Source organism: Bufo gargarizans, chromosome 2 (assembly GCF_014858855.1).
Source record: "Bufo gargarizans isolate SCDJY-AF-19 chromosome 2, ASM1485885v1, whole genome shotgun sequence".
NCBI classification, from domain to species: domain Eukaryota; kingdom Metazoa; phylum Chordata; class Amphibia; order Anura; family Bufonidae; genus Bufo; species Bufo gargarizans.
The window spans coordinates 43,102,742-43,336,179 of NC_058081.1; the positions used below are offsets into that span (position 1 = coordinate 43,102,742).

The 233,438-nt window shown below is 46.2% G+C and overlaps 1 protein-coding gene, 1 long non-coding RNA gene, 21 other non-coding genes and 1 pseudogene across 24 annotated transcripts; 10 read left to right on the forward strand and 14 right to left on the reverse strand.

The window, feature by feature from the left end:
- Nucleotides 1–20,594: 20,594 nt before the first annotated feature.
- On the reverse strand, nucleotides 20,595–36,881 carry LOC122925574 (annotated as a pseudogene).
- TRNAN-GUU lies at nucleotides 23,714–23,787 on the reverse strand. The gene has a single exon. It is a non-coding gene; the product is annotated as a tRNA-Asn (tRNA).
- Nucleotides 36,882–39,070: 2,189 nt separating the features above from the next.
- On the reverse strand, nucleotides 39,071–39,142 carry TRNAM-CAU. Its single transcript has one exon. It is a non-coding gene; the product is annotated as a tRNA-Met (tRNA).
- An 8,223-nt stretch (nucleotides 39,143–47,365) lies between these two features.
- On the reverse strand, nucleotides 47,366–47,437 carry TRNAM-CAU. Its single transcript has one exon. It is a non-coding gene; the product is annotated as a tRNA-Met (tRNA).
- Nucleotides 47,438–55,203: 7,766 nt separating this feature from the next.
- TRNAM-CAU lies at nucleotides 55,204–55,275 on the reverse strand. The gene has a single exon. It is a non-coding gene; the product is annotated as a tRNA-Met (tRNA).
- Nucleotides 55,276–68,043: 12,768 nt separating this feature from the next.
- Nucleotides 68,044–68,136, forward strand: TRNAI-UAU. The gene is given in 2 exon segments: nucleotides 68,044–68,081; nucleotides 68,101–68,136. It is a non-coding gene; the product is annotated as a tRNA-Ile (tRNA).
- A 147-nt stretch (nucleotides 68,137–68,283) lies between these two features.
- Nucleotides 68,284–68,356, reverse strand: TRNAV-AAC. Its single transcript has one exon. It is a non-coding gene; the product is annotated as a tRNA-Val (tRNA).
- A 212-nt stretch (nucleotides 68,357–68,568) lies between these two features.
- On the forward strand, nucleotides 68,569–86,433 carry FBXL12 (F-box and leucine rich repeat protein 12). 2 transcript variants are annotated; one of them, XM_044278851.1, is made up of 4 exons: nucleotides 68,569–68,795; nucleotides 73,482–73,635; nucleotides 74,638–74,710; nucleotides 81,806–86,433. In XM_044278851.1, the coding sequence occupies exons 2-4, from the start codon at nucleotides 73,526–73,528 to the stop codon at nucleotides 82,628–82,630; spliced, it is 1,008 nt and encodes a 335-aa protein (XP_044134786.1). In that variant the 5' UTR covers nucleotides 68,569–68,795; nucleotides 73,482–73,525; the 3' UTR covers nucleotides 82,631–86,433. The 2 variants fall into 2 exon arrangements, with proteins under 2 accessions (XP_044134786.1, XP_044134785.1); XM_044278850.1 differs by lacking the exon at nucleotides 73,482–73,635 and having other exon boundaries at nucleotides 81,806–86,432.
- An 8,517-nt stretch (nucleotides 86,434–94,950) lies between these two features.
- Nucleotides 94,951–95,023, reverse strand: TRNAK-UUU. Its single transcript has one exon. It is a non-coding gene; the product is annotated as a tRNA-Lys (tRNA).
- Nucleotides 95,024–96,027: 1,004 nt separating this feature from the next.
- Nucleotides 96,028–96,100, reverse strand: TRNAV-CAC. The gene has a single exon. It is a non-coding gene; the product is annotated as a tRNA-Val (tRNA).
- Nucleotides 96,101–101,426: 5,326 nt separating this feature from the next.
- TRNAV-CAC lies at nucleotides 101,427–101,499 on the forward strand. The gene has a single exon. It is a non-coding gene; the product is annotated as a tRNA-Val (tRNA).
- A 10,881-nt stretch (nucleotides 101,500–112,380) lies between these two features.
- Nucleotides 112,381–112,453, forward strand: TRNAV-CAC. The gene has a single exon. It is a non-coding gene; the product is annotated as a tRNA-Val (tRNA).
- A 7,898-nt stretch (nucleotides 112,454–120,351) lies between these two features.
- On the reverse strand, nucleotides 120,352–120,424 carry TRNAV-CAC. The gene has a single exon. It is a non-coding gene; the product is annotated as a tRNA-Val (tRNA).
- Nucleotides 120,425–129,377: 8,953 nt separating this feature from the next.
- TRNAV-CAC lies at nucleotides 129,378–129,450 on the forward strand. The gene has a single exon. It is a non-coding gene; the product is annotated as a tRNA-Val (tRNA).
- Nucleotides 129,451–133,535: 4,085 nt separating this feature from the next.
- TRNAV-CAC lies at nucleotides 133,536–133,608 on the reverse strand. Its single transcript has one exon. It is a non-coding gene; the product is annotated as a tRNA-Val (tRNA).
- Nucleotides 133,609–137,318: 3,710 nt separating this feature from the next.
- On the forward strand, nucleotides 137,319–137,391 carry TRNAV-CAC. The gene has a single exon. It is a non-coding gene; the product is annotated as a tRNA-Val (tRNA).
- Nucleotides 137,392–145,183: 7,792 nt separating this feature from the next.
- TRNAV-CAC lies at nucleotides 145,184–145,256 on the forward strand. Its single transcript has one exon. It is a non-coding gene; the product is annotated as a tRNA-Val (tRNA).
- An 11,045-nt stretch (nucleotides 145,257–156,301) lies between these two features.
- Nucleotides 156,302–156,374, reverse strand: TRNAV-CAC. The gene has a single exon. It is a non-coding gene; the product is annotated as a tRNA-Val (tRNA).
- A 3,692-nt stretch (nucleotides 156,375–160,066) lies between these two features.
- TRNAV-CAC lies at nucleotides 160,067–160,139 on the forward strand. The gene has a single exon. It is a non-coding gene; the product is annotated as a tRNA-Val (tRNA).
- A 4,724-nt stretch (nucleotides 160,140–164,863) lies between these two features.
- Nucleotides 164,864–164,936, reverse strand: TRNAV-CAC. The gene has a single exon. It is a non-coding gene; the product is annotated as a tRNA-Val (tRNA).
- Nucleotides 164,937–165,009: 73 nt separating this feature from the next.
- Nucleotides 165,010–168,207, reverse strand: LOC122927214. Its single transcript, XR_006387771.1, has 3 exons — nucleotides 168,077–168,207; nucleotides 167,848–167,936; nucleotides 165,010–167,710 (listed from the first exon to the last, which is right to left on the reverse strand). It is a non-coding gene; the product is annotated as an uncharacterized LOC122927214 (long non-coding RNA).
- A 4,788-nt stretch (nucleotides 168,208–172,995) lies between these two features.
- TRNAV-CAC lies at nucleotides 172,996–173,068 on the forward strand. Its single transcript has one exon. It is a non-coding gene; the product is annotated as a tRNA-Val (tRNA).
- Nucleotides 173,069–188,854: 15,786 nt separating this feature from the next.
- On the reverse strand, nucleotides 188,855–188,927 carry TRNAK-UUU. The gene has a single exon. It is a non-coding gene; the product is annotated as a tRNA-Lys (tRNA).
- Nucleotides 188,928–209,424: 20,497 nt separating this feature from the next.
- TRNAK-CUU lies at nucleotides 209,425–209,497 on the forward strand. The gene has a single exon. It is a non-coding gene; the product is annotated as a tRNA-Lys (tRNA).
- The last annotated feature ends 23,941 nt before the right edge of the window (nucleotides 209,498–233,438 follow it).

The window sequence follows — 233,438 nt, forward strand, 5'->3', positions numbered from 1 at the left end:
TTAGAGGGTCACCAGCAGGCCCTTTTTCTTAATGTTTTAGAGGGTCGCAAGCAGGTTTTAAATGGTCAGCTCAGCAGCAGACCCTCACCCCTAATGTTTTAGAGGGTCAGATCAGCAGCAGGCCCTCGCCCCTAATGTTTTAGTGGTCGGCTCAGTAGCAGGCCCTTGCCCCTCATTTTTAAAAGGTCAGATCAGCTGCAGGCACTCTCCCCTAATGTTTTTGAGGGTCACCAGCAGGCTCTCAACCATAATGTTTTTGAGGGTCACCTGCAGGCCCTCACCCATAAGGTTTTAGAGGGTCACCAGCAAGCCCTCACCCATAATAATTTTGAAGGTCACCAGCAGGCCCTCGCCCATAATGTTTTAGAGGGTCACCAGCAGGCCCTTTTTCTTAATGTTTTAGAGGGTCGCAAGCAGGTTTTAAATGGTCAGCTCAGCAGCAGACCCTCACCCCTAATGTTTTAGAGGGTCAGATCAGCAGCAGACCCTCACCCATATTGTTTTAGAGGGTCACCAGCAGGCCCTCGCCCATAATGTTTTTGAGGGTCACCAGCAGGCCCTCATCTATAATATTTTTGAGGGTCACCAGCAGGCCCTAGCCAATAATGTTTTTGAGGGTCACCAGCAGACCCTCACCCATAATGTTTTAGAGGGTCACCAGCAGGCCCTCGCCCATAATGTTTTTGAGGGTCACCAGCAGGCCCTCATCTATAATATTTTTGAGAGTCACCAGCAGGCCCTAGCCAATAATGTTTTTGAGGGTCACCAGCAGGCCCTCGCCCATAATGTTAGAGGGTCAGCTCAGCAGCAGACCCTCACCCCTAATGTTTTAGATTGTCAGCTCAGCAGCAGGCCCTCGCCCCTAATATTTTAGGTAGTCAGATTAGCAGCAGGCCCTCGCCCCTAATGTTTTAGAGAGTCACCAGCAGGCCCTTGCTCCTAATGTTTTAGATGGTCAGATCAGCAGCAGGCTCTCGCCCCTAATGTTTTAGAGGGTCAGCTCAGCAGCATTTCCCTCCCTAATGTTTTAGATGGTCAGATCAGCAGCAAGCCCTTGCCCCTCCTGTTTTAGAGGTCGGCTCAGCAGCAGGCCCTCGCCCCTCATTTTTAAAAGGTCAGATCAGCTGCAGGCACTCTCCCCTAATGTTTTTGAGGGTCACCAGCAGGCCCTCACCCATAAGGTTTTAGAGGGTCACCAGCAAGCCCTCACCCATAATAATTTTGAAGGTTACCAGCAGGCCCTCGCCCATAATGTTTTAGAGGGTCACCAGCAGGCCCTTTTTCTTAATGTTTTAGAGGGTCGCAGGCAGGTTTTAAATGGTCAGCTCAGCAGCAGACCCTCATCCCTAATGTTTTAGAGGGTCAGATCAGCAGCAGAACCTCACCCATAATGTTTTAGAGGGTCACCAGCAGGCCCTCGCCCATAATGTTTTTGAGGGTCACCAGCAGGCCCTCATCTATAATATTTTTGAGGGTCACCAGCAGGCCCTAGCCAATAATGTTTTTGAGGGTCACCAGCAGACCCTCACCCATAATGTTTTAGAGGGTCACCAGCAGGCCCTCGCCCATAATGTTTTTGAGGGTCACCAGCAGGCCCTAGCCAAATATGTTATTGAGGGTCTCCAGCAGGCCCTCGCCCATAATGTTAGAGGGTCAGCTCAGCAGCAGACCCTCACCCCTAATGTTTTAGATTGTCAGCTCAGCAGCAGGCCCTCGCCCCTAATATTTTAGGTAGTCAGATTAGCAGCAGGCCCTCGCCCCTAATGTTTTAGAGAGTCACCAGCAGGCCCTTGCTCCTAATGTTTTAGATGGTCAGATCAGCAGCAGGCTCTCGCCCCTAATGTTTTAGAGGGTCAGCTCAGCAGCATTTCCCTCCCTAATGTTTTAGATGGTCAGATCAGCATCAAGCCCTTGCCCCTCCTGTTTTAGATGGTCAGATCAGCAGCGGGCCCTCGCCCCTCATGTTTTAGAAGGTCAGATAAGAAGCAGGCACTCGTCCCTAAAGTTTTAGAGGTTCTGCTCAGCATCAGACCCTCACCCCTAATGTTTTAGATGCTCAGATCAGCAGGCTCTTGCTCCAATAGTTTTTGAGGGTCACCACTAGGCCATCAGTCATAATTTTTCAAGGGTGTGTATGATGCCCTCCTTTATGTGTACTAAAGGGTGTATTGTAGTGCCGTTTTTGGCAGCCCTTTAACTTAGTGCATAGGCTTTATGAGTGTAGGTAGTGCTTGAACAATTGTACCACAATGTGAATAAGGCCTTCCTTTATGTGATATACAGGTTGTATCGGAGTGCCTCTTTCTTGTAATTTTTGGCAGCACCTGCACTTTATATACAAGTAAATATACAGGAAAGAAGGTTTTCTAACAATTTTTCCTCTAAAATCCAGACATCCTCCCCATGCTGTTCCCAAACCATTTCAGTGGTGTTTCCATCAATTTCTGACCTTTTCATGTGAACCAGACACCCTCCCCTCTTCAGAGCAGGGTGCCTGGTTTAATGCCCAGGTTCTCCCATTGACTTCTATTGTGCTAGGGTGCTTGGTAGAGCATCCGAGCATCCTGAGGTGTTCTACTCAAGCACCCGAGAACTTTGGAGTAACCCACTCCTGCTTTTGGCTACCAAATCATAAGCCAATTCTGAGGGGACCATACAGGCCTTACAGCGCGCTACACAGACAGGATTCATTGTGCGTCTCATTTTTCCTTCCTTCTGATAGATCAGAAGAAAGGTCAAATAAATGATGATGTCAGCCAGGCTGAAAAACCAAAATAGTGGACCAGTCATGAAGTGGGGAGGGTGGGAACAGCATGAGAAGTCCACAGAGTGGATCTATGATATAGTGGTGAGGTGGAAGCAGAATGAGGAGACCACAGAGTCGCCCAATGAAAGGGTCTGGAGGTGAAAGAAGTATGAGGAGGCCACCGAGTGGCACAATAACAGAGTCTGGAGGTGGCAGCAGCAGCATCAGGAGAACGTAATGGAGTGGCACAATGACAGAGTCTGTAGTTGGCAGCATCAGGAGAAGGCCACCAAGTGGCACAATGACAGAGTCAGGAGTTGGCAGCAGTATGAGGAGGCCACCAAGTGGCACAATGACAGAGTCTGGAGTTGGCAGCATCAGGAGAAGGCCACTGAGTGGCAAAATGACAGAGTCAGGAGTTGGCAGCAGTATGAGGAGGCCACCGAGTAGTGCAATGACAGAGTCAGGAGTTGGCAGCAGTATGAGGAGGCCACCGAGTGGCACAATGACAGAGTCTGGAGGTGGCAGCAGTATGAAGAGGCCAACGAGTGGTGCAATGACAGAGTCTAGAGGTGGCAGCAGCATGAGGAGGTCACCGAGTGGCACAATAACAGAGTCTGGAGGTGGCGGCAGCAGCAGCATCAGGAGAAGGCCACCAAGTGGCACAATAACAGAGTCAGGAGTTGTCAGCAGTATGAGGAGGCCACCGAGTGGCACAATGGCAGAGTCTGGAGGTGTCAGCAGTATAAAGAGTAGCAATGTTGCTACATTCGGTGTGAATAAAATAAGAATTTTTGTATCTTTGGAGTTGTATCTACAACATTGTTATTATTTATGCAGACCTAGAGGTCAGGACTCGATACTGTGGGCACAGCCACTAAGTGGATTATCTTAAAGAACTCAGTGAGTAGTGCTGTCTTGATTTTTTTTATTATATAGCAGTATAGCACAATGATAGAGGTGGCAGCTGTATGAAGAGGCTACCGAGTGGCACAATGACAGAGTCTGGAGGTGGCAGTAGGCAGTAGTATGAAGAGGCCCCCGAGTGGCACAATTACCGAGTCTGGAGGTGGCGGCAGCATCAGGCAGATACCACAGAGTGGCAAGATGACATAGTGTGGAGATGGCAGCAGCATCAGTATACCATAGAGTGGCAAGGTGACATACTGTGGAGATGGCAGCAGCAGCATCAGGAGACCACAAAGTGACCCGGTGATATAGTGGGGCGGTGGGTGGCAATACCAGTACCCGCTGACGAAGGTGGGTGAAAGAAGGAGCACTTGGCATCAGATGTGTGGCATCAGGCGGATTGCAGCATCAGAGCAGTAGCTGAGGCAGGTAGCCAGAAGAAACCGGTCTCTTTTTTCAAGGTTTGGATGAGGCGGCATGGATGATCTAATCAGATGTATCATGCATTGGTGGGTGGAAATCCTGGCTGATCCACACCTGGTTCATCTTGACAAAGGTCAGTCTCTGCGCATTTTGGGTGGAAAGGCGAGTTCTCCTTGGGGTAACTATGGACCCTGCCGCACTAAACACTCGCTCTGATGCCACACTACTGGCCGGGCAGGACAGCTTTTCCAGGGCAAACTCTGCTAGTTGCGGCCACAAATCTATTTTGGCTGCCCAGTAGTCCAGCGGATCTTCAATGTGGGTTGGCAGGGTGCTGTCCAAGTATGCCACCACCTGCTGGTTCAAGTCCTTCTCCAGGTCTACCTGCTGCTGCTGGTGAGTAGTTTCTTCACTATGCGGGTGAAGAAAGCTACTCATCAGAGGCTGTGGCTGATGGAGTTGGTACTGCCACCCCACCCCTCCCCAGCAGCCATGGCAGTGGAACGTGACCGCAGAGGGAGCCCCGGTCAGACCTGCGGGAGGACAGACGATGGCGCAGATAGGCAGCAGCCAACTGACTACAAAGGATGTCTCTGTAGTAGTTCAGTTTGTCCTCCCTCTCAGTGGGTGTAAAAAAGGCCCCCATTTTGGACCGGTAGCAAGGGTCAAACTAGGAGGAGAGCCAGAAGTCATCTCTCTGCCGAATGGTGACAATTCAGCTGTCACTACGCAAGCAAGTGAGCATGCATCGGGCCATTTGTGCAAGTGACTCGGAGGGACTCCATGCCTCCATCTCCACGGCATACTGCCACGGTGTGTCTGGGTCCTCTGTCTCGTCTTCCTCATCGCCCTGTAGCTTTTCTGGCTGCTCCTGCTCCTCCTCTCCTGTCAGCTGAGTAGAAAAAACACAGATTTCGCTACACATTGCCTGTTCTCCAATGTCCCCCACAGGGCTCATGTGGCAGTGAGATCTAGTCGCCACATCTCCTGTCCCCTGACCAGCCATTGTTACCACCATCTGTTCCAGGACATGAAGCAGTGGAATGACGTTGTTCATCCCGTAGTCCTGGCGACTGACAAATAACATGGCGTCCTCAAAGGGCCTGAGCAAATGGCAGGTGTCACGCATGAGCTGCCACTGGCTGACATCGAAGTTACATCCTATCCTCTGGAATTATCAAGAAATCGTTCAACATATAGAGGGTGGAATTCCAACAGGTGGAAACGTCGCATATCAGCCTATGTTGGGGGATGCCATTCTGCCGCTGCAGCTCAAGGAGGGTGTGCTTTGCGGTGTATGAGGGACTGGAGTGCATGCAAAGTTTCCTGGCCATTTTTAGGATGTCTTGCAGATGGGTGGAAGACTTCAGGAACCGCTTGACAACCAGATTGAACTTGTGTGCCATGCAGGGTGCATGGCTCAGCCCTCCTTGACGCAGCGCCGACACAATGTTTTTCCCATTGTCGGTCACCATGGTTCCGATTTTGAGCTGTCTGGGAGAAAGCCAGGATTAAATTTTTTGACGAAGGACACGGAGCAGTTCCTTTCCTGTGTGACTCCATTCGCCCAGGCAAACCAGGTGCAGAACAGCGTCACACCGCCGTGCTCTGCACATGTGGCATGCTGGAGGGGCACTGTAGTTTGCCCCTGCAGTGGAGGCTGAGGACATGGAGGAGGATGAGGAGGCAGAGGCGCACATTGTCGCAGGACCAACGGCGTGACAACGTGGAGGCAGAAGCGGCGTGACCTGGCCAAGTTGCTGGTGTGGCTGTACAGGAACCACATTCACTCAGTGGGCCATAAAGGACATGTATTGTTCCTGACCTTAGTTACAGCTCCAAACGTCGACGCTGCCATGCACTTTGGCAGAAACTGACAGGCTCAAGGACTGGCCCACCTTCTGTTCTACATATTTGTGCAGGGCTGGTACTGCCTTTTTTACAAAGAAATGACGGCTTGGGACTCTCCACCTCACCATGGCTCGGCACAAGCCATCAGTTCTTTGAAAGGTGCAGAGTTCACCACTTGGAAAGGGAGGGACTGCAGCACCAGCAACTTGGCCAGGAGCACATTGAGCTTCTGCGCCGTTGGATTAGTGCAGGCATACTGCTATCTCTTAGCAATCACTTTAGTGATCGATTGCTGACGGAATGACTGAAGAGAAGTAGGAGGAAGAGGAGCAGGAGCATCTGGACCAGCAGAAGATGGGAATAACAGACAGCTCCCTTCGGCTGAGGTGGTGGAGCCTTGACTGGCTCTAACCGGGTGCGTGCCACTGGGTGATACTGCGGTTGCTGCAGCAGGCTGGACCATCACATCGGAGCCACGGTTCTCCCAGGCTACTTTATGGTGACGCTGCATATGTTGATGCAGGGCCGTGGTGCTTCACCTTCTGCCCACATATTCTACATATGGCCATGTTAACCTCCTCCGGCGGCTTAACAAAAAACTGCCACACCGCCGAGTAGGTGATTTTACCCCAAACACTACGCACTGACTGACTGCTACTGCCGCGGCCTCCGCAAACCGCTGCACAGCTACTTCCCGGGAAGATAAGCTTCTGTGAAGTGGGTGGTCCATCCCGGGCACGTTTGGCTATCAACCTCCCACTGCTGCCACCCTGCTGACTCCCGGCTAGCGATTTGCCTCATGGGCAAGCTGCCAACCTCTTCTCCCGATGATGATGGAGCCCCTTCGTCACGCGGTTCCCAAGTGTGATTAGCTTCATCATCGAGTACTGTCTGCCCGTCACTAATGTCCTTTTCAACTGTCTCTGGGTCAGGAGCCTGACTGCTCGCAACTAACACTCTCCTCATCGCTACTTGCCCGCCTAGCGGAGGAAGTGGCGGATGTCTCCTCCAGATCTTGGCTGGGCAGTAGCTGCTGACTGTCTTCTAGTAGTGCTGACTGTCCTCGCTGTATAGTGGAGCTGAGCCCACAGCATACAATACTTCTGTGGCTATGGGAACAGCAAAGGACAGAGGCAGGTTGAGGAAAGGTGAGGGCACAGGGCCTGCTCCCGGGCCATGCCAACTAAGGGTTGTGTATGACTAACCCACTGACTGTTGGCTGGGGGTGTCTGATGTCACTTAGGATGAAGTGGATGACCGAGTTAACCAATCAAGAACCGCTGGGATGCTGGTCAGGACACGACCGCTAGATGACACTGGGAGTGCAGGCCTCTCACTGTGACACCTGCTGCCACGCCCCCTTACTCTGCTGTGACCTGTGCCTGCGCCAGAAATATTTAGGCCTCCGCTACTCCTCTGTGCATGGCCTGGCACTTCTCTGTCTGACAAACTTTTAGCTGAACTAAATAAGTTAAATTAAAAGCAAATTAAAACACCCCTAAAAGCGACGAATATATTTTTCTTTCTGTACTGAAATAGGCCACAAAACGCTTTCAACACATATAACTGCAGAAGTGAATTGCATATATATTTTTGTTTTTCCACAATGTAAGCCACGCTTTTCAACATAGAACTTGCACCCCAAGAACAAATTGCTGGAAGGACAGAGCTGTATAATGGCTATTTGGATCCCCAAATAATCTTTCCCTGCATTTGTAAATCACGTTTTTTTCACAATGAGGTTTTTCCTATCACTGTCCCTATTGTTTTCTGACATCTCTCCCTGCAGTAAGATGGTGTGAAATGATTTCTCCCTATCCTTTCCCTGCACTTATAAATCTTCCTTTTTTTTTTTGTCACAATGAGGTTTTTCCTATTGCTGTCCCTAGTGCCTTCTCACTTTTGTCCCTGCATTCCGAATGCTGGAAAATGTCTGAATTCAAGATGCGGGCCATATTTATAGGGCTGTGACATCACCGGGCTGGCTGGCTGCTGATTGGCTACATGCATGGCATTATGAGTCATCTAGCTTTCCCAGAGTTCCTTTCCCCATGTCCTCACACGTGTAGCCACCATTGTAGCCACTATTTTAGGAAAAATTGTGATTCATTACCAGGTAGCGCGAAGAAATTCGCATTTGTTGCGAATCGAAACTTTCCTGAAATTCGAATCAAATTCCACTTTGTCAGCTTCGATTCGCTCATCTCTAGATATCACCTCTGTGTGCAGATAAGACAGGATCCACCATTCACAGTAGGTGATTGTCAGAGCTTATCTGCTCCCTCCTGACCTCTCCACAGGTCACAGAGCATGCCCAAAATACTCTCCCATAGAAGTCAAGAAGGACCCCTTTCCCCCATGCCCCAGGACCTAGGTGCAAGTGCTACCTCTGCACCTCCTATAGCTATGTTCATATCAAGGATGGGACATGAACTCAGGTTAGTAATCTTCCCCTTTTCTAGTGTCAGGGGTAATTGACCAGAAAGTCAAGCTGCTCTCTTATAAAGCATGGGAATTGAGCGGGAAAGATGGGCAACAGGCAGGTTATCTTGTCCATTTTTCATTTTTGCTAAGGGTGTCATCTTATGTGGCGGAGGGTCCTCTGGGTCCCCTTAGGGACTTGGAGCAAGTGAGCATTTTTTATTAATTTTTTTTTACATACATGTCGGACTTACTGGGGGCACTACAGAGGGGGTAGTACTTCAGCATTAAAGGGGGCATTAGGGCGTGGGAGGATGATCGAAAGGCAAGGAATATCAGGTATCTGTGTGGTAAACAGTGATGGCCAGTTCGCATTGTTCGTCTGAGAACATATGCGGGCTGCCATCTTTTTTCACAAGTCCGGCGAGGCACACGTAAGCCCTTACCTGTGCCGCGAGACGGTCTGAAAACAAATGCTGTCACCGGGAGCAGGCAGTTCTGAGAACAGCCTGATGAAGGCCCGCGGTGGCTGTTCTCGGAACTGCCTGCTCCCGCTGACCGCACTTATTTTCAGACCGGCTCACGCACAGGTAAGGGCTTACCTGTGCCTCGCCGGACTTGTGAAAAAAGATGGCAGCCCGCATATGTTCGCGGGCAAACAATGCAAACTGGCCATCACTGGTGGTAAACTCTCCAGAGACGAGAGGGGCAGCTGAAAGAAAACATAATGGCTGACTGGTCTGAATATAGAAGATGAGGAAAAAGAAGGGCTACATCAGAGAAGACATCACTGGAAGAAGTTTCGGCTTTATGTCATAGTGGTTGTTCCCCAAGTAGGACTTCCCCAGTTAGGCTATGACTACATTTGTACTCGTATTTCCAATTTGTGTTCCGAAAGCAACAAAAAAAATCTAAATACCTAAATAAGACGAATTATTGACTTATAATGGTGTCTTTTGATGGAATCTGTGACTAAGTCTACCTATGGAGCTTCTGACGCAGATATGTATCTAGCCAAAGAGACATATAAACTAAAAGGCCTGGTCTCTTGGGGGGAAGTTCAGAGACTCAGAACCAATGTAAGGAAATATTTTTGCACTGAAAGAGATGTCCAGACTCGGAACAAACTACCAGCAGATGCGGTTGAGAAATTGACAGTAAGCTATCTTAAACCTGCCTGGGGTCTTTTTTCTGCTGTCTTCTATGTTTCTGTATTTCTGTAGCATAGAACCCCCCCCCCACCTTGGTTTATATGCTAAACAGAAAATAACACATACCAAAGATGTACTGTAACTTTAAAAGCTATGTGAACCTTTGGGGTGATTTATTTTTTATTTTTGCATTGTACTCATTTTGAGCTAAAAAATCATTTTATCAGTTGGTCATTATTAAAAATGATGAGAGTTTTCCCTGCACAGCTTTTTGTTTATCTAGTAGCAGGATCTGAATTTTCTCTCTACTCTATGAGACAGGGAGCTAACGGCTCCTTATCTGTGAACTCTGACCTCATTAAAGTTTAGCTCTTATCTGAGTTTATGACCTTTTAGTAATTTAGAGATAGGGGTTAAAAAAGACCAACTGAAAACATGAATTTTAACCCAAAATTAGTAAAATACAGTCATAAAAAAATGCCCTCAAAAGTGTACATAGTCTGATATCTGAGGTTTTTTCATTTTTGTGTTTTTATTTTTCTTCCCTATCTTCCTTGAGCCATAACTGTTTTATATTTCCGTTCAGAGGGTTTATTTTTTGCGGGACAAATTGTACTTTCTAATGCCACTATTTATTATGGCATACAAGGTAGTGGGAAAAAAAGCGGTAAAAAAATATTCCAAATGGCCTGGAATTGGAAAAAAATACGTGATTCCTCCACCGTTTTACTGGTTTTGCTACCACAGTGTTCCGATTGTTGCCAAACTGACTCATGCCCTTCATTCTCTGAGTCAGTATGATTACAACGACACCACATATGTATAAGTTGTTTTTGTCTAAATGGTGTAAAAATACGTTTCAAGACTATGTACAACTTAGGAGTAAAGAAAATGATAGCATTTTACTTATTTTGGTCTAAAAATCATATTTTCAATTGGCCTTTATTAAAAATATTGAGCTGTTCAGTCTCAAAGGGTTAACTGTTCTTCTAACTGTGTAACTGCTACTTTCACTTTCACTTTGTGCAGTCAGCTAATTACCCTTATCTCTAAACTACTGAGAGTTCATAAATAGGGATGAGCGGACCCCTGGATGTTCAGGTTTGCTGGGTTTGACCCAAACTTGAACCCAAACCCCATTGAAGTCAATGGGGAGCGGAACTTTGGTGCACTAAAATGGCTGCAAAATAGTCGTAGTAAGGGCTAGAGGGCTGCAAAAGGAAGCAAAATAGGGGTAAGAGCAGGACAGTTGCCCTGCAAACAAATGTGGATAGGGAAATGACTTAAAATAACAGAATAGAAAAAAAGAAAAAATAATAATCTTGATCTAGGAGGAGGAGGTCAAAGTGGAGTAGGAGGTTGAGGAGGCGGTGGACGTGGCGGTGAAGGTGGAAGCGGCGGAGGAGGAGGTAACCAACAATGTTTTTGTTTTTTGTTTTTTACTTTATTTATTTTATAAATTTCGGATGACCCCAAAACATTGGGAAATAGAAAAGAGAATGCAGTGAGCAAGTGCGCTCGGGTATAACAATGGCTGGGTGCGGCCGGTATACTTGTCTACTTAGCACAAGGTACGGACAAGTCCTGTGGGATTCATGCCAGGTTCATTTAAATAAACGTGAGCTTGTCCACGTTAGCTGTGGACAGGCGGCTGCACTTGTCTGTGATTACCCCCCCTGCCGTGCTAAACACACGATCGGACAATACACTGGACGCAGGGCAGGTCAGCACCTCCAAGCTGTAAAGGGCAAGCTCAGGCCATGTGCCCAATTTGGAGACCCAGAAGTTGAATGGGGCAGACCCATCAGTCAGTATGTGTAGACATGTGCACATGTACTGTTCCACCAGGTTGCTAAAATGGTGCCTCCTGCTAAGACGTTCCGTATCAGCTGGTGGTGCTGGTTGTGGCATGCTGACAAATCTTTTCTACATTTCGGCCATGCTAACCCTCACTTCTGAGGTGCTAGCGGTGCCACAGCTGCTTTGGCGACTTCTTCCTCTTCTTCCTCTGCCTTTGCCTTGTGCTTCCACTGTGCCCCCGCTGTCAGGTGTAAATGCTATCAGCAGCGCGTCTACCAGCGTGCGCTTGTACTCGCGCATCTTCCGATCACGCTCCAGTGACAGAAATAAGGGCAGCATGTTGTCCTTGTAACGGGGATCCAGCAGGGTAGTCACCCAGTAATCAGCATTGGTTAGAATGTGGGCAACTCGGCGGTTGTTGCGCAGGCACTGCAGCATGTAGTTGCTCATGTGTGCCAGGCTGCCCAGAGGCAACAACAAGCTGTGCTCTGTGGGAGGTGTTTCGTCTGTGTCCTCTGTATCCCCCCAGCAATGCTCCAGTGATGCCCATAAGCTGCTTTGGGTGCCACCCTGCTGTGAACACGGTTCCTTCTCCTCTTCCTGCAGTACTGTGCCCTGGATGGACAGTTGTGTACCAGGCCTCCATTGGTGCAGGAACCCACCCCTCCAAGACACTTGTGAATGACTGGCCTGATAACCATGGAAATGATCCCTCTTCCTCCTCCTCTTCCTCCTGAGCCACATCCTCTTCCATCATTGCCCGAAGTGTTTTTTAAAGGAGACCTAGAAGTGGGATAGTAACGCTGAGGACTGCATCATCGGCACTGTCCATGTTGGTGGAGTACTCGAAACACACGTCCCGCATGAAGGTCCACTCGTTGGTGGTGAAGTGGTGCTGTTCCGCAGAGCGACTCACCCATGTGTGCTGCAGCTGAAACTCCAGGCTCAGCAACACCAACCACTCATTGGTCTGTTGTTCTATGCCTGTCCACAGCTGCTGCACAGTGTGCACAGTGTGCTTCCCCCCCCCCCGAACAGATGAGTTTCAAAACAGCCTGCTGTCGTTTCCCCCTGGCTGTGCTGAAGTTGGTGGTGAAGGAGTTCTGACTGGATGAAGTGGCGGTAGAGGAGGAAGCGGAGTAGGAGGAGGAGGCAACAGGAGGCAATGAGAAATGTCCTGCAATCCTTGGTGGAGGTAGGACATGTGCCAAACTGCTATCTGCCTCAGGCCCAGCCACCACTTCATTTACCCAGTGTGTAGTTAGGGAGATATAACATCCCTGCCCGTGCTTACTGATCCACGTATTGGTAGTTATGTGGACCTTGCCACAGATGGCATTGCGCAGTGCACACCTGATTTTGTCCACCACTTGGTTGTGCAGGGCAGGGATGGCTAGCCTGGAAAAGTAGTGGCGGCTGGGAACCACGTACTGTGGGACAGCCACCGATGTAAGGTTTTTAAAAATCTCTGTCTCCACCAGATGGAATTACAGCATTTCAAAGGCCAGGAATTTTGAAATGCTGTCATTCAGGGCCAGGGATCGTGGGTGGGTAGGGAGGTACCGAGTGGAAGACAGTGTGAAGGAACTCAAGGCACTGTCAGCTATCCAATCTACTACCGCCTCTACTTGTTCTGGGCTCACCATTCGTACACCGGTATTTGGGCCTACAAAATGACGCTGAACATCCTGTCGTCTTCATTTGGGCGTGTAGCTGGCACAGATCGACCACGTCCTCTCCCTGCAACAGGAGCTCCACCAGTACCATGACCAGGGCCACGTCCCTTATTTGATACTCTCCTCATTATGTTAGGTCACCCACCGAACTAACAGACAGATTAACTATATTAATTTCCTTGTCACGTATGCAGTGCAGGTGTACCTCACACCAAAAATGGGAATATATCACTAGTGTTGATCACGAATATTAGAATTGCAAATTTTTATCGTGAATATTTAGAATATAGTGATCGCAATTTTGAATATTCAAGATTTTTTTTTTATCAGTACACATGATCCCTCCCTGCTTCTAGCTTGTGGGCAAATAAGGCTGCAGTATCTTAGACTTTAGGAGTACTGTTGAATGCAAATTTTCGTAATGCAAATTTTTATCGCAAATTTTTCAATTGCCGAGTAAAAACATGATTCCTCCCTGGAAAAATTAAGAATATTCTAAAAAACTAATATATAGCACTACATCAAATATATTAGTTTTTTCAAATATTCATAATATTCTAAAACAAGAATATATAGCAATATAGCGAATATTTGGTAAAAAAAAACTAATATAGAGCAACTTAGCTAATATAGTGCTATAATCTTCTTTGCCTAATAGTTGTAATTTTATTCTCATCTCAAGTTCAGATTGGAAAAAATTACAACTATTAAAAAGAAAAGATTATAGCACTATATTAGCTAAATTGCTCTATATTCATTTTGTTTTCGAATATCTGCTATATTGCTATATATTCTTGTTTTAGAATATTACGAATATTAGAAAAAATGAATATACTGTATTTTTCGCCCTATAAGACTCTCTCCCCCCCCCCAAAAAAAAACTGTGGAGGGAAAATAGTGCTGCGTCTTATGGGGCATGGCCGGCATGTGGGTGGGAGCCGGCAGTGTAACTCACTATGTCACGCGCCTGCTCCGCCTGCTTCATTCATAAAGCAGGCGGAGCAGGCGAGTGACAAAGTGAGTTACGCTGCCGGCTCCCGCCCACTCGCCTGGCCTCCTGCCTGCTATGCAATTTAGTAGTAAGTACCGTACTAAAGCCTGGATAGGAGTTAAATTAACATTTCCTATACAGTTGTGTTCAAAATTATTCAACCCCCAATGCTGTAAAGGGTTTTAGGGAATTTAGCGTACATTTGTAATTGTGTTCAGAATGAAATCTTACAAGGACTTTTTAAAGAACTAAATGCAACTAAAATTACATCAATTGTTTTTGTAATACAGTATTAAATGTTTTTTTTTTGTGATTTCTTCATTGACACAATTATTCAACTCCTTAAAGACTACCACTCTTAAGAACAGAGGTTCATTCAAGTGTTTTCGATCAGGTATTGAAAACACCTGTGGATGTCAAGGAGCAGCAATCAAGCATAATAGGCACCAATTAGGCAGATTTAAAAGGACTGTGATACTCAGCTCCTTCTAGACATTTACTGGTGTGTTTACAAACATGGTGAAGTCAAGATCAATGGTCCATGGTCCAGGAAGACAAGAGAAGAGGTGATTTCTCTTCACAGGAAGGGCAATGGCTATAAGAAGATTGCAAAGATGTTAAACATACCAAGAGACACCATAGGAAGCATCATTCGCAAATTCAAGGCAAAGGCCACCTGGTCGTGGCAGAAAGAAGATGCTGACTTCGACTGCTGTGCGCTACCTGAAGCGCAAAGTGGAGAAAAGTCCCTGTGTGGCTGCTGAGGAACTGAAAAAAGATTTGTCAGATGTGGGTACTGAAGTTTCAGCTCAGACAATAAGGTGCACACTGCGTAATGAAGGCCTCCATGCCAGAACTCCCAGGCGCACCCCCTTGCTGTCTCCAAAGAATAAGAAGAGTCGACTGCAGTATGCCAAAAGTCATGTGGACAAACCACAAAAGTTTTGGGATAGTGTTCTGTGGACTGATGAAACAAAATTAGAACTGTTTGGGCCCATGGATGAACGCTATGTTTTGAGGAGGAAGAACAAGGCCTATGAAGAAAAGAACACCTTGCCTACTGTGAAGCATGGTGGGGGGTCAATCATGCTTTGGGACTGTTTTGCTTCTACAGGTACAGGGAAGCTTCAGCGTGTGCAAGGTACCATGAATTCTCTTCAGTACCAGGAGATATTGGATGAAAATGTGATGCAGTCCGTCACAAACCTGAGGGAGACGTTGGACCTTTCAACAGGACAATGATCCCAAGCATACCTCCAAGTCCACTAGAGCATGGTTGCAGATTAAAGGCTGGAACATTTTGAAGTGGCCATCGCCATCACCAGACTTAAATCCGATTGAGAACCTCTGGTGGGACTTAAAGAAAGCAGTTGCAGCGCGCAAGCCTAAGAATGTGACTGAACTGGAGGCTTTTGCCCATGAAGAATGGGCGAAGATACCCGTAGATCGCTGCAAGACACTTGTGTCAAGCTATGCTTCACGTTTAAAAGCTGTTATAACTGGAAAAGGATGTTGTACTAAGTACTAAGATTGAATGTCACTTGGGGGTTGAATAAAACTGATAATGATGTGCAGGGCCGCCATCAGGGGGTACAGCCGATACCCCAGTAAGGGGCCCAGACCCTGGGGGGGGGGGCCCGGCCAGTTCCAATGTAAAAAAAAAAAAAAAAGGTTTTTTTTTTTGTTTTTTTTTTTTGTTTTTTTTTGTTTGTTTTTTACCCCCTCTCATTTGTCAGTGACTTGAGTTGAACTTTATTGCATCGCTAGAGGGGGGCAATTGATCATTCCTTGCTAGTGATGTCCAGTTCATGAACGAATCATTCATTTGAATCGATTCAGTTCACTGAACCGATCCGTGTGAAGCCGCTCAGTGAAGTCAGTGAGTCACACAGCACACAATAGCAGAGCCGCTGGCAGCAGGGAGGGGAGGGGCTCGGGAGGATTGTAATCTGACATAATTAATCTGACGTAATTTTGACATAATTAGCTATCAGACACTAGCGATCCGCTAGTGTCTGCTCTACCAAACAATGCTATTATAATAGCTTTTTGTGCAGCCGTTTCCATAAAAAAAGAACATTTATTGATATGCTAATGAGCCTCTAGGTGCTATGGGGGCGTCTTTTCAGCACCTAGAGGCTCAGTCTTCCTTCACAAAATGCCGCCCAGCGCGTCCCTCCAGCACGCCCATCTCCTCTGGAATGTGATCCTACCTCTGTCTTCGGTGCATCTGTCTTCGGCGCAGGCGCAGTGAATGTCTGACCGCTGCCTGCACAGACATCTCGGTCATCGGCGCAGGCGCAGTGGAGATGTCTGTGCAGGGAGCGGTCAGACATTCACTGCGCCTGCGCCGATGACCGAGATGTCTGTGCAGGCAGCGGTCAGACATTTACTGCGCCGAAGACAGAGGAGATGGGCGGGCTGGAGGGACGCGCTGGGCGGCATTTTGTGAAGGTAGACCGAGCCTCTAGGTGCTGAAAAGACGCCCCCATAGCACCTAGAGGCTCATTAGCATATCAATAAAAGTTCGTTTTTTATGGAAACGGCTGCATATTAGGATTGTTTGGTAGAGCAGACACTAGCGGATCGCTAGTGTCTGAAAGCTTAATTTGTCAAAACGATGTGGTAGAAACCCTTTAAAATAATCTAAAGATCCGACTTAGTTAGAGACTTATTCGATTCTTTAAGTTAAAAGAGCCGTGAGTCAGACTCTAGAACAGGTTACACTGAGGCTGATGCTTTTGTTGCAGCAGTGATGAGGTTAAGGGACAGGAGAAGAGAGATAAGAGAAGTGACAGGTGACTGTGAAGACCACGGGATCTGTTGCTCAGAAGCCATAAGATTGTAAGGCTACTTTCACACTAGCGGCAGGACGGATCCGACAGGCTGTTCACCCTGTCAGATCCGTCCTGCCGTTATTTTGCCGGACCACTGCTCCGTCCCCATTGACTATAATGGGGACGGGGGTGGAGCTCCGGCACAGCACGGCAGTGCATGGCGAAAGGCCGCCGGACTAAAAGTACTGCATGTCCAACTTGTTGTGTGGTCTTTGCTCAGGGGTAAAATGCAAAGCTGTTTCCTGGATTATCCCACAGGGCCATGATCCTCCATCATTGTTATTAACCCCTCCCTTGCCAGCCCACCCAGCCCTATTTAGCTTTGTGTTCAGCTTTGAAAAAAATGTTTAGGCCATGAAGGGGTTAATTAAGTGTTGGAGGGTGTGGGGGGTGTTATTGTGCATATTGTGTTTGGGATCCATTTAAAAAGTTTGACCAGTTGGGTTTGAGAGTGGTTGAGTGTCATCCACAGATCCCTCATAACAGTGCATCACCCACAGACTCCCCATAACAGTGTGTCACCCACAGATCCCCCCATAACAATGTGTCATCCACAGATCCCCCATAACAGTGTGTCATCCACAGATCCCCATAACAGTGTCATCCACAGATCCCCATAACAGTGTCATCCACAGATTCCTCATAACAGTGCGTCATCCAGAGATTCCTCATAACAGTGTGTCATCCACAGATTCCCCCATAACAGTGTGTCATCCACAGATTCCCCCATAACAGTGTGTCATCCACAGATCCCCCATAACAGTGTGTCATCCACAGATTCCCCCATAACTGTGTCATCCACAGATTCCCCCATAACAGTGTATCATCCACAGATCCCCCATAACAGTGTCATCCACAGATTCACCCATAACAGTGTGTCATCCACAGATTCCCCCATAACAGTGTGTCATCCACAGATTCCCCCATAACAGTGTGTAATCCACAGATTCCCCCATAACAGCATGTCATCCACAGATCCCCCATAACAGTGTGTCATCCACAGATCCCCCATAACAGTGTGTCATCCACAGATTCCCCCATAACAGTGTGTCATCCACAGATTCCCCATAACAGTGTGTCATCCACAGATTCCCCCATAACAGTGTGTCATCCACAGATCCCCCCATAACAGTGTGTCATCCACAGATCCCCCCATAACAGTGTGTCATCCACAGATCCCCCCATAACAGTGTGTCATCCACAGATCCCCCATAACAGTGTGTCATCCACAGATCCCCCATAACAGTGTGTCATCCACAGATCCCCCATAACTGTGTCATCCACAGATTCCCCTATAACAGTGTCATCCACAGATTCCCCCATAACAGTGTGTCATCCACAGATCCCCCATAACAGTGTCATCCACAGATTCCCCCATAACAGTGTGTCATCCACAGATTCCCCCATAACAGTGTGTCATCCACAGATTCCCCAAAACAGTGTGTCATCCACAGACCCCCTATAACAGTGTGTCATCCACAGATCCCCCATAACATTGTGTCATCCACAGATCCCCCATAACAGTGTCATCCACAGATTCCCCCATAACAGTGTGTCATCCACAGATTCCCCCATAACAGTGTGTCATCCACAGATTCCCCCATAACAGTGTGTCATCCACAGATTCCCCCATAATAGTGTGTCATCCACAGATTCCCCCATAACAGTGTGTCATCCACAGATCCCCCATAACAGTGTGTCATCCACACATCCCCCATAACTGTGTCATCCACAGATTCCCCCCATAACAGTGTGTCATCCACAGATCCCCCATAACAGTGTCATCCACAGATCCCCCATAACACTGTAACAGTAAACCTTGTGCTTTTTTTTTTTTTTTTTTTAAATGTGCCAGGGGAAGATTGCTAGGGCAGATTAGAACAGATAGTGTAGTTAGTGTTAGTGGAGGGTCCTGCTTAAAAGAGTCTACCTTGTCGTGGTAGCAGGCTTCATATTATTTGGTCAAAAATGAATTCCTCACTGAAATCACTGATTATCACTTTTTACTGTCTTTGTAGTTGTAAAAAAATTATGAAATTGGGGGTAGGTCCTTGGGGGTGGAGGGGAGGTGGAGTCAGGACGGATTCTAAAGGGGCGGGGTAGGAGGGGGGCCCCAGGCCTTGAGCTGTGTAAGGGGCCCCAAAATTTCTGATGGCAGCCCTGATGATGTGAGCACAGAAAAGACATTTGTGGTTATTTCATTATAAATGTTATGTCATATTTGTCTGACTTACAAGTGCCTCTTTGATTTAATTGTAAACAAGATGACTGAAATGATCAAAATCAATGTCAAACTGGCCAAAACACCCAATTTCAGTGGGGGTTGAATAATTTTGAACACAACTGTATGATTACTACACAGTGAGCGGGGCCCGGTGTAGTAGAATACAGTTACTGCACCGGGCCCTGCTGCCATTTCAAAACAAGATGCCGCCCCCAGTCCCTCTACCCTCCCGTTGATACACATGCTGGCCTCGCTGCGCGGCAGCGATGTATCAGTGCCATTACAAAACAAGATGCCAACCCACAGGGATGCCTTGTGTCATCCACAGATCCCCCCCATAGCAATGTCATTCCATCCCCAGATGCCCCCATAATGGTGCCATCCCCAGATGCCCCCATAATAGTGCCATCCCCACGTCCCCAGATGCCCCCATAATAGTGCCATCCCCAGATGCCGCCGTAACAGTGCCATCCCCAGATGCCCCATAACAGTGCCATCCACAGATGCCCCCATAACAGTGACATCCACAGATGCCCCCATAACAGTGCCATCCACAGATGCCCCCATAACAGTGCCATCCACAGATGCCCCCATAACAGTGCCATCCCCAGATGCCCCCATAACAGTGCCATCCCCAGATGCCACCGTAACAGTGCCATCCACAGATGCCCCCATAACAGTGCCATCCACAGATGCCCCCATAACAGTGCCATCCACAGATGCCCCCATAACAGTGCCATCCACAGATGCCCCCATAACAGTGCCATCCCCAGATGCCCCCATAACAGTGCCATCCACAGTGTCCCCCTGGTATTCACCCTTTAACCTTCGGTGCAGGGATCTGGACTTTGCTGCAGGGGAACCACCAGGCCACTACCTTTCTAAGCAGACTCTGTTCAAGTGACTGCTGGCTTATAAGGTTCAAGAGGCATCAGTGAGGACATCAGTAAGGACTAGAACCTATTGCTCAGAATAACCAGCCATTGAAAAATCAGCCATTGGTTGAGGAAGATTAGGGCGCACTTATACAGGCCCTTTAAGAACTGCAAGGAGTCTGCACAAGAGACAGTTTCATCAGAAAGCAGGCCACAGCCTTCACAGTGGAGGAACTTACTCTGGTAACTGGGCTGGCCAAGAAAAGGAAAGGGAAGACCAGCAAGTCTGGACCTCTAGAATGCAGAAGTGGGGGGAAAAGCCGAACGACGGAGGAAGACCGCCACCATACCAGTAGGTATCACTTCCCATCCTTACATTGCTTATATTTAGTGACTTAGGGTTTTGCTGTCATACATTTGTTTCGTTGATACGTCAGGAGAGGAAGCTGATGTTCTATTTGTGAAAGCGAAAAGAGGTTGAAAGAAATCCAGCTCCACTTGGATAAAGGAATGTGAATTTATTTTGCTTGCGGTAAAAACTCATCCATGAATTACAACAATAGCAGTCTTGTCTACGCATTTCGGGCTTTATGAGGAAGGGCTGGAATTGTCTCTGGTAGCCCGAAACGCGTAGACAAGACTGCTATTGTTGTAATTCATGGATAAGTTTTTACCGCAAGCAAAATAAATTCACATCCCTTTATCCAAGTGGAGCTGGATTTCTTCCAACCTTTTTTCGTATTTGCTGCCCGTTACCTGACACGGGCCTTCCGTGCTCACAGCTGAAGGAGGGGCAGGTGAGAGCTGCTGAATTTCCTTGTTCTATTTGTGAAAGTACAAATGAGGAATGATAGCATCACTGTTCCACTGAATAAATTAGCTATCTTATAGAAAAGGTGTCAAGGGCCTTTATCGAGGTAAAAAATGCTGGTAGGAAAGTTTTTATCTCATCTTCTGTGTAAAAGACCTTTTGATCATCCAACAAACAAGCAAATGCTATTTTGTCATCAGGTCACAACTTCTATGCAACAGAGAGAATTATCATTTGTTGGTACCATATCTCCTCTTGTGAACAGGTCATGTGTTATGTTCATCTGGTTGGTACCATTATTAATGAGTGCTGATGGACTTGTTATATCGTCCATGGGCGCTCATTTGGACAAGCATCTTCCCATGTAAAAGAACCTTTATTAGAATCTCGACAGAATCTACAGAAGTTGTCCTCTACGTATGGCAACAGGCGTGAGACAAGGTATCTTGGTGCCCAATGGGTTTCAGGAAGATGCCCCAGCACTGCATCTATATAACTTAGTCAAGGCAAATCGGTTTGTTGTGAACCACTAAGCTTGCAGCAAACGTAAGACCCTCCATCCCCTCCTCTCCAACTACACCTCTGACTACATCCCCACCAATTGCTATTTTTTAATACATACCCCTTCAAACTGGGCCTGCTGGCTCCTGCAAAAGTGTCTGCTGGCTCCTGCAGCTCCTCTCCAGCCACATCCCTCATCTCTTATATACCCTGTGTAAATTGTAACCCATTTATACATGGGTCATTGTCCTTGATAAAGAAACAAAAATCTCTTGTCTGACTGAGAGTAAAGTTTTAGAAAATTTTATTGAGAATAAAGATAAAAGTTTACAAAGAGAGAAAAGAGTAGGCTTCTTTCTGCGGTTTGTGTCCGGCCGCCTCTTGGCATGTTTCCCGTTCTGTGGCCGGCCCGTTACAGTGAATGGGACCGGGCCGGACTTTCAGCACCACGCGTTTACTAGAGTTAGTACGGATCCATCAGGCTGTTCCTCTGCCGGAACAGCCTGCCGGACAAATCTAAGGCTAGTGTGAAAGTAGCCTTAAAATAAGTTAGCAATTCTGGCGTTCACCATAGGGGATAATTTACATGATATTCATGTAGTTCGGGTCATTATGGACGCAACAATACCAAACATTTGGGGGAGATTTTATTTTTGCAATTTTTTTCATTGAAAAGCGTATTTTCAACGTAAAAAAACTTTTTCTTTTTTATTGGAATTTATTTAATTTTATTTTTTTTTTTTTATCACTTAATAGTCCCACAAGTGGACTATAACAGGCAATCTTTTTTATTGCTTCCAAAATACAATGCTTTATCCCTATAGTTTATTGCATTTTAATGTCAGTGCTATACTGACATTGACCAGCAGGCTGCACCAGAGAGGCGCAGCCTGCTGGTGAACTCTCAAGGCAGGCTTGGGGCCTAAACCAGGTCCCAGCCTGGCCATACACACATTGGCACCCCGCAATTGCTTTTGCGGGGGAGGGGGGGGGGCGATGGGAGACAGAGGGAGTCCGCTCCCTCTGTCACTGCTTACATGCGGCAGGCACCTTTGCACGTGGCATGTAAGGGGTTAAACAGCCCGGATCGTGCTGTTAGAGCGGGAGTGTGGCTCTCATGTGATAGCTGAGCCCCTGCTCTCCGCTGCACGGCTGCTGTAAAAAAAAAACACTGTGGCCCAGCCTAAGGCCCCTTATTGACTGCTGTAAAAAGGCATATGGGTGGCCACTAAGGGGTTAATATGCCTATTAAATCTGTGTCGGATTATGACGGCATTAGTAAATAAGACAGTGATGCAATCTAAAGAAAATCCACATATTCAGTGTCGCATGCAGTTTGGAGTGCTGCTGCACCGTCTTCAGTTTTTTTTAATCTGTTTTTGTTGTACTGTTGATTATAGAGAAAAAAATAAAAATAAAGTTAATTATGGGTGGAGGAGCACTATCTTTTTCCTTTGAAGTGGGCTAAAACAGTTTGTTGGATATACATTTTTTACAAATATTTGTATCTATGAAATAAAAATTTGGATCAAAGGGATAAGAATAAACTCCCCACGATAACAACCCGCATGGAGTAGCGGCATTATATGCTCATGTATCTGGTAAATTAGCTATAACAATTTTGCTTGTGGGAGTCCAACCACAGGAACCCCCCCCCCCCCCCCCCCCCACCACCACCACCACCACAATCTCCAATGCCTAGACTAAGGGCTCATGGACACAACCTCAGCCTGTTTTGCAGTCTGCAAATTGCGGATCTGCAAAACACAGATGCCGGCCGTGTGCGTTCCGCATTTTGCGGAATGGAACGTCATGCCCTCTAAAGAACTGTCCTATCCTTGCCCGTAAAACGGACAAGAATAGGACATGTTCTATTTTTTCTGCAGGTGCAACCTAATGGACATACGGTGTGCTGTCCGCATCATGTGCCACCTCCATTAAAGTTGGATGCGGACAAAAAAATAAGTCCGTGTGCATGACGCCCTAGGCTAGGTTCATTTTCCATTCTTCTATTCTGTCAGAACAGAAAAAACAACATATCCTTTATTTTAGGCTCAGTTGTGCTCATGTGGCTTCCGTTTTAGCCATTTCCTTCTGAGATCCATTATTTTAAATACAAGAAAAAGTACTTTTCTTTCATCTAAAATAACGTATCTCAGACAGATAATGGCTAAAACGGAAGCAAAATGAGCATAACGGATGCTAAAATAAAGGATCCGTTTTTCTTTTTTGTTTGCTTTCTGTTCTTCTGATTGAGGTGAACCTAGCCTAATGCTGTTTTTGTACTGCCCTCCCTGCTCTGCAATGTGCAATCTTTGACAGCAGGTGGCGCACTGTAATCCTGTTAGGCCATGTCTGATATGTACTGTACTTACCTTAAATGACACTTTGGTTGCAGACTTCCATTCGTCATATAAAACTCTAGCAAATTTATGTCCAAAAACGAAAATTTGTTAAATCTAGACACTAAACAAACAACAATGAAAAAAAACTTTGACGTCCCTGGGTGGGCTTGAACCACCAACCTTTCGGTTAACAGCCGAACGCGCTAACCGATTGCGCCACAGAGACAGCTGAAGCCTTGCTGTTTTACTGTAGAGTGATATGCTGCAATCAAGGTGATCGTAGGTCCCCCTAAGTGATTAAATTATTTTGACATTTAAAATTTGATTTCTACTTTGTTTGTTTTTTTGCTTCATTTTAGAATATAATTTTTTTTTTAAATGACAAAAATTTATCAAAACACAGAAAACATTTGTTTTGTTCTCTATGGGTGTATCTGGTTATTTTACGCTTTTCTTCTCATCTGTTTTTACACGAACTAGTAATGTTCTCATTTTTATTATTTGGCAGTAAATCTTACTTATCAGTAATCTCGACATTAACCCCTTCAGCGACAAGCCAAGATCGGCAAAGACAAAGTCTTTTCTATCTCCCCACCACCTGATAGCCATAACTTTTTCATTTTTCTTTCAGCGCAGCTATACGAGGGTTTGTTTTGGTGAAATTAATTGTATTTTTAACATAGCTATGCAGTTAACTGCATTGAGAAAACGTAAAAAAAAAAAAAAGTTGTTTTTGGAGCAAAATAGGAAATAAAGCACAAAAATATCATTATTTTTGGGGATTTTGTGGTAAAAATTAATAGGGTCATTTATTAAACTGGTGTAAAGTAGAATCTGATTGGTTTTTATGGGCAACTAAGCCAGTTCTACTTTACACCAGTTCGATAAATGACCCCATAACTGTTAATCTTATTCCGTGAGTCAGCACAATTACGCCAATACCAAACTTTTATAGGGTGGTAATGGTACTATTTTGGGTGAATTTTTCATCTTTTTATTCTTGTTTTTTAGGGGGGAATCGAGGTGAAAACAAGAATAATGTGATACAAATTAAAAAAAAATTTTTATAGTTTTTTATTTGATATATTGGAAACTGTTATTTTAATACATTTTTGTGGGTTTTTTCTCCTGGTCCTCGGTAGGTAACGCTTGAAGTTCAAATATACCATCGGATTGGAGAAAACTCTGATCTGATGGTATATCCTAAACCCGAGGTGTTCCCATGGCGATGGAGAAACACCTCTGACAGGGCGCTGCCATCTGCGGCACCTGAGGGGTTAATTGTGCGCACAGTCTCCCACACTTCTTCTGCCAGGCCAAGCCTGTCAGCACCCCACACTTTTTTTCCCAAGACTTGACCCCTGGTACCAACCAAATAATTGTGTCCAGCCTCAGGTCAGACCACCACCACGCCCCGACGCGCATTTCGCTGTCAGCTTTCTCATTGGGTGATTTGTACAATACCCTGTAACACTTCTATTTTGCCGGGTATTACGTCCTAAAAAGATGCCTACGCATTTTGAGCCGACAGGCATTACTCATAGCATATTCTTACAACACAAAGCATCCTGCCAGCATGTGTGGCATAATTAGTCTGAATTACGAGAGTGCCTAGATAGAAAAACTATACTGAGAAGTGAGAACATAAAAGATGAGATTAATAAATATACAAATCGGTCCGATGATTCAGCTCTTTCGCTGCTAGCTATCCAATCTAAGAATCTAATAAGCTTCCCTCACAGGGTCTTTAAAGGGATTCTGTCACCAGGTTTCACCCCTTTAAGATAAAAATATGCTTATGTTCAGGGTGCCTTCACGATTCCTAATGTGGTCTTATAAATGTAATCTGTAGGCTCATTTAGCTAAAAAAAACGCTATTACTAACCTGTCAATCAAAAAAATAAGGTGCCCAAGGGGATGTAAATGGATCCAAGCTGCCGGCCGCACCCGCCGCCGTTTGTGCCCAGCGCCGCCTCATAATCTTCTGTGACGCCTCCCGCTCTCCCCCCTCCTCCTGCTGTAACATTGCTGTGACGCCTCCCGCTCTCCCTCCTCCTCCTGCTGTAACATCGCTGTGACGCCTCCCGCTCTCCCTCCCTCCCCCCTCCTCCTGCTGTAACATCGCTGTGATGCCTCCCGCTCTCCCCCCTCCTCCTGCTGTAACATCGCTGTGACGCCTCCCGCTCTCCCCCCTCCTCCTGCTGTAACATCGCTGTGACGCCTCCCGCTCTCCCCCTTCTCCTGCTGTAACATCGCTGTGACGCCTCCCGCTCTCCCCCCTCCTCCTGCTGTAACATCGCTGTGACGCCTCCCGCTCTCCCCCTCCTCCTGCTGTAACATCGCTGTGACACCTCCCGCTCTCCCCCCTCCTCCTGCTGTAACATCGCTGTGACGCCTCCCGCTCTCCCCCCTCCTCCTGCTGTAACATCGCTGTGACGCCTCCCGCTCTCCCCCCTCCTCCTGCTGTAACATCGCTGTGACGCCTCCCGCTCTCCCCCCTCCTCCTGCTGTAACATCGCTGTGACGCCTCCCGCTCTCCCTCCCTCCCTCCCCCCTCCTCCTGCTGAAGTGAGTGGCGGCTCAGATGCGGACCAAAACAACGGCCGTGTGCATGAGGCCTTAGGCTGAGTTCACATTTCAGTTATTTGGTCAGTCATTTCTATCAGTTATGGTGAGCCAAAACCAGTAGCGAAGCCTACACAGAGATCAGGTATAATGGAAAGATCTGCACCTGTTCTGTGTTTTTGACCTGAACCTGGTTTTGGCTCACAATAACTGATGTAAGTAACTGACCAAATAACTAAAGTGTGTACTCAGCCTTAGGCTTTATTCACACAGTCAGTGTTTGGTCGGTGATTTCCATCAGTGATTGTGAGACAAAACCAGGCGTGGATCCTGCACAGACATAAGGTAGAAGGGAAAGATCTGCACCTGTTCTGTGTTTAGAGCCGCACTTGGTTTTGGCTCAAAATCACTGATGGAAATCACTGACCAAACACTGACTGTGCAAATAAGGCCTTACACGGTACACAGGTTCACAATGTTCAGCCCTTAGGCCCCTTTAACACGGGCGAGAATTCTATGCGGATGCAATGCGTGAGGTGAACGCATTGCACCCGCACTGAATCTGGACCCTTTCACTTCAATGGGGCTGTGCAGGTGAGCTGTCATTTTCACGCATTACTTGTGCATTGCCTGAAAATCGCAGCATGCTCTATATTGTGCGATTTTCATGCAACACAGTCCCCATAGAAATGAATAGGGCTGCGTGAAAATCGCAAGCATCCGCAAGCAAGTGCGGATGCGGTGCGATTTTCACGCATGGTTGCTAGATGATAGGGATGAAAGCAACCCCGAACCCCATTAAAGTTTATTCACTGTATTATTTTCCCTTATAACATGGTCATAATGGAAAATAGCATTCTTACTAGAGAGAATGCTTACTAAAATGTGGATTGAGGGGTTAAAAAATTAAAAAGATTAACTCACCTCACTAAATCAGTTGCGCAGCCGGCATTGTCTTCTTTCTTCTTCTTTCAGGACCTGCAAAAGGACCTTTTGATGATGTCATTAAAGGTCTTTTGGCAGGTCCTCAAAGAAGAAGCAAGAAGACAATGTCGGCTGCGCGATCGATTGGATGAGGTGAGTTAATTTAAAAAAAAAATGTAACCCCTCAATTCACATTTTAGTAAGCATACTATTTTCCATTATAACCATGTTGTAAGGGAAAATAATAAAATGAACAGAACACCGAACCCAAACCCGAACTTCAGTGAAGAAGTCCGTTCTCGGGTCTGGGTACCACATTTAGTTTTTTGTCACCAGCGTACAAAACACATTGCACTCGCACGTAAAAATCTGAACATCAGTACTCAATCGCAGTCAAAACTGACTGCAATTGCGTGCCTACTCGTGCGATTTTCCCGCAATGCACACGTGACGCATCCGGAACAATTCCGGGACGCCCATGTGAAAGAGGCCTTAGAGAGGACACAATGAAGATTATGTTTTATTATCTTTGGCAATTTGTGGTGATTCTTCACTAACCCCTTCACTATCCTAAATCACCAGGGATGTGCCCAAAAGGCCCTTTCATCACCCTAGATCACCTGAGAAGTTGTCATTATCCAAATACTACTAATTCCCTTACCTTCCTAGAATAAAAAGAAGGCGGTTATGTGTTTTGAACAAACAAAATATGAACAAATTAGGCAAACAGCCTACAGTAACCAAAATCCAGCAGTACTCCAGCGCCTTCTTGACGAAAACGGGGTTTTAATAGTGGTGGCCTGTCCTCAGGATAGGTCATCAATAAGTGATCAGTGGACAATGGTTACTGCTTTATTGGGAGCAGCGCTGCAGTAACTAGCTCTGTCCACTGTAGAAATGGACGGTGCCATCACGTTACTGCGCCGACTTCTGCTGCTGGAGCTACTGCAGTTACAGCGGAGCAGCTGAATAGTGGGGGTGTGGGGTGTCGGACCCCCCCAAATCAGCCTAGGATAGGCCATCAATTTTAAAGTTCCAGAAAACCTCTTTAACCCTAAAACCACATATTATATAGAAGTATTATTCTTTTATTATTAGTATTGCACAGCATTTGAATTTATTCTTTGGCTTATGCATATAATTTTGGCACTGTATAGCAATTTTATGTTGGCACTATGCATGGCACTATACAGCACTAATATACACAGTTACATCAGTAGTATGTGGGCTGTGTAATCCAGTATTATTTTGCCATAGTATGATAACATTATTTGAGCGCTGAATGGCATTATTTAATGGAGGCCACGGGATGATATAACGTGGGTACTATATAGTAGTACTGTGTAGTAGGCACTATGGGGCACATTTATTAAGAGCAGCGTTTTAGACACCTGTCTTAATTAAGCCCCTGTGCTGGCAGTGGATCCGCTGTAGGTATGTAGGGGCACCGGCCTCTACATATCTTTGCCGTATCCACCGCTGATTCTAAATGTAAGACTGCTTCCTTGCTGTCTTCCATTTAGACCATGTCTACGGCTAAAGCAGGCATAGAAAATGACCACAACACCCCCACTTTTTTAGACCCGGCGTGAGCGGGGAAAAGTTGCAGATTGCGACGCAAATAACTTTTGCACTGCAATCTGCGCCAGAAATACACCAAATATGGGCGTACTACTGATCATAAATGACCCCCCATATTTTTGGCATTATTTGAATTATGTATATATGTACTATTTCAGGCACTGAATAGCCGTATTATTGGGCTTGTATTGGGCGGTATTTAGGAATAAACATTCCATATTTGCATATGTATACATCCATCGTTTGAAATTACAGGTAAAAGCATATAAAACTAGTGTATGCACCCATTCCCACTGATACACACTGCTAGGGTAAGACCACACGTGCAGTTGTGATCCAGTCGGGTCACGGACAGCTGTGGTCAAGAACCATGTGGCCAACTAGGCCGCAGCTGCCTGATATTTAGCTAATGAAGACCGCCCTTTATAGGCAATCTGAATTCTTAATGGACGCACGGTATCTGTATATGTTCTGTGTATCTGAAAGTTTGTATATTTGATTGCTATCAACCAACTCTCTATTAATGTTGTCAAGGATGGGCATTATGTCAGTTTGGAGGACAAAAAATGTTCCTAGCAGAGTACGGTTTCAATCCATCAACCTCTGGGTTATGGGCGCAGCACGCTTCCGCTGCACCACTCTGCTAACCAGGACTCACCCATATGGAGAACTGAACTACGTAAGAGGAGTGTTATCAGTAAGCACACACACATCATAAGGTTACTTAGATATGGCTCTGCTTTACTGACTGTAGGCAGTCATCTCCAACTTCCTTAAGAACTGGTAAAGTATAATGGCTGTGCAGATAAAAGGCATCTCCTGAACAGAAGAGATGTGAGAGCTTCTCTTTCCTTCTTCTAGCAATCGGTGGGGGGTCTCAACAGTCAGACCCACTAACCAAAACTTATGATTTGTCACTATGACATATCAAAAGTTTATCCAAAATACAGAGCCTTTTTAAGAACACAGGGCATTTCTATGATTCCATACCTGGACAACTGGCTAATAGACACCATCTTCAAACAATTGTCAAGTTACTTCAGCACTTGGGTTGGTTGGCAAGGTGGGACTATATCATGAACAAAGATGTTCTCTTGGGATTTGGCATTACAGGAGATATTTCTATCCCTTCCGTGTTTGTAGCTGCTGAGGATGTTTAGAGCCTTTTGGCACTTGCGCCAATAGAGAAAAAGTCTATGTTTGTGAAATTGCAACCAACGGGAGCTAGACACTAGGCGCACCATGTTATTGCTGTACCCCAGTACAGGGGGTATCTGTAAATGGTTTATCATGTAATGTAGTACACACCCAGCATGACTTGTATATTTGGCATGGACAGGGTTATACACCCGGTTGTTCCCCTCTTGGCAGGAGTGGCCTGGTCCGACTTCCTGTCTAGAGGAGAGTGGATAGTCTAGTGAGTGAGGAGGGAGGAAGCAAGTCCATGTGCTCCTTCTCGTTACACTTCAGAATCCAGAGACTAACAGATCTCTGTGAGATTTAGAGCTTCATAAAACAGGCTGTAAAGTGTCTTCTTAGCACAGCTCTGAGTGTTGCTAAAGATAGTCTGTCTTCAGTTCTACTGAGTACCTTAAACAGTTCAGTGTTTTATTCACACATAAGTAAAGTGACAACAAAAAGTCAGTTTCAAGGAAAAAACTGTCACCTTGAGTCTGGTGTTTGTTCACACCAGGCAGCAATACATAAGTCCTTGGGCAAAACAGAAGTCCACGTGCTTTCATCCAAAACAAGATAGCAGGCCTTTATCTAGGCCCAAACTCTCAGGCTCCAACACAGAGACTGGCAAAGCTCTGTCAGATGGAGGATAATCCACACCAGCTGAGACTGCTGGCTGGGTTTTATATCTCTAACCAAAACCCAGACTGGAATGTGGGGAACAGCCACGCACCCTGCACTTTGGCTGCTCCCAGTAAGAGCCAGTCCGGATCGGCTTTACAGCCACACCAAATAACCAATAGTGTCAGTCAGCACTAGCTGCCACTGACACTTAAAATTGCCGGCTCTTACCTCACCTAGGCCAGAAACCTCGGTGACACATATCTTCCTTCAATGATGGCCCCTTGCGCTTTCCTACACCCTACACAATATTAAAAATAAACCAAAATGACAGTTACACATTAAGGCTGGGCTACATGGTGACATATTTCATGTGGCATAAAGTTAGCAATGTCACATTGCAACCAGGGGCGAAGCTATACGGAAAGCAGGGGAAGTGGCTGCTTTGGGACCTGAACTCAGGAGCCCACCTAAGAGGAGCACTAAAAGGTTAAATTGTCATGGCCCCCTAAACAGTATTATACGATGACATAATATACAGTGACACTGTAGAAAACGGATGGACTGACTGCAACAGTCCCTAAAAATCCAACAGTTTACATGCGACTTTGCCATCATAAACCACAATGCAAGTTGTGTGCGGCTGCAACAGACAAATCACAGCTCAAAAATAGTCTCCAAACAGCAAATTTCAGGCAAGTCGCACAACGTTTTTAGTTGTGTGACACATGTTGCCGTGTAGTACTTACAGTAGCACTTTTATATTTTTTTAGATAATGTAGTTATAAGTATACTTATATATATTTTCTGTTTGGACAGTTGTGTATGTATATGCTATGTACAGATGTAGACAGTGGTGCTTTGAAGCACCAGAATGGTCACTTTAACTTAATTTATTACATTACTGTAGTTTGTTTTTGTAGCATTAACATGTTAAACCTGTCAAAATATGACATATTTGTGCAGATTTTTAGGGTGACACAAAGAAGTCACGAGTAGAGGTGGCCTTGCGGTTCGCCCGACGGTCGATTCGCGGCGAACTTTGCGCGTTCGATATACCTGTTTCCACCAAATATTGATTGAGGCCTGCGATATACCTGCTTCCACAAAATACTGATTAAGGGGTTTGATATACCTGCTTCCACAAAATACTGATTGAGGCCTGCGATATACCTGCTTCCATAAAATACTGATTAAGAGGTTCGATATACCCGTTTCCACCAAATATTGATTGAGGCCTGCAATATACCTGCTTCCACAAAATACTGATTAAGGGGTTTGATTTACCTGCTTCCGCAAAATACTGACTGAGGGCTGCGATATACCTGCTTCCAAAACATACTGATTAAGGAGATCGATTTACCTGTTTCCACAAAATATTGATTGAGGCCTGCGAGATACCTGCTTCCACACAATACTGATTCAGGGGTTCGATATACCTGCTTCCATAAAATACTGATTAAGGGGTTTGATATACCTGCTTCCACAAAATACTGATTGAGGGTTGCGATATACCTGCTTTCACAAAATACTGATTAAGAGGTTTGATATACCTGCTTCCACAAAATACTGATTGAGGACTGCGATATACCTGCTTTCACAAAATACTGATTAAGGGGTTTGAAATACCTGCTTCCACAAAATACTGATTGAGGGCTGCGATATACCTGCTTCCACAAAATACTGAATAAGGGATTTGATATACCTGCTTCCACAAAATACTGACTGAGGGCTGCGATATACCAGCTTTCGCAAAATACTGATTAAGGGGTTCGATATACCTGTTTCCAACAAATATTGATTGAGGCCTGCGATATACCTGCTTCCACAAAATGCTGATTAATGGGTTTGATATACCTGCTTTCACAAAATACTGATTGAGGGCTGCGATATACCTGCTTCTATCAAATACTGATTAAGGGGTTTGATATACGTGTTTCCACCAAATATTAGGCACAGAGTCATTTTGAAAATGACAGGTAGAGGAAGAGGCTGGCCGTTCCACAGGGGTGGTAGGGTTCGGGCAGGTGCACCAGGCCGGAGCCTAAGTGGGAAGTTGGAGAAGGCGCGTGCGGTTTCTTCAAAGTGTGCACCAAAGTTGGTTGACTGGCTCACTCACCCTTCCGCTTCTACAACCCTCTCATCCTCTGTATCTGCACCCTCCTCACTATCTGCTGTGTGCACCCCCAAATACACCACCACCACCATAGCCCCTCCATTTGAGTCAGAGGAATTATTTTCCCATCCATTCCCAGACCTTCCCGATGCGCAGCCATTCTTGACATCGGATGAGGAAGAGGAGGTAGCAACGGCTGCCACCCAGCTGTCTGACGACGGTACCCAGATCTGCCCAAGGAGAGAGGTCCCCGCTGTGGCTGCCTACTCTGAGATCTCAAATATCAGTGGTGGTGAAGGTGACAATGATGATGTGTCGATGGACGTCAAGTGGGTGCACACAAGAGAGGAAGAGGAGGGGAGTTCAGATGGAGAGACGGAGCAGCATATAGGGAGGAGAAGGAGGAGAATCAGGTAGAGCTCGTAGGGCACAATAGGCAAAAAGCAGACTGCAAATGTATCTGGAGCGAGTCATCCACCATGCATGGTCTCTTCTGGCGCTCCAAGGATGCCGGCACATGGCTCTGCAGTGAGGGCTTTTTTTAACGTGCCAGCTGCTGACCATAGTGTTGATATCTGCAGCCTGTGCTGTCAACACATAAGTTGTTGTAAGCCAAATACTCAACTAGGGATGATCACCTTAAGAAGGCATCTGGCCTCCCATCACCGAGCCCAGTGGGAGCAACTCCATCAGAACCCACAAAGACACACTCCCGGCGCTCTACGTCCTGCCTCTTCTCTTTCTCCTCTCTCCTCCTATTTGTCCTCTACTCCACCTTCCACCGTGCCGTTGTCGTGTTCATCTAGCAGAAGGCAGGCTTCCGTGGCCCAAATGTTCGAGAGTAAAAAGTTAATGATGTCGGATAACCCTCTTGCCCAACGGCTGACTGCTAGCTTGTCGGAACTGCTAACCCGCCAACTACTGCCATATAAACTGGTGGACTCAGAGGCCTTTAGAAGAATTGTGGTCATTGGCACACTGCAATGGAAGGTCCCCGGAAGGAAATATTTCTCAGAGAATGGCATCCCAGAGCTATAGGGCCATGTTCAGCATCAAGTGAATGTATCTCTGGCACACAGTGTCGGTGCCAAAATACATCTGACCACAGTCACGTGGTCTAGCAAACACGGGCAGGGAAGGTACGTAACTTTTACTTTCCACTGGGTGAACCTTCTGACGGCGGTCAAGCATGTAACCCGTGGCTCCCGTGTGAATTTGGTGTTACCGCCACAGATTGCATGCAGGCCTGCCTCTTCTTCTCATCCTCCTACTCCATCCTCCGTCTCCACCTCGGCTGACTCCTACTTTTCCACTGCTACCGCCTCTTCCGCTGTGCCCCCCAAGCTCCCCAGAACCTTTTTGACGTCCCAGGTGAGACGTTGCCATGCTGTGCTGCGGCTGTTGTGCCTGGAAGCCAAACCGGTCCTGTACTGCTTACAGCTCTGCGGTCACAGACAGTTTGACAGTTAGTGAAGTGGTGTGCGACAATGGTGCCAATCTGCTGAGCGCGCTGAAACAGGGCAAAAGGACACATGTCCCGTGCTTTAAACACGTCCTGAACTCAGACGACCAGTGAATAATATTTCATAAAAGGACATAATTACATTTAAAGCAACACCAACTAACTGCCATTCTGGTTATACCATTGACCTCACCGCAGTTGTAAGATAACTTTGCTGCATTACTGCTACTAAAGGACACACTCAATGATGTTATATCCATTCTGCAATCAATAACTGTGGATTTATTTGAGGATGTCAAGTTTTAACAAAAGCCAGGTGCTGGTTATATGGTATTGATGGTGTATCATATCTCATGGTGCGAATTATACTGAGCTAGCCGTTGAATACTTACCGCAACATTGTGCAACAATTTATATTTCCAGGCACTTTTTACTAACATTTTAACAATATATTTTTGTATATTTTTATCTTTATTTTATCCTTTTTGTGTGTACAATAAACCATTGTGATTCGGACTTGTCCATTATGTCCCATATGCTTAGTGTGCTAGTCTTCTAGTATTAGATGTATTTATGAAGGGTAAAACACTATAGATCTGAGCACCTTTCCGTGATTGTGAGGAGGTGAGCTATTTCCCTTCCAACTTTATTTGACGTCCTGAACTTAGTCATGCAGCGATTTGTTGCCAAATACTCCAGGGTCTAGGACAGGGGTGTCAAACTCAAATACACAGTAGGCCAAAATTTAAAACTTGAACAAAGTCGCGGGCTAGCATTGAACAAATTAACCTTTTAACATGGACCCAAACAAGATTTGCTTTAACATTGAATATGGAACAAGCATATTCATTTATTAAATAAGATTTAAATAATAATAAATAATAATAATTTTTAAAATAAAATAACAATAAAATCAATCAACCATTCAAGCCCATGTCTTGGAGTAGCAAGAAAAAGTGCATAAAGAAAACGTTAATTATTGCTCAGTTTGCTGCACACTGATCTAATCTGATGTGCCCAAGCCAGATACCTGGCATCTCTTCTTGGATGATAGTTCATCAATGTCTGGGCTCAGGCTTTGAGCTGAGGAAATCCTCAGTATCGAGCGAAGGTGTTCATCAGTCAGACGTCTCCTGTGAGATGTTTTGGTCATCTTCATCGAGGAGAAAAGTTGCTCACATAGATTAGTGCTGCCGAACATGGAGAGCATCTGAGCAGCTTAAGTGCGGAGCTGAGGCATTGTGTCAGGGATGAACTGTGGAAACTGTGCGGCACCCACAGCATCATACTTTGACTTCAGCGTGTCATTACACTGGAGTTCAATTAGCTCCATTTGGAGGTTGGTTGGTGCGTTTTCCACATTAACTGCGAAGGGATTACTGAGCAGTTCAAACCTACATTTCTGGACATCAAAGTCGGCAAATCGCCGGCTAAACTCAGCGCCGAGTACACTGAGTTTTTCAGCAAACTGTGCGCATGGGAACAAGTTGGTAAAGAACTGCGTTTTCATGGTTTGGCAGCAGGGAAAATGGCCAAGGTTTCCTTGCAGCATCTGATTCTCCCACAGGCACAGTTTAGTTTTAAAAGCCCTCACTGCAGCGTAAATGTCTGTGATGATGCGCCCGCGCCCCTGAAGCTGCAGGTTCAGCGCATCGAGATGGCTCGAGATGTCACACAGAAACTTTTTCTCCCGAAGCTCTGCTGTGTCCTTCCCTTTGCTTTCCAGAAACTGACATATTTCCTCATGCAGCTCGAAACATCTATTCAGTACTTTTCCTCGGCTTAACCATCTCACCTCTGTGTGATACGGAACGTCTGAATACGCCGAACCACACTCCTCCAGAAAAGACTTAAACTGGCGGTGATTCAGACCTTTGGCTCTTATAAAGTTAACTACTTGTGTTACTGTGGTCATAACATGTTCCATCTTTAGGGCTTTGCCACACAGTGATTCCTGATGTATGATGCAGTGATAAACAGTTAGTTCACCTGCACAGTTCTCTTCCTGCATCTTCTCCCGGACCCTGCCCACCAGTCCACTTGTTTTACCGTCGTTAATCCCACGAGTTTATCCCACGACGGCTTTATTTCAGTTACGCATTTGGAAACCTCCTCAAAGATTTCCTTTCCTGTGGTTGTGCCATGCATTGATTTGAATCCCAATAGCTCCTCCGTAACACACATATTTGAGTCTACTCCATGGATGAAGACTGACAGCTGAGCAGTATCAGATGCGTCGCTGCTCTCATCCACAGCAAGGGAGAATGCAACGAAATCTTTTCCAAAAGCTGGTCATACAGATTGGTGGCAAGATCACATGTGCGATCAGCTACTGTGTTTCTGCTCAGGCTCACGTTTGAAAAGGCTTGCTTTTTCTCTGGGCACACGATGTCACAAACTTTCAACATGCACTTTTTCACAAACTCTCCCTCATTAAAGGGCCGGGCTGATTTTGCGATCTCTACTGCTACAATATAACTAGCTTTTACAGCAGCCTCACTTTGTGATGTGGCTTTTTTGAACATATTCTGTTGTGAAACCAAACTTCTTTTCATCTCCTCCACTTTCTGGCTCTTTTGAGTCATGTCCAGGTCCTTGTACTTGTCATGGTGTTTTGTTTCATAGTGTCGTTGAATGTTGTACTCCTTAGTTATAGCCACGTTGACTCCAACTTGTATATGCTTAATAGGCTGCTCCAGCAGCAATGTGCCATTAACGACTACCTGTACGAACTCTGCAGCAGGACAGGTTCTGGGGAGCTTGGCATGCAGACTTCTGCGGCCATTTGATGAGATCACCAAACTGGTCAGTCGCAGCCAGGGAGCCATCAGTGACATCGTACCTTATGCCTTCTTTTTGGAGCATTGCGTTGCATTGTGTCGTGTCATTGATCAAGTCATCGAGGAGAAGGAGCTGGAAGATGGGGAAGTCGCAATGCTGAATGAATTCTCAGGGATGACTACTCCATCTGAGACAATTTAGCAGGAATGTGAAGAGACTCAGAGGAGGATGGTGGCTGGGGGGAGGAGGAACAAGAAGAGCAGGCTTGGAGGGGGACTTTACGAGGATCCCTGGTGTTGTCCGTTGCTGGGGGGAGGAGACCAAAGACGACATTCTCCTGGGTGATGAGCAGGAGCCAGGGAGCTCCACCGCTTCCAATTGGAGGCCTTCATGCTCCACTGTTTGAAGAGGTACCCCGTATAAAAAGCATAAAGGTCAAGGACCAGTACTGGCTGGCAAAGTACTTAGACCCCCTACACAAACACAAAATGGCGGACATGTTACCAGCATCACAGAGGGCTGGCAGAATGCAGTATTTCCAGGCCTTGCTGCGAGGAAATTCCACCCACAGCAAAACAGGTGCGGTTACCAATCCTACCGCGCCTGCAAAAAGAGGGCGGTTTGAAGATGTGTTGGTCACTTCGGATATGAGATCATTCTTGCAGCCAACCCATGGACAGCCGCCCTCCGGATCCAGCCTCAGGGAATGCCTAGACCGACAGGTGTCTGACTACATCGGGTTAACAGCCGATGTGGACGCTCTGAGAAGCGAGGAACCCCTGGACTACTGGGTGTGCAGGCTTGACCTGTGGCCAGAGCTGGAACAATTTGCCAAGCGCACTCGCCTAGCTCACAACAGTCTGCACTACCTCACTCAATTCTAAAAATGAATGAGGCATGGATCTAGGAGGAATTCAACACCTGTGACGATCACGTGTAATTGAATTTCCTCATGCCAGCCCACACATATCCACCACCACACAGAACAAAGAATGGTCCTTGTCTTATGTATACACAGCGGCATAAAAGGCCTTGTCTGTCAGGTAAATGCCTAATTTTTGGGGCCTCTACTCAGTGGCCTACAGTCAAAAAAATTTCCAGTGACCGCCTAATGTACCTCCAGCCACATCATCATAAGTTCTTTTCTGTCAGGTGTATGCCTAATTTTGGGGGCCTGTACTGGCCTACAGTAAAATTTTTAGCCAGTGACCGCCTAATGTACCTCCAGCCACATAATCACAAGTTCTTTTCTGTCAGGTGAATGCCTAATTTTTGGGGCCTGTACTCCCATGGCCTAAAATAACATTTTTCTAGGCTCCAGCAGGGCACATTTTTGAGAGTTTCCCTTTAAGACGCATAAAATTGGCCCCTGATTAAAATACATATTTTTGGTGGGAATTTGTGCCAATGAGCCCCCTCTGGTATGTCACTGTCCATGTTGTGGGACTATTTGTGCACTTCTAGTAAGTATTTGGTGGCTGCAAATATAATCTGAAGGTTTTTCAGGTACGCCTGCCATTAAAGTCAATGGGGCCTGCCACGAACGCGCGGTTCACGAACATTTGATTGCGAACACGCGTTTGTGAACGGTCCCGGCCGATGTTCATCCATCACTAGTCACAAGTGTACTCCGGGCCCCTGGTGGCATACAAACTTCTGTATGGTACGAGTATGACCTCCCAACACAGGAATGCTATTTGCTATTTCAATGCCGAGCAATCAGTCACATTACAGTCCACAATGAGCTGAAATATTTTCACACAATAGCAGTCAACACCATATAATAAACTTTTTGTCCTCTACAGTCAGGCCTCATGCACACGACCGTGTCCGTATTACGGTCTGCAAACCACGGATCCGCAAAATACACATACCCTCCACGTGCAATATCCATTTTTCTCACTCCCTTCACTAGAAATTTGTGCCCAAAAAATGGACAAGAATAGGACACGTTCTGTAATTTGTGGAACGGACGTTTGGATGTGGACAACACACGGAAAACACTGTGTGTTGTCTGATTTTTTATTTTTTTGCAGACCTATAGAAATGAATGGGTCCATCTGCAATCTGCAAAAAACGCGGACACGGATGCAAAATACAGCTGTGTGGACTAGGCCTTAACCTTCTGTTATTATCGTATGAATGAGTATGTATGTGGAAGCGTATCTGTATTCTGTATGTTCTGTGTATCTTAATATTTGTATATTTGATTGCTACGAACTCACTTTCTATTGATGTTGGCAAGGACAGGCTTTGTCAGTTTGGTGGGGGGAAAAAAAATTCTAGCAGAGGATGGTTTCGATCCATCGACCTCTGGGTTATGGGCCCAGCACGCTTCCGCTGCGCCACTCTGCTGTGCATGCACTGAGCTGTTGGGAGACCTAATCTATGTAAGCGGAGCGTTATCAGTAAGTGCACACATGACCAAGTTATGAGCTCTGTTTTCTTGCCTCTGGCTTTTTTTCAGAACTGGTAAAATATAATGGCTGTGCAGATAAAAGGCAGCGTAGAGCTCCTGCAATTCACAGCTCTTCTACTCGGTGTCTCCTAAACAGAAGAGATATGAGAGCTTCTCTCTCCTTCTTCTAGCAATTGGTGAGGGGTCTCATCAGTCGGACCCACCGACCAAAACTTATGATTTGTCACTAGGACATAGCAAAATGTTACCCAAAGTACAGAACCACTTTAAGAACACAGGGAATTTATATGGTTCCATACCTGGACAACCGGCTAATAGACACCATCTTCAAACAATTGTCCAGTCACTTTAGTGCTTGGGTTGGACATTATAATAGAAAGGTCGAAGGTCCTTATGTCATGAACAAAGGTATTCTCTCTGGATTTGGCATAACAGGAGATATTTCTATTCCTTGCGTCCAGCTGGGCAGGACAGTAACTTGGCAGCAGAGGATCTTAGGTCTGATGTTAGTAGCATCTGAGGCAGCCTCGAGCCTTATGGTGTTTGCCCCAGGGACAGTCTGAGCCTGTGGAGTTAGGGACAGTCTGAGCCTGTGGAGTTAGGGACAGTCTGAGCCTGTGGAGTTAGGGACAGTCTGAGCCTGTGGAGTTAGGGACAGTCTGAGCCTGTGGAGTTAGGGACAGTCTGAGCCTGTGGAGTTAGGGACAGTCTGAGCCTGTGGAGTTAGGGACAGTCTGAGCCTGTGGAGTTAGGGACAGTCTGAGCCTGTGGAGTTAGGGACAGTCTGAGCCTGTGGAGTTAGGGACAGTCTGAGCCTGTGGAGTTAGGGACAGTCTGAGCCTGTGGAGTTGCAACCCAGAGGAGCCGAACAGTAGGTGAACCCTGTTATTTTAAGCTTGTCAAGCCCTGAGATGTAGGGTGCCCAGACGTCTGGCTTTAGGCCGGACAGTCCAGTTTACTGGTTCCCTGTCCCCCATCTGGCGCAGGGTCTGGACAGGCACAGGGGTGTCCTCCTTTTCTGTAGCTCCTTGCTCAGACAGCAGCATTACACTGTGTAAACATGCGCTACAGCTGCAAACTGACTAAATGAGGTTTATCTCACCCCCAGTTAGGGGCAGCTTAAGTGTATGATCGGCCCGGGGCTGTCGGCTGTCTACCCAATTCGCTCCCCCCCTCCCACCCGTCCTTCATTTTAGTTTTAGTTTTTTTTCTGCTGCTACGGTGCTTCGTGAGCGCCAAAGTCTCTTCCTAGGCCATATGACATCGTTCACATGGTCTAGGTGCAGCTCTGTCCCATCTGAGTGATTGGGTCTGAGCTGTAATACCAAGCGCAGTTCTATCAAATGGACAGCGCTGTGCTTGGTCTCATTAAACAGCTAATTGGCGGGGGTGCCAGGAGTCAGACCCCCACCATCTCATAACTCTCTGAGTACAGATTTCATAGATGTTACCTGCAGTCCTATGTAACACCCCACATAACAGTGAACTATTGTGTTATGTGGGGTGTTACATAGGACTGCATGGAACATCTACTACATTATCTGCACACAGAAAGTTATCACTGTTATCTGGGCTGTTACATAGGACTGCAGGTGACAAATTTTAGTTGCCAAATTTAAAATACATACGATTATGATTAAAAAAAAGACTGAGACACAGGTCACAGTACTGAGTTAGCTCTACATATAGGGGAATACAGCACCACATACCTGTTACATGTTCTCCGTTTGACCCAGACCGCCATGACAAATTCTTTCAGCCGCATCTCGTCTCTACAGAGTTTGTTACAGACACGTTAGATTTCTCATAATTGGGGTCATTTATCAAACTGGTGTAAATTACAACTGGCTTAGGTGCCCATAGAAACCAATCAGATTCCACCTTTCATTTTCCAAAGGAGCTGTCAAAAATGAAAGGTGAAATCTGTTGCAATGGGTAACTAACCCAGTTCTACTTTACACCAGTTTGATAAATTACCCCCAAGGTCCCTATAGTGTCTACAGCAATTATAATGTCCCCTAGAGTGCCCCCAGTAATAATAGCACCCTATATTGTGCTCCAGGTAATAATGCCTGTATAGTGTCCCCAAACATAATGTCCCCTAATAGAAACGCCCCCACACTACCCCCATATAGTAATTTACCCCCACACTATCCCTATTCAGTAATATCCACCACACTGTCCTCATATAGTAATTTCCCCCACACTTCCCCATTAGATAATTTGCCCTGACACTGCCATCTATATAGTAATTTGCCCCCACACTGCCATCCATATAGTAATTTGCCCCCACACTGCCATCCATATAGTAATTTGCCCCCACACTGCCATCCATATAGTAATTTGCCCCCACACTGCCCCCATCAAGTAATAACCCCCCACACTGCCCCCCATTAGATAATTTGCCCCAACACTGCCATCCATTAAGTCATTTGTCCCCCACACTGCCCCCACAGTATTCATTTCTCCACACTGCCCTCACAGTATTAATTCCCCCCATGGTAGTAATTTGCACCCATAGTATTAATTGTCCCCCACGTAGTAGTTTGCCCCCCACTGTCCCTTCAGTAATGTCCCCCAAAGTTGGCACACAAAAAAATAAAAAAAATAAAAAATAAAAGCTAATACTTACCTGTGTCCCAGTCGGCGCTCACTCATAGATGATGCAGGCGCCAGGCGCGCTACGCACACACATCAATGTGCTGCGTCCGGGCACAGGCACGGCATAATGATGTCATCACGTCCGCCTGCGCCGGGATTTTACTACCGCATAGGCTTCAGGCCTACTAAGCCTGAAGCCTATGGCAGTGATAGGCGGACGGCCCCGCAGTAGTTTGTGGGTGTTTGGGTCGGTGTTGGACACCCCCCAGTGATGCTCGGGGCCACAGACCCAAACGCCCCGATTATAATCTGCCACTGCCCCCAGTCAGTCACTAGAGCCGGCGGACATGTCACACCGTGACTGACTGAGGGGGAGAGAAGCACTCCAGCACCGCACAGCTCACCTTGAGGTTTTCCAGTACTTTATTTTCTTTTGCTGAAGAGGGGAGTGGTTTAGCTGATTTGGGGATGTGGCTTGGTGGGATTGGGGCGTGGCCTCTAATGTGCAGCCTTTTGGGTAAAGCAAGTGGCCACCCTACTGAGATTGTATAAATACAGTACCCTAGTACAGGTGGTATCTGTAAACGGTTTGTAATGTAGCATGACCTGTATGGTTGGCAGGGACAGGGTTAAACTCCCTGTTGTTCTCCTCTTGGCAGGAGTGGGCTGGTCCAACTTCTTGTCTAGAGATGAATGGATGGTCTAGTGAGTGAGGAGGGGGAAGCAAGTCCATGTGCTCCTTCTCTTTACACCTCAGAATCCAGAGACTAACAGATCTCTGTGAGATTTAAAGCTTCTTAAAACAGGGTGTCTTCTTAGCAGAGCTTTAACTGAGTGTTTCTAAGGATAATCTGTCTTCAGTCTTCAGTTCTGATGAGCTTCCATCCTGCCTCTTGTACACGTGCCCTTATTGTCACTGCCGATCGCCCTGCCTGTCTAACTTGTCACACAGTCCTCTTCAGTGCTGAGTAGAACGCTGAAGACTGAAGACAGACTCTCCTTCAGGTTGAGATCTGCTAAGAAGACATCCTGTTTTAAGAAGCTTTAAATCTCACAGAGATCTGTTAGTCTCTGGATTCTGAGGTGTAACGAGAAGGAGCACATGGACTTGCTTCCCTCCTCCTCACTCACTAGACTAGATTTCGTAGATTTCTGCTAAGAAGACTCTTTACACCCTGTTTTCTAGAACAAAGAAACATATTTCTTAATGAAGTATATTACAAAAATATTTAACATCCTTGTCCCTACACAATATTAAGAATAAACTAAAATGACAGTTAAACCTTAAGGCCGGGTGTCACGGCTCAGGATGGGGGAAATCCTCAGCCGTGCGATGACGGTGAATGTCCGGTCGCTACTTGGCCAGGACCACAGAATTAGGGAGCAGGTCACCTCCTATTGCGTCCCTAACGCTGACCCTGTCTCCTGTCAGTATGAGCCGACCTTGATGGTAGGAGGGCTCATACGCTGGAACCTTATAGTCCCTACAAGCCCTCAAGTCGGCCCTGAACTAGAGAACAGAGTAAGACAACCCACTCCTCCTAGACACGGAGGAGCAGGAGTCTCACTGGCCAAGCAGCATGAAGAAGGGAACATCAACAGGCCTATGGCAGGTGCTGCACTAGTTCCAGCCACCTGCCACAGCCTTGCTGACTGGGTCCGTGTGCAGGCAAGCTAGAGTCCACAAACAATACAAATATAACTCAGCACACACACATCCACACACAGGAACCCAGATCCATAGCTGCACAGAATAGTAAAGGAAAACATAAACTGAACATCGCACAAACTTAAACCTATGACCGGAAGGGTGGCCCTTACAAGAAGGAGGAAATGACAGGAGGCTGCTACAGCAAAGCATGACTGAAGCAACCTACTGAGCCATGGTAAAGTGAGAGGCTTTATAGGCCTAAGAGGCCACACCCAAGGGTCAGACACACCCAGTGCCTCACACACACACACTGGGAAGGGAGTTAACCCTTCTAGCACCAGAGAAGGGAAACACCACTTAAAGGAAAAGTGTCCCACAGTACCAACACACTGTGGTTGTTACCGCTGGCAACGACATGGGTGGCAACCGTGTCCTGGGAGATAGCCCGGAGGCCGGGACACTGCCACCACATGTACAGACAACCAAACGTTGCCACGGGCAACCACAGTGCAGGAAAAGTGTCAGTGCACACAACACACTACACAGAGTGCACACAGACAAACAACACCGTGAACACAATACACACACACCTAACATAGAGGTTGCTAGGTGCAACCGCCTGCACAGCAGGAAAGCTGCCACATACATAGCGTTGTCAGCGGCAACCACAGGTGAGGCAAATACCACTGCCCTCGCCTGTGATTGACAACAAAACCAAATTGCTGACAATCGCATGCGGTTGAAGAGTCACGGTCTTAGCCATGGCCGTGACACCGGGCTACATGGAGACGTGTCACACAACACAAAGCTCCCAATGTCTCATTGCATCGAATGATTGGCAACATGCCGCAACCGCACAGCAGAAGTTACTCAAAATCCAACACTGATGAAATTTTTGGTCACACGTAACTTTTCCATCGTAGATTACAACACCAGTTGTGTGCAACTGCTACTTTTCTCAATTTAGCTGTGTTTTTACAGACAAATCACAGCTCTAAAATAGTCTCCCAACAGCAAGTTTCAGGCAAGTCGCACAGAAGTTTTGGGTCATGTAAATCCAGCAGCACTTTAACATTTTTTTTTATACATAATGTAGTTATAGGAATATTTATATATATTTTTTATCATTTATATCAATGTGTGTTGTGGCAGAATGGTCACTTTAACGCAATTTGCTTTATTATTGTAATGTGTTGTTGTTTCATTAAATGGGTTGTCCAATTCCTGAAATGCTGCACCATACGCCCGGGCCCCTCACAGGGACCCGGGACCCTCACAGGAAATATACTTACCTTACGCCCCGCTCCCTGTACCGCTCCTGGTCCCTGCACGGCCACTGCTGCTTCTCCCCGTCCGGTGCCAGGGGGCGAGGGGGGGCAACGGCAGGCGGCAACGGGGACAAGCCTTTCTAGCATCGCGGGTGAGGCTAGAGAGGCTCATCCCTGTCGTGGCCTGCTATTGGCCGTGCGGGCACCAGAAGCAACGTGGCTGCCGGGGAGCAAGGTAAGCATATAGTGTGTGAGGGACCCGGGCATAAGGGTGGAGCATTTCAGGAATCAGTTAAAGGGAACCTGTCACCAGGATTTTGTGTATAGAGCTAAGGACATGGGTTGTTAGATGGCCGCCAGCACATCCGCAATATCCAATCCCCATAGCTCTGTGTGCCTTTATTGTGTAAAAAAAAAACAATTTGATACATATGCAAATTACCCTGAGATGAGTCCTGTACGTGAGATGAGTCAGGGGCAGGACTCATCTCAGGCTAATTTCCATATGTATCAAATTGTTTTGTTTTTTTTACACAATAAAAGCACACAGAGCTATGGGGACTGGGTATTGCGGATGTGCTAGCGGCCATCTAACAACCCATGTCCTCAGCTCTATACACAAAATCCCGGTGACAGGTTCCCTTTAACCCCTTTAAGGGTCCATTCACACGTCCGCAAAATGGGTCTGCATCCGTTCCGCAATTTTGCGGAACAGGTGCGGACCTATTCATTTTCAATGGTGCCGGAATGTGCACTTCCGTTCCGCAGAAAAATAGAACATGTCCTGTTCTTGTCCGCAAAAAAGAACATTTTCTAAGAAAGTGACGGCGATGTGCGGTCCGCAAAATGCGGAACGCACATTGCCGGTGTGTGTGACTGGGCCCTAACACTGTAAGCTGGTCAAAATAACAGTTGCAATGTATACAGGTATATGTATTCGGCCATAACATCCCTTTCTACTAACTTTGTAGTGGCTTGGGGGGGGGCCCATTCCACATCGCTGTTGGGCTCCATGAGCACTTGCTACTGGATAGCAATTTTATGTTGGCACTGCATGGTAGTACCACACAGCACTAATATACACGGCAGCAATATTTAAACCTCATTTAGCAGTATTATTTGGCTGTGTAATCCAGTATTATTTTAGCATAGTATGATAACATTATTTGGACACTACATTGTAGTTTTATTTGGGCGCTGAATGGCATTAGGGGAGGCTAAGGGGTGATATTACATGGGCACCATATAGTAGTACTGTGTAGTGGGCACTATATGGTAGTATTATTTGGATTATGTATAAAGGCACTATTTAGGCACTGAATAGCACTATTGTGTGGGCCCTGAATAGAAGTATTATTGGGCATTGTATTGGGCGGTATTTAGGTATAAACATCCCATATTTGCATATCTATATAGGCAGCATTTACAATTACAGGTAAAAGCGTATAAAACTAGCATAGGCACCCGTTCACACTGATACGCACTTCTATATGGTATGATCTCCCAACACACGCGCGGTCATGGCCCTGTCTGGTCACATCAGCCGTAGTCAAGAACAACGTGGCCAATGAAGACCGCACTGTATAGGCGGTCTGAATTCTTAGGGTACTTTCACACTAGAGTTAGAAGAATCTGCCTGCCGGGTCCGGAAATCCGTATGCAAACGGATATCTTTTTTTTCTGGATGTGGATCCGAATTCATCGGACTTTTGCATTGAAATACCGGATCCGTCTTTCCAGTATCACCAGGAATAACGGATCCAGTATTTAATATTTTTCAAAGCTAGAATGAACTGCGCATTTCCAGAACACTTGGTACCGGATCCGGCATTAATACATTTTAATGGAAAGTGCGGTAGTGTTCCGGGATTGTGTCAGGAAAAAATACCACAGCATGCTGCGGTATTTTGTCTGGTCAAATACCGTACAAGGGACGGAACAGAAGGGACGTTCCATTCAGAATGCATTGGACAAAACTGATGCGTTTTTTTTTTTCCGTTATTGAGACCCTTTACCGGATTTCAATACCGGAAAAGAATCACGCTAGTGTGAAAGTACCCTTAATGGCTGCGTGGTTTGTGTACATGTTCTGTGCGTCTGAATATTTGAATATTATGAACCCACATTTTATTGATGGCTTTAAAGGGATTCTGTCATCTGGATTTTGCCTATAGAGCTGCGGAAATGCGCTGCTAGATCGCCGCTAGCACGTCCGCAATATACATTCCCCATAGCCGTAATCTCGCAGCTAGCGCATGCGCAGTTCGCACAGGGAAGGAACACTATGCCGGCATTGACATGCCGCGTACTCGCGCATGCGCGATATTACGGCGCTCTAACTTTGTGACGTCGGGGAGCAAGGAGGAGATTCGGGGGATGCGGACGGTGCTGGGCTCCTTCACAGTGGGCGGGGCTGGGCTCCTTCACAGTGGGCGTGGCTGGGCTCCTTCACAGTGGGCGTGGCTGAGGACCAGAAACAATAGTAACAGCCCCTTGGGCTCCTTACTTGCCTCATTTACATATATTGAAAATCATTTTCTTGCCTAAATAAAAGCACTGAGAGCTATGGGGAATGTATACTGCGGAAAATCTAGGTGACAGAATCCCTTTAAGTCAATTTAGGGAAAAAAGATAATTTCTAGCAGAGGATGGTTTCGATCCATCGACCTCTGGGTTATGGGCCCAGCACGCTTCCGCTGCACCACTCTGCTGTGCATGGATATAGCTGCTCAGAGACCTAATCTATGTAACAGCAGTGTGATCAGTAAGTGCACACATGTCACAAGGCGACCAAGATAGGAGCTCCGTTTTCTGGCCTTCAGGCAGTCACCTCTGACAGTTTCTTTTGGAATTGGCAACGTAAAAACAGCTGTGCAGATAAAAGGCAGGTTGGAGCGCCTGCAATCCACAGCTCTTCTGTCTGCTGAACGGAAGAGACCGAGTGTTTCTCTCCCCTTGTTCTAGCAATTAAACCCTCTGATCACAACTTAGGATTTGTCACTATGACATACCAAAATGTTATCCAAAGTACAGTGCTTTTTAACCCCTTAAATAACGGAACTATTTTAATTTTTGTATTTTAGATTTTTTTTCCTCCCCACGTTTCCATAGCTATAACTTTTTTTTTTTTCTGTTCACATAGCCATATGAGGGATTATTTTTAGTTTTTTTGCGGGACAAGATGTATTTTTAAAGTATTTAATTTACCATGTCTTGTATTGGAAAACGGCCCAAAAAATTGTTTGAGGGGTAAAACTGAAAAAACAACAACATAATTTCGCCATGGTTTTGGGGGTTTTGACATCACGGTGTTCACTGCGTGCTATAAATGACATAATGTTCTTATTCTGTGGCTTAATACGATTGCAGCGATGCCAAACTTGTGTAGTTTTTATTTTGTTTATTTACTTACACCCATAACTTCTTTATATTTTGGTCTACAGAGCTGTATTAGGGCTTGTTTTTTGCGTAACAAACTGTAGTTTTTATTGGTACCATTTTTGTGGTATGTGCGACTTTTTGATCACTGTTAGGCCTCATGCACACGACCATTTTTCAGGTCCGCATCCAAGCCGCAGTTTTTGCGGCTCGGGTGCGGACCCATTCACTTCAATGGGGCCGCAAAAGATGCGGACAGCACTCCATGTGCTGTCCGCATCCGTTACTCCGTTCCGAGGCCCCGCAAAAAAAATATAGCATGTCCTATTCTTGTCCGTTTTGCGGACAAAAATAGGCATTTCTACAATGGGCCGCCCGTTCCGTTCCACAAATTGCGGAAGGCACACGGGCGGCTTCCGTTTTTTGCGGATCCGCGGTTTGTGTGCCTGAGGCCTCATTCAAATTATTTTGGGGGGGGGGGGGCACGAAGACCCCAAAAAATGGCAAATCACATGTTTTTATTTTTTTTGCTGTTATGGTGTTCACTAGAGATGAGCGAATTTCCGCTTATAAAATTCATTCACACTTCGTTTGTTGGTAAAAGGTGAATTGCGTTATGGATTCCATTACCACGGACCATAACGCAATTCTATGACGGAATACATAACGGAATGTCTTTAGAGGCATTCCGTTATTCATTCCGTCATGATAGAAGTCTATGGGCTGCATAACGTATCCGTCCCGTTTCCGTTATGCCCGAGTCCTCTTCTGCATAACGGAAACGGGACGGATCCATTATGCAGCCCATAGACTTCTATATGACGGAATGAATAACAGAATACCTCTAAAGGCATTCCAATATGTATTCCGTCATAGAATTGCGTTATGGTCCGTGGTAATGGAATCCATAACGCAATTTACCTTTTACCAACAAACGGAGTGTGAACAAATTTCAAAATATGAAATTCACTCATCTCTAGTGTTCACCAAACAGGAAAATTTTTTAGATTTTAACAGTTCAGACATTTTTCCAGACGCAGTGATACCTAATATATAAAATTGGTAAAGTAGGTGGTTTAAACTTTTAATATTTTGGTGTTTTTATTTTATTTTTTACTCTTTTTTACTTTTTATTTAATAACTATTAGGGCTGTTTCACACGAGCGGATGCTCGGTGACAACTTTATCTCACTGTGATTTTGTAGTAAAATCCGCTCGTGTGAAATAGCCCTTAGGCTAGGGTTACACTGCGACTTTTTCTAGTGCGACTGATTGATTTTAACTATTGAACTACAGCTGCAGTCCAGAAAAATGTATTCAGTTGAATGCAATCTTGTGGACTGCAGCTGTAGTTCAATAGTTAAAATCAGTCGTGCTACAAAACGTTGCAGTGTAGCACAGGACTTAGCCCCCTTAGAGGACTAGAACCTGGGATCTTTTGCTCTTTTGTTCTATTCACACTAACAAAGATCCATTAGGGTGAATAGGCTTTTGGCACTGTCCCTGCTGAGCTGTGTCTCGTGCACAGAGTAGCAGACAGCTTATCATGGCACCCAAGGCTTCAGCAGCACCCAGGCTGCCATGATAACTGATCGGAGCCCTGAGATTTCACTGCGGGGGCTCCAATTGGAAGGCAGTGGGAGCTGCATCCCTCTGCCTAATTCCACAGATGCCGCAATTATCATTACAAGCAGCATCTAAAGGGTTAAATGATGGGTTTGGCGCAAGTGCTGTTCCCCCGTCATTGCAGCCGTGTGCCTGCTGTATTACACAGCCAGCACCCGCCTCGTATGGAGTGGGCTCACCGCAGCAGCCTGGTCCATATGAATGCAGGTTCATAATGCTGTACACAGGGAACACAGGGAATATCTGGAAATAACTTCAAACAATTGCCCAGTTACTTCAGTGCTTGGGTGTCACGGCGCGGTGTAGGTAGTAAATTCCACAAAGAACACAATAGGGAAGGGAAAAGGTACTAGGCCTGGAAACTAGGGAAAGGGAAAAGGTCACCACCTAGTGAATCCCTAAACCGAGCCCTGACTACTATCAGTATGAACAGACCTCGAGGGTAGGAATGTTCATACGCAGGAATCTAGAGCCCTATCTGACCCTAAAGGGCCCTGGAAATAGTGTCAGGACAAAGAAGTCCTGTTCCTTCCCAGCTGAAGTAACAGGAGACTCCCTCAGGCCTAATACCAGAAGATAGGGGAATACAACAAACAAGAAATAAGGAAAAGACACTTAACTCCGAAGTATGCGGACGAGTAGGAACTCAAAGGAGGACCAACACCAGAACTTGCACAACCAAAAAGGAGCTATCAACCACATAGCATGATGGGCGAGACCAGATTAAATAGAGATGTTGGAATGACTACTTAAGCTACACCTGAGACAAGAGGTGTGGTCATACCCAGTCACAACACAAAAACAAGTGAAACCAAAGAGGCTGTCAGATCGCATTACGTGCATCCAGTATATTATATCTTCTGACCCCTTTCACAGGAGAGATCGTGACATTGGTTTGGACATTAATATGGGAAGGTCAGAGGTCATTCTATCATAAACAAAGATTTTCTCTTGGGATTTGGCATAACAGGAGATATTTCTATCCCTTCGGTCCAGCTGGGCAGGGCAGTTACTTTGTGGCAGAGGATCTTAGGTCTCATGTTAGTAGCTGTTGAGGCAGCCTAGGTCCTTATGGCACTTGCCCCCGCTACAAAGTATGAACCTGTGGAATAGCAACCCACAGGAGCTAAACAGTAGGTGTTATTTCAAGCTTATCAAACCGTCATATGGTTGAAACATCTCAGATATATGTGATCTTTGATCTAGCCTCTCCAGATCCTGTTGACTACTACTGAGTCTCAACTAGGTTGAGAAGTGCACCTGAATGGGGTATACAGTTTGTGGCTCTTAGAGTCCCAGTCAAATGTTTTCATTTAAAGTGTTTGGGTACATCATGTGTATGGATACCTTGACTCAGCCCTTTTTAGGATGCCAGGAGATGGACCTGGGTCCACCCCTGGTGAAAGGGAGTTTTAGTGTAGCTGTGCTACAGAGAGGACCTACGTTGTGTAAGCTCCTCAAAGCTAGTCCCAAGTTTCAAAACTACTCAAGCAAACTATTCTACTACCAGAGAGAGAAAAAGAAGATTAGAAGGTTCAGAATCTGCAAGGCCTTGCACTGGCTTTACTGCTGTGAGAAGGAATATTGCCAGCACACTCTTCCACACCTTCAGACAGTTTGGCAAACCATTTCTTAAATCTGTACCCCTCAGTCTGGGAACTACAAAACCAAAAACCTCAGTTGCATGCCTAAGGTTCTGCAGAGAGACTTTAGAAAGAGAGAAGAAGTAAAACAACCCCCATCATTGCCGCTATCCATTCAGACATTGCTATTGGGAAATCATTGCACTTGATACTATTGGATGTTCTACTACTCCTATTCTGCACTTTAGTAAAGAGACCTATTAATTTGCACCAAATGGCCTGGTCACTGACTCACATTACTATTCGCCGGTTATTGCCCCTTCATCCACACTCCTGCCTTGCACTGCCAATACACCTAACACCAAGGACACCTCAACTACCACCAGGCAAGAGCACAGGCACCTGGATGTGCTTTAAAAAAAAAGTTTGCACAAACCTGTCACTGCAAGGCCCTAGGAGGGTTTTGGTACGAGGATTGCCACTGTGATCTGTGTGTAAACTCATTCTTGCTAGAGCCACTACCATTCCTATCCTCCACTCGTTCGCCCTGGGCTGCCGCTTTTCACTTGCTCTGCAAATCCAAGGGGAATTTCTAAATGTTAGGCCAGACAACATGACATTAGTGCTCTATACTACCAAGCAAGGTGACAACTAATCAGAATCCTTCTCAAGGAATTGAGAAGGATTGTTGCTAAATTACAGTGTTGAGGTCTAGCCATCCCAGAAGAATGGTCTGTCAATACAGAAAATATTCAAACAGGTCACCAGGATGTTGGAAGTGCAAGAGATTGATCTCATGATGACCAGGTTCAATGCAAAGGTGGACATATTTCATTCCATCGCTTTGAGGTTCAGACAGGCCTACATTTTTCCTCCAGTTTCCTTGATATTATTGGAAATATGGCAGGGTCATTCTGGACGAAGATGTCATGTTTTTCCCTATTCATTTAGATGACTTAAGGGTGTAACCATGGAGAATATAAGTGACTAGGTCATTCAGTTCTGCTAAGACAAAGAGATTCAACCTGATAGCCTAAAGGTTGAACAGGCCCTATAAGTGTCACGGTAGTATTGTGGGTGGGAACACCACACTGACAACAGGAGGGAAGGGAAAAGGAACTAGGCCTCAAAGCTAGGGAAAGGGAAACGGACACCACCTATAGAAACCCTAATCCTAGCCCTGACTCCTATACGTATGAATAGACCTTGAGGGTAGGAATGTTCATACACTGTAACCTATGACCCTGGAAACCCTGAATTGCCCTGGAATAGTGTCAGGGATTGAGACGATCTGTTCCTTCCAATAAGAAAGAACAAGCATTTCCCTGAGGCCTAGTAACAAAAGACAGATGGGAAACAACAAAATATAAAAGGAAAGTAACACAACTTCTGAAGTAATTGGTGTCACGATGGGGAGTGGATGAAACCCCCCACCGTGCGGTGTAAAAGGGTAAAAAGGGGATCAGCCTGGCCAAAATGAGTAATATGGGAGCAGGTCACCTCCTACAGCGTCCCTAATCCTCTCCCTGACTCCTCACCGTATGAGCGGACCCCGAAGGTAGGACGGCTCATACTCAGGATTCCTAGAGACCCTGAGTCGCCCTGGTAGCAGGGAAGAGACGACCTGTTCATCCCAGTCATGGAGGAACAGGAGTCTCTATCTGAGGCCAGGCTGCAAGGAGAGGGGAACTCATACAGCATATGGAGATGGCAGGTAAGCGAAACCAATAACACACTTACCTGCCACAGACACACTGACTGGAACCCCTGCACCAGTGCTGCTGTCCACACCAACATTTAAGGACACAGCACACACCACAAACCACACAGGAACCCAGGAGACCCATAGCTGCTATAAACATGAGACAGGGGAATATCTAGCAAACATGCTGGACACCAAACACCACCAGACATGTAACACCAAACTAGACATACAAACACCCTGAACCTAACCCACTCCATACAAATAGGGACAGGAAGGGAAGGAGACACTGGGATGACATTGATGACCACAAGAGTGGCCCTTACTGAACAGATGGAACACCCTGGACTGGAGCAGAGCTCCAGCACCTACAACAGCTGAAGTACAACTGACTCCAGCCAGGAAACCACAGAAGATATAAGCAAAGTGACCACACCCAGTCAGGGAGTTAAGCCTTACAGCACCAGACAGAGGGCGGCTACAACTTAAAGGGGAAGTGCACACACGAGCATACCAAACTCATAACCGCAGGCAACCGCAAGTGTTGCAACAGTGTCACAGCGTACACCATACACCAAAGGCCGTGACAATTGGACAAGCAGGAACTCAGAAGAGGACCACACACCAGAACTTCCAAGAACCAAACTGAATCTATCAACCACATAGCATTATTGGTGAAGCCAGATTAAATAGAGTTGGAATTACTACTAAGCTACACCTGAGACAAGAGGTGTGGTCATTACCAGCAACAATACTGAAACAAGTGAAACCAAAAGAGGCTGTCAGATCACATCACGTGCAGCCAGTCTCTTAGATCTTCTATCACCTGTCACATTAATGACCGTGACAATAAGAGTGGTCAGCAACCTTCAGTGCTCCAGCTGTTATGAAACTACAGTTCCCAGCATGTACACATACTCTATTGATTTAGGAACTCTCAAAAACATCTATGGAGCATACTGGGAGTTGTATTTTCCCAACAGCCGGAGTGCCAGAGGTTGCTGACCCCTGCCCTATAATAATCTGGTCTTCTATGATGCAGCCACTAAAGGTCCCTTTACATAGAACGATATTACAGCAGATTGTTTGGAAGGAAGAGTTCCTTCCTGACAATCTGCTGCTCACTGGTGGAGGAGACCTCTCCATTTACATCCAGCAATCTCCTCCAGAGTATGGGGAGGGGCGATCACTAATTCCATCACTCTTCCCTATACTGACTCTTTGTTTCCTGCAGTTTTTACACAGCACAATCTGCTGCTGGTAAACTATCATTTTTACGTGCGCACAAACGATAGGATTACCCAATGAACTGGGTAACTTCTACCGCTGTGTGATAGAGAGCATCCTGACCAACTGTGTTACAGTCTGGAATGGGAATTTCTCTGTTGCTGACTGCAAGGCACTGCAGCGGGTGGTGAAAACTCCATCACAGGGACTCCACTTCCTGTCATTTAGGATGTTCACAAGAAGAGATGTTTACGCCGGGCACGCATCATTTTTAGGGACTCCTCTCAACCTGCAAATAAACTCTTCCAGCTCCTCCCCTCCAGAAGGCGCTACAGGACCCTTCAGACTAAAACCAGCAGGTTTAGGAACAGCTTCTTCCCCACAACTGTCACCCTACTGAACTCAGTCACAATTTTGTTTCTTTAACACATCGAAGGTTAACAGCCAAACAAAACTCAATATTTATTACCCTGATTCTGCGGTTTACAGAAACACCCCACATGTGGACGTAAACTGATGTAAGGGCACACGGCAGGGCGCAGAAGAAAAGGAGTGCCGTATGGTTTTTGGAAGGCAGATTTTGCAGAACTGGTCTTTAGATGCCATGTCCCATTTGAAGCCCCTCTGATGCACCCTTACAGTAGAAACTCCCAAAAAGTGACCCCATTTTGGAAACTAGGGGATAAGGCACCAGTTTTATTGGTACTATTTTGGGGTACATATAATTTTTAATTGCTCTATATTAAGTTTTTTGTGAGGCAAGGTAACCCAAAAAGTGGGCGCAGCTGGGCTCCAGAAACAATAGTAACAGCCCCTTGGGCTCCTTACTTGCCTCATTTACATATATATAAAATCATTTTTTTGCCTAAATAAAAGCACTGAGAGCTATGGGGAATGTATATTGCGGAAAATCTAGGGGACAGAATCCCTTTAAGTCAATTTAGGGGAAAAAAATAATTTCTAGCAGAGGATGGTTTCGATCCATCGACCTCTGGGTTATGGGCCCAGCACGCTTCCGCTGCGCCACTCTGCTGTGCATGGATATAGCTGTTCAGAGACCTAATCTATGTAACAGCAGTGTGATCAGTAAGTGCACACATGTCACAAGGCGACCAAGATAGGAGCTCCGTTTTCTGGCCTTTTGCCAGTCACCTCTGACATTTTCTTTTGGAATTGGCAACGTAAAAACAGCTGTGCAGATAAAAGGCAGGTTGGAGCGCCTGCAATCCACAGCTCTTCTGTCTGCTGAACGGAAGAGACCGAGTGTTTCTCTCTCCTTGTTCTAGCAATTAAACCCTCTGATCACAACTTATGATTTGTCACTATGACATACCAAAATGTTATCCAAAGTGCAGTGCCTTTTTAACCCCTTAAATAACGGAACTATTTTAATTTTTGTATTTTTGTTTTTTTCCTCCCCACGTTTCAATAGCCATTTTTATGACCATTAATAGACTTTTTTATTTTTCTGTTCACATAGCGATATGAGGGATTATTTTTTGCTTTTTTGCAGGACAAGATGTATTTTTAATGCCACCATTTAATTTACCATGTCTTATATTGGAAAACGGCTAAAAAAATCTTTGAAGGGTAATATTGAAAAAAAAAACATAATTTTGCCAATGTTTTGGAGGTTTTGACATCACGGTGTTCACTGCGTGCTATAAATGACATAATGTTCTTATTGTGTGGCTTAATACGATTGCAACGATACCAAACTTGTATAGTTTTTATTTTGTTTATTTACTTACACCCATAACTTCTTTATATTTTGGTCTACAGAGCTGTATTAGGGCTTGTTTTTTTGCGTAACAAACTGTAGTTTTTATTGGTACCCTTTTTGTGGTATGTGCGACTTTTTGATCACTGTTATTCAATTTTTTGGGGGAGGGCAAGATAACAAAAAAAATAGCAAATCATGTGTTTTTCATTATTATTATTTTTTCTGTTATGGTGTTCACTAGAAATGAGCGAATTTCCGCTTATGAAATTCGTTCACACTTTGTTTGTTGGTAAAAGGTGAATTGCGTTATGGATTCAGGTACCACGGACCATAAGGCAATTCTATGACGGAATACATATTGGAATGCCTTTAGAGGCATTCCGTTATTAATTCCGTCATAATAGAAGTCTATGGGCTGCAAAACGGATCCGTCCCGTTTCCGTTATGCTGGAGTCCCATGGCAGCCAAGGGTTTGGCGCAAGTGTTGTTCCCCGTCATTGCAGCCGGGTGCCTGCTGTAGTACACAGCCGGCACCCGCCTTGTATGGAGCGGGCTCACCGAAGCATCTTGGTCCATACGAATGCGGGTCCATAATGCTGTACACAGGGAATATCTGGAAATAACTTCAAACAATTGTCCAGTTACTTCAGTGCTTGGGTGTCATGGCGCAGTGTAGGTAGTAAACGCCACACCAAACTCAAGAGGGAAGGTGAAAGGTACTAAGCCTGGAAACTAGGAAAAGGTCACCACCTAATGAATCCCTAAACTGAGCCCTGACTACTATCAGTATGAACAGACCTCGATGGTAGGAATGTTCATATGCAGGAATCTAGAGCCCTATCTGACCCTAAAGGTCCCTGGAAATAGTGTCAGGACAAATAAGTCATGTTTCTTCCCAGCTAAAGGAACAGGAGACTCCCTCAGTCCAAATACCAGAAGATGGGGAGGGGATACAACAAACAAGAAATAAGGAAAATACACTTAACTCTGAAGTATGCAGACGAGTAGGAACTCAGAGGAGAACCAACACCAGAACTTCCACAACCAAAAAGGAGCTATCAACCGCATAGCATGATGGGTGAGACCAGATTAAAAAGAGGAGTTGGAATGACCACTTAAGCTACACCTGAGACAAGAGGTTATTGGCATAACAGGAGATATTTCTATCCCTTCGGTCCAGCTGGGCAGGACAGTTACTTTGTGGCAGAGGATTTTAGGTCTCATGTTACTAGCTGTTGAGGCAGCCTAGGTCCTTATGGTACTTGCCCCCACTACAGAGTATGAACCTGTGGAATAGCAACCCACGGGAGCTAAACAGTAGGTGTTATTTCAAGCTTGTCAAACTGTCATATGGTTGAAACATGTCAGATATATGTGATTTTTGATCTAGCCTCTCCAGATTCTGTTGACTACTACTGAGTCTCAACTGGGTTGAGAAGTGCACCTGAATGGGGTATACAGTTTGTGGCTCTTAGAGTCCCAGTCAAATGTTTTCAATTAAAGTGTTTGGGTACATCATGTGTATGGATACCTTGGCTCAGCCCTTTTTAGGATGCCAGGAGATGGACCTGAGTCCACCCCTAGTGAGAGGGAGTTTTAGTGTAGCTGTGCTACAGAGAGGACTTACGTTGTGTAAGCTCCTCAGAGCTAGTCCCAAGTTTCAGCGAACCATTATTATTGAGACTAAAACTACTCAAGCAAACTATTCTACTACCAGAGTGAGAAAAAAATATTAGAAGGTTCAGAATTTGCAAGGCCTTGCACTACCGCTGTGAGAAGGAATATTGCCAGCACACTTTTCCACATCTTCAGACAGTTTGGCAAACCATTTCTTAAATCTGTACCGCTCAGTCCGGGAAATACAAAACCAAAAACCTCAGTTGCATGCCTAAGGTTCTGCAGAGAGACTTTAGAAAGAGAGAAGTAAAACAACCCTCATCACTGCCGCTATCCATCCATACATTGCTATTTGAAAATCATTGCACTTGATACTATTGGATGTACTACTACTCCTATTCTGCACTTTAGTAAAGAGAGACCTATTAATTTGCACCAAATGGCCTGGTCACTTACTCCATTGCTATTTGCCGGCCATTGCACCTTCATCCACACTCCTGCCTTGCACTGCCAATACACCTAACACCAAGGACACCTCAATTACCACCAGGCAAGACCACAGGCACCTGGATGTGCTTTGAGGAAAGAAAGTGTGCACAAACCTGTCACTGCAAGGCCCTAGGAGGGTTTTGGTAAGAGGACTTCCACTGTGATCTGTGTGTAAAACTATTCTTACTAGAGCCACTACCATTCCTATCCTCCACTCATTCGCCCTGGGCTGCCGCTTTTCACTTGATCTGCAAATCCAAGGTAAAATAACTCAATGTTAGGCCAGACAACATGACATCAGTGCTCTATACTACCAAGCAAGGTGACAACTAATCAGAATCCTTCTAAAGTAAATGAGAAGGATTGTTGCTAAATTACAGTGTTAAGGTCTAGCCATCCCAGAAGAATGGTCTGTCAATACAGAAAATCTTCAAACAGGTCACCAGGATGTTGGAAGTGCAAGAGATTGATCTCATGATGACCAGGTTCAATGCAAAGGTGGACATATTTCATTCCATCGCTTTGAGGTTCAGACAGGCCTACATTTTTCCTCCAGTTTCCTTGATATTATTGGAAATCGGGCAGGGTCATTCTGGACGAAGATGTCATGTTTTTCCCTATTCATTCAGATGACTTGAGGGTGTAACTTGAGACTTCGCCATGGAGATTATAAGTGACTAGGTTATTCACCTCTGCTAAGACAAAGAGATTCAACCTGATAGCCTGAAGGTTGAACAGACCCTATAAGTGTCACGTTAGTGATGTGGGAGGGAACACCACACCGACAACAGGAGAGAAGGGAAGAGGAACTAGGCCTCAAAGTTAGGGAAAAGGTAAACGGACACCACCTATAGAAACCCTAATCCTAGCCCTGACTCCTATCAGTATGAACAGACCTTGAGGGTAGGAATGCTCATACACTGTAACCTATGACCCTGGAAACCCTGAATTGCCCTGGAATAGTGTCAGGGTTCGAGACGACCTGTTCCTTCCAATAAGAAATAACAAGCATCTCCCTGAGGCCTAGTAACAAAAGACAGAGGGGAAACAACAAAATATAAAAATAAACTAACACTTAACTTCTGAAGTAATTGGACGAGCAGGAACTCAGAAGAGGACCACACACCAGCACTTCCAATACTAAACTGAAGCTATCAACCACATAGCATGATGGGTGAAGCCAGATTAAATAGGAGAGTTGGAATGACCACTAAGCTACACCTGAGACAAGAGGTGTGGTCATTACCAGCAACAATACTGAAACAAGTGAAACCAAAAGAGGCTGTCAGATCACATCACGTGCAGCTAGTCTCTTAGATCTTCTAACACCTGTCACATTAATGACTGTGAAAATAAGAGTGGTCAGCAACCTTCAGCGCTCCAGCTGTTATGAAACTACAGTTCCCAGCATGTACACATAGTTTGTTGATTTAGGAACTCTCAAAAACTTCTACAGAGCATACTGGGAGTTGTAGTTTCCCAACAGCTGGAGTGCCAGAGGTTGCCCTATAATAATCTGGTCTTCTATGATGCACGTAGAAGAGGAAAAAAGAGAGGAGGAGGTTAACAAATGCTACTTAGGTCAATGAAAACCCAGAAGTACTGTTAAACCCGGGGCGCCAGAGGTGATGGAAGCAAGTGAGAAAAAGACAGAGGGTAACAAGGTGATGAAGAAGGCAGCTGGAGGTAGTGTTAGCAAGAGCTATACACTTGGTGATCAGACGCGTAATTATAACTTGGTAGTCAGGAGAAAGGCGACTCAAAGGGCGCCTACCAACTAGCCAAAAAAAGAGAGACAGCACCACTCTCACGCACACAGAGGAGAAGAGTTTGTGGTGGCCCAAAAGGACAGGGTACACGATAAATCGAGTGGAGTAGTAAATCCCCAAAAAGAGATACAATAATGGTGGTAGTTTAGGTAAATAAATTGGGGGCGCCAATTGATCAGATTGTGACCCACAATAATAATAGTAAAAAGAACATAAAACACATACACAATTATAATCTGATTAAAAGCAAATCCAGAGTAAAACTCCAGCTAACTCACTTCGCTGGGGGGTTGCTACCAGGATAAATCTCAAGAGACCTGGGGCAAAACCCCCGGCCGGGATCGCCTGTAGTATAGTGGAGATTGCAGTCAGCGCTCCAGTAGTGCGATAAAGATGGCAAACAGCACACGGATCAGCAACTCGTGGTCAATCTCTTTAATCCAAAAATGTTCGGCTCAATGCGTTTCGGGAAAGACATAAAATCCCCTTCATCAGGATCAATTACCTTCTATGATGCAGCCACTAAAGGTCCCTTTACATGGAACGATATTACAGCAGATTGTTTGGAAGGAAGAGTTCCTTCCTGACAATCTGCTGCTCGCTGGTAAAGGAGACCTCTTCATTTACATCCAGCAATCTCCTCCAGAGTATGGGGAGGGGTGATCACTAAGGCCATCACTCTTCCCTATACTGACTCGTTGTTTGTGGCAGTGTTTACACAGCACAATCTGCTGCTCGTAAACGATCATTTTTATGTGCCCACAAACGATCGGATTACCCAATGAACGAGCGTTTTGCTTATTCATCGGGTAATCGGCAGTACATTTAAACCACCATTACTATGAACGCTCTTTTGCGATAATCTGTACGATTCACAGACAGTGTAGAGGGCCCTTAAAGAGACATTACCATCTGAGACAATGGGGGAATATTGCTAGGATATGCCCCCTTTGTCTGATTGGTGTGGGGGTGCCCCGGGTTTTCCCCAGGTCTGGCCACCACCAAGTGCTTTTCCCATAGAAGTGAATGGGAGCGCACTGCGTTTATCGCGGCCACCACTCCCATCGATTTCTATGAGGCCCACGGAAATAGCTGAGCCAGCGCTCGGCTATTTTGGGCAGCCCTATAGAAATTAATGGAGGGCAGCTGCGCATGCGCGGTCCTCCCTCCTTCACTTTGCCAGCTGTTTTTACGAGATAAGTGCAGGTCCCACCTCTATATGCCTCCAATGTCTGAGATGGGAATACCTCTTTAAGACCCAGTCCAGGTTTTAATCCACCAAAAATGCTTACACAAGGGTGAAGCAAACCTGTTGTATCTGTTCTAAAAGAGTGGATAGTCCCAAAGTTCTAAACCACAGATTATCAACATCTTAGACCTCCAGCAGAAAGGATTTGAAAAAGGCCATCAACCTTAAAATACCAAACATTGGCCTTGACACAAAAGCTATTGGTGAAAAAGTTCTCGGTGGAAAGGTTTTGACAAAATTTTTCTTTTTCTCCACTTAAAACAAGACAGTGACATAAATCCTTTCCTCTAATCTGCTTTATTTTCTGATTGTAGATTTTTTTATTCTGCTTCCAGAACATGATTATGGGGGCAGCCATCTTTTGCGAGCTGTTGTTAAGAGACATTTAAAGATATGCTTTACAGCAGCCACCCTGGGTCCTAGACACAATGGACAGAAGGGGACCTTGTTGACTTCTACAGGAAAGTTATCCACGTACACTCTATGACCTGTGCAGAGGTCATTGGGGAGAGAGGGGGAGTAGATAATCTACTGTGAATGGTCGATCATATCTACCTATCTATCTATCTATTATCTATCTATCTATTATCTATCTAATATCTACAGTATCTATCTATCTAGCAGATGATTCCGGTAAGACAAGAGGCGGAGGACTGGGCATTTATGTTAACAAGGCTTGGTGTACGAACTCTGTAATTGTTGGAAAACACTGCCCAGCTGACCTAGAGTATCTTATGGTAAGTGTAGACTGTTCTATCTGCCGAGGGAGTTCACCTCCATTATAATAACAGCTGCATATATCCCACCGGATGCTAATGCCAAGTTTGCTATGAACGAACTTCATGCGGTCATCAGCAAACAACAATCTGCACACCCTGAGGCTGCATTTATTGTAGCGGGTGACTTTAACCACTCTAACCTAAATTTCATCAACATGTCTCCTGCCATACCAGAGGGGATAAAACCTTGGACCATGTCTATACAAACATTGTAGGAGCCTACAAGGCATTGTCCCTCTCTCACTTGGGACAGTCTGATCACCTTTCTTTGTTTCTCACCCCCAAGTATTTACCGCTTATCAGTGAAAACAATTAAAGTGTGGCCAGCGGGGGTAGATTCTGTACTCCAGGACAGGTTTAAAGGCAGGGACTGGAGCATGTTTGCCTCTCAGGCCACCTGTGGTTCTCACACTAACATCGACTCTTACGCGTACTCAGTACTGGAATACATCAACATGACAATGTTACCACAGAAAAGCAGATCACAATGTACCCAAATCAGAAACCATGGATGAACAAGGAAGTGCGGCTTCTACTAAAGGCACGTAACATTGCCTTCAGCTCTGGTGACGCTCAGGCCTACAGTACGTCCAGGGCAGATCTGGAAAGGGGCATCAAGAAGGCCAAGCACAGCTACAAGCTGAAGGAACACTTTGTCAACTCTGACCCACGACGCATGTTTCTGGGCATTCAGGCCATATCTGACTATAAGCCCAGCAATTCCACACAGACAGCCATGACTGTGTCCTCCCTCAATGAGCTAAATTACTTCTACGCTCGTTTTGACAAGGATAACAAGGAAAAGTTTGTCAAAACCCTACCCTCTGATGACTGCCATACTATTACTCTCACCATCACAGATGTCCATAAAGCACTGAGCAGTATCAACGCTCGCAAGGCTGCTGGCCCTGATGGCATTCCTGGACGTGTGCTTCGAGCATGTGTTGAGCAGCTTGCATGAGTCTTTACTGACATCTTCAACCTGTCGCTTGCCCAGACAGTAGTACCATCGTGCTTCAAGACCACCTCCATTGTGCCAGTGCCGAAACACTCATCACCAATGTGCCTGACGACTATCGCCCTGTAGCACTCCCGCCTATAGTTATGAAGTGCTTTGAGCAACTGGTCCTGGCACACCTCAAGTTATGCTTGCCCCCCACACTGGATCCTCACCGATTTGACTATTGAAGCAATAGGAGTACAGAGGATGCTGTATCTACAGTGCTGCACTGTGTACTCTCACATCTGGACAACAAGAATTCTTATGCAAGAATGATATTTGTTGATTTCAGCTCAGCATTCAATACAGTCATTCCCTCCAAGTTGATCACTAAACTTGTGGATCTTGGAATCAGCAACCCTATCTGTAACTGGATCATGGACTTTCTGACCAACACACCCCAGCATGTTAGGTCAGGAAATAACTGTTCCACCACCATTATACTCAACACTGGCACTCCACAGGGCTGTGTGCTGAGCCCGTTCCTCTACTCCCTTTTCACCTATGACTGCAGGCCTAGCTATGGATCCAACTCCATCATCAAGTTTGCAGATGATACCATGGTGATCGGTATCATCAGTGACAACAATGAGTCTGACTATAGGGAAGAGGTAAAGCACCTAGCTGTGTGGTGCGCTGACAATAACCTGCTCCTGAATACCAGCAAAACAAAATGGCTCATTGTGGACTTCAGGAAGGAGAAGATGAACACCCATGACTTCATTCACATAAATGGCACGGCTGTTGAACGGGTTTCCAGCTTCAAGTTCCTGGGGACCCACATCTCTGAGAATCTGTCCTGATCAACCAACATCTCCAGCCTGGTCAAAAAGGCACATCAGCGCCTCTTTTTCTTGCGGACTCTAAAGAAAACCCACCTGTCTGCTTACATACTGGGTAACTTATACCGCTGTGTGATAGAGAGCATCCTGACCAACTGTGTTACAGTCTGGTATGGGAATTGCTCTGTTGCTGACTGCAAGGCACTGCAGCGGGTGGTGAAAACTCCATCACAGGGACTCCACTTCCTGCCATTGAGGATGTTCACAAGAAGAGATGTCTACGCCGGGCACGCATCATTCTTAGGGACTCCTCTCATCCTGCAAATAAACTCTTCCAGCTCCTCCCCTCCAGAAGGCGCTACAGGACCCTTCAGACTAAAACCAGCAGGTTTAGGAACAGCTTCTTCCCCACAACTGTCACCCTACTGAACTCAGTCACAATTTTTTTCTTTAACACATCGAAGGTTAACAGCCAAACAAAACTCAATATTTATTACCCTGATTCTGCGGTTTACAGAAACACCCCACATGTGGACGTAAACTGATGTAAGGGCACACGGCAGGGCGCAGGAGAAAAGGAGCGCCGTATGGTATTTGGAAGGCAGATTTTGCTGAACTGGTTTATAGATGCCATGTCCCATTTAAAGCCCCCCTGATGCACCCTTACAGTAGAAACTCCCAAAAAGTGACCCCATTTTGGAAACTAGGGAATAAGGTGCCAGTTTTATTGGTACTATTTTGGGGTACATATGATTTTTAATTTCTCTATATTACGTTTTGGCACTGTTCATTTTTTTATTTTTTACAACATACATCTGACAGGGTAGATCATGTGCTATTTTTATAGAGCAGGTTGTTACGGACGCAATGATATCAAATAGGTCTACTTTCTTTGCTTGTTTCAGTTTTACATAATAAAGCATTTTTGAAAAAAATAATTATGTTTTTGTGTCTCCATTTTCTGAACGCCATATTTTTTTTATTGTTCTGCCAATCGTCTTGTGCAGTGGCTCGTTTTTTAAAGAAAGAGTTGATGTTTTTATTAGTACCATTTGATTTTTTGATCATTCATTATTACACTTTATGGGGCAAGGTGACCAAAAAATTGGTTGTTTTAGCACAGTTTTTATTTATTTATTTTTATAGCGTTTACCTGAGGGGTTAGGTCAAAGCCCCACCCCTCCCACTAAACCACGCGTCCTTTTCTTGGCACTTAAAAAAATTGCTGAGAAGCTCAAAAAGTCACAAATTATGGTGCACACATGATGTTCATCATAATCTGCAACTTTTTTACATCACAATATTGGCGTAAAGATCTTAATAAATGTCCCTCACTGGCTTGGCTGAACATTTACGTGTCCTCAGGGGGCAGAGAGGAGAAAGCCGCTCCCAGATATCTCTGGCGGTGGCTCGTTTCCTGGCAGAAGAAATGGATCGGACGCTGAAATTCAACATTTCCAATCCTATTCTCCCCTGACATCATCACACTGTGTTACCCAATGAGAACAATGCAAAAATAAGACAGATTGAGCCTGCATTTGAGACGTGCCCCATCAGAAAAGACGGCAACTACAACAAAAAAAGGTAGTAAATCAGAGCAGGGTGGGTACAGGATGGAGGCTCTTTAACGGCTGCAGGCCTCACAATGCTGTGCCGCGCTCCAGCGTGCTGATAGGAAATAGCATTGCTATCTTCTGGTGCCCAGCGTAAGGAATATTTCCTGAACAGACCTTAATAGCGGCTAATGAGGATTTAATTACACCAATTTTATTAAGAGAAGAGCGCCCTCTGCTGGTCCACTGGGTTAGTCCTCCCATCAGTCTGTACTGGTACGCTTTATGGAGTACGTATTTTCCAACATTATAGAATCCCCGCTAAGTACAATGTTCCCATAAGTGCCCTCCGTATAGTGCCATGTCCTCTTAAGTGTCACCGTTTTTTTAAAGTTTTTTTTAAAGTTTTTTTTAAGTTTTTTTTATCAAAGCTGAAGCGCTCGGAGTTCCGAGCCATACGGGAAAGTAATATAACACAAATATGTGACATAAACCAGGTATTTACTAGCTATGTTCCAAAATTCTCAACAACTCTGCCTGACCTGCACGGCTTGAAGAGGTTTACAACTTTTCAGAAAAATAGATAGTAAGGTTTGTCACTGCTCCTCGGAATCCTCCTTAAGGGACCAGTATATGGGGGACCCCCCACCACCAACCGTACACTTACTGACAGTGGGGAAGAGCAGCCCTCACTCATTTTAAGTGAGGCCACAGTGCTCATTCCCCCATCTCCCTAAACTCACAATCCTGCCCCCCCCCCCCCCCCCTAATCTGGTCACATGTTTATTCCCCCAAGAAAAAAACTAACAGCAGGTGGCGCTATACAGATAGATTTCAGGGAATAACTCAGCGGCTATACAATATTTTTTATTACATGCAATTACAAAAGTATTCAGATCCAGGAGCTGGTTTGAAAACTGTAGAATATTTTTCATGGGACAACCCCTTTAACTTTGTCTACATGATAAATGCCATTTACTGAAATGAGACCACCCCTTTAAGTGTCCCCATGTAGTATGAGGCCCCCTTAAAGGGATATTCTGGGTTTGCAATTTTCATCATCAATTGACAGGAAACAACAAGTTATTACTTACTAATAGTTATTATCTGTAATGCCCGGTTTTCCTGCGCTCTATCGCGGTCACATGACATTTTCTGCTGTGTTGGTTCTCTGTCCCGATGACATCACGTCTACATCTGAGACGGTTTGCACATCATCAGTGACTCTGCCTTCCCAGGTGCGGTGCTCTGCCCATCCTCCTGGACCCTGCCCAGTAGATGTGATGTCACCAGTGATGTCATGTCGTAGGGCGGGATTTTTCCAGCAGGGCTTCAAGCAGGCTTGGATCTGTGATGATCGAGCTGGGAGGGGAAGGAGAAGCAGAGACCTGAAGCTACAGAGACTCATGCTGGGAGGTAAACAGAGTCTGGATAACAGACCGCCATTACAGCATACTTACCAACATTTCAGCTGGTAAAATCAGGGCATATAAGCCACGCCCCCAGAATAGCCGCATGAGAACGCCCACTTATGGGTGGGGGGGTTTATTAGCCCCTCCCATTTTCAGCCTAGCACTGTGCAAATGTGCCAGGACTGCTTCTGGAAATCAGAGACAAATTTGGGACAGTTGGCAAAATGCACTCCGAACTTCATCATCTGACTTATTGTGCCCCCCACAGTACGATGCCCCCATAAGTTCCCCCCATACAGTATGATGTCCCCTTAGGTGCCCCCAAACACAGTGGTGCCCCTTTATATAACCTCCACATTATTAATGTATGGTGCGGAGCACATCTGCGGTGATGTCCAGTCTGCGCTGTCCGCTGATGACATCACTGTACCACACCTGCCTGCGCCGATTCGTCAGAGGAACGGGGGAGCGGGAAGCTGGCTTCACCAGTATGAGCATCCTGAGAACTGCAGGACGGAGGGAGAGGACGGTCCCACTGGATCAGGGCCGGGCTGGAAGCATGCGCAGTAGGAATCGGAGCAGCAGAGCTGGAGCAGAGGCGATTCAGGATGCGGAATATAAGGCCACGTTCACACTACAATGAAAAAAAAAAAACTGTCAGTTTTCTCTCTGGCTCTCCATTTTTAACATCCGTCAAAAACGGACATTAAAGGCCTCATGCACACGACCGTTATGTGTTTTGCGTTCCGCAAACTGCGGATCCGAAAAAAACGGATGGCGTCCGTGTGCGTTCCGCAATTTGAGGGAACGGCACGGACAGCCTTTACTATAACTGCCTATTCTTGTCCGCAAAGACAAGAATACCCCGCCCCTGCAGAGCCCTCAGTATATATGATGCCCCTCCCCCATAGAGCCCCCAGTATAAATAATGCCCCCTTTGTGCCCCCAGTCTCTATAATAATCCCCACTTGCATCCTTACCAACGTTTCATTTAGTAAAATCGGGGCACGTAAGCCCCACCGCATGGGAACACCCAGTTATGGGCGACGTCACGTGGGCATAGGCCCCACCTACTTTCGGCCTGGGACAGAGTTAATTTGCTGGGACTGTTTCTGAAAATCAGGAACAGTCTTGCCAAAGTCGTGAGTTGTTCAGTTGTGCCCCCAGTATATCTATTGCATTCTTTTCCTGATTTATTTGTTTTTAATTAGGACAAATCCTTTAAATGGACCCTTTAAAATGCCAGGGACAATAGTGCAAAGGATGCTCAGCTTTGCCAGGCAGTAGGGTGACAGATGCGGGCACATGCAGATGCCTCCATCCCCACATAGAGCACACTGAAGCTGGATAAGACTGACCTGCTGACGGTAAGTGCACGCCGCCCTGCCTGCAGTATGTCATCTGCTGTCTGAAATTCAATGCCTAGTTGCTCCAGTGGCGCAATCGGTTAGCGCGCGGTACTTATAAGACAGTAACTGGTGAGCGATGCCGAGGTTGTGAGTTCGAGCCTCACCTGGAGCATAGTATTTTACTCCGCTCCGTCATGCGTCTTCTAATGCGTTATTTTATCCCTAAATGATTTATATGCCCTGAAAAAAAAAGGATTTTCTTTTATATATATAAGTAATAAACAGGACAACATACAAACAAAAAAAAAAAAAAAAAAGTTGTTTCTGCCCGGTTTCGAACCGGGGACCTTTCGCGTGTTAGGCGAACGTGATAACCACTACACTACAGAAACTGCTTGGTGATGCTAAGTGTAAAACTGCCCTCTAGTGAGTAAGGTTCTGGTCATGTGACTTATAGATTGGTTTATAGAACGACTGCTTTGCTGCCGCTCATATGTCGCTGCTCTTTATTGCCACACTGTGGTAAAGCTTTAGCGACGCTCTATCTTCCAGTGGCGTCTATGGTGCGCACTGGATAAGCTGATGTGTGTATTTGATGGGGCGGTAGGCGCTCTGCCCAGCTACGGAGCTGTTCTCTATGGTCCCCGTTGACAGCCAGTGAGGGCGGAAGTGCGCAGTGTCCATGGAGATGGTGAAGATGTCGGCTGCGGGGTATTGTGGTGAGACCTCCAACGGCCTATCTGTGACCACCAGCCTGTCGTGGCTGCCGGACAGCGTGCTCCTGGAGGTGCTCAGCTTCCTGTCAGTGCGGGATCTCATCCGTAGCGGCCGGTGAGTGGCTGGGATTGGCCTGAGCATGTGCAGTGCACTACAAGTCACAGGGGGAGGCATGCTGGGACTTGTAGTCTGTGGCACTAGGCGGCAGGGAATGCTGGGACTTGTAGTCTGTGGCACTAGGCGGCGAGGCATGCTGGGACTTGTAGTCTGTGGCACTAGGCGGGGCATGCTGGGACTTGTAGTGTGTGGTGCTAGGCGGCGGGGCATGCTGGGACTTGTAGTCTGTGGCGCTAGGCTGCAAGGCATGCTGGGACTTGTAGTCTGTGGCACTAGGCGGGGCATGCTGGGACTTGTAGTGTGTGGTGCTAGGCGGCGGGGCATGCTGGGACTTGTAGTGTGTGGCGCTAGGCGGCAAGGCATGCTGGGACTTGTAGTCTGTGGCACTAGGCGGCGGGGCACGCTGGGACTTGTAGTCTGTGGCACTAGGCGGGGCATGCTGGGACTTGTAGTCTGTGGCACTAGGCGGCGGGGCACGCTGGGACTTGTAGTCTGTGGCACTAGGCGGCGGGGCATTCTGGGACTTGTAGTCTGTGGCACTAGGCGGCGGGGCATTCTGGGACTTGTAGTCTGTGGCACTAGGTGGCGGGGCATTCTGGAACTTGTAGTCTGTGACACTAGGCGGTGGGGCATGCTGGGACTTGTAGTGTGTGGTGCTAGGTGGCGGGGCATGCTGGGACTTGTAGTGTGTGGTGCTAGGTGGCGGGGCATGCTGGGACTTGTAGTCTGTGGCACTAGGCGGCAAGGCATGCTGGGACTTGTAGTCTGTGGCACTAGGCGGCGGGGCACGCTGGGACTTGTAGTCTGTGGCACTAGGCGGCGGGGCACGCTGGGACTTGTAGTCTGTGGCACTAGGCGGCGGGGCACGCTGGGACTTGTAGTCTGTGGCACTAGGCGGCGGGGCACGCTGGGACTTGTAGTCTGTGGCACTAGGCAGCGGGGCACGCTGGGACTTGTAGTCTGTGGCACTAGGCGGCGGGGCACGCTGGGACTTGTAGTCTGTGGCACTAGGCGGCGGGGCACGCTGGGACTTGTAGTCTGTGGCACTAGGCAGCGGGGCATGCTGGGACTTGTAGTCTGTGACGCTAGGCGGCGGGAGCATGCTGGGACTTGCAGTCTGTGACACTAGCCGGCGAGGCATGCTGGGACTTGTAGTGTGTGGCGCTAGGCGGGGCATGCTGGGACTTGTAGTCTGTGGCACTAGATGGCTCCAGCAGTCAGAGCTGTATTGTAAGGGCGCTTGCCCACCCCTTCTACTAGTTGACTTAAAGGGCATGTCCATGTAAGATGGATACGAGTGGCTGCAGTGGTCATGTGTTGCAGCCCTGTAAACAAGAATGGCCATTCCGTGCCCAGCGTTTTCCTAATTTTTGGTCATCCCTTTAACCCCTCAGCACGTAACGCCATACATATACAGCATTACAGCACAGGGTATGAATGGAGCTGGCTTACGAGATGAGCCCGTTCTCTATGTGACAGGCGTTGGCCGTATAGTACGCCCGACCGTAATGTCCAGGATCGGCGATGACGCTGATCCCAGTCATTTAACCCCTCATATGCTGCACTCAATAGCAGCACCAGCACCTGTGGGGTTAGACAGAGGGAGGGGCTCCCTCTGTCCTGTGATTGGAACCCCTTCCCAGTGACATCAGGAGGCTATCACAGCGAGCTGCCCGAAAAGCTGTGCCAGTGGCAGGGCTTAGATGACAAAAAAGTCTTCTTCCAAATGATTTACATTTAAAGGGCATCTGTCAGCAGTTTTGTACCTATGACTAGTGTTGAGCGAACTTGTGTTTTAAGTTCGGCGTCTAAAGTTCGGGTTATCGAAGTATCCCGTTATGGATTCCGCTACCACGGACCATAACGGGATACTTCGATAACCTGAACTCGAACTTTAGACGCCAAACTTAAAACACAAGTTCGTTCAACACTACATAATGACACCGGCTGACCTATTACATTGCACTTGGCAGCTCAAGGCATCTGTGTTGGCCACATGTTCATATGTGTCCTCATTGCTGAGAGAACTGATGTTTTATTATATGCAAATGAGCCTCTAGGAGCAACGGGGGCCTAGTGATGTCCGTGAGGAGGAGGCTCCTGGCAGGGCCTAGTGATGTCCGTGAGGAGGAGGCTCCTGGCAGGGCCTAGTGATGTCCGTGAGGAGGAGGCTCCTGGCAGGGCCTAGTGATGTCCGTGAGGAGGAGGCTCCTGGCAGGGCCTAGTGATGTCCGTGAGGAGGAGGCTCCTGGCAGGGCCTAGTGATGTCCGTGAGGAGGAGGCTCCTGGCAGGGCCTAGTGATGTCCGTGAGGAGGAGGCTCCTGGCAGGGCCTAGTGATGTCCGTGAGGAGGAGGCTCCTGGCAGGGCCTAGTGATGTCCGTGAGGAGGAGGCTCCTGGCAGGGCCTAGTGATGTCCCTGAGGAGGAGGCTCCTGGCAGGGCCTAGTGATGTCCCTGAGGAGGAGGCTCCTGGCAGGGCCTAGTGATGTCCCTGAGGAGGAGGCTCCTGGCAGGGCCTAGTGATGTCCCTGAGGAGGAGGCTCCTGGCAGAGCCTAGTGATGTCCCTGAGGAGGAGGCTCCTGGCAGGGCCTAGTGATGTCCCTGAGGAGGAGGCTCCTGGCAGGGCCTAGTGATGTCCCTGAGGAGGAGGCTCCTGGCAGAGCCTAGTGATGTCCCTGAGGAGGAGGCTCCTGGCAGGGCCTAGTGATGTCCCTGAGGAGGAGGCTCCTGGCAGAGCCTAGTGATGTCCCTGAGGAGGAGGCTCCTGGCAGGGCCTAGTGATGTCCCTGAGGAGGAGGCTCCTGGCAGGGCCTAGTGATGTCCCTGAGGAGGAGGCTCCTGGCAGGGCCTAGTGATGTCCCTGAGGAGGAGGCTCCTGGCAGGGCCTCGTGATGTCCCTGAGGAGGAGGCTCCTGGCAGGGCCTAGTGATGTCCCTGAGGAGGAGGCTCCTGGCAGGGCCTAGTGATGTCCCTGAGGAGGAGGCTCCTGGCAGGGCCTAGTGATGTCCCGGGGGAGGAGGAGGCGGCTCCTGGCAGGGCCTAGTGATGTCCCGGGGGAGGAGGAGGAGGCTCCTGGCAGGGCCTAGTGATGTCCCGGGGGAGGAGGAGGCGGCTCCTGGCAGGGCCTAGTGATGTCCCGGGGGAGGAGGAGGCGGCTCCTGGCAGGGCCTAGTGATGTCCCGGGGGAGGAGGAGGCGGCTCCTGGCAGGGCCTAGTGATGTCCCGGGGGAGGAGGAGGCGGCTCCTGGCAGGGCCTAGTGATGTCCCGGGGGAGGAGGAGGCGGCTCCTGGCAGGGCCTAGTGATGTCCCGGGGGAGGAGGAGGCGGCTCCTGGCAGGGCCTAGTGATGTCCCGGGGGAGGAGGAGGCGGCTCCTGGCAGGGCCTAGTGATGTCCCGGGGGAGGAGGAGGCGGCTCCTGGCAGGGCCTAGTGATGTCCCGGGGGAGGAGGAGGCGGCTCCTGGCAGGGCCTAGTGATGTCCCGGGGGAGGAGGAGGCGGCTCCTGGCAGGGCCTAGTGATGTCCCGGGGGAGGAGGAGGCGGCTCCTGGCAGGGCCTAGTGATGTCCCGGGGGAGGAGGAGGCGGCTCCTGGCAGGGCCTAGTGATGTCCCGGGGGAGGAGGAGGCGGCTCCTGGCAGGGCCTAGTGATGTCCCGGGGGAGGAGGAGGCGGCTCCTGGCAGGGCCTAGTGATGTCCCGGGGGAGGAGGAGGCGGCTCCTGGCAGGGCCTAGTGATGTCCCGGGGGAGGAGGAGGCGGCTCCTGGCAGGGCCTAGTGATGTCCCGGGGGAGGAGGAGGCGGCTCCTGGCAGGGCCTAGTGATGTCCCGGGGGAGGAGGAGGCGGCTCCTGGCAGGGCCTAGTGATGTCCCGGGGGAGGAGGAGGCGGCTCCTGGCAGGGCCTAGTGATGTCCCGGGGGAGGAGGAGGCGGCTCCTGGCAGGGCCTAGTGATGTCCCGGGGGAGGAGGAGGCGGCTCCTGGCAGGGCCTAGTGATGTCCCGGGGGAGGAGGAGGCGGCTCCTGGCAGGGCCTAGTGATGTCCCGGGGGAGGAGGAGGCGGCTCCTGGCAGGGCCTAGTGATGTCCCGGGGGAGGAGGAGGCGGCTCCTGGCAGGGCCTAGTGATGTCCCGGGGGAGGAGGAGGCGGCTCCTGGCAGGGCCTAGTGATGTCCCGGGGGAGGAGGCTCATTACAAAAATAGCATCACCCCTGTCCATGGGTTGGGCCTGATAGCACAGCTCCATTGAAGTGAATAGGGCTGCGCTGTAATACCGCACACAACCTGCAGACAGGTGTGGTGTTATTTTTGGAAGAAAGCAGCCATGTTTTTTTTCTAGTCCTGGACAACCCCTTCAAATGGGTTGCGCCACCAAAAAAAAAATCAATCCCCTATCTACAGTAGAGGTGATAAATGTGTGATCTCTGGGGGGTCCGAAAACGGGGACACCCACCAACTACGAGAACTTAGTGTATGACCACTGCTTCTTTCACTTCTATTGGAGAGCAGAGCTCAGCTGTCTCCATCAGTCCGATAGAAGTCACTAGAGAGGTGGTCACACTTAATCCACCACGACTTAAAGGGGTTCTCTGGGTATTTAGTCTAATGAGGGTTTGGTAATAACTTGAGGAGGGAAGATGTTTTACAAAGTACTTACCCTCCCTCCCTCTCCGCTGCACTCGTGCAGGCTGTGGGTTCTTCTGCCCAGATGTGTTCCCTTGCCTGACTCTAATGCAGCGTAACAGGAAAAGAAGTGTCTACATCCTCTTGGGACCCAGGTGGAAGAGCCCACAGCCCACGCGAATACAGCAGAATCGGCAGCATCAGCAGTACAAAGTAGGGTAAGTACGGTGTAAAACATTTCGCTCATTAGACGAAATGCCTGGATAACCCCTTTAGCCACCTAACAATTCTGCCCGAGCTATGGGGAGAGCCTGCTTTAGCTGCTACCAATCCAGAGATATAAGCAGCTAGAGACATGGACCTGGTCCTGTTTGAAAGCTGGCATTAGCACAACATCAGCAGGAGATATTCCTGTTAGAAATCAAGTCTAGAAAAAACCTGCAGTAAAATCTGCTTTCACTTTCCGCTGCATTCATTGCCATCGCAATTTCTAACAGCGATATCTTCCGATGTAGTGAAGATAATGCTGTGATTATGGTATTGTTTGAAAGCTTGGAATGATGCTTCCAATCTGGAGATATGAGTAGCTAAAGCAGCACTGGGGCAGAACTGTTATGTGGTTAAAGGGGTTGGCCCATCTCGCACATTGGTGGCATATTGCTAGGATATGCCACCAATGTCAGATTGGTGGCAGATGATAACAGAATGACAGAGATGGGACCTGCACTTATCGCGCGAATAGGGCCCCTAGAGTGAACAAGGATGACCACCCCCCATTGCAGAAAATAGCCAAGCGAGCATGCTCGGGTATTTCCGGAATTCCCATAGAGGTGAAAGGCTGCGCTCGCACGATGCGCCCTCTTTCACTTCGGGGACCCCGTTCTAGAGATAGTTGCAGGTCCCAGATCTGACAGTAATGGCATATCCTATCCAACCCCTTTAAGGACCCATGCTTTTGTAGTTGGTGGAAGCCTGTGGTCGGACCCCCAGCCATTATACGTTTATTACCTACCCTACAAACAAACACGGCTCCAGTCATTGGCGCTGCGGCTGGATGGGCCCCACATTGTAGCTGCTGGAAGGTATTCAGCCCCCTTATTTGCTGCAGTTCCTCCAGGTGCAGTAAAGCGATAACCAGCTCCACATAAGAGAGGGGTCCGGGTCCTGAAGGTCGGACCTCCTGTCTTTGACTTTTTTTTATCTTTTTTTTTATCTTTAAGGGTCTGCAAAAGGTGGAAGAGGCTGGTGCTGGACAAGTCCTTATGGAGATATGTCGATCTGACTCCATACAAGGTCAGATATTCATTTCTGGGCAGTGTTGTCCGCTTTCATGTCTATCTGTAAACCGATTACGTACCGGACTGCCCCACGGACTAAAAGCCAGTACTTACTAATACACATGGAAAGTGCGGTCACGTCCATGTGTCACATGACCACCGAGGCCCTGACGTCACCCTCTCCTCTCAACCCCAGGATAAAGGCCCTTTTACACGAGCCGGTGCACCGGCAGGTATCGGGAATGTTCCCTATACTTACTTCATTTCTAATTTGAGGGGAGAGCTGCATTCACAAGCAGCACTCACCCCTCTGTATGTGGACGGATCATCACCGTGGCGGTGAGACTTTTTATGTGATTTGTGTCTGTATCCCCACCTGCATTCTGACACAGTAGTCCCCCAAACCAGCAGAGAAATGGATGGAGAGGACTCCTGTGCTCATTGACATAACGAAGAGGACTCTAGGAGAATCCCAGAAGGAAGTGACATGGCGAATACAAGTCGTTACTCAAACAGACAACAGGGTAAAAACTGCTTCTGTGTTACTCCTAGTGTGGAGTGTGAGGGGGCGCTGTATGCTACAGAGACTTCAGGAGAGAATTGTTGTGTCATGCCCCGCCCATTCAGACCCCAGCATAACATCACTGTTGGGAATCATGCACACGAACGTATTTTCTTTCCGTGTCCGTTAGTTTTTTTTCTTTCGGACTGTATGTGGAACCATTCATTTCAATGGGTCTGCAAAAAAACCCGGAAATTACTCTGTGTACATTCCGTGTCCCTATGTCCGTTCCGCAAAAAAATAGAACATGTCCTATTATTGTCTGCATTACGGACAAGGATAGGACTGTTCTATCAGGGGCCAGCTGTTCAGTTCTGCAAAATACGGAATGCACACGGACGTCATCTGTGTTTTTTGCAGACCACAAAATACATACGGTCATGTGCATGAGCCCTTACCCAGCATGTGCCATATGCACCATACATTAACGAGGACATTACAGGTTTCTTATCTGTTCAAACACTTTAACCCTTTCGCCACCAGTGCCGTACATGTACGGCACTGGTGCGATGTGTAAACATGGCGCCCGCTCGCACGTGCAGCGGGCGCCATGGCCGTCAGTTCTCTGCTTTTTCATACAGCAGAGACCTGCAACTAATTACCATGACAGGCAATAATGCCGATCACAGTAATTAAAGGCTTTAGATGTCGTGATCAAGCGAGATCACGGCATCTAAATGCGCACAATGGGGGCATCGGTAGTTGTGCTGAACACTGTTAGCCTTGTTGACAAAGCATATAGTGTTCATGCTGCAATTCTTATTTTGGCCACCAGATGGCAGGTCAGGGTAAGAAATGAACAATCGGCAGTCCAAAACTCATTTTATTTTTACATTATTTAGACATAAAAAACCTATACATATGGGGTAATCGTACTGACCCAGAGAACGAAGGGCAGGGGTCAGTTTTGCCGCAAATGAAACGCTGTGGGAACAAAACCTGTAACCTCCACCCCCCGCCGGTCTCTATTCACCTGGTAATGTGACCACAAGCTAATATTTTGAGGAATTAAAATACAAAGGGGGAGATTTATGAAAACTGCAGCAGCCTATCCCAGCACAGCTTCCATTTAATAAAACCTGTGCTGTGGGCAGCACTGACAGGTTTCTATTCAGACAGTTTTCATAAATCTCCCACTTTGTTTTTAGGGACATGCTGCTTGACAACTCCATTGTAATGACTGTGGTTGTTAAGCTGGATTTACACATGCCAATTATCCGGACGGAAGCGTTCCTTCACTTACATGCACAGTATAAGGAGGGGGGATGGCTATTGCGATCGCTCGTCCTCATACAGAATCATGGCTTCTGTGCAGCAGACCGCTGTGTAGACAGCACAATCTGCTGTCCAGAAACTATGATCGGTGGTGCCCGCACGGGCGACAGGACCCCCCCATGAACAAGCGTTTTGCTCGTTGATCGGGTGATCAGCGGCACATTTACATGGCCAGATTGTCGGGAGCGACCAGTTGCAAGAGGGGTAATTCCCGATAATCTGCCCGATCCTCGGGCCATGTAATTGCACCTTTATAGGCCCCTTTCACACGGGCGAGATTTCCGTGCGGGTGCGATGCGTGAGTTGAACGCATTGCACCCGCACTGAATCCTGACCCATTCATTTCTATGGGGCTGTGCACATGAGCGGTGATTTTCACGCAACACTTATGCGTTGCGTGAAAATCGCAGCATGTTCTATATTCTGCGTTTTTCACGTAACGCAGGTCCCATAGAAATGAATGGGGTTGCGTGAAAATCGCAAGCATCCGCAAGCAAGTGCGGATGCGGTGCGATTTCCACGCATGGGTTCTAGGTGACAGTCTATTCACTGTAATATTTTCCCTTATAACATGGTTATAAGGGAAAATAATAGCATTCTAACTACAGAATGCTTAGTATAATAGTGCTGGGAGGGTTAAAAAAAATAAAAAAGTTAACTCACCTTATCCCCATGATCGCCTAGTTCCCGGTCGGTCTCTTCTTTAGCTGTGACTAAAGGACCTGTGGTGATGTCAGATCACATGCTCCATCACCATGGTGATGGACCATGTGATTGGAGCATGTGATCTGACATCACCAAAGGTCATTCAGCCCAAGCCCACAGCTAAAGAACAGACCGACCGGGAACTACACGATCATGGGGATAAGGTGAGTTAACGTTTTTATTATTTTTTTAACCCTTCCAGCGCTATTATACTAAGCATTCTGTATTCAGAATGCTATTATTTTCCCTTATAACCATGTTATAAGGGAAAATAATAGAATCTACAGAACATCAATCCCAAGCCCGAACTTCTTTGAAGAAGTTCGGGTTTGGGTACCAAACATGCGCGATTTTTCTCACGCGAGTGCAAAACGCATGACAATGTTTTGCACTCGCGCGGAAAAATCGCGGGTGTTTCCGCAACGCACCCGCACATTTTTCCGCAACGCCCGTGTGAAACCAGCCTTAGACTGTCAGACATGACTTGCCTGTTCAACTTAAAGGGGTTGTCTGGATGAAAAAAAAAAAAAAAAGGCTCAGAACGAGTTATAAATGATGAAGAAAGAAGTGGTAGTACTCGCCTTACCGGTTTTCCTGACTCTTCGATTCCAAGGCTCTCCGGTCCTCCGCCAATCTCTGCTTTCTCCTCCCCCTGGACACACAGCAATTGACCACTCTGCCAGTCACTGTGATTGGGCATAAAAAAAAAATAGGGGTAATTTATCAAACTGGTGTAAAGTAGGGCTGCAGCTATCGACTATTTTTGTAATCGAGTATTCTATAGATTAATCCAACGATTAATCAAGTACTCTAATAACAAAAAACAAATTAAGAGAATGTTTTTTTTTATAAAAACTCAGGCTAGTGCCACTAGCTTGCCCCCTCAGAGCCACCAGCTGGCCCCCTCAGAGCCACTATCTCCCCCTCCTAGCCATGTCCCCAGTGCCAGTGACATAAAATACTTACCTCTCCTGTAGGGGCGCCGCTCCACAGCTCGTCCATCTTCTTCTCCCCGCGCTGCACTGTCATCCTGATGTCACAGACCGATGTGTCAGGAGGAAAGTGCAGCGCGGTGTGGGCCGGCGGGTGACCACGGAGCGGTGAGTAATAGCAAGCGCTTCACTCCTGCTCCGTGGTCACATGACACAAACGAATCCTCGATGCAAAAAATTTGCATCAAGGTTTTTTTTATGTCGAATTACTCGATTCAATTGAGTAATCGTTTCAGCCCTAGTGTAAAGTAGAACTGGCTTAGTTGCAAAAGAATAGCTCTGGTCCTCCAGGGGTTAAACGGAGACACTTGGCTGCAGCGTTAATCAGACTTTGTTTAGCTGGAGACGCTGAATTAGAAGGTCGCCAGTTTCCGGTTCCCAGTACCATAGGAGGCAGCTGGCAACGGTTTTGTCTTCACAGTTGTTAGCTTGTGGTTAGCGGAGAACCGGTAGAACCTGCATCTTCTGGAGACAGATGGTGATTCACACCTGGTGAGGAGATGCTACGAGGTCAGCCCCATGTCTCTTCCTGTATGTAGTGCAGATACTGGTGGGGTCTACGTGTAAATAAGCCGGCAAGGACTGCCGTCGGGGATGTGCGAGCCTGGCCTTACATGGCACTTGTTTTCGTAGCATCAGGTCATGATGTATGGGGGCAACCCAATGGTATCCCGATGCTTTGCATCCCCAGAAGAATTGTCTGGATGCCACTTGTTTCCCCTTCCCCACTGAAATAAACATGCACTCTCGGCCATATTTGAGCATGCATGTTTACATGCAAGTCGTGAGGGGTACCTAATCGGTTAAAAGCCTCTCTGAGCAAGTGTGAAGGGTTCACTCAATAGATGGTTCCTGAGATGGGAAGACCCTTTAGTCACCCTGTGTACATCCCAGAATGGTGACCGCCATTTTATTGGTTGTATTCACATATTCTCATAGGTCAGAGTCTGACCACTGGGGCCCCCACCGGTCATGAGACGGCTGTGCCGTTCCATTCAACTCTACAGGACTGGCGGAGAGAGCCGAGTACAAGCACTTGGCTATCTCCCGCAGCCCCATGGAGTGGAATAGAGCAGCAGCTTGCATGCATGTCTACTACTTCATTGAAACGGGGGAGCACTGGCCCCATTCTAGAGATCAGTGGGGGCCCCAGTGCCACCAGCAGTACCATTGGCACAGAGCGGGAATGACCTCAAAAGATCTTCACTTCGCCATGCATTTTCAGGGCCAGGCATCGGAGCAGTGAGCATGCCTAGCTCTGTCAGTCTTGGGAAGGGGGAGAAAGAGGTGAAGCGGTGCTAGTCCAGCTCCTCGGTGCTCAGAGCACCTCGTTTGCATATAACTAATGATAAGAAGTAATACCGATTTGCAGAGAGGCAAGGCTCATTTTAGTCATCAAGATCAACCCTACCAGGCAGTATGTCTGATTTAATAGGGTTGATCATGGTGACAGATGCTCTTTAAAATAAAAATCCCTATAGGATTTCAGTAGTGAAACCGCAGGTCAAGTGATGCAACGGTGGACACAACCTGGAGGTCTTTATTCTGTAGTAAAGCAGTCAGCGAGGTGATTAAAGAGGTTGTCTCATCATGGACATGGGACCCTCACCTATATCAAGAATGGAGCCCTACAAGTGAAGGAGGGTGCACTGCGCATGCGCAGCCGCCCTCCATTCATTTTCTATGGGGCCGGCGAAGAGCTTGGCCCCATAGAAATGAATGGGAGAGCGGGCCACGCTTCTATGGGGAGCCGTCTTGGTGGTGGCCGGACCGGAGTCCTCCAGCCACCACCTTCTGGGGCTGCGTTCTCAATATAGGTGCTATCCCAGTGGTGGGACCCGCACCTATAAGACAATGGGGGCATATCCTAGCGATATGACCCCATTGTTCATGATTAGACAACCCCCTTTAACGGCACTAACCTATCCCTCTCCCTCATGTAATTGACAAATGGGGACAACCATAAAAATATCTTTGAGTGCTTCTTTAGTAACTGTCCATAAACTTTCCATTACTAAGTAGAAACCTGATTTGACATTCTACTACTTGGCTGACAACTGAGGAGACGATAATGCCAAGGTGGTGAAAATAAACCACCTAGAGAAGAGCGTTGTCATAGACATGGGTATATGTATGGAACAACTGGGGTATCAATCGTTCTTCCCACGGTCAGTGTAATCAGGTCGGTGCAAACGAGCGGCGATAGATGTGGCAGTGCTCCAGACTAGAAAAAATAACCAGGAGCCATTGGCTCCTAAACAAAAAAATGTAGGAGCCAAATAAAATTTTTAGTCTCCAAATTAAAAATGCATATAATTATCATAAAAAAAAAAAAAGGACTTGGCAGAGAAGATGAGACCCAGGTCACAGTAGTAAGCCAGCACTACATATAGGAGAATACAGCACCAGTGACATCTTCTGACATGTAGACCTTCTCTTTCCTCTTCTCCATTTGACCCAGACCACCATGACAAATTCTTTCAGCTGCATTTCGTCTCTGGAGAGTTTGTTACAGACATTTTAGATTTCAATCAACCTCCCCATTCTGGTCATCCTGCTGCCACTCCCAATACTGTACCCACTGTGCTCCCCAATGCCCCAGGTACTATACTGCTGAAAAAATAGTGACCCCAGTAGAAAAACTTGTCCCTATAGTGTCTACAGCTATTATAAATACCCCCTAGAGTGCCTCCAGTAATAATAATAAAACCCTAGATTGTGCTCCAGATAATAATGCCTGTATAGTGTCCCCTAATATGTCCCTGTAATAGAAATGCCCCTACAGTGCCTCTCCAATAGTAATTTCCCCTCATACTGCCCCCATAGTAGTTTCCCTACACTGCCCAGACATAGTAACCCCCCCCCCCCCTCACTGCCCGACAGTAGTAATATGCCCCACGCTGCCTGCACATATTAATTTTCTCTCCCACTGCCTCCACAGTAATAATATGCCCCAAAGTTGTAATTTTCCCCCACACTGTCCTCTAGTACCCCCCTTCTGGCCAGTATTATCCGCCAGTGCCACCCTTCTAGCCAGTACCCTCCTGGCCAGTAATGTCCCCCAGTGCCACCCTCCTGGCCAGTAATGTCCTCCAATGCCGGCACTTAAAAAAAAAAAAAAAAAATCTAAAATCTGTTACTCACCTGTATCCTTTCGCCGGCACTCACTCGCTGCTGGTACAGCCTGGGATAGTGCGACGCAGATGCGCACACGTCGATGCGCTGCGGCACAGGTGGGCGCGATGACGTCATCACGTTCGCCTGCTCTGGGCTTTTACCACCACATAGACCTTCTGGCCTGAAGCCTATGACTGCATCAGGGTAAGTAATTATGGGCTCCCGTGCTCCGCCGCAATATTCAGTTGCAGTGCGGCGGTCCAGTAGCAAATGGCGACAAGACTAAAAAGTCTTGTAACCATCTGCAAATTTTAAGGCGCATTGGCGACCATCTGGAGCACTGTGTGTTATCTTTAATCAGCTTTCACGATGCCTGAAGAAAATTCAGTGTAATACCTCCCTAAGACTGTGATAAAATACTTCTATCCAAAGTGTTTAATTGTCTATATTTGTTTAACAGCTGAATTCAAAGATCTTGTGGCATCTGTTGAGGCATTGGATTGGAACCAGCCTGCAAACCTTCAAACTAAAGGGTCTCTTAAATTCAGTGAAGAAACAGGAGTTCCTTACTCCAGCTATTCTTCAGGTCCTGGAAAAGCGTTACCCTAGCCTGGAACACCTCCACCTCCAGGAAACAAACCTCCGCTCCCTTAGCTATGACTGTTTACCGTCCACCTTGAAGACGCTCGAGCTGTCAGAATGCGAGATCCCTCTAACCTGGTTCAAATCTTCCACCAGTAAAACCAAAGGTTTCCTAAAACTGGAGAATCTCGTTCTGAACAAAGTGTCTTCTTTCTCCAACCATCACTTGGAGACCATTTGCAGTCAGTCGAGCCTAAAGACCCTCTGCCTGTGTGGCACCTACAGAGTTAATGACATTGGGATTCAGAAAGCTGTTCCTTACCTTAAAGGATTAGAGCACTTCAAGTTGAAAGAATGCAACATAACCAATATCACCCTGCACTTAATCGGCTGTCACTTGAAGAATCTCCGGACCTTAGCTCTCCTAGGGTTTCGCGAGTTCACTGATACAGGACTTCGCTGTGTATCTGGTGTTAAGACACTGGAGAAGCTGTGGTTAGACGACTGCTTTGGCTTCTCTTCCAGGACTATCATTGCTGTTTGTGTCAGCCTTCCTGTTCTAAACTGTCTGGGCCTCAACGAGATGTTTTTCGAATGCCAAGGAATAGATAAAATACGGAAAAGTCTCCCACACTGTATAGTTACCAATGCTTTCTCCAATATGGATAATGTACCCAAAAATGGCTCAACTGGCATAGTTTAGAAGGTCTCAGAGCTTTGCTCCGATCTTCTTTACTACCGGTGTAATACAGGACAATGGCGGTAGGTGCCTATAGCTGCTTCTCTCCTCCATCTTCTGTGCACATATTACTTTCTCTATCATGTAAACCTTCCTGTATGAGATACATACAGAAATATATTCTGAAATGCTGTGCATGGTCTAATGGGAGTTTTAGATGTTGGTCTAGGCCTTTTTTTTATCTCATGAGTACCGTCTGTGTTGGAAACCCCTTAAATTTTGTTCCTGGGACAACTTCTTTGGTCCCTGGGAAAATTTTAGCCAGGCCAAGGAGCCAGGAACGACATCATGTAGAGCTGAATTGATACAACATGGCTTAGGAGAGATTGACTCACACTTAAAAGGAAAGCAACCAGCAGGGAACATGAGTCTGGTCTGAGACTATCCATTTAGTAGTTACAGCTTATTGGTACAAAATTGTTTCCTGAGTCCTAATACCTGGAAACATCAATAGTCGTTGCAGGCATCCTCCACTTGAGCAGTAGTCTCCGTAGACCCTCTTTATGCCCAGTGTTTCCAGCAGTCCCCTTATTTCTCCAGTAGCCACACCAGGACTCTCGCCATCCGCGATCTCTCCGCGATTGCTGCCTTCTCCTGTATGTAGGTTCCTGTATTTGTGTCTTTGGCTTAGATAAGGTCTACACATCGAGCCATCAAAGCAGCTCTCTGACAGATTCATTGTGAAGCAGAAAGCAACAGTCTGTTTGTTTAAAACTGTAGAGTTCAATAAAAAATAAAAAAAAGACCAATTGAAGATAAATATTTGTAGCACAATGGGTAGAACATAGTAATAAAAAAATTCCCCCAAAGGTGTTCATAGCCCTTTAAAGCAGCTCTCTGATGGATTCAAAGTGAAGTAGCAGTCTGAGAAAGTGAAAGCTGCAGAGGAAAAACTGTTGAAAATTTTTGATAAAGACCAATTGAAAAAATGTTTTTTAACCTAAAATAAATAGAAGGCAATGATAAAAAAAAAAAAAAAAAAAGTTGTCCCTGAAGGTGTCCATAGCCTTTAAATAATCAGTAAAAAAACAAACAAAAAAACACTGCAACACAGAAACATGTAGAACATACGACAAACATTTGTAATGCTCTTTTCTTACACAAGGGACTCAAAAGAGCAGGGTTGGTTATGGAGCAGAAGAGTCTCTGGCTGCCATATAGTTGTTCATCCCCAAAACCAATTTACACTCTACTCATTTTAACTAGGTTTTTTGAGATTTATGCCACAACAAGTGGCATAAAACAACCAAGAACCAGTACTTGCCCATTAAATCCCCCTCCCATTCGGCATTACTGCTCTCGTGGTCCCTACCAGTCTGTTTACTTTGCTGCAGGGACAATGTGCCTCTATTCCCACATGACTGCTGCAGCCAATCACTGACCTCGGTGGTGTACACTGCTGAGGCCAGTGACTGGCTGTAGTGGTCACGTTGATAAATGGAGAAGTCCGATGGTAAGCTTATTCTTCGCAATTAAGTGATGCCGCCATGTTGCTGCTTCTCACGAACTGGAGACCCCAAGAAAAATCCAGTTTAAAAAAACTTTTGTGTTCCACTGTCCCCAGGAAAAAAAAAATCTTCACTTTTTGCACAGCTAGTGAATGCCGAATGGTCGGACGTTAGTCAAACTCTGCACATAATCCTGGCCATATACTACCCCTCAATCGTAATCTAACAATGTGGTCATGTTACTGAAATTCTATTGAATATAAATATAAATTTCATGTGTAGTGTAGGGCTTCCTGCAGCCTACCAGAACCTTTGATGAAAATTTTGCATCTCGTGAACTCTCCTTCCATGCAGATATTAGTCTTTCATCTGGACATGTCTGGTACTATAAATTCAGTCCCACTCTGCCTGCTTAAAAAAAATTAAAGGATCCCTTTGTTCCGCTGATTAGCAGGTTCCTAGGAGTAGGACCTCCACTGATCGAGTGTTAATGTCCTGTCTTTTGGATAAGCCATTGATATGAAAGTCATGGAAAAGGACAATTGGTGGGACTCCCTCTACGGTTACACAGATGACCTCTGGTCATGTATGGAATTTGTAGAAGCAGGATCTAGTCTCCTTTTACTATAGTAGAAGATAAATCAAAGGTATGATGACCCTCAAGTCTCATGTACATGACTGGACTACAAAGCCATAGGCACTCTATGTGCCAGTATGTGGGGCCTCTGTAAAGTGTCCTATACGGGTATCCAGTGGAGCATGCCAAGTTTTATTTTCCTGTCAGATTCGTATGGGACCAGACAGAAAATGATTCCGTATGCTCCCATATGAAATTAGCCATGGAGAGGTACTGTAGGGCCCTATAGAATTTAGATATTTTTTTGGGGCACCATATTATGAAGCCATAATACAATAGCATGAATGAGGTCTAAAGATGATAGATTATGGTTTTCTTCTTGGTTATGGTATATACCAAGTGATGACCTGGCACATGGTGCGTCTGTATTTCATACCCATCAAGGGTGTGCCATCTGTTTCTTCTGCTTGTTTGTGATACGTGTAAGGTTTGTCTTATATTTATTGTGTATGTATTATTTTTGGATAATATAATGCTATTTAGCACCTGCTAGAAACACTGTGGTGGTAACCATCAGCGTCCCCAAGTATGTCGTGCTGACTTAATTTAACTTTCTAGCCTGGCATATGGTGGCTTGCGTTTAGAGAAACCAAACTAATGCACTTTCATGTGATTTCCCCCCCCCCTCGCATTTTTAATGGGTGCAAAATCATCTAGTATATAAATGAGCTTTTTCAAAGATGCGTATAAAGAAGACATTTCCAAAATGGATTAGCGGTGAAAATCTTTTGTCAGGGTTGGTTTAGACAGAGGACTTTGGGAGCAGGTTTTAGCACGGATTTGGTGACGAAAACCGGGCCAAATCTGCTCTGAAACTATCTCCCATCCTCCTGTGGCCGAGAGTTTTTGTCGCACAGTTTGTACAGGTCCATTTTTGGTGTGGTTATCATGCGGACCCCTCATGAAGACTCAGCAGGAGCCTGCTCACAGTTTAGCTCAGTTCAATGGAGTTAAACTTAGAGCGTGTCCGCATGAAAACCCAAGGCACACACCACAGCACAGCAGTTTTTGTCATGGGACATGCAGAGAATTATGTTGTGGAGAAAATCCTCCATGTAAACCTACCCTCAAAGTAGGCAAGGCTGTGGATTCTGTACCAACTCCGACTCCAGCTTAAAAAATGTATTCTCTTTTATTAATATTGTACAATTTATTTATTAACTTTCATATAACTTTAGAAACGTTTGGAAATGTTAGTCATAATTTATATTTTTGTTCTGTCAATCTAAGGCCCTTATTTATAAAAAAAAAACATAAGAAAAATCAGTTCTCACCACCTGCCGTCACCTCTCCTGTGTTCTCTCCTGCCCATGTACTATAAACAGTGATAAGCAGGGTGTTCTATTGGGGATAGATAATCAGTTCTCACCTCTCCTGTGTACAAACCTGTCCTTGTACTATATACAGTGAGAAGCAGGGTGTTCTATTGGGGATAGATAATCAGTTCTCACCTCTCCTGTGTACAAACCTGTCCTTGTACTATATACAGTGAGAAGCAGGGTGTTCTATTGGGGATAGATAATCAGTTCTCACCTCTCCTGTGTACAAACCTGGCCCTTATACAGTGAAGAACAGAAGTATTTGAACACCCTGCGTTTTTGCAAGTTCTCCCACTTAGAAATCATGGAGGGGTCTGAAATTCACATTGTAGGTGCATTCCCACTCTGAAAGACTGAATTAAAAAAAACAAATTCAGGAAAACACATTTGTATGATTTTTAAAGAATTTGTCTTGCACTGCTGAACATAAGTATTTGAACACCTGAGAAAATCTGTGTAATATTTGGTACAGAAACCTTTGTTTGCAATTACAGAGGTCAAACGTTTCCTGTAGTTCTTGACCAGGTTTGCACACACTGCAGCAGGGATTTTGGCCCACTCCTCCACACAGATCTCCTCTAGATCTGTCAGGTTTCGGGGCTGTCGCTGTGCTACACAGAGTTTCAGCTCTCTCCAAAGATGTTCCACTCCAGAACCTTGATGTGCTTCTTACGGAGCTACTCCTTGGTTATCCTGGCTGTGTGCTTCGGGTCGTTGTCATGTTGGAAGACCCAGTCATGACACGTCTTCAATGCTCTGACTGAGGGAAGGAGGTTATTGCTCAAAATCTCACAATAAATGGCCCCATTCATCCTCTCCTTAATACACTGCAGTCGTCCTGTCCCCTTCGCAGAAAAGCACCCCCAAAGCATGATGTTACCACCCCAATGCTTCACAGTAGGGATGGTGTTCTTGGGATGCAACTCAACCTTTTTTCTCCAAACACAACGAGTGAAGTTAAGACCAAAAAGTTCTATTTTGGTCTCATCTGACCAGATGACTTTCTCCCATGCCTCCTCTGGATCATCCAGTTGGTCATTGACAAACTTCAGACGGCCTGGACATGTGATGACTTGAGCAGGGGAACCTTCCGTGCAGTGCATGATTTGAAACCATGACGGCGTAGTGCTCTACAGACAGTGACCTTTGAAACTGTGGTCCCACCTCTCTTCATGTCATTGACCAGCTCCTCCCTTGTAGTTCTGAGCTGATTCCTCACCTTTCTTATCAGTGATACCCCACAAGGTGAGATCTTGCATGGAGGGAGACTGACAGTCTTCTTTAGCCTCTTCCATTTTCTAACAATTTCTTCAACAGTTGATCTATTTTCACCAAGCTGCTTGGCAATTGCCCCGTAGCCCTTTCCAGCCTTGTGGAGGTCCACAATTTTGTCTCTGGTGTCTTTTGACAGCTCTTTGGTTTTGCCCATGGTAGTAGTTGGCATCTGACTGACTGTGGGGTGGACAGGGGTCTTTAAAGAGCTCAGACAGGTGCTACTAAGTTAGATTAATGAGTGGAGTAGAGGTGGACTTTTTTAAAGGCACAATAACAGGTCTTTGAGAGCCAGAATTCTTGCTGTTTCTCTGGTGTTCAAATACATATATTCAGCCGTGCAAGACAAATACATTCTGTAAAAATCATACAATGTTATTTTCAGAAAAAAAATAAAAAAAAATAATATATATATATATATATATGTATATATGTATATAATTTTTTTTTTTTTTAAATGTATTCTGTCTCTGAGTGGGAATGCACCTACAATGTGAATTTCAGACCCCTCCGTGATTTCTAAGTGGGAGAACTTGCAAAATCACTGTGTTCTAGTGGTGATAGATAATCAGTCCTCACCTCTCCTGTGTTCTCTCCTGTCCTTATACTATAAACAGTGATGAGCAGGGTGTTTTAGTGGTGCTAGATAATCGGTTCTCACCTCTCATGTCCCTCATACTTGGTATCTTCATGCTGCTCCAAGGCCCCTAGTTACAATACCTAAAACTTGTGCTGCACGTGCTTACTAGTACCTCCTCTAAAGACCAGAGGAGGAAGTTCACTGCTAAGCATGCCCGCAGTCATCTCAGAAGTGCTAGACAGAACAGGAAGACAGCATTAAAGGGGTTGTCCGGCAATAAGTAACTTTTCACAGGAGCCCTCGGATTGCCTCTGCTATGGAAAGAATCATACTTGCCTATTTCCCGGCGCTCTGGTCCTGCGTGCCAGCTCCCGTGTGTTCATCTTCTGGTTTGAGGCTTGTTTAATTCGTCCCCTGCGTGGGCATGATCATCTGCTCCTCTGCAGCCAATAACTGGCTTCAGCAGTGATGTCTCTTCTGGACTCCAGTCATTGGCTGCAGGTAAGTATGCCTCTTTCCTTGGCGGAGGCAGGCTGTGAAAAGGTATTTATTCATGTCGGCAATTCCAGAAATTCCAGTAAATATGATCCAAGTTCTATCTAAGTCACCTGATTACTTACATGATAATATCAAAAAGCCGGATGTTAACATTTTACTACAGGACATTCGTTATTACCAAATTATTTGTCACCTATGAAGGGGTCAGAGCCGGAATCGGAGTGCGATAAATGCAGGAGTCGGAGCTTTGGCTTACAGGCTCCACAGCCCTGACAGTAGGAAGGACTCGTATAGACCCATGGATGGAAAGTGGAGCCAAAAATACAAAATTGCTACCTACAGAATGTTAAATCGGGGGGGTCACATCCTCTTCGGACTTGATAGTCATGCCAGATGTTTGGCTGAGTTCGGCACATCAGCAATTTCCCAAAGGGACCATGTACAGATTGATTTCAGTGGAACTCCATTGCAAGGACTGTGGCTCTCTAGTCCCATTTGGGAAATTGGTAGTGTACCGTTCTCTCAAAACCTCTCTAGGTCTCATTTTGGTGGAGGTCCTTCTAAATTTTGTATAAAATCTCTTCATTTCAAGGTGTAATCACATTCCCATCCCTGGAGGTGTTTACAGGGGTGTTATGGTTTCAGCAAACGACACTTGATCATTGTGTAGTGAAAAATCATGCAATTTGTCCGTGTACGTTCCAAATCGGGTTCTCACCATTTTCAAGATCTCTGCTTGCTGCCACTGCAGGATTTTATTTATTGACCAGTAGATGGAAATCTGCCCTGTACGTGTGATGGGTGTTATCAGAACATGGTCTCTTAGGCTCTGTTCACATTTCTGCTCTGAGACTGCGTCAGAGGATTCCGTCATATGCAAAGGGAAGAATAGCGCAACATGCAGCACCGTGCTTCCCGTCAAAATGACAGATACGTGGCGGAACTCAATGGATCCAGATATAACTCTGTGAGGTCCGTCTCTGGTGTCCATCGTATGCCGGATACGGCACTCTGGGCTTTTTTGTTTTTTTGCTCCTCTGACTGCACATATGAAAATATGGGGGGGGGGGGGATCGGAAAATGTTAACAAAGCCTTACGTGATCAGGAGATATCTCTTGGAATTGAACAGTCAAGGTGAGCAGAGGGCTTGATAATCGTGAAGAACTGATACAGATATACAATCCTCAAGGTGAAGGAGCTGCCGCTCCAGTTTACGGAAGTTCTCCACTTCAGTGGACCTGTGTTCTACTTCACCAACCAATGTCTGCTGGTCAGGGACAAAAGCCAAGGCAGCTTCTTGCCACTTCGTTCTTGAAATCGTTGAGGGGGTCACCGGCCAAACATGATGCTATGGTTCATTATAGCGATATGCTACAATATCATGTGCTGGAAGTGCCCCTTTAAGGCTTAGCGCTCTGTTCCTCTACATAATAGGAGATTTACTTAGGAAAAATGAAGATTTTATTTTAAAAAATCCAGCTGAAGCAATTTAGTCATTTTGTTTGCGTCTCGCAGTATATTATTCATGCGGATGTTTGTATTGTTTTTGGTCCTTTTGTTTTCTGCACTTTGTCTTTTATGGAGCTGTCAAACTTGGATTGTAATTTCTCGATTAGAGTTTATTCTTTTCAGAGACCTATATTTATTGCAATGTCCTTTATTACGTTCCAGATGTCGTCATTTACCATTAAAATATGGTACAACTGCCAGATAGGATTAACTTTTTATGCACTTTCTTGTAAAAAAAAATTCCACAGGCTAAGGCCCCCTGCACACGAACATGTGCACCCCGTAATCGTGCTGCGGCTTGCAAAATGCAGCCGCAGCGGATCGCGGACTAGCAATCCTGCCGTTCCGTAAAAAGATAGGACATGTCCTATCTTTTTGCAGAACGGAAGTACGGGGCGAAACCCCACGGAAGCACTCTGTAGTGCTTCCGTAGGGTTCCGTTCCGCACCATTCCGCATCTCTGGATTTGTGGACCCATTCAAGTGAATGGGTCCGCATCCGTGATGCGGAATGCCCACGGAACAGCACCCGTGCATCGCGGATCCGCAAATGCGGTCCGCAATACGGCAACGGGAAGCAGGGGGGCCTAAAGTTGGCCACACATAGGGGGGAAGGGGTTATTTATCAAGGGACTTGTGACCATGTTAGTCTTAAAAATAGTCCCCTTTTTGACCATCCGACATCGAAAAGCTTTCGACAGTTGGACGGGACAGAGCGCCCGGAAACGCGTATATGTTGGTGAAAAACTACGCCAGCCTGAGGCTGGTTTTTATTTTTTCACAAGGCACAGGGACGGCCTCAGATTAGCCTAATTTATGACGGGTCACACGCCTCATAAATTAGGCTAATACTCCAGCATTGCAAGGGGAAACAAAGACTGGTGTGAAGATGCCAGTCTTTGTAAATGTGCCCCATTAGGTGTGCATCAGCCTGTTTCGGGCGGGACCGGCTGACTGTCTGATGCAGGGGGTGCACAACGCACGGACCACATGCGGCCCCGTCCTGCTGGATAGAAACACAGCTGATGGTCTGCCCGTGCGATCAGCTGTGTTTCTAACCTCCGCGCAGGATGAAATATTTTAATAATCTCTTGGAGGCAATATTGTGTGGCAAAAATAAATGTAAAAGACAAGTAGAAAAATATAAAAAAAATAAAAAAAAATACGAAAAAATAAATAAAACCATCCACAACAACTAAACCCATTGCCGTTATCGCCCTATAGACGTGAGGATATATATATCATTGGTGTCAGTTGGCATATTTAAAGGGAGTCTCTCAGTAATTTGTATGTTGGTAGTCACCCCCGTTTCCCCACACTGTGCCCTCAAACCGGCTGTGGAATGCATAGAGAGTCCTCTCCAGTATGTGCGCATGCACAGGAGTCCATGGCTCATAGCGGGGGTGCCTATCGACAGACGGATGACTTGTTAGGCCTTGCCAGAGATGGCAGGTTCCCTTTCAAGAATAAGGAGCCATAGTTTGACTTTATTTAGCAAATTCTTTAAATAAAATGTTAATAATGTATTAATAAAAACCTCACAAACAACTGTTAAACCACCACCCGTGCTAATTAGGTGCCTAGTCATTAAAGGGTTAACCAGTGAGCACTTTCCCCGTTAGTAATGGAAAGTGCTTACCGGTTATTGCATAGCGCCTGACATACAGATATAACCTAGAACTGTGGGCAGGAGGCGGGAATAACCGTCGAGCGCCGCCGTCTGCGGTGACGGAAAGCGCTCATTTATGACTAGGAGGCGGAAAGGAAATGTCGCCACTTAAACCCCTATTACCCTGCACGGTTTTCAGGCTGGTTACTGGAAACGCTCACTTTGTATCTGCTTTTGAAATAGACCAGTGCAAACGAGTGCCGATCAACACTTTTAGCGCCAGAAGCTGCAGGGAACAGCGGATCGGTGAGAGAGCCGGGTGAGCGGTCATCAACATTGAAAGCCTGGAATCCCCCTTTAAGGGTCCATTCACACGTCCGCGGTGTATTGCGGATCCGCAAATTGCAGATCCGCAATACACCCAGCCGGTACTCTTATAGAAATGGCTATTCTAGTCCGCAATTGCCGACAAGAATAGGACATGCTCTATTTTTTTTCCGGAGCTGCGGACCGCAAGATCGGGGCCGCGCTCCGTAAATGCGGAGAGCACATAGTGCGCTCTCCGCATCCATTCAGTCCCCATAAAGAATGAATGGGTCCGCAGAATTGCGGAACGGGAGCGGACAACACTTGCGGACGTGTGAATGGAGCCCAACGCTAGTGCACGGCCATGGTACAGGTCATATCCTGTCTGACTGTACGGTCTGTTTGTAGGGGTTTTCCAGCTGAAACAAAATAGATTTTAAAGAGAATGCTGTGAAAATAAATGAAGCCATACTCACTCTCCTCGTTTAAAATATATCATTTTTTTATTAAAAAAAATGTTTTTGCTGGAAAATCTGTTTTAAGGCTACTTTTACACTTGCGGCAGAGTGATCCGGCAATCTGCATGCAAACGGACAGCATTTGTAGACCGATCCGGATGCAGATCCGTCTCACAAATGCATTGCAAGAACGGATCCGTGTTTTTAAAGGTTTAATTTACATTGAAATGTATTAGTGCCGGATCCGGCATTAAAAATACTGCAATGCCAGATCCGGCCCTAATAAGTTTCAATGTAAATTAACACCGGATCCGGCATTCAGGCAAGTGTTCCGGAATTTCCGATGGAGATAAAACCGTAGCGTGCTGCGGTATTATCTCCGTTCTGAACAGTCAAAAAGACTGAACTGAAGACGTCCTGATGCATCCTGCACAGATCGCTCTCCATTCAGAATGCATGGGGATAATCCTGATCAGTTCTTTTCCGGTATTGAGCCCCTAGGACGGAACTCAGCGCCGGAAAAGAATAACGCATAGTATGAACGTACCCTTAGTACAGAGGAAGGATTCTGCTGTTTTTCCAGTTTTTGTCGTTTACTTTATTTGTATTAACGTGAAAAGTGATGTTATCAAAAATGCTTTAAAACTGTTGCTTTAATAAATGTTTGTTTTATATTTTGAGTGGTCGTTTTTGTAGCGCTGTTTTTTTGCTTTGCTTCTTAAATTTCAATGGAACGACTTAAAAAAAAAAAAAAAAAAAAGTCTATACAAAAATAATTAAAGGGGTTATCCAGTAATATATAATGATGACTTATGTTCCGGATAGGTCATCATTATTACATCGGCGGGGGTCTGAATCCTAGCAACCCCGACGATCAGCTGCTATGGGGCGCCGCCCCGCTCACTGAAGCTCTGTCTCCCGGCATCTCTCCCAAGCACAGCGCCGCACACTGTATAGTGGCTGTGATTGGTATTGCAGCACAGCCCTGTTCACTTCAATGGAGCTGAGCTGCAACTAGGCCATGTGACCTACGTATGGTGACGGTCACGCGGATTAGGAAGAATCGGGGGGGCCTCCCATAACAGCTGACCGGAGACACGGACCCGTAAACACATGGAAGCTCTTCCGTGGGTTTCCGGTTCCATGCCTTCGCACCACTAAAGATGGGACATGTCCTGTATTTTGCTGTATCTTGCGGATCGCAGACCCGTTCAATTAAATGCGGAGTCCACACGGCCGGTGCCAGTGTTTTGCGGACCTGTGGTTTGCAGTCCGCAACACGAGCACGGCAGCCCTACGGTGTTGGGGGCTCAGCTCCAGATGTCAGCTGAAGGTCTATGGGAAAGATGAAATGCAGGACACACACAGATTTTTTTTGCTCATTGTCTTTCTGGCTTCTTTTTTAAAAACTCAGCATGCTGAAGCTTGGGCATTTTTTTTCTCTTTCGTTATAGAAGAAAAGTCAGAAAAAAAACCACACAGGTAAACACTAAAAGCAAAGCCACAAAAACCACAGCAAAAAATAAAACAAAAAAACATAGGTTCCCTGACCATCGGGGAGCTTGATCATAGCCTGGCGGCGTACTCCACACTAGGCGTGCTGACGGATGTTGCGCCTAATTTATGACAACGGCGTACCCCTCGTCATAAATTAGGCACAGCATCTGGCAGCCTGTGCGCCTACACTGATAGGTACACCAGCTGCGTAGACTTCACTGGTCTTCTAAATGTGGCGGGCCGCCCTTGCCATACCTCCTTTTCAGGAAAATTGCAAGACCATTGGAGGAACGGCACTTGCGCAAATTTTTACACAAGTGGTGTTGGAAAAGTTGCAAACACACAGTTTGCGACTTTTTTGCATCATAAAAGTGCCGTAGATTTATGATACATCTGCTCCCATAACCAGATTTTTTATATAGTGGTAAAGATCTGCCAGAGCCAAATTCATGTGTGTAACGACCCTAAATATCATGGATCCAAGTTTTAAAATGTTTTTTCAGCTTAAAAATGAAAAACCGAAGTCTCGCGAGTCTACGGGAATAACTGACTTTGCCTCGGCGGATGCTGTGAGGAGACAGATCTCCGAACAGCATTAAACCGAAGTTTTGAGCGAAGCTCCTTGGGATCTGGGGTCCGAACTCGCTATTCAGTATAATAAACTAAGCAAACCGATTCTCTTATTGCACTGCTCATACGCACAGACGGCTTGACCTGCCATATGTTTCCTCCACAGATTTATGCAGTGGGAGCGTTGTCTTTACGCGATACGTGGTCCTTTTTATATGCTCCGTCACAGAACTTTTCAGGACATGACTGTAAGAAAGGAAACTCTACAGCTGAGGTTTCCCGCTCCACCTAAGCAGCTGCTTAGGAGAAACATGAACCTTTTACGCCATCTTTGTGCTTCCTTTTAAGAAGCCTCAAAAAACGTCAACCAGTCAGCGTGCAATCCTCACACCAGAACAATGAGCCAGAGGCACGCCTGTGAAAGGGTCGGCACAAATCAGATCAGGTTTCTTAAAGGTACAGAACACAAAAAAATAAAATAAAAACTGAACCAAAATGCCTTTTATAATGCAATATAAAAAGGACTAAATTAAATCAAACTGTAATTAACAAAATTACTATAGTGTACATTTAAAAATGAACGCCCGAACAGGGACTTGAACCCTGGACCCTCAGATTAAAAGTCTGATGCTCTACCGACTGAGCTATCCGGGCTTCTGCTGAAAGGTGCTCACGGCAGTGTTTTTGATGTAAGTTATTTGCGTTTAGTATTAAAATTGAGGCAGATATATAGATCAGCCATAGCATTAACTCCTTCAGTACTGAGCCTTTTTTCACTTTAAATGCCAGACCGATTTTTGGAAATCTGACGTGTCATACAGTAATAGCTCTGGAACGTTTTTACTTATCCAAGCCATTCTGTTTGCTCGTGAAACCTTGTTCTTCGTGTTAGTGATAAATTTGAGTCAATGGGCCATATTTATCATTAGCTCAGGTCAGAATAATGAAGTTAAAAAGTCCCCAAAAAATGCGCAAACGCTAAAACTGCGCACAAATTTGCGACTTTTTTCTGCTCTGCACTATGCTCGCCAGTTTTCTGAAAGTGGGCGTGTTTTCTTATGTAAATGAATCTCTAGACAGATTTACTATTGGGACTATTTAAAAAGTCGCAATTTCACTCCAGTGAGGACCATGCTTATCTTATGAGACTTTATAATAGAAGTTTCATAAAAACGTGCGACTTTTTCGTAAAGATGTGCGACTTTTGTAAAGCCGCTTACTGACGGATAAACTGCTACCGTCAAACCACATTTATCCCAGTCTTAAAGAGCCGATCATAAATCTGACTTGGCTAAAAATGACTTTAGCCATATGTGAAAGTGGAGTGAGCTGTCAGAGTCATGATAAATCTGGCCCAATATGTTTTACCTTTATTTAGAAAAAAAAAATCTAAATTTATAGAGAATTTTGAAAAAAAAATCACAATTTTTGAAATTTTAATTTCTCTGCTTTTAAGGCAGATAGTGATACCTTGTGAAATAGTGATTACTTGGTATAGTGAAAAATCTAACTGTAAAATAGGGATTACATTGGATTTTTTACACCTGTGGAAATGCAAACACCTGAATTCAATGGGTTTTTTTAGATGTTTTCTAATACTTTTGTCTCTATAAGTGAGGATATATGAAAATTAAAGGGCTGATTTTTATATATAAAAGTGTTTCTGCCCGGTTTCGAACCGGGGACCTTTCGCGTGTGAGGCGAACGTGATAACCACTACACTACAGAAACTGAAGTGATTTGCCAACCTGAGGCATCGTTATAGGGGAGAATTTACCATGAGGGAAATATCTCAAGTCAGTTTTGGTTGAGTCAGTGTCGGAGGACTTTGTGCCACATTTACCAAATGTCACACGTTGTTTGATAAATTTGTCTTATTCTTGTGTCTAATAAAGCTACTCCAGTTTTCCTACTCCACCCTCCTCCTGGAGTAAGATTGAGACATTTTTGTGACTTAAAAAAAAAAAAGTCTTAATGATAATTCTGGAGTGAAACACATTACTATAGCTAACCACGCCCACTTTTCCACCCACATTACAAAACTGGAGTGAGTGGTGTAAAAATGCAAAAAGTGGAAAAGTTTTGCGCGAGTGTAAAAAGTCACAAAAGAGTTCTGGAGTGAAGGTATAATAACTCAGGGCCATAGTGTTTACAAATAGTCAATAATTTCCAAAATTTAGTTCAAGAAGTTGTTTTATTGGAGCCTCCAGGGAGAAGTACAATCTGAGAATATGGTCCTTGGACTAACCAAGGTTGTGCACCCCTGGTCTATGCAGATTGTATAGGCCCCCCAGAGTTTTTAGCTTGGGAAACACATGGGGGCAATCACACTAGAGTACCTCTACACACCAGAGGTACTCAACTGGCGGACCGTGGTCCGAATCCAGACCGTGGTTGCCAGCTGTCTGGAGCCCTGCATGCACCCGGGTGCCAGCTCTCAGGGGGTGCCGCAGTCCAGAAGCCATGAGACCTCACTTGGAGTATTGTGCTCAGTACTGGAGACCATATCTCCAGAAGGATATTGATACTTTGGAGAGAGTTCAGAGAAGAGCTACTAAACTAGTACATGGATTGCAGGATAAAACTTACCAGGAAAGATTAAAGGACCTTAACATGTATAGCTTGGAAGAAAGACGAGACAGAGGGGATATGATAGAAACTGCTAAATACATAAAGGGAATCAACAAGGTAAAAGAGGAGAGAATATTTAAAAGAAGAAAAACTACCACAAGAGGACACAGTTTTAAATTCGAGGGGCAAAGGTTTAAAAGTAATATCAGGAAGTATTACTTTACTGAGAGAGTACTGGATGCATGGAATAGCCTTCCTGCAGAAGTGGTAGCTGCAAATACAGTGAAGGAGTTTAAGCATGCATGGGATAGGCATAAGGCTATCCTTCATATAAGATAGGGCCAGGGGCTATCCATAGTATTCAGTATATTGGGCAGACTAGATGGGCCAAATGGTTCTTATCTGCCGACACATTCTATGTTTCAATGAGCGCTTCCATCAATACAGATGGAAGCGCTCATTGCTGGAACGCTGGGGGCTGCGGTCCTGTCACTTACCACTCTGCTCCCCGCGCTCCTCCCCTCCTTCAGGCCGGCGGCTCTCTGAATGGTGAAGCAGGAAGACTTCTTCCTGCTTCCTCATTCAGCCTGCAAGCACAGATCTGGTGTCCGGCGTGTGTGGGCGGAGCCCGCAGTCCGGAAATCTGCATAAGCCCCGCCCACACCTTGCTGCAGAGTGATTTGTGTCTGCAGGGGAGAGAGGACTGTGAGCTTCAGGAATGGGACAAGGTGAGTAGGTACTGTGTTTTTTTTGTTTATTGTTTTTTTTTAACACAGAGGGGGCAAAATGGGCATTTCTACTCTAGGGGGCACAATGGGCATTGCTAATGTGAAGAGGGCACAATGGGCATTTCTACTATGGTGGGGGCATAATGGGCATTTTTTACTCTGGAGGGGGCACACTGGGCATTGCTAATGTGAAGGGGGCACAATGGGCATTTCTACTATGGAGGGGGCACAGTGCACAGAGGGCATTACTACTCTAAAGGGGGCACAGTGCACAGAGGTCATTACTACTATGAAGGGGGCACAGAGGGCATTATTACTGTGAAGGGGGCACAATGGGCATTACTAGCACAGAGGGCATTACTACTATTAAGGGGCACAATGGGCATTATTACTTTGAAGGGGGTACAATGGGCGTTACTAGCACTGAGGCCATTACTACTATTAAGGGGGCACAATGGGGATTTCTACTATGGAGGGGGCACATAGGGCATTATTACTGTGAAGGGGGCACAATGGGCATTATTACTGTGAAGGGGGCACAGTGGGCATTACTAATAAGGGGGCACAGTGGGCATTACTACTATTAAGGGAGCACAGTGGGCATTACTACTATTAAGGGGGCACAGTGGGCATTACTACTATTAAGGGGGCACAATGGGCATTATTATTTTGAAGGGGCTACAATGGGCATTACTACTATTAAGGGGCATTATTACTGTGAAGGAGGCACAATGGGAATTATTACTATGAAGGGGGCACAAAGAGGGCATTACAACTGTGAAGGGGCACTGATAAAGCATTACTACTGTGAAAGGGGCAAAGAGAGGGCATTACTACTATGAGGGGGTACTTAGGGTATTCATACTCTGTGGGGAGGAACTAAGGAGGCATCGCAAAGTGTCAGAGGCACTAAGGAGCATCGTAATGTGTGGGGGCACCAAGGGATCACCCTGCTGTGAAGGTGCACTTAGGGGTATCACACTCTGTGGAGATCTAAAGAGATATCATACTGTCTAAGGGGCATTCAAGGGGCATAATTATTGTTAGGGGGCACTGAAAGGACATTCTTACTGTTTGGTCGGCAGAAAGAAGATTAGGTGGGCTTGGAGGTGTGGATTATTGTAAAAAAAATTATAATAATGCAGCGCTACACGCCAATGGTGTTTTCCCTCCTTGTATTTTTTTTTTTGTTTTGCAGCTCGGACCTTCATCCTACGGCAGACTCGGCTTTGTGGACCTTTTACAAATATACTTGAGTACCCCTGCTATACACCCTTGCTTCTTCTCCGATCACAGCCATTCAGCTCCAGTGTGTCCTTGGCGACGGGTTCCCCTCCCGACCCTGGATCCTGGAAGCTGAACTGCTCTCTATTGAATCGTGAGGAGCTTAGAGAGATCTACATATAATACAATTTTTTTATTTATTAAAAACTCCTTTATTACAATAAAATAGTCAAACATACATACTTAGTGCTGCGAAGCAGCGCAGGCCACGAGGCAGCACTTAATAAATACTTAACAATCATCTTTCCTAGCATGGTATTGTTATGTAAAGCACAGGCTAACCTACACTATACATCACAATGCATACTACACTAGCATTCCTATTCAATCACTTACCATTCAACAAAGCAGACAGTGATGAGGGGAGGGGGAATCACATGCCCCAAGCTTTATTTAAAGGATAGACACAAAAGGGGTGAGAGGGGGAAGGAGAGGGGTTTAGTCCTCTTCTTCGTCGACGTCCAAAATGTTGTAATCCCGCAACAGGCTGTGGGTAAACCTGCAGCAGTCCAGGCCGGACATGCTCTCCCTCCTGAGGATGAGTCGGTTCCTGGCAAGCCATATAGCATCCTTAAAACAGTTCATAAGGCGCATGGCCTCAACAGTATGAATCCCAGGAAATAGTCCGTACAGCACCGAGGTTTCAGTTCATGTTCCAGGGCATCAAACAGGCCCTGCGCAAAGGATCACTCCCAGAACAGGTGATAAGATGTTTCCTCCGTGAAGTAAAACCTGGGGCAGTACCGGGTTTTGCATAGGTTGCGGGTGTGCATGAATGACCGTATAGGCAAGCCTCCCAGGATGGCCATCCATGACAAGTCCTTGTGCCCTTTGGTTAACCTGTCTGAAGACACATTAGTCCATACTGTCTCTGCGGTGTCATCAGGGAGCCCTGGAATTGACTCCACCAAGTCCTTCAATCTGATTATCTTGTGGATTGTCGTGGCCCTCCAGTTGATGCTCCCTCACAAACCTGATGACATCTCCGTAATACCAGGGAGCGTGCTAGTTGTAAGGGATGGAGCTGTCCCACTTGTCCCTGCCTAGACCACTCCAGAAGGGCAGGAGAAAGAAGTGAGACATGACCTTGACCTTGGAATGCCCTTCCTACCCTTGCAGGGCTCTTTGTACATGATGGCTAGATTCACTCTGTCCATTCTGGAGCCCCAAACAAAGGGAAACACTGTCCTGGTGATGGCCCTAGAAACGGTGGCAAGAGTGGGCCATGCCTGTGCGGTGTACTGTAGTACAGGCAGAACTTTGTTACGCAGGAAGAGTGCTTTGCCCTCAATAGTGAGCTGCCCAAGGCTCCATAGTCCAATACTTTGGTTCACCTTGGTCAAGCGGTCTTCCCAAGACTTGAGGGCTGCGCCTTCCTTCCCGAACCAGACTCCCAGGATCTGGATGAAGTTTGATTTGATGGTAAATGGGAAGGGGGCAGAGGAAGCCAGTTGCCAGTCCCCGAAGTGCATAGCTTCTGACTTCCCGCAGTTGTCTTTGGCCCCTGAAGCTTGTCCGAACTCCTCGTAGGTCTGGACGAGTGCAGTCACCAAACGCCGGCCAGCGCAGAAGATGGTTACGTCGTCGATGTACAGCAAGCACTTGACCTTGTAGTATCCTAGTCCTGGTGCAGTGATCCCTCTGATCTCTCCATTCTGCCGGATAGACTCCGCAACGAGCTCTATAACACAAACAAAAAGGAGAGGTGATAGAGGGCGGCCTTGTCTGACCCCAGAGAGGACAGAAAAGGGGTCAGTCTTCCAGCCGTTCACCAACACCGTGCTTTAAATATCAAGGTACATCAGGTTAACAAACGAACAGAACCTCCTGCCCAGACCCAGCTTGTGCAATGCCTTGCCCATGAATTCATGAGAGACTTGGTCAAAGGCCTTCTCCTGATCGAGGCTGACCAGGGCCGCGTGTACACGGCGGTCTTTGATGTATTGTACCATGTCTCTCATGAGAGCAAGAATATCTGTGATCCTGCAGCCAGGAATGACGCAGGTCTGATCCGGGTGGACGATCCTGCCGGTGACAATCTGTGATCGGGGAAGATGGAGATAACAATTACCACTGGCATTAAAAAGTTGCAAAAATAGGGTTCTTGCGACTTTTTACACTCGCGCAAAACTTTTCCACTTTTTGCATTTTTACACCACTCACTCTAGTTTTGTAATGTGGGTGGAAAAGTGGGTGTGTTTAGCTATGTTAATGTCTTTCACTCCAGAATCATCATTGAGACTTTTTTTTTTAAGTCACAAAAATGTCTCAATCTCACTCCAGGAGGAGGGTGGAGTAGGAAAACTGGAGTAGCTTTATTAGACAAAAGAATAAGACAAATTCAGACAACGTGTGACATTTGGTAAATGTGGCACAAAGTCCTCCGACACTGACTCAACCAAAACTGACTTGAGATATTTCCCTCATGGTAAATTCTCCCCTATAACGATGCCTCAGGTTGGCAAATCACTTAAGTTTCTGTAGTGTAGTGGTTATCACGTTCGCCTCACACGCGAAAGGTCCCCGGTTCGAAACCGGGCAGAAACACTTTTATAGCCATCAGTTCTTTACATTTTTATATATATCCTCACTATACAGACAAAAGTATTAGAAAACATCCCTTTATCATTGAATAATGGTGTCTGCATTGCCACAGGTCTATAAAATCCAACCCCTGCCTTTACACACACTTGTATAAGAATGGCTTGTTCTAAAGAGCTCACTGAACTCCAGCGTGGTTCTGTATTTGGATGTCACTGCTGCAACAAGTAAGGCCTGGGCTACACTGCAACTTTTTGTAGCGCGGCTGATTGATTTTAGCTTTTGAACACAGCTGCAGTCCAATCTTGTGAACTACAGATGTCATTCAATAGTTAAAATCAGCCGCGCTACAAAAAGTTGCAATGTAGCGCAGGCCTTACTTCTTTTCTTCTCCATCCCTTTCCCCTAAACAAAACCTACCTCATCCTAATGATACACACCTCAACTGTGGTAGAACCACATAATACACACCTCAGCTGCTGTAGAACCTCCTAATACACACCTTAGCTGCTGTAGAACCTCCTAATACACACCTTAGCTGCTGCAGAACCTCCTAATACACACCTCAGCTGCTGTAGAACCTCCTAATACACACCTTAGCTGCTGCAGAACCTCCTAATACACACCTCAGCTGCTGTAGAACCTCCTAATACACACCTCAACTGCTTTAGAACCTCCTAATACACACCTCAGCTGCTGTAGAACCTCCTAATACACACCTTAGCTGCTGTAGAACCTCCTAATACCTTAGCTGCTGCAGAACCTCCTAATACACACCTCAGCTGCTGTAGAACCTCATAATACACACCTCAGCTGCTGTAGAACCTCCTAATACACACCTTAGCTGCTGCAGAACATAGAAACATAGAATGTGTCGGCAGATAAGAACCATTTGGCCCATCTAGTCTGCCCAATATACTGAATACTATGGATAGCCCCTGGCCCCATCTTATATGAAGGATAGCCTTATGCCTATCCCATGCATGCTTAAACTCCTTCACTGTATTTGCAGCTACCACTTCTGCAGGAAGGCTATTCCATGCATCCACTACTCTCTCAGTAAAGTAATACTTCCTTATATTACTTTTAAACCTTTGCCCCTCAAATTTAAAACTGTGTCCTCTTGTGGTAGTTTTTCTTCTTTTAAATATGCTCTCCTCCTTTACCGAGTTGATTCCCTTTATGTATTTAAAAGTTTCTATCATATCCCCTCTGTCTCTTCTTTCTTCCAAGCTATACATATTAAGGTATTTTAACCTTTCCTGGTTTTATCCTGCAATCCATGTACTAGTTTAGTAGCTCTTCTCTGAACTCTCTCTAGAGTATCTATATCCTTCTGGAGATATGGCCTCCAGTACTGCGCACAATACTCCAAATGAGGTCTCACCAGTGTTCTGTACAGCGGCATAAGCACTTCACTCTTTCTACTGCTTATACCTCTCCCTATACATCCAAGCATTCTGCTTGCATTTCGTGCTGCTCTATTACATTGTCTTCCCACCTTTAAGTCTTCTGAAATAATTACTCCTAAATCCCTTTCCTCAGATACTGAGGTCAGGACTGTGTCAAATGAAGAACCTCATAATACACACCTCAGCTGCTGCAGAACCTCCTAATACACACCTCAGCTGCTGTGGAACCTCATAATACACACCTCAGCTGTGGTAGAACCACATAATACACACCTCAGCTGCTGTACAACATCATAACACACACTACAGCTGCTTCAGAACCTCATAATACACAGCACAGCTGCTTCAGAATCTCATAATACACACCTCAGCTGCTGCAGAACCTCATAACAGACACCACAGCTCACAGCTACTGCAACTCTCCGTTACTTCACATGGTTTTAATGTTATGGCTGACCACGTGTAATATACCTAATAGATTTTTTGCCCAATTGCGGTCACTAGCCTCTAGGTTTATCTGGAATGGCACAAGGGCTAGGGTGAGCTACAGAGTTTTGTCCAGAGCGAAGAGTTTGGGGGGAGCCGGCCTATCTGATTTCCAGGCATATTTTAGGGCCTCCATTTCAAATTGTGTTCTAGATCTTGTACACAAACGCTCTTTGAAACTTTGGGTAGACATAGAACACACCATTGAACCCCGTGTGGTACCTGGGATATTTTGGCTACCTGAAGCAGCACAAAACAGCCTCTTACCTACTCTTCGCTCTCCTTTACTCCAGACCCTGACTAAATTATGAGGAATATTCGCCTCCAAAACCAAGTTAATATCTGCTCCAGGTCCTTTGACAGACATTGTGGCTCATCCTGGCCTTCCCCCCCAGATCAGGAAATTACCATTACTCTGTGCAGTCCCCCCTCCCCGGATCCTAATTAGGGATATTTTCAATAGCTCGGGTCTCTTACCTCTCAGGGATCTATCGCACATATTTCTAAATTCCCCGGGTTGCTGGTTTCACTACCTTCAGCTCCGTAGCTTCTTGGGTTCCCTGACTCCCGGATCGCAGTTATCTGCCCCACTGACAAATTTTGAAAAGCTCTGTGTTGCCAACACAGGTCCGGATCATGGTATTTCTTTGATATATGGCTTGCTGGGTGCTGGCGGGGTGGAGGACTTATCACTCGCTGATCAGATGGGTAGTGTTGGGTTTGCCTCTGGTTGGGAGAGTGAACTGACATGTTCCCTGTCCTCTGAGCAATGGAATCGTTCCCTCCTTTTTACTCATAAATCATCCACGTCATGTCGCTTACAGGAGTTGAATTATAAGATCCTTACACGTTGGTATAGGACACCGGTTAAGTTGCACCATTTTTATCCATCGGTCCCCAACACCTGTTGGCGCTGTCAGACAGAGGTCGGCTCCATGCTCCACATCTGGTGGGACTGCCCTGGGGTTGCCCCATTGTGGCGAGAAGTTTTTGCTCTGTATAATGCTCTTTACCGGTCTACTATATCTCCCTCCCCCTTGATTGCTTTGCTCTGTATATTCCCAGGCAGGATCAAGCATGTCAAAAAAGGAGTACTTAGAACATTTGTTCTTTCTATGAGACAGATCATTCCACGCCAGTGGAGATCTTCGGACAATTTGCAGAGAATTACGTGGATACGTGCCCTGGATGCCTTATTTAGGATGGAGGAGATGGAAGCCGAGGCATTAAACCAAATCCAAGCATTTACACTGATCTGGGAACCTTGGCAGCAATTCAGGACTCTTCTCGTTTCCAAACCTGGTTGGGCACAGGTGATTGCACCTGGCCTCCTTGATATGCTTTCTTGTCGCTACCTTTATTCCTACCCTCCCCCCCCCTGTCCTTTGTTTGTCGTGCTGTGTTCTTGTCTGTCCCCCTGTCTGTGCTAGTTTACCGAGTTAGTTTGTTTCACTGTGAGCTACATATTAGTAGCCTTTTGTATAACTTCCCATTATTGAGTAATCTAGGAATTTGACCAGAGTTCCTATTACCTTCCCTTTCAGAAGTCAAGGTATTTCGAGTTACTCTTTTTGTATTTCTCAACGTGGAATCACTTCTTCAGCCTGATTTTGTGGTAATTGTCTTCTTTGGTCCACATCGTTGTGGCTCAGGGAGAAATGTTGTTCTCTAAATCCATTTGTATACTGTATTATATGTCTCATGTGATTCTGGAAATGTAGATGTCTTTCGCATACATTGTCATGGCGGCTATGTTTGTCTGTCTTGTTTTTCTATGCAATAAAAATAGATTCAACACTAATGTTATGGCTGATCAGTGTGTGTGGTTGTATATACACAATCTCCATAGACCAGAGGGGCACAGCCAAGGACCACATTCTCAGATTGTACTGCCCCCAGAGGCTGCAATATAACAACTTCCTCAACTACATTTTGAAAATTGACTATTTGTACTATCATCTTGAGAACCACAGTGCCTCAGGTTGGTAAGTCAGTTAGGTTTCTGTAGTGTAGTGGTTATCGCATTTGCCTCCTGTGAGAAAGGTTCCCAGTTCAAAACCGGACACAAACACTTTTATATATAGATATCAGTCCTTTACTTTTCATATATCCTCGCTGTACCGACAAAAATATTAAACATCTCAAAAGAAATTGAATTCAGGTGTTCGCATTGCCACAGGTGTATAAAATCCAGCACCTGCCTTTGCTACAAAGCAGGGGTACTCATGTGCGTTTGGTAAAAGTCCACATACCTGGGTCTGCTGTAAGGTAGAGGTCTGAGATGCAAAAAAAAAAAGAACTTCCAACTGCAGAGAGAGTAGAAGGGGACAGAGAAAGGATGGGAGTGGTAGTAGCAAGAATAATGGTGATACTTGTAGTCTTGGTGGCAGTCCTCACTCTGGCCTTCCCTTGGCCATACAGTGATGGGAGGGCACACCATGGTTTTGAAGGAGACCTCCTGCCTGATGGTGGATCAGGTGCCCTTAGTGTCAGTGAGTTTGGGGGGTTGGTGGATGCAAGTCTGGTTTTGCAGGTAACAGATGGACCGTTTTACTGGAAGCAGTCCCCAAATGCACGTGCTAACAAAGGTAACATAGTACATAAGGGTAGACACAGTTTTTATCGCACACGTGTCTTAGGTGGCTTTCCCAAGGCTGTGTATGGGTTGAGGAAGGGGGAGGGGGGGGTGTCCAAATAGCATAAAGTTCTCCTCTGAGTTTCTTTTTACAGATAAGTTTTGTAATCCTCCCAACTCTGTCATGGGGTGCAAGTTCTCAATCTGAAGATCTATATGGCCACCCTGTTTCCAGGCCTAAAAGTTGGTAAATTTGTCAGGCTAAAGTCCCGTCCCCAGCACACCCCCGCACCCCTTCAACCCTCCTACACGTCAAACGTGGCGCAAAAACATCTGTGTGGTAAGATTTTGTAGCAGAGGTGTTCAAATAGTCTCAAAAGGCAGTCCTGCAACATTTGTGCTCCACAATCTGCCATAAAAATGTTCATAAAATGAACCCCAATAACTTTCAAAATTTGCTTGCAGACCTTTGAAGCCGTAAACAACATAGGCACCAGCTACCTAAAAGAACTGCAGCCCTACAGTCCTTGCTGTCCCCTCAAACGCTCCACACCCAGGAACCACCATAAAACATTTGGAGCCAGATCCTTCTGCCGTGCCGCCTCCACTCTCAGGAATGCTTTTCTGGATCTGTAAGGATAGGTTCACATGGAGGATTTCGTACGCGGATTTCAACACTGCGGCCAAAACCAGCTCCCACAGCTCAGGCGGCCGAGAGTTTTTGCAGTGCAGCTTTAAAGACCATGCCAAAAATGTACAGGTCCATTCTTGTCGTGGTTGCCCCGCGGATGCCTCGCAAATCTCCTCACAGGCCTAGTCATAAATGAGCCGACTCTTACAGCAGCATAGGGGGGAATCTAAGACCCCAGTGTGTAGAGTTTTTTATTTTTACTTAATATCTGCATAATAAAATGTATTTTATATAAAATTATGGCTTTTTTTCCAGATTTTTTATATTATTATTACATTATTTATAACATTTTACTACATTATGGAATTACCATTTTACAACTTTTGTTTTATCTTATCTTAGCATACTCCCGTCTCACAGGCTGGTTTTAGGACAACACTAGTGAGCCCTAACAGAAGGCTTAGGCCGGGTTCACACCACTATTTCTTTTCTGTTCTTCTGGTCCATCAGAAGACCTGGAGAAAAAACAGATCCTGTAAAAATAAAAATGTATCCTAAGCATCCCTTCTGCAAATGTTGCATCCATTTGAGCCATTTCTGTCTGAGATCCGTTGCAAACGGATGCAAAATGTACATAACGGATGCTCAGGATACGCTTTTTTTTTACAGGATACGCTTTTTTTTCCTGGTCTTCTGACGGATCAGAAGAAGGGAAAATGAAACTGTGATGTGAACCTGGCCTTACTGAGCAGACAGACCCGAGATTCCTTGTAGGTAATCAGGGCTAACGCAGGGCACCCCAGTCTCCAATGGGGTCACTAGGAAACCAGTTGACCTGATCATAGAGGGGAGAATCAAAGGGTAAACAGCTGGGATTGGAGCATCTGCCGACCCTGGCTGTGAAGCAGGAGCCTGCACAATAACCCAGAGATGTTCGTAAGCAGCTAGTTTTTAGAGCAGGAGCGCTCCAGGAGTCACTAATCCATTGTTCCTGCAGTGACCTGCACCACCCCCCTGTCAAGAGGTCATTAAGTGGTCAAATAAAAGTAAAAATACATTGAAACCTCACCGATTGCCTTCTAGTCCCATTATGTCACTTCCGGGTTCTATGCAGGTTTCTATTTCCTGGTCTCTCTCAACATGGCTAATGCAGTGCAGTGTACGGTACTTTGCTATGCCATTTGTGTTCTTCCAAGAGCTGAACATGGGAACACAGCTTAGTTATTGTGCCTTAGGCCTCTTGTGCATGAACATTGTGCATCCGTAATTTGAATGGGTCCGTAATCCGTCCGTAATTTCTTTTTTTTTGCGGTGCGGAGGCACGGACAGAAACCCCATGAAAGCACTCCGTAGTGCTTCCATGGGGTTCCGATCCGTGCTTCTGTTCCGCATCTCCGTGATTGCGGACCCATTCAAGTGAATGGGTCCGCATCCATCATGTGAAGTGCACACGGGCCGGTGCCCGTGTATTGCGGACCCGCCATATGCGGGCCGCGATACGGCAACGGGCATACAACGTTCGTGTGCAAGAGGCCTTACTCAGTAGAAGGAGCCTGGCCCTGCTCTTGAGGCAAGTGCTGTCTAGTGTAGTATGACAGCATCAGCTAGTTAGTTTGGAGTTAGCTGCCGAGCTGAAAGGATGCTGCCCCCTGTCTGTGCTGTGAGAGGCATACTCCAGGAGACACACCACCCCTGGAAGCTGCTAAGAACTACCTAAAGCCCTGAAAGGAAAGAAGAACTTTGTCAGACTGTTTACAACCAGGCAAGTGCATGTGCAGGACAGTAAAGGTAACTTGGACTTTGCTGCAGGTGGAAAGGGTTGTAGCCTCTGGCGCCTACCACATTTTTAAGAGCCTTGCATGCCTTGGTTACTTGGGAAGATTGCAAATTGTTATTAGAGAAAGAGGCCTAAGTCTTTCACACGTGCGAGATTTCCACGCTTGTGCAATGCGGGAGGTGAACTCATTTCTATGGGGCTGTGCACATGAGCAGTGATTTTCACGCATCACTTGTGCGTTGCGTGAAAATCGCAGCATGCTCTATATTCTGCGTTTTTCACGCAACGCAGGCCCCATAGAAGTGAATGGGGCTGCGTGAAAATCGCAAGCATCCGCAAGCAAGTGCAGATGCGGTGCGATTTTCACGCACGGTTGCTATGAGATAATCGGGATGGGGACCTGATCATTATTATTTTCCCTTATAACATGGTTATAAGGGGAAATAATAGCATTCATAATACAGAATGCATAGTACAATAGGGCTGGGGGGTTACATTTTTTTTAAAATAATTTAACTCACCTGATCCACTTGTTTGCGCAGCACGACTTCTCTTCTTTCTATTTTCTTCAGGAGCTGGGTAAAGGACCTTTGATGACATCACTGTGCTCATCACATGGTCCATCACATGATCCATCACCATGGTGATGGATCATGTGACGGACCAATTGATGAGCGCAGTGATGTCACCACATGTCCTTTTCTTCCTGCACAGCAAAGAAGAAGAGGATGCGCGAACAAGTGGATGAGGTGAGTTTAATTTATTTTATTTTTTCTAACCCCTCCAGCCCTATTGTACTGCGCATTCTGTATTAAGATTGCTATTATTTTCCCTTATAACCATGTTATAATGGAAAATAATAAAATCTACACAACACCTAACCCAAACCCGAACTTCTGTGAAGAAGTTTGGGTTTGGGTACCAAACATGCCGATTTTTCTCACGTGCGTGCAAAACGCATTAAAATGTGTTGCACTCGCGTGAAAAAATTGCGCATCTAGTTCGTCGTGTTAGTAATAAATTTGAGTCAATATGTTTTACCTTTATTTAGAAAAAAAATGTGAAGTAAAACCTGGGGCAGTACTGGGTTTTGCATAGGTTGCGGGCGTGCATTAATGACCCTATAGGCAAGCCTCCCTGGATGGCCATCCATGATAAGTCCTTGTGCCCTTTGGTTAACCTGTCTGAAGACACATTAGTCCATACTGTCTCTACGGTGTCAACAGGGAGCCCTGGAATTGACTCCACCAAGTCCTTCGCTCTGATTATCTTGTGGATTGTCGTGGCCCTCCAGTTGATGCTCCCTCACAAACCTGATGACATCTCCGTAATACCAGGGAGCGTGCTAGTGGTAAGGGATGGAGCTGTCCCACGTGTCCCAACCTAGACCCCTCCAGAGGGGTAGGAGGAAGAAGTGATACATGGCCTTGCCCGCAGAGCCGTTTGCAGTTGTCAGAGTCCGGCGAACGCTGTCACAAACAAAGGCAATCCGCAGTAAAATGGGCAGGTCCGGAATGCCCTTCCCACCGTTGCAGGGCTTTTTGTACTTGATGGCTCGCTTTACTCTGTCTATTTTGGAGCCCCAAACAAAGGGAAACACTGTCCTGCTGATGGCCCTAGAAACGGTGGCAAGAGTGGGCTATGCCTGTGCGGTGTACTGTAGTACAGGCAGAACTTTGTTACGCAGAAAGAGTGCTTTGCCCTCAAAAATGAGCTGCCCAAGGCTCCATAGTCCAATCCTTTGGTTCACCTTGGTCAAGTGGTCTTCCCAAGATTTGAGGGCTGTGCCTTCCTTCCCGAACCAGACTCCCAGGATCTGGATGAAGTCTGATTTGATGGTAAATGGGAAGGGGGCAGAGGTAGCCAGTTGCCAGTCCCCGAAGTGCATAGCTTTTAATTTCCCGCAGTTGACTTTGGCCCCTGAAGCTTGTCTGAACTCCTCGCAAGTCTGGACGAGTGCGGTCACCAAACGGCGGCCAGCGCAGAAGATGGTCACGTCGTCGATGTACAGCAAGCACTTGACCTTGTGGTATCCTGGTCCTGGTGCAGTGATCCCTCTGATCTCTCCATTCTGCCGGATAGACTCCGCAAAGAACTCTAACACATACAAAAAGGAGAGGTGATAGAGGGCAGCCTTGTCTGACCCCAGAGAGGAAAGAAAAAGGGTCAGTCTTCCAGCCGTTCACCAACACCGTGCTTTAAATATCAAGTTACATCAGGTTAACAAACGAACAGAACCTCCTGCCCAGACCCAGCTTGTGCAACGCCTTGCCCATGAATTCATGAGAGACTTGGTCAAAGGCCTTCTCCTGATCGAGGCTGAACAGGGCCGCGTGTACACGGCGGTCTTTGATGTATTGTACCATGTCTCTCATGAGAGCAAGAGGAATGCTGCAGGTCTGATCCAGGTGGATGATCCTGCCGATGACAATCTTCAGCTGGTTGGCCAGTACCTTGACGAGGATCTTATAGTCCAGGTTCAGGAGAGAGATGGGACGCCAGTTTTTCAGATCACATCTCTTCCCCTTCCCTCAACGATGGGGGCATTCTACTCTCCACCACCATCTCCTCATAGAGTTCCAGCAGGTCTGGACAGATCAGATCCCCCAGCGCTACATAGAGCTCCCCTGGAAAACCGTCACTGCCCTGCCGGACTTAAAGGATCTAGCGGCAGAGAGCAGATCCCACACCGTCAGAGGGTCATCCATTGCCTCCACACCTGCAGGATCAAGATGGTTAGGAAATTATCAGCGGCTGTCAGGTCGGTGTTCTTCATGGAGTAATGGTCGCTGTACTAGTCTTTGAAGACTCCCTTCACTTCCTCCTTCCTTGATCGCATGTTGCCTTCCTTGTCCCGAAGTACATTCAGGGGCGAGTGGCCGGCGTGAAGTTTCCTGTAAAAGAACGAGTTGCATTTCGCACCGTTCTCCAGGTTCTCCACCTTGGAATGGAAGATGATTCGCTTGGATTCCTCCTCAAAATGCCTTTTCAGGCTCTTTTTGGTCTCCTCCAGTTCCTCTCTAACGCTCCAGCCACACAGATGAAGGTCTTGCAGGGATCGCAGCTGCTGCTGCAGCTCTCTGAAGTTCCTCTTCTTCTCACACGCCTGTTGTTGTTGCTTGGCGTGAAAGAAACAACGAAACTGGACTTTAACATACTCCCACCAGTCACTAGTCCGTTCAAACAAACATTTGTCATTCCCCCAAGCTATGTAGATCTCTCTAAGCTCCTCACAATTCAATAGAGCGCAGTTCAGCTTCCAGGATCCAGGGCCAGGAGGGGAACCCGTCACCAAGGACACACTGGACCTGAATGGCTGTGATCGGAGAAGAAGCAAGGGTTTATAGAGTGGGGTGGGGGGGGGGGGGTGTAGATAACAAGTACCATCCTACATACATAAAATGGTGTGATTGCCCCCATGTGTTGCCCAAGCTAAACACTCTGGGGGGCCTATACAATCTGCATAGACCAGGGGTGCACAACCTGGGTTAGTCCAAGGACCATATTCTCAGATTGTACTGCTCACTGGAGGCTCCAATAAAACAACTTCTTAAACAAAATTTTAGATTCTATTGACTATTTGTAATTGTAGACACTATGGCCCTGATTTATCATACCTTCACTCCAGAACTCTGGCGTTAAAAAGTAGCAAAAATAGGGCTTTTGCGACTTTTTGAACACGCGCACAAAACTTTGCAACTTTTTGCTGTTTTACACCACTAACTCCAGTTTTGTAATGTGGGTGGGAAAGCGGGCGTGGTTATCTATGTTAATGTGTTTTTTTTTTTTTTTTTAAAGTTCCAAAAATTTCTTAATCTCATTCCAAGAGGAAGGTGGAGTAGGAAAACTGGAGTAGCTTTATTAGACAAAAGAATAAGACAAATTTATCAAACAATGCGTGACTCAACCAAAACTCCGACACTGACTCAACCAAAACTGACTTGAGATATTTCCCTCATGGTAAATTCTCCCCTATAATGATGCCTAAGATTAGCAAATCACTTAAGTTTCTGTAGTGTAGTGGTTATCACGTTCGCCTCACACGCGAAAGGTCCCCGGTTCGAAACCGGGCAGAAACATTTTAATAGCTATCAGTTCTTTACATTTTTATATATCCTCACTATACAGTCAAAATTATTAGAAAACATCCCTTTATTATTGAATTCTGGTGTCTGCATTGTCACAGGTGTATAAAATCCAACCCCTGCCTTTACACACACTTGTATAAGAATGGCTTGTTCTAAAGAGCTCACTGAACTCCAGCGTGGTTCTGTATTTGGAGGTCACTGCTGCAACAAGTAAGGCCTGGGCTACACTGCAACTTTTTGTAGCGCGGCTGATTGTGAACTGCAGATGTCATTCAATAGTTAAAATCAACCGCGATACAAAACGTTGCAGTGTAGCCCAGGCCTTACTTCTTGAAATTTCTTATCCGTCCCTTCCCCCTAAACAAAACCTACCTCATGCTAATGATACACACCTCAAGCTGTTGTGGAACCTCATAATACACACCTCAGCTGCTGTGGAACCTCATAATACACACCACAGCTGCTTCAGAACCTCATAATACACACCTCAGCTGCTGTAGAACCTCCTAATACACACCTCAGCTGCTGTAGAACCTCCTAATACACACCTCAGCTGCTGCAGAACCTCATAATACACACCTCAGCTCAGGGGAGGACTGGCAGCCTTAGTCCTGGGGGGCAAATCTAGTCAAGTGGCCCATTTTTAGCCCCGCCCATCATTAAAAGCCCCTCCTACATATAATAGGCCACTCCCAACACACACTGTACAGCTGACATTTTATAGTTGCGGCCTGTCTCTACACATCATACGGAGAGGGGAGGCCGTCCTGGCTGCACTGCCTGCTTATATAACAAGCTACAGCCAGGAAGCTCCTCCGCTCTCCTCCCTACCCTGATCCTGCTCAAGGCCTGTGGTTCCCCCCACCATCTGCCACCCGCCCGTGGCCTGCTGCCCCCTTTCGTCATCCTCACCCAGTTCTGAATCCTCCTTCTGCAAATGGCAGGGGAAGGAGCCGGAGCATCTCCTCTCCTACATAGCGCCCCCTACCTCTTACATCCCGTGATGTCACCTTTGTTGTAGACGTTCTCTTTCCTCATCTTCTCCATTCAGACCAGACCGCCATGATGATTTTTCTGCCATCTCCCTTCTCTGCAGAGATTGAGAAACAGACATTAGTTTCCTGCCACCCCCAATACTATACTGCAGAAACAGTCCCCCTAGAAATACAAACTACCACACAGATAGTGCCCCCAATACTGTACCCGCTATGCCCCCAATACTATACTGCAGAAACAGTCCGCCTGGAAATACTACTACCACACAGATAGTGCCCCCTTAAACAATTATTGGCACACAGCGCTCTAAAAAATAACTGCGTCCAGACACTAATAGTATAAAGATAATGTCCCCCAAAAATAATTGTGCTAAGCTGATACTATGCCAGGGTGCCCCCAAAGTAACAATGCTCCCCAAAATCCCACCAATAGAAATAATTCTCTGCCAGAGCACACTTAGTAGTAATAATGCCCCTATAGTGCCCTAGTAATCATGTTCTTCATAGCCCCTAGTAGTAGTAAAGCTCCCCATAATACCCCCTAGTAGTACTAATTTTCCCTATAATATGACAGTACATGAAATACCCCCGCTTAGTGCCCGCAGTTGAGCTAATGTCCCCATAATGTATGCCAGTATAAAATACCTCTATATAGTGCCCCAGTAAATGCCCTCATACTGCTCCTCTCCCCCTTCCCCATAGTGTCCCCATAATATGCCAGTAAAAAAATGCCCCTTAGTGCCCCCAACAGATGCCCCTATAGTGCTCCTCTCCCCCACAATGTACCAGTAAAAAAATGCCCCTTCTTAGTGCCACCATATGCCCCAATAGTGCTCCACTCCCCCATAGTGCCGCTCTCCCCTATAGTGCCTTCCATAATGTGCCAGTAAAAAATGCCCCCTTAGTGCCACCAAATGCCATAGTGCCCCCCATAATGTTCCAATACAAAAGGCCCCTTTAGAGCCCCCACTTCCCCATAGTGCCCCCAAATAATGCCCCTATAGTAGCACCAGATGCCCCATAGTGCTGCTCTCCCCTATAGTGCCCCCCAGAATGTGCCAATAATTAAAAAAAAAGCCCCTTTAGAGCCCCCAGTTACCCCCATAGTGCTCCTCTCCCCCATGGTGCCCCCCATAATGTGCCAGTAAGAAATGCCCCCATAGTGCCAGCTCCCCCAATAGTGCCAGCCCTCCCCCCATAGTGCCAGCTCCCCCTATAGGCCCCCCATAGTGCCAGCTCCCCCTACAGTGCCCCTCATAGTGCCAGCTCCCCCTACAGTGCCCCCCATAGTTCCAGCTCCCCCTATAGTGTGCCCCATAGTGCCAGCTCCCCCTATAGTGTGCCCCATAGTGCCAGCTCCCCCTATAGTCCCCCCCATAGTGCCAGCTCCCCCTATAGTACCCCCCATAGTGCCAGCTCCCCCTATAGTACCCCCCCACAGTGCCAGCTCCTCCTATAGGCCCCCCCATAGTGCCAGCTCCCCCTATAAGCCCTCCCCCCATAGTGCCAGCTCCCCCTATAGGCCCCCCCATAGTGCCAGCTCCCCCTACAGTGCCCCCCATAGTGCCAGCTCCCCCTATAGTGCACCCCATAGTGCCAGCTCCCCCTATAGTCCCCCCCATAGTGCCAGCTCCCCCTATAGTACCCCCCCATAGTGCCAGCTCCCCCTATAGTACCCCCCCATAGTTCCAGCTCCCCCTATAGGCCCCCCATAGTGCCAGCTCCCCCTATAGGCCCCCCCCATAGTGCCAGCTCCCCCTACAGTGCCCCCCATAGTGCCAGCTCCCCCTATAGTGCGCCCCATAGTGCCAGCTCCCCCTATAGTCCCCCCCATAGTGCCAGCTCCCCCTATAGTACCCCCCCATAGTGCCAGCTCCCCCTATAGGCCCCCCCATAGTGCCAGCTCCCCCTACAGTGCCCCCCATAGTGCCAGCTCCCCCTATAGTGCGCCCCATAGTGCCAGCTCCCCCTATAGTGCGCCCCATAGTGCCAGCTCCCCTTATAGTGCCCCCCATAGTGCCAGCTCCCCCTATAGTGCGCCCCATAGTGCCAGCTCCCCTTATAGTGCACCCCATACTGCCAGATCTCCCCCCCCCCCCCATAGTGCCAGATCTCCGCCCCCCCCCCCCCCCCCCCCCATAGTGACAGATCTCCGCAAAGAAGAAAAAATAATAAAAAAAATACTTACCTCCATCAGCAGCATGTGCTGCCGGCTCAGGCGTCGCGATGATAATGACGTCATCGCGCTTCCTGAGCCGGCCTCTGATAGGCTGCAGGCATTAGTGCCTGCGGCCTATCAGAAGAACAGGGGAGGGACACGCCTCTCCCTCCCCTGCCCCACAGCACACAGCGGCCGCAATTACATCCAGGGCCGCGCCGCCTGTGGTGATCGGCGGTGCGGCCCTGAAGAATAAAAAAATTTTTTTTTTTTTTTAGACGGGCGGCCCAGCGGCCGTTTATTTAGGGAGGCCTGGGGGGCAATTGCCTCCCTGCCCCCCGGCCCAGTCCGCCCCTGCCTCAGCTGCTGTACAACAACATCATAACACACACTACAGCTGCTTCAGAACCTCCTAATACACACCACAGCTGCTTCAGAACCTCATAATACACACATCAGCTGCTGTAGAGCCTCATAAAAGACACCACAGCTACTGCAACTCTCCGTTACTTCACATGGTTTTAATGTTATGGCTGATCAGTGTGTGTGGTTGTATATACACAATCTCCATAGACCAGAGGGGCACAGCCAAGGACCACATTCTCAGATTGTACTGCCCCCAGAGGCTGCAATATAACAACTTCCTCAACTACATTTTGGAAATTATTGACTATTTGTAATATAATTTGTGAACCACAGTGCCTCAGGTTGGTAAGTCACTTAGGTTTCTGTAGTGTAGTGGTTATCACATTCACCTCCCACACGAAAGGTTCCCAGTTCAAAACCAGACACAAACACTTTTATATATAGATATCAGTCCTTTACTTTTCATATATCCTCGCTGTTCCGACAAAAATATTAAACATCTCAAAATAAATTTAATTCATGTGTTTGTATTGCCACAGGTGTATAAAATCCAGCCCCTGCCTTTACTACAAAGCAGGGGTACTCATGTGCGTTTTGTGAAAGTCCACATACCTGGGTCTGCTGTAAGGTAGAGGTCTGAGATGCAAAAAAATAAAACCAAAAAATCTTCCAACTGCAGAGAGAGTAGGAGGGGACAGAGAAAGGATGGGAGTGGTAGTAGCGAAAATAATGGTGATACTTGTACTCATGGTGGCAGTCCTCACTCTGGCCTTCCCTTGGCCATACAGTGATGGGAGGGCACACCATGGTTTTGAAGGAGACCTCCTGCCTGATGGTGGATCAGGAGCCCTTAGTGTCAGTGAGTTTGGGGGGTTGGTGGATGCAAGTCTGGTTTTGCAGGTAACAGATGGACCGTTTTACTGGAAGCAGTTCCCAAATGCACGTGCTAACAAAGGTAGACACAGTTTTTATCACACACGTGTCCCATAGGCGGCTTTCCCAAGGCTGTGTATGGGTTGGGGAAGTAGAGAGAGGGGGGGGGGGGGGTCTAAAAAGCATAAAATTCCCCTCTGAGTTTCTTTTCACAGATAATTTTTGCAATCCTCCTAACTCTGTCAAGGGGTGCAAGTTCTCAATCTGAAGATCTATATGGCCACCCTGTTTCCAGGCCTAAAGGTAAATTTGTCAGGCTGAAGTCCCGTCCCCAGCACACCCCCGCACCCCTTCAACCCTCCTACACGTCAAACGTGGCGCAAAAACATCTGTGTGGTAAGATTTTGTAGCAGAGGTGTTCAAATAGTCGCAAAAGGCAGTCCTGCAACATTTGTGCTCCACAATCTTCCATAAAAATGTTAATAAAATGACCCCCAATAATTTTTCAAATTTGCTTGCAGACCTTTGAAGCCGTAAACAACATAGGCACCAGCTACCTAAAAGAACTGCAGCCCTACAGTCCTTGCCGTCCCCTCAAACGCTCCACACCCAGGAACCACCATGAAACATTTGGAGCCAGATCCTTCTGCCGTGCCGCCTCCACTCTCAGGAATGCTTTTCTGGATCTGTAAGGATAGGTTCACATGGAGGATTTCGTACGCGGATTTCAACACTGCGGCCAAAACCAGCTCCCACAGCTCAGGCGGCCAAGAGTTTTTGCAGTGCAGCTTTAAAGACCATGCCAAAAATGTACAGGTCCATTCTTGTCGCGGTTGCCCCGCGGATGCCTCGCAAAGCTCCTCACAGGCCTAGTCATAAATTAGCCGACTCTTACAGCAGCATAGGGGGGAATCTAAGACCATTGTAAAAATAAAATCCCCAGTGTGTACAGTTTTTTATTTTTACTTAATATGTGCATAATAAAATGTATTTTATATAAAATTATGGCTTTTTTCCAGATTTCTTTGTATTATTACATTATTTATAACATTTTACTACATTATGGAATTACCATTTTACAACTTTTTATTTGAATCTTATCTTAGCATACTCCCGTCTCACAGGCTGGTTTTAGGACAACACTAGTGAGCCCTAACACTGGGTTCACACCTGAGCGTTTTACAGCACGTTCCTACGCGCTGTAAAATGCTCAACAAGGAGAAACCAATGCTTCCCTATGGGAATGGTTCACATGAGCTTCTTTGGGACGTCTTGTCGCGCGTTCCCGTACATAGACTTTCGGGAACGCGCGACAATGGGCATTCGCTTGTCTCTGTATGCGTGATTGTAAACGCCGGTACAATCGCGCATACAGAGCGCTCCTTTCAGAACGCTCAGGTGTGAACCCAGCCTAACAGAAGGCTTAGGCCGGGTTCACTCCACAATTTCTTTTCTGTTCTTCTGGTCCATCAGAAGACCTGGAGAAAAAACAGATCCTGTAAAAAAAAAAAAAGTATCCTGAGCAGTGATTGCCAATTCGCAGTGTTCGCCAGCGAACACATCCGGACTGCCATCTTGATTCACCCGTTAGGTGATGCACAGGTAAGCCCTTACCTGTGCCCGTGACACGAGCCGGTCTGAAATCAAATGCGGTCACCGGGAGCAGGCAGTTCCGAGAACAGCCCGATGAAGGCACCCGGCGACTGTTCTCGGAACTGCCTGCTCCCGGTGACCGCATTTGATTTCAGACCGGCTTGCGGAACAGGCACAGGTAAGGGTTTACCTATGCATCGCCGGAAAGGGTGAGTCAAGATGGCAGCCCGCATGTGTTCACTGGCGAACACTGCGAACTGGCCATCACTGATCCTGATCATCCCTTCTGCATATTTTGCATCCATTTGAGTTATTTTTGTCTGAGATCCGTTGCAGACGGATGCAAAATGTACATAACGGATGCTCAGATACATTTTTTTACAGGATCTGTTTTTTTTCCTGGTCTTCTGACGGATCAGAAGAAGGGAAAATGAAACTGTGATGTAAACCTGGCCTTACTGAGCAGACAGACCCGAGATTCCTTGTAGGTAATCAGGGCGAACGCAGGGCACCCCAGTCTCCAATGGGGTCACTGGGAAACCAGTTGACCCGATCATAGAGGGGAGAATCAAAGGGTAAACAGCTGGGATTGGAGCATCTGCCGACCCTGGCTGTGAAGCAGGAGCGCTCCAGGAGTCACTAATCCATCGTTCCTGCAGTGACCTGCACCACCCCCCTGTCAAGAGGTCATTAAGTGGTCAAATAAAAGTAAAAATACATTAAAACCTCACCGATCGCCTCCCAGTCCCATTAGGTCACTTCCCGGGTTCTATGCAGGTTTCTATTTCCTGGTCTCTCTCAACATGGCTAATGCAGTGACCCAGTAGATCACTGCTAAGACTTAATTTGTTGCTAAAAGGGTTAATATTTGTGCGTTTTTCACGCAACGCAGGCCCCATAGAAGTGAATGGGGCTGCGTGAAAATCGCAAGCATCCGCAAGCAAGTTTGGATGTGGTGCAATTTTCACGCACGGTTGCTAGGAGATAATCGGGATGGGGACCCGATCATTATTATTTTCCCTTATAACATGGTTATAAGGGAAAATAATAGCATTCTTAATACAGAATGCTTAGTAAAATAGGGCTAGAAGGGTTAAAAAAAATGTTTTCAATAATTTAACTCACCTCATCCACTTGTTCGCGCAGCATGGCTTCTCTTCTTTCTTCAGGACCTTGGTAAAGGACCTTAGATGACATCACTGTGCTCATCACATGGTCCATCACATGATCCATCACCATGGTGATGGATCATGTGATGAGCGCAGTGACGTCATTACACGTCCTTTTCCTCATAGCAAAGAAGAAGACAGAAGAGAAACCGGGCTGCGTTGTTGTGTTGTGTTGCTATGTTGGGAAACCATGTTTTAAGGGAAAATAATAAAATCTACACAACACCTAACCCAAACCCAAACTTCTGTGAGGAAGTTCGGGTTTGGGTACCAAACATGCCGAATTTTCTCACGTGTGTGCAAAACGCATAAAAATTTTTTGCACTCGCGCGGAAAAATCGCTCATTTTCCCGCGACGCACCTGCATCTTGTTCTTCGTGTTAGTGATAAATTTGAGTCAATATGTTTTACCTTTATTTAGAATAAAAAAAATGCTAAATTTATAGAACATTTTGAAAAAAATAATTTTTTTTAAATTAGAATTTCTCTGCTATTAAAGGGAACCTGTCACCGGTGACAGGTTCCCTTTAAGGCAGACAGTGATACCTCGTGAAGTAGGGATTACTTTGTATATTGAAAAATGTGAAAGTGTAAAATAGTGATTACACTGCATTTTATACACCTGTGGAAATGCGAACACCTGAATTCAATGTTTTTTTTAGATGTTTTCTAATACTTTTGTCTCTATAAGTGAGGATATATGAAAATTAAAGGACTGATATTTATATATAAAAGTGTTTCTGCCCGGTTTCAAACCAGGGACCTTTCGCGTGTGAGGCGAACGTGATAACCACTACACTACAGAAACTGAAGTGATTTGCCAATATGAGGCACCGTGATTCAGAAATGCCTATATATTTATTTATTGAAAACACCTTTATTACAATAAAATCATCAAACATACATACTTAGTGCTGCCCAGGCCACGAGGCAGCACTTAATAAATACTTACAATCGTCTTTCATAGCATGGTATTGTTAGGTGACGCCAGGCTAACCTACACTATACATCACAATGCATGCTACACTAGCATTCCTATTTAATCACTTACCATTCAACAAAGCATTTAGACAGTGATGAGGGGAGGGGGTAGGGAGGGGAAATCACATGCCCCAAGCTTTATTGAAAGAATAGACACAAAAGGGGGAGAGGGGGAAGGAGAGGGGTTTAGTCCTCTTCTTCGTCGACGTCCAAAATGTTGTAATCCCGCAACAGGCTGTGGGTAAACCTGCGGCAGTCCAGGACGGACATGCTCTCCCTCCTGAGGATGAGTCGGTTCCTGGCAAGCCATATAGCATCCTTAAAACAGTTCATAAGGAGCATGGCCTCAACAGTGTGAATCCCAGGAAATAGTCCGTACAACACTGAGGTGTGTTACAGGTTGTTCCTGGGCACAGAGTCTTTGAGTTCATGTTCCAGGGCACCCAAAAGGCTCTGTACAAAGGATCACTCCCAGAACAGGTGATAAGATGTTTCCTCTGAAGTAAAACCTGGGGCAGTTCCGGGTTTTGCATAGGTTGCGGGCGTGCATTAATGACCCCATAGGCAAGCCTCCCTGGATGGCCATCCATGACATGTCCTTGTGCCCTTTGGTTAACCTGTCTGAAGACACATTAGTCCATACTGTCTCTGCGGTCTCATCAGGGAGCCCTGGAATTGACTCCACCAAGTCCTTCGCTCTGATTATCTTGTGGATTGTCGTGGCCCTCCAGATGATGCTCCCTCACAAACCTGACAACATCTCCGTAATACCAGGGAGCGTGCTAGTGGTAAGGGATGGAGATGTCCCACTTGTCCCAACCTAGACCCCTCCAGAGGAGCAGGAGAAAGAAGTGAGACATGGCCTTGCCTGCAGAGCCGTTTGCAGTTGTCAGAGTCCGGCGAACGCTGTCACAAACAAAGGCAATCCGCAGTAAAATGGGCAGGTCCGGAATGCCCTTCCCACCCTTGCGGGGCGCTTTGTACATGATGGCTCGCTTTATTCTGTCTATTTTAAAGCCCCAAACAAAGGGAAACACTGTTCTGGTGATGGCCCTAGAAACGGTGGCAAGAGTGGGCCATGCCTATGCGGTGTACTGTAGTACAGGCAGTGGCGTCGCCAGGGGGGGGCCAGAGGGGGCCACGGCCCCCCCAACATCATGCTGGGCCCCCCCCTCACTGCTGCCTTCACTTGACTGATCCGAGTTCAGCTCAGCTCAGTCACAGTCTCTCTCACCTCACGCTGCTGGCAGCAGGGACGCAGGGAGCCGAAGCCTGAGGGAGGGACGGGGAGGAGCCTAATATGATCTCAGAGTGGAGGCTGCTTCTGCCAGCCCCACCCCTCCGCACCCACCAACCAATCACCGACCAGAGCTGAGGGGGCAGGGCAAGCACACCAGCAGCTCTCTGAATCGAGTCGTCTGAGTCACACAAGTGCAGGGAGTCTAAGAATAGAAAGGAATCGAATGAGTCACAAGTTAAAAGAATCTAAAGATCCGACTTAGTTTGTGACTCATTCCATTCATTGAGTTAAAAGAGCCGTGAGTCAGAGGGTAGAACAGGTTACATTACACTGAGGCTGAGGCTGCTTTCACACTAGCGCTTGATCGGATCCGTTCTGAACGGATCCGATCATATTAATGCAGACGGAGGCTCCGTTCAGTACGGATCCGTCTGCATTAATAACTTAGAAAAAATTCTAAGTGTGAAAGTAGCCTGAGCGGATCCGTCCAGACTTTCAATGTAAAGTCAATGGGGGACGGATCCGCTTGAAGATTGAGCCATATGGTGACCTCTTCAAGCGGATCCGTTCCCATTGACTTACATTGTAAGTCTGAACGGATCCGCTCGCCTCCGCACGGCCAGGCGGACAGCTGAACGCTGCAAGCAGCGTTCAGCTGTCCGCCTGTCCGTGCAGAGGCGAGCGGAGCGGAGGCTGAACGCCGCCAGACTGATGCAGTCTGAGCGGATCCGCTCCATTCAGACTGCATCAGGGCTGGACGGAGGCGTTTGGGTCCGCTCGTGAGCCCCTTCAAACGGAGCTCACGAACGGACCCATGAACGCTAGTGTGAAAGTAGCCTTACACTGAGGCTGAGGCTGCTTTTGTTGCAGCAGTGATAAGATTAAGGGACAGGAGAAGTGACAGATGACACAAGAGTTTAGATTACAGGTTGAATTAAATTAACCCTTTAGAATCAAATTGGCTTCTCAGGAGATATATATGTTAAAGGCATATCATTCAGTAGCTATATAACTAAGTGCTCACACTTGCGTTGTCCGGATTCGGCGTGTACTCCACTTGCCGGAGGTACACGCCGGATCCGGAAAAACGCAAGTGTACTGAAAGCATTTGAAGACGGATCCGTCTTTAAAATGCTTTCAGTGTTTCAATGGCAGCCAGGACGCTATTAAAGTCCTGGTTGCCATAGCAGTAGTGGGGAGCAGTATACTTACCCTCCATGCGGCTCCCGGGGCGCTCCAGAATGACGTCAGAGCGCCCCATGCGCATGGATGATGTGTACATGCGATCACGTCATCCATGCGCCTGGGGCGCCCTGACGTCACTCTGGAGCGCCCCGGGAGCCGCACGGACGGTAAGTATGCCGCTCCCCGCTGCACTTTACCATGGCTGCCAGGACTTTAGCGTCCCGGCATCCATGGTAACCATTCAGAAAAAGCTAAACGTCGTATCCGGCAATGCGCCGAAACGACGTTTAGCTTAAGGCCGGATCCGGATCAATGCCTTTCAATGGGCATTAATTCCGGATCCGGCCTTGCGGCAAGTGTTCAGGATTTTTGGCCGGAGCAAAAAGCGCTGCATGCTGCGGTATTTTCTCCAGCCAAAAAAGGTTCCGTTCCGGAACGGAAGACATCCTGATGCATCCTGAACGGATTTCTCTCCATTCAGAATGCATTAGGATAAAACTGATCAGGATTCTTCCGGCATAGAGCCCCGACGACGGAACTCCATGCCGGATCCGGACAACGCAGGTGTGAAAGAGGCCTAAGGGTGGGTTCACATCACCTTTATGGATTGTACTGTCAGTGTCAGACTGTTGTCACTGTGGGTAACAATGCACAACAGACAACAATTCACATTGCACACCACAGTGACAGCTTCTGACTCCTGTCTGACTCCTGAGTCCTCCTGTCCGGCGTCAGCCTCAGCTTCCCTTTACTATAATAAATCACTCAATACTAGTAATCAGAGTTCAGAGAGAGCTGAAGAAGACGAGCCGACTGCACTGAGTCAGCAGCGCAGCAAGTAGTGAGTGAATCGAATGTATCAAGCATCTGCGCATGCGCACCGGCACCTAGAGTCTTCGGTTCACTTGCGAGTCAGCTCAGCAGTCTGACTCACCAAGTGAACCGAATATCCGATTCATGAATTGGTTCATTTGAATGAGCTGATTCAAATGAACCGATTCACCTAAAAGATCCGAACTTCCCATCACTAAGCGGCGGTGCAGGGGAGGGAGAGGCGTGTCCCTTCCCCTTGCTCTGATAGGCTGCAGGCACTAGACCGGCAGCCTATCAGATGCCGGCGCAGGCGCACGATGACGTCATCGCGCCGCCTGAGCCATACAGCGTGGGACACAGGCCAGAAGAGGCTGCATCGCATTGCTGACACTGAGGTAAGTATAATTTTTTTTTTTTTTTACAATAGTGATACTTGGGGGGGGGGGGGGGGGGGACTTACCTAATAATGGCACATGATGGGGGGCTTACTTAATAATGGCACATTGGGGGGGACTTACTTAATGATGGCACATTGGGGGGGACTTACTTAATAATGGCACATGAAGGGGGGGGTACTTACTTAATAATGGCACATGATGGGGGGGCCTTAATACTGGCACATGATGGGGGGCTTAATACTGGCACATGATGGGGGGGACCTAATACTGGCACATGATGGGGGGACCTAATACTGGCACATGATGGGGGGCTTATTACTGGCACATGATGGGGGGCTTATTACTGGCACGTAATGTGGGTCTTATTACTGGCACGTGGAGTCATCTACGGGGGCACTAAGAAGGGGTAATTTATACTTGCAAAATTATGGGGGACATTGAGGGCATCTACTGGGGCATTTTATACTGGTACATTATGGGGGCACTAGGAGGAAGGGGGAGAGGAGCACTATGGGGCATTTACTGGGGGCACTATATAGGGGTATTTTATACTGGCACATTATGGGGGATATTAGCTCAACTGGGGGCATAAGGGGGTATTTTTTGCATTGTCACATTATAAGGAGAATTATTACTACCGGGGGGGCATTATGGTGGGCTTTATTACTCCCACATGGTATGACCCCTAGTAGCAGCACCAGCCTCTTCCTGCTCTGCTATTCCTCTGCCTCTTCTCCAAATCCTTATTATGAAATCTTTCTCTTTAGGATAAAACACATCAGCTCCGCCGAGCCCCCGGCCAAAGTGTGGAAGTGGCGTCCGAGACCCCCAAGGGCCGAGCCAAGTAACTGTAAGTCTTCATGTCAAATATGTTTGTTATACACATATAGCCTACACGGTGCCCCACAATATATAGTATACCGCCACGCTGTGCCCCACAATATATAGTATACCGGTACACTGTGCAGTCTGTTCTATAAGCACCCTTGTTCTGTGGCGGTGGACAGAAAATAATCTGGAAGTGCCCCTCCCGAGACCAGGCTCTGGATCCGCCACTGGTCTGGACCGCTCACAGGAGTGTACATTTCTTCTAAACTGTAATCCGTATCCTCTGACCTGTAGAAATCAGCACTCGCTCGATAAGAACTAACAGGCAGTACCTGTAGGCTGTAGCCTGGCCCTGTTTCCGAAGCTAGCCGAGTGGTGTAAGGTTAAGGTACTAGTAGAGATGAGCGGCCGCTGAATCCGGGTTTAAAGTTAAAGTTACTGCAGGATATGGATTACGGTTTAGAAATGTCAAATGTACACTCCTGTGAGTGGGGGGAAGGGGGATCTGTGGTTGGCACTGTTATAGGGAGGGGGATCTGTGGATGACACTGTTATGGAGGGGGAAATGGGGATGACACTGTCATGGGGTGGATCTGTGGATGACACATATAGCATAAGATGCTATACATTACACGGTATGTGGCATCCACAGATCCCCCCCATAGCAGTGTCATCCACAGACAGCTGGACTTTTCTTCCCTGTTGCGGTTTTAGGTATTGGGTAAAGTATCGCAGCATTTCTAAGTGTACTTGTGTAAATGTATCGTTGTTATAGCTGCCCCCCCTACTTTTGTCCTGGCCCCCAGTGTGCCCCCCCAAAATTTGAAAGCTAGAGACGCCACTGAGTACAGGCAGAACTTTGTTACGCAGAAGCCAGTTGCCAATTCCCAAAGTGCATAGCTTCTGACTTCCCGCAGTTGACTTTGGCCACTGAAGCTTGGCCGAACTCCTCGCAGGTCTGGACGAGTGTCACCAAATGCCGGCCAGCGCAGAAGATGGTCACGTCGTCCATGTACAGCAAGCACTTGACCTTGTGGTATTCTGGTCCTGGTGCAGTGATCCCTCTGATCTCTCCATACTGCCAGATAGACTCCGCAGAGAACTCTATAACACAAACAAAAAGTAGAGATGATAGAGGGCAGCCTTGTCTGACCCCAGAGAGGACAGAAAAAGGGTCAGTCTTCCAGCCGTTCAACAACACCGTGCTTTAAAAATCAAGGTACATCAGGTTAACAAACGAACAGAACCTCCTGCCCAGACCCAGCTTGTGCAACACCTTGCCCATGAATTTATGAGAGACTTGGTCAAAGGCCTTCTACTGATCGAGGCTGACCAGGGCCGCGTGTACACGGCGGTCTTTGATGTTTTGTACCATGTCTCTCATGAGAGCAAGAATATTTGCGATCCTGCGGCCGGGAATGACGCAGGTCTGATCCGGGTGGACGATCCTGCCGATGACAATCTTCAGCCGGTTGGCCAGTACCTTGGCGAGGATCTTATAGTCCAGGTTCAGGAGAGAGATGGGACGCCAGTTTTTCAGATCACATCTTTTCCCCTTCCCTCAACGATGGGGGCATTCTACTCTCCACCACCATCTCCTCATAGAGTTCCAGCAGGTCTGGACAGATCAGATCCCTCAGCGCTACATAGAGTTCCGCTGGAAGACCGTCACTGCCCGGGGTCCTGCTGGACTTAAAGGATCTAGCGGCAGAGAGCAGCTCCCCCACCGTCAGAGGGTCATCCATTGCCTCCACACCTGCAGGATCAAGATGGTTAGTTATACCTGACAGGTATTTATCGTCGGCTGTCAGGTCAGTGTTCTTTATGGAGTAATGGTCGCTGTACTAGTCTTTGACGACTCCCTTCACTTCCTCCTTCCCTGATCGCATGTTGTCGTCCTTGTCCCGAAGTTCATTCAGATGCGTGTGGCCGGTGTGGAGTTTCCTGTAAAAGAACTAGTTGCATTTCTCACCGTTCTCCACCTTGGAATGGAAGATGATTTGCTTGGATTCCTCCTCAAAATTCCTTTTTTAGGTTCTTTTTGGTCTCACCAGTTCCTCTCTAATGCTCCAGTCGCACAGATGAAGGTCTTGCAGGGATCGCAGCTGACGCTGCAGCTCTCTGAAGTTCCTCTTCTTCTCACACGCCTGTTGTTGCTTGGCCTGAAAGAAACAACAAAACTGGACTTTAACATACTCCCACCAGTCACTAGTCCGTTCAAACAAGCATCTGTCATTCCGCCAAGCTATGTAGATTTCTCTAAGCTCCTCCCGATTCAATAGAGCGCAGTTCAGCTTCCAGGATCCAGGGCCGGGAGGGGAACCCGTCACCAAGGACACACTGGATCTAAATGGCTGTGATCGGAGGAGAAGAAGCAAGGGTTTATAGAGTGGGGGGGAGGTGGAGATAACAAGTACCATCCTACATACATAAAATGGTGTGATTGCCCCCATGTGTTGCCCAAGCTAAACACTTTTGGGGGCCTATACAATCTGCATAGACCAGGGGTGCACAACCTTGGTTAGTCCAAGGACCATATTCTCAGATTGTACTGCTCCCTGGAGGCTCCAATAAAACAACTTCTTAAACTAAATTTCAGAAATTATTGACTATATGTAATTGGCCCTGATTTATCATACCTTCACTCCAGAACTTAAAAAGGGCTTGTGCCACTTTGCCACTTTTTGCATTTTTACACCACTTACTCCAGTTTTGTAATGTCGGTGGGAAAGTGGGCGTGGTTAGCTATAGTAATGTGATTTACTCCAGAATTATCATTGAGACTTTTTTTATAAAAAAAGTTCCAAAAATGTCTTAATCTCACTCCAGGAGGAAGGTGGAGTAGGAAAACTGGAGTAGCTTTATTAGACAAAAGAATAAGACAAATTTATCAAACAACGTGTGACATTTGGTAAATGCAGGCATGGGATCCAGCCGGTTCTCTCCGGTTCTGCCGAACCGTTTGTTAAAATTACAGGCGGTTCGCAGGACCGGTGAGAAGCAGGGATCCCGACCCGGTCCTGCAGCTGCGCCTGCACCAGTGGCGTAGCTATAGGGGTGGGGGCGGAGCGGAAGCCGAGAGGAGAGGCCCTGTGTGACGCGCACTGTGCAGGGCAGCTGGGCAGGCGAAGTGAGGAGGGGCCGGGGGAGCGGCTTCAGTTGAGGTGCGACGCAGGACTTAGTCACGTACCTCACTGTGACCTCCTGCGGCGGATCTCGCGAGATGACGCGATGACGCGGCGCGGGAAGGCACAGTGAGCGAGGCATTGGTGACCGCCTGTACCAGGATGCCACAAGCTGTGAAGGAGAGAGAGGTAAGTATTAATTATTTCTCCTAAGCAGGTGCCTACTCCACCTTCCCCTCATCCTGACCCAATGTTTAGATTCTTTTAGCCAAACAAGAGTTATGGATGGGGTTGATGACAATATTTAAGGTGGCCACACACAGGGAAACACATCTATTTTGCCCACAGAGTAAGAGCAGCTTTTTTAAGCGGTACTCCACTATGTAATGGCCCCCTCTTTATTATTAATATAATGGCCCCCTCTTTATTATTAATGTAATGGCCCCCTCTTTATTATTAATGTAATGCCCCCTCTTTATTATTAATGTAATGGCCCCTCTTTGTTATTAATGTAATGACCCCCTCTTTATTATTAATATAATGGCCCCCTCTTTATTATTAATGTAATGGCTCCCTCTTTGTTATTAATGTAATGGCCCCCTCTTTGTTATTAAAGTGGGGGCCATTATATTAATAATAAAGAGGGGGCCATTATATTAATAATAAAGTGGGGGCCATTATATTAATAATAAAGTGGGGGCCATTACATTAAAAATAAAGAGTGGGCCATTATAATAATAATAAAGAGGGGGCCGTTACAGTAATAACAAAGAGGGGGCCGTTACAGTAATAACAAAGAGGGGGCCGTTACAGTAATAACAAAGAGGGGGCCGTTACAGTAATAATAAAGAGGGGGCCTAAGGCTTTTTAAAAGTTGAGTGGTATGTGTGTAGTGTATATATAGTGTATTTGTGTGTAGTGTATATATGGTGTATGTAAATATGTCGTGACTGTGTTGCATATATATGGTGTATGTAAATATGTGTCATGACTCGTGACGCGCTGCGTATCCACCGCTGAGTAGGGAACCTGTTGTTAAAAATTTGAATCCCACCCCTGGGTAAATGCGGCACAAAGTCCTCCGACACTGACTCAACCAAAACTGGCTTAAGATATTTCCCTCATAGTAAATTCTCCCCTATGACTTAGGCGTTTCTGAAATAGGATGCCTCAGATTGGCAAATCACTTAAGTTTCTGTAGTGTAGTGGTTATCACGTTCGCCTCACACGCGAAAGGTCCCCGGTTCGAAACCGGGCAGAAACACTTTTATAGCTATCAGTACTTAACATTTTTATATATCCTCACTATACAGACAAAATTATTAGAAATTATCCCTTTATTATTGAATTCTGGTGTCTGCATTGTCACAGGTGTATAAAATCCAACCCCTGCCTTTACACACACTTGTATAAGAATGGCTTGTTCTAAAGAGCTCACTGAACTCCAGCGTGGTTCTGTATTTGGATGTCACTGCTGCAACATGTAAGGACTGGGCTACACTGCAACTTTTTGTAGCGCGGCTGATTGTGAACTGCAGATGTCATTCAATAGTTAAAATCAGCCGCGATACAAAAAGTTGCAGTGTAGCCCAGGCCTTACTTCTTGAAATTTCTTATGATACACACCTCAGCTGCTGTAGAACCTCCTAATACTCACCTCAGCTGCTGTAGAACATCCTAATACACACCTCAGCTGTTGTGGAACCTCATAATACACACCTCAGCTGCTGCAGAACCTCCTAATACACACCTCAGCTGCTGCAGAACCTCCTAATACACACCTCAGCTGCTGTACAACAAGCGCTTCTACTTGTAAGTAATAGACAGCGCTCATCATTATCGCTCATTATGCTTTTACATGCATACAACGATTAACTATTAGGGATATGATTATACAGTGAGCGGGGCCCGTGTAGTAGAATACAGTCACTGCACGGGCCCCGCTGTCATTATAAATGCAGATGCGACACCCACCCCCATTATAAAAGCAAATGCGACCCCCACACTTATGGAGGGGATCTGTGGATGACACATAGCATAAGATGCTATATATGTGTCATCCACAGATCCCCCCCATAACTGTCATACACAGATCCTCATAACAGTGCCATCCAGAGAGGATCCCCCATAAGTGTCACCCACAGATCCCCCATAACAACAGATCCCCCATAACAGTGCGTCACCCACAGATCCCCCATAACAGTGCGTCACCCACAGATCCCCCATAACAGTGCGTCATCCACAGATCCCCCATAACAGTGCGTCACCCACAGATCCCCCATAACAGTCCGTCACCCACAGATCCCCCATAACAACAGATCCCCCATAACAGTGTGTCATCCACAGATCCTCCATAACAGTGCGTCACCCACAGACCACAATTAGTTCAAAAGCGCACCTTTTGGTTCAAAATATTTTTTTTCTTATTTTCCTCCTCAAAAACCTAGGTGCGTCTTATGGGCCGGTGCGTCTTATAGGGCGAAAAATACGGTACCTAAAGCCCTGAAAAGAAAGAAGAACTTTGACAGACTGTTTACAACCAGGCAAGTGCATGTGCAGGACAGTAAAGGTAACTTGGACTTTGCTGCATGTGGAAAGGGTTGTAGCCTCTGGCGCCTACCACATTTTGGACAGCCTTGCATGCCTTGGTTACTTGGGAAGATTGCAAAGTGTTATTAGAGAAAGAGGCCTAAGTCTTTCACACGGGCGAGATTTACACGCTGGTGCAATGCGGGAGGTGAACGCATTACACCCGCACTGAATCCGGACCCTTTCATTTCTATGGGGCTGTGCACATGAGCAGTGATTTTCACACATCACTTGTGCATTGCGTGAAAATCGCAGCATGTTCTATATTGTGTGTTTTTCACGCAACGCAGGCCCCATAGAAGTGAATGGGGCTGCGTGAAAATCGCAAGCATCCGCAAGCAAGTGCGGATGCGTTGTGATTTTCACGCATGGTTGCTATGAGATGATCGGGATGGGGACCTGATCATTATTATTTTCCCTTATAACATGGTTATAAGGGAAAATAATAGCATTCATAATACAGAATGCTTAGTAAAATAGGGCTGGAGGGGTTAAATTTAAAAAATAAATAAAAATTTAACTCACCTCATCCACTTGTAAGCGCAGCACGGCTTCTCTTTCTATTTTCTTCAGGACCTGGGTAAAGGACCTTTGATGACATCACTGTGCTCATCACATGGTCCATCACATGATCCATCACGATGAATTATGTGACGGACCAATTGATGAGCACAGTGACGTCACCACATGTCCTTTTCCTCCTGCACAGCAAAGAAGAAGAGGATGCGCGAACAAGTGGATGAGGTGAGTTTAATTTATTTTATTTTTTTGTAACCCCTCTATCCATATTGTACTGCGCATTCTGTATTAAGAATGCTATTATTTTCCGTTATAACCATGTTATAAGGGAAAATAATAAAATCTACACAACACCTAACCCAAACCCGAACTTCTGTGAAGAAGTTCGGGCTTGGGTACTAAACATGCCGATTTTTCTCACGCGCGTGCAAAGCGCATTAAAATGTGTTGCACTCGCGCAAAAAAATTGCGCATTTTCCCGCAACGCACCCGCATCTAGTTTGTCGTGTTAGTAATAAATTTGAGTCAATATGTTTTACCTTTATTTAGAATAAAAAATTATAAATTTATAGAAAATTTGGCAAAAAATCTCAATTTTTGAAATTTGAATTTCTCTGCTTTCAAGGCAGATAGTGATACCTCGTGAAATAGGGATTACTTTGTATAGTGAAAAATGTAAAAGTGTAAAATAGTGATTACACTGGATTGTATACACCTGTGGAAATGCGAACACCTGAATTCAATGGTTTTTTTTTGATGTTTTTTAATACTTTTGTCTCTATAACTGAGGATATATGAAAATTAAAGGACTGATATTTATATATAATGTAGATAAAAGGTATGGTGGCTCACTCCGTTTATAGCAATGGATAGGTGCTGCCAAGCCTTAAGACTCACCCAGTCATATAGAAAATGGAAGTATAAAAAATGTAGAGAGGCTGAGCACTCTCCACCCAGACCACACAGAGATACGGACAAGGTGAGTAATGGTGACAATATTTATTACACCTAATGCAGATTCAACGGTTAAAATATAATGCTAAAACAATAACATATAACAAATAATACGAATAATAAAAACAGTGGATAGCAGTCTAATAAAGAACAATTCTGAATAAAAGCAGCATCATAAATATCGAAATATACAGTAAAATTACATAGTATATAAATCGCAATGATAAAGGGTGCTATGAGGGACTCCAAATGGCATGTGGAACCCTTAAAGATGAATATAATTAGTTGGAATTCGATGTGATGAAAAATCGATATTCTGAAAAATCGGTAAATGTTTGTCGATAAAGTGCTCAGTGTTTATTCGAATAGATGTCCAGACAAAATTCGATAAATTCTATTCGATTATTTAAGCAGATTCGACATATATCCCCTGAATGGCATACAATGATTGCACTTTCGATTGCCGTCTGACTAGAGCACACAGTGGCGTCCCACGTGGCTAATGGTGTCAGATCCGTAGGTTCCTGGTAATGGTGATTCAACTGGAGCAGTTCAGGCGATTTTGCAGTCCCCGATATCAATATTCTCCAGCGGTCTTCCCAGCTTTTTCAGGTATAACGAGTATGTAGGTGAAGTTTAGCGTTTATCAAGACCCAGTTGGTTTTAGGTCAGAATGTTCGCTGTATGCCAGAGAATCGAAGATTCAACAGGGTAAAGATCCAAGTCCAAGATGTGGGGGTCAAGACGTGTTCATCAGCTGATGTGCGGGTCTTAAAGTAACCAGACGCGTTTCGAATATATGTCGGGGATATATGTTGAATCTGCTTAAATAATCTAATAGAATTTATCGAATTTTGTCTGGACATCTATTCGAATAAACACTGAACACTTTATCGATTTTTCAGAATATCAATTTTTCATCACATCGAATTCCAACTACCGTAATTATATTCATCTTTAAGCGTTCCACATGCCATTTGGAGTCCCTCATAGCACCCTTTATCATTGCGATTTATATACTATGTAATTTTACTGTATATTTCGATATTTATGATGCTGCTTTTATTCAGAATTGTTCTTTATTAGACTGCTATCCACTGTTTTTATTATTCGTATTATTCGTTATATGTTATTGTTTTAGGATTATATTTTAACCGTTGAATCTGCATTAGGTGTAATAAATATTGTCACCATTACTCACCTTGTCCGTATCTCTGTGTGGTCCAGGTGGAGAGTGCTCAGCCTCTCTACATTTTTTTATAAATTTTTGATATTTAGATATAAAAGTGTTTCTGCCCGGTTTCGAACCGGGGACCTTTCGCGTGTGAGGCGAACGTGATAGCCACTACACTACAGAAACTGAAGTGATTTGCCAATATGAGGCACCGTGATTCAGAAATCCCTAAGTTTTTTTTTTTATTGAAAACACCTTTATTACAATAAAATCGTCAAACATACATACTTTGTGCTGCCCAGGCCACGAGGCAGCACTTAATAAATACTTACAATCGTCTTTCATAGCATGGTATTGTTAGGTGACGCCAGGCTAACCTACACTATACATCACAATGCATACTACACTAGCATTCCTATTTAATAACTTACCATTCAACAAAGCATTTAGACAGTGATGAGGGGAGGGGGATGGGAAGGAGGGGGTAGGGAGGGGAAATCACATGCCCCAAGCTTTATTGAAAGGACAGACACAAAAGGGGGGAGAGGGGGAAGGAGAGGGGTTTAGTCCTCTTCTTCGTCTACGTCCAAAATGTTGTAATCCCGCAACAGGCTGTGGGTAAACCTGCGGCAGTCCAGGACGGACATGCTCTCCCTCCTGAGGATGAGTCGGTTCCTGGCAAGCCATATAGCATCCTTAAAACAGTACATAAGGCGCATGGCCTCAACAGTGTGAATCCCAGGAAATAGTCCGTACAACACTGAGGTGTGTTGCAGGCTGTTCCTGGGCACAGAGTCTTTGAGTTCATGTTCCAGGGCATCCAACAGGCCCTGCGCAAAGAATCACTCCCAGAACAGGTGATAAGATATTTGCTCTGAAGTGGAACCTGGGGCAGTACAGGGTTTTGCATAGGTTGCGGGTGTGCATTAATGACCCTATAGGCAAGCCTCCCTGGATGGCCATCCATGATAAGTCCTTATGCCCTTTGGTTAACCTGTCTGAAGACACATTAGTCCATACTGTCTCTGCAGTGTCATCAGGGAGCCTTGGAATTGACTTCACCAAGTCCTTCGCTCTGATTATCATGTGGATTGTCGTTGCCCTCCAGTTGATGCTCCCTCACAAACCTGACAACATCTCCGTAATACCAGGGAGCGTGCTAGTAGTAAGGGATGGAGCAGTCGCACTTGTCCCAACCTAGACCCCTCCAGAGGGGTAGGAGGAAGAAGTGATACATGGCCTTGCCCGCAAAGCCGTTTGCAGTTGTCAGAGTCCGGCGAACGCTGTCACAAACAAAGGCAATCTGCAGAAAATTGGGCAGGTCCGGAATGCCGTTCGCACCCTTGCGGGGCTTTTTATACATGATCGATCGCTTTACTCTGTCTATTTTGGAGCCCCAAACAAAGGGAAACACTGTCCTGGTGATGGCCCTGGTGATGGCAAGAGTGGGCCATGCCTGTGCGGTGTACTGTAGTACAGGCAGAATTTTGTTACGCAGAAAGAGTGCTTTGCCCTCAATAGTGAGCTGCCCAAGGCTCCATAGTCCAATCCTTTGGTTCACCTTGGTCAAGCGGTCTTTCCAAGATTTGAGGGCTGTGCCTTCCTTCCCGAACCAGACTCCCAGGATCTGGATGAAGTCTGATTTGATGGTAAATGGGAACGGGGCAGAGGAAGACAGTTGCCAGTCGCCGAAGTGCATACCTTTTGACTTCCCGCAGTTGACTTTGGCCCCTGAAGCTTGTCCGAACTCCTCGTAGGTCTGGACGAGTGCAGTCACCAAACGCCAGCCAGCGCAGAAGATGGTCACGTCGACGATGTACAGCAAGCACTTGACCTTGTGGTATCCCGGTCCTGGTGCAGTGATCCCTCTGATCTCTCCATTCTGCCGAATAGACTCCGCAAAGAACTCTTTAACACATACAAAAAGGAGAGGTGATATAGGGCAGCCTTGTCTGACCCCAGAGAGGACAGAAAAAAGGTCATTCTTCCAGCCGTTCACCAACACCGTGCTTTAAATATCAAGTTACATGAGGTTAACAAACGAACAGAACCTCCTGCCCAGACCCAGCTTGTGCAACGCCTTGCCCATGAATTCATGAGAGACTTAGTCAAAGACCTTCTCCTGATCGAGGCTGACCAGGGCCGCGTGTACACGGCGGTCTTTGATGTATTGTACCATGTCTCTCATGAGAGCAAGAATATTTGCGATCCTGCGGCCAGGAATGCCGCAGGTCTGATATGGGTGGACGATCCTGCCGATGACAATCTTCAGCCGGTTGGCCAGTACCTTGACGAGGATCTTGTAGTCCAGGTTCAGGAGAGAGATGGGATGCCAGTTTTTCAGATCACATCTCTTCCCCTTCCCTCAACGATGGGGGCATTCTACTCTCCACCACCATCTCCTCATAGAGTTCCAGCAGGTCTAGACAGATCAGATCCCCAGCGCTACATTGAGCTCCGCTGGAAAACCGTCACTGCCCTGCCGGACTTAAAGGATCTAGCGGCAGAGAGCTGCTCCCCCACCGTCAGAGTGTCATCCATTGCCTCCACACCTGCAGGATCAAGATGGTTAGGAAATTATCAGCGGCTGTCAGGTCGGTGTTCTTCATGGAGTAATGGTCGCTGTACTAGTCTTTGACGACTCCCTTCACTTCCTCCTTCCCTGATCGCATGTTGTTGTCCTTGTCCCGAAGTTCATTCAGGGGCGAGTGGCCGGCGTGGAGTTTCCTGTAAAAGAACGAGTTGCATTTCTCACCGTTCTCCAGGTTCTCCACCTTGGAATGGAAGATGATTCGCTTGGATTCCTCCCCAAAATGCCTTTTCAGGCTCTTTTTGGTCTCCTCCAGTTCCTCTCTAACGCTCCAGCCGCACAGATGAAGGTCTTGCAGGGATCGCAGCTGACGCTGCAGCTCTCTGAAGTTCCTCTTCTTTTCACACGCCTGTTGTTGTTGCTTGGCGTGAAAGAAACAACGAAACTGGACTTTAACATACTCCCACCAGTCACTAGTCCGTTCAAACAAACATTTGTCATTCCCCCAAGCTATGTAGATCTCTCTTAGCTCCTCACGATTCAATAGAGCGCAGTTCACCTTCCAGGATCCAGGGCAGGGAGGGGAACCCGTCACCAAGGACACACTGGACCTGAATGGCTGTGATCTTAGAAGAAGCAAGGGTGTATAGAGAGTGTGTGTGTGTGTGTGTGTGTGTGTGTGTGTGTGTGTGTGGGGGGGGGGGGGGGCGATAACAAGTACCATCCTACATACATAAAATGGTGTGATTGCCCCCATGTGTTGCCCAAGCTAAACACTCTAGGGGGCCTATACAATCTGCATAGACCAGGGGTGCACAACCTTGGTTAGTCCAAGGACCAAATTCTCAGATTGTACTGCTCCCTGGAGGCTGCAATAAAACAACTTCTTAAACTAAATTTCAGAAATGATTGACTATTTGTAATTGTAGACACTATGGCCCTGATTTATCATACCTTCACTCCAGAACTCTGGCGTTTTTTGCGACTTTTTGCACTCGCACAAAACTTTGCCACTTTTTGCTTTTTTACACCACTCACTCCAGTTTTGTAATGTGGGTGGGAAAGTGGGCGTGGTTAGCTATGTTAATGTTTTTCATTCCAGAATTATCATTGAGACTTTTTTTTTTTTTTTTTTAAGTTCCAAAAATGTCTTAATCTCATTCCAGGAGGAAGGTGGAGTAGGAAAACTGGAGTAGCTTTATTAGACACAAGAATAAGACAAATTTATCAAACAACGCGTGACTCAACCAAAACTCCGACACTGACTCAACCAAAACTGACTTGAGATATTTCCCTCATGGTAAATTCTCCCCTATAACTTAGGCGTTTCTGAAATAGGATGCCTCAGATTGGAAAAATAACTTAAGTTTCTGTAGTGTAGTGGTTATCACGTTCGCCTCACACGCGAAAGGTCCCCGGTTCAAAACCGGGCAGAAACATTTTTATAGCTATCAGTTCTTTACATTTTTATATATCCTCACTATTTAGACAAAATTATTAGAAAACATCCCTTTATCATTGAATTCTGGTGTCTGCATTGCCACAGGTGTATAAAATCCAACCCCTGCCTTTACACACACTTGTATAAGAATGGCTTGTTCTAAAGAGCTCACTGAACTCCAGCGTGGTTCTGTATTTGGAGGTCACTGCTGCAACAAGTAAGGCCTGGGCTACACTGCAACTTTTTGCAGCGCGGCTGATTGTAAACTGCAGATGTCATTCAAAAGTTAAAATCAACCGCGATACAAAAAGTTGCAGTGTAGCCCAGGCCTTACTTCTTGAAACTTCTTCTCCGTCCCTTCCCCCTATACAAAACCTACCTCATCCTAATGATACACACCTCAGCTGCTGTAGAACCTCTTGATACACACTTCAGCTGCTGCAAAACCTCATAATACACACCTCAGCTGCTGTGGAACCTCATAATACACACCTCAGCTGCTGCAGAACCTCATAATACACACCTCAGCTGTGGTAGAACCTCCTAATACACACCTCAGCTGCTGTACAACAACATCATAACACACTACAGCTGCTTCAGAACCTCATAATACACACATCAGCTGCTGTAGAGCCTCATAAAAGACACCACAGCTACTGCAACTCTCCGTTACTTCACATGGTTTTAATGTTATGGCTGATCAGTGTGTGTGTGTAGTTGTATATACACAATCTCCATAGACCAGAGGGGCACAGCCAAGGACCACATTCTCTGATTGTACTGCCCCCAGAGGCTGCAGTATAACAACTTCCCAGTTCAAAACCAGACACAAACACTTTTATATATAGATATCAGTCCTTTACTTTTCATATATCCTCGTTGTACCGACAAAAATATTAAACATCTCAAAAGAAATTGAATTCAGGTGTTCGCATTGCCACAGGTGTATAAAATCCAGCCCCTGCCTTTGCTACAAAACAGGGGTACTCATGTGCGTTTTGTGAAAGTCCACATACCTGGGTCTGCTGTAAGGTAGAGGTCTGAGATGCAAAAAAGAAGAACTTCCAACTGCAGAAAGAGTAGGAGGGGACAGAAGGAGATCTCCTGCCTGATGGTGGATCAGGTGCCCTTAGTGTCAGTGAGTTTGGGGGGTTGGTGGATGCAAGTCTGGTTTTGCAGGTAACAGATGAACCGTTTTACTGGAAGCAGTTCCCAAATGCACGTGCTAACAAAGGTAGACACAGTTTTTATCACACACGTGTCCCATAGGCGGCTTTCCCAAGGCTGTGTATGGGTTGGGGAAGTGGGGGGGGGGGGGGGGGGGGGTGTCTAAAAAGCATAAAGTTCCCCTTTGAGTTTCTTTTCACAGATAATTTTTGCAATCCTCCCAACTCTGTCAAGGGGTGCAAGTTCTCAATCTGAAGATCTATATGGCCACCCTGTTTCCAGGCCTAAAGGTAAATTTGTCAGGCTGAAGTCCCGTCCCCAGCTCTCCCCCGCACCCCTTCAACCCTCCTACACGTCAAACGTGGTACAAAAACATCTGTGTGGTAAGATTTTGTAGCAGAGGTGTTCAAATAGTCGCAAAAGGCAGTCCTGCAACATTTGTGCTCCACAATCTGCCATAAAAATGTTCATAAAATGACCCCCAATAATTTTTCAAATTTGCTTGCAGACCTTTGAAGCCGTAAACAACATAGGCACCAGCTACCTAAAAGAACTGCAGCCCTACAGTCCTTGCTGTCCCCTCAAACGCTCCACACCCAGGAACCACCATAAAACATTTGGAGCCAGATCCTTCTGCCGTGCCGCCTCCACTCTCAGGAATGCTTTTCTGGATCTGTAAGGATAGGTTCACATGGAGGATTTTGGATGCAGATTTCAACACTGCGGCCAAAACCAGCTCCCACAGCTCAGGCGGCCGAGAGTTTTTGCAGTGCAGCTTTAAAGACCATGCCAAAAATGTACAGGTCCATTCTTGTCGTGGTTGCCCCACGGATGCCTCGCAAAGCTCCTCGCAGGCCTAGTCATAAATGAGCCGACTCTTACAGCAGCATAGGGGGGAAATCTAAGACCATTGTAAAAAAAAAAAAATTTCCCCAGTGTGTACAGTTTTTTATTTTTACTTAATATGTGCATAATAAAATGTATTTTATATAAAATTATGGCTTTTTTCCAGATTTCTTTGTATTATTACATTATTTATAACATTTTACTACATTATGGAATTACTATTTTACAACTTTTTATTTGAAACTTATCTTAGCATACTCCCGTCTCACAGGCTGGTTTTAGGACAACACTAGTGATCCCTAACAGAAGGCTTAGGCCGGGTTCACACCACTATTTCTTTTCTGTTCTTCTGGTCCATCAGAAGACCTGGAGAAAAAACAGCGAACACATCCGGACTGCTATCTTGACTCACCCGTTAGGTGATGCACAGGTAAGCCCTTACCTGTGCCACGAGCCGGTCTGAAATCAAATGCGGTCACCGGGAGCAGGCAGTTCCGAGAACAGCCTGATGAAGGCACCCGGCGGCTATTCTCGGAACTGCCTGCTCCTGGTGACCGCATTTGATTTCAGACCAGCTCGCGGAACAGGCACAGGTAAGGGTTTACCTATGCATCGCCGGAAGGGTGAGTCAAGATGGGAGCCCGCATGTGTTCGCTGGCGAACACTGCGAACTGGCCATCACTGATCCTGATCATCCCTTCTGCATATTTTGCATCCATTTGAGCCATTTTTGTCTGAGATCCATTGCAGACGGATGGAAAATGTACATAACGGATGCTCAGGTACATTTTTTTACAGGATCAGTTTTTTTCCTGGTAGTCTGACGGATCAGAAGAAGGGAAAATGAAACTGTGATGTGAACCTGGCCTTACTGAGCAGACAGCCCCGACATTCCTTGTAGGTAATCAGGGCTAACGCAGGGCACCCCAGTCTCCAATGGAGTCACTGGGAAACCAGTTGACCCGATCATAGAGGGGAGAATCAAAGGGTAAACAGCTGGCATTGGAGCATCTGCCGACCCTGGCTGTGAAGCAGGAGCCTGCACAATAACCCAGAGATGTTCGTAAGAGCTAGTTTTTAGAGCAGGAGCGCTCCAGGAGTCACTAATCCATCGTTCCTGCAGTGACCTGCACCACCCCCCTGTCAAGAGGTCATTAAGTGGTCAAATAAAAGTAAAAATACATTAAAACCTCACCGATCGCCTGCCAGTTCCATTATGTCACTTCCCGGGTTCTATGCAGGTTTCTATTTCCTGGTCTCTCTCAACATGGCTAATGCAGTGACCCAGTAGATCACTGCTAAGACTTAATTTGTTGCTAAAAGGGTTAATATTTTGTGCGTTTTTCACGCAATGCAGGCCCCATAGAAGTGAATGGGGCTGCGTGAAAATCGCAAGCATCCGCAAGCAAGTTCGGATGTGGTGCAATTTTCACGCATGGTTGCTAGGAGATGATCGGGATGGGGACCCGATCATTATTATTTTCCCTTATAACATGGTTATAAGGGAAAATAAGAGCATTCTTAATACAGAATGCTTCGTAAAATAGGGCTAGAAGGGTTAAAAAAAGTTTTCAATAATTTAACTCACCTCATCCACTTGTTCGAGCAGCATGGCTTCTCTTCTTTCTTCAGGACTTTGGTAAAGGACCTTTGATGACATCACTGTGCTCATCACATGGTCCATCACATAATCCATCACCATGGTGATGGACCATGTGATGAGTGCAGTGACATCATTACACGTCCTTTTCCTCCTGCATAGCAAAGAAGAAGACAGAAGAGAAACCGGGCTGCGTTGTTGTGTTGTGTTGCTGTGTTGGGAAACCATGTTTCAAGGGAAAATAATAAAATCTACACAACACCTAACCCAAACCCGAACTTCTGTGAGGAAGTTCGGGTTTGGGTACCAAACATGCCGAATTTTCTCACGCGTGTGCAAAACGCATAAAAAAAATTTGGCGCTCGCGCGGAAAAATCGATCATTTTCCCGCGACGCACCTGCATCTTGTTCTTCGTGTTAGTGATAAATTTGAGTCAATATGTTTTACCTTTATTTAGAATAAAAAAATTCTAAATTTATAGAACATTTTGAAAAAAAATAAAAATTTTAGAAATTAGAATTTCTCTGCTATTAAGGCAGACAGTGATACCTCGTGAAATAGTGATTACTTTGTATATTGAAAAATGTAAAAGTGTAAAATAGTGATTACACTGCATTTTATACACCTGTGGAAATGCGAACACCTGAATTCAATGTTTTTTTTAGATGTTTTCTAATACTTTTGTCTCTATAAGTGAGGATATATGAAAACTAAAGGACTGATATTTATATATAAAAGTGTTTCTGCCCGGGGACCTTTCGCGTGTGAGGCGAACGTGATAACCACTACACTACAGAAACTGAAGTGATTTGCCAATGTGAGTATTTTTTTATTGAAAACACCTTTATTACAATAAAATAGTCAAACATACATACTTAGTGCTGCGAAGGCCACGAGGCAGCACTTAATAAATACTTACAATTGTCTTTCATAGCATGGTATTGTTATGTAAAGCACAGGCTAACCTACACTATACATCACAATGCATGCTACACTAGCATTCCTATTTAATCACTTACCATTCAACAAAGCATTTAGACAGTGATGAGGGGAGGGGGGTGGGAAGGAGGGGGTAGGGAGGGGAAATCACATGCCCCAAGCTTTATTGAAAGAACAGACACAAAAGGGGGGAGAGGGGGAAGGAGAGGGGTTTAGTCCTCTTCTTCGTCGACGTCCAAAATGTTGTAATCCCGCAACAGGCTGTGGGTAAACCTGCGGCAGTCCAGGACGGACATACTCTCCCTCCTGAGGATGAGCAGGTTCCTGGCAAGCCATATAGCATTCTTAAAACAGTTCATAAGGCGCATGGCCTCAACAATATAAATCCCAGGAAATAGTCCGTACAACATTGAGGTGTGTTGCAGGCTTTTCCTGGGCACAGAGTCTTTGAGTTCATGTTCCAGGGCACCCAAAAGGCTCTGCACAAAGGATCTCTCCCAGAACAGGTGATAAGATGTTTCCTCTGAAGTAAAACCTGGGGCAGTTCCGGGTTTTGCATAGGTTGCGGGCGTGCATTAATGACCCCATAGGCAAGCCTCCCTGGATGGCCATCCATGACATGTCCTTATGTCCTTGTGCCCTTTGGTTAACCTGTCTGAAGACACATTAGTCCATACTGTCTCTGCGGTCTCATCAGGGAGCCCTGGAATTGACTCCACCAAGTCCTTCGCTCTGATTATCTTGTGGATTGTCGTGGCCCTCCAGTTGATGCTCCCTCACAAACCTGACAACATCTCCGTAATACCAGGGAGCGTGCTAGTTGTAAGGGATGAAGCTGTACCACTTGTCCCAACCTAGACCCCTCCAGAGGAGCAGGAGAAAGAAGTGAGACATGGCCTTGCCTGCAGAGCCGTTTGCAGTTGTCAGAGTCCGGTGAATGCTATCACAAACAAAGACAATCCGCAGTAAAATGGGCAGGTCCGGAATGCCCTTCCCACCCTTGCGGGGCTCTTTGTACATGATGGCTCGCTTTATTCTGTTTATTTTGGAGCCCCAAACAAAGGGAAAAACTGTTCTGGTGATGGCCCTAGAAACGGTGGCAAGAGTGGGCCATGCCTATGCGGTGTACTGTAGTACAGGCAGAACTTTGTTACGCAGAAGCCAGTTGCCAATTCCCAAAGTGCATAGCTTCTGACTTCCCGCAGTTGACTTTGGCCACTGAAGCTTGTCCGAACTCCTCGCAGGTCTGGACGAGTGTCACCAAATGCCGGCCAGCGCAGAAGATGGTCACGTCGTCCATATGCAGCAAGCACTTGACCTTGTGGTATTCTGGTCCTGGTGCAGTGATCCCTCTGATCTCTCCATACTGCCAGATAGACTCCGCAAAGAACTCTATAACACAAACAAAAAGTAGAGTTGATAGAGGGCAGCCTTGTCTGACCCCAGAGAGGACAGAAAAAGGGTCAGTCTTCCAGCCGTTCACCAACACCGTGCTTTAAATATCAAGGTACATCAGGTTAACAAACGAACAGAACCTCCTGCCCAGACCCAGCTTGTGCAACACCTTGCCCATGAATTCATGAGAGACTGCCGATGACAATCTTCAGCCGGTTGGCCAGTACCTTGGCGAGGATCTTATAGTCCAGGTTCAGGAGAGAGATGGGACCCCAGTTTTTCAGATCACATCTTTTCCCCTTCCCTCAACGATGGGGGCATTCTACTCTCCACCACCATCTCCTCATAGAGTTCCAGCAGGTCTGGACAGATCAGATCTCCCAGCGCTACATAGAGCTTCGCTGGAAGACCGTCACTGTCCGGGGTCCTGCTGGACTTAAAGGATCTAGTGGCAGAGAGCAGCTCCCCCACCGTCAGAGGGTCATCCATTGCTTCCACACCTGCAGGATCAAGATGGTTAGTTATACCTGACAGGTATTTTTCGTCGGCTGTCAGGTCGGTGTTCTTCATGGAGTAATGGTCGCTGTGCTAGTCTTTGACGACTCCCTTCACTTCCTCCTTCCCTGATCGCATGTTGTCATCCTTGTCCCAAAGTTCATTCAGGGGCGTGTGGCCGGTGTGGAGTTTCCTGTAAAAAAACTAGTTGCATTTCTCACCGTTCTCCAGGTTCTCCACCTTGAAATCGAAGATGATTTGCTTGGATTCCTCCTCAAAATTCCTTTTTTAGGTTCTTTTTGGTCTCCTCCAGTTCCTCTCTAATGCTCCAGCTGCACAGATGAAGGTCTTGCAGGGATCGCAGCTGACGCTGCAGCTCTCTGAAGTTCCTCTTCTTCTCACACGCCTGTTGTTGCTTGGCCTGAAAGAAACAACAAAACTGGACTTTAACATACTCCCACCAGTCACTAGTCCGTTCAAACAAGCATCTGTCATTCCGCCAAGCTATGTAGATTTCTCTAAGCTCCTCCCGATTCAATAGAGCGCAGTTCAGCTTCCAGGATCCAGGGCCGGGAGGGGAACCCATCACCAAGGACACACTGGATCTAAATGGCTGTGATCGGAGGAGAAGAAGCAAGGGTTTATAGAGTGGGGGGAGGTGGAGATAACAAGTACCATCCTACATACATAAATTGGTGCGATTGCCCCCATGTGTTGCCCAAGCTAAACACTCTGGGGGCCTATACAATCTGCATAGCCCAGGGGTGCACAACATTGGTTAGTCCAAGGACCATATTCTCAGATTGTACTGCTCCCTGGAGGCTGCAATAAAACAACTTCTTAAACTAAATTTCAGAAATTATTGACTATATGTAATTATGGACACTATGGCCCTGATTTATCATGCCTTCACTCCAGAACTCTGGCGTTAAAAAGTTGCAAAAATAGGGCTTTTGCAAATTTTTGCACTTGTGCAAAACTTTGCCACTTTTTGCATTTTTACACCACTTACTCCAGTTTTGTAATGTCGGTGGGAAAGTGGGCGTGGTTAGCTATAGTAATGTGTTTCACTCCAGAATTATCATTGAGACTTTTTTTATAAAAAAAAGTTCCAAAAATGTCTTAATCTCACTCCAGGAGGAAGGTGGAGTAGGAAAACTGGAGTAGCTTTATTAGACAAAAGAATAAGACAAATTTATCAAACAACGTGTGACATTTGGTAAATGTGGCACAAAGTCCTCCGACACTGACTCGAGGACTGACTTGAGATATTTCCCTCATGGTAAATTCTCCCCTATGACTTAGGCGTTTCTGAAATAGGATGCCTCAGATTGGCCAATCACTTAAGTTTCTGTAGTGTAGTGGTTATCATGTTCGCCTCACACGCGAAAGGTCCCCGGTTTGAAACCGGGCAGAAACAATTTTATAGCTATCAGTACTTTACATTTTTATATATCCTCACTATACAGTCAAAATTATTAGAAAACATCCCTTTATTATTGAATTCTGGTGTCTGCATTGTCACAGGTGTATAAAATCCAACCCCTGCCTTTACACACACTTGTATAAGAATGGCTTGTTCTAAAGAGCTCACTGAACTCCAGCGTGGTTCTGTATTTGGACGTCACTGCTGCAACAAGTAAGGCCTGGGCTACACTGCAACTTTTTGTAGCGTGGCTGATTGTGAACTGCAGATGTCATTCAATAGTTAAAATCAGCTACAAAAAGTTGCAGTGTAGCCCAGGCCTTACTTTTGAAATTTCTTCTCCATCCCTTCCCCCTAAACAAAACCTACCTCATCCTAATGATACACACCTCAGCTGCTGTAGAACCTCCTAATACACACCTCAGCTGCTGTAGAACATCTTAATACACACCTCAGCTGCTGAAGAACCTCATAATACACACCTCAGCTGCTGTGGAACCTCATAATACACACCTCAGCTGTTGTGGAACCTCATAATACACACCTCAGCTGCTGCAGAACCTCCTAATACACACCTCAGCTGCTGCAGAACCTCATAATACACACCTCAGCTGCTGTACAACAACATCATAACACACACTACAGCTGCTTCAGAACCTCATAATACACACCACAGCTGCTTCAGAACCTCATAATACACACATCAGCTGCTGTAGAACCTCATAACAGACACCACAGCTACTGCAACTCTCCGTTACTTCACATGGTTTTAATGTTATGGCTGATCAGTGTGTGTGGTTGTATATACACAATCTCCATAGACCAGAGGGGCACAGCCAAGGACCACATTCTCAGATTGTACTGCCCCCAGAGGCTGCAATATAACAACTTCCTCAACTACATTTTGGAAATTATTGACTATTTGTAATATCATTTGTGAACCACAGTGCCTCAGGTTGGTAAGTCAATTAGGTTTCTGTAGTGTAGTGGTTATCACATTCGCCTCCTGTGAGAAAGGTTCCCAGTTCAAAACCAGACACAAACACTTTTATATATAGATATAAGTCCTTTACTTTTCATATATCCTCGCTGTTCCGACAAAAATATTAAACATCTTAAAAGAAATTGAATTAAGGTGTTGGCATTGCCACAGGTGTATAAAATCCAGCCCCTGCCTTTACTACAAAACAGGGGTACTCATGTGCGTTTTGTAAAAGTCAACATACCTGGGTCTGCTGTAAGGTAGAGGTCTGAGATGCAAAAAATAAAATAAAACTTTCAACTGCAGAAAGAGTAGGAAGGGACAGAGAAAGGATGGGAGTGGTAGTAGCGAAAATAATGGTGATACTTGTACTCATGGTGGCAGTCCTCACTCTGGCCTTCCCTTGGCCATACAGTGATGGGAGGGCACACCATGGTTTTGAAGGAGACCTCCTGCCTGATGGTGGATCAGGTGCCCTTAGTGTCAGTGAGTTTGGGGGGTTGGTGCATGCAAGTCTGGTTTTGCAGGTAACAGATGGACCGTTTTACTGGAAGCAGTTCCCAAATGCACGTGCTAACAAAGGTAGACACCGTTTTTAACACACACGTGTCCCATAGGCCGCTTTCCCAAGGCTGTGTATGGGTTGGGGAAGTGGAGGGGGGGGGGGGGGTCCCAATAGCATAAAGTTCCCCTCTGAGTTTCTTTTTACAGAAAATTTTTGCAATCCTCCCAACTCTGTCAAGGGGTGCAAGTTCTCAATCTGAAGATCTATATGGCCACCCTGTTTCCAGGCCTAAAAGTTGGTAAATTTGTCAGGCTGAAGTCCCGTCCCCAGCACGCCCCCGCACCCCTTCAACCCTCCTACACGTCAAACGTGGTACAAAAACATCTGTGTGGTAAGATTTTGTAGCAGAGGTATTCAAATAGTCTCAAAAGGCAGTCCTGCAACATTTGTGCTCCACAGTCTGCCATAAAAATGTTAATAAAATGACCCCCGATAACTTTGAAAATTTGCTTGCAGACCTTTGAAGCCGTAAACAACATAGGCATCAGCTATCTAAAAGAACTGCAGCCCTACAGTCCTTGCCGTCCCCTCAAACGCTCCACACCCAGGAACCACCATGAAACATTTGGAGCCAGATCCTTCTGCCGTGCCGCCTCCACTCTTTGGAATGCTTTTCTGGATCTGTAAGGATAGGTTCACATGGAGGATTTTGGGTGCGGATTTCAGCACTGCGGCCAAAACCAGCTCCCACAGCTCAGGCGGCCGAGAGTTTTTGCAGTGCAGCTTTAAAGACCATGCCAAAAATGTACAGGTCCATTCTTGTCGTGGTTGCCCCGCGGATGCCTCGCAAAGCTCCTCACAGGTCTAGTCATAAATTAGCCGACTCTTACAGCAGCATAGGGGGGAATCTAAAACCCCAGTGTGTAGAGTTTTTTTATTTTTACTTAATATCTGCATAATAAAATGTATTTTATATAAAATTATGGCTTTTTTTTCCAGATTTTTTGTATTATTATTACATTATTTATAACATTTTACTAAATTATGGAATTACCATTTTACAACTTTTTTTTAATCTTATCTTAGCATACTCCCGTCTCACAGGCTGGTTTTAGGACAACACTAGTGAGCCCTAACAGAAGGCTTAGGCCGGGTTCACACCACTATTTCTTTTCTGTTCTTCTGGTCCATCAGAAGACCTGGAGAAAAAACAGATCCTGTAAAAATAAAAATGTATCCTGAGCATCCCTTCTGCATATTTTGCATCCATTTAAGCCATTTCTGTCTGAGATCCGTTGCAAACGGATGCAAAATGTACATAACGGATGCTCAGGATACGTTTTTTTTCCTGGTCTTCTGACGGATCAGAAGAAGGAAAAAATGAAACGGTGATGTGAACCTGGCCTTACTGAGCAGACAGACCCAAGATTCCTTGTAGGTAATCAGGGCTAACGCAGGGCACCCCAGTCTCCAATGGGGTCACTGGGAAACCAGTTGACCCGATCATAGAGGGGAGAATAAATGGGTAAACAGCTGGGATTGGAGCATCTGCCGACCCTGGCTGTGAAGCAGGAGCCTGCACAATAACCCAGAGATGTTCGAAAGAGCTAGTTTTTAGAGCAGGAGCGCTCCAGGAGTCACTAATCCATCGTTCCTGCAGTGACCTGCACCCCCCCCCTGTCAAGAGGTCATTAAGTGGTCAAATAAAAGTAAAAATACATTAAAACCTCACTGATCGCCTGCCAGTCCCATTATGTCACTTCCCGGGTTCTATGCAGGTTTCTATTTCCTGGTCTCTCTCAACATGGCTAATGCAGTGACACTGGGTTAGTGTACGGTACTTTGCTATGCCATTTGTGTGCTTCCAAGAGCTGAACATGGGAACACAGCTTAGTTATTGTGCCTTAGGCCTCTTGCGCATGAACATTGTGCATCCGCAATTTGAATGGGTCCGTGATCCGTCCGTACCGCAAAAAAATAGAACAGAACCAGGCAAGTGCATGTGCAGGACAGTAAAGGTAACTTGGACTTTGCTGCATGTGGAAAGGGTTGTAGCCTCTGGCGCCTACCACATTTTTAAGAGCCTTGCATGCCTTGGTTACTTGGGAAGATTGCAAAGTGTTATTAGAGAAAGAGGCCTAAGTCTTTCACACGGGCGAGATTTACACGCTGGTGCAATGCGGGAGGTGAACGCATTGCACCCGCACTGAATCCGGACCCTTTCATTTCTATGGGGCTGTGCACATGAGCAGTGATTTTCACACATCACTTGTGCATTGCGTGAAAATCGCAGCATGCTCTATTTTGTGCGTTTTTCACGCAACGCAGGCCCCATAGAAGTGAATGGGGCTGCGTGAAAATCGCAAGCATCCGCAAGCAAGTGAAGAAGTTCGGGCTTGGGTACTAAACATGCCGATTTTTCTCACGCGCGTGCAAAACGCATTAAAATGTGTTGCACTTGCGCGAAAAAATCACGCATTTTCCCGCAACGCACCCGCATCTAGTTCGTCGTGTTAGTAATAAATTTGAGTCAATATGTTTTACCTTTATTTAGAATAAAAAATTCTAAATTTATAGAACATTTTGAAAAAAATCTCAATTTGAATTTCTCTGCTTTCAAGGCAGACAGTGATACCTCGTGAAATAGTGATTACTTTGTATAGTGAAAAATGTAAAAGTGTAAAATAGTGATTACACTGGATTGTATACACCTGTGGAAATGCGAACACATGAATTCAATGTTTTTTTTAGATGTTTTCTAATACTTTTGTCTCTATAACTGAGGATATATGAAAATTAAAGGACTGATATTTATATATAATGTAGATAAAAGGTATGGTGGCTCACTCCGTTTATAGCAATGGATAGGTGCTGCCAAGCCTTAAGACTCACCCAGTCATATAGAAAATGGAAGTATAAAAAATGTAGAGAGGCTGAGCACTCTCCACCTGGACCACACAGAGATACGGACAAGGTGAGTAATGGTGACAATATTTATTACACCTAATGCAGATTCAACGGTTAAAATATAATGCTAAAACAATAACATATAACAAATAATACGAATAATAAAAACAGTGGATAGCAGTCTAATAAAGAACAATTCTGAATAAAAGCAGCATCATAAATATCGAAATATACAGTAAAATTACATAGTATATAAATCGCAATGATAAAGGGTGCTATGAGGGACTCCAAATGGCATGTGGAACCCTTAAAGATGAATATAATTAGTTGGAATTCGATGTGATGAAAAATCGATATTCTGAAAAATCGGTAAATGTTTGTCGATAAAGTGCTCAGTGTTTATTCGAATAGATGTCCAGACAAAATTCGATAAATTCTATTCGATTATTTAAGCAGATTCGACATATATCCCCTGAATGGCATACAATGATTGCACTTTCGATTGCCGTCTGACTAGAGCACACAGTGGCGTCCCACGTGGCTAATGGTGTCAGATCCGTAGGTTCCTGGTAATGGTGATTCAACTGGAGCAGTTCAGGCGATTTTGCAGTCCCCGATATCAATATTCTCCAGCGGTCTTCCCAGCTTTTTCAGGTATAACGAGTATGTAGGTGAAGTTTAGCGTTTATCAAGACCCAGTTGGTTTTAGGTCAGAATGTTCGCTGTATGCCAGAGAATCGAAGATTCAACAGGGTAAAGATCCAAGTCCAAGATGTGGGGGTCAAGACGTGTTCATCAGCTGATGTGCGGGTCTTAAAGTAACCAGACGCGTTTCGAATATATGTCGGGGATATATGTTGAATCTGCTTAAATAATCTAATAGAATTTATCAAATTTTGTCTGGACATCTATTCGAATAAACACTGAACACTTTATCGACAAACATTTATCGATTTTTCAGAATATCAATTTTTCATCACATCGAATTCCAACTACCGTAATTATATTCATCTTTAAGCGTTCCACATGCCATTTGGAGTCCCTCATAGCACCCTTTATCATTGCGATTTATATACTATGTAATTTTACTGTATATTTCGATATTTATGATGCTGCTTTTATTCAGAATTGTTCTTTATTAGACTGCTATCCACTGTTTTTATTATTCGTATTATTCGTTATATGTTATTGTTTTAGCATTATATTTTAACAGTTGAATCTGCATTAGGTGTAATAAATATTGTCACCATTACTCACCTTGTCCGTATCTCTGTGTGGTCCAGGTGGTGTCACAACCAGACAGCTGAGAAGCTCTGACCTGAACCTCCTCCTTGACTTCCTTTGTTGTGGTATTCAGTTACTCATCTCGTTAGCCTCTCTCAGCTGTCATGTGTTGGACTAATTGCTTCCCTTTAAATTCCTCCCCAGAATGCTTTTCTGGGCGGCTTATACTTCTTCCTGGAGTGTGTGTGCATGCTGGTCTTGTTCTCCTCTCTGCTACAAAGTTAAGTGTTGAATATTTATCTGCTATTTTCTGTTTGCTGGATCCCAGGTGACCCTGACTCCCTCCGTATCTTGTGTAGGGAGCCGGTGGTCGTGTCCCCTCACTATTGTAGGGTGCTCAGGGGTTATATAGTCAAGGTACGTGGATATGCAAACCTCCACCATTCGGATCTTTGCATAGGCTGAGCAGCCAGGGAAAGTGCCAGGTCTTCTGCAGGGGTCTCCCTTTTGTTCCTTAGCTTTTGGATCCAGCGTGTCATTTATACATGTTGCTTTGCCTTGTTTCCTGTACACCGTCCGTGACATTATAAGCCGCCGAAACCGTCTCAAGCATGGATCCGGTTTCACTTTTGGCTGAACGCCTTCAGGGTCTTTCATTGGAGGTAGCTGATCTCCGCAGGACTTTTTCTCAGCTTCAAGTGACCGGTTCAGCTGGCGTTCATGGAGTTTGTTCTGAGCCTAAGATCTCGCTCCCGGATACGTTCTCCGGGGGTAGTGAGAATTTTGTGCGTTTTAGAGAGGCTTGCAAACTCCATTTTCGCCTTCTTCCCCATTCCTCTGGTGATGAGGAACGGAGAGTGGGGATCATTATATCGCTGCTCAGAGGTAACGCTCAGTCCTGGGCCTTTTCGCTGCCGGAGGGGGCACGGCCTCTCGGTTAAGTGGATGAATTCTTTGTAGCCCTGGGTCAGATATATGATGATCCGGATCGTATTGCTCTGGCTGAGTCTAGACTACGTCTATTATGCCAGGGTAAACAATCCGCAGAAATATACTGCTCAGAATTTCGGAGATGGGCAGTTGATACTGGTTGGAATGATGCTGCACTCCGAAGTCAATTTTGCCATGGTCTTTCAGAGGGATTGAAAGATGCATTTGCCTTTCATGAGAGGCCTATTTCTTTGGACTCTGCTATGTCTCAGGCCGTTCGTATTGACAGGCGTCTTAGAGAGAGAGGAGAGATGTCCCCTTCCTGTCATACGCAGTTCTAGGACAGTGCAGCGGTCCCATTCTGTGCACAGGGGTCTCAGTCGCCGTCAGCCCCTTCTGAGCAGGAGCCCATGCAGCTGGGGTTGATTGCTTCTGACAATAGAAGATTCAGCTCGCATGGGAGGGTTTGTTTTTGTTGTGGAGGTATAAATCATTTGGCAAATATTTGTCCCTCTAGGAGATTCAGGCAGTTTTCTGGGAGTAATAAAGAAACAAACAGGAAAAAATCTTTTAAAAATGTTCCGTCTGTTACTATTGGCAGGGTTGAGGCGGAAATTGAAGGTTTTCCGTTTGCTTGTAGTTCCCGTTTTGTCCTGCTGGCTAGGGTGGCGCTAGAGAGCAAGAACATTTTTTGTGAGATTTTTGTGGATAGTGGAGCAGCGGTCAATCTCATTGATAATCAATTTGCGATAACTCATGGTTTCCAGGTGCGCACTTTGGGAAAGGATATTCCTGTTTTTGCTATCGATTCCGCTCCACTTTCTCAGAAATCATTAAAGGGCATAGTTCACAATATCCGTTTAATTGTGAGTGATGCTCATGTTGAGGATGTGTCATGTTTCGTCCTTAGCGGTTTGCCTACCCCTCTGGTGTTGGGGCTGCCCTGGCTCACTAAGCATAACCCCACCATTGATTGGCAAGCGAGGCAAATAAATGGTTGGAGTGACTTTTGCAGAGAGAATTGCCTCATGACATCTGTTTCTGAGGTTGCTACTAAGACTGTACCATCTTTTCTCTCAGAATTTTCGGATGTCTTCTCTGAGAGTGGAGTTCAGGATTTGCCCCCGCACAGGGAGTACGATTGCCCTATTAATCTCATCCCAGACGCCAAGCTGCCTAAATCTCGTTTATACAATCTTTCCCAACCTGAGAGGATCGCTATGCGTGCTTATATCTCTGAGAGTCTGAGAAAAGGACACATACGACCCTCGAAGTCACCTGTTGCCGCTGGTTTTTTCTTTGTTAAGAAAAAAGATGGTTCTTTAAGACCTTGTCTGGATTTTAGGGAGCTGAACAGTATCACAATTCGTGACCCTTATCCGCTTCCTCTGATCCCGGACCTGTTTAACCAGGTTGTTGGGGCTAAAGTCTTTTCCAAATTAGATCTAAGAGGGGCATACAACCTGGTGAGGGTCAGAGAAGGGGACGAATGGAAGACAGCCTTCAATACCCCTGAGGGCCATTTTGAAAATTTGGTTATGCCTTTTGGTTTGATGAATGCCCCAGCCGTTTTTCAGCATTTCGTGAACAGCATTTTTTATCATTTGATGGGAAAATTTGTATTGGTGTATTTGGATGACATTTTGATTTTTTCTCCCGATTTCAAAACTCATAAGGAACATTTACGTCAGGTCTTGCTCATCCTGCGGGAGAATAAATTATATGCGAAACTGGAAAAATGTGTGTTTGCGGTTCCAGAAATTAAATTTTTGGGGTTTCTTCTCTCCGCTTCTGGTTTTCGCATGGACCCCAAGAAGGTCCGCGCTGTGCTTGAATGGGAGCTTCCTGAGAATCAGAAGGCGCTGATGCGTTTTTTGGGCTTTGCCAATTATTACAGTAAGTTCATTTTGAATTATTCTTCTATTGTTAAACCACTCACTGATATGACCAGAAAGGGGGTAGATTTTTCTTCTTGGTCAGTAGAGGCGCGTAAGGCTTTTTCTAATATCAAGGAGAGTTTTGCTTCCGCTCCCATCTTGGTGCAACCTGATGTTTCTTTACCCTTCATAGTTGAGGTTGATGCTTCTGAGGTGGGTGTGGGGGCGGTCTTGTCTCAGGGTTCCTCTCCTGCCAATTGGCGACCGTGTGCCTTTTTCTCAAGAAAACTCTCCTCCGCAGAGAGAAATTACGATGTGGGAGATAGGGAATTGTTGGCCATCAAGTTGGCTTTTGAGAAATGGCGCCATTGGCTAGAGGGAGCCAGACACCCTATTACCGTATTTACTGACCATAAAAATCTGGCCTACTTGGAGTCAGCCAAGCGTCTGAACCCGAGACAGGCCAGATGGTCTTTGTTCTTTTCTAGGTTTAATTTTGTTGTCAAGTTCCGCCCTGGAGTTAAGAATGTGAAGGCAGATGCCCTGTCACGTTGTTTTCCGGGAGGCAGGAATTTTGAAGACCCGGGTCCCATTTTGGCTGAAGGTGTGGTGGTCTCGGCTCTTTTTCCTGAATTGGAGGCAGAGGTGCAGGCAGCCCAGTCAGAGGCTCCTGATCTTTGTCCTCCTGGGAGGTTGTTTGTGCCTCTCGCTTTAAGACACAAGAATTTTTAAAGAACACCACGATACGGTCCTTGCTGGGCACCCGGGGGTAAGAGCCACACTGGATCTCATCGCTCGGAGATTCTGGTGGCCTGCGCTTCGTAAGTCGGTTGAGGGTTTTGTGGCAGCCTGCGAGACTTGCGCTCGTGCCAAAGTCCCTCATTCACGGCCATCAGGTCCTCTCCTTCCCTTACCCATTCCTTCCCGTCCTTGGACACATCTGTCCATGGACTTCATAACGGACCTGCCTCGTTCCTCGGGGAAGACTGTGATTCTGGTGGTGGTGGACCGTTTTAGCAAAATGGTGCATTTCATCCCTTTTCCTGGTTTGCCCAATGCTAAGACGCTGGCGCAGGCATTTATTGATCACATTGTCAAATTGCACGGTATTCCATCAGACATAGTCTCTGATAGGGGCACGCAGTTTGTTTCCAGATTCTGGAAGGCTTTCTGTTCTCGCTTGGGGGTTCGGTTGTCATTCTCTTCTGCTTTCCACCCGCAGTCGAATGGCCAGACAGAGCGCGTCAATCAGAATCTGGAGACATATCTGCGCTGTTTTGTGGCGGAGAATCAAGAGGATTGGTGTTCTTTTTTGTCCCTTGCTGAGTTTGCTTTAAATAACCGTCGTCAGGAGTCCTCTGATAAGTCACCATTTTTTGGTGCATATGGGTTTCATCCGCAGTTTGGGACTTTCTCGGGAGAGGGGTCTTCTGGTTTACCTGAAGAGGACAGATTCTCCTCGTCTTTGTCATCTATTTGGCAAAAGATTCAGGATAATCTAAAGAGCATGAGTGAGAGATATAAGCGTGTGGCAGATAAGAGACGTGTGCTTGGTCCGGACCTGAATGTTGGTGATGTGGTGTGGTTGTCCACCAAGAATATCAAATTGAAGGTTCCCTCCTGGAAGTTGGGTCCTAGGTTTATTGGGCCTTACAAAATCCTGTCTGTCATCAATCCTGTTGCATACCGTCTTGATCTTCCTCAGACTTGGAAGATCCATAATGTTTTTCATAAGTCCTTATTGAAACCTTATGTTCAACCCATTGTACCCTCGCCTTTGCCTCCTCCTCCGATTATGGTTGATGGGAATCTTGAATTTCATGTCTCTAGGATTGTGGATTCTCGTCTTGTCCGCGGTTCTCTTCAGTACCTTGTTCATTGGGAGGGGTATGGTCCTGAGGAGAGGATGTGGGTCCCAGTGACGGACATTAAGGACTCTCGTCTCATCAGGGCTTTCCATAGGTCCCATCCTGAGAAGGTGGGTTCTGAGTGTCCGGAGTCCACTCGTAGAGGGAGGGGTACTGTCACAACCAGACAGCTGAGAAGCTCTGACAGAGGCCTTTCAGAACCTCCTCCTTGACTTCCTTTGTTGTGGTATTCAGTTACTCATCTCGTTAGCCTCTCTCAGCTGTCATGTGTTGAACTAATTGCTTCCCTTTAAATTCCTGCCCAGAATGCTTTTCTGGGCGGCTTATACTTCTTCCTGGAGTGTGTGTGCATGCTGGTCTTGTTCTCCTCTCTGCTACAAAGTTAAGTGTTGAATATTTATCTGCTATTTTCTGTTTGCTGGATCCCAGGTGACCCTGACTCCCTCCGTATCTTGTGTAGGGAGCCGGTGGTCGTGTCCCCTCACTATTGTAGGGTGCTCAGGGGTTATATAGTCAAGGTATGTGGATATGCAAACCTCCACCATTCGGATCTTTGCATAGGCTGAGCAGCCAGGGAAAGTGCCAGGTCTTCTGCAGGGGTCTCCCTTTTGTTCCTTAGCTTTTGGATCCAGCAAGTCATTTATGCATGTTGCTTTGCCTTGTTTCCTGTACACCGTCCGTGACAGGTGGAGAGTGCTCAGCCTCTCTACATTTTTTTATAAATTTTTGATATTTATATATAAAAGTGTTTCTGCCCGGTTTCGAACCGGGGACCTTTCGCGTGTGAGGCGAACGTGATAACCACTACACTACAGAAACTGAAGTGATTTGCCAATATGAGGCACCGTGATTCAGAAATCCCTAAGTTTTTTTTTTATTGAAAACACCTTTATTACAATAAAATCGTCAAACATACATACTTAGTGCTGCCCAGGCCACGAGGCAGCACTTAATAAATACTTGCAATAGTCTTTCATAGCATGGTATTGTTAGGTGACGCCAGGCTAACCTACACTATACATCACAATGCATGCTACACTAGCATTCCTATTTAATCACTTACCATTCAACAAAGCATTTAGACAGTGATGAGGGGAGAAGGATGGGAAGGAGGGGGTAGGGAGGGGGGATCACATGCCCCAAGCTTTATTTAAAGGACAGACACAAAAGGGGGGAGAGGGTTTTAGTCCTCTTCTTCGTCTACGTCCAAAATGTTGTAATCCCGCAACAGGCTGTGGGTAAACCTGCGGCAGTCCAGGACGGACATGCTCTCCCTCCTGGGGATGAGTCGGTTCCTGGCAAGCCATATAGCATCCTTAAAACAGTTCATAAGGCGCATGGCCTCAACAGTATGAATCCCAGGAAATAGTCTGTACAACACCGAGGTGTGTTGCAGGCTGTTCCTGGGCACAGAGTCTTTGAGTTCATGTTCCAGGGCATCAAACAGGCCCTGCGCAAAGGATCACTCCCAGAACAGGTGATAAGATGTTTCCTCTGAAGTGGAACCTGGGGCAGTACAGGGTTTTGCATAGGTTGTGGGCGTGCATTAATGACCGTATAGGCAAGCCTCCCAGGATGGCCATCCATGATAAGTCCTTGTGCCCTTTGGTTAACCTGTCTGAAGACACATTAGTCCATACTGTCTCTGCGGTGTCATCAGGGAGCCCTGGAATTGACTCCACCAAGTCCTTCGCTCTGATTATCATGTGGATTGTCGTTGCCCTCCAGTTGATGTTCCCTCACAAACCTGACAATATCTCCTTAATACCAGGGAGCGTGCTAATGGTAAGGGATGGAGCTGTCGCACTTGTCCCAACCTAGACCCCTCCAGAGGGGCAGGAGGAAGAAGTGAGACATGGCCTTGCCCGCAGAGCCGTTTGCAGTTGTCAGAGTCCGGCGAACGCTGTCACAAACAAAGGCAATCCGCAAAAAATTGGGCAGGTCCGGAATGCCGTTCGCACCCTTGCGGGGCTTTTTATACATGATGGCTCGCTTTACTCTGTTTATTTTGGAGCCCCAAACAAAGTGAAACACTGTTCTGGTGATGGCCCTAGAAACGGTGGCAAGAGTGGGCCATGCCTGTGCGGTGTACTGTAGTACAGGCATAACTTTGTTACGCAGAAAGAGTGCTTTGCCCTCAATAGTGAGCTGCCCAAGGCTCCATAGTCCAATCCTTTGGTTCACCTTGGTCAAGCGGTCTTTCCAAGATTTGAGGGCTGCGCCTTCCTTCCCGAACCAGACTCCCAGGATCTGGATGAAGTCTGATTTGATGGTAAATGGGAACGGGGCAGAGGAAGCCAGTTGCCAGTCGCCGAAGTACATAGCTTCTGACTTCCCGCAGTTGACTTTGGCCCCTGAAGCTTGTCCGAACTCCTCGCAAGTCTGGACGAGTGCAGTCACCAAACGCCAGCCAGCGCAGAAGATGGTCACGTCGACGATGTACAGCAAGCACTTGACCTTGTGGTATCCCGGTCCTGGTGCAGTGATCCCTCTGATCTCTCCATTCTGCCGAATAGACTCCGCAAAGAACTGTTTAACACATACAAAAAGGAGAGGTGATAGAGGGCAGCCTTGTCTGACCCCAGAGAGGACAGAAAAAGGGTCATTCTTCCAGCCGTTCACCAACACCGTGCTTTAAATATCAAGTTACATCAGGTTAACAAACAAACAGAACCTCCTGCCCAGACCCAGCTTGTGCAACGCCTTGCCCATGAATTCATGAGAGACTTAGTCAAAGACCTTCTCCTGATCGAGGCTGACCAGGGCCGCGTGTACACGGCGGTCTTTGATGTATTGTACCATGTCTCTAATGTGAGCAAGAATATTTGCGATCCTGCGGCCAGGAATGCCGCAGGTCTGATCCGGGTGGACGATCCTGCCGATGACAATCTTCAGCCAGTTGGCCAGTACCTTGACGAGGATCTTGTAGTCCAGGTTCAGGAGAGAGATGGGATGCCAGTTTTTCAGATCACATCTCTTCCCCTTCCCTCAACGATGGGGTCATTCTACTCTCCACCACCATCTCCTCATAGAGTTCCAGCAGGTCTGGACAGATCAGATCCCCCAGCGCTACATTGAGCTCCGCTGGAAAACCGTCACTGCCCTGCCGGACTTAAAGGATCTAGCGGCAGAGAGCTGCTCCCCCACCGTCAGAGTGTCATCCATTGCCTCCACACCTGCAGGATCAAGATGGTTAGGAAATTATCAGCGGCTGTCAGGTCGGTGTTCTTCATGGAGTAATGGTCGCTGTACTAGTCTTTGACGACTCCCTTCACTTCCTCCTTCCTTGATCGCATGTTGTGGTCCTTGTCCCGAAGTTCATTCAGGGGCGAGTGGCCGGCGTGGAGTTTCCTGTAAAAGAACAAGTTGCATTTCTCATCGTTCTCCAGGTTCTCCACCTTGGAATGGAAGATGATTCGCTTGGATTCCTCCCCAAAATGCCTTTTCAGGCTCTTTTTGGTTTCCTCTAGTTCCTCTCTAACGCTCCAGCCGCACAGATGAAGGTCTTGCAGGGATCGCAGCTGACGCTGCAGCTCTCTGAAGTTCCTCTTCTTCTCATACGCCTGTTGTTGTTGCTTGGCGTGAAAGAAACAACGAAACAGGACTTTAACATATTCCCACCAGTCACTAGTCCGTTCAAACAAACATTTGTCATTCCCCCAAGCTATGTAGATCTCTCTAAGCTCCTCACGATTCAATACAGCGCAGTTCACCTTCCAGGATCCAGGGCCGGGAGGGGAACCCGTCACCAAGGACACACTGGACCTGAATGGGATCTTAGAAGAAGCAAGGGTGTATAGAGTGTGTGTGTGTGTGTGGGGGGGGGGGGGGGGGGGGGCGATAACAAGTACCATCCTACATACATAAAATGGTGTGATTGCCCCCATGTGTTGCCCAAGCTAAACACTCTAGGGGGCCTATACAATCTGCATAGACCAGGGGTGCACAACCTTGGTTAGTCCAAGGACCATATTCTCAGATTGTACTGCTCCCTGGAGGCTCCAATAAAACAACTTCTTAAACTAAATTTCAGAAATTATTGACTATTTGTAATTGTAGACACTATGGCCCTGATTTATCATACCTTCACTCCAGAACTCTGGCGTTAAAAAGTAGCAAAAATAGGGCTTTTGCGACTTTTTGCACTCGCACAAAACTTTGCCACTTTTTGCTTTTTTACACCACTTACTCCAGTTTTGTAATGTGGGTGGGAAAGAGGGCGTGGTTAGCTATGTTAATGTTTTTCACTCCAGAATTATCATTGAGACTTTTTTTTTTTTAAGTTCCAAAAATGTCTTAATCTCATTCCAGGAGGAAGGTGGAGTAGGAAAACTGGAGTAGCTTTATTAGACAAAAGAATAAGACAAATTTATCAAACAACGCGTGACTCAACCAAAACTCCGACACTGACTCAACTAAAACTGACTTGAGATATTTCCCTCATGGTAAATTCTCCCCTATAACTTAGGCGTTTCTGAATCACGATGCCTCAGATTGGAAAAATAACTTAAGTTTCTGTAGTGTAGTGGTTATCACGTTCGCCTCACACGCGAAAGGTCCCCGGTTCGAAACCGGGCAGAAACTTTTTTATAGCTATCAGTTCTTTACATTTTTATATATCCTCACTATTTAGACAAAATTAATAGAAAACGTTCCTTTATCATTGAATTCTGGTGTCTGCATTGCCACAGGTGTATAAAATCCAATCCCTGCCTTTACACACACTTGTATAAGAATGGCTTGTCCTAAAGAGCTCACTGAACTCCAGCGTGGTTCTGTATTTGGAGGTCACTGCTGCAACAAGTAAGGCCCGGGCTACACTGCAACTTTTTGTAGCGCAGCTGATTGTGAACTGTAGATGTCATTCAATATTTAAAATCAACCGCGATACAAAAAGTTGCAGTGTAGCCCAGGCCTTACTTCTTGAAACTTTTTCTCCGTCCCTTCCCCCTATACAAAACCTACCTCATCCTAATGATACACACCTCAGCTGCTGTAGAACCTCTTAATGCACACCTCAGCTGCTGCAGAACCTCATAATACACACCTCAGCTGCTGTGGAACCTCATAATACACACCACAGCTGCTTCAGAACCTCATAATACACACCTCAGCTGCTGTAGAATCTCCTAATACACACCTCAGCTGCTGTAGAACCCCCTAATACACACCTCAGCTGCTGCAGAACCTCATAATACACACCTCAGCTGCTGTAGAACCACATAATACACACCTCAGCTGCTGTACAACAACATCATAACACACACTACAGTTGCTTCAGAACCTCATAATACACACCACAGCTGCTTCAGAACCTCATAATACACACCTCAGCTGCTGTAGAGCCTCATAAAAGACACCACAGCTACTGCAACTCTCCGTTACTTCACATGGTTTTAATGTTATGGCTGATCAGTGTGTGTGTGGTTGTATATACACAATCTCCATAGACCAGGGGGGCACAGCCAAGGACCACATTCTCAGATTGTACTGCCCCCAGAGGCTGCAATATAACAACTTCCTCAACTACATTTTGGAAATTATTGACTATTTGTAATATCATTTGAGAACCACAGTGCCTCAGGTTGGTAAGTCAGTTAGGTTTCTGTAGTGTAGTGGTTATCACATTCGCCTCCCGTGAGAAAGGTTCCCAGTTTAAAACCAGACACAAACACTTTTATATATAGATATCAGTCCTTTACTTTTCATATATCCTCGCTGTACCGACAAAAATATTAAACATCTCAAAAGAAATTGAATTCAGGTGTTGGCATTGCCACAGGTGTATAAAATCCAGCCCCTGCCTTTACTACAAAACAGGGGTACTCATGTGCGTTTTGTGAAAGTCCACATACCTGGGTCTGCTGTAAGGTAGAGGTCTGAGATGCAAAAAAATAAAACCAAAAAATCTTCCAACTGCAGAGAGAGTAGGAGGGGACAGAGAAAGGATGGGAGTGGTAGTAGCGAAAATAATGGTGATACTTGTACTCATGGTGGCAGTCCTCACTCTGGCCTTGGCCATACAGTGATGGGAGGGCACACCATGGTTTTGAAGGAGACCCCCTGCCTGATGGTGGATCAGGTGCCCTTAGTGTCAGTGAGTTTGGGGGGTTGGTGGATGCAAGTCTGGTTTTGCAGGTAACAGATGGACCGTTTTACTGGAAGCAGTTCCCAAATGCACGTGCTAACAAAGGTAGACACAGTTTTTATCACACACGTGTCTCATAGGCGGCTTTCCCAAGGCTGTGTATGGGTTGAGGAAGTGGGGGGGGGGGGGGGGGGGGGTGTCTAAAAAGAATAAAGTTCCCCTCTGAGTTTCTTTTCACAGATAATTTTTGCAATCCTCCCAACTCTGTCAAGGGGTGCAAGTTCTCAATCTGAAGATCTATATGGCCACCCTGTTTCCAGGCCTGAAGGTTAATTTGTCAGGCAAAAATCCCGACCCCAGCTCTCCCCCGCCACCCCTTCAATCCTCCTACACGTCAAACGTGGTGCAAAAATATCTGTGTGGTAAGATTTTGTAGCAGAGGTGTTCAAATAGTCTCAAAAGGCAGTCCTGCAACATTTGTGCTCCACAGTCTGCCATAAAAATGTTAATAAAATGACCCCCGATAACTTTGAAAATTTGCTTACAGACCTTTGAAGCCGTAAACAACATAGGCACCAGCTACCTAAAAGAACTGCAGCCCTACAGTCCTTGCTGTCCCCTCAAACGCTCCACACCCAGGAACCACCATAAAACATTTGGAGCCAGATCCTTCTGCCGTGCCGCCTCCACTCTTTGGAATGCTTTTCTGGATCTGTAAGGATAGGTTCACATGGAGGATTTTGGGTGCGGATTTCAACACTGCGGCCAAAACCAGCTCCCACAGCTCAGGCGGCCGAGAGTTTTTGCAGTGCAGCTTTAAAGACCATGCCAAAAATGTACAGGTCCATTCTTGTCGTGGTTGCCCCGCGGATGCCTCGCAAAGCTCCTCGCAGGCCTAGTCATAAATGAGCCGACTCTTACAGCAGCATAGGGGGGAATCTAAGACCCCAGTGTGTAGAGTTTTTTATTTTTACTTAATATGTGCATACATTTTTTTATTTTATATTAAATTATGGGTTTTTTTTCAGATTTGTATTATTATTACATTATTTATAACATTTTACTACATTATGGAATTACTATTTTACAACTTTTTTTTTAAATCTTATCTTAGCATACTCCCATCTCACAGGCTGGTTTTAGGACAACACTAGTGAGCCCTAACAGAAGGCTTAGGCCGGGTTCACACCACTATTTCTTTTCTGTTCTTCTGGTCCATCAGAAGACCTGGAGAAAAAACAGATCCTGTAAAAAAAAAAAATGTATCCTGAGCATCCCTTCTGCATATTTTGCATCCATTTGAGCCATTTCTGTCTGAGATCCGTTGCAAACGGATGCAAAATGTACATAACGGATGCTCAGGATACGTTTTTTTTCCTGGTCCTCTGACAGATCAGAAGAAGGAAAAATGAAACGGTGATGTGAACCTGGCCTTACTGAGCAGACAGACCCAAGATTCCTTGTAGGTAATCAGGGCTAACGCAGGGCACCCCAGTCTCCAATGGGGTCATGGGAAACCAGTTGACCCGATCATAGAGGGGAGAATAAATGGGTAAACAGCTGGGATTGGAGCATCTGCCGACCCTGGCTGTGAAGCAGGAGCCTGCACAATAACCCAGAGATGTTCGTAACAGCTCGTTTTTAGAGCAGGAGCGCTCCAGGAGTCACTAATCCATCGTTCCTGCAGTGACCTGCACCACCCCCTGTCAAGAGGTCATTAAGTGGTCAAATAAAAGTAAAAATACATTAAAACCTCACTGATCGCCTCCCAGTCCCATTAGGTCACTTCCCGGGTTCTATGCAGGTTTCTATTTCCTGGTCTCTCTCAACATGGCTAATGCAGTGACACTGGGTTAGTGTACGGTACTTTGCTATGCCATTTGTGTGCTTCCAAGAGCTGAACATGGGAACACAGCTTAGTTATTGTGCCTTAGGCCTCTTGCGCATGAACATTGTTCATCCGCAATTTGAATGGGTCCGTGATCCGTCCGCACCAAAAAAAAATTGAATAAGTTCTATTTTTTTGCGGTGCGTTGGCACGGACAGAAACCCCATGAAAGCACTCCGTAGTGCTTCCATGGGGTTCCGATCCGTGCTTCCGTTCCGCATCTCCGTGATTGCGGACCCATTCAAGTGAATGGGTCCGCATCTGTGATGTGAAGTGCACACGGGCCGGTGCGGGCCGCGATACGGCAACGGGCATACAACGTTCGTGTGCAAGAGGCCTTACTCAGTAGAAGGAGCCTGGCCCTGCTCCCGAGGCAAGTGCTGTCTAGTGTAGTATGACAGCATCAGCCAGTGAGTCTGGAGTTAGCTGCCGAGCTGAAAGGATGCTGCCTCCTGTCTGTGCTGTGAGAGGCATACTCCAGGAGACACACCACCCCTGGAAGCTGCTAAGAACTACCTAAAGCCCTGAAAAGAAAGAAGAACTTTGACAGACTGTTTAGAACCAGGCAAGTGCATGTGCAGGACAGTAAAGGTAACTTGGACTTTGCTGCATGTGGAAAGGGTTGTAGCCTCTGGCGCCTACCACATTTTTGAGAGCCTTGCATACCTTGGTTACTTGGGAAGATTGCAAAGTGTTATTTTGTGCGTTTTTCACACAACGTAGGCCCCATAGAAGTGAATGGGGCTGCATGAAAATCGCAAGCATCCGCAAGCAAGTGCGGATGCGGTGCGATTTTCATGCATGGTTGCTAGGAGATGATCGGGATGGGGACCCGATCATTATTATTTTCCCTTATAACATGGTTATAAGTGAAAATAATAGCATTCTTAATACATGATCCATCACCATGGTTTGGGTGCCAAACATGCCGATTTCTCTCACGCGCGTCCAAAACGCATTAAAATGTTTTGCATTTTCCCGCGACGCACCCGCATCTTGTTCTTCGTGTTAGTGATAAATTTGAGTCAATATGTTTTACCTTTATTTAGAATAAAAACATCTAAATTTATAAAACATTTTGAAAAAAATCAAAATTTTAGAAATGTGAATTTCTCTGCTTTCAAGGCAGATAGTGATACCTCGTGAAATAGTGATTACTTTGTATAGTGAAAAATGTAAAAGTGTAAAATAGTGATTACACTGGATTTTATACACCTGTAGAAATGCGAACACCTGAATTCAATGGTTTTTTTTTAGATGTTTTCTAATACTTTTGTCTCTATAAGTGAGGATATATATGAAAATGATAGGGCTGATTTTTATATATAAAAGTGTTTCTGCCCGGTTTTGTACCGGGGACCTTTCGCGTGTGAGGCAAACGTGATAACCACTACACTACAGAAACTGAAGTGATTTACAAATATGAGGCACCGTAATTGAGAAATGCCTATGTTTTTTTTGTATTAAAAACACCTTTATTATAATAAAATCGTCAAACATACATACTTAGTGCTGCGAAGCAGCCCAGGCCACGAGGCAGCACTTAATAAATACTTGCAATCGTCTTTCATAGCATGGTATTGTTATGTGACGCCAGGCTAACCTACACTATACATCACAATGCATGCTACACTAGCATTCCTATTTAATCACTTACCATTCAACAAAGCATTTAGACAGTGATGAGGGGAGGGGGGAATCACATGCCCCAAGCTTTATTGAAAGGACAGACACAAAAGGGGGGGGAGGGGGAAGGAGAGGGGTTTAGTCCTCTTCTTCGTCGACGTCCAAAATGTTGTAATCCCGCAACAGGCTGTGGGTAAACCTGCGGCAGTCCAGGACGGACATGCTCTCCCTCCTGAGGATGAGTCGGTTCCTGGTAAGCCATATAGCATCCTTAAAACAGTTCATAAGGCGCATGGCCTCAACAGTATGAATCCCAGGAAATAGTCCGTACAACACCGAGGTGTGTTGCAGGCTGATCCTGGGGAAAGAGTCTTTGAGTTCATGTTCCAGGGCATCCAACAGGCCCTGCGCAAAGGATCACACCCAGAACAGGTGATAAGATGTTTCCTCTGAAGTGGCACCTGGGGCAGTTCCGGGTTTTGCATAGGTTGCGGGCGTGCATTAATGACCGTATAGGCAAGCCTCCCAGGATGGCCATTCATGACAAGTCCTTGTGCCCTTTGGTTAACCTGTCTGAAGACACATTAGTCCATACTGTCTCTGCGGTGTCATCAGGGAGCCCTGGAATTGACTCCACCAAGTCCTTCGCTCTGATTATCTTGTGGATTGTCGTGGCCCTCCAGTTGATGCTCCCTCAAACCTGACAACATCTCCGTAATACCAGGGAGCGTGCTAGTTGTAAGGGATGGAGCTGTCCCACTTGTCGCAACCTAGACCCCTCCAGTGGGGCAGGAGAAAGAAGTGAGACATGGCCTTGCCCGCAGAGCCGTTTGCAGTTGTCAGAGCCCGTGAACGCTGTCACAAACAAAGGCAATCCACAGTAAAATGGGCAGGTCCGGAATGCCCTTCCCACCCTTGCGGGGCGCTTTGTACATGATGGCTCGCTTTACTCTGTCTATTTTGGAGCCCCAAACAAAGGGAAACACTGTCCTGGTGATGGCCCTAGAAACAGTGGCAAGAATGGGCTATGCCTGTGCTGTGTACTGTAGTACAGGCAGAACTTTGTTACGCAGAAAGAATGCTTTGCCCTCAATAGTGAGCTGCCCAAGGCTCTATAGTCCAATCCTTTGGTTCACCTTGGTCAAGCGGTCTTTTCAAGATTTGAGGGCTGCGCCTTCCTTTCCGAACCAGACTCGCAGGATCTGGATGAAGTCTGATTTGATGGTAAATGGGAAGGGGGCAGAGGAAGCCAGTTGTCACTCCCCGAAGTGCATGGCTTCTGACTTCCCGCAGTTGACTTTAGCCCCTGAAGCTTGTCCGAACTCCTCGCAGGTCTGGACGAGTGCAGTCACCAAACGCCGGCCAGCGCAGAAGATGGTCACGTCGTGCATGTACAGCAAGCACTTGACCTTGTAGTATCCTGTTCCTGGTACAGTGATCCCTCTGATCTCTCCATTCTGCCGGATAGACTCCGCAAAGAACTCTATAACACAAACAAAAAGGAGGGGTGATAGAGGGCAGCCTTGTCTGACCCCAGAGAGGACAGAAAAAGGGTCAGTCTTCCAGCCGTTCACCAACACCGTGCTTTAAATATCAAGGTACATCAGGTTAACAAACGAACAGAACCTCCTGCCCAGACCCAGCTTGTGCAACGCCTTGCCCATGAATTCATGAGAGACTTGTTCAAAGGCCTTCTCCTGATCAAGGCTGACCAGGGCCGCGTGTACACGGCCATCTTTGATGTATTGTACCATGTCTCTCATGAGAGCAAGAATATTTGCGATCTTGCGGCCAGGAATGCCGCAGGTCTGATCCGGGTGGACGATGCTGCCGATGACAATATTCAGCTGGTTGGCCAGTACCTTGGCGAGGATCTTGTAGTCCAGGTTTAGGAGAGAGATGGGACGCCAGTTTTTCAGATCACATCTCTTCCCCTTCCCTCAACGATGGGGGCATTCTACCCTCCACCACCATCTCCTCATAGAGTTCCAGCAGGTCTGGACAGATCAGATCCCCCAGCGCTACATAGTTCTCTGCTGGAAGACCGTCACTGCTCGGGGTCCTGCCGGACTTAAAGGATCTAGCGGCAGAGAGCAGCTCTCCCACCGTCAGAGGGTCTTCCATTGCCTCCACACCTGCAGGATCAAAATGGTTAGTGATACCTGACAGGAATTTATCTTCGGCTGTCAGGTCGGTGTTCTTCATGGAGTAATGGTCGCTGTACTAGTCTTTGACGACTCCCTTCACTTCCTCGTTCCCTGATTGCATGTTGTCGTCCTTGTCCCGAAGTTCATTCAGGGGCGTGTGGCCAGTGTGGAGTTTCCTGTAAAAGAACGAGTTGCATTTCTCACCATTCTCCAGGTTCTTCACCTTGGAATGGAAGATGATTTGCTTGGATTCCTCCTCAAAATGCCTTTTTAGGCTCTTTTTGATCTCCTCCAGTTCCTCTCTAACGCTCCAGCCGCACAGATGAAGGTCTTGCAGGGATCGCAGCTAACGCTGCAGCTCTCTGAAGTTTCTCTTCTTCTCACACGCCTGTTGTTGTTGCTTGGCCTAAAAGACAACAAAAACTGGACTTTAACACAGGGGCGTTGCTAGGGTCTCAAAAGATCCGGGGCACAAGCCCCAATAAATATGCCCTTCCCCCCATTCCCCGGACTATGCTGTACTTGCTATACAGCGGCACTTACCTGTCACATCCAGGGCCTTCAGGGGACGTCTCCTCTCTGTCATCATCTTCTCCATTCGGTCTGGACAACTTCTCTCAGCCGCCTCGTCTCTGCAGAGTGTGACACACAGACATCTTAGCTTCCTCACTTTCTATCATTATCCCCCAACTGGAGTCCCCACAGTGTTATCCTGCTGCTTGCTATGCCAAAACCTCAACCCCCCCCATACCCCCTGTTGCCATTTCTTTACTTAAGAGACAGGATAACCGGATTAAGTTGCTTCTGAACTTATCTTGTGGATTACAGCAGATCTCTGATGGAGGACAAAATTTACACAGACACCATGCTTTTGTTTCCTCAGGAACACACACTGCTGCTTACTGTGCAGCCTCTTTTCTCTTTTTTTTTTCTCTGTGTGTGCAACTTTATTTAAACACTTTCTGGTTAACAAACAGACAACATATTCATATGACTGTAGATCAATAGATAAGCTGTATAAGGGCATATAAAGAAAATGTCATATCTTAACACCCCCACTTGCTCTTATACTGCTTATGAGAAATAGTTTGGTACAGTTACATCATTTTACTATCTATATTCCAAAAATATAACTAACAAACCTATCAAGCTTAAACTTTGTTATTGGTTTAGTCATAACATCAGCTACCATTTTATCCGTAGAACAATACTCAAGATCTATCTTGCCTTCACTCAGAACAGATCTAAGGAAATGAAATTTAATGTCAATATGTTTGCATCTCTGATGGTAAACTGGGTTCTTTGCGAGAGCTATCGCACTCTGATTGTCTTCAAAAATCTTTACTGGTTCATACTGACATTCACTGTCCAATTCTCTTAGCAATTGTGCAAGATATAGACTCTCCTGTGTGGTTGCGGCTAATGCCATATATTCAGCTTCACAGGAAGATAGTGCTATTGTTGGTTGTTTCTTTGACTTCCAAGAAATCAGAGGTCCATTTTCAGTCAGGCTGAAACAATATCCTGTCGTGCTTCTCCTATCAATCTGGTCTGAGGCCCAACTGGCATCACTATACGCCTCTAGTTTTAATTTCTCTTTACATTTTCTGTAGCATAGTTCAAAATTGACAGTTCCTTTCAAGTATCTCAGTACGTGTTTGGCAGTGATCATGTGTTGTACACTTGGTTGTGAAAAATGTTGTGACAGTTTGCTTATAGTCCAACTCAAATCCGGTCTTGTACACGTAGCCACATAAATCAAACTGCCTACTATCTCCCGATAGCTTTTTACATCTGCAAGTTCGCTTTTGTCGTCGAAATCTAATTTTTGTTCACAGGGAGTAGATCTCGGTTTACAATCTGACATACCAAATCTTTCTATCATTTTCAAAATGTATCTCTTCTGATTCATCTTCACCGTTTCACTAGTCTGTCTAAAATCAATGCCCAAAAAATAGTTCCGTTTCCCAAGATCCTTCATTTTGAATTTTGTCGCAAGTGTTAACTTCACATCATTGAGTAGTTTTTCATTGCTTGCAGCAATGATCAGATCCTCAACCCATATTAGTAATATTGCTTGTTCATTGCCGTTCTGTTTGACATATACACAATGGTCTACAGAATTTTGTATAAATGCATTTGAACATAGATAATCATGTAGCATCTTGTTCCAGTTTCTTCCCGATTGCTTAAGACCATACAGTGACTTTTCTTCCATTATCAGTTGCTTCTCTCATTATAAGAGATAGACTTTTATCATCTAGGAATTGTATTAGTTCAGCATAAGCTTCTTCATTCTTACTCCTATCTTGCATAGGATCTACTCCATCTGCTGGTTCACGCAGGATGGTTTCTTTAAGGTTCATCAAGCGTAGATGGCCTAGGAACTTTGTCTCCCACAGCTCATAATTCTTCTCATCTCCATCGAAAAGTAGCCTGCTCCATCGGCTTGTTCCTTCTCTTCTGGGCCCATAACCTGTTGCCATTTCTTTACTTAAGAGACAGGATAACCGGATTAAGTTGCTTCTGAACTTATCTTGTGGATTACAGCAGATCTCTGATGGAGGACAAAATTTACACAGACACCATGCTTTTGTTTCCTCAGGAACACACACTGCTGCTTACTGTGCAGCCTCTTTTCTCATTTTTTTTCTCTGTGTGTGCAACTTTATTTAAACACTTTCTGGTTAACAAACAGACAACATATTCATATGACTGTAGATCAATAGATAAGCTGTATAAGGGCATATAAAGAAAATGTCATATCTTAACACCCCCAAATACTATCCTAAAGAAACATTACTGCCCCCCATAGTAATAGTGCTCCTCATAGTCCCACCAATAGTAATTCCCTTCTAGAATGCCCTTATTAGTAACACTGCCCCAACCGTGATAATGCTCCTCAACAATGCCCTCCCATATTAATAATACCCTCACAGAGCCCCCAGTAGAAATAAGGCCCCCTATTGTTCCCCCAGTGGTAATAAAGCTCCCTACAGACCCCACAGTAGTAATAAGGCCCCCATAGTGCGCTTAGTAGAAATAAGGCAGATCTACAAGACCCTCCTATAGAGCCCCCAGTAGTAATAAGAACGCCTCTAATGTCCCCTGGATTTGCAGTGCCCCCTGTAGTTATAATCCTCCCTCCACCATACAGTCCCATGTAAATAACATCACCTCCTCCCCAGCCGCCTCCAACGCACAATCCCATGTAAACATCACCCCCTAAGGCTACTTTCACACTTGCGTTCGTGCGGAACTGTCATGTACTTGTACAGGACGGATCCGCACCGATATAATACAAACGAATGCATCTGTTCAGGACCGATCCGTTTGTATTAGATTTTAATTTCTAAGTCCCAATACGGATCCGTCCTGACTTACATTAAAAGTCAATGGGGGACGGATCCGTTTACAATTGCACCATTTTGTGTCAATGCAAAGGGATCCATCCTCTTTGACTTACATTGTTAGGCTACTTTCACACTAGCGTTCGGGGCTCCGCTTGTGAGCTCCGTTTGAAGGCTCTCACAAGCGGCCCCGAACGGATCCGTGCTGCCCTAATGCATTCTGAGTGGACGCGGATCCGCTCAGAATGCATCAGTCTGGCAGCGTTTGTCCTCCGCTCCGCTCAGCAGGCGGACACCTGAACGCTGCTTGCAGCGTTCGGGTGTCCGCCTGGCCGTGTGCGGAGGCAAACGGATCCGTCCAGACTTACAATGTAAGTCAATGGGGACGGATCCGTTTGAAGATGACACACTATGGCTCAATCTTCAAACGGATCCGTCCCCCATTGACTTTCAATGTAAAAGTCTGGACGGATCTGTTCAGGCTACTTTCACACTTAGAATTCTTTTTACAATATAATGCAGACGGATCCGTTCTGAACGGAGCCACCGTCTGCATTATATGAGCGGATCCGTCTCAGACGGATCCGCTCTGAACGCTAGTGTGAAAAGTAGCCTAAGTCAGGACGGATGCGTTTGGCTCTGCAAGGCCATGCGGACACAAAAAACGCTGCTTGCAGCATTTTGGGGTCCGCCTCCAAAATGGAACGGGGGACCGCACGGAGCCGAACGAATGCATTCTGAATGGATCCGCATCTATTCAGAATGCATTGGGGTTAAACTGATGCATTTGGGGCTGCTTGTGAGAGACCTGAAACGGATCTCACAAGCGGATCACCAAACGCAAGTGTGAACGTAGCCGTCACCCTAAACATTAAGTCCCATGTACATAAACATCATTCCCCCCCACCATCCACTTTCAACATACAGTCCCATGTAAATAACATCCCTCCCTCCCCCAGCCACCTCAAGCACACAGTTCCATGTCAATAACATCCCTCCCTTCAGCCCTAAAATACATCCCAGTTAAATAACTACAACTCCCAGCATTTCTCTGCCTCTCCCTTCACTTACCTCTCCTGTACAGACATCACCATTAGGCTCCTTCTCCTCTTGACTCCGGTCCAATCCTGAACTGGGAAGAGGCGAAGGACCTTTGGTGACATCACAGGTCATGTGAACAGCAAAACAGGCTGTGATAGGATGACCTGGATGGTGACATCATCCTGGTCATCCTATCACAGCCTGTTTTTCTGATCACATGACCTGTGATGTCACCAAAGGTCCTTCGCCTCATCCCAATATTAGATTCAATTGTATTTGCCGTTCTGTGTACGGCAATACAGTTGTATCTAGCCGGCAGGCAGGACATTCGGGGCATGGGACAAAACATCCGGGGCCCAGGCCCCGAATGTTTTAACCTAGCGACGCCCCTGCTTTAACATACTCCCACCAGTCACTTGTCCGTTCAAACAAGCATCTGTCATTCCGCCAAGCTATGTTGATCTCTCTAAGCTCCTCACGATTCAATAGAGCGCAGTTCAGCTTCCAGAATCCAGGGCCGGGAGGGGAACCCGTCACCAAGGACACACTGGACCTTAATGGCTGTGATCGGAGAAGAAGAAAGGGTTTATAGAGTGGGGGAGGGGGGAGGTGTAGATAACAAGTACCATCCTACATACATAAAATGGTGTGATTGCCCCCATGTGTTGCCCAAACTAAACACTCTGGGGGCCTATACAATCTGCATAGACCAGGGGTGCACAACATTGGTTAGTCCAAGGACCATATTCTCAGATTGTACTTCTCCCTGGAGGCTGCAATAAAACAACTTCTTGAACTAAATTTCAGAAATTATTGACTATATGTAATTGTAGACACTATGGCCCTGATTTATCATACCTTCACTCCAGAACTCTGGCGTTAAAAAGTAGCAAAAATAGGGCTTTTGCGACTTTTTGCACTCGTGCAAAACTTTGCCGCTTTTTGCATTTTTATACCACTAACTCCAGTTTTGTAATGTGGGTGGGAAAGTGGGCGTGGTTAGCTATGTTAATGGATTTCACTCAAGAATTATCATTGAGACTTTTTTTTTTTTTTAAGTTCCAGAAATGTCTCAATCTTACGCCAGGAGGAAGGTGGAGTAGGAAAACTGGAGTAGCTTTATTAGACAAAAGAATAGGACAAATTTATCAAACAACGTGTGACATTTGGTAAAGGCGGCACAAAGTCCTCCGACACTGACTCAACCAAAACTGACTTGAGATATTTCCCTCATGGTAAATTCTCCCCTATAACTTAGGTGTTTCTGAAATAGGATGCCTCAGATTGGCAAATCACTTAAGTTTCTGTAGTGTAGTGGTTATCACGTTCGCCTCACACGCGAAAGGTCCCCGGTTCGAAACCGGGCAGAAACACTTTTACAACTATCAGTTCTTTACATTTTTATATATCCTCACTATACAGACAAAAGTATTAGAAAACATCCCTTTATCATTGAATTCTGGTGTCTGCATTGCCACAGGTGTATAAAATCCAACCCCTGCCTTTACACACACTTGTATAAGAATGGCTTGTCCTAAAGAGCTCACTGAACTCCAGCGTGGTTCTGTATTTGGAGGTCACTGCTGCAACAAGTAAGGCCTGGGCTACACTGCAACTTTTTGTAGCGCAGCTGATCGTGAACTGCAGATGTCATTCAATAGTTAAAATCAGCTACAAAAAGTTGCAGTGTAGCCCAGGCCTTACTTCTTGAAATTTCTTCTCCATCCCTTCCCCCTAAACAAAACCTACCTCATCCTAATGATACACACCTCAGCTGCTGTAGAACCTCCTAATACACACCTCAGCTGCTGTAGAACCTCCTAATACACGCCTCAGCTGCTGCAGAACCTCATAATACACACCTCAGCTGCTGCAGAACCTCATAATTCACACCACAGCTTCTGCAGAACCTGATAATTCACACCTCAGCTGCTGCGGTACCTGATAATACACACCTCAGCTGCTGCAGAACCTCATAATACACATATCAGCCGCTGTAAAACCTCATAACAGACACCACAGCTACTGCAACTCTCCGTTACTTCACATGGTTTTATTGTTATGGCTGCTCAGTGTGTGTGTGGTTGTTTATACACAATCTCTGCAATATAACAACTTCCTCAACCACATTTTGAAAATTGACTATTTGTACTATCATCTGTGAACCACAGTGCCTCAGGTTGGTAAGTCAATTAGGTTTCTGTGGTGTAGTGGTTATCACATTCACCTCCCGTGAGAAAGGTTCCCAGTTCAAAACCAGACACAAACACTTTTATATATAGATATCAGTCCTTTACTTTTCATATATCCTCGCTGTACCGACAAAAATATTAAACATCTCAAAAGAAATTGAATTCAGGTGTTCGCATTGCCACAGGTGTATAAAATCCAGCCCCTGCCTTTGCTTCAATGCAGAGGTACTCATGTGCGTTTTGTAGAAGTCCACATACCTGGGTCTGCTGTAAGGTAGAGGTCTAAGATGCAAAAAAAACTTCCAACTGCAGAGAGAGTAGGAGGGGACAGAGAAAGGATGGGAGTGGTAGTAGCGAAAATAATGGTGATACTTGTACTCATGGTGGCAGTCCTCACTCTGGCCTTCCCTTGGCCATACAGTGATGGGAGGGCACACCATGGTTTTGAAGGAGACCTCCTGCCTGATGGTGGATCAGGTGCCCTTAGTGTCAGTGAGTTTGGGGGATTGGTGCATGCAAGTCTGGTTTTGCAGGTAACAGATGAACCGTTTTACTGGAAGCAGATCCCAAATGCACGTGCTAACAAAGGTAGACACCGTGCAAAATCTCAATCTGATGATCTACAGTACACACCAAAAGTTATGACACATCTTCTCATTCAAAATTTGTCATATTCTAGGTTCTTCAAAGTATGCACCTTTTGCTTTGATTACTGCTTTGCACACTCTTGGCATTCTCTTGATGAGCTTCAAGAGGTAGTCACCTGAAATGGTCTTCCAACAGTCTTGAAGGAGTTCCCAGAGATGCTTAGCACTTGTTGGCCCTTTTGCCTTCACTCTGCGGTCCAGCTCACCCCAAACCATCTCGATTGGGTTCAGGTCCGGTGACTGTGGAGGCCAGGTCATCAGGCGCAGCACCCCATCACTCTCCATCATGGTCAAATAGCCCTTACACAGCCTGGAGGTGTGTTTGGGCTCATTGTCCTGTTGAAAAATAAACGCAAACCGGGTGGAATAGCATGCCGCTGCAAGATGCTGTGGTGGTAGCCATGCTGGTTCAGTATGTCTTCAATTTTGAATAAATCCCTAACAGTGTCACCAGCAAAGCACCCCCACACCATCACACCTCCTCCATGCTTCACGGTGGGAACCAGGCATGAGGAGTCCATCCGTTCACCTTTTCTGCGTCGCACAAAGACACGGTGGTTGGAACCAAAGATCTCAAATTTGGACTCATCAGACCAAAGCACAGATTTCCACTGGTCTAATGTCCATTCCTTGTGTTCTTTAGCCCAAACAAGTCTCTTCTGCTTGTTGCCTGTCCTTAGCAGTGGTTTCCTAGCAGATATTCTACCATGAAGGCCTGATTCACACAGTCTCCTCTTAACAGTTGTTCTAGAGATGTGTCTGCTGCTAGAACTCTGTGTGGCATTGACCTGGTCTCTAATCTGAGCTGCTGTTAACCTGCGATTTCTGAGGCTGGTGACTCGGATGAACTTATCCTCCGCAGCAGAGGTGTCTCTTGGTCTTCCTTTCCTGGGGCGGTCCGCATGTGAGCCAATTTATTTGTAGCGCTTGATGGGTTTTGTGACTGCACTTGGGGACACTTTCAAAGTTTTCCCAATTTTTCGGACTGACTGACCTTCATTTCTTAAAGTAATGATGGTCACTCGTTTTTCTTTACTTAGCTGCTTTTTTCTTGCCATAATACAAATTCTAACAGTCTATTCAGTAGGACTATCAGCTGTGTATCCACCTGACTTCTCCACAACGTAACTGATGGTCCCAACCCCATTTATAAGGCAGGAAATCCCACTTATTAAACCTGACAGGGCACACCTGTGAAGTGAAAACCATTTCAGGTAACTACCTCTTGAAGCTCATCAAGAGAATGCCAAGAGTGTGCAAAGCAGTAATCAAAGCAAAAGGTGGCTACTTTGAAGAACCTAGAATATGACATATTTTCAGTTGTTTCACACTTTTTTGTTATGTATATAATTCCACATGTGTTAATTCATAGTTTTGATGCCTTCAGTGTGAATCTACAATTTTCATAGTCATGAAAATAAAGAAACTCTTTGAATGAGAAGGTGTGTCCAAACTTTTGGTCTGTACTGTATATGGCCACCCTGTTTCCAGGCCTAAAGGTAAATTTGTCAGGCTGAAGTCCCGTCCCCAGCACGCCCCCGCACCCCTTCAATCCTCCTACACATCAAACGTGGCGCAAAAACATCTGTGTGGTAAGATTTTGTAGCATAGGTATTCAAATGGTCGCAAAAGGCAGTCCTGCAACATTTTTGCTCCACAATCTGCCATAAAAATGTTAATAAAATGACCCCCAATAATTTTTTTAATTTGCTTGCAGACCTTTGAAGCCGTAAACAACATAGGCACCAGCTACCTAAAAGAACTGCAGCCCTACAGTCCTTGCCGTCCCCTCAAACGCTCCACACCCAGGAACCACCATAAAACATTTGGAGCCAGATCCTTCTGCCGTGCCGCCTCCACTCTCAGGAATGCTTTTCTGGATCTGTAAGGATAGGTTCACATGGAGGATTTTGGGTGCGGATTTCAACACTGCGGCCAAAACCAGCTCCCACAGCTCAGGCGGCCGAGAGTTTTTGTAGTGCATCTTTAAAGACCATGCCAAAAATGTACAGGTCCGATCTTTTTATTTTTATTTAGCTTTTTATTTTTACTTAATATGTGCATAATAAAATGTATTTTATATTAAATCATAGCTTTTTTCCTGATTTTTTTGTATTATTACATCATTTATAACATTTTACTAAATTATGGAATTACTATTTTACAACTTTGAAACTTATCTTAGCATACTCCCGTCTCAGAGGCTGGTTTTAGGACAACACTAGTGAGCCCTAACAGAAGGCTTAGGCCGGGTTCACACCACTATTTCTTTTCTGTTCTTCTGGTCCATCAGAAGACCTGGAGAAAAAACAGATCCTGTAAAAAAAAACGATGTATCCTGAACAGTGATTGCCAGTTCGCAGTGTTCGCCAGTTAACACATCCGGACTGCCATCTTGACTCACCCGTTTGGCGATGCACAGGTAAGCCCTTACCTGTGCCTGTGCTGCGAGCCGGTCTGAAATCAAATGCGGTCTTCGAGAGCAGGCAGTTCCGAGAACAGCCCGATGAAGGCACCCGGCGGCTATTCTCGGAACTGCCTGCTCCCGGTGACTGCATTTGGTTTCAGACCAGCTCGCAGCACAGGCACATGTAAGGGTTTACCTGTGCATCGCTGGAAGGGTGAGTCAAGATGGCAGCCCGCATGTGTTCGCTGGCGAACACTGCGAACTGGCCATCACTGACCTTGAGCATCCCTTATGCATATTTTACATCCATTTGAGCCATTTCTGTCTGAGATCCGTTGCAGACGGATGCAAAATGTACATAACGGATGCTCAGATACGTTTTTTTACAGGATCAGTTTTTTTTCCTTGTCTTCTGACGGATCAGAAGAAGGGAAAATGAAACTGTGATGTGAACCTGGCCTTACTGAGCAGACAGACCCGAGATTCCTTGTAGGTAATCAGGGCTAACGCAGGGCACCCCAGTCTCCAATGGGGTCATGGGAAACCAGTTGACCCGATCATAGAGGGGAGAATCAAAGGGTAAACAGCTGGGATTGGAGCATCTGCCGACCCTGGCTGTGAAGCAGGAGCCTGCACAATAACCCAGAGATGTTCGTAACAGCTAGTTTTTAGAGCAGGAGTGCTCCAGGAGTCACTAATCCATCGTTCCTGCAGTGACCTGCACCACCCCCTGTCAAGAGGTCATTAAGTGGTCAAATAAAATTAAAAATACATTAAAACCTCACTGATCGCCTGCCAGTCCCATTATGTCCCTTCCCGGGTTCTATGCAGGTTTCTATTTCCTGGTCTCTCTCAACATGGCTAATGCAGTGACACTGGGTTAGTGTACGGTACTTTGCTATGCCATTTGTGTGCTTCCAAGAGCTGAACATGGGAACACAGCTTAGTTATTGTGCCTTAGGCCTCTTGCGCACGAACATTGTTCATCCGCAATTTGAATGGGTCCGTGATCCGTCCACACCGAAAAAAAATGAACAAGTTATTTTTTTTTTGCGGTGCTGAGGCACAGACAGAAACCCCATGGAAGCACTCCGTAGTGCTTCCATGGGGTTCCGATCCGTGCTTCCGTTCCGCATCTCCGTTATTGCGGACCCATTCAAGTGAATGGGTCCGCATCCGTGATGTGAAGTGCACACGGGCCGGTGCCCGTGTATTCCGGACCCGCCGTATGCGGGCTGCAATACGGCAACGGGCATACAACGTTCGTGTGCAAGAGGCCTTACTCAGTAGAAGGAGCCTGGCCCTGCTCCCGAGGCAAGTGCTGTCTAGTGTAGTATGACAGCATCAGCCAGTGAGTCTGGAGTTAGCTGCCGAGCTGAAAGGATGCTGCCTCCTGTCTGTGCTGTGAGAGGCATACTCCAGAAGACACACCACCCCTGGAAGTTGCTAAGAACTACCTAAAGCCCTGAAAGGAAAGAAGAACTTTGACAGACTGTTTAGAACCAGGCAAGTGCATGTGCAGGACAGTAAAGGTAACTTAGACTTTGCTGCATGTGGAAAGGGTTGTAGCCTCTGGCGCCTACCACATTTTTGACAGCCTTGCATACCTTGGTTACTTGGGAAGATTGCAAAGTGTTATTAGAGAAAGACTTTTGCCCCTTTCACACGAGCGAGTTTTCCGCGCGGGTGCAATGTGTGATGTGAACGCACAGCACCGGTACTGAATCCTGACCCATTTATATCAATGGGTTTGTGTACATGAGCGTTTTTTTTTTATGCATCAGTTCTGCGTTGCATGAAAAACGCAGCATGTTCTATATTCAGCGTTTTTCACGCAGCCCTCGCTGCATAGAAGTGAATGGGGCTTTAATGAAAAACGCATTGCATCCGCAAGCAAGTGCGGATGCAATGCTTTTTTCACTGATGGTTGCTAAGAGATGTTGTTTGTAAACCTTCAGTTTTTTTATCACGAGCGCGAAAAACGCATCAAAACGTTTTGCACCCGTGTGGAAAAAAACTGAACGCATTTGCAGACAAAACTGACTGAACTTGCTTGTAAAATGGTGCGAGTTTCACTGAACGCACCCTGGACGCATCCCGGGTGCATTGCGGGAAACCCGCGCGAGTCCGCACACACAATTTCAGTCAGTTTTGATTGCGTTGCGTTGTTCAGTTTTTATTGCGCGGGTGCAATGCGTTTTGCACGCGCGTGATAAAAAACTGAATGTGGTACCCAGACCCGAACTTCTTCACTGAAGTTCGGGTTTGGGTTCAAGGTTGTGTAGATTTAATTATTTTCCCTTATAACATGGTTATAAGGGAAAATAATAGCATTATGACTACAGAATGCATAGTATAATAGTGCTGGAAGGGTTAAAAAATACAAAAATTAACTCACCTTAATCCACTTGATCGTGCAGCCGGCATCGTCTTCTTTCTTATTCTTTGAGGACCTGCAAAAGGACCTTTGATGACATAATCGCGCTCACCACGTGGGGACGTCAGCGCAGGTCCTGCTGAATGAAAATAGAAGGATCTTCATTTAGCAGGACCTGCGCTGACGTCACCATCCTCACCACGTGGTGAGCGCGATTACGTCAAAGGTCCTTTTGCAGGTCCTCAAAGAAGACGATGCAACCATGCGTGAAAATCGCATTTCTATGGGGCCTGCGTTGCGTGAAAATCGCAGAATATAGAGCATGCTGCGATTTTCACGCAACGCATAAGTGATGAGTGAAAATCACCGCTCATGTGAACAGCCCCATTGAAGTGAATGGGTCCGGATTCAATGCGGGTGCAATGCGTTCGACCCGCGTGGAATTCTCGCCCGTGTGAAAAGGGCCCTAGAGTCAGCCATCTTGCAGCCTGCTATCCCATATTCACCAGTGGAAAGGTGTGCGAACTGGAGAGAAGTAATATAACCTTTCAAGTACCTGTGAACTACCTCAGAACTGCTTTATATGCTTGTACTGCAACACTTATCATCCTTAAGGGCTCATTCCCACAAACGTATTTTGCGTTCCGTATACGGGCTGTTTTCTGCGTTCCCCATATGGTCCGTATACGGAACCATTCATTTCAATGGGTTCGCAAAAGATGCGGACAGCACTGTGTGCTGTCCGCATCTGTTGCTCCGTTCCGTGGCCCCTGCAAAAATTATGAGTCCTGTCCTATTCTTGCCCGTTTTGCGGACAAGAATTGGCATTTCTATAATAGGCCTCCTGTTCCGATCTGCAAATTGTGGAACGCACACAGGCGCTATTCATGTTTTGCGGATCTGCAATTTGCGGACAGCAAAATAACGGCACGGTCGTGTGAACGAGCCCTAATAAAGAGTTTCTGTTTCAGCTAGGCCTGGTCATTGCGTCATCCATTCACTGGCCCTCTTACCACTTGACCTCCTGCCTTGTACCCTGCCATACACCTAACACCAGAGAGGAGGCCCCAAAGAATCCAGGGTGTGCCCCGAGGGAAGAAAGGGTGCACCCTTCATTCACTGCACGGCCCCAGGGAGCGTTGGAGTGAGGACTGCCACTGTGAGTACTACTACCCCCATCATAGCAACCACCATTACCATCTTAGCCCCAGCACTCCCTGGCAGGTCCTGCATAAGTGTCCATGTCGTGAGGGACCAAGAGGTACAGATCAGTGAGGGATCAGAACGGAAGCAGTGGGGGATCAGAGTTAGGGCTCATTCACACAGACGTTGCTCAGCCATTCCGTGCATTGGGGGCCGCAATTTGCAGTAACATCTGTGCAGCTGCCGCGACGGATCCAGACCCATTCAACTTGATCCATGATTCGTCTGCACTGCCAAAAAATAGAACATGTTTTTTGCGGTGCGGAAGCACGGAGAGAAACCCCAAGGAAACACATCGTAGTGCTTCAGAGGGGTTCCATGCCTCCGTTCTGCACCGAACTTCCGGACTGCAGACAATACGGGCACGGCCGAACAATGGCCGTGTGCATGAGCCCCTAGTTGTGTATTGGTGGCAGAGGTTTCTAATATCCATATGCAGTTCTTATAAAGGCCACTAGGTGCCGCTAAAGTAACACAAAAAATGCAGACACTATTACAAAGAGCTAATACTTTGTCTTAGACTGGACAACATGGTGACTGACTTCTTGGGCCGGTTGTCATGTGCTCAGGGTCACTTGTGTATTGCAATGCAACCCCATTTACCTACATATGTTGTGATTACTTGCAATACAGGTGGCATTTATTTGGGATCTTTGACAAAATGTGTCGCAGCCAAAGTCACCGTGTCGCCAGGTACTTTCACACTTGCGGCAGAGGATTCCGGCGTGTGCAAACTGATGGTATTTGTCAGACGGATCAGGATCCGAATCCGTATGACAAATGCATTGAAATGCCGGATCCGTCTCTCCCGTGTCATCAGGAAAAACAGATCCGGCATTTATTATTTAAAAAAAAAATTCAGTCTGAGCATGCGCAGACCGCAATCCTGGAACCGTTTTGCCGGAACATTCGGGGTCGGATCGGGCATTAATGCATGTCAATTGGAAAAATTGCTGGATCCAGCATTCCGCCAAGTGTTCCGGAATTTTGGACGGAGATAAATCCGCAGCATGCTGCGGTATTATCTCCGTCCTGAAAAGTCAAGAAGACTGAACTGAAGACATCCGGATGCATCCTGAGCGGATCGCTCTCCATTCAGAATGCATGGGGATATAACTGATCAGTTCTTTTCCGGTATTGAGCCCCTAGGACGGAACTCAGCGCCAGAAAAGAAAAACGCTAGTGTGAAAGTATCCTAAAAGCTACGCCAGTTCACCTGTTTCCAGATGTAAATATTAGTAAATACTCAACTGGTGGACGCAGTGTAAAACCGTCCATGCTGGTTAAAAAATAATACTTGCAAATTTCTTACTACTAAAATAGTCACACGTCCCTTAGTAAATGGGCCCTAATGAGCTGTTATGGGCCACTAAGCCAGTTTTCCTTCAATCTCCCTCTATGTGTCCTACGTTCTGCACACAACCGTATCCGTTTTGCGGTCCATGTGCCTCCTGCTTTTTTCGGGCCCCATTTTAGAAAGGCCTATTCTTGTCCACATAAGTGCGCCAAAAATCTGCATGTGTTACCTCCGTGTGGAAAACGTCTGTAATCTGATGTCAAACAGTGTTTGCCTTTTGCCCCTGACTCGCTCCGCGCTGCAGGCAGCCTAAGCAGCCAGGAAAGCAGGTGGAAGCGATCCAAGTACGGACTCCAACTCCAGAAGGCACATGTTATAAGGTCTCCATCCCGATCGTCTCCTAGCAACCGTGCGTGAAAATCGCACCGCATCCGCACTTGCTTGCGGATGCTTGCGTTTTTCACGCAGCCCCATTCACTTCTATGAGGCCTGCGTTACGTGAAAAACGCACAAAATAGAGCTTGCTGCGATTTTCACGCAACGCACAAGTGATGCGTGAAAATCACCGCTCATGTGAACAGCCCCATAGAAATGAATGGGTCGGGATTCAGTGCGGGTGCAATGCGTTCACCGCACGCAATTTTTTTATTATAGCTTTTTATTTCCTTAATATTAAAACTGACACAAAAATTAATTATAGCAATGTGTTCCCTATTTTGTGACAATCATTTTGATATATAACATGTATAGGTTTGAATGAACGGGGCGACTATGGTGACTGTTTCCGTTATCGATAGCATTTTTAAATGTAGTTTTTAATTTTAATTTTTTTTTTACTTATATTTACATTTATTTTTGGCACTTAATATGTCCCCCAGGAAGTCATTAAAAGAGAAAACTGACTTTTTTCCCCCCACTAATTCCACTGTAACTGGGACATTCACAGGCACCCCAGTTATAGGGGGGAACAGCCCCGTGTGGGGGCATTACATACAGGCAGAGCTGATCAGGGTCTCCTTAGGCCCTGCAGCTCTGCTCCTGCCCTGACACACCCGGAGGTCACATGACCGCCGGGTCTAAGGCCTCTTTCACACGGGCGTCAGTTTTTTTGCCCGGATAAGAGGCGGGTGCGTTGCGGGAAAATGCACGATTTTTCCGCGCGAGTGCAAAACATTGTAATGCGTTTTGCACTCGCGTGAGAAAAATCGCACATGTTTGGTACCCAAACCCGAACTTCTTCACAGAAGTTCGGGCTTGGGATTGATGTTCTGAAGATTGTATTATTTTCCCTTATAACATGGTTAATAAGGGAAAATAATAGCATTCTGACTACAGAATGCATAGTACAACAGCGCTGGAGGGGTTAAAAAAAAATAAAAAACTCACCTTATCCTCTTGTTCGCGTAGTTCGTTCCCGGTCTGTTCTTTGCTAGCTGTGGGCTAAAGGACCTGTGGTGACGTCAGATCACATGCTCCAATCACATGGTCCATCACCATGGTGATGGAGCATGTGATCTGACGTCATCAAAGGTCCTTTACCTGTATTTAATGCTCACCATAGGTCCTATTCAACAAAGGAGACAGAAGAAATGCCAGGCTTCGCGATCAAGTGGACTAAGGTGAGTTAAATTATTATTATTATTTTTTAACCCCTCCAGCACTGTTTTACTAAGCGTTCTGTATTCAGAATGCTATTATTTTCCCATATAACCATGTTATAAGGGAAAATAATAATGATCGGGTCTCCATCCCGATCGTCTCCTAGCAACCGTGCGTGAAAATCGCACCGCATCCACACTTGCTTGCGATTTTAACGCACCCCATTCACTTCTATGGGGCCTGCGTTGCGTGAAAAATCGCACAATATAGAGCATGCTGCGATTTTCACTCAACGCACAAGTGATGCGTGAAAATCACCGCTCATGTGAACAGCTCCATAGAAATGAATGGGTCAGGATTCAGTGCGGGTGCAATACGCTCACCGCACGCATCGCACCCGCACGGAAAACTCGCCCGTGTGAAAGGGGCCTAACAGAGAAAGGGCTTCCTGCTCTCAGTCCCTGCGCTCCTCCACGATCTCCTGCTGGAACCGCCCCTGTCTTCTCCTCAGTGTCCCCGCTGTGTCTCACAGCTAGAGATGGCCTTGCGGTTCGCCCCCAGCGGTCGTTTCACAGCAAACTTTGCGTGTACGCGATTCACCGAACATGCGAACATATGGAGATATTCACGCCCGCCATGTTCTTTTACATTGTGAAGGACTTTGACCCATGACACATCCATCAGGTGGTACAGGACAGCCAATTGAGACGTTTCAGCACATGGACACACCCCCTACCTTATAAATAGACCTGATCTGGTTGCCATTTTACATTCAGTGTTTTGCCAGTGTAGAAAGAGGTTGCTGTGTGGAGCAGGGACAGGCTGTTAGAGACACCAAACGCTAGCTAATAGGGCCACAATAGTCCTTTTAAGGACTGGTATAGGTGTGCTATCGATAGGTGTGATACACAGAGGGGTGCGATATCCTTATAATATACTTTTATAATGAGTCAAAAACACATAGATCTATATAGTGATCACCTGGAAGTCAGGGGCCTAGGGGCTTACTAGGACCATTTTTATTTAGGGTAAGGTTCCGGACGGGGTCGCTCTTATCAGGGCGGGTGGTCTGTGGTTAGGCTATCAGGGCCAGAATAGCACCCCCTGTAGGGCAATATCAGGGACAGTTGTTTGCCCACCCTGTCCTTCAATACCACATCATCATCTAGCCCAGGGATGGATGTTTTTTGCTTTCCCTCTGGGATTCATGGATGTGCACTGGAACCCCCCGGATTGTGGGAGGACATATGGTTTCTGATTTGGTGCCGCCGAGCAACTGATTTAGTGCCGCTGAGCACTTTTTATTACCTACCACATCTATGCTTTTTGCTTAAAGAGGTTCTACACTTTGTTTTAACTGATGATCTATCCTCTGGATAGATCATCAGCATCTGATCGGAGGGGGTCCAACACCCGGGACCCCCGCCGATCAGCTGTTTGTGAAGGCAGCGGTGCTTCAGCAGCCCAGTGACGTCACGACTAGTATCACTGTTCACTTGAATGGAGCTTAGCCCCGCCCACGCTAGTTGATACTAGTCGTGACGTCACTGGGCCAGCGGTAAACAGTGAGAAGGCCGCGCCGCTGCCTTCTCAAACAGCTGATCGGCGGGGGGCCTCAGTGTCGGACCCCCGCCGATCAGATGCTGATTATCTATCCAGAGGATAGATCATCAGTTAAAAGAAAGTCCAGAACCCCTTTAACTTTAATAATTTTATTTATTTTCATTTTTTGAGGGATATCTTTTCCATTCACACGTCTGCAAAATGGGTCCACATCCGTTCTGCAATTTTGCGGAAAGGGTGCAGACCCATTCATGTTCAATGGGGCCGGAATGTACTGTCCGCATTTGCGGATCCGCACTTCCGCATTTGTGCTTCCGTTTCCGCAATTGCAGACAATATTAGGCATTTTCTATTATAGTCCCTGCGATGTGCGGTCCACAAATTGCAAAATGCACATTGCTGGTGTCCGTGTTTTGCGGATTCGCAAAACACTTACGTACGTGTGAATGGACCCTCATAGTAACATTATTAAAGGTTACGTTTTATCTTTATGTATATTCTAATGGATTGCCCTCCGTGTACATTGTTATAATATACTTTCTATGTTAGGCCTAGTTCACACGATCGTTTTTTTTGCGAGTGTACGGGCCGTTTTTTTGTGTTCCGTATACGGTCCGTATACGGAACCATTCATTTCAATGGTTCCGCAAAAAAAAACTGAATGTACTCCGTTTGCATTCCGTTTCCGTTTTTCCGTTCCATTGAAAGATAGAACATGTCCTATTATTGCCTGCAAATCACGTTCCGTGGCTCCATTCAATTCAATGGGTCCGCAAAAAAAAAACCGGATCACATACGGAAATGCATCCGTATGTTTTCCGTATCCGTTCCGTTTTTGCTGAACCATCTATTGAAAATGTTATGCCCAGCCCAATTTTTTCTATGTAATTACTGTATACTGTATATGCCATACGGAAAAACGGAACGGAAAAATGGAACAGAAACGGAAACACAACGGAAACAAAAAACGGAACAACGGATCCGTGAAAAACGGACCGCAAAACACTTAAAAAGCCATACGTTCGTGTGAACTAGGCCTTAGAAAGTATATTATAGTGCATTTGTATTGTGCGGCAGTTGTGTGCGGTTCTGCTGCGATACTGCAGGTATATAGAGGGACAAGCGTTATTGGAACAAATAATTTCTACTGGTGTGATATACCAGTCGCCCCCCCAAAAAACTGATTGAAGCGGGGTGTTATATACCAATATACTTTCTTTATAGTGCATTTGGGTACTGTATAGTGCATTTGCGCATGCGCGTACGCGAAAATGATATTGCAGATGTTTCGCATTAAAAATAATAATAAATGGAAATCGCAAATTCGAATAATACATCTGTTCTCCACCCGTCCCCCTAGAGCAGTGATGGCTAGCCTCTCTGATGGCTAAGTAATGGTGAAACTATGACTCCAGCATGCTCTATTAATTTCTGTGGAGTTCTGAGAACAGCAAAGCCAGTGTGCATCTTGGGAGTTGTAGTTTTACTACAGCTGGAGTGCCGGAGATTAGCCATCACAGCACTAGAAGTGATAGTTCAGCTAGAAACGATATATAAGGAGATCAGTCGGAGCCCCTACTTGTCTGCAGACATGAAATCCTTCTGCTCGGGGGGAGACTGGAGAAGACATTGCCAGTATGGTTTTGCTTTTGAGTTGCTTCAGCAAAGAATCACGCTGGTTTACTGCAAACCCTGAGGGAATAGCAGCCTCCAGACACTCCAGCTGTCCTGAAACTTCAACTCCCAGAATCCTCCTTTTACTTCTTTGGCAGTTACAAGAACAACCTGCTGGGAGTTGTAGTAGCAGTTGTTGCAGCAGCTGGAGTCCTTATTGTGTAGGGTTTTTTCCAAGATTTTAATACTGATGACCTATCCTAGGTGATCAGTATCTGGTCGGTGGGGGTCCGACACCCCTGACGATCAGCTGTTTGGAAAAAGCTAGGAAAAGCTGTATGAAGGCTGCAGGGCTCACAGTAGCGCCAATTCCTTCTCCAACAGATGATTGGCAGGGGTCCTGGGTGTCAGACCCCCATCAATCAGATAATGATGACCTATCCAGAGGATAGGTCATCAGTTATAAATTCTCAGAAAACCCTTTTAAGGGGGCATCATACTGTGTCTGGTGGGAGGCACTTAAGGGGGTTATCCTATGAATAATGTAAAAAATTATATCATATAGTCCAGGACAATCTCTTTCTAACAAAGCTAGAACCAGCCCTGTACCTCACATGGATCCAGAGATCTCCACATTCATTGATCTGCTAGATTTATATCAAGCTGATTGCTCAAGGGGAGTGTCTTTACTGCTGCAGCTCAGGAGGTGTGTCTCAGCTCTCCCTATCACAGCTCAGGAGGCGTGTCTCAGCTCTCCCTATCACAGCTCAGGGGGCGTGTCTCAGCTCTCCCTATCACAGCTCAGGGAGCGTGTCTCAGCTCTCCCTATCACAGCTTATGAGGCGTGTCTCAGCTCTCCCTATCACAGCTCAGGGGGCGTGTCTCAGCTCTCCCTATCACAGCTCAGGGAGCGTGTCCATGCTCTCCCTATCACAGCTCAGGGGGCATGTCTCAGCTCTCCCTATTACAGCTTAGGAGGCAGTTGAAAAATGAAACTGAGCATGTGCGGCCATCTCAGTGAGCAGGACAAAGAAATAAGAAATTAAGTGGCACTATACAGATACATTTTATTGAATAACTCACTGGCTATATAACATTTTTAATTACATGCAATTAAAAAAGTATTCAGATCCAGATGCTGGTTTGAAAACTGTAGAATATTTTTCGTAGGACAACCCCTTTAAGGGGACATCACTCTGAGAGGGGGCATTTAAGGAGACATCATAATGTGTGAGGGAGGAACATCATTTTGTGCTGAGACAATGTCTTTGTGGGGGGCACTTAAGGGATCATCCTACTTAGGGGCATCGCAGCGATCCTGCTGTGTCAGGGGCACCAAAGGAGCATTATACTGCGTGGGGACACCAAGGGATCAACCTGCTGTGAGGAAGCACTTAGGGGAAATCCTACTGTGAGGGGGCAGTAAGGTGGCGGCAGGGGCGGACTGGGAACTTATAGTGGCCCGGGAAAAATACTAAAAGTGGCCCTGTTTTGTAGTCTGGTCCAAATTGATGGAAGGCAGGGACCAGCAATACCATATTGTGGCACATTATACCACCCCAACAGAGCCAAATACCACAGTCCATCATAAAATACTGCCAGCAGCACAAAATACATCCCCAAAAACTTCCACTGGCCGTCCGTGAGGAGGGCCCAGGTGGTTCCACCAGGAAATTTCCCTATAAGGTCTATGGCCATTCCGCCCCTGGGTGGCGTCATAATCTGTAGGAGCACTAAAGGGATATCATACTGTCCGAGGGGCACTAAGGGGCATCATTAGGTGGCACAAAGAGAATATTCTTTCTGTGTGGGGAGGCATTAAGGGGGCACTATTTCTGTGTAGATGGCAGAAAGGGGATTAGGCGGGTTTAGAGGTGTGGTTTATTGAGGGGGGAAAAATGCTGCAGCACCACATGCCACTGATGTCCCTCCATACGTCTTTTTTTTTTTTTTTTTTTGCAGCTTGGGCTTTCACCCTACAGCAGACCCAGTAAAGTGCCAGGTATATGGCCATTTACAAAAAGTACTTGAGCGCCCTGATACAGGGTCATGATTCAGTTATCGCTGTATGAGGCATTGGGGCTGACACACCCAGTAGCTGCAATTTGCATTAAAAGCACATAGAAAAGCTGAGCACACAAATTTGTGTCAAGTATAGACGAACCTTTATTTTTATGCTGAATTAATTATACTGAAAAAATAATTATTACCTTTTGTTAAATTGTCAGCAACTTTCATTTAAAAAAATAAAAAAAACTTGCGCCCGAACAGGGACTTGAACCCTGGACCCTCAGATTAAAAGTCTGATGCTCTACCGACTGAGCTATCCGGGCTCTTGTGCTTTGGAAATTTGGCCAATTTTTTAAACAGTGTGGACAAATGAACGAAATACTTTTTATCCAGTGTCTTTGTCCCAAGCACACAGAACTTTCATCTACACAGATTATTGTAGTATTTTTAGTATTTTACCAGAAATAAAAGTAAGTTACCACCCAAACAGGGACTTAAAGGGAACGTGTCACCTTTTTATTCTGCCAGTTAAAACCAGATAGTAACACATCCTTTTTTCTATGGCTACTTTCACACCTGCGTTAGGTGCGGATCCGTCTGGTATCTGCACAGACGGATCCGCACCTATAAATGCAAACGATGGTATCCGTTCAGTGCGGATCCGTCTGCATACACTTAGTAAAAAAAAGTCTAAGTGTAAGTCAAGCGGATCCATCCTGACTTACATTGAAAGTCAATGGGGGACAGATCCGTTTACAATTGCACCAATATTGTGTCAATGTAAACGGATCCGTCCCCATTGACTTACATTGTAAGTCAGGACGGATCCGTTTGGCTCCGCACCACCAGGCGGACATCCGAACTCTGCAAGCAGCGTTTTGGTGTCCGCCTCCAGAGCGGAATGGAGGCTGAACGGAGGCAAACTGATGCATTCTGAACGGATCCTTATCCATTCAGAATGCATTGGGGCTAAACTGATCCGTTTGGGCCGCTTGTGAGAGCCTTGAACATTACTACGGGGGCGGCCATCTTGCCTGAGCCGTTCTTAACAGCATTTAGAAAGTATTAAGAAAGTCACCCCACTGGTAGCAGAAGGTTCTTTGCTGAGGAATGGCTAGCTGTCCCTCTCTTTCTTAGGCCTCTTGCACACGAATGACCGTATACGGAACCATTCATTTCAATGGATCCGCAAAAAAAATAAAAATGTACTCCGTATGCCTTCCGTTTCCCTATTTCCGTTTTGTTCAAAGATAGAAAATGTCCTATTATTGTCCGCATAATGGACAAGGATAGGATCAGGGGCCAGCTGTTCTGTTCCGCAAAAAAAAAAACTGAACAAATACGGAATACACACGGACATCATCTGTATTTTTTTGCGGACCGCAAAATACTGAAAAAGCCATACGGTCGTGTGCAAGAGGCCTAAGAAGGCTGGTCCAAAGCCTGGTAGAGATGTCCAGTTCTTGAGCGAATCGTTCTTTTGAATCGATTCCTCTGACTGAGCTGATCCGTGTGAGGTAGCAGGAACTCTAGCAGGTCTTGTGTAACATGATCCTAGAGTGAAGGCTGGGCCCTCCCAATCCACCCGATCTGCAACCATTTTAATTATATTAATTACCCCTCCCCTCCAGTCCTGAGTTCCTTCATGAATCAGTTGTTTTGAATGTACTGATTCAAATGAACCGATTAATTTAAAAGATTCGAACTTCACTAAAGCCTGGTGGCCCATGGTCGAGTATTCCCAGATCTTCTTCTAGTCACGTGTGTGGTCTGGCAGAGTCTCTCCTAAACATTTGTCTCTACCTACAAAACATTAGGAGCTCTGACTCCTCTTGTTTTTTTACAGTTTCTAACTAATACAGAACCTTCCAGCGGGAGGGGTGAAGATGGAGAAGCACAGCCTTAGGGTCCATTCACATGTCCGCAAAATGTGTCTGCGGAACGGGTACGGGCCCATTCATTTTCAATGGGGGCCACAAAAGATGCGGACAGCATCCGCACTTCCGTTCCGCAGCCCCGCAAAAAAATAGAACATGTCCTATTCTTGTCCGCAGACACGGACAAGAAAAGGCATTTCTATTATAGTGTCACTGCACTCATCACATGGTCCGTCACATGGTCTATCACATGATCCATCACCATGGTGATTGACTATGTGATGAGCACAGTGACGTCACCAAAGGTCCTTTTCCTCCCAGGTCCTCAAAGAAGACAAGCCGGGTTTCGAGAACATGTGGATGAGGTGAGTTTTATTATTTATTTTTAATTTTTTAACCCCTCCATCGCTAATTTACTTAGCATTCTGTATATCCTATTATTTTCCCTTAACCATGTTATAAGGGAAAATAATAAAGATCGGGTCCCCATCCCGATCGTCACCTAGCAACCATGCCTGAAAATCGCACCACATCCGCACTTGCTTGCGGATGCTTGCGATTTTCACTCAGCCCCATTCACTTCTATGGGGCCTGCGTTGCGTGAAAAACGCTGAATATAGAGCATGCTGCGATTTTCACTCAACGCACAAGTGATGCATGAAAATCACCGCTCATGTGCACAGCCCCATTGGAGTGAATGGGTCCGGATTCAGTGCGGGTGCAATGCGTTCAGCTCACGCATTGCACCCGCGTGGAATTCTCGCCTATGTGAAATGGGCCTAACAGTAACAATATTGCAGTTCAAGGAGTGCCATAGACTCAATAGGAATGACTAAGGCTACTGTCACAGAAGGTGTACAGAAAACAAGACAATGCAAAATGAATATATGACTCACTGGATCCAAAACTAAGGAACAAAAGTGAGACCCCTGCATAAGACCTGGCACTCTCCCTGACTGCTCAGCCTATGCGAACACCCCAATAGTGGATGATCGCATATCCTCGTACCTCGACTATATAACACCTGAACACCCTACAATAGTGAGGGGACACGACCACCGGCTCCCTACACTAGACACGGAGGGAGTCAGGGTCACCTGGGATCCAGCAAGCATAAAATCACAAATGAATGTACAACACTTATCTTGTAGAAGACTGGGAAATAGGATCAGCATGCACACACACTCCAGGAAGTTGTATAAACCGCACACTAATGCATTATGGGGAGGAATTTAAAGGGATGCAATCAGTCCAACTACAAGACAGCTGAGAGAGGCTAACGAGATGAGGAACTGAAAACCAAAACAAAGAAAGCTCAAGGAGGAGGTTCTGAAAGGCATCTGTCAGAGCTTCTCAGATGTCTGGTTGTGACAGCTACTTTCACACTTGCGGCAGAGTGATCCGACAAGCAGTTCCGTCGCCGTAACTGCCTGCCGGATCCAGCAATCTGTATGCAAATGGACAGCATTTGTGGACGGATCCGGATGCGGCCCTGTCTCACAAATGCATTGCAAGAAGGTATCCGTCTGTCCATTTGTCATGCAGACAAACTGATCTGTTTCTATTTCTTTTCACATTTTTAAAGGTTTGCGCATGCGCAGACCGGAAGGACGGATCCGGCATTTCGGTATTTTTAAATGTAAATTAATGCTGGATCGGGCATTCCGGAAAGTGTTCCGGAATTTTGGACGGAGATAAAACTGTAGCATGCTGCAGTATTATCTCTATCCTAAAAAGTCAAAAAGACTGAACTGAAGACATCCTGATGCATCCTGATTGCTCTCCATTCAGAATGCATGGGGAAAAAACTGATCAGTTCTTTTCCGGTATTGAGCCCCTAGGAAGGAACTCTATGCCGGAAAAGAAAAATGCAGGTGTGAAAGTAGTTTTCAGTCCTTAAAAAAAGTCTGACAGAGCTAAGGTTAGTGTCACATCAGCGTTTTTGGCGGTTTTGAGAGCCGACACAGGGTCTCAAAACCAGGCCAAAACTATTCCATTTAATGTCTTGTGAATGGTGTATGTTACATTCCGTAGTATTCAGTTTTGTGACCAGACGCAACACCGCTGTAAGCTGCTGTTTTGTGTCCATTCATCTAAACGGAACAAACCAGATCCGGCCCTAAAAACAATGCAAGTCAATAGTGCCGGATTTGTTTTTTTCGGATCCTAAAAAAAATGGATCCGTCACCCATTCACTTACATTGTTTTTATTGACGGATCCAGTTTGTTCCATTTGGATTTAACGGAACGGATGCATCCTGATGTGTTCAATCATACGGAACCGTTTTGGTCCGGTTTTAAGATGCTCTTCTGGATCTCAAAACCGGAAACCAAAGAGCATATGTAAAAGTAGCCTAAACCAGACGGCAGGGGCGTAGCTAAAGACTCATGGGCCCTGGTGCGAAGAGTTCAGCTTGAGCCCCCCTTCCCTCAGTGCTTTGTGGTCAGGGGCAGGGACCCTGGGCAGCCTTCGTGTTGCCCTGAGGCAAAAATTGAAATGGCACCCCCCCATGCCAAATTCTTGACCTAACCCCTTCCCTCCAGCCAGAGGTGTAACTTGACCAGCATGCACTTTCTATAATACCAGTGTCTTCTTATGTGGCCCAAGAGTCTTTGGAGCCCTATAGGCTCCTGGGCCCGGTAGCGACTGCTACCTCCGCACCCCCTAAAGCTACACCCCTGCCAGACGGTCAAAAGTTCTCTGTCTGGCTTTTCCCTCCAAAACTCAGCTCTGCATAGTCCCTTATGACAGTAGTGGAAATCTACTAGCTTCTCGGTACACAGGCTGGAAATTCCCTAAGTCTCTCAGCATTAGCTGGCTGTATATAAACCCTTCCCAGAATTCAGTGAAAGTACAGTGCAATAACAGTGCAAATGAACAGATTATAGCATATAAAATGCAGTTCAACCATAGAAAACAGTATAGTGCAAACAACAGCATAAGGCCTCTTTCACACGACCGTTTTTTTTACCGTTTACGGGTCGTTTTTTGCATTCCGTATACGGTCTGTATAAGGAACCAATTATTTCAATGGTTCTGCAAAAAAAACTGAATGTACTCCGTATTCATTACGTTTCCGTATTTCTGTTTTTCTGTTGAAAGATAGAACATATCCTATTATTGCCCGCAAATCACGTTCCGTGGCTCCATTCAAGTCAATGAGTCCGCAAAAAAAAAAAACGGAACACATACGGAAATGCATCCCAGCCCAATTTTTTCTATGTAATTACTGTATACTGTATATGTCATACAGAATAACAGAACGAAAAAATGGAAACAAAAAACTGAACAACGGATTCATGGAAAACGGACCGCAAAACACTTAAAAAGCCATACGGTCGTATGAAAGAGGCCTAAATCATAGTGCAAGCAGCGAGTTGATTATTTTAATGGCTTTGCACACCAGCAATAGGGGCAAATATCCACAAGCTTCCAGACTCCAATGTATCCTTGCTCCAGGGCACTACTGGAAGACAATCTAACGGCATATAATTGTTATTTTTCATCATTTCGGCAAGGATATTATATATTTCCTATTGATTCAGCAAACTGGACAAAAAAACTGTAAATGCTTATAGTCAGCAATTTATCTAGAAGCAGGACACACTGGTAGACAAGTCAACAGGATCAGGTTATGAACATATATGGCACACTTAGGCCTCTTTCACACGGGCGTCATGTTTTTTGCCCGGATAAGAGGCGGGTGCGTTGCAGGAAAATGCGCGATTTTTCAGCGCGAGTGCAAAACATTGTAATGCGTTTTGCACTCGCGTGAGAAAAATCGTGCATGTTTGGTACCCGAACTTCTTTACAGAAGTTCGGGCTTGGGATTGATGTTCTGAAGATTGTATTATTTTCCCTTATAACATGGTTATAAGAGAAAATAATAGCATTCTGAATACAGAATACATAGTATAATAGTGCTGGAAGGGTTAAAAAAATAAAAAAGTTAACTCACCTTCTCCTCTTGATCGCGTAGTTCCCGGTCTCTTTACTTCTTTAATGATGAGCTGTGGGCTGAATGACCTGTGGTGACGTCAGATCACATGCTCCAATCACATGGTCCATCACCGTGGTGATGGAGCATGTGATCTGACCTCACCACAGGTCCTTTAGCCCAAGCCCACAGCTAGCAAAGAACAGACCGGGAACGAACTACGCGAATCAAGAGGATAAGGTGAGTTAACTTTTTTATTTTTTTTAACCCTTCCAGCACTATTATACTATGCATTCTGTAGTCAGAATGCTATTATTTTCCCTTATATCCATGTTATAAGGGAAAATAATACAGTGAATAGACTGTCACCTAGAACCCATGCGTGAAAATCGCACCGCATCCGCACTTGCTTGCGGATGCTTGCGATTTTCACGCAACCCCATTCACTTCTATGGGGCCTGCATTGCGTGGATTATCGCACCGCAACGCACAACCAGGAGCATGCTGCGATTTTCACGCAACGCATAAGTGATGAGTGAAAATCACCGCTCATGTGCACAGCACCATAGAAATGAATGGGTCTGGATTCAGTGCGGGTGCAATGCGTTCAACTCACGCATCGCACCCGCGCGGAATACTCGCTCGTGTGAAAGGGGCCTTAGATTGTGAGCCCCATTGGGGACAGTTTGATGCGAATGTCTGTAAGGCGCTGTGGAGTATGTCAGCGCTATATAAGTGCATAAAATAAATAATTAGTGGTTGGTCACCTCTGCTAATATTCTTCTAGATTTATGAATTGGTTCTGGGAGGATCCTCAGAAGACCACAGGGAGTCTGTCACCAGGAAATTCACTGTGAAGCTGGCCATACACATTCAATAGCGTTCAGTCAACAGATATCTCTCCCGTCTGCCTTTTGGCTTTCCCCTACACATGAACATGTCCGTGTATGCCATGAAGAGAACGGAGAAGGCCACTGCCAGACAGTTCTGGTGGTAGCTAATCTCCCTGGAAAACAAAAGGATCAGGCAAAAGAATAAATTTCACCTGATCTTTGTCTCCCTCAACCAGGGGGTGCATTGACCATAGACCTTACAGGGAAATTTCCCTGTGGGCCGACTTCCAGGGGACCGCCTGGGCCCTCCTTACGGCCGGTCAGTGGAAGTTTTTGGGGATGTACAGTACAGACCAAAAGTTTGGACACACCTTCTCATTCAAAGAGTTTTCTTTATTTTCATGACTATGAAAATTGTAGATTCACACTGAAGGCATCAAAACTATGAATTAACACATGTGGAATTATATACATAACAAAAAAGTGTGAAACAACTGAAAATATGTCATATTCTAGGTTCTTCAAAGTAGCCACCTTTTGCTTTGATTACTGCTTTGCACACTCTTGGCATTCTCTTGATGAGCTTCAAGAGGTAGTCACCTGAAATAGTCTTCCAACAGTCTTGAAGGAGTTCCCAGAGATGCTTAGCACTTGTTGGCCCTTTTGCCTTCACTCTGCAGTCCAGCTCACCCCAAACCATCTCGATTGGGTTCAGGTCGGGTTACTGTGGAGGCCAGGTCATCTGGCGCAGCACCCCATCACTCTCCTTTATGGTCAAATAGCCCTTACACAGCCTGGAGGTGTGTTTGGGGTCATTTTCCTGTTGAAAAATAAATTATGGTCCAACTAAACGCAAACTGGATGGAATAGCATGCCGCTGCAAGATGCTGTGGTAGCCATGCTGGTTCAGTATACCTTCAATTTAGAATAAATCCCCAACAGTGTCACCAGCAAAGCACCCCCACACCATCACACCTCCTCCTCCATGCTTCACGGTGGGAACCAGGCATGTAGAGTCCATCCGTTCACCTTTTCTGCGTCGCACAAAGACACGTTGGTTGGAACCAAAGATCTCAAATTTGGACTCATCAGACCAAAGCACAGATTTCCACTGGTCTAATGTCCATTCCTTGTGTTCTTTAGCCCAAACAAGTCTCTTCTGCTTGTTGCCTGTCCTTAGCAGTGGTTTCCTAGCAGATATTCTACCATGAAGGCCTGATTCACACAGTCTCCTCTTAACAGTTGTTCTAGAGATGTGTCTGCTGCTAGAACTCTGTGTGGCATTGACCTGGTCTCTAATCTGAGCTGCTGTTAACCTGCGATTTCTGAGGCTGGTGACTCGGATAAACTTATCCTCTGCAGCAGAGGTGACTCTTGGTCTTCCTTTCCTGGGGCGGTCCGCATGTGAGCCAGTTTCTTTGTAGCGCTTGATGGTTTTTGTGACTGCACTTGGGGACACTTTCAAAGTTTTCCCAATTTTTCGGACTGACTGACCTTCATTTCTTAAAGTAATGATGGCCACTCGTTTTTCTTTACTTAGCTGCTTTTTTCTTGCCATAATACAAATTCTAACAGTCTATTCAGTAGGACTATCAGCTGTGTATCCACCTGACTTCTCCACAACGCAACTGATGGTCCCAACCCCATTTATAAGGCAAGAAATCCCACTTATTAATCCCTGACAGGGCACACCTGTGAAGTGAAAACCATTTCAGGTGACTACCTCTTGAAGCTCATCAAGAGAATGCCAAGAGTGTGCAAAGCAGTAATCAAAGCAAAAGGTGGCTACTTTGAAGAACCTAGAATATGACATATTTTCAGTTGTTTCACACTTTTTTGTTATGTATATAATTCCACATGTGTTAATTCATAGTTTTGATGCCTTCAGTGTGAATCTACAATTTTCATAGTCATGAAAATAAAGAAAACTCTTTGAATGAGAAGGTGTGTCCAAACTTTTGGTCTGTACTGTATTTTAAGATGGACTGTGGTATTTGGCTCTGTTGGGGTGGTATAATGTGCCACAATATGGCATTGCTGACCTTGCCTTCCTTCAATTTGGACCCAACTACAAATTGGGGGCACTTTTAGTATTTTTTCCAGGGCCACTTTAAGTTCCCAGTCCACCCCTGCCCTCAACATCATCTGTTGGGGGAGTCAGAAGCTCCCCACGTTCTCGGCGTGTTCAGCCGACAGCAGTATAGTGTGTATGGCCAGCTTTAGACTAGGCAAAATGCCTTATCGGTCTAGCTCAGCGGTTTATCAGTGAATTTCCTGGTGATAGACTTCCTTTAAATAATAATAAGCAAATAACTGAAGCAACAAAAACAATACTTTACATATAAAAGAAAGAACAGCAGTATATTCATCATCCTGTACAGTACAACCAGGGCACCAAAAAATAAAATGGAGCTGCTCATATTCAGTACTGCACTGCAGAGCTGCGCTCCAAGACAGCCAATCAGGGCATGCTCTTCTGTGGCACAGAGGTTTTAACAATGAAATACCTAAGCCGATTGGCTGTTTCTTCCAGACAATTACAGATGCTGCACCCCAGCAATGTCTCACTGATCTTTTTATGGGGTAACCACCATCATAGCAGCAATGAGTCCATAACGCAAAATGTCCACATGCTAACCAGCTACGCACAAAATGGCCATGATGGTGGCCAATGTTGGAGCATTCTCTGCAGAGCCTAGCTTCATACACAGTGTCCTGATGCTGGCCAATGTCACGAGTTTCACCAAAGCGGTGCTCGGAAGTGAAGAGGACGACGAAAACTGACACAACTGAAAATTATATTTGGGGCTTGCAACAAAAAGTACATTTCAGGGACACAAGTTTCAAATTAAATTCCACCCCAGTAATGAATTTGTTCACCAGAAATGGGACTGCTTAAGAAGTCCACCTGTCTCATAGAAGGTGGTCCCAGGTTAAATATGCCTTTACATACTGTTCATCTGTCATATGATCTTAAAGGGGTTCTGCACTTTGTTTAAAGTGATGATCTTTCCTCTGGATAGATTATCAGCTTCTGATCGGCGGGGGTCCGTCACCCGGGACCCCTGCCAATCAGCTGTTTGAGAAGGCAATGGCGTTCCAGCAGCGCCACGGACTTCTCGCTGTTTACCGCAGGCCCAGTGATGTCACGACTTGTATCAACTGGCCTGGGCACGGCTAAGCTTCATTCAAGGGAACGGAGCTTAGCTGCGCCCAGGCCAGTGATACTAGTCGTGACGTCACTGGGCCTGCGCTAAACAGTAAAAGGCCGCGGCGCTGCTGGAGTGCCGCTTCCTTCTCAAACAGCTGAACGGTGGGGGTCCCGGGTGTCGGACCCCCGCCGATCAAATGCTGATGATCTATCCAGAGGATAGATCATCACTTTAAACAAAGTGCAGATCCCCTTTAAGTGCCCGGCTAGCTCAGTCGGTAGAGCATAAGACTCTTAGGCTCCATTCACACGTCCGCAACGTGTTTTGCGGATCCACGGAGCTGCGGATCCGCAAAACACGGAAAGTGGCAATGTGCGTTCCCCATTTTGCAGACCGCACATTGCCGGGCACTATAGAATATGCAGCTGCGGACAAGAATAGGACATGTTCTTTTTTTTTCGGGAACGGAATTGCGGACCCGGAAGTGCAGGCGCGCATTTCCGTGTCCGGGCAGCACATCGTGCTGCCCCATAGGAATGAATGGGTCCGCAATTCCGTTCCGCAAATTGCGTAACGAAATTGCGAACGTGTGAATGGAGTCTTAATCTCAGGGTCCTCCATGTTGAGGTTTGGTATTATTTCTGTTACCTTTATTTTTGCTTACATCATATTTATTATTCATGTGATTTTGTAGGAAAGAGCTGTCAATTTTACTGTCTATTTTTATTGCTATTATTGTATTTTTTATTTTTGAACGGGTTGGCGATTTTATACCAGTGAATCTTATGTTGGCGGATACTACCGTATTTTTCGCCGTATAAGACGCACTTTTTCTTCCCCCAAAATGGGGGGAAAATGCCCTTGCGTCTTATACGGCGAATGCAGTCAGTTTTACATCGCTGGCAGCGATGTAAAGCGAGCGGGGAGGGACTCGGGGAGGGACTGGGAGGAGGAGCTGGGGCCGGCAATAGCGGCGGGGCGGTGCAGTCACTGTACTAAAGGCCCGCCCCGCCGCTCCGGTGTACTAATAAAATATGTCATATTCAATTAATGGTTATTAAATATGCCCCTTTATGCCTAATAGTACCTTAAATCCTAAGCGCATCCGTACAATGCAGGCCGGGCGGGCGGCAGCGTAACTCCCTGATGTCACGTGCCTGCGCCGCCTACTTTATGAATGAAGCAGGCGGCGCAGGCAAGTGACGTCAGTGAGTGACGCGCCGCGCCGGCTGACCGGCCTGCCGGCATTGTACTGAAGCGCTTAGGATTTAAGGTACTTTTAGGAATAAAGAGGCATATTTAATAACTATTAATTTAATAAGAATTATTATATTAGTATACTGGAGCGGCGGGGGATCTGTGGATGGCACAGTTATGGGCTGGGAGGGTCTGTGGATGACACATGTATAACAGTGCCATCCACAGATCCCCCCCCTGTAACAGTGCCAGCCACAGATCCCCCCATAACAGTGTCGGTCATCCACAGTTCCCCCATAACAGTGTCCGTCATCCACAGTTCCCCCCATAACAGTGTCCGTCATCCACAGTTCCCCCCATAACAGTGTCAGTCATCCACAGATCCCCCCATAACAGTGTCAGTCATCCACAGATCCCCCCCATAACAGTGTCCGTCATCTACAGATCCCCCCATAACAGTGTCCGTCATCTACAGATCCCCCCATAACAGTGTCCGTCATCTACAGATCCCCCCATAACAGTGTCCGTCATCCACAGATCCCCCCCATAACAGTGTCCGTCATCCACAGATCCCCCCATAACAGTGTCCGTCATCCACAGATCCCCAGTAATAGTGCCATCCACAGACCACCTAGTTCCAAACCCACAGCACACCTTTTGGTTAAAAATATATTTTTTCTTATTTTCCTCCCCAAAAACCTAGGTGCGTCTTATACGCCGGTGCGTCTTATACGGCGAAAAATACGGTATATTATATTACTCATACATCTGTTATAAATTTATGTCTGCTATCACAATACTTGAAACCACATAATTCCCCCGACTCCTGCTCAACAAGTCTGGTGCTGCAACCCACAAGTTGCCGGGACCCAAACTTCCAGGTCATTGTCATGCAAACTTGTGAACTGCAACATGATCCTGATGTCTTTCATTACATATGATGCAGGCAGTGCTACACCTTGAGAGAAAGCACGGTATATAGCTGGGGCAATGTGTCGCACAATATAAAAATTGCAATGTTTGCATTGTAAAATACTGCCTCCTGTGTAAAAAATATAACTATTATTAATACTACCCCTAGGTATAAGGTTATTACTATAATACTGCTCCTATGTACAAGAATATAACTACTATAATACCCCCTTTCATGTATAAGAATATAACTACTATAATACTGCCTCCTATGTACAAGACTATAAATAATATAATACTGTCTCCTATATGCAAGAATATAACTACTATAATACTGCCCCCTATGTGCAAGAATATTATTAATATAATACTGTCCTGTATATATATATATATATAAAAGAAAAATAATGGCGGCACTGGATACAAACAATGTGGGTGCTAGGTCCAGGGATGTAGCTGCTTACCCCAGATGAACAATGACGAAAAAGGACAGCACTCCAGATAAAAAGTAGTGGTCTTTAATCACCCATGTGAATATTACGACTATAATACTACTCTAATATTGAAAAATATAACTACTATAATACTGCCCCCTATGTACAAGAATATAACTACTATAATACTGCTCCTATGTACAAGAATATAACTACTATAATACTGCCTCCTATGTACAAGAATATAACTACTATAATACCGCCTATGTACAAGAATATAACAGCTATAATACTGCCTCCTATGTACAAGAATATAACTACTATAATACTGCCTCCTATGTACAAGAATATAACTACTATAATACTGCCTCCTGTGTACAAGAATATAACTACTATAATACTGCCTCCTATGTACAAGAATATAACTACTATAATACTGCTCCTATGTACAAGAATATAACTACTATAATACTGCCTCCTATGTACAAGAATATAACTACTATAATACTGCTCCTATGTACAGGAATATAACTACTATAACACTGCTCCTATGTACAAGAATATAACTACTATAATACTGCATCCTATGTACTAGAATATAACTACTATAATACTGCTCCTATGTACAAGTATATAACTACTATAAAACTGCATCCTATGTACTAGAATATAACTACTATAATACTGCTCCTATGTACAGGAATATAACTACTATAACACTGCTCCTATGTACAAGAATATAACTACTATAATACTGCATCCTATGTACTAGAATATAACTACTATAATACTGCTCCTATGTACAAGTATATAACTACTATAAAACTGCATCCTATGTACAAGAATATAACTACTATAATACTGCTCCTATGTACAGGAATATAACTACTATAACACTGCTCCTATGTACAAGAATATAACTACTATAATACTGCCTCCTATGTATAAGAATATAACTACTATAATACTGCCTCCTATGTACAAGACTATAACTACTATAATACTGCCTCCTATGTACTAGAATATAACTACTATAATACTGCTCCTATGTACAAGTATATAACTACTATAAAACTGCATCCTATGTACTAGAATACAACTAGTATAATGTGGCCTCCTATGTACAAGAATATAACTACTATATTACTGCTCCTATGTACAAGAATATAACTACTATGGGGGGCGGAGCCTGGCTGCCTAGCTGAATGGCTGCGTGTTGCTGAGCTCCTCTACCTAGCCGGTGTTTTAGCCCCTAAAAACAGCTTATAAGTTGCACAGATGGGCAAAGTGGGAAAGGACAGAACCAAAGACCCAACGGACCACACTCCTGCTCGGTCCAGACAGCCTGAGATGGACCAGTATCTCAGAAAACAGTCGAAGCTTAGAGCGGCCGAAACCCCTAAGATGGCTGCGGCCCCAGCTCAGCTATCTGATGCGGAGGAAGATTCGGATGCTGGCAGCGCTTCTGACACCTCGACATGTAAGTCCCGAAACCAAGGGAGAACCTTTACTAAAGCTGCGCTCCTGGAAGTGCTTAATTCGGCACTTGCTCCCATAAAAAAGGACCTCTCCGATATAAAAGAGGACCTCCGCAGTATCGGGCACAGGGTGTCGGACCTAGAAAGTTCGCATGAGGCGGCCATTAAAAGAGAGGAGAAATCATACCATGCGATACACGCACATTCCGAATTATTGAATGACGCGCTTCTTCGCATCGAAGATCAAGAGAATAGGAGCCGCAGGAAGAACCTTAGAATACGTGGCCTGCCTGAATCGATCGCGACTGAAGCACTTGAAAAGGTGGCGCATGAGATTTTCGCGGGTCTCCTCGGGCCTGACAGGTCGGAGCGCATCATAATTGAGCGCATACATCGCGCACTAAGGCCAAAGCCTAAAGCCACTGACCCACCTCGTGACGTGATCTGCGGCCTTCTTAGCTTTGTTGACACAGCTGCAATTATGAGAGCCGGCAGAGAGACTGAAAGTTTACAGTACGAAGGTGCGCCTGTTCAGTTCTTTCAGGACCTTGTACCGTCCACCTTGGCTAAGCGGCGCATCCTTCGGCCGCTTCTGAACGCCCTCAGAGAGTCGGGCACTCCATTCCGCTGGCTCTATCCGTTCGGCATAGTGCAACACGCCAGACCTGCAGGGTATGACGAAGTGAGGTCACGGTTATGGGCAATCGAGGGTACTCACTATATTTGAAGAACCCTGGGCAGGTGCGTGGCAGTGAAGGAGAGGTAGACACGGTTCCTCTGGGGCACGCTCTGTAGATAGGGACCAGGCCTGATGGTGGATGAGGTGCCCTGGATGTTACAGGTATTTTGTGTGCCTGGGGCAAGGTCCCTGTGGTATTCGTGACGCCAGTGCCTTTGGACGGTGGCACGCCGGTTGGTGGTTGGAATGATGGAGGTACACAAGTATACAGTGAACCAAACGTAACTTTACTGAACAATCCAACTTTGTACAGCAGGGGTAGTACAGTCTTTGTATCACAGTTCCACAAGTAGGCTTATTCACAATATGGCAGGCAATAGTCATGCAAGATACGCAGAGGGTAAACTTCACAAGCACTCAGCAGCAGGTTGTACCTTTCCTCAGAATCAATGTACAGTGTCCTTTCTAGAACTCCTACTCTGGCTCTATTTCCCAAGGCCCGGATGCCTAAAAGGGTGGCTTAAATCCTTGGTTACTTTCTTCCTCAGGTATTATATTCTTGCTACACTTTTCTAAGGTCCTCTGCCCATCAGGGTCACTTAGCTTACCCTGGGTCGCCTCCTCCTATCAGGTGGATAACTGTAGGTTTCTCCCAGGAGGTTGGTTCCTGCAACTGGGGTATCTTCAGAGCTAACTAAGGCTCTCTTGGACATCACTAGCAGCCAGGGCTATCCAGCTGCATGTCAGGAGCAGGCTTTTTAACCTCTGTCTTCTCAGACTCCTGACTCTGCACTCCTACTCCCTGTCTAGGCCTGGACATTTATACTAGGGGCTCCCTATCTCCCTCTAGTGTCTGGGATGTCTAACTACACCCAACTAGGCCTGCTGTTGCATCATACAGGGGTACATTGCATGTAAAACACATTAGAACATACATTAAATGCAGAATTAAATATGACATTTCTGTTCCTGGTGAGTAGGAGTAACGCGCACTCCAATTAACCCTTGTGTAGTGCCCACCCCTACCTAGTGGGACACTACAATAGCAGTTCTAAAGAATGGTCGCCAGATTACTATCCGCTCGCCAGCAGACCTTCAAGCAAGTTGGGTCGCATTAGGGATATCCCCTATTGAGATCCCTTCGTGGATGCCAGCGGATCTGGAGGATCCACCTATACCGCCTCCACAAGCGACCGACTGGCGCTCCGTTCCAGGGCGGAAAGGGCCCAGAACCAGGGCTGAAAAATCTGCACTCACCGCAACCTGAACGTCTGACCGTTAGTAATGTTTTCTACATTTTGTTCCTGCTTCCAGCGGTTAGTGCGGGACTGAGTACCCCCTTTTGGCGGGAAGGCCTGATGCTGGGCATACACCCCGAGGTTATATATCTGACTCTAGGCTGCTCCTTCTCGTCAGTCTTACAGTTACTGTTTGCTGTTTGTATGATCCCCCTACTGTTCCAGGATTCAATCAGCCTCTCTGAGATACTTACCTTCCCCACTCCCTGCCCACATCCTATTTTGCAGGGGTTAACCCGGTTGTACCCGAAGGTTACCCTTTTCCCCTCTTGATGGCTGCCCACTGGCCATCTTTAGCTCTGCGGGACCCCCCACCTGACAGACCCCGGCTGACAGCCGTGATGCGAAAGGGTCGCTATACAGTCAGGTGCTCAGTAGAGCTTATATTGCAAGCCTTATTTGCAATGTTGTTATGTTCCCCACCTGTTTGTCTTCCCTCCTTTCCTCGTGTGTCTTACCCACTCCTCTCCCACCAGATGTCGTATAGCATGTATTTAATCGCTGATTATCTTCTTCCATTTACAGTATGGCTTCTATTGTAATATCCTCCTTGAATGCCCGGGGTATGAACGAGCCATGCAAGCGGTCCCAAATCCTTGCCCTCCTTCAGAGAGATAAGTTGTCTATAGCATTTTTTCAAGAGACGCACTTCCGAGAGGGTAAGATCCCCAAACTTCCCCCCAAACGATTTTCCCAATGGTTCCACAGCACGTACAGTTCGGCTAGCAGGGGTGTCAGCATAGCGGTCCTCAAGCAGTTGCCCTTCAAGCATTCTGCTGTCGCCTCGGATCCTGAAGGTCGTTATCTCTTTATTAAAGGCGCTATTGCTGACACGCCTGTTACCCTAGCGAACATTTAAGCCCCCAACAAGGGGCAGGTTGCCTGGCTCGTTCAGACCCTGGGCTCGCTGTCCTCCTTTAAGGAGGGAATGGTGATTTTGGGAGGTGACTTCAATGTAGCACTAGAGCCTTCCATAGATTCCTCCAGTGGAAAATCAGCAATCACACATAGGAAGTTAAGGCGCCTCAAACTCGCCCTGCATAGATTGGGTTTAATAGATATTTGGCGTACTACGAACCCCTCTAGTAAGGATTTCACCTTCTACTCAGCAGCTAAATCTTCTTATCAGAGGCTTGATTATTTATTTTTATCTAAGTCTCACGTTAATAGGGTCACTAAGTCCTTCATAGGTAACATCACCCTGTCCGATCATGCCCAGGTGTTTCTGAGCGTTTCCCTGCAGGACCTCCCAAAGAGAGAATGGACTTGGCGTATCAATGAGACCATTATCTCCGACCCCTCCCATGTTACTAAATTGTCCTCTATCATATCAGACTTTTTCAAGCTTAATACCCTAGGCCCGGACGCACCGTCCCCTCCCATTACTTGGGAGACACATAAGGCAGTTCTTAGAGGTGAGTTGATAGCCTTAGGAGCCCATATTAAAAAACAGAGGAACCAGGCAGTTGCATCACTCCTCTCCCAGATACAAGCGCTAGAACTGAGGCACAAGCACTCACAGTCCCTTACATGTGGCCCTGAACTCTCAGAGGCGCGCACAAAACTTAAGAACCTGCTGAATATCACGTCAGCTAAATTACTTTTACGAGCCAAATTCAGATCTTACGCACATGGAGACAAGGGGAATAGACTGATGGCTGCCCTAGTCAAAAATCTAAGGACGGATTCCTTCATAGCAGCAGTAAAAGATGCCAAAGGAACGCTATACAAAAGCACCCCAGACATTGCAAACTCTTTCTGTGCATTTTACAAAGACCTATATAACTTAGCAACCCCTAACCAACTATCACCTGCCCAATTGGGGGAAGCTACGGAGAAATTCCTCTCCTCCCTCCAGTTACCCACCATCACCCCTTTGCAGTCGGTTCAGCTCTTATCCCCTATTACAGACTCTGAAATTAGTAAGGTCCTCGCATCCATCCCCTCGGGGAAAAGCCCGGGCCCTGATGGCTTTACCATCTCCTATTATAAGACCTTTAAGCACATTTTGATCCCACAATTTAATGTCCTCTGTAATTACTTACTTCAAGGGAGTTCTCTCCCTCCACAATCGCTCTCGGCCCATATCACGGTAATTCACAAAGAAAATAAAGATCCCCTAAACTGCGGGAGCTACCGCCCTATCTCGCTTTTAAACACAGATGTGAAGTGGTGGGCCAAGATCCTGGCTCAACGGATCCAGTCGGTTCTCCCTGGCGTTATCAATGAGGAGCAGGTGGGGTTCGTCACTGGCAGACAGGGGAGTGAGAACACGGTCCGTGTCCTTCACCTAATCACACATGCCCGGCAGAATTCTATTCCGCTGGCCCTTCTTAGCACAGACGCAGAGAAGGCCTTTGACAGGATCAGTTGGCAATTTATGTCTCAAGCTCTGTCCAAATTTGGCCTTCCGGATCAGTTCATCCAATCCATCTTCTCACTGTATTCACTCCCCTCTGCCAGGGTCCGAATCAATGGTACGCTCTCTCCAGCCTTCCCCATTACTAATGGGACAAGGCAAGGTTGCCCCTTATCACCTGCCCTTTTTGTTATCGTCATGGAGACCCTGCTGGCCAAAATTAGGCAAGATCCGGACATTAGGGGGATTACCCTAGGGTCCCATACCCATTTGACAGCTGCTTTTGCGGACGACCTCCTGGTCATTACGTCCAACCCCTTGACATCGTTCCCCAGACTTCAAACCCTGTTTGAAGAATATGGACTAGAGTCTAATTTTAAGATCAATTACGCAAAATCACAAGCCCTTAATATCTCTTGTTCATCTTCTACCATCGACACGCTCAAAAACACCACCGCCTTTTCATGGGCCCCCAAATCAATTCCATTCCTGGGCACTCACATCTCTGCGAAGCCAGAAGAACTATACGAGCTTAACCATAGCCCCCTGCTGAGATCCATTAGGTCACATTTGCACTCCTTAAAACTCCCATTCATATCGTGGATTGGCAGGAAGAACTACATTAAGGCTTTCATTGTCCCCAGGCTACTATACCTCATTCAAACACTCCCCATTTGGCTACCCCATTCCTTCTTTGTGGAGGTCCGCAGGATTTTTTCGGCTTTTGTTTGGTCTGGTGGATCCCCCAGAATAGCATACACCACCCTCACTCGGGAGAGAAGATTGGGAGGCTTCGGCCTACCTGACATGTACCTTTACTATAAGGCATCTATGCTTAATAGAGCCTTGAGCCTCCTTTCCTGGCGCCCTCCCAATCTTGTCTCTCAACTGGAGAGTGATATGCTCCCTTACAAGGATCAATTGGTCCTTTGGGGCCTTCGCAAATGCACTGCTGATAACAAATACACATTGCCTCTTTGGAAGGGCCTACTGTTGGAATGGTCCAAATTATATCGGGACTCGACCCTTAAGTTCCCAAGCAAGAGCCTCCCTTTGCACCTGCTCCAGTCCTATGTTCATCCTAACACTTCTGAGACAACAGGGATCTGGACTATGCTGTCCGGTTTTAAGCTTCAGGACATTATGTCTGTTTCAGGGGCCTTAGATTGGAGCGAAGTTTTTGCAATCCCGAGAGTTCAGGTAGCTTCTTTCCTGGCTGTTATGGCCTTTAAGAAAGATTTAGCGCTCCTAAGCGATGTCCCAAGACCCTCAGAAGACCCCTCCTGGTTAGAAGGGAAACTGTCTAATGCCCAGCGCCCACAAAAGCCTCTCTCTACCTTCTATAAGGAGCTGCTCTCCTCTGCCCCTCCAGACCTATGGTTTCTTGCAGCCTGGGAAAAGGAGCTATCCACCACTTTTTCCGAACCCGAGAAGGCTTTTATCCTCGCCCATTCTCATGGATTCAATAGGTGTATAAAGATACAGGCTAACTCATACAAATTACTTACAAGATGGTACAAAACGCCGGAATTCCTTCATAAGCTTAACCCTGATATCCCAAATGGCTGCTGGAGGTGCGGAGGAGGGCCTGGCTCTCTCTCCCATATATGGTGGAGCTGTGTGAAGATTAGGCCCTTCTGGGAAGCAGTGGTAGCTGCCATTAATATGGCTTGTAATACCCGTATAACGCTAGACGCAAAACTTCTGCTACTTTGGTGCCCCAATGGTTCGCCCACCCCATCGAAATCAAATCTTCCGACCATGCTTATTACGGCGGCCCGTTTGCTGGTACCTCTATTATGGAGGAATGATTCACCCCATCCCTTTTGATGTGGACCGAGAAAGCTGATCAACTATATCGGTTCGAAGAGCTTGCTCACTGGGAAACACACTCCAGAGCGCTGTTTCTCAAGATATGGTCCCCCTGGAAGCAATATCGGGGATTCTTACCATGTGCAATTGTTGCGCCTGACATCTTGTTCTCCCCTCCCTTCCCCCCTCTCACCCTTGTCTTGTCCCCCCCCCCCCGTTACCTGTTCATTTGTATGCATAACTGATTGCTCTCTTTAAGTTGTGTAGCAACTTTTCCGATATGCTGTACCTGCTGATTGAGTAAGCTTCCAGCTGCGCCTGGTACATAAGATGTTTGATTCTCAACATGACTTTGTGCTTCTCCTCAAATAAAAAGAAATTTGATTAAGAATATAACTACTATAATACTGCCTCCATGTACAAGAATATAACTACTATAATACTGCTCCTATGTACAAGAATATAACTACTATAATATTGCCTCCTATGTACAAGAATATAACTACTATAATATTGCCTCCTATGTACAAGAATATAACTACTATAATACTGCCTCCTATGTACAAGAATATAACTACTATAATACTGCTCCTATGTACAAGAATATAACTACTATAATACTGGCTCCTCTGTACAAGAATATAACTACTATAATACTGCTCTTCTGTACAAGAATATAACTACTATAATGCTGGCTCCTATGTACAAGAATATACTGTAATTCTGCTTCCTATGTACAAGAATTTGTCCACCAGAGAAGGGGGTCCTGGAGTAGTCCACTTGGCTCATAGAAGGTGGTTCCACATTGAACACACCCATACAAGCTATGCACATCCCACATAAACACAGCAGCCTGGCTAGCTCCGTCGGTAGAGCATGAGACTCTTAATCTCAGGGTCGTGGGTTCGAGCCCCACGTTGGGCGAGTGTTATATATTTTTTTTCCTCCATGTTGAGGTTTGGTATTATTTTTGTTACCTTTATTTCCTATTACTTTTATTTTTACTTGCATCATAATTATAAATTTTATTGTCTCTTTTTATTGCTATAAAAGTATTTTTGATCCTTGAATGGGTTGGCTATTTTATTTGGGGATCTTATACCAGCAAATCTTATGTTGGCTAATACTATATTATATCACTCATACATCTGTTATAAATTTAGGTCTGCGATCACAATAGTTGATACCACATATTCCCCCCCACTCCTGCTCAACAAGTCTGGTGCTGGCAAGACCCAAGCTTTCAGGTTACTGTCATGCCAACATGTAAACTGCAACATGATCCTGATCACTTTCATTACATGTGATGCAGGCAGTGCTACACCTTGAGAGAAAATATATAGCTTGGACAATGTGTCACGCAATATGAAAATTGCAATATTTGCATTGTATAATACTGCCTCCTATATAAAAATTAAACTATTATTATTATTACCCTAGGAATAAGGTTATTACTAGAATACTGCTCCTATGTACAAGAATATAACTACTTTAATACTGCTCCTATGTTCAAGAATATAACTACTATAATACTGCTCCTATGTACAAGAATAAAACTACTATAATACTGCCTTCTATGTACAAGTATATAACTACTATAATACTGCCTCCTATGTACAAGAATATAACTATTATAATACTGCTCCTATGTACAAGACTATAACTACTATAATACTGCCTCCTATGTACAAGAATATAACTACTATAATACTGCCTCCTATGTACAAGAATATAACTACTATAATACTGCCTTCTATGTACAAGTATATAACTACTATAATACTGCTCCTATGTACAAGACTATAACTACTATAATACTGCCTCCTATGTACAAGAATATAACTACTATAATACTGCCTCCTATGTACAAGAATATAACTATTATAATACTGCTCCTATGTACAAGACTATAACTACTATAATACTGCCTCCTATGTACAAGAATATAACTACTATAATACTGCCTCCTATGTACAAGAATATAACTATTAGAATACTGCTCCTATGTACAAGACTATAACTACTATGTTACTGCTCCTATGTACAAGAATATAACTACTATAATACTGCTCCTGTGTACAAGAATATAACTACTATAATACTGCTCCTATGTACAAGAATATAACTACTATAATACCGCCTCCTATGTACAAGAATATTACTATAATACTGGTCCTATGTACAAGAATAGAACTACTATATTACTGCTCCTATGTACAATAATATAACTACTATAATACTGCCTCCTATGTACCAGAATATAACTACTATAATACTGCTCCTATGTACAAGAATATAACTACTATAATACTGCCTCCTATGTACAAGAATATAACTACTATATTACTACTGCCCCTATATACAAGAATATAACTACTATAATACTGCCACTAGGTATAAGAATATAACTACTATAATACTGCCTCCTATGTACAAGAATATAACTACTATAATACTGCCTCCTATGTACAAGAATATAACTACTATATTACTACTGCCCCTATATACAAGAATATAACTACTATAATACTGCTCCTATGTACAAAAATATAACAACTATAATACTGCCTCCAATGTACAAGAATATAACTACTATATTACTACTGCCCCTATATACAATAATATAACTACTATAATACTGCCACTAGGTATAAGAATATAACTACTATAATACTGCCTCCTATGTACAAGAATATAACTACTATAATACTGCCTCCTATGTACAAAAATATAACTACTATAATACTGTCTTCTATGTACAAGAATATAACAACTATAATACTGCTATGTACAAGAATATAACAACTATAATACTGCTATGTACAAGAATATAACAACTATAATACCACCCTTCACATATAAGGGTACTTTCACACTTGCGGCAGAGGATTCTGGCAGGCAGTCCGGACGCAAACGGATGGCATTTGTCAGACAGATCCGGATGCGGATCCATCTGACAAATGCATTGAAATACCGGATCCGTCTCTCAATTTTATCCCAGGACACGGAGGCTCATATTGCTGTCTCTCTCTTTACTGAGTTTCCATAGCAGCAAAGAAAAACACTTTAAACATGCAGTAACCATGGCAACAAGCCCCACCCTGTCACTCCCAGTGTCCATATAACCCCTGGTCACACTGGAACAGTCCTCTTTCTTTGCTGCTCCAGTTAAGTATACACTCCATAGCAGTTTTGTGCCCTGAGGGGTTCCCACCGGGCATCCCTTAGGGCATCATATCGTATTATATATATATTGTTATTGTATATTCTGTGAGACCTACAGTTTAATTCCTGGGCTTTTTTGCCCGTATTGGTGTGCGTTTTTTCGATTATTTGTAGTGTATTATATCCATATACTCTTCCGTCGGCTGCCTTTCCTCTCCCCGCCGTTGCGGCGTTTCTCTGTTTCGGCTGGGGAGGAGCGGGCACTCCGTTCTGCCTCTTTTCAATTGCAGGGGTATTACCCTCTTACCCCTCATCTTCCAGGCCTGCGCTGCTAGTCCGCACTTCAGGGGGAGGCGGCGCCATTTCGCGCGCTTCTTCTCTTCTTCTTCCTCCTCCTCAGTCTCGCGAGATCTCGGGTGCTAGCTGCGGCCGAGGTCTCGCGGGATTTCGTGCGGTGCGCTGTCCGGAGCGGTTTCGTCTGCCTCATCGGAGCCTCCTGCAGCGCCGGTCCTGTTCTTGCACGGTCTGGCTGTTTTCTGTCCGCCTATTTTTTCTTCCTTTCTCCTTCTGTCCCTACAGGGTGACTAACCCTAGTTATGTCGCGCCATTCCCGCTCCCGCTCCCCTAATGCCGGCCCCTCTCAGGACCTGGAGTCCAGGGCCCACGTTTCTCCCTCATCTAGGAGGTCTAGTCTCCCTACCAGGGAACCTATTATTGTGGATGCCCAGAGCTTGGCCATTCAGCGCTCTATTTCAAGCGCTATCATGTCTGCCATGGGGTCAATGTCCACAGCAATTTCACAATCTGTGACTCAAGCCCTAGCTGTTCAGCCCCCTCATGCCTCCAGAACAACGGAGAACGATGGCAATGTTCCATCCACTGACGACGCGCTAAGGTCGCGTAAAAGAGCCTGTCCGCGCCAGGCAGAACGTGCGCGAGGTTGGAAGTCGGCGCGGTCACAGCCCGAACATGTTTCTGACTCTGATAGAGAGTCTGATGAGGAGGCACAGCGCTACTCCCTGCATGGCTCAGAGGAGGATTTGACTGGGGTCGCGGTTGACCCTGTGGATGTAGATTTGCCGCCACCCCCTACTGCGGCGTCCCCGGATGCCCCGTCTGGGTCCGCGGATCCTCTTGTGGATCCGTTGGGGGATCCTATGTTTGATCCCAATGCTTTACACCACCCGCGGTCTTCTGAGTGGCTTCCTGCCACGCATGTAGCCCAATACATTGAGTCAATGGCCCGTAAGCCTCTCACAAAGGAGGCACGTACAAAGCTGCGGGCTGAATGCCCTAGACCCCTGATCCCGCATAAGGTTTGCGAGACGCCGGTAGGTGGACCCGAAGATGGTCCAGTTTTTGACTAAAACAGGGTTTAATCCCCGCAAAGGCCTGGATTCCGCCCTTAGGGCATGCCAGGATAAAGTGCTGGACATTATGGGGCCACTGGCCAAGATTCTGGATATGGCCGAGGCGGCCAGGGCGGCTGGTAATCAGGTCGACCCTGAAGAGTTAACTGGATGGGCTCAGAGGGCGGTTTGCCTTACGGGCAACGCTAACACCTCGTTAGCTATAGAACGGCGCAAAGCGCTTCTTATGAAAATTGAGCCGAAACTGGCTAATTTGGCCATTTCTGAGGCGGGCAAGGATGCCCAGGGGCTCCTCTTTGGAGAGCCTTTTATTAAGGAGCTTGGGAAATACGTTGGGGCTTTTACGGCCCTTGATAAGGCGCAAGCGTCCATGCGTAAGGTTTTCCCAAACCGTTTTTCAGCCAGGGCCGGCAGTTTCAGGGGCCGTCTGCCCGGCCGCTCCTCCTCCTATGCCCGTGGTTCGGGCAGAGGCTCCTTTGGCCACAGATCCTCGTTGCAGGACCAGCAACATCAGCCTTCCTTTTTTCCTACCCGGGGCGGCTATAACCGCGGCAGAGGATTCCGTGGACACCCTGGATCCAGGAAACCATACGGTGAGTCAACTGTTCAATGTTCCTCCGATTTCCAATTGTCCGGTGGGGGGAAGACTCCGGTTCTTTTCCCATGCGTGGAGAAAAGTTTCTTCCGACCCGTGGATTCTTTCTACGGTCAGGGGTTTTGTGATCGAGTTAGTTTCAAACCCCGTGGGGCTTGCCCCCCCTTGTGCCCGCATGCCGTCCGGGTCCGCTCGCGCCCTCATAGAGTCGGAGCTCTCGGCTCTTTGGGACAAGGGGGCGATAGAGTTGGCTCCCGGGAACTCCTTGGGGGTCTTGAGCAGCATCTTTTTGGTGCAGAAAAAAGGGGGTCAGCTGCGCCCCGTCATCAATCTGAAGGCTCTGAACAGTTTCGTCAGGTACCGCCATTTCAAGATGGAAGGGATTCATCTTTTGAGGGACATGCTCCTTCCAGGAGATTGGATGGCGAAGGTAGATTTGAAAGACGCCTACCTCACGGTGCCGGTGGCACCGGAGTCGAGGGATTTGTTACGCTTTGCCTGGAGAGATCAAGTGTAGCGCTTTACGTGCCTTCCCTTTGGCCTCTCCTCCGCCCCCTGGTGCTTCACCAAGCTATTACGTCCTGTGGTAGCCTGGTTGCGCAGTCGGGGGGTGCGTCTGATAGTTTACCTGGACGACATTTTGTTCATGGCGTCCAGTCCGGCCTCGCTTCTGTCGCACCTTCAGTTGGCCACCTCCCTCATCTCCGGACTGGGGTTCGTCATCAATCGGGAAAAATCTTGTCTGATACCGTCCACCACTATGGAGTTTCTGGGCTTCCAGATCGACTCGGTGGCACAATCCCTCAGTCTACCGCAGTCGAAGGTTCTGAGTATTCGGAAGGAGTTGAGGCACGCTCTGTCGTTACCTCATTTATCCCTGAGACATCTGGCCCGGATAATCGGGCTGCTGGCTTCTTCCATCCAGGCAATCTTTCCGGCGCCCCTCCATTACAGGGCGCTGCAGCGCCTCAAGATTGCTCACCTTCGGGAGGGTGCATCTTATGCCGATACCATCGTGCTGGATACGGAGACCAGGCACGAGTTGAGCTGGTGGATCCACAACCTCTCAATGTGGAACGGCAGAGCCATTTTTGGGCCTCAGCCGGACCTTGTCATCGAGTCGGACGCCAGTCTCCACGGGTGGGGCGCTCATTGCAACGGCGTCTCCACCGGAGGTCCTTGGTCCCGGAGCGAATCCCGGCTCCATATCAATTCCTTGGAACTGCTGGCGGGATCTCTGGCGATCCGCAGCTTTGTCAACAACACGGTCAAGGTTTGTGTCCGACTCCGCATGGACAACGTGTTGGCGGTCCGGTACATCAACTTTATGGGTGGAACGCGCTCGTCAGTGCTCACTCATTTGGCCATGGATTTTTGGGACCAATGTTTCTCCAGGGGGATCATGGTTGTCGCGGAATACCTTCCGGGTCTCCACAATGTGAGAGCAGATTGGAGTTCGCGGTATCTTTCGGATGCCAGCGACTGGAGATTGGATTCCGGGGTTTTCGATGCCGTGTCATCTATATGGGGTCCATTCTCCATCGACCTCTTTGCATCGCGCCTCAACGCTCAGCTGCCCAGATTCTTCAGCTGGCGGCCGGATCCGGAGGCGGAAGCGGTGGACGCTTTCCTCCAGGAGTGGTCGACTCCGGTCCTATACGCGTTCCCTCCTTTTGCTCTAATCCCGAGGGTTCTTCTCCAGATCCGCCGCCAGTCGGCGGAGCTGGTCCTCGTTTTGCCCCTTTGGAAGTCCCAGTCGTGGTTTCCCCACCTTCTGGATCTTCTCATCGCCGAGCCAGTCTTGCTCCCCGCGTTTCCCCACCTGCTCCAGGATCCGGCGGGTCGGTTTCACCCTCTACTCGTCGACGGCACTCTACTCCTCCTCGCGTGCAGAGTGTCGGGGGTCCCTGGGAGGTCTCAGGGGTTTCGGAGACGGCTCGCTTCTTGCTGGCAAGCGCTTGGGCACCCGGAACCAGACGAGCTTATCGCTCGGCTTGGGATTCCTGGGCTCGTTGGTGCCTCTCAGGGAATCTGGATCCCACTGAAGCTCCTGTAACGGCTATCTTATCTTTTTTGTCGGCCTTGTTTGATGAGGGCAAGGCATATCGGACTATTAATCTGTATAGGTCTGCCATCTCGTCTAGGCACTTGGGGTTTGACGGTCGTCCGGCGGGCCAGCATCCCCTGGTCTGTAGATTGTTGCGCGGTTCTCGCCTTTCTCGTCCTCCGAGGCCGCGGTTTTCCGCTACTTGGGATGTTTCCATCGTTTTGTCCTTCCTACAGAATTGGCCCTCTAATGACGTCCTGTCGTTAAGGCAGCTCTCGGCTAAGCTGGTCGCCCTCTTGTGCTTGATCTCCTGCAAGAGGGTTTCTGACGTCCGGGCGTTGGACCATGACGCCCGCTCTTTCTCGCCGGTGGGCGTGACGTTCAACATCTCCCGGCGTACGAAGACAAACATTCGCTCGGTTTCCTATCCATATTTTCCAGAGTCTCCGCAGCTTTGTCCTGGCACTTGTCTGCAGGAATACGAACGTCGTACCTGTCGGTTACGTGTTCCTGAGTTCCCTCATCTTTTTATCTCCTTCCGTAGACCTTTTCACCCGGTGACCAGTGTTACCCTTTCGCGTTGGGTCAAATGGGTCCTATCTCTGGCGGGTATTGACACCTCCATATTTACGGCTCATTCGGTTCGCAGTGCCTCTGCCACCTCTATGACGGTTTCTGGTGCCCGTTTAGAGGATGTTATGAGGTTAGCAGATTGGTCTAGGGCTTCTACCTTTCGTGAATTTTACTTTAGGCCACCATCTCATGCTTTCTCGTCTGTGGTGGCCCAGCTTTAAACTTGCAATATGAGCCTCCGTGTCCTGGGATAAAATTTCATGATTTTACTATTTCATGACGTAAAGTCATGATTTTATAAAGGACACGGAGGCGAGTATTGCCCTCCCGTTTTTCCCCTCCCTGGAATATCGTTTGTTTTATCTGTCATAAGGATGTGTTGATTTGGTTCAGTTATATGAATCGGTTGATATGTGTCTTCCTGGGTCTGAATTGTATACTACCATATGTGTTTGCTTGGTTTTTCCTAGGTTGATGTTCAAGCCAAGATGTCCGGAATTTTCGCGGCTTCGTTGCTCAAGGTTCCTGGCGGGATGTCCGGAATGTGCACAGTTCGTGGGCATGTCGGATCCGAGCCTTCGTTCCAGTTGGTCAGTTTCTAGTTCAAGAGACCTGAAGTCTGTTCGTCAGGCGTCCATCAGTTTGCAGTGGGTGGACCATCAAAGAAAGAGGACTGCTCCAGTGTGACCAGGGGTTATATGGACACTGGGAGTGACAGGGTGGGGCTTGTTGCCATGGTTACTGCATGTTTAAAGTGTTTTTCTTTGCTGCTATGGAAACTCAGTAAAGAGAGAGACAGCAATACTCGCCTCCGTGTCCTTTATAAAATCATGACTTTACGTCATGAAATAGTAAAATCATGAAATTGTCATTCAGAAAAACGGATCCAGTATTTATTTATTTTTTTGTCATGCGCCGACCGGAAATCCGGATCCCTTTTGCCGGAAAGACTTGGCATTAATGCATTTCAATAGAAATGAATGCCAGATCCCGCATTCCGGCAAGTGTTCAGGATTTTGGACGAACAGGAGTCTCCCTCAGGCCTTAATACAAATGACAGGGAAATGCAACACACCAAACTACAAAAGGGAAAGGAAATACTTAACAGCTGTCCGCATCCATACTTCCATTCTGCAGCCCCGCAAAAAAGATAGAACATGTCCTATTATTGTCAGTTTTTAAGGACCAGAATAGGCATTTCTATCATAGGAAAAAAAAATCTGGTCCACAAAATGCGAAACGCACACAGCCGGTATCCGCCAAAAAAGGATAAGGTCATCTGATTGGACCCTTAGTCTTATCCTCTTTTTGTATCCACTCCTGGCTTTTGGTTGAGAAACTATATCATTTTGTTGGGGTGATCTCTGTGGAGCCAAGCTTCTCACACAGTGTCCTGATGCTGGCCTATGTCAGGAATATCAGCGAGGCAGCACCCTGGAAGTGAAGCGAATGAAGAAGACCACTGTGAGAGTAGTTACATTTTCAGGTACAAAGTCATTTAAATAATTAAGTCGGCTAACACGGAGACACATTCAATAATAGATGTATCTGCGGAGATCTGAGTGACGACCCCAGAAACCTTTATTTTATACCCTTGAGATAATAGGAGTAACTAAGTGTTTCAAGGCGGTTACACTACATATAATTGGACAATATAGGTTACATAATTCCACGTGATACATATTGGCAATATTTTACAGTTATATAACTAGGTAATAAATCTTTTAGACAAGACTCTAAATAAAAAGATCAGGTTCCCAGGAGCTGAATCCAACTTTATCACATATTGTGGACATCTGTGTCCTTCATTTGAATAACATTTCCTCGAATTTGTTATAACATAAGGACAAATTTGACCACCAAAATAAATTTCTCAATCTTCTTCTTTGTTGTATGAAATACTCCCTTTTCCTCATATTATGCTGACACGACACATACTGACAAACAACTTTACTGAAAAACATCCCCAGCCAGGCCAGTCACAAGACATAGGAATATGATCATCTTAAAAGTTCACACTAAATAAAGCAATACAACTATATAAATATTTATTTATTTATATGAAATATATGTATAACCAATAAATATATAGACCATTACTCTCTCATTACTCCCCTCTTTTTATCATTATTCCACTGTCTATGAAAACCTCCCTCTCTCCCTTCTGACAACCAAAGATAACTTTTTAGACTTTCCTGTCTGCACAAAGTGGGAAAATACTAATTCTCATAAATTGTGGGATGTCAAGCATCCATCCAGAGGGTCTTTTACAGGAGTCATCTTTTCTATCTAACCCTGGACCTACGCAACCAGTGGAGTTGAGAGGTGCACTATGAGAGTAAGCCCAATTTGTCAGTCATTGAGTCTTTTAATTATTGTTTTTTTATAACTCAGTCCCACAATGTGCAATTGTAGTTCAAGGTAAATGAGAGTAGAGTAGGTGGTACAATTGTTGTCTGTTCAGCAGTGGAAGGTTCTGGGAAAAACTCAGCCATAATGACCACCACTTGTGTGGGGGGAGTTTGGTTGTTTATCACTGTAATTTTCTTAGATTTTCCTGAAATACATTTGTATTTTAGAATTCTTTTACAAATCAGCAGAAAAAGCTTAATAATAATAAAAATTACAAGAATAAGAAAACATCCTTGTAATAACATATAGAAAATTCCTGACAACCATCCTCCCAATCCTCGAAACCAGTTAAGGGGGTTGAGCCAAGACAACCAATCAGGCAAGGCAAGATCAGGAACCCTTTCTTCAATTGCCTAGCCTGCTATAGGTCTTGTGTGATTCTTACAATTCCTGTGGGATCAATATGATGACATGTAGGACCTACTATCTGACATAGTATTCCTTGAGCTGCTATAAGATAATCTAGCACTACTGAGTGCTGATTTGTAACCATGATCAATTATGTTAGGTATACCGAATTCACTTCTACAGCATCAAACAAGTAGTCTGTGATATTATCAAATAGTTCACTTAAATCATCAATTTGTTTAGCATTGTTAAGAAACCCAGTTGCCTGAAAATAAGTACTCATAATTGGGAAATACATTCCTACCTTTTCTAAAGTTAAAGGCTCTTCATGAATCAGTTTTGTTGGGTGTTGAAAGTGAGGCCTTTTAGGCAAATCTGGTAGGTACTTCTCCCACCTCTGTCTTTCCTTCCAGCCATCCTCTCACATATCATATTTATACCAGGTGCCTACCCAAGTTGATATATTTACCTGCCACCATGGATATTTTATCCATCCAGTTACAGGTAATTCTCATCTGAGCAACTAGTTTATGGTACTTAATAAACTTATTTTACCATTCACTATTGTCATCACATGTTTTACATATGTAATGAGTTCAATGCTTAAGAACAAATACTTTCCCAGACTCATGATTTAATGAACTTCTTCTAATGGGAAGTGTGTATCCAAGTTGGTTTGCCTTCCAGGTTGGTGTAGTAAGCTGGACCTGGAATGGAGCGTAAAATCGAGGTTCTAATGTCTTTTTCACATGTCTTTTCACAGTAACCCAATCTCCAGGGTTTAGTGAATGAGTCCCTTTCAGTGACAAGGGATCTGAAATAGAACTGAGAACACGATTATGCAATGCTCTTACATATTGTGTCAAATCTGAATAAATAGTCTGGAGCTGTTGTAGGAAATACAGACCTGTCTTTGGCGCAGTGCCAATAAGGACTTAACTGTGTTTTCCTATGAGGAGTTACCCTAACACTGTATAATGCTATGGGCAAACACTCTATCCATGGCTTACCAGTCTCAGCCATAGCCTTCTGGATCTTTAACTTTAAAATTCCGTTCAGATGTTCTACCTTTCTACTGCTTTATGGTCTGAATGAAGTACCTCTTGTAACACCTCTGAAGTGAAATGAGTTCCCCTATAATTTTCAATAACTTCAGAAACACCAAATCTACACCCTACTTCAGACAAAAGTTTCTTAGGCACATTTTTGCATTTGCTTTAGCTGTTGGCCATTCTTCAGGCCAACCTGAAAAGAGGTCCACACATACCAGAACATACTCATATGTGCCTACCTTTGGAAGTTGAATACAGTCAATCTGCAGTCGCTGAAAAGGGTATAGTAGCTTTGTAGTGCACCTTGGGGGCACTTTTACAGTCCATCCTATGTTATGGCAAGCAAAGACTATACACCCCTGGACATGCTTAGCAGCGGCATTGTTGAACCCCGTTGCCACCCATCCTTGACTTACCAAACTTACAAACCGGATTCCAAAAAAGTTGGGACACTATACAAATCGTGAATAAAAACTGAATGCAATGATGTGGAGGTGCCAACTTCTAATATTTTATTCAGAATAGAACATAAATCACGGAACAAAGGTTTAAACTGAGAAAATGTACCATTTTAAGGGAAAAATATGTTGAATCAGAATTTCATGGTGTCAACAAATCCCCAAAAAGTTGGGACAAGGCCATTTTCACCACTGTATGGCATCTCCTCTTCTTTTTACAACACTCAACAGACGTCTGGGAACCGAGGAGACCAGTTTCTCAAGTTTAGAAATAGGAATGCTCTCCCATTCTTGTCTAATACAGGCCTCTAACTGTTCAATCGTCTTGGGCCTTCTTTGTTGCACCTTCCTCTTTATGATGCGCCAAATGTTCTCTATAGGTGAAAGATCTGGACTGCAGACTGGCCATTTCAGTACCCGGATCCTTCTCCTACGCAGCCATGATGTTGTGATTGATGCAGAATGTGGTCTGGCATTATCTTGTTGAAAAATGCAGGGTCTTCCCTGAAAGAGATGACGTCTGGATGGGAGCATATAACATAGAACAAGGTTGTTCTAGAACCTGAATATATTTTTCAGCATTGATGGTGCCTTTCCAGACATGCAAGCTGCCCATGCCACACGCACTCATGCAACCCCATACCATAAGAGATGCAGGCTTCTGAACTGAGCGTTGATAACAACTTGGGTTGTCCTTGTCCTCTTTGGTCCGGATGACATGGCGTCCCAGATTTAAAAAAGAACTTCGAATCGTGACTCGTCTGACCACAGAACAGTCTTCCATTTTGCCACACTCCATTTTAAATGATCCCTGGCCCAGTGAAAACGCCTGAGCTTGTGGATCTTGCTTAGAAATGGCTTCTTCTTTGCACTGTAGAGTTTCACCCGGCAACGGCGGATGGCACGGTGGATTGTGTTCACTGACAATGGTTTCTGGAAGTATTCCTGAGCCCATTCTGTGATTTCCTTTACAGTAGCATTCCTGTTTGTGGTGCAGTGTCGTTTAAGGGCCCGGAGATCAGGGGCATCCAGTATGGTTTTACGGCCTTGACCCTTACGCACAGAGATTGTTCCAGATTCTCTGAATCTTCGGATGATGTTATGCACAGTTGATGATGATAGATCCAAAGTCTTTGCAATTTTTCGCTGGGTAACACCTTTTTGATATTGCTCCACTATCTTTCTGCGCAACATTGTGGGAATTGGTGATCCTCTACCCATCTTGGCTTCTGAGAGACACTGCCACTCTGAGAAGCTCTTTTTATACCCAATCATGTTGCCAATTGACCTAATTAGTGTTAATTGGTCTTCCAGCTCTTCGTTATGCTCAAATTTACTTTTTCCAGCCTCTTATTGCTACTTGTCCCAACTTTTTTGGGATTTGTTGACACCGTGAAAATTTGAATCAACGTATTTTTCCTTTAAAATGATACATTTACTCGGATTAAACGTTTGATCTGTCATCTACGTTCTATTACAAATAAAATATTGACATTTGCCATCTCCACATCATTGCATTCAGTTTTTATTCACAATTTGTTTAGTGTCCCAACTTTTTTGGAATCCGGTTTGTATTATTGCTTCCTTGGACTGGTGGGCAAGACCATGTGATAGGGCACACATCATGGGGTATAATACCCTGGTGAGGCAAAGTTTAGTATCTATGGCATACAAACCCTCCTGATTCTTCTCGGCCTTTCTTCTCACCCATTCTTCCTTCTCTGGTTTAGGAACTTATTTGTGCAACTTCTGGAGGAGGATTAGATCAACCTCTCCTGCTAGTGGAACTATGTCCACAGTATGTCCCATCACAGGAGAGGCAACAGTGCAGCCTGCTTTGCAGCAGCGTCTGCTCTTCGGTTTCCTTCTGCCTCTTTTGTTTGTTCTTTTGTATGGGCCTGTACCTTAACAATAGCCACCATCTTAGGCAGCGCTAAAGCTCTAAACAACTGAGCTACAGATTCAGCACTTTTAATAGGCTTACCAGAGGATCCCCTGCTTCTCCAAATAGGGCCATAGTCATGTGAAATACAAAACGCGTAGTGGGAGTCAGTGTAAATGTTTACAGTCTGACCTTAAGCCATTATACATGCCTCAGTGAGTGCTTTCAGCTCTGCTTCCTGTGCAGAACATCCAGGTGGGAGTGATCCCTGCCTTACAACTTCCTCCAAGGTAGTCACAGCATATCCCGTGTATGGCTTTCCATCAAGGTAATATCTGGATCCATCTACAAAAAGCTCAAAATCAGCATTAGGTATCGGTGTCTCAGTTACATTGTCAAAATTTTTTTTAAATTTTCATTAGTTCATCATTTAAACATATGACTTGTTCTACTTGACTAGACTCTGGGAGTAAGGTAGCTGGATTCAAGATAGTACACCTTTTGATTGTGATATTTGGCAGAGTAAGAAGTGTCACTTCATATTTGGTTGGCCTTACTATTGATAAATGTTGTATTTTAGCCTGTTACAATTGTTCCTGGACAGCATGAGGCACATAGATTGTCAGTGCATGATCCAGAACTATGTCAGCAATATTTCCAGTCAAAAGTGCACAGGCTGCCACAGCCCTTACGCAAGAGGGTGCGCCCCTAGCGACTACATCTAGCTGTACTGAGCAGTAACCTAGTGGGCGATGTTTCCCTCCATGCAACTGTGTCAGGACTCCTTTTGCATGTCCCGAGTTTTCATAGCAGAAAAGGTTGAAATGAAGATAATAATTTGGTATCCCCAAGCATGGTGCCAATATGATAGTTTGTTTCGACTCCTGGTACCCCTCTTTTGCTTCCCCAGTAAGCAAGTAGGGCTGTCCCCTGTTGCAGGCAGCCAGGACATCAAAAATTGGCTGCATAAGGGATGAAGCAGATGGGATCCACTCTCTGACATAGCTGACTAGACCCTCAAATGTTCTCAATTCTCTGACACTGATAGGCTCAGTAAGTTGGGCAACTGCCCTTTTTCGGTATGGGGTTATGTGCTTTGCTTGATGTGAGATACAATGTCCCCAAAACACCACCTTAAGTCTAGCAACATGCAGTTTATCTTTTGAAACTTTACATCCTGGTTTTTGGGGCAACCTAATTCTTAATCACTTAATCTGATTGTTCTGGTTATTTAGCCATTTAGAGGGACAATTTCTTCTCATGTGGCCTCGACCCCCAAATTCAAAACACAATCCTTTCCTCCTGTACTCAGCTATATTCATATTCCTTCTTATCCAGATTTCATACGTATTTACTTTCTCATTTTCTCTTCTCGGCGTCTGTCCCCCTGCCTGCGCAGCCCCCTTTTCTCCAGCAGCTGTTGGCCAATATATGATGCAATCATTACAGGGATGGCAGACCATTTCATTGCCTGCTTCTTTTTCCTTTTATTCAACTGTTCTTCTAAACTACGAACAACAATCTGATCAAAAGGGATATACAGACATTCTGGACACATTCTCATCAATTCTGTTCTTAATATATCTCTCAATCCATTAATGAAACAAGTCCTAAGTATCCGCCCATCCCTTATCAAGTACACATCTCCTGATTTCTTCACCCTTGCATCAGCATCTGTAGGGACTGCTTCTATATTAACACCTGCAACATTCTTTATCTTTTCTACAAAAGGGGCACCTGCAACAGCACCATATTTACAAATCCAGGTGAATCGTAAGTTCATAGTTGGTCTCTCTATATCTGGTTCCTCCCCTACTGCTCGCCACTGACTGCCCCCTTCCCTTACCCAAGTTCTAACTTTCTCGGTATACTAGAGAGTACTATGAGCAGGAATAGAAGTATCCTGTAAAGAGCTGGTCAGAATACCTGGGGACAAGCCTGAAGATATGGCTCCTCTCCAGCACATTATTCCAAACTAATTTCAGGGAGTGTTGCACTGTTCACACAAGCTCTCCTGCCCCTGCCCTTGACAGATCTGGTTCACTTTGTGTGGGGACCTGACTTATTATTCCCCCTTCTCCTCTTTACTCCTCCTTCCTCATTTGTTTTCTCTTTAATCGCCCATTTCTCGTACATTCCATTGGGGGGGGACACAGCCCATGGGTATAGCTTAGAGGTATCACTAGGAGGGACACTATGCAAAAAAAGGAGCTCCTCCTCCTCGGGCTATACCCCCAGGCTCCACCAGGAGAACTTCAGTCTTTGCTTAGTGTCCGGTAAAGGAGGTTGACACTAACTCTTCTCCTGTTTGTTATTTTTTTCCAGATGGGGATGCAGGTCAGCACTGCGCTTTCCTGGCCCCCGTGGAGTGTCTGCCACCGTCTTCTGACGTTCCCAGGCTACCTCCCATTCCCCCCAAAGAAGAAAAGTGGATCCGGGCTTGACCTGTCAGCTTTGGCATCCCACCAGCTGCTGGGACACCTGCTGCCACCCTCCACCAGAGCACTGTTCTCCTAGGTGTGGAATCAGAAGTCTGAAGAGGTGCATCCCTGCTGGTCCTGGCATCGAGGGAGGAGACTGCAGGAGCAGATAAGTATACCTGCATCCCTTCTTTCCCCCCTCCCCCGCCCCCCATTCTCATTGTCACTCCCGAGGCCGCCTGGGTGATCTAGAGAAGGAGTCCTGCTGGGGGCATGTCTTCCTTTGAGGACTATCGATCGCTCCCCTGCGTTTTGTTAGGAGCATGGAGGGGACATTGTGGGCATGATCAGGGCTTGAAAAGCTCAAGGCACCGCTGACGTCTACACACGGACGGGTGGCAGGAACGGCGCCAGTTCTTGGTTTCTCTCGGGGCCCGCGGCCGCTGCGCTTGGGTCGCTGTGGCACCCGCCGGTGGCCCGCTCCTCCTACATCACTATTAACCCCCGCTACGCCGCATTGGGCGATGGGTGTTTCTGGCGGTTTATTAAAAATGTGCGCTCTTTTCGCGCCGGTATTACGCATTCGAGGGGGCGAAGCTTCTGCGTCTCGCTCTGGCACTTCCTTCTTGCTGGCTGGACCGCCATGCAGCTCCTCACTCGTGTGACTTCTCCCCTGCTCCTCTCCGCCGGAGATTTCTGCTGTTGCCTGGGTGATAGGACTCATTCAGCTCTCCTTTGCAGCAACTGGTAGGAGATTTTTTACTTTTTTGGATAGCCATCATGCCTAAACCTGGGGTCCCTAAGTCTGCCAAGGCCGCTTCTCAGGCCCCACTGGGGTCATGTAAAGTGTGCCTTCTGCATTTCTCTGTCGCTGGTACCTGTGACTCGTGCCCTGCTCCTGGACAGGATCATCCTCTTTCTCTTGCTCAGCCCAGTCCCCCCTCTGTCCCTGCGGAGCCAGCGGTACCCGCCTGGGCCTCCGCCATGTCTAGTGCGGCCGCGGATCTGGCCTTAGTCGCCAAGGCAGCCATGTCCTTTATGGAGCGTATGGCAGCTACCAATCCCGTTGCACCCACCGCTCCATCTCCTCTCAGTGATTCTCACAGGGGGCGCCTGACCACTAAGAGGCAGCGTGAGCGGCAGCATTCCTCCTCGGATGACTCCGCTTCTCCCCCCCGCCTTGAGGCATGCCCGGATGATTCGCCCTCTCTCAGGGAGCGCAAGTCCGAAGGGGAATTGTCCGGCTCGGACGAAGTCATGGAGTGGGAACCCCTGCCTAAGCTTTCCACCATGGTAACTGAATTGGTGGCGGCTGTCCGTGACACCTTTAATATCCAAGGGGATTCTCCTCCCTCCACTAGTCGGGAGTTCTCCCTTTTTCCGCCCAAGAAACCGGAGTCTGCTGTGTTCCCCGTCCATCAGGAATTCACTGCGGTCATATCAAGGGCTTGGGACCGCCCTAATCAAAAAATTTCGGCCACCAAGCGCATGGATACGCTTTACCCTTTTCCTTCTGACACTGTGGAAAAGTGGACTTCTTCCCCTAAGGTAGATCCTCTGGTAGCCAGGTTGGCCAAGAACACGGCCCTTCCTGTCCTAGACAGTTCTTCTCTGCAGGATGCGGTGGACAGGCGCCTGGACTCGCTTTCCAAGTCCATCTTCTCCCTGGCAGGCACGTCTCTGCGACCGGCCTTTGCATCTACTTGGGTCGCCAGAGCTCTTTCGGCGTGGTTGCAGCGCCACCACCAGGAACTGGCGGAGCAGGATGACCCTGCAGACACTCTGGATTTTATCCTCCAAATGTCTCAGGCTTCCAAATTTCTCTGTGAGGCTTCAATGGACATCGGTTCCCTCTTTGCCTGTATTTCGTCCCTTTCGGTCATTCAGCGCAGGGAGGTCTGGTTGAAGGTGTGGGACGCCGATGCTTCTTCCAAGCGTTCCCTCGCTAACCTCCCTTTTGAGGGGTCCAGGCTCTTTGGGGCCCAGTTGGACGAGTTCATTTCTGCCTCAACGGGGGGGCAAGAGTACTCATCTACCCCAACCCAGGTCCAAGCGCCCTTTTCGATCTTGGGCTTCAGGTTTCCGGGTCCAGTCCTTTCGCCGCTTCTCCACTGCCAGAACGTCAGCTACTTCATCAGCTGGGGGATCCCAGGACTCCCGCAAGAAGCCCCTCTTCAAGCCCCAGCCCTCTTGGCAACCGCGGGCGCAGTCAGCCCGTCCTGCTGCTCCCAAGCAGTCCTCTGCATGAAGAGGTGCCCCCACCCCTCGCGGTGGGGGGCCGTCTGCTCTCCTTTCAGCAGGTTTGGAGGGCTCACGTTCAGGACGCCTGGGCTCTGGAAATTGTAACGTCCGGTCACAAGTTAGATTTCGCGTCCAGGCCACCGGAACGTTTTTTCCCTTCTCGCGTTCCGGGGGATCTGGCCAGGGCCTCGGATCTCCTTTTTGCAGTCTCCTCCCTCCTGGACTGAGGTGTTATTTCCCCCGTTCCCCTGGAAGAACAAGGCACAGGTTTCTACTCAAACCTGTTTGTTGTTCCAAAGAAGGAGGGGTCGGTGCGTCCAATCCTGGATCTGAAACTTCTCAACAAGTTTCTACGGGTGCGGAAGTTTCGCATGGAGTCCCTCCGCTCCGTTATTGTTTCTCTGCTTCCAGGAGAATTTCTCGCGTCTGTGGACATTCAGGAAGCCTACTTGCATGTCCCTATTGCAGAGTCTCACCATCGTTTTCTGCGTTTTGCCATTGGGGGTCGTCATTACCAGTTCGTCGCCCTTCCTTTCGGGTTGGCAACCGCCACTCAAGTTTTTACCAAAGTCCTAGCGCCTCTCATGGCGCTTCTTCGCACCAGGGGCATTTCTTTCTTGCCCTACCTGGACGACATTTTAATAAAGGCTCCGTCCCTTCCGCAGGCCGAGGACAGCGTCCGAATCACTGTTCAAACTCTGGAACGGTTCGGTTGGCTGCTCAACCTCCCCAAATCCTCTCACCGGCCCTCCCAGAGACTCTCCTTCCTGGGTATGGTCTTGGACACTTCGGTGTCTCGGGTGTTTCTTCCGTATTCCAAGTCCTCCCAGATTCAGCTGGCTGTGTCGCTCCTTCTGCGCTCCCCGCGTTCCACCGTTCGGGAGTGCATGCGGGTTCTGGGCCTTATGGTCGCCTCTTTCAAGGCCATACCGTATGCCCAGTTCCACACTCGACCACTACAACAGGTGATCCTCCCTTGGTGGAAGTTCCCCCTGAACCTGTCGTCAGGAAGGTCCTTCCTTCCGTTCTCTTGGACGATAGTCACCACCGATGCCAGCCTCTTTGGCTGGGGCGGCGTTCTCCAGAACCACACAGTTCAGGGGGTCTGGTCGGCTGAGGAATCCTGCCTCCCGATAAACATTTTAGAACTGAGAGCGATTTTCCACTCCCTCTCCCATTGGACTCCTCTTCTTGCGTCTCGTCCGGTGCGAGTTCAGTCAGACAATGCCACGGCGGTGGCTTACCTCAATCACCAGGGCGGAACCCGCAGTCGGGCAGTGATGCGGGAGGTGTAAAGGATCCTCCTATGGGCGGAGTGTCATGTTCCAGTGTTGTCGGCGGTGTACATTCCAGGAGTCGACAACTGGACGGCGGATTTTCTGAGTCACACCAAGGTGGATCCAGGCGAGTAGTCTCTACATCAGGAGGTTTTCGAGGACATCTGCCATTAATGGGGCCGTTCGGACGTGGACTTGATGGCGTCCCGGCTCAACAGCAAGGTGCCTGTGTTCCTGGCTCGCGCTCGAGACCCGCAGGCGTACGGGGTAGACGCGCTGGTGTCCTCGTGGCAGCAATTCAGCCTCCTCTATGTCTTCCCTCCACTTCCTCTGCTGCTGAAGGTGCTGCGCAAGATCGAGGCGGAGGGGATACCGACCATTCTCATCTCCCCGTATTGGCCTCGCCGCGCCTGGTTCTCCAACGTCGCTCGAATGCTGGCGGACGTTCCATGGCCTCTTCCCAACAGAGAGGATCTCCTGCCTCAGGGACCGCTCTTCCACCATAATTCACGGCCGCTGCGTTTAACGGCGTGGCTGTTGAAACCTCCATCCTGAGGAAGAGGGGGTTCTCTGATGCGGTGGTGAGAACCATGATCAGGGCTCGAAAACCCGCTTCCTCTCGGATCTATTATCGCACCAGGAAGGCCTATCTGACCTTTTGTGAGAACTCAGGTTTTCCGCCCCTTTGTTTCTCCATTCTGGTGGTGCTGTCTTTTCTCCAGTCTGGTCTCGAGCTGGGGTTGTCGCTGAGTTCCCTGAAGGGTCAGGTTTCGGCCCTGGCTGTCTTTTTTCAGTAGTCCATTGCTCTCTTGGGTCCTGTGAGAACTTTTCTGCAGGGGGTGGCGCATTCGGTTCCTCCGTATATTCCCCCCTTGCCCCCCTGGGATCTCAACTTGGTCCTGCGTGCCCTTCAGGCGGCCCCCTTTGAGCCTCTGAGGGAGGTCTCGCTGACCTTACTCACCTGGAAGGTAGTTTTTCTGGTGGCCATAACTTCCATCAGGCGGGTTTCGGAGCTGGCCGCACTTTCCTGCCGGGAGCCTTTTCTGTTTTTTCACCAGGATAAGGTAGTGCTCCGGCCGGTTTCTTCCTTTTTACCCAAGGTGGTTTCTCCCTTCCACCTTAACGAGGATCTTGTCCTGCTCTCTTTTTGTCCTTCTCCGGCAAACCTCAAGGAACGCCTCTTTCTGCCATTCGGACTCCCTCTTTGTGATTTCCGAGGGGCCTCGTAAGGGTCTGGCGGCTTCCAAGGTCACTGTGGCGCGATGGATCCGCTCGGCTATTGATGCGACTTATCGCGCTCGTGGTCAGGTTCCCCCGTCTCAGATTACCGCTCACTCCACAAGGGCGGTGGAAGCTTCCTGGGCTAGACGCAATCGCACCTCCGCGTCCCAGTTGTGTAAGGCGGCCACTTGCTCGTCCTTGCATACCTTCACGAAGTTCTATCAGTTACACTCGTTGGCCTCGGCTGATGCTGTCCTTGGGTGCAGGGTATTGCAGGCTGTGGTTCCTGTTTGACTGTTGGGCGTTTCTTCTCCTGGAGGTGTCGGGTTTTTTCTTTTTCCCCACCCCATGGACTGCTTTTGGACGTCCCATGGTCTGTGTCCCCCAATGGAATGTACGAGAAAAGGAGATTTTTGTGAAACTCACCTGTAAAATCTTTTTCTCGTCTCTTCCATTGGGGGACACAGCTCCCGCCCCTTTACGCCTCATGGTTTACTGTGTGATGGGTTCCATTGTGTTTTCCGTTATCTCCTTCTCCTACTGCTTTTGCAACGACAGAAGTTCTCCTGGTGGAGCCTGGGGGTATAGCCCGAGGAGGAGGAGGTCCCTTTTTTGCATAGTGTCCCTCCTAGTGATACCTCTAAGCTATACCCATGGGCTGTGTCCCCCAATGGAAAAGACGAGAAAAAGATTTTGCAGGTGAGTTTCACAAAAATCTCCTTTTCCCATGTTCTAACTTTATCAAGGCCATCATAGTCATCTTGGGAATAACCTCTTCCTCCTGTCTTGGCTTGATAAACTTAGTTCCCATAGCAACCTGATCAGGGTAGCGACCCTCTGACCTTTTTGGTTTATACCGCTATGTAAATCTTTTTCTTAAGTTGACAGATACTCTAGTTAGGTTAGGCTAGATATCTGTGAACATTACACATCCCATAGGAAACGAGTGGAACTCCTGAATGAGGAGGAGCTTTCCCTATTCTTGCTTTTTGACAAATTCTATGCACATAAAGACCTATAAGGACACCCCAATAGTCATTCCTATTTATTCCTCATACATCAGACCTTCTTTCAGAACACAATCAGTTAGAACTCTTAGTTACTGAATAGTGAGTTAGTACTTTGCATAAAGACACATCTGCCTGCCTGCTCCGAGAGCAGCCACAGCGTATCAGTGTCTGGCACGTGTCCAGTCTTCACACTTAACTCTTTGAGTTAATACAAGCAGAGTCTCTTAAGTAGCAGATCCAATACAGACAACACAAACTTAACTCTATCAGCAAACCCTTCACAGGAGACGGATGACAAGACAAAATTCATGTTGTCAAACACACTTTCTTGAGTATGTGCAAGTTAGTTGCAAAATCATATATACAATGACAATTTAAATCATTAAAAATCAAATGACATAAATCAATTACAATCTACCTGAAGGATACTCGAACTTGCAAGGTGGTGGACTGATCCTGAAGCGGGCCCCAACAGCTTCTGGAAAGCACAGTGAGACAATGGCTCACTTATCTAGGATTAGCGTTCCTGGACCCGTGGGTGACTGCTCCCCTGCGGTTCAGTCCTAGACATGCAAGGCTGAGTATCTCGCTGGGGCCTCCAACTGTGAGAGTAGTTCAATTTTCAGGTACAAAGTAATTTAAATAATTAAGTCGGCCGACACAGAGACACAATCAATAATAGATGTATCTGCGGAGATCTGAGTGACGACCCCAGAAACCTTTATTTTATACCCTTGAGATAATAGGAGTAACTAAGTGTTTCAAGGTGGTTACACTACAAATAATTGGACAATATAGGTTACATAATTCCACGTGATACATATTGGCAATATTTACAGTTATATAACTAGGTAATAAATCTTTTAGACAAGACTCTAAATTAAAGGTCAGGTTCCCAGGAACTGAATCCAACGTTATCACATATTGTGGACATCTGTGTCCTTCGATTAAATAACATTTCCTCAAATTTGTTGGAACATAAGGACAAATTTGACCACAAAAATACATTTCTCAATCTTCTTCTTTGTTGTATGAAATACTCCCTTTTCCTCATATTATGCTGACACGACACATACTGACAAACAACTTTACTGAAAAACATCCCCAGCCAGGCCAGTCACAAGACATAGGAATATGATAATCTTAAAAGTTCACACTAAATGAAGCAATACAACTCTATAAATAAATATTTATTTATATGAAATATATGTATAACCAATAAATGTATGGACCATTACTCTCACAGAAATTATATGGAGGTCTACTTTTTTCTGATCTGTGGTCTGATAACTAAATGCAAAGAAAGATATTTAGAGCCCTTTAAAAAAAACATTCATCTTGCAATCACATCCTGGATGGGGTACCGCGATGGGGACGAGATTCGCACCGGGGTTCGCAAATATATATGTAGGCCAATGGGAAAATCAGGTCATATGCCCCCACGGCCAGCTCCGGTCGAATCTCGTCCTATGGAAACGTTTCATCGACGATATCATATTCATATGGGCAGGAGAAAAAGAAGAATTAAATTCATTTCTCAATGAAATAAACAAAAATGAATACCATTTGGAATTTACACCAATGTTCAGCACCAATACAATCAATTTTCTGTACCTCACCATCTACATAGAGGACGGCAACATACACACCAGGACATATAACAAACCAACAGATGCAAATAGCTTTATCTCCCGTGAGAGTTGTCACCTTCCACAGTGGCTGGAAAATATTCCAAAAGGGCAGTTCATGAGAATTAAACGTAATTGTACAAAGGAAGACGAATACCGAGTAGAGGCAGACAAAATACAGAAAAAATTTGAAGAGAGAGGATACAACAAGGAAAAACTATCCATACAGAAAGAACTAGTAGGAAAACTTGACAGACAGGAGCTAATCAATAAAAAGAAGAATAAAATAGATAATAATACTAAAATGGAAGCATTTGAAATGCCACCCATCATCACACAGTTCAACAGTCAAGCGGGAATATTAAGAAGAATCATCAAAAAACATTGGGAAACCCTGAAGGAGGACAAAATAATAGGAGACCAGATCCCCAAAAACCCCAAATTTATCTACAGAAAAGCAAACAATGTGGGAAGTATAGTAGCTCCCACAAACAAATGCCTGAGTAAGAAAAATCACAACCATACAACAATTGTAAACTCAGGACAGAAACCACAGGGAGGCTTCTTCCCATGTGGTCATTGCGGTGTCTGTAGGAAATTAAAAATAAACAGAAAACTGCATACATACATAGAAATAAAAAATGAATGGACAGGGGACACAGAAACGTATAAAATAAAAGAGCACATAACCTGTAAAAGCCAGGGCGCAATATATGCCATAACATGCCCGTGCAAAAAAATATACATAGGACGCACAAAAAGAACAATAAGCAAAAGAATAGGGGAACACATCTATAACATAGGAAGAAAATATGAGGGTCACCCACTCTCTAGACACTACAAAGAAAAACATGGGGGAAAATATAGTGGCACCACCATCTGCGGGATAGAAATGGTTAAAAAAGACACAAGGGGAGGAGACTATATAAAAAAAATGTCTAGAATAGAAAGTAGGTGGATATTTAATCTGAACACTCTGGTACCCTCTGGACTAAACTCAGAGATAGTTATTCGCTTTTCAATAAACTAGAATGCCAAGAATGAAGGGGTTAAGGAAGGGAGGAGACACGGACCTTCAAAAGGAGCATCATGGTACCAGTAGTAGCATCCCTGACGAAGATTAGCGAGCTAATCGAAACGCGTTGGAGAAACTCTGGTCCTCCTAG

What these genes read in the sequence shown, in the direction of transcription:
- FBXL12 (XM_044278850.1), top strand. Translation starts at nt 68,647, where the DNA reads ATGGAGATGGTGAAGATGTCGGCTGCGGGGTATTGTGGTGAGACCTCC. An exon ending in GATCTCATCCGTAGCGGCCG is followed by an intron (nt 68,796 to 74,637) that starts GTGAGTGGCTGG and finishes TTTATCTTTAAG; the next exon opens with GGTCTGCAAAAGGTGGAAGA. An exon ending in TCGATCTGACTCCATACAAG is followed by an intron (nt 74,711 to 81,805) that starts GTCAGATATTCA and finishes TTTGTTTAACAG; the next exon opens with CTGAATTCAAAGATCTTGTG.